The sequence below is a fragment of the Gossypium arboreum genome, chromosome 5, assembly GCF_025698485.1.
Source record: "Gossypium arboreum isolate Shixiya-1 chromosome 5, ASM2569848v2, whole genome shotgun sequence".
In the NCBI taxonomy this organism is placed as follows: domain Eukaryota; kingdom Viridiplantae; phylum Streptophyta; class Magnoliopsida; order Malvales; family Malvaceae; genus Gossypium; species Gossypium arboreum.
Window position 1 is genome coordinate 88,556,689 of NC_069074.1, and position 288,358 is coordinate 88,845,046.

The 288,358-nt window shown below is 34.1% G+C and overlaps 3 protein-coding genes, 5 long non-coding RNA genes and 2 pseudogenes across 11 annotated transcripts; 2 read left to right on the forward strand and 8 right to left on the reverse strand.

Moving 5' to 3' along the window:
• Positions 1–15,738: 15,738 nt before the first annotated feature.
• Positions 15,739–18,699, reverse strand: LOC108450058 ((+)-delta-cadinene synthase isozyme C2). The gene is made up of 7 exons (XM_017747494.2): positions 18,471–18,699; positions 18,110–18,374; positions 17,636–18,008; positions 17,086–17,304; positions 16,867–17,005; positions 16,454–16,702; positions 15,739–16,193 (listed from the first exon to the last, which is right to left on the reverse strand). The coding sequence occupies exons 1-7, from the start codon at positions 18,594–18,596 to the stop codon at positions 15,900–15,902; spliced, it is 1,665 nt and encodes a 554-aa protein (XP_017602983.1). The 5' UTR covers positions 18,597–18,699; the 3' UTR covers positions 15,739–15,899.
• Positions 18,700–25,977: 7,278 nt separating this feature from the next.
• LOC128292792 (uncharacterized) lies at positions 25,978–28,666 on the reverse strand. The gene is made up of 3 exons (XR_008282712.1): positions 28,062–28,666; positions 26,999–27,146; positions 25,978–26,219 (listed from the first exon to the last, which is right to left on the reverse strand). It is a non-coding gene; the product is annotated as an uncharacterized LOC128292792 (long non-coding RNA).
• A 5,464-nt stretch (positions 28,667–34,130) lies between these two features.
• On the reverse strand, positions 34,131–126,745 carry LOC128292794 (uncharacterized). 3 transcript variants are annotated; one of them, XR_008282713.1, is made up of 3 exons: positions 126,643–126,745; positions 125,684–125,725; positions 34,131–34,372 (listed from the first exon to the last, which is right to left on the reverse strand). It is a non-coding gene; the product is annotated as an uncharacterized LOC128292794 (long non-coding RNA). The 3 variants fall into 3 exon arrangements; XR_008282714.1 differs by lacking the exons at positions 125,684–125,725; positions 126,643–126,745 and adding an exon at positions 36,215–36,675; XR_008282715.1 differs by lacking the exons at positions 125,684–125,725; positions 126,643–126,745 and adding an exon at positions 35,149–35,184.
• LOC128292793 (uncharacterized) lies at positions 43,912–47,822 on the forward strand (annotated as a pseudogene).
• LOC108451159 ((+)-delta-cadinene synthase isozyme XC14-like) lies at positions 100,306–111,246 on the reverse strand (annotated as a pseudogene).
• Positions 126,746–138,422: 11,677 nt separating the features above from the next.
• On the reverse strand, positions 138,423–194,638 carry LOC128292795 (uncharacterized). 2 transcript variants are annotated; one of them, XR_008282717.1, is made up of 3 exons: positions 194,472–194,638; positions 139,587–139,628; positions 138,423–138,714 (listed from the first exon to the last, which is right to left on the reverse strand). It is a non-coding gene; the product is annotated as an uncharacterized LOC128292795 (long non-coding RNA). The 2 variants fall into 2 exon arrangements; XR_008282716.1 differs by lacking the exon at positions 194,472–194,638 and adding an exon at positions 140,546–140,762.
• Positions 165,416–168,398, reverse strand: LOC108451158 ((+)-delta-cadinene synthase isozyme XC14-like). Its single transcript, XM_017748889.2, has 7 exons — positions 168,194–168,398; positions 167,827–168,091; positions 167,353–167,725; positions 166,791–167,009; positions 166,535–166,677; positions 166,129–166,388; positions 165,416–165,869 (listed from the first exon to the last, which is right to left on the reverse strand). Exons 1-7 carry the CDS (start codon positions 168,317–168,319, stop codon positions 165,576–165,578), a joined length of 1,680 nt encoding a protein of 559 aa, XP_017604378.1. The 5' UTR covers positions 168,320–168,398; the 3' UTR covers positions 165,416–165,575.
• Positions 194,639–213,123: 18,485 nt separating the features above from the next.
• Positions 213,124–218,167, forward strand: LOC128292796 (uncharacterized). The gene is made up of 2 exons (XR_008282718.1): positions 213,124–217,767; positions 217,843–218,167. It is a non-coding gene; the product is annotated as an uncharacterized LOC128292796 (long non-coding RNA).
• Positions 218,168–227,669: 9,502 nt separating this feature from the next.
• Positions 227,670–230,684, reverse strand: LOC108450792 ((+)-delta-cadinene synthase isozyme XC14-like). Its single transcript, XM_017748562.2, has 7 exons — positions 230,474–230,684; positions 230,109–230,373; positions 229,635–230,007; positions 229,067–229,285; positions 228,815–228,953; positions 228,402–228,650; positions 227,670–228,100 (listed from the first exon to the last, which is right to left on the reverse strand). Exons 1-7 carry the CDS (start codon positions 230,600–230,602, stop codon positions 227,807–227,809), a joined length of 1,668 nt encoding a protein of 555 aa, XP_017604051.1. The 5' UTR covers positions 230,603–230,684; the 3' UTR covers positions 227,670–227,806.
• Positions 230,685–281,739: 51,055 nt separating this feature from the next.
• On the reverse strand, positions 281,740–282,120 carry LOC128292797 (uncharacterized). Its single transcript, XR_008282719.1, has 2 exons — positions 281,996–282,120; positions 281,740–281,857 (listed from the first exon to the last, which is right to left on the reverse strand). It is a non-coding gene; the product is annotated as an uncharacterized LOC128292797 (long non-coding RNA).
• Positions 282,121–288,358: the final 6,238 nt, after the last annotated feature.

Sequence of the window (288,358 nt, forward strand, 5' to 3'; positions counted from 1 at the left end):
AAAAATTATTAGTAGTGAATTAAATACGAAATTTTTCGAAATAATAAATAAATAATCTTTAAGGATCTTAAGTCTCATTTTTTGAATTATCTTATTATAAATTTTATCATATATATATATATATATATATATATATATATAGATAATGCATAAAATTACCCATAGTCCCTCCCCATCCATAAATAGAAGAACAATGCGTTTTAACACACTCGTATTCAGATCCTCCTGCATTAATAATAATACATATATCAATTGAGTTAAAACTTAATCGGCTAATGATATTATATCTTAAGACTTAACTAGCTAATGATATTATATCTTAAATCTTTAACTAAGGTTATAACTCATTGAGTTTTTTTTTATGATATAAAGAATTTATTTGGGTGCAAACGGACTAATAGGAATGAACTATTTTTATATATGAAGATAAATTTAAAATCAAATGAAGTCAATTTAAGCATATAAAGGTAAACCGATTTGACTTTTTTTTTTCAATTGCTTTTTTCACGGATTTCTTTTATCAAGGAACATTATTTAACTCATGCATTAAATTATGACACAATATTCAACCTTGTCATTTACTTTTACTGTAGTTTTAGTTTTTTTTCCCAAGTAGATGCAATATTCAACCTTGTCATTTTGAACTTTTATTTAAAGCATTCAGCAGATTTTATTCTTGTTAGTTTTCAAAAAAAATATATCTTTTTTTGTTGTGGATTTATCTTCTTTCTTGTTATCATCATCTTCATTAAAGGATCCTTCATGAGTCACTAAGTATTTCTAAAACTTGTCTTTTTGTGGTTATTTGACGAATTATTTTAGCATGAAATTGGTTGGTCTTTGTCTTGTGATGATGAGTAGGAACTAAGTTTTATGGTAGTTGGTTGATTGAAATATTGCATGATTAATTTTTGGGTCAGACTAAATCATAAAAATTGAATTAAATTGAATAGATTTCAAAATCTAGAATTGACGCCTCTAGATGAACATTTAGATAGATGAGACCGATAGGAGATCCTATTGTGAACCAAATTGATTGTCTTGATTTAGTTTAGTGAGGCTAGGAGATAAACCAGACCAAATCGTATAATTAGGTAAAATGGTAATCGAGAGGTAAAATTGGATCAATTAAGGGTTTGAGCAATTTAGATCCCTAGTCCAAGAATTAACTAGAAATATGGATATCAATCGACCACTTTATCTCACTGAATTGATATTTGTATACTTTTGATTGTTATTCAATTTAGTCCTCCTTACGGTAGTTTAGCATAATTAACTTTGATCTCTCTTGGTTTGATCCTTGGAAAGCTCAAAGTGTTCCATTATAACACTTAACAAATATTACAATTGACCTATCACACTTATAGTTAAGCCACTTTTAATTTCTTATATTTTGTGCTAATTATTTGCTAGGAGTTCATACGCCATGGCGCGATCAAGTTGTTGGCGTCATTGCATAGGAGATGTGTTTGTGATGAATTGATTTGTCGTGATTTTTTCATGTCTTACTTGGAAGATAATTGGTGAAATTGAGGTTTATAAATATGGCGCTTTACTTCTTTGTGTATTTCTTTCTGTATTTTTTTAGTTAATTTCTTGACTTACTGGTGTTTCTTTTGGTTGTATTTCTCAATGTATGACTTGGAGCAGCAACGAGTTAATCTCATTTGATCTTGAGTCGAAAAGGATAATAACCAACGCAAGACAAGGGCAACCCTCGAGAGAAGGTCACCCATAGTTAGAACCACTGATTACTGATCCATTGTTTGACAATGTTTTATTTGAATATCCACCATTAGGCCTTCTGAACATAAAGAAACATGAACCATCTATACGATCGAGACGAATGGAGAACCGTACATCGAAAGATTATATCATGCCAAACTTGGATGCTGTGCGAGGTATATCAACTGACCCACCATTAATTCCAACAATTTTGAGATCAAGTCGACCAGACTTTAGATGATACAAAGCACCCTCCAATTCTGGGGATCAATGAATTGGGACCCCAATAACACCTTCAGCATTTTTTAACCCCTTGTGATACTTTTAAGTATAACAGGGTATCCAATGATGCTATCTGTTTTTGGTTATTGCCTTTCTCTTTGTGTGATGACGCTTTTATGTGGTTGGATTCGTAGCTTATAGATTCTATTGCGATGTGGGATAAGCTAGCTGTACAAGCCCAATTTGCGTGCCCAAATAACCGACTATACCCATTAAATTACAGCCCAAATACCCCAAGCCCAAAAGAGCCCTAGCCCAATAAAAAATTAGAAAAAAAGGAAACCCTAGCCGTTCGGTCAACCCCCCTTTTGCCCCACTTGCCTCTGACGACGCCTGCAGCACCGCCCTCGTCAAATCCACCGCCACTGGTACTTGCAAACATTAATGAGGATAGACAGAAAGCAAGAATAGAGGCATGTAAACGGCTATTTAAAGCCGAATCCAAAACCATTATAGGTTCGGACATTTTTCAAATACAAAAACATAGATTCAAGCATACAAAGATAACCAATAAGTGAACAACAGGCAGACGGGGAAAAAAGAAAGTTCAAACGCCTTAAGGTCGATTTTCCTTTTATTTTCTTTCTTTATTCGAAGTTGTTTATACATATATCCTTTAATCTTTTTTTGACCATTCATATACAAATATACATTAAAAACAAAAAAATATAAAAGGGGAAGAAAAATATACCTTTTTCGAAACTCCGGCCACCGCGCGCGACGGTGGTCGGTGATGAACTAGGCCGGTGACCGGTCGAATATCTCATCGGATTCTGGGCGAAGACAGAGCAAAGAGAGAAGCTCAAACTTTTTTTTAAAAAAAGGTTGTGTGAAATGAAAAATAAAAAAAATATATGGTTTATATAGGCTAGCAAATGCATCGTTTTGCCCAGCCTCTTTAAAACACTGAAACGGCGCCGTTTAGGCGTCGACCCGAAGACCCGACCCGTCTTACCCTGGGATCCGCGTGTTTTCGTTAATTGGTCTAATTGTGTGCGCGGTCCTTCTGCTGTTTTTTTATTTTTGCAATCAGGTTTTCATTTCTTTTAAATTAGCCCTGAAGTTTATCGTGTTTTGCGATTTGGTCCTCCCTTCAGCGACGTTGTTTTAAGGGTTCAGAAAAATTGCCCTCTTGGCCCTCTGCAGTCGCACGCGTGTTCAAATAGGTCCCCTATTTTATATTTCTTCTTAAATTGGCCCCAAAACCTCACTTTTGATTCGAATTTAGTCCTCTTTTTAGATTTAGGTTGGTTTTATATTGTTTTACCATTTTATTTTTAATATTATTTACTATTCTATTTATTATTGTTATTATCATTATTTTTAGCATATTTTACTACTATTAGAATTGTTTTTTTAGTTTCAATCAATATTCGTACATACATATATCTTATATACATATTCATAGTTTTTTATATATATACTATTATTATTCCTAATATATATTTTATATGCATATTTAAATACTATATTATATACATATTTTTAATACCACGATTATATACGTATTATCATTATATCTATTTTACCTCTATTATACTCGTTATTAACATTAGTATATGTTTTATTATATATGTATATATCTTTAACATATACGTACGTATATATTTTATTATTAATATTTTCAATATTATTGTTTTGTTAATACATTCGTGTGTCAAATACATCCCTTTAATATACATATATATTATACTCTATATTATGCACACGATATTAATATTATACCATGCATATCATTATTATTATTATTATTATTATTATTATTATTATTATTATTATTATTATTATTATTATTATTATTATTATTATTATTATTATTATGTATACGTATATTGTAAGTATCATGTTATTCATACATTCTATTATGTATATTTTTATAACTATTATGTACTTAATGCACATATGTATTCCGTATATATATTTTTAATGTTATATATACTTTTATTTCTATTTTAATACCGTGCATTATTATTATCCTTTTATCACTACCATTATTATTTATATTTTATTATTATCATTTTGGTTATCATTGCCCCTTTTTTTTTGTTCCATGTTTTATTCATTTTATTTATTCGTTAATTTACTTATGTATTAGATCATTTCATTTTCCTCATGCGCTTGTTTACTAGCCTTGCTATCATTTCACCTTTCATAATTACTCGTATTATTATGTTTGACACTGTCACGCTTATTATTACGTATTAGCACCATAATTTGCTTTTATGTTTTTCTATAAATCACATTATGTTTTTTACTCGATGCCTTAAAATAATCCTTTCATAAAAGTGATATTCCGTATTTGGTGATTCGAGACAATCGTGCCCTAACTTACTGGGTTTTGATTTTTCTCATTTAACCTAAATAACGGAATACTCTTTTAAATCGCTATACGAGTTTTGAAAAATGCTTATTCTCGAAAATACGAAGTGTTGTGCCCTAACTTACCGGGTATGACATTTCGTCACCTCGAAATAAGAATTTGTTTTAAAATAAAGGCAACATTCGGTGTTTGAGAATTCGAGAAAATGTGCCCTAACTTACTAGGTTTCGATTTCTCTCGTTTACTCTAAATAATCGAATCCCCTTTTAATAAATTAAAATACACAAACTTTATATAAAAGGCAAGCTCGCTCTCGAAAATTCAAGATGCCGTGTCCTAACTTACTGGATGTGACATTTTATATTTTGAGACGAGAAGGTCTTTAACACTTTAGCATTTATAAAAAGAAGGATCGTATTTCAAAAGTCTTTCAAGTTTTCAATCTTCAATCTTAAGACACTAATTAATTAGCTAGGTACCAATTTTGGGCGTTACGAGGGTGCTAATCCTTCCTCGTACGTAACCGACTCCCGAACTCGTTTTTCTAAATTTCGCAGACCAAAATCATTGTTTAAATAAATCAAATCATTTATTAAAAACAACCACTTTTACGAGGTGACCCGATCATACCTCATAAAAAAGGATTGGTGGCGACTCCTCTGTTCGTTTTCATTTTCAAAATCTAAATCGATTGTCGTTTTTCAAAAAAATGGTTATGACACTAGCCAATCAATTCCTTGCCAAATATTTCCCACTAAGCAAAAAGAAGAAGTTGTGGATGATTATCACCAACTTCTGGCAATTGGAGGTGGAATCATTGTATGAGGCATGCGAGCACTTCAAAGTAACACTAGATAAGTGTCATTACCATGGTCTACAAGATTGGTTGCAATTGCTAACTTTCTATAATGGTTTGGACAGGAATTTGAGGTCAAGCTTAGAAGGAGCATCTGCGAGGCCGTTCATGTCTAAAGTCTACGTTGAATATTGCTAACCCATTGAACATTTGGCAGTGAACTCCTACATGTGGTCGATTGAGCAGTTCACATGTATAGCTAAATCACCGACTGTGAATGCAGTCAATGGCAAGGAAAAATTCTTACAAATCCTCAAGAGGTTTAACAACCTCGAAATTAGCTCTAATATGCCTCATTCCTAACAAACACCATCTTATAAGAGCTCATGTAGAGGGCGAAAATGAAAAGTTACTTAAGGAAATCACCAAAAGGGTAGTTAGATTGGGGGGAAATATATTGGAATTAGGGGTGGTAACCCGTACTCAAATACCTATAACTTAGGGTAGTGTGATCATCCCAACCTTAGGTGGGGAGGAAGCCAAGGTGTGGGAAACTTCAACCACCGTAGACTAGCCCCTCCTTACCAACCTTTGCAACCATATATACCCCAAGACCTTAAGAGAAAGCCTACCTTTAACAATAACCCCCTATGCCCATTAGTGTTAGTAAACTTGATGAAGGGATACATTTGTTACACGCAACAATGCGTCAAATGCAAGGCCAACTAGACCAAATTCTCCACATGTTTCAAACCAATGTTGGCACTAGTATCCCTAGCAATATGGAAACTAATCCTAAACCAGGTCTACCGGGATGATAGCTTATTGTAGTAAAAATCATCGTCACAAATGACATATGAACGACCATCTTCATTGGGAAAGCCTCCAACTTAGTTGAAAACTCCTAGGCCAGGTCGGGGATGTTACAAACTGGTATCGAAGTGCATCATCAGATAAACTGAAGTAAGGAAAACTGACAAATATGGTGCATACTGGCACATAAAGCGCATTCCTGACGCACGAAGTGCATACTATCAATGTTCAATTTCATTTTACAATTAAATGCACATATTATTTCTCATTCACAATCATAATTATAATCGAATTCATCATCAATCCGCATATATTTCATGTCTTCCAACACATTTGCATCCTACTTCCATATCACATATCATAACTCAAGCAATTCATATCGTTTTCCATTTTATTCATTTTAGTCCTCTTTCCCGATATTCATATCAAACTCAACACAGTTTTATTGGTTTCGAGGCCACAATTTTATTAGTTTCGAAACCCTAAGCTTTTCGAAGCACTAATTTTTGGGTTTGAAAAACAAAGAAATACAATATTTACATTTTCCTCTCAAATCAAATTCAAAATAAAAACAGAAAACACTTAAACAAAAAATCCCATCACAACTTTGGATAAAAACCTAACCTTTGTTCCAAACCCATGAGGAACTAAACCGATGGCTTGAAGCAAATATCAACCGACGGGATTCAATACTGAAAGGGAATTTTGATATGGAAAGAAGATGTCATATTGTTGCTATTCTTTTAGAGTTTCACATATCTCATCTATACTATTTAAGGGTATTTTAATCTTTTCATTTTAACAAAAACCAATAAAATATACATGTGGAGTGGTTTAAACTCGCACCAATTGAGTTAATAACATCTTAAATTTACTACTCAACCAAAACTTCATTTTAATATATTTTATACATTTTTATTTTAATCGCACAATTTATTATCTCTATTAGTTGTATACATATATATATATATATATATTAATAATGTTGTTAATTGAGTTGGTGTCACAAGTCAACTTAACACTAAACTCACCATTGATGAAAAACCACGATAAATAATTGTAGTGCATTGAGTATTATTTACCTCATGTATTTATGTGTTTAAATTTTGTTTTACTCATAATCTAACCTAATTCTTTTTTATTTCCTCATCGTACATATTTCATGTGTTATTATGATTGGTTAGTTTCAAACCATACCTTTTCATTGTTTATTGTATGTTATTTTTAAACACACATGTGTGTTCTAAATTCGTAGTAAATTAAAATGTATAAGAAATATTAAAATAAAGTTTTAGTTGAGTGGTAAATTAAAAGTTTTACTAATGCAATTGGCCTAGGTTCAAATCCCACCGTATGCATATTTTATTGGTTTTTTTAAGCGACAAAACTAAAATACTCTCAAAGAATATTACTTATTTGAATTACAGAAAGGCATTCTCATAATTTTTTAACTAAGTTGGTGACCCGATTGAGAATGACACCAACTCAGTATGGAGTTTAGATAATAGTAAGTATAGATATACAACTTATGAAGGTAATAGAGTGTATAAAACTAAAGTGTATAATACTATTAAAATAAAGTTTTAGTTAAGTGGTAAATTAAAAGTTTTATTAATGCAATTGATGTGGGTTCGAATCCTACCATATTGTTTTTTAAAGTTAAAAGATTAAAATGCCCTCAAATAATATTGCTTATTTTAATTACAAAAGGGCATTCTCATAATTTCCTAACCAAGTTGTCGGACACCAACTTAGTCAAGAGTTTAAATAATAGTGTAGATGAGTTTCTATCACAAGTTAACTTGACAAGGACTCAAGATTGATGACAACAACATGATAAACAATTTAATCTAATTTTCTTATTCTAATAACGTTCATATTTCATGTATTATTATTAATTAGTTTCAAACCATAAGTTTCATTATCTGTTGTATGCTATTTTAGATGCACATTTATATTTTAAATTTGTAGTTTCTAAATACATATACGTGAGATAATTTCCTATATATTATTTATAATTGCAAATTGTAATTTTATTTTTAAAAATAAAATCATAAATATAAAAGAATAAAAGGTCTCCTCTTATTAAATAATAATATTTTGAATAGAATGAAAATTTTCAATATACTTTTCTTCTCTTGAATTTAGTGAAAACAATTTATTGATTGCAAAAACTTCTCTGTAATTGATAACTAAATTATCCTTGAAGAGTTATATATATATATATATATATATATATATATATATTATCTTTATGAAATTTAAAAGTAAAATATTCTATATTTCCTAAAAATATTATATTTATCAATAACATTATAAAATCATTGCAATATTTTTAGTTTTAGCTTCAATTAAGCTTTTAAGTCAAAAGAATACAACCTTTAAATAATATATATATCGGTTTTGAGTTGTTTGTTCTCTTCTTTTTATTTTTCATGGTACGTCATTTAATGGCCACAATAGTCTATCTAGTGGACAAATGTTGATGTAATCTTTTGATAGCATATGTATTTCCTTTCTCTTCTTCTTCTTTCTAATTTAGAACACCAACCACAATTTATTTATTGTTTATTTAATTATTAAATAAATATTTTAATTTTATTATTTGAATTTATCAAAATTTTAATATTAATTTTAATTATTAAAACTCTCAATACATCTAGAATAAACCTGAATAAATAATTGTCCAGATAAATTTAAACTGGACAAAATTTATCCAAGTTCAATCGAGACATAATTAAATTTGAAATATAGTAAAAATTATAAAGATTATTAAAATGGTAAAAATATAAATAATTAAAGATAATTATAAAAATAATTTAAGTTTTAATAATATAAAAATCCTAGAAATTATAAAGAAATTATTATTTTACACGTTAAAAGTGAATCTAGATAAAATTGTGTTCAAGTTCATTCCAAAATTAAATTTAAATGTTTTCGAAACAAATATTTAGAAAACTATATATTTTTTAAAATGGTAAAAAATATAAATATTTATTAACAATATAGAAGATTATATAAAAATTTGATACTTGTGTAATGTTTTGTACATTAACAAGAACATACATATGAAGATAATTAAATATTTAGAATATTTTGTCATTTATTAATGTAATATCATACTTCCATCTTTTTCTTAGTATTATTTTCACCAAATTATATTATCACATATCATATATTATCTGAGAATCTCTATACCAAGTATCTTCTTTGCTGGTCCTAAAATCTTTCATCTCAAATTCTTCACTTAGTTGGGCTTTGACCTTTCTTGTCTCTCCTTTATCTTTTACTGTTATCAACATGTCATCAACATAAAGAACTAGATACATGAAAGAACCATCACTGTTTTTATTAAAGTAAACACAACTGTCAAAGCTACTTTTTTTGAAATCATGAGAAGGCATAAAGGAACCAAACCTCTTGTACCATTGTCTTGGTGACTGTTTCAAACTGTAAAGGGACTTTTTTAGCAAGCAAACATAGTCCTCTTTTTCTGAGACTATAAAACCCTCTGGTTGTTGCATGTAAATATCCTCCTCAAGTTCTCCATGCAAAATTGCAGTTTTTACATCTAATTGCTCAAGCTCCAAATCATGCATGACCACAATACCAAGCAAAGCTCGAATCGAACTATGCTTAACAACTGGGGAGAACACATCTGTGAAGTCCACTCCTGGAATTTGACTGCAACCCTTTGCAACAAGCCTTGCTTTATATCTAGGTTCTTCAACTCCTAGAGTCCCTTCTTTCTTTTTAAACACTCATTTACAACGAACAGCCTTTTTACCTTTAGGAAGTTTCACAAGATCCCATGTTCTGTTTTTGTGGAGTGATTCCATCTCCTCTTGCATAGCAAACATCCACTTTTCTAAGTCTTCACAGCTAACCGCCTCAAAATAATTAGGTGGCTCTTGATTCGCATCTATATCTTCAACCACATTTAAAGCATAAGCAACTAGATCTATACCTTCAGAAGAGTTGTCTCTTCTAATTCTGTTTTTGGCGATAGAGTATTGCGGTGAAGAAACAACTCTATTATCAATTTTTGTACTGCCTTGAGAAGTCGACTCTGTATTAATCTGATGCTCCATCTGCTTTTGATTTTCTTTATTGGTAGAGTCTTTAAGAGATAAGTTAGTCAGCATAGCAATTTAATCAAAAACAACATCTCTGCTAATCACAACTTTTCTATTTTCAGGACACCATAACTTATATCCTTTTACACCAGATATATTACCAAGAAAAACACATTTAATAGATCTCGGTTCCAATTTTCCATTATCAACATGAGCATACGCAAGACACCTAAAAATCTTTAAATCAGAATAATTTGCAGGATTACCAGACCATACCTCTTGCGGAGTCTTTTTCTCAATGGCAACGGATGAGGATCGATTGATAAAAAAAATGCAGTAAAGGTTGCTTCGGCCCAAAACGACTTTGGTAAGCTGGCATTTGACAACATACATCGAACCTTCTCCATGATTGTTCTATTCATTCGTTCTGCAACGCGATTTTGCTGCGGAGTATGGTGAACTGTCAAGTGTCTCACGATCCCTTCTAACTTACACAATCTATTAAACTCATCAGAACAGAACTCTAAGCCATTGTCTATGCGGAGGCATTTTATTTGTTTTCCCGTCTATTTTTCAATCATAATTTTCCAAGACTTAAATGCAGAAAACACATTGCTTTTCTGCTTCAAGAAAAACACCCAAACTTTTCTGGAAAAATCAACAATAAAGGTTAGCATATAATTAGCTCCACCTCTCGAAGGCACTTTGGATAGCCCCCACAAATCAGAATGAATACACTCCAACATTCCCTTCATGTTATGAATTCTTCTAGTGAATCGAACTCTCTTTTGCTTCCCAAAAACACAGTGCTCACAGAAATTCAATTTACAAATTCCTTACCCATCAAGAAGTCCTCTTTTGCTCAATTCTGCCACGTCATTCTCACTCATATGCCCTAGTCACATGTGCCAAAGTTTAGTAATATCATCATATGACAAGGAAGAGGAAGCGACAAGCTGCAAAGACCGATAATAATAGAGAACCACCGCAAAACATATAACTTGGCGTCTTTCTCGGCCTTTCATCACAACAAGGAACCTCTGAAATCTTTAAAACCCCACTTTCAGCTGTGTATCTGTACCCTTTTGAATTAAGAGTACTCAACGAAATTAAATTTCTTTTTAATTCTGTAACATGTCGTACGTCACTAAGTGTTTTGACAACTCCATCAAACATCTTAACTTTAATTGTTCCAACACCCACGATTTTACACGAAGCATTATTCCCATCAAAACAACACCTTCAGACACTGCTTCGTAAGTTGTAAACCAATCCAGATTGGGACTCATGTGGAAGGTACAACCTAAATCAAGTATCCACTCCTCGCTCACTTTAGAATTGTTGACCGAAGCGACTAGAAGTTCACCATCGCTGTAGTCTTCTACAACATCAGCTTCACCAGAATTTTCTAGTTGTTTTCCCTTTTGATTCGCAGCCTCCCTTTTAATCTTGTTCTATAGCTTATAGCACTCAGATTTAATGTGCCCTTTCTTCTTGCAGAAGTTACAAGTTTTACCTCTGTTTGAAGACTTTGATCTACCTTTAGATTTACCGCGAGGATTTTGTTCCTGTGTCCTTCCACGATCATCATCAGCATTCCGATCTTGTCTCCTATGAACAATGAGACCCTCTCCCTGAGAGTCGTGTTTAACCATAAGATGCTTCATCTTATCATACGAGGTCAAAGAATCATAAACCTCATCAACTATGAGAGACTCGCGGCTATATAAAATCGTGTCTCTAAAGGTTGAATAAGATGGGGGCAACGAACAAAGTAGAATCAACCCTAGATCTTCCTTATCATATTGAACTTCCATGGCCTCCAAGTTTGAGAGAATTTCTTTAAACACTGTTAAGTGTTCGTGTATAGATGCACCTTCCTCTTAACGATGAGCATAAAGACGCTACTTCATATGCAGCTTGCTTGTTAGAGTTTTCGACATGCATATTTGTTCTAGCCTCTTCCATAATGCAGTGGCAGTCTTCTCTTTCATCACATCCTGCAAAATTTCGTTGGACAAATGCAGATGTAATTGTGTTAACGCCTTTCGATCCTTACGCTTCTTCTCTTCATCTGTTAATGTCGAAGGCATCTTATCTATCCCTAGCAATGCATCCTCTAGATCCATCTGCGCAAGAACTACTTGCATCTTAATCAACCACAACGCAAATCTAGTATTGCGATCCAACAGCGGAATTTCATATTTCAAAGACGCCATTACCATGATCGAGATGAACAACCCGGAAGCTCGGATACCAATATGTGAAAATAAAATAAAATAAAATAAAGAACACACAAATTTTTACGTGGAAACCCTTTTGAGAAAAAACCACGGGCAAAGGAGAATAAAATTCACTATGTCAATTCGAATATTACAAGAGGAATAGACTATGTCTATTTATAGGCTTGTAAAGCCATATTCTAGTAAGACTGAAACACCTTATTCTAATCAATATAAAATAGATGGAGTTTAAAAAAGTTTAAAAACCTTATTCTAAAATAAAATAAAAGAAGTGTAGTTCTATATGGATTTTACTTTTATTTTATTTTATTTTACCACTGTATTTTATTTACATAAGGATTCGGTCATTTAATTCTAACAATTATTAAATAAATATTTTAATTTTTATTATTTGAATTTATCGAAATTTTAATATTAATTTTAATTATTAAAATTCTCAATACATCCAGAATAAACCTAAATAAATAGTTGTCCAGATAAATTTAAACTGGACAAAATTTGTCCATGTTCATTCGGGCATAAATTTGAAATATAGTAAAAATTATTAAAAATTATAAAGATTATTAAAATGATAAAATATAAATAATTAAAGATAATTATAAAAATAATCTAAGTTTTAAAAATATAAAATCCTAGAAATTATAAAGAAATTATTATTTTACACGTTAAAAGTGAATCTAGACAAAATTGTGTCCAAGTTCATTCCAAATGTAAATTTAAATATTTTGAAACAAATATTTAGAAAATTATATTTTTTAAATGATAAAAAATATAAATATTTATTAACAATATAAAATATTATAAAAAATTGATACTTGTGTAATGTTTTGTACATTAACAAGAACATACATATGAAGATAATTAAATATTTAGAATATTTTGTCATTTATTAATGTAATATCATGCTTCCATCTTTTTCTTAGTATTATTTTCACCAAATTATATTATAACATATCATTTAAAAATAAAAAGTAATATATATTACATTTTTAATAATTATTCATAATTATTTATTATTTTAATTATTTTTAAACAATTTTACAACATTCAAATTTACATCCAAAATGACCCCAGAGAAAAAATTATCCAGTTCAAATTAATATGAATAATAATTTGTCCAGGTTCATTTTGAGCCTATAAATTCTGTGTTTTTTAATAAAAAATATAATTTTAGATTTTTTAGTAATTATTTAATTATTTATATTTTTAAATAATTTTACAATCTTAATAATTTTTATTTTTATAACTTTATGATATTCAAGTTTATGTCAAAATGTATCTGGTTCAAATGAATCTGAAAATTATTTGTCCAAATTCATTTTAGAGGTAAATGTTTAGTAAAATAGGAAGGAAAATTAGATTGAATATCTCCTTTTGATTTCTTTGAAGTTTATTAAGAGTTCTTTATTTCTTGTGGTTATACTGTATTTGGGATGTTTTTATTTGTTATCATGAACTGATTTTCCAAATACCTAGGAGATGAACCCTAGGATAGATTGTGTTATTTGATTTCTATTTTTACACAATAAATTTTTGGATCTTGTTCTCAATTATGTGTGCTTAATTCTTGGTTTGATATTTCTAGATGATCAATCCATGTTTGATGAGCTTAAATCAGAGGAGGAATAGACCCTATTTAAGAGTAGATCTGATATAATTGAGTGATGTTGCCTGCAATCCTAGAAATAGGACAACATAAATCTATTAGATTAGAGTCAAATCTAATAGGAGGATCCATTGATCGAGTTAAAGCGATAATACAGGTTTTAATTAGAAACAAATTTCAATTAATCAACCTAGAGTCAGTTGCTCTTAGTCTTGAAGAGAGATATTAGCATAATTTAGGGATTTCTACAGATCAATATACTAAGTGAAGAAACTGCGTAATTTAGATCGATAATGACAGATGGAATCTAGGTGAATTCTTTCCTGAGTATTGTTTCGCTTCTTGGTTGTTAACCGTTTATTTTCCTTAATTGTTCTTTGTCATGTTCGTTAGCAACTTGTTTAGTTAAATTTATTTTTTAATCAATTATTAGAATTTATTAGTTAAATAATAGAAAAATATTAATTTACAGTAGTTTTAGTCAACATGTAAACGATATCTTTGCTCACCGTAACTATACTATTAATTCATAGGTACACTTGCCCTAGTCAAATTTTTAGTTGGTTTACGACTACATCATCAAGGTCAAATTGACATAAAGTATAAAAATCGAGGACTAAAATTATAATTATACTAACTAAAAGTATCAAATCTAGAAAACATTTATAATTAATTTATAAATTTTTAATTAAGTGAAAAAATAAAAATCTACTCATAATTTAATTACTAATAATATAGTTTACTCATTATTTTTTTTCTTTGATTTAAAACATTTTGTTTTGGTAGCCGTCAGTACTTGACTCATACATACGTACATATATAATATTATATACTAGAAACTTAACATTTACGTTATTTCAAATTTAATAATTTATTTTGGTTGGTGAAAAGAGTCATTACAAAATATATTACAGCATGACAATATTTTTATATATTTTACTACATTGTATAACATAAATTATAATATAGTTTATTTGATTCCAAAACTTTTATCATCTACTAATGGTTAAATTTGATAGTTTCGTTAAAAATACATTTATCTTTTTACAAAATTTATTACATGTGATGCAACATATTGTGTAACAAATTTGAAATTCACTCCTGATTTTTTGGGATTGGTTATAAATTTGTTGACTTTTAAGTGGAAACTAATAAAGGATATTTTAGGGAAATTCTTTAACGGATCATTTCAATTATATTATTTATGGTCTATTTCCAGTTATTTAATAGTATTTTAGTAATTTTTTTCATGTCATTGACTTAGAATTCTGGTAGTTATTTTATCTCGAATTCAGATTCCAAACACTGAACCCTAAACTAAAAATTGTTCAAGGTTTAGAATTTAGAATTTGATGTTCAGGGTTCGAGATTCAGGTTTAGGATTTAATGTTCGAGTTTGGGTTTATAATTTGATATTTAAGGTTTAGGGTTTGAGGTCAATATTCAAGGTTTGGGGTTTAGGGTTTGAGGTCACTATTCAAGGTTCGGGGTTTAGAATTTTGGATTTAATGTTTAGGATTTGGGATTTAGGGTCATGGTTCAAGGTTAAAAAATTACCAAAATTTTGTCAATGATATGAAAAAGTTATTGAAATGTCATTAAATAATTAAAATAAACCATAAATGATGTAATAGGAATGATTTATAAAATAATTTCTCAAATATTTTATTTTTCAAACTTAATGATATACCGAATTAAATAAATAAAGAATTCAAAACTTATCTGAATAAACTTTAGGTGGTAATGTTTAATAGATTCTTTTTAATCTTAATTCAGGTATAACTCATCTTATTTTTATATTACATATTCTTTTATACCAATATATATATATATATATATATATATATATAAAATCAAATAATATATAAAATAGAAGATTTTTCACAATGAAAAGTTTGGACAGAACTTTATTGAATTAATATAAGGCAATAAGTACAAAGACAATCGATTTGGACTTTCTTTTATAATATATGAATATTATAAAACATTATTAATTAGAACTTAATAACAAGCTTGGAGAGGAAAAATTAACATAATTTCAAAGTGCAATTGGTTCAATGAGCAATGAAGTGATTCCACCCTTAGCCGCTTTTCCAACATATGTATAGCCATCGCCTTCCCTGTAAAGCACATCCATCACCCTTGCAAGGTTTAGGCTACGATTCAAAACCTCTGTTGGCATTTCTGTTGGTTTCAAAAACTCTTGATTTACATCCTTCCAAGCACTCTCAACATGCTTGTTGAATACATCATATGCCTCTTGTGCTGTTACACCATATTCTTCCATGTAACACTCGATTGCTGAGCAATCGTCTTCTCTCCTATGCTTGAACTGCAACCATAATAAAATCAAAATTATTCAATCACTATATACCTTTTTTGACGATACTTCCTCTCTAGTAACGTTAAAATGAAGCTAGTTTTTTTTCTTCTTATTCTTCTATTTTAGACTAAATATTATAAATATATAAACATTAAACTTTAATTGTTTCAGATCATGATAAAAAACCATCGTTTGATTTCATTACAAAGACACTCAATTATTTAGTTAAGAGTTCGGTTTCTTGTAATTATATAAATATATTATTATACCTTGTGTTCAGCAACATCATCCATAAACCTACAAATAATTGTGGAAGCTTGAATGATCTTAGGATCATTGGCTGCCCATTTAAAGGTCTCTGGTGTTACGATATCTCCCATGCCGACGAAAGATGTAATAGCAAGCATGGCATAACCACAAGTTGGCAATGCATTTGCCTTAAACTCCTCGAATGATGGTTTGTAGTTTTGAAGAGTCCATCTGGCTTCCACAAGGTAAGACTGAGCAAGTCGTATCATCTGAGGCAACAAAATCCCAATAATTATTACGAATATCAATTCAAATTCAAAAATAATATTTAAATGATTATATATTGTTATTCAAGTTAGTTGTTTATTCAAATCTACAATTTAACTAATATCTTATCTTTTTGTACAAAATATATGTTTGATGATGTACATACCGCATTTTTCGCATATTCGACACGATATTGTCTCCCATGCTCAGCCACCAGTTGTTTCATTTCTTCATAAACATCTAACAGTGCCTTGTAGCTTGGTTTCATGTATTCTGGAAGTTCATCTATGCATTTGATATCCCACCTGAATCCACCCTCAACGTTATATTTGATTATTCCTCGTAATATATACTTGAATGTTAACTTCAACTAAAGAAATCTAACCTCTCAATTGCATTTGTATAGGGAATGAGCTCTTCATATGTTGCATATGAGTCATATGTATCATCTACAATAGATGCCATTGCTATCACTTTTGTCAACATCTTTCTACCAAGTGAATATTGGGGCTCAAAGTACACTCCCGAGATCCAAAAATAGCCTTCAACCACTCTATCTCTTGCATATGGCAACTTTCTTTGAAAGTCTAAATCCTTCCACCACCTAAAAGAATTGTATCATAAAAAACCCCATTAGCACAATGAATCATCAAAGTTTTAATTAATTTCGCATTCATGATATACTAGATTTAAGTCAATTGGCAACCTCGAATTTTAAAATATATATAAGTAAAATGATATAGGTAAAAAAGATGAATCCAAGTTTCATTCCGTCACTTTTAACTTCTGCTATTTAATAAGATTAAACATTTGCAACTCGTCTCCTATACTGAGAATGATGCCACCTATAAATTCAACCCTCCTTCCATTAAAAAATAAATAAATAAATAAGATGAAAGAGAAAAAAAATGAGTGAAAGAGATTCAAAAATATACCTACAAATCTCACTTAGCTCTTTCCTATGCAAAAATTGTAACATGTTGAAGTCGATCTTAGCAAACTCCAACAAAGCCTTATTATGGGACTCAATATCTTGGTATACTGAAAGATAATGCCTTGCCTCAACCCTTGGCAAGCCTCTTCGAATTGATTGTTTCAAAGCATGGGAAACCTCTTCGGATAAAGGATGGTCCAAAGATGCTACTGCAAGGCTTAAATGGTTGGTGGTGAAAGAAATTGCTTCATCCAATATATCTTCACCATGAACCCTCAAATAGGAAGCTTGGTAAAGTTCCAACAATCCTCGAACATCGCTTGTCACGGATGACTTGAAATTCCCTTGCTCGTCTTTAAACTTGTTGAATACGTCTGAGATGAAATTACCCAAAATGAAATATCGTTATCAAACATTCCATGCTATTATATTCTCAAGAAACTTAAAAACACTGTGCTGTTGTTCCAATAATTACCGCATGAAACATTGTATCCATGCTCTCGGAGTAGTCGGAATCGAAGAGATATAGTGTAGAGGTCGTTCTCGGCATCATTGTTGTTATGGTAGATATTCTCTAGTTCATCTTCGATCTCCTTGGTGAAATGGTAACTCACACCCAGTCTTTGGACTGAATCAATGAAGGCTAACTTTTGGGTTGAATTAGCCATTGGTGCCACAATTATCTTCCTCACTTCTTCTTTCAATTGTTGGTGGCGTTTTTCAGTTCCAGCATCAATATTCTGCTCAAAATAATGAAAATTTTCTTCATATTGAATCACTAAATAATTAAACAAATAATATGTTAAGATTATATCAATATGGTGATATATGTATACCTTGTCGGGACAATTGAGGAAGAAATCTCCCCAAATGCTAGGCTGAAAATCGGCTTTGGGACGCATTTCATCCTTATTGGAAGAAAGGGGTGATGGAGAAGGCATCTGAGAAACTTGTGAAGCCATTGCGATTGATCAAAAGCTTAATTTGCAGCCTTTTTTGGTTTGCTCTTGAAATTTGGCACAGAATTTGTGTGAGGATAAGAGTGCAATTGTTGCATGTATTTATAGGTAAGAAAAATAGTGGTGATATTTTAAGTCAAAAAAGGAGAACTTAAATTCAAGAAAACAAAGTGCATGAGAATTACAAATAGATTAAAAGCAATGTGGATTTGTCTTTAGTTTGATTCTTTTTATTCAAAGTTGATGTCTGTTAAAAATATCCTCAATTGATTTTAAACTTCTGCAGTTCGATCAAAATGTTTGAGGGCATGAATGATATTTATTCTTTTCTCTGCTTTTGACATACTCTTCACAGAATTTATGACCTCAATCCACCCGTAATCTTATATTAATTTCTTAGGAAATATCAGTGGAAAGTAAGAATAATACGACTCTCTAGTGTGTAAAATACTGACTTATTTTGATGTAAAATTTACTTTAAAAAAATGTTTGTCATGTTACTTTTAATCCTTAGCAATCAAATGTATTTGTTTACTCATTAGCATTTTAAAATAAATAAATTTGTCATTTATTTGACCCTCTCTCTTTAGGATTTTAGAATTGTTTTTAAATGGATGAATTTAGAAACTTAGATAAAAATATTATTTTAAGGTAAATGAAATTTACAACAGAAAGGTTGTATTCTTAAAATTCTAAGTATCATACTTTTTCATATATAAATATAATAAATAAACTATTTTAAAATTAATAATAATATATTTTTTGTTAAGTCAATAAAAATTATTAATAATATATTAAATGCAAGAAACCTTTTGAAATTATAAATAATATTTAAGTATCTTAAGTCTTAAACAAATGTATAAAAGAATTTAAAATTGAATGAAGTTAACTCGGTGCATGCACTTCCTTTTTCATTGATTTTTATAATAGAGCATGTCAAGTTTGAACAAGGACTAAGCAACGTAACTTGTTTACTACTATACTTTACGAATGACACCTTATGGCATAATGTTCTCAAAGTATACATATTTATAATTCATTTTCAATTTTTAAAATGTCTTAATTCAGTCTTTAAAGTATTAGTAGCATATCAATCAAGTCCTTTTATTAGTTAAATAATTATATTAGGCGTTAGATGTTAATTCAAATTTGAAAGTAGAATATATATATCTCTGTATATTTAAAATTTTATTGACACTATTTTTTAATATGTCAAATCCAAAATTTTCATGTGGTAGATATACATAAGTTTATAGTTTAATCCACGTGTTTAAATATATTCCACATCCTAATTGACATTTAATACTTACATTAACTACTATGCTAATGGAAAACCTATTTGATACAATGTTGATATTTTAAAGACTCAATCGACATATTTTGTAACCTCTTCAGCCTGGCCTAGACATCAAACTCGAATTCGAGATATTACATCAGCCACTAAAATGGTCTAGTAGTGTTAGGGGTTTCTAAAACAGTTAATTTAAAATATTTGTTAATGTTAATAGAAAACTTAGCATATTTTCAAAAACCACACGAGTTAACAAAACCCAATTAATTTCAACTTTTTTTCCTATAATGGTGGCTATTTTTGAAACATTAGCTAATTTATTTATTCTTCTAAAATTTATTTATAAACTTAGTAGCGGAAAACTAATTTTTACATTATTTTAATAAAATCTATATTTCATGCATATTTGATTATAATCTATATTTTATCGTATTAAAAGAAACAATTTAAAAGACATGCATGCTATTAAAACCAAAACCTAAGTCTCATGTACAATTCAAAATAAAATAATATAGTTTTTGAATATTATTAAAATATCAAATAATAACTTTAAAATGTTATAATAAATAAGATCAAGTCGAGATCCTCCAGATGTCGTATCCACGTCCTAATCTAATGAGTTATCTGAAAGATAGAAATCAAAAGAGAATGAGCTATGAAGCTTACTATAAGCCCCATCACAAGCAAAATCAGTGCAAATGCTTAAATATATAGAAACACAAGTTCACAATAACAATTTCATAATATCGATATTTTTCCTAACCTAAGAGTAATTAATCAAACACCCCTTAATACTTAGATCTATTAATTAAGCGGTCAGGTCATTAGGATAAATTAGTTCGAATTTTAGAAATTTCAAAGTGATCTAGATTTAGACTATTTTTAGATTAAGATCATTTTAAATTCAAAATGTATCAATCTAAATTTAAATTTTTATTATCAAATCGAATTAAATAAAATTTATAATTAAATTCTTCAAATCAAATTTATATTTAAATTCTTCAAATCAAATTTTAAACTCTGATCAAAATTGATAACTCTATTATGTCAAAAGTATATTAAGAAAATTAGCTACTCAGATTTTTTTAATTATTTTAGTATATATTATATTGATTACAATTGAAAGTTTCGAGGAGAAGAAAAGCCAAATTGAGTATATTTTAGCCATCCATAAAAGACAGTAAACTTCTTGACTTGAAATTTGATATATACGATCATATGATATATTTGATACACTTAGAGAGTGTTGAAAAGTCATTTGAATCATCAAAAAATACAAATTAGTCAAATTCAGTGACGACATTCCCACTATATAGCTACCAAATTCTTTGGAGAAAAAAAAACAACGAAAATTATCTAATAAAACTTAGGTTGAAATATGCTAAGTAGATATGTTTTTAAAATTTTAGAATTTAATTTTTGTATTTTTATTTTTAAAATTTAGAATTTAATTTCAATTATTAATACTATTAAAATTTTAATGGTTAAATTTAAATTCATTACAACATAATTTTTAATTACATGTCAAGTAAATTTTTTTATTTTAAAATGTCATACTAACAAATTAAATCAAAGAAATAATGATATTAACAATTGAATTTAAATTTTAAAATATAAAAAATTCCTAAAAATAAAATTACAAAAATATAGTTTTAAATTTTAGAAAGGCACAAAAACTCATATAATACTTTAACCTAAAAATAACCATTCAAACATGGACGCTTGACTCTTGGAATAATGATATTTTTCACAATTTATTTAACATATTTTTCAATTTAAAAAATATATTTTTCATTGGAATTAAGACACAAGATCCAAGGGAAAATAAGCAAATTTAATCAAAGGTATCTATTTATAATTGAAAGTTATCAATAAAATTAGTATCTTCTTTCTTATCTAAATATTTTATTGAAATGCAGATTGAGTATTAGTTCAATTAGTATGAACATCGTTATCAATGCAGGAGAACGTGGGTTTAAATGCGTTGAGGCGTATTATCTTTCTATTTATGAATTGGAGATGGACTATAAGTAATTCTAGGCATTGTATCTAAAAATATTTTATTAAAATGGCATTGATATCCAAAGTAGATTTAAAATTTTTCATATTTAAAAATGAAAAATAATTTATTAAAAATAATGTTTTATTAATTAATAATAAACTTACCTAATACTGAATAATTAAGTATTAATTTGGCACACTATATAAAAGTAAATATTCAATTTTTATCCTTAAAATTGACATGTTGAAAACGAGGAAATGGCGACTATAAAAATCAGCTTAACTGTCTCAACAATCAAATAAGTATATAAAACAAAGCTAGTCAACAATTTATGGTGCAAGAGAATATTATATTGGGTATATATAATTTGAAAGTTTAAAAATTGGTTTTTTAGAAATAATTTAAATAAATTAATTATTTATAAAAACAATTTATTTGTAAAATTATATATGAAAATGATCGGTTTTGAACAGTGATTTCAGTGTTGTTGTTGCCATAATGGGTCAATTATTGGTTGGTTTTAGAAAAAAAAATTTTGAGTGCCGTCGTTGACATTAGCGGCACCGGACTGAAGCGTGATTATATAAAATATTCAAGGACATGATGAAGCAATTACCCTTTCTAGATTGGATGAAAAAGGGTGCCGCCATGATTGTTGGCTGCTTCCAATTAAATACTTTTAAAATTATGGTCTATTTGCATGTTAAGTCTATCCCTTTTAAAATTAAATTTAAATAGCTCTTAAAAATATAAGAATAATAAAGTAAACTCCTTTCATTTTTATAAATTTTAAAATTAAATTAAAAAATATATAAATTATTATTTAAATTATCCAAATATATCTCTTAAGAATTTTCCTCAAATAAAAATTATTATTTAAAACTTGAGAAAAAAATTTAGGGATATATTTGGGTAATTTAAATGAAAATTTATATAGTTTTTAAGTTTATTTTAAAATAAATAAATAAATAAAATGAAAAGGGTTTATTTTTGTTATTCTTATATTTTTAAGGCTATTTAAATTTAGTTTCAAAAGGGAATAGACTTAACATGCAAAAGCATTTAATTGGAGCCGCTAGCAATCATGGCGGCACCCCTTTTTTCATCCAATCTAAAAGGGTAATTGCTTCATCAGGTCCCTGAACGTTTTATATAATCATACTTCAATCTGGTGCCACCAATGACAACAACGACACCCAATTTTGTTTTTCATAAACCAGCTAATGATTGGCCCATTACAAAGGGTGATGCTACCAATGACAACAATGGCACCAAATGTAACACCCCAAACCCGGTCTAGACATTATGGGCAAATATGGAGTTGTCACAAAGAATGGGTTTTCAAAACGATTACATTAAATCATTTTGGTTCAGACAACTCATACTGGTTTATATCCATTTTCGAAAATGTTAATTAATTGTTTTATTTGACAAAACAAAATTTTGTAGCGAATGTTATAGTAAATGTTTATTTTCTTAAAATCTCATTCGTAAGTTTAGTAATCCTTTGTTTTAGTAAAAATCATGTTTTTAGCTAGTCGTCCCAATAAATTATTGTACAGGCCAATTTTAGGCCCAAAATCCAATACCCATTACAAATATTAAACCCTTAACCCCAGCCTAATATTACTTAACCCGGAGCCCACTTAAAACAAACTGACCCATTACAAACTAGACCCAATACCCATTTACAACCAGACCCAAACCCCAAAACCCAGAGGCGCAATCTTAAACCCAAGTCAGAAGCCCGCTAACCCATACCCACTAATCTAAACAACCAAGCCCACTAAGCCTAACCCATTAGCAAACCCTAACAGCCCATTTGCTTAAAAGATTTCAGAAGAAACCCTAGCTCCCATCTTGTTCGCCGCTTCTCACCAAGGCCAACCATGGGCCACCTTATGACTACCACCACCACTCCCCACGCACGTCACATGCCTCCACGCACGCTGTCTGGTCTTCCATACCGCAAAATAAAACAAATACCAAGACAAAGCGCACAACAGGAGTAATGGAAAGAAGCTTAAAAATGTTGTAACAAAATAGGCTATAAAAAGCCGAATAAAACAACGTAAAAGGGCTTTTTTCTAAATCAAAATAAACAAAACAGTGACTATCAATATTCACAAGCAGCATAGATCGGGGCCTAAACAATCTAAAAATATAGAAGCAATAGTGGGTATTTGAAGGAAAAACAAAAGAAAACAAAAAGGTTACTCTTTTTATTTTTCTTTTTCGATTTTCTCATATATATACATATATTTCTTCATTTTTTTCTGTTAATACAAACATAAAATAGATATATATATTTTAAAAAAAAAAACTAAAAAATTTACCTTTTGAACTTCATGCCACCGAGTGGGTGGCCAGCAGCCATGGGCCAGACGGGGTCGTTGACCTCGGTGATCGGCACCTCACGGATTTCCCTTTCTCTCCTTCTCTCCCTCTTCTCTTTTCCCTCTCTTTTTTTTTTTTTAAATCTGGTTGCAAATGAATTTTTTAATGTTTTAGGGTATTTATACTAAGTAAAAAATGTGTCGTTTTAGCTCAAAGGCCCAGGTACAAAACGACGTCGTTTTGCCCTGGGCCGATCCGATCCGACCCGACCCGCCAGGAGGATCCGCGTGTTTTGTTCGAATGGGATATTTATGCGTACAGTCCTTCCGCTTTCCGGGCATTTACAATCGAGTTTTTTTCGTTATTTTTAATTTGGCCCTGAAATTTCTTCCATTTTATAAATGAATCCCTTTTAGCTGCACAGCGTTTTAATGACTGGGAATTTTGCACTTTTGGTCCCCCCACTATTTATGCGCATTGAAATTGGTCATTTTCCTTTATTTGTCATTTCAGATTTCTCCTAAAAAACTTTATTTTTAATTCGATTTAGTCCTTTTTGTTAGTCTATTGCCTATTTTCGATTGGATTTGTTTTCATTTTCGGTTATTTATTATTATTAATTATAATCTTTACATATTTATTATATCTACCATATTTTATATGTATTAGCGTATATTTTATTAAGTATATATATGTGTATGTATATATTTATATACTTGTGAAACATTATTAGTAGTTATTTTATTATGTATGTATGATGTAAATATTTCAATATTATATTATATACATATTTTTATACATACTATTTATATATGCTTCTAATATTTTATAGGTATTTTTATGTAAATGTTTTAATATTATATATTTTTCACATATGTTATATATAAGTCTTTTAATATATATTTTATATATATATATATATATATTTAATATTACTAGTTATATTTTTATACTACTATATGTATACTTCTAATATTATATTATATATTTCTAATATTGTATTTATATATATATGCATGTATGTATTTGTGTAATATACTAATGGTTTTCTTTTTCATATTATTATTTCTAATGTATGTATATATTTCTATATTTATATATTATACATATATATTTTTAATGTTCTTTATTGTATACTTCTTTACTATTCATACATTTTTATGTATGTGTATATATCTTTTATATTATTAGTTATGTATTTTTTTACTATTTCATGTATATTGTTATATATGTATATTGTATATGTTCATATTAAATATATTATGTATATATATATATTTCTCACGTCGTTACGTACATACTCTTAATATCATTTTTATATATACGATATTTATTGTTTTCTCGTATCTTATACTATTATTACATTTAATCTTGCATGTATTTGTAGCACCCCAAACCCGGCTCGAAGTTATGGCGGATCCGCATGCCACACCAAAAGCGTTAAAAAAATTTCCCATTCTAAGTCCGTAAAATCGTACTTGATGTTCAAAAGATTAATTCATTAAGGGTTAAAGTGAATGGAAGTCATGCACCGGTAGGAAACCGGAAAAGAGGTGGTGAGTCCATCGGACCGCTATACCAAGCTCCTTCGGATCCAATCCTAGACATGCATACCGCCATTGCCACACCTTAACGTCATGGATATTTCTAGAAAACCGGTTCGATTAAGTCATTTTTAGGAAAAGTGATTAATTTTGGAAAATACTTTCATTGCGGAAGCTTTGCTTGTTGTCGTGTTATTTTGAAATCAACTGTTGTTTTTGAAAACGCGCCCTAAAGCTATCCAATTTCAACAGTTAAAATAAGTATTACCTATCTTACTAATACATATTAAAAACCACCAAAAATAAATAAGCGGCCTTATTACATTTAAAAGCCCAAAACCACAAACGTAATTAAAAGGATGTCCAGTTCACCAGAAGAAAATCAAACTTTCAGAACGGGTGGCCACTCCGAATTCCCTCACAGCTCCAAGCCCACTATGGTTGGGGATTTCCTGCGTGGATGAAAATAAAAGGGATGAGTTTGGGGAAACTCAGTGTGTAAGGAAAACCCATTCAAAGTCCAAGTTAGCTCAAGCCCATTGGGCCTAAGCCCATTCAGGTAACAGTGGTACTGGGCCAGAGCCCTTTTCAGATTACAATAAACTGGGCCTTAGCCCCTTATTCAGATAACAGTATGGCCCATAGGCCCATTTCAAAATACATGCAACATCAGTAAACATATGCAAGCCCATTTGGAGAGACTACTCAACCCACCAACCACTACACTCCACCGTACCAGCCATACACTCCATGTGGGAATAGCTCAACTCACCCAAATTTAACACTCCACAGCTTTGCACCTTGTTTGCTCGCTTATCAATAAATTGAGGCAAAGCCTCCAGTACGTGGACAAGCCACTTTCAGTACTTCCTCCGTCAATATCCCAGTCCCATGCATCAGATAATAACATGGCATGCAGTAAATAACAACAGTCAAACATGCATTTAGGTCAATTTAACCCTAGGGGCATTTCGGTAATTTATCTACTAGGGGTAAAACTGTAAATTTTCCACTTTTAAAGGTATTTCAATAATTTATCTATTTTAGGGTTTTTCATGCATATTCCTACCTTTCACGTACTAATAGAATCACGTCATCGAGGGTTCTTACGAATTGGGCCGTTGGCCCATCATTCCAATTTTGGCCCATTAAGCCCAAAAATATCGAGGCACGTAAATCATGCACTTTACGTCTAAATTTTGCAGCTTACCAAAAACATTAATCGATTTACCTCACGAACATTCGCACACTCGCAAATCTACAAAATACCGGTTTTCGGCATTTCGACTTTTCGACTTTTGCCGATCCGACTAAGAAAGAGGGTGTTAGTTACACACTGCTTTGCGACGATATGTTGACGAGATCCACACACGAACCGCCTACAATTGGATTACTAACACGTTAATCTAACTATTCAAATACAAACTACGATTAACCCCTTACGATATTCGCCAACCACACCTACAGATTATAGTAAGCTTATAAGAAAACAATAGGCAACTCATTAACAAATTTTTGTCAATGTTTACCACATAATCATAATTTCACTGCAAGCTGTCTTCCTGAGCAACAGTCACTAAATTATTTATAACTGGAGCTACGAAACTCCAAATCAAGTGCCGTTAATTTTCCTGAAAATAGACTCATATATATTCTATCCATAAAATTTTCAGAATTTTTGGTTTAGCCAATCAATACCAGATTTTTCTCAAAGTTTCCCATGTTTCACTGTTTGACTAATCTGACCACCCTTCATTACGAATCAAATTTCTCATTGTACAGAATTCAAAATATGTTCTTGTTTATTTCATTAGAAACTAGACTCAATAAGCTTTAATTACATAATTTATTCAGCTTCTAATTCTTCTCCCACAATTTATGGTAATTTTCCAAAGTCATGTTACTGCTGCTGTCCCAAGCAGATTTATTACCAAATCACTCTTTCATACACCTATCTTGCATGCATGTTATTTAAACATGTATATCACCAATCAATCATCACATATCTATGATTTTTACTTAAGCATAATCTCCATTTCATCATTTTAAAGCACAACATGTTAGCTGATTTTTCCTTTAACATCTAAGGCACATGCATGCTCATTTGTTTGGCTCAACTTCACCTATCTTCCATTTTTCATCAAAAGAACATGAAACAACAATCATTTCCTTCATTTTAATTCATGACTAAATGCTCACAACACAACTAAAAATCAAAATATACTTCAAGAGTTAAGGTAGAATCAAGAAGAACTCATGAACTTCAAAATAGAAGCAAGGTATCAAGAACTTACCTTCAATTCTCCTCCTCCTAATGACCAAATACTCAAGAGCTTTCTCCTCTCCTTTCTCTTCTCTAACTTTCAGCTATGATGAACAAAGATGGACAAAACTTTGTTCTTTTCACCCCTTTTTCTTTAATAAAACTTCATATTTCATCCATTTAATTCTTTAATACAAAAGACATGAAATTCTTATCATGAAACATTTACCTAACCCATTATCATGAAACATTTACCTAATACATTATCATAAAACATTTACCTAACCCATTATCATGAAACATTTACCTAACACATTATCATGAAACATTTACCTAACCTATTATCAATTTGTATCAATTTGTACCATAAATTATGGATATCAAGTGTACATTTTGTCTACATTCAACATGATGGCTGGCCACTTCATGTAAAATGGGAGGCTTGTCATGCAAATCCTCCTATTTTGCACTCCTATTTATTTGGTCACTTCAATTTAGCCTATAGCATTTTCAAACATTTTCACATAGGTCCTATTTCATAATTTCACTCACAAATGACAAAATTAAAGCATGAAATTTTGCCAATCATTCACAGAATTCCCGAAAATTGGGGCGTTACAACTCTACCCCCCTTAAAGAAATTTCGGCCTCGAAATTTACCTGATCCAAATAGTTGAGGGTATTGTTGACGCATAGTCTCTTCTGATTCCCAAGTAGCTTCTTCCCTTCCATGATTACGCCACAGTACTTTTACCAACGGAACCGACTTCCTTCTTAGAACTTTAACCTCTCAATCTAAAATTTGTATGGGTTCTTCCTCAAAGGTCAAATCAGTCCTTACTTCAATCTCCTCCACTGGTACAACATGTGAGGGATCCGATCGATATCTTCTTAACATAGACACATGAAAGACGTCATGGATTCTGTCTAACTCTGGTGGTAACTCTAACTGATACGCTACTGGCCCTACCCGCCTAAGAACCCGATAAGGCCCTATAAACCGCGGACTCAATTTACCTTTCTTGCCGAATCTCAAGATCTTCTTCCAAGGTGAAACCTTTAAGAAAACCATATCCCCAACTGCGAACTCTATCTCTTTGCGCTTTAGATCCGCATACGACTTCTGTCTATCAGATGCCTCCTTTAATCGATCTCTTATCAACTTAACATTACTTTCAGTATCTGCCACCAACTCCGATCCAAGCACTTGTCGTTCACCCAACTCTGTCCAACACGTAGGCGTAACGACTCTCCGCCCATAAAGTGCCCTCATATGGAGCCATCTAAATACTTGCTTGGTAGTGTTATTGTATGCAAACTCCGCCAATGGCAAGTAGTCCTCCCAACTCCCACGAAAATCGATGATACAACCCCTTAACATATCCTCCAAAATTTGAATAACCCTCTCCGACTGTCCATCTGTCTGTGGATGAAAGGCAGTACTGAAATCCAAACGTGTACCCAATACCTCCTGCAACTTCTTCCAGAACCGAGATGTAAACCTAGGGTCTCGGTCGAAATAATCGACATCGGCACTCCATGTAGTCGCACTATCTCTCGCCACATACAACCTAGCCAACTTTTGCGGGGAGTAATCGAGATTTAACCGGTATGAAATGGGCGATTTTGTTAACCTATCCACCACTACCCACACGAATCTTTCTTGGTGGGTGTCAAAGGTAGCCCACTCACAAAGTCCATAGTGACTCTCTCCCACTTCCACAAAGGGAATTTTCACCGGTTGCGATAATCCGTATGAAATTGATGTTCAACTTTCACTTGTCGGCATGTTAGACATTTCCCACGAACTCATTACTTCTCGCTTAAGCCTGTGCCACCAAGATAGCTTCTCGCAAGTCGTGATACAACTTATTCCTCCAGATGCATGGCACAAAGTCCCCATGAGCTTCCTTCAATATTGACCGTCTCAAGTTAGAGTCCTTCGAACACAAATTCTTCCTCGGAAGCATAAAACTCCTTCAAGATTCATCCAAAATCCTCATTCTCACCCTTCTCAACTTGTCAAATCGAAGAACCAACGAGTTATCTTTCAACTGCTTTTTCTTTAACTGCTCAGGTCCAAATAGGCCTCACTTGCAATTCGCTAATGACTTCCATCATCAAACAGACTCAAACGTGCAAACAAGGCTCTCAAATCGAAACAACCCTTCGACTCAACGCATCACCACCACGTTAGCCTTACAGGTGGTACTCAATCGAACGATCGTAATCCTTAAGCAACTCTACCCATCTTCGTTGCCTAAGGTTTAACTCCTTCGAGTTAACAGATACTTTAGGCTCTTATGGTCCGTGTATATGATACACTTTTCTCCATATAAGTAATGTCTCCAGATTTTCAACGCAAAGATCATCGCCGCTAGCTCTAAGTCATGCGTAGGGTAGTTCGCTTCATGAGACTTAAGTTGCCGCCAAGCATAAGCGACCACCTTACCCTCTTGCATCAAGACACATCCTAACCCCACATGTGACGATCATCAGTACACACGTGAAGCCCTTCCTGACTCGGTTGAATCAACACCGGTGCTTCACCAATACCTTTTCAAATGGTCAAAAGCTTTTTGCTGATTCTCGGTCCGCATAAATGCTACCCTTTCCTTAATGGTTTACGTCAATAGTGCAAAGAATCGAGAAAATCCTTCTACGAACCTTCGGTAATAGCCTGCCAAAACCAGAAAACTCCGAATTTCCGATACTGATTTTGGTGGCTTCCATCCCAAAACTGCCTCAACTTTTCGAGGATCCACTCTAATTCCTTCAGTAGAAACCACATGACCTAGAAAGGCCACTTCTCACAACCAAAATTCACATTTACTAAACTTTGCATACAATTCCTTCTCTCTCAAGACTTGCAAAGACAATCGTAGATGCTCCTCATGTTTCTCCTCGCCGAGTATACTAGAATATCATCGATGAACACTACCACAAATCGGTCCAAGTAAGGTTGGAACACTCGATTCATTAGATCCATGAAAGCGGCGAGTGCGTTCGTCAACCCAACGGCATAACCAGAACTCGTAATGACCATATCGAGTCCTCGAATCTCGCCTTATGAATATCCACTTCCTTTACCCTTAATCGATGGTATCCAGATCAAGGTCAATCTTAGAAAATACCGAAGCTCCTCTAAGTGGTCGAATGATCATCAATCCTTGGCGGTGGATACTTATTCTTAATCGTCCGCTTGTTCAACTGGCGATAACCAATGCACATCCGCATCGTACCATCCTTCTTTTTCACGAATAGCACCGGTGCTCCCCATGGAGCCACGCTTGGCCTAATGAAGCCCCTATCCAACAACTCTTGAATTTGTGCCTTTAGCTCCACCAACTCCTTCGGTGCCATTCTATACGGTGCGATAGACACAGTCTTTATTCGAGGCAATAAGTCGATTCCAAATTCCACTTCTCGGTTCGGAGGCAATCCTGGAAGCTCTTCCGGAAAAACATCTTGGAACTCTTTTACGCCCTAACCTTATCCATCGTCACCCTCCTCTTCCAACTGACTTACAAATGCCAAATAAGCCTCACAACCTTTCCGAATCCACTTCTCGGCTCTTAATGCCGACACCATATTGGACAAATAATCCCTTCGCTCACCTATCACCATAACCTCTTCATCCTTTGTGGTCCTTAACACCATTCGTTTAGCAGCACAATCCAGGGTCGCTTTATGCTTAACAAGCCAGTCCATTCCCAAAATGAGATTAAACTCTCCGAATGGTAACTCCATCAAATCTCCAGGGAAAATCCTACCTTGAGTTTCTAAGAGTACATCCCTATACAGTTTGTCTACCCTAACCGAAAGTGACCCAAAGGACTTAGTACAGATACCCCACTCACAATCTCCTCGAGTGCACACCCAACGACCGGATATGGCACATGCAACATAGGAATGAGTAGATCCAACATCCACCAAGGCGTTATATGACATGCTAGAAATAAAAACGCATACAGCTTATGACGTCAGTGCATCACCCTTCTTGGCGACGAGCAAAGATATACTAAAGTCGGCCGACGAGCCTCGGTGTTAATAGTACCTTGCCGGTGCCCCACGCCTATGGCCATTGCCACCGCGACCTCGGCCATGACCTCTCGACGGCGATAGTCCACCTCGCTATTGTTTGCACAGTTGCACATCCTTTGTTCAACCACTTGAGCTTGAGCGGCCTCTTAGGACAATCCTTGATCTTATGTTCCTTTGATCCACAACGAAGACAAGCCCTTAACGCTTCCAACATTCCTCAGATACATTCTACCACAATCTCCACAAGCTTGTGGTCTAACAAGATTCACCGGAACCGCTCGAATCGGTTCTTCCATCCTAGCTCTCTTAACATTCCGGTTTGCAGCACCAGTTGGTCCAACATCTTTCTTGAATCGATTTCGATCCCTGTCACGGTTCCCTCGTTCAGCTTGCTTCACCTCTTCGGCTATCTTAGCCTTTTCTATCAATGCAGCAAAATCGCGCTCTCTTTGCGGAGCTATGAGCACCCTTAGCTCATCCCTGAGGCCATCCTCAAAGCGAACATCGCTTCAGATTCGGTAGAGATAATACCATTAGCATACCGGTTCAATCGCAGAAACTCTGCCTCATATTCAGCAACGGTCTTACCACCCTAGGTCAGGTTCAGGAATTCCTTCCTTCGCGCATCCACATAGCTAGCTCCGATATACTTCACCTTGAAGGACTGCTTAAACAACTCCCAGGTTACCCTCTCAACTGGGGTACCCTCTCTCACAGTGATCCACCACTGATACGCCTCATCCCGTAGTAAGGATACTGCTCCTTTTAACTTTTGCTCTACTGAGCAGTCCAAGTCATCCATAATCCGCTCCGTGGCTTCCACCAAGATTTACCACATTTGGGGCTACTCCAGATACACCCCTAAAAACTTCCGCTCCGTTGGCCCGGAGTCGCTCAGAAATGGACCCCCTATTCATGGGCCCGATATTAGCTCCAGCCACCCTTTCCAAAACTCTTAACATGGCCTGGGACAGAGCGTTATCCCCCGCGGCCCGATCATACAGCCCATTCTCATCCACCGGTGGTGGTCGTGCTACTCCAGCGGGTATGTGTTCAAAAGACGAAGATCCAGCTTGAGTACTACCTCGGCCTCGACCACGGCCTCGACCACGGCCTCGACCACAGCCTCTTCCCCGAGTAGCTCTCGTACTCATATCGATTTATCTGATTACGAATTTTATGCGCTTTGTTTCTCGCTTCCACTTTATTTATTACAGAATATCTTATGAACAGATAAGGTTTCAGAGTTGTTCTCGCATAACCACAGTTTAGCTAATGTCTTAGTTTTCTAGGGTTTAGTTTACCCTACAGTCTCAGTTTCGTAGCCTTTACGCTATATTATCTATAGTACTATCTCTAAGGTTTAGTACTAACTACAGTACAGTTTATTATATAAAACAGAATAGTACTTACAGCCTTGGTGCCGGGGATTCAGTGTGCCACCTCATCAGTTTTCAGATAAACTCAAAAGATTTAGACTTTTTGAAATCCATTTTCCAAACATTTGTGTAAAAAAAAACAAGTTCGGAGATTATCTCCTTTAAACAGGAAATTACAAAAATTAGATTTTTTTTTCCAAAAATACCCTCTCTTTTTTTTTTTTGCATAAAGTTTTGAAAACCCTTTTTGGGCCCAATTCACAGCCGAGTTGTTGTAACCGGGCTCTGATACCACTAAATGTAGCACCCCAAACCCGGCTAAGAAGTTATGGCCGGATCCGACATGCCACACCAAAAACGTTAAAAAAAAATTTTCCATTCTAAGTCCAGAAAATCGTACTTGATGTTCAAAAGATTAATTCATTAAGGGTTAAAGTGAATGGAAGTCATGCACCGGTAGGAAACCTAAAAGAGGTGGTGAGTCCATCTGATTGCTAAGTACCAAGCTCCTTCGGATCCAATCCTAGACATGCATACCGCCATTGCCACACCTTAACGTCATGGATATTTCTAGAAAACCGGTTCGATTAAGTCATTTTTAGGAAAAGTGATTAATTTTGGAAAATACTTTCATTGCGGAAGCTTTGCTTGTTGTCGTGTTATTTTGAAATCAACTGTTGTTTTTGAAAACGCGCCCTAAAGCTATCCAATTTCAACAGTTAAAATAAGTATTACCTATCTTACTAATACATATTAAAAACCACCAAAAATAAATAAGCGGCCTTATTACATTTAAAAGCCCAAAACCACAAACGTAATTAAAAGGATGTCCAGTTCACCAGAAGAAAATCAAACTTTCAGAACGGGTGGCCACTCCGAATTCCCTCACAGCTCCAAGCCCACTATGGTTGGGGATTTCCTGCGTGGATGAAAATAAAAGGGATGAGTTTGGGGAAACTCAGTGTGTAAGGAAAACCCATTCAAAGTCCAAGTTAGCTCAAGCCCATTGGGCCTAAGCCCATTCAGGTAACAGTGGTACTGGGCCAGAGCCCTTTTCAGATTACAATAAACTGGGCCTTAGCCCCTTATTCAGATAACAGTATGGCCCATAGGCCCATTTCAAAATACATGCAACATCAATAAACATATGCAAGCCCATTTGGAGAGACTACTCAACCCACCAACCACTACACTCCACCCGTACCAGCCATACACTCCATGTGGGAATAGCTCAACTCACCCAAATTTAACACTCCACAGCTTGTGCCTTTTGCTCGCTTATCAATAAATTGAGGCAAAGCCTCCAAGACGTGGACAAGCCACTTTCAGTACTTCCTCCGTCAATATCCCAGTCCCATGCATCGATAATAACATGGCATGCAAGAAATAACAACAATCAAACATGCATTTAGGTCAATTTAACCCTAGGGGCATTTCGGTAATTTATCTACTAGGGGTAAAACTGTAAATTTTCCACTTTTAAAGGTATTTCAATAATTTATCTATTTTAGGGTTTTTCATGCATATTCCTACCTTTCACGTGCTAATAGAATCACGCATCGAGGGTTCTTACCGAATTGGGCCGTTGGCCCATCATTCCAATTTTGGCCCATTAAGCCCAAAATATCGAGGGCACGTAAATCATGCACTTTACGCCTAAATTTTGCAGCTTACCAAAAACATTAATCGATTTACCTCACGAACATTCGCACACTCGCAAATCTACAAAATACGGTTTTCGCATTTCGACTTTTCGACTTTTGCCGATCCAGACTAAGAAAGAGGGTGTTAGTTACACACTTTTGCTTATGCATTTATATGTTGACGAGATCCACACACGAACCGCCTACAATTGGATTACTAACACGTTAATCTAACTATTCAAATACAAACTACGATTAACCCCTTACGATATTCGCCAACCACACCTACTGATTATAGTAAGTTTATAAGAAAACAATAGGCAACTCATTAACAAATTTTTGTCAATGTTTACCACATAATCATAATTTCACTGCAAGCTGTCTTCCTGAGCAACAGTCACTAAATTATTTATAACTGAGCTACGAAACTCCAAATCAAGTGCCGTTAATTTTCCCTGAAAGTAGACTCATATATATTCTATCCATAAAATTTTCAGAATTTTTGGTTTAGCCAATCAATACCAGATTTTTCTCAAAGTTTCCCATGTTTCACTGTTTGACTAATCTGACCACCCTTCATTACGAATCAAATTTCTCATTGTACAGAATTCAAAATATGTTCTTGTTTATTTCATTAGAAACTAGACTCAATAAGCTTTAATTACATAATTTATTCAGCTTCTAATTCTTCTCCCACAATTTATGGTAATTTTCCAAAGTCATGTTACTGCTGCTGTCCCAAGCAGATTTATTACCAAATCACTCTTTCATACACCTATCTTGCATGCATGTTATTTAAACATGTATATCACCAATCAATCATCACATATCTATGATTTTTACTTAAGCATAATCTCCATTTCATCATTTTAAAGCACAACATGTTAGCTGATTTTTCCTTTAACATCTAAGGCACATGCATGCTCATTTGTTTGGCTCAACTTCACCTATCTTCCATTTTTCATCAAAAGAACATGAAACAACAATCATTTCCTTCATTTTAATTCATGACTAAATGCTCACAACACAACTAAAAATCAAAATATACTTCAAGAGTTAAGGTAGAATCAAGAAGAACTCATGAACTTCAAAATAGAAGCAAGGTATCAAGAACTTACCTTCAATTCTCCTCCTCCTAATGACCAAATACTCAAGAGCTTTCTCCTCTCCTTTCTCTTCTCTAACTTTCAGCTATGATGAACAAAGATGGACAAAACTTTGTTCTTTTCACCCCTTTTTCTTTAATAAAACTTCATATTTCATCCATTTAATTCTTTAATACAAAAGACATGAAATTCTTATCATGAAACATTTACCTAACCCATTATCATGAAACATTTACCTAATACATTATCATAAAACATTTACCTAACCCATTATCATGAAACATTTACCTAACACATTATCATGAAACATTTACCTAACCTATTATCAATTTGTATCAATTTGTACCATAAATTATGGATATCAAGTGTACATTTTGTCTACATTCAACATGATGGCTGGCCACTTCATGTAAAATGGGAGGCTTGTCATGCAAATCCTCCTATTTTGCACTCCTATTTATTTGGTCACTTCAATTTAGCCTATAACATTTTCAAACATTTTCACATAGGTCCTATTTCATAATTTCACTCACAAATGACAAAATTAAAGCATGAAATTTTGCCAATCATTCGCTGAATTCCCGAAAATTGGGGCGTTACAGTATTATTGTTGTTTTCTTATATTACTGTCATACTCGTTATTCGCTTCAATATATTTCTAGTTCCTTTATTTATTTTTATTTCACATCAATTTGCTTAGCATTATTTCAAAAATCTTATTCTTGTTTTTAAATAAGCGAGGCAATGTATCGATGTAACATTAGGCCGTAAGTTTCATCGCTATGTTGGATGGAATTTTTAGGCTCGTGTTAAGACGGTATATTCTTCTCAAAATAAAAAAATTGAAAGTTTTCGTCTTTTGAATTGGATCACGATTGAATATTACCTTGAACTTGTATTTTTGAAAATCAAGACAACACGTGTTTATGATATACCAATTTTTGGGTGTCGCGAGGGTGCTAATACCTTCCTCGCGCGTAACCGACTCCCGAACCCTAATTTTTCTCTGGCTTTTAATGTGGACCTAACCTCAGCCTTTTTCTCGTTTTTAAAAGAAATCTAATAGGTGTCCGATCACACCTAGAAAAAAGATCGGTGGCGACTCCCGGTTTATTTTAAAATCAAATTTCAAATTCCAAGTTTTTTTAATCGCCACAATTAGCGACCCCAAAACTAAAAATTTTTTTTTTTACGTCTCTGACAGCTGGCGACTCCACTGGGGACAGAACTTGCGAGTCGAGTCGAATTAAACACGTTTTGTCAAAATTTTCAAATTTCTTTGTTCAAAGTAAATATTTGGTCGTGATCCAAAAATCTCGTTTTCAAGATTCATGCATTTGTATCGTGTTGTAAATATTTCTTCTAACTTGTTATTTGGTTGTTTTTCAGTTTTCAATTTTTTTTATGGTTTTAATTTTGGTTTAGTTTCTTTAAGTAAAACGTAAAGGTTTATGAGTTTTTCCCCACACACCGTGCACTTGCATTTTCGCATAACATGAGTTCTCTACCCGGCTCGTCCGCTTAAGTGAAAGTAAACGCCACGCCTTCGTGAGTTAACTCGTCCCTCCGACAAAGCTAGTGAATACTTTCGGGTTACATATGACTTATGCTTTCGTGAGTTAACTTGTCCCTCCGCATAGGCATAAGTAAATGTAATCCTCGAATTGAACTTGTGAGCTGTGATGGGTTATGACCGAGGCTTCGTGTTAATCTTAGCGGATGATAGTACGAGCAATTCGAAAATTGCCTAGAACCGAGACTACATATAATAAACCATACGAGCTATCCAATTAGAGCCATGCCGAACCTCTGTCCGCTTATAGTCACCAAAATAAGTACACGGGGAAAATGCCTTTTGCCTTTCATTTACACTGTTTATGTAAAATAATTAGATTGGGTAGTTTAATTTGTTTTTTCAAATTGTATTTTTTGTGTTTACTAACCAAGTTTGTTTGTTTTTATTTTCATCATGCATCATAGGCATCATATAAGGAAGGTGTTAATTAAAGGTTGGTTGCCAAAAAACGGGTTTCTGATGGAAGAGTCAATTACACAAATAACCGAGAAGAATGCCGTGGTTCGGGACTGGTCTCTAAAAACTCAGAGAGAAAAGGGGGATAGTCTAGTGGAAGGGTGTGTCGCCAATTTGCCCGAACATATAACTGTAAATGTTCACCAAAATAACTTTGAGGATTTGGTTCGAATTTGGAATCAGTGGGATTCAGACACTAGAGACATTTTCACTGAGAGGTATGGAGATATAGCTCACCTGATCACCATCCGTGTAGACGAACAGTTGATTCAAGCCATGGTTCGGTTCTGGGACCCAGCTTATCAGTGTTTCACCTTTAATCAAGAAGACATGACTCCAACCATAGAAGAGTATGCTGCTTTACTCCGCATCGACAATGTACAATTCGGCAAAATATATGTGAAGGAGCCTAAGCCGATGACCTTCAAGAAAAAGTTAGTAAGACTGACAGACATGACTGATGCATGGGCCGAAAAACAGATAAAAAAGAAGAATGAAACCATTTGCATTCCATGGTCCTCCCTACGAGATTTGGCTCTGAACCATCCCAACATGCTGAAAAGGGTAAATCTATTCGCTTTGGCCATTTATGGTTTGGTCATTTTCCCAAAAGTTCTCGGTCATCTCGAAGTTGCAGTAGTTGATTTCTTCGAAAGGTTAAAACAAGGAGTCAACCCTGTCTCGACCATCCTAGCCGAGACCTTCAGGTCCCTGAGTAGTTGTCGAAGAAAAGGGGAGGGACGATTTATCGGATGCGTGCAGTTGCTCAATGTTTGGATTTTGAGTCACTTCTGGAAGGTAGAGCGCACTCCGTTCCATATGTTTTCTAAAACATTCTCCCCGCTAGAAGCTTACCTCAAGAAAGAATGGCCGAAGGAAGTCACCGAGCAACATTGGGTATCAGTTTTTCAAAATCTTCGCGCCGAGGATATAACATGGAGAGCACCCTGGATCCGTCCTTCAGTTCTGCTATACAAATGTGGAAGCCAAGATTGGGTACCTTTACTTGGGTTATGGGGAGGAGTTGGATATGCTCCGCTATTGGTCCAAAGGTAATTTTCTTCGCGACAATTCCTCCCCGCAACGGGAGGATTAGCACAGTTCGAGTTTGCTTTCGCGGGTGAAGGATATATGAAGAGAGTCCGAGACACTGCAAAGTCTTGGAAGGAAATTCATTTCATGGAACTAGCTTTGTATGCTGATACCCTTACCCAAGATTACGACATATGGAGGAAGCAACGGGTAAATAGTCAGCAAATCTCATCAACAAACTATACCATCCAGAATCCTTTCTCGAAGGAAACGCCGTCTGAGCTACAAATAGCTAGACAAGAATTTGAACGAGAAAAAGCTAAGATGTTTAGGGACCTTAGTACCCTTCAAGAAGAAAACTATCAGCTGAAGATTGAAGTTCAGGTTGAAAGGTCCAGAACTGAAAAACTACAAAGAGAAGCCGAGATTGTGAGAAACGACTTAAGGGACCTTCATTTGGAAAACAAGAAATTAAGAAACACTATAAAGAATAGCGGGTTGGGCAAGTCGACAATGAGAATGGAAGGAAGAAATTAGCAATATCAAGGAGGAATGGAGTTTTGGAAGGAAAAGAAAAGAAAGAGGAGGGCAAATTTGCTACCGTGATAGAGTTAAGAAGGAAGAACGCCGAGTATGAAATAGTGACTGCAGAATTGGCGAATAGTCAGTCCGAACATCAAGAATTAAAAAGGAAAACACGAGATCTAGAAAATATGCTGCAATCTCGTCAACAACAATTAGATAACCTCCTAAAGGCTCTAGAAGAAAAGAGTGAGCAGTACGATAGGGACATTCATACGTATGAAGGAACTCTCAAAGAAAAAGAAATGCAACTCGACTTCTTGATCAATGAAATTCGCAAAGCGGCTATGCAAGTTGTCCAATTATCAGATGAAGTCAAAGTTCTCAGCTGCCAATTCCCTTCGAGCCGAAGATCGAGCATATCAGAATTTTTAGAGCAAGTGAAGAAACAAGGCAATGTGGCTAGGAAATTTGTGTAACCGTTGGAAAAATGGAAACTTTGTGTAATAGACTATGTTGATAAATGAAATGCCTAAATATGGGCCTATCTTGAAATTAACACCAATTTTTTTTTTTGCATTCCTTGCATAATTAACATTTTGACATTCGTGCATTCATTCATGCATTCATCCATACATTGCATATCCCATACTCGGTAGCTGAAGACAAAATAAATAATTCGCAGTTATAATACCACAAGATCGGAACCACGCTCATCAAGATAAAATGCTACCGACAAGCTAGAGTGATGGAAGTCGAATTCAACGAGAGAATTGAAAGGATGGAAAGGGCTCAAAAAGAATTACAAGAGCAACTGGCCAAATCGCAACAAGAGACGAGAGACCTAATGGTGAGATCTCGAGAGGAATCACTCGAGCAAAGAGATCAAATGGCCAAGATGATGGAGATGATGTCAGCTCTAGTTAAAGGAAAAGGACCCATGCGGAGCCCTGACATTGAGGAATCTCGATCAAGAATTCACCACGATCAGGATCCACTCTATCCCCCAGGATTCACTCCACCGCTCGCATATACAACACAAAGAAGGTATACTCAAGGGGAACCCACTGGCTTGGAACATCGACCTATGCCACCTGCTCCACCCACTAATTTGGGGCAAGGAATATTAGCGTCAAACCCAGGGGCTAGTCCTGCTGATCCACTAGTTTCAGATCTGGATGACCCAGCAGAGGTAGCTAAGTTGAAATTGGATAACCATGACACAAAATATAGGAGTCTAGAGGAAAGACTCAAAGCGATAGAAGGCACTGAAGTCTTCTCCGTACTAGGTGCCAAAGAACTCAGTTTGGTACCTGATCTGATTTTGCCCCCGAAGTTCAAAGTGCCTGATTTTGAGAAATATGATGGGACAAGATGTCCAAAGGCACATCTGGTCATGTTTTTCCGAAAAATGACTGGTTATGTGAACGAGGATAAACTACTCATACATTGCTTTCAAGATAGTTTAACGAGTCACTCTTCTTGGTACAATCAACTTAGTAGAGAAAAGATTCGATCTGGAAAGACTTGGCGTCGAGATTTTGTGAGCAGACAAGCATGTATCGATATGGTGCCGCATCGTATGACCTTGCAGATGATGGAGAAGAAACCAGAGAATCCTTTAGACAAGACGCAAAAGATGGAGAGATATCTCGGCCCAAGTGGAGCCTCCACCGACTAAGACCGAGATAATAGTCCTTTTCATCAATACTCAAAGCACCATTCTATGACAAGTGGTGAGAAGTGCTACGAAGGATTTTTCTGATATCGTAATATCCGGTGAACTCATAGAGAATGCCGTCAAGAGCGGTAGAATGGAAGGATCAGAAGGCTCAAGAAAAGCAGCACCCGTAAGGAAGAAAGAGCCAGAAGCCCACATGGTGGGAACAGGGAGTCGTTACATTCCCAATTCGTATCTTAACCAACCCCGACCTCGAAATTATCCACCCCCGAATTTCTATTATCCCCCTCAAACCCCTTACTACCAAGCACCACATCCGTCCTACCCCGTATATGCCACCAACAACCAAAGACCCGTCACCACTTTCCCACAGAACACGGTACCCGCCCAAAGCCAACCTAGAAACGAACCAAGACCAGCAAGGCATAATCCCGAGAGACTGCAATTTACCCCCATTCCTGTGTCATATAGGGAATTGTACCCAAAACTTTTGGAAAAACAGTTAATTTCTCCCCATTACATGGCACCCCTTAAACCTCCATACCCAAAATGGTACGATCCAAACGCTAGTTGTACATATCACGCAGGAAACCAGGAGCACTCTACTGAGAACTGTCTCGCTTTCAAGAGGAGAGTTCAAGGACTCATTGACGCGGGTATCATACGATTCGATAGTGCTAGTAACGCCACGGGGAACCCGTTCCCTAACCATACCGAAGGGAATGTGAGTACAGTGGGGAAAGAGGATGAATGGAAGGTCAGAAGATGTGTTGCAGAAATAAGGACGCCTCTGTAGAAAATCTGGGAGTTATTGGTTAAGAAAGGATTGCTCTGTCATTCTGATAGAATTTTTGGAAAAGAAGGTCAAAGTTTTTGCAATTTTCATGGGATTGTTGGACATGACATTCAGTCATGTGAGGACTTTAAAAGGTTACTTCAAGACTGGATGGATAATAAGGAGATCAAGGTCCTTAATAAGAGGGAAGATGCCAACGAAAGAGAAGTATGCGTCTCTGATAGCCAATCATCAGGGCCCCCTTATAGTGCTGATCGACCGTTGGTAATTTATTACGACGCGATGAGAGAGCCATTGAAACCACAGATGGTAATTGAAGTACCGTCTCCTTTCCCGTATAAGGACAACAAAACAGTGCCGTGGAGATATGATGTTAATATCGTTACACCAGAAGTTGAAAAGTCCAAAGCCATAACTGAAGATGTTGGGGAGGTAGGTCATTTTACTCGAAGTGGACGATGCTATTCTAAAGAAGTTGAACCGGTAAAGAAAAGTAGCGACTCGAAACAAAAAGGGAAAGCAGTGATGCACGAAGTCGAGGTCGAGCAAGAAATTCCACCGTGCAAGAAACTAAAAGCACGTGAATAAGGAAGAAGCTCAAGAATTCTTGAAATTTATTAAGCACAATGAGTATAGTGTGGTGGAACAATTGAGCAAGCGACCAAAGACGAATCTCAGTTCTATCTCTATTGTTAAATTCAGAGCCACACCTGAATGCTTTATTAAAGGTGTTAAATCAAGCTTATGTGGCCAACAACATATCTGTCGAAAAGCTTGATAGGGGGTAAACAATCTGAATGCGGACAATTTCATCTCTTTTAGTGATGATGAGATACCGCCAAATGGTAGAGGCTCGGTGAAAGCGTTGCATATCACGACCCGCTGCAAGGGCTACATAATACTGAACGTACTCATAGATAATGGGTCAGCGTTAAATGTTATGCCATTGGCCACGCTTTCCAGAATACCGATGGATTTGTCCTACTTAAAGCCCTGTCATTCCATGGTAAGGGCATTCGACGGGACAAGGCGCGAAGTCATGGGAAAGATCGAAATCCCTTTGGAAGTGGGCCCTTACATCTATGAGATCGAATTCCAAGTCATGGACATTACACCCTCTTATAACTGCCTTTTGGGAAGACCTTGGATCCATTCTGCTGGAGCAGTCCCATCATCCCTCCATCAAAAGTTGAAATTTATCATGGATGGCTGTTTGGTCACAGTTGAGGGCGAAGAAGACATCATCGCATCTATCTCTGCTGATGCGCCATATCTGGAAGTAAGCAAGGACGCAGTGGAATGTTTCTTTCGATCCCTTGAATTCATCAATGCCACTTTTGTCGCTGAGGGAAACAAATTCGATGCCAAACCGCCGAGAAATACCGAATGGGTGTCAAGTTGACCATAGGAAGGGGAGCTCGTGCGAGAAGAGGTTTAGGGAGACATCTACAAGGAATAGTTAGGGCTTTAAAGCCAGTGCACCACAAGGCCCGATACGGTTTGGGGTTCCAGCCTGACATGCGTCAAAGAAGAAGACAGTGGAAGAAGGATCAAGAGAGAAGAATTGCAAGAACTTTAGGACGAGAACCAGAATGGGAACCGATAGAGTACCTTCATTTGTCAAAAACATTTACATCTGCGGGAATGATGTACCCTGGACAAGATGATCCACGAAACATGCTAGGGTTAATTAAAAGGGGTTTTCAGAATGTCAGTATAAATGTCATTGACAAAGAGGCTGGTGCAAGTAAAGATGTCTGGAGGATACGCCCTTGCCCTCTTGGTTTCATGTTGAACAATTGGACTGCTGAGGAGCTTCTTGTAGTTTATGAGTTTTCAGAGTAATGCTAAACATTAACCTTCTATTGTGTCCTTAGATATAATAGAATTCTTTTGTAAGAGCTTGCATTCGCTCTTTATCATTTAAATGAATATCAATGAAGATGCATTTTGTCACGATTTTTTTTTCGCATTATCACTAACTTCATAATCATTTTCTCATTTCATAGCCCATCCTTACATTTGCCTCATTGCCATGACATAACATTTTGTTTGTTGTTTCCAATACTTGGATGTCCCTCTATAGCTTCCTTTTACATTCAACTTTCAGGTGCTCAGATATTGACGACATGAATAAGCCCGTTCTGAATCTTGAAATTGATTTTGAGAAGGTTTGTTTGCTTAGGAGAATTTGAAGTCAAGAAAATGTCAAGATTACGTCTCGTCTCTGAATTGTTAAGAATGGTGGAACAAGAGGATAAACAGATTTTGCCTCATGAAGAATCTGTGGAAACAATAAACTTGGGCACCGAAGAAAGGAAACAAGAAGTGAAGATTGGGACTTCTATTTCAGGGGGCACCAGGCATAATTTGATTGCTTTGCTCCGCGAATACAAAGATGTATTCGCATGGTCATACCAGGATATGCCAGGGCTAGATGAAGATTTAGTGGTCTATAAGCTCCCATTAAAGCCAGAATGCAAGCCCATTCAGCAAAAATTAAGACGGATGAGGCCCGAAATGCTATTGAAAATAAAAGAGGAAGTCAAGAAGCAATTTGATGCTGGCTTCCTACAAGCCTCCAAATATCCCGAATGGGTGGCTAACATAGTCCCGGTACCAAAGAAATATGGCAAAGTACGAATGTGCGTGGATTACCGTGACCTGAATCGAGCAAGCCCAAAAGATAATTTTCCCTTGCCACATATTGATACGTTGGTGGACAACACAGCAAAACATTCGTTGTTTTCTTTCATGGATGGATTCTCGGGGTATAATCAGATCAAGATGGCCCTTGAGGATATGGAGAAAACTACCTTCATAACAATGTGGGGAACGTTCTGCTACAAGGTGATGCCATTCGGGTTAAAGAATGCTGGGGCAACATATCAGAGGGCTATGGTAACGTTATTCCATGATATGATGCATAAAGAAATAGAGGTCTATGTCGACGATATGATTGCTAAATCCCGAGGGGAAGAAGAACATGTAGTGAACCTCAAGAAGTTGTTCGAAAGGCTGAGAAAGTTTCAGCTAAAGCTTAATCCAGCCAAATGTACATTTGGGGCTACCTCGGGAAAGCTGCTAGGCTTCATTGTCAGTGAAAGAGGTATCGAAGTTGATCTAGATAAAATAAAAGCCATCCAAGAATTACCACCTCCGTGCATGCAAAAGGAAGTTAGAGGATTTTTAGGGAGATTAAACTACATCGCCCGATTTATCGCTCAACTTACCAACCAATGTGACCCAATCTTTCGGCTTCTTCGAAAACATAACCCAGGAGAATGGAACGAGGAATGCCAAGTGGCCTTTGATAAGATAAAACAATATTTGTCCAGTCCTCCAGTGCTAGTGCCGCTAACTCCTAGAAGACCATTGATTTTGTATTTGACTGTGTTCGAAAGTTCAATGGGTTGCATACTAGGGCAACACGACGAGTCAGGAAAGAAAGAAAAAGCGATCTACTACCTCAGCAAAAAGTTCACTGAATATGAGGCAAAATATTCGTCCATTGAGAAATATTGTTACACTCTGGTTTGGGTAGCTCGGAGACTTAGACAATACATGTTGTACCATACGACATGGCTGATTTCAAAGCTAGACCCGATAAAATACATGATGGAATCGCCGGCACTATCAGGAAGAATGGCGCGATGGCAGATTCTCCTCTCAGAATATGACATTGCCTATGTAAGTTAGAAGTCGATAAAAGGAAGCGCAATAGCTGATTTTCTAGCAACTCGAACAACAGCCTTTAAGATTCGATTTCTCAGACGAAGACTTAATGTGCATCTCAGAAATAGAATCCGAGTCATCAAAAGAGAAGTCATGGAAGATGTGCTTTGATGGTGCGTCGAATGCGTTAGGGCATGGAATTGGCGCAATCCTGGTATCACCAGACGGGAACCATTATCCGTTCACTGCAAGACTGAACTTCTTCTGTACCAATAATATAGTAGAATATGAGGCTTGTATCATGGGGCTTCGCGCAGCTATTGAACGAAACATCGAAATCTTAGAGGTGTATGGGGACTCAGCCCTAGTGGTTTATCAAATTCGTGGAGAGTGGGAAGTGAGGGATCCAAAATTGATTAAATACCGTGATTTAGTAGCTGAATTGATCAAGGAATTCAAAGAAATAACTTTTTATTACTTCCCTCGAGAAGAAAACCAATTAGCTGATGTCCTGGCCACTTTGGCTTCAATGTTCAAAGCAAGTAAAGAAGCAGAAATAATGCCCCTCAAAATGAGCATATACGAGGTCCCTGCACACTGTTGTAGCATTGAGAAAGAAGTAGACGGACGGCCTTGGTTCCATGATATCTTAGAATATGTCAAGAATCAAAGGTATCCTGAACAAGCGAATGAGAGCGACAAAAGAACAATTAGAAGAATGGCAGCGGGATTTGTTCTTGATGGGGACATCTTGTACAAGAGAGGAAAAGATCAGATGCTCTTGAGATGTGTGGATGATGTTGAAGCTAGAAAAATACTTGAAGAGGTCCATGAGGGAATCTGCGGAACACATGCCAATGGTTTCAATATGGCCAAAAAGATCATGAGACTCGGTTATTATTGGCTGACGATGCAAAGTGACTGCATCAATTTTGGAAGAAAATGTCACAAATGTCAAATCTATGGCAATAAAATTCATGTAGCCCCTTCGCCCCTTCACATCATGACTTCTCCGTGGCCTTTTGCTATGTGGGGCATGGACGTTATAGGGCCAATTTCTCCAAAAGCATCAAATGGACATCGATTCATTTTTGTGGTCATCGATTACTTCACAAAATGGATAGAAACCGCTTCGTTTGCCAATGTGACGAGGACTGCAGTTTGCAGGTTTTTGAAAAAAGAAATCATTTGCCAGTATGGTTTTCCTGAAAGAATCATTTCAGATAATGCCACTAATCTGAACAATAAGATGATGAAAGAAGTGTGCGAACAGTTCCACATAAAGCATCATAACTCCTCGCCCTATCGCCCAAAGATGAACGGGGCTATTGAAGCAGCCAACAAAAATATCAAAAGGATCATTGGGAAAATGACTGAAACATATAAAGATTGGCACGAGAAGCTTCCGTTTGCTCTGTTTGCATATCGCACATCTGTGCGAACATCTACGGGAGCAACTCCTTTCTCTTTAGTCTATGGAATGGAAGCTGTGCTACCTATCGAGGTTGAGATCCCCTCTCTGCGAGTATTGATGGAATCAAAGTTAGAAGAAGCAGAATGGGTTCGAGCTCGATATGATCAGTTGAACCTCATTGAAGAAAAACGTCTAAGGGCAATTTGTCACGGGCAAATGTACCAAAAGAGAATGATCGCAGCCCATGACAAGAAGGTACGACCAAGAGAATTCCATGAAGGAGAACTCGTGCTGAGAAAGATTCTCCCAATACAAAAAGACCTGCGAGGAAAATAGGCGCCAAATTGAGAAGGACCATACGTTGTAAAGAAGGCATTCTCAGGCGGAGCTTTGATCCTTACCGAGATGGATGGGAAGGAGCTACCAAATCCGGTGAACTTAGATGCAGTGAAGAAATATTATGCTTGAGATGAAAACCCGAAAAGGGCATCTAAAAAAAAAAAAAAAGGGATCAGAGCGAAAACCCGAAAAGGGCGCTTTGATTAGACACAAAAGATTAGGATGAAAACCCGTGAGGCAATTCTAATGAAGCAAACATTCGGCTTACAAGGCCAGGCGTTTTAAACTGTACGACAAACAGTGAGACTACAGTATTTGAAGCATCTCTGAAAGCTTGAAATCTTCTACGCAAGAAGCCATGCTCGGAAAGATTATTGATTGAGGAACGTGGAAGAGTTCATATGTTGAATATCTAGAGCATTTGTTTCCGTTGAATACGACCCCTTCTTTCTTTTTGACATTTTTTGCTCTCATTGGTTAACTTTCTTTGTTCGCCACACTTGAAATAAATAAATAGGAGATATTAGTTTTGTCCCTACCTGACCTTCTTCATGCATCTCATTATGTGTTTATTTACATGATAAATAGTGAAATAACACACTCTAAACAAAGGAGATGTTAAGCATTACCTGGATGAAAATTTGATAAGTACAAGAACTTCAAAGCAAAGATAAAGTTTAACCAGAGGTAAAAGAGTGATACCTGAGAAACGTCGATTACTCGTGAAATTTGAAGACGGGTACGAGGCCTGAAGAAAAGTCGAGAATTAAAGCAATGGACACAGATCATGAAAATTCGTGACAAAAAAAAAAGGGACAAGCGGCAAACATACTTAAGGAGCACTGCATAAACATGTAGGCATAAAGGCATTTAAGACAAACATGTGCGTATCATGATAACATCATGCATGGCATATACAGGTACTCCAGCAGAGCAAGAAATCTAGAATGAGAGTCGCATTGAATCAAATGAAAAGACACTTGAGTTCTACCAAATGACAGGTTTTGATATTTTTGATGTTCAATTTCTGTCCTCCAATTTTGTTTTTTTCAAAAATCAACCCATATCGCGAGAAGTGAGTTGAGCCTCAGGGTACGCTGAGGTATTTTCAATTTTTGCTTTTTAATTCATGTTTTCCAAGAAAATCAGCTCATATTGCGAGAGGTGAGTTGAGCCTCAAGACACGTTGAGGTAATTTCAATTTATGTTTCAAAAATCAACTTATATTGCGAGAAGTGAGTTGAACCTCAGGGTACGCTGAGGTATTTTCAATTTCTGCTTTTTAATTCATGTTTTCCAAGAAAATCAGCTCATATTGCGATAGGTGAGTTGAGCCTCAAGACACGTTAAGGTAATTTCAATTTATGTTTCAAAAATCAACTTATATTGCGAGAAGTGAGTTGAACGTCGGGGCACGCTGAGGTAATTTCAATTCCTGTTAAATCTAAAATCAACTCATATTGCGAGAGGTGAGTTGAGCCTTGTGGCACGCTAAGGTATTTTCAAATCCTATTTTCAAAATTCAATTCATATTACGAGAGGTGAGTTGAGTCTTTTTAATTTCTATTTTCAATTTCTGTTTTTAATCAACTCATATTGCGAGAGGTGAGTTGAGCCTTTAATTTCCGTTTTTCGAAATCTACTTTTCAAATTATTAACTCATGTTGCGAGAGGTGAGTTGAGCCTTTTAATTTCTGCTTTTAATTTCTATGTTTCAAAAACCAACCCATATTGCGAGAAATAAGTTGAGCCTCAGTTTACATGCTGAGTTATTTTCAATGTCCGTTTTTAAAGAGTCAATTCATATTCGAGAAATGAGTTGAACTCAAGATCACACGCCAAGCAAAGACTAAAGATTGAAGCTGAAAATTTCATATCCTTAAAGTTACATTAGAGAAGATTGAAGTTACAAGATGTATATTAGAAAATGCAGTGGATTGAACCAAAGCTACAAGATGAGATGGACTAGAAGGAAACTATTTGGACAAGAAGAGCACCGATGAAGTCAAGACTCGGCAAGACGGAGCAAAATTGGCCTTTCTTTATGTCTTTGCTCTATTCCGGTTACATACGACAATGAGCAAAGAGGGCATTCTGACAGCCAATTTTAGGCCCAAAATCCAATACCCATTACAAATATTAAACCCTTAACCCCAGCTCAATATTACTTAACCCGGAGCCCACTTAAAACAAACTAACCCATTACAAACTAGACCCAATACCCCTTTACAACCAGACCCAAACCCCAAAACCCAGAGGCCCAATCTTAAACCCAAGTCAGAAGCCCGCTAACCCATACCCACTAATCTAAACAACCAAGCCCACTAAGCCTAACCCATTAGCAAACCCTAACACCCATTTGCTTAAAAGATTTCAGATAAACCCTAGCTCCCATCTTGTCTGCCTCCGCTTCTCACCAATGGCCAACCATGGGTCACCTTGCGCACTACCACCACCATTCCCCACGCGTCACATGCCTCCACGCACGCGTCTGGTCTTCCATACCCTGCAAAATAAAACAAATACCAAGACAAAGCAGACGACAGAGAGCAATGGAAAGAAGCTTAAAAAATGTTGTAACAAAATAGGCTATAAAAAGCCGAATGAAACACTGTAAAAGGGGCTTTTTTCGGAAAATCAAAAGAACAAAACAGTGACTATCAATATTCACAAGCAGCATAGATCGGGGCCTAAACAATCTAAAAATATAGAAGCAATAGTGGGTATTTGAAGGAAAAACAAAAGAAAACGAAAAGGTTACTCTTTTTATTTTTCTTTTTTCGATTTTCTCATATATATACATATATTTCTTCATTTTTTTCTTTTAATACAAATATAAAATAGATATATATATTTTAAAAAAAAACTAAAAAATTTACCTTTTGAACTTAGGCCTACCATCATATGCAAGGCGGCAGGCACGCCAACCAGACGGACGGTCGTTATTGACCGCCGGGTGATCGGCACCCTGCCGGATTTCCCCTTTCTCTCCTTCTCTCCCTCTTCTCTTTTCCCTCTCTCTTTTTTTTTTAAATCTGGTTGCAAATGAATTTTTTTAATGTTTTAGGGTATTTATACTAAGTAAAAAACGGTGTCGTTTTAGCTCAAAGGCCCAGGGCACAAAACGACGTCGTTTTGCCCTGGGCCGATCCGATCCGACCCGACCCGCCAGGAGGATCCGCGTGTTTTGTTCGAATGGGATATTTATGCGTACAGTCCTTCCGCTTTCCGGGCATTTACAATCGAGTTTTTTTCGTTATTTTTAATTTGGCCCTGAAATTTCTTCCATTTTATAAATGAATCCCTTTTAGCTGCACAGCGTTTTAATGACTGGGAATTTTGCACTTTTGGTTCCCCCACTATTTATGCGCATTGAAATTGGTCATTTTCCTTTATTTTTCATTTCAGATTTCTCCTAAAAAACTTTATTTTTAATTCGATTTAGTCCTTTTTGTTAGTCTATTGCCTATTTTCGATTGGATTTGTTTTCATTTTCGGTTATTTATTATTATTAATTATAATCTTTACATATTTATTATATCTACCATATTTTATATGTATTAGCGTATATTTTATTAAGTATATATATGTGTATGTATATATTTATATACTTGTGAAACATTATTAGTAGTTATTTTTATTATGTATGTATGATGCAAATATTTCAATATTATATTATATACGTATTTTTATACGTACTATTTATATATGCTTCTAATATTTTATAGGTATTTTTATGTAAATGTTTTAATATTATATATTTTTCACATATGTTATATATAAGTCTTTTAATATATATTTTATATATATATATATTTTAATATTACTAGTTATATTTTTATACTACTATATGTATACTTCTAATATTATATTATATATTTCTAATCTTGTTATTTATATATATATATGCATGTATGTATTTGTGTAATATACTAATGGTTTTCTTTTCATATTATTATTTCTAATGTATGTATATATTTCTATATTTATATATTATACATATATATTTTAATGTTCTTTATTGTATACTTCTTTACTATTCATACATTTTTATGTATGTGTATATATCTTTTATATTATTAGTTATGTATTTTTTTACTATTTCATGTATATTATTATATATGTATATTGTATATGTTCATATTAAATATATTATGTATATATATATATTTCTCACGTGCGTTACGTATATACTCTTAATATCATTTTTATATATACATATATTTATTGTTTTCTCGTATCTTATACTATTATTACATTTAATCTTGCATGTATTATTGTTGTTTTCTTATATTCTTGTCATACTCGTTATTCGCTTCAATATATTTCTAGTTCCTTTATTTATTTTTATTTCACATCAATTTGCTTAGCATTATTTCGAAAATCTTATTCTTGTTTTTAAATAAGCGAGGCAATGTATCGATGTAACATTAGGTCGTAAGTTTCATCGCTATGTTGGATGGAATTTTTAGGCTCGTGTTAAGACGGTATATTCTTCTCAAAATAAAAAAATTGAAAGTTTTCGTCTTTTGAATTGGATCACGATTGAAAATTACCTTGAACTTGTATTTTTGAAAATCAAGACAACACGTGTTTATGAGATACCAATTTTTGGGCGTCGCGAGGGTGCTAATACCTTCCTCGCGTGTCAACTCCCGAACCCTAATTTTTCTCTGGCTTTTAATGTGGACCTAACCTCAGCCTTTTTCTCGTTTTTAAAAGAAATCTAATAGGTGTCCGATCACACCTAGAAAAAAGATCGGTGGCGACTCCCGGTTTATTTTAAAATCAAATTTCAAATTCCAAGTTTTTTTAATCACCACAATTAGTGACCCCAAAACTAAATTTTTTTTTTTTACGTCTCTGACAATTATTAAACGAAAAATCCAAATCCCAAAATTTAAGTCAACAATCCGGAGAGTCCAATTAGTACAAAACTCTCAGAAATAACCCTTGAATAATAAAACATTTAATTAAAATTAGTTCGTAGACTAGTGGTCACCGAAGACTCCGCTACATCGATCTGCCTAAGTCTATGGATTACCTGTACAGAACAGACAAATAGAAGTGAGTTTATGAAAACTCAATGTGTAACCCAACAGAAATAGACATGTAAAACATACAGTAAACTCATATACAATCAGATGCAGATTAGGACTTATGTCCATTTCAGATACAGATAACAGAAACAAATATGTGAATATACAGAACAGATACAGTGAGTCCTACCCCCCACCCTCTACACACCAACTCTGTCCATCCCATCACACTATGTGGGGTTAAAAATGCCCACCCATCCCTACACACCATATAGTGTCAATGCGACACATATCAGATAATATGCAACCAAGCCGCCAGATAATAGGCGATGATGGCCATACAGAATATTTCCTTCTTCTATGCAAATCCCACCCCAAAACAAATACAAAAATAACAGGTTTGACATGCTCAACATGCTTATATACAGATTATAGACATACAAATAGTATCCTACTCAGATCAGTCTATCAGAATATCATAACATACGAAATAGGGTTTGGTCAGCCTTTACCAGCCTTTCAGTAGGCCCATAGTTGATCGAAATGACCTGTGCAACCTTAGGGAAAATTTCAGAATTTTGGGCCCACACGCCCGTGTGGCCCACACGGCCACACCCACATCACCACACGGCCGTGTCTTGCGCACGGTCACGCCTTCGTCGACCACATGGCAGTGTTCGCACACGACCACCTACAAAATAGGCCACACGCCTGTGTGGGGTCGATAGTAAGCACCGAACTTTATTTTTCGCAATTTGAGAACACACCTGGTATAGTTTTGATGCGTAAGCACTCCCGAGACCACTCAAACCTAAGAAATAGTATCCAAATGCCCAAATTCAATACACACTTACGAAACTCAAACCAAAAATATTCCACAAACGGAGCCTTACAACATCAAACAATGAATTTGAATACTTATCAGTAACGAACCGAAACCCCTAATGCTTAAATCGCTGTAGGAGCACCAATAGATTTTTGTCATTCACCTAAACCGAGAGTAACAACAAGAAACCTCTAATTAAACACTTAGCCAAAAAGCGTTAAGATTCTAACAATACAAGATTTACCAATCAATCAAAAGAAGACAACAACAAGATGCAAGGATTCGTGACAGATCAAATTCAAAATAGAAGAAAGTAACAAAATAGATGAAGGGCAAAAGAGCAGAGAAAAGCAAAAGAAAAATTGACGTCAGTTTTTTCCTAGAAAGAGAGAGGAATTTTTTTTTAAAAATAAAAACAAAAATAAAATCAAAGAGATGTCAAAATCCCACAAATTCCTTCCCACTATCCCACTAACAACAACTAACTCAAAATCCCAACTCCACCAAAACTCTCACATGTAATTGAGCAAAAATATCATCCTCATTTACGCATGGATTCAAACACAGGACCTCCAACATACCAACTCCCTTACCACTCAAACCAGCAGACTCATTCTAATAAGAATTAATAGAAAATTTTATAAAAGCCCACTCTACAAGGGTAAGGCCTAGATAAACAAAATGACAAAATTAACAAATCTGGGACTTGAACTTAAGACCTCTCACACTCACCTAGAACATTTTATCACTGAAGCAGATACACAATTGTATTAGATATTTACTGAAACAGAAATAAATTAGCCAGGGCGTTACATCAAAGATAACAATTCAAAACGAGTCAGTTTCGTACATAATTTTGCAAGTGGATCATTTTTGTAAATAATTAATTTATTTGGCTTATTTAAAAAAAAACCTTTAAAAATTAAAATTTTGAAATAGAAGTAGGAGGATTAAATTTCAAATGTACAAAGTATAGAGATTTAGAGTCAAACCTGTTTGAACTGGATTGGATAAGCTATCTTAGGGTATCGATCCAAAGAGAGACATTAGACCAATGGACTTGTGAATTGGTACATACCAGATGAACCAGACTAAAAAACCAATTAAACCAGTTTTTTTATTTTTAAATGAATTTATTTTTTATGATTTATTTAATTGAATTGTACGAACCAATGTCTTACCAATTCAACCAACAGTTCGATTCTAAAAGTCTTGCTTAGAATATATTGTAATCTTCAAATATATACTCCATAACTTGACACAAACAAATAATCAGCCCAATGCAAAGCGTGAGTAGACCATACTAGTGATTATATGAAAAGTTAAACAATATATGCATTCTTATATTTTATGCTAATGATTGTACCATACACTATCTTAATAAATAAATAAATAAATAACTAGTACGGTTCACACACTATGTTAAGTTGGTTTTTATTAGTTTCAAATTATAGAGTATAAATTTAAAGATTAAAATATACTCTAAGTTTTTATACACTTCGTACATTTGAAAGTTAATTTATCTACTTTTACTTTTAAGAATTTAACCCTTCTACATTTTGGATTTAAAATTAGCTTTCAAATTATATATAATTACATAATATTTTAATCAAAATTTTACTGATATTAACTATTTAGATTGATCAATAACATTATAAAAATAAAGAGACTAAATTATGTTAGAAATTAAAGTATTTAAACACTATGTCATACTTCAATATTTAAGTCAATAAGTACTCAAGAACGCAATGAAACTTGGGTTCAATGATAATGTTAAAGCTTTGAGAGTTTTGAAATATTAATTTTAAGTCTTATCATATATAAATACGTGAGTTCTCTTTTAGATTTAATTTTATTATGTTCAATCGTTGAGTTATTCAATTTATAGTGAGGTTAATTATTTAATTTAGTGCTTATAATAAGTAATTATTAGAATTGTTAATATAGGAGCGACAACAAGGGGTGCTGGCAGGGATCGAGTCCTTAAAATTGGAAATTTATAATTTGATCTTTTAAATTTATGAAGTTTAAAATTAGTAAATAGTAAACTTACACTTTGACCCCCGAAAATTTATGAAGTTCAACCATTCTTCTAGCGATTTAGTAATTGTCGTAAACAGCATCCCCATTCTTGCCAAGAAGCGATAAGTACACCTCGTTCCTATTATTCAATTTAGTAACTCCACCATACGAATCTTTAAACTTTAATCTTTAATTCGATTCATCAATCTATTTGAAATCTTGATAAATCTTTTGAAAATCTTGCCGAACTTGACATCAATCGATAATTGTATATATATGTCATTTGAAAGACCGGATTTAGGTGTGTCAACTAGAATCAAGAGTGAGGAACATCGATCAGACCCTTGGTGAAAGGTATGTGTTCTTTTCTTAGTGAATTCGTGTCAAATCGTGTATAGTGCAAGACCACACGGCCTCTCACACAGGTGTGTGGACAACATGACTATGTACCTCTATAATCGTAGGGTAGTTCGTTTCTCACACGGGCATAATTCTTCCACACGGCTTGCCACACGATCATGTCTTTCCTTTAGGGTAAATTATTATTTTCACACGGTCACAGCCTACTACACGGCCTAATCACACGACCGGTGTAACCCCTCCACATGGTCTTAACCCTCTCACACGGCCTAGCTATATGATCTTGTGACCCCCATTTTACAAATTTTACAATTTTGTCCAAAATTTTGTGAATTTTACAATTTAGTCATTGTATAATCCTCAAATTGTTTTTAGATTTTATTTCTCTTAATTGAATCCCTGATGATATGCATATTTTGGAATCTATGATCTGAGTGATTGAATTACTACCGTTTTATGCATAATATGTGAACAATAAATGTTTGTTGCCTCTGTATTACTAATTACATGTTCAACATGCCATTTGATATCGTTAAATCAAATTCATGATAAGCATGAGTTTTGCTACAATATTGATTTTTTATAAGAATATTTATCGCTACCGTATTGATTTGTTATAATCATGTCCATTGCTATTGTATTGATCTATTATAAGCATGTCATATTGCATTGCATAGGATGGGACGATATGTATGGAGGAAAAGTGATAGTTTATCTACAAATTTGTTGTGCACCCACAACCCAGTGGCAGTTTATCTGCAAATTTGTTGCGCATCCACAGCCTACTGGAAGTTTTTATCTGTGAATTCGCTATGCATCCATAGCCTAGTGGTAGTTTTTATCTGTGAAATTGTTGCGCATCCACAGCCTAGTGGCAGCTTGTCTACAAACCAGAGGTGGTTAAACCAAAACCTTATGTATAAGAATGTTTAAGTTCAGGGGAACTCCTAGTGTGGTGTGTAGAGGAGTTGGGTAGGATTTTTCTTTTGATATACTGAAATTGCATTGCCATTCATTGCCATGTGCATGCAAAATTGTGAATGTAGATATGCTATTGTGATGTGTTGATCTATGAAACTGTTATTGCGACATGCTATACAATTGTGATTGTTTTAAAAGAACTGTTGTTTCACATGCTTTGCCTATCGTTTACACTGATTTTCTTGTGATTGGACTCATACTAAGCTTCATAAGCTCACTCCCCCTTTTATTTCCGTCCCTACAGATAACCTAGCAGGTTAGGACGTGGTCTTGGCATTCGGTAGACTCGGCACAGATTATGTTATATATATATAAGTATTTTAAATTCATTAATTGCAATTTCTACTATTCAAAGATTGTACTATTTTATTTGAACAGCGGCATGGGACTTAGGTTTTGCATTTGTTAGGTATGCATGACATTCTATTTTGCCTTACATTATTGAAATATGGTTTATTAATTATCCATGCATATAAATGTGGTTTCCATTAAACTCATGTTAAAGATCACTTTTCCCGCTGCATTGGTATTGTAACGCCCCAAATTTTGGGCTTAAAAGTTTTAGGTTTTGAATGTAGGGATAGCGGAGAGGCTGCACACATAAGCTAAGTTGTTCAGTTTAGTGACAAGAATGGGCCTGCTGGTCTAGTGGTTAAGGTGTGTGTTAGTGTGTTGGAGGTCTAGAGTTCTAGTTACTGTGTGGGCATTTTAAAAAACGTTTTAGTTATTTTTGTTTTAAGTTTAATTTTAAGTTTAAGTTTAAGTAATTATTTTATTAATTGTGATTAGGGATATTATCATTTATTTTGGTTATTATTCTATTCTATTTTATTTTATTCTCTTTGATTTTCTTTTACTTTGTACGTTAGTTTCTATTCTTTTTTTTTTGGTATTGGCTTTTGTTTTCTTCTCCTCTCTTTTGGATCGGTAGTATTGTGAGTCGAAGGGCTTCGATTTTTCTGCTCCTCTATCGTGTCTTCTTCGCTGTCAAACAGGTGTGAGATTCGAACTATGACTACTTTCCCTTTTGTTTTATTTAATTGTTTCGACTTTTCTTGTCGGTATGTTAAACCGTTGTTTTGGGATGTTAGTCGATGGAAGTGGTGAGTAATCGCCACTTTCTGATGTACTGTTGATAGGGAAAGGCTTAGGGATGGTTTCAGTGGCTAAAGTGGTGGTTTCAAGGCTATTTTGGGGTAGTTTCATGATTGCCCGACAGCTAGGGTTTCAGGCTAGTTATGGGTGCCACACGGCCCAACCACGAGCGTGTGGTCGATTTTGGGGATTTTTATCGAAAACCACACGGGCGTGTAAGTTTGGGAATTAGGAATTTGAGAGTTAGGGTCACACGGCCGTGTGACTGATTTGGGAATTTTAGGGTTTTCACACAAGTGTGTGTTTCGGGACACACAGCCGTGTAGCCAATTTGGGGCCTAGGGGTTCCACACGGGTGTGTGACACCTTCACACGGCCGTGTCTACTCTGCACTTGAATTTAGTGAAATTGGATAGTTTCTTACACGGCCTGATTACACGTCCGTGCCTTTGCACCACATAGCCGTGTGCCTCTGCCACACGGCCGTGTGCTACTCTTTACACAGGCGTATGGATCCCCACACGGCCTGGATTACTCTACACAGTCAGAGTACGCGGGCCTATGGCCCTATCTCGCCAAGTTGATTTTAGGTTGATTTAAGTGTAATCGTGATCTCTGTTTGTTCTAACCTTTCGACTAGGATTTCTGAGGGTGATTATGACTCTATTCTCACCTTGATTTATGTACTGTTTGTAATTGAAGTGTGACATGTTAGGTATCGAATCTAAGTGCACAAGTGTGCATGTTTCTGTAATTGATTGATTGATTGCAAGTGAATGTTTCTGAATGTCTGCCTAAGATTGTGTTGTGGATTGATGCATCGGCATTCATACCATCCCATACACTCATTTGCATAAACCTTTTTGGGTGGGATGTTGAAGAGAAGGGAGATATATGATCTGGCAGTTGATTTGCATTCTGAATGCCTTGATAATACCCAGTGGGCCATAGGCGGTCCCAATACCCTAAGGGTCGTAGACATTTTTGTTAACGGTATAGCGGTTTATCACCTTACACTGTACCGCATGTACGTTAGCTACGCTACGTACTATTATCTGATCTGGCAATTTATATTGCACATTTGTACTAGTGTTCACCGCATAGCACAATACAGTATACGCTAGCTTTGCTACGTAACGAATTTGATCTGACAGTTATACTGCAAATCTGTACCGTGGTCTTCCACATGACACTGTACAGCTTTCTGATAGTCCCAATTCCCTGAGGATCGTAGACAATGTATAGGGGATATAAAGTTGGATGGGATTTTTGAGGTCCTATATAGAATGATTGGTTGGATAAGCTTACAGCTCTATTAAGGTTTGATAAGGGATGGAGATGGTGTTGGTTGGATGGGTGGGTTATTTTATAACTCATTCGCACTCATATGCATCTGTTTGATTCTGTGACTGCTATATCTGTTTGACTAAAACATTTCTGTCTGATTATCTGGGAAATTTGATTGCAATATTGGACTGGAAGGCACTCGTGCCTAAAGGAATTTTGTGTGATGGGCTAAGGCCCGATCGACTCGAATTTTGGAAAATGGCTTAGGCCCAGTTTGTGACTTTTGAGAATTTTAAGTATTGTGTTTAACAGAGCCATATGACTGTAAAGTGACATATGGTCTATTTTGTTAAGCCACTCTGTAATTATGTTCCGCTGCTGAACTATTTTTAGGTTTACTGTGTTTGTTTCTGTTTCGGTAGTTAGTTAGTTCGATCTCACACTAAGCTCGTAAAGCTTACCCCATCTTTTGTTTCCCCTTTTAGGTACATTTCAAAATTTTGTTGCTGGACTCGGTATGCGAAGGACTCAGGCAGTTTGAGACTAATAAATTATTAGTTATGGTTTCTGATTTCCATTTGTTATTCAGTTTTGAATGTGAGGTTTTTATTAACACTGTGGTAGACTGCTGATTTATGTTTTAATCATCTTATTATTTGGATTTTGAACATGTGATATATATGTTTTTTGAAAATCGAGTACAGGATGTTTATATAAATATTTCCTCACGTTCACTTCGGTGATCAATGTAGCATTCCGAAGTCGGTCTAAACTTTTAGGCCAGGTTTGGGGTGTTACAGGTATGAAAATGAGGTTTCAAAAATATACAAAAATTGGAAATCGACTTTTACTAAGCAAACTTTAAATTTCATCATCTTAGGGAAAATTTTGTCTTTTAATAAATTGAAGATAATACGCTAAGTCTTTCCTCAATAATAAACAAATGTTTTAAACAACTATTTTATAAACTATGATTGTACTAGGCTATTTCAGTGGCCGATGTAATCTTTCAAATTCGATTTTAGGATCTACATCAAATTTGGGAGGTTACATTTGGTGGTATCAGAGCTAGGTTTACAAAACTAGCACTGTATAAATTTAAATGGGTCTACATGCATGCATCTAAAATGGGTATTTTTGGGAAAAACCATGCCACAAGTTTTTGAAAAAAATTATTTTCTGCAAAAAATTAAGTCCGAGACTCCAATGTCGGTCTTACTTTAGTTGCTATAACTCTTGACACTTTAGATAAACTATGATCCATAGACTATAAATACTCAAGAAATAGCTAATGCTTGGATTATTTTGGAAACTTTAGATATACTTTAGATTTTAAAATTTTCGTGAAAGCACTATGAACACTCAAAGTAGACGTGGTAGGGGTAGGCTGCGTAAGGCTGCACCCGTTAAACTATCCATTGTTTAGGGAGAAAACCCAATCATTGAGGAGGAGTTCGTAGAGAATTCTACCACCAATGGTGGTGGAGGCTATGAAAATAAAGACGATGCGGTGTTGCAAGTGATGTTGAGGGTTTTACAAAAGGTTATTGGAGCCCACACGGGATCGAGGAGCCATGGATCGTTTACGGAGAGGCTCCGATCTAATGGAGAAAAAATATTAAGAGTGTTGCTAGAACAACCCCTACCGTGGCTGAGTACTGGATGGAGTTGACGGAGAGGATTTTGGAAGATCTTGATTGTACTCCAGAATAAAAATTGAAGGGTATTGGGTCATTGTTAAAAGATGAGGCATATCGTTGGTGGCAGTAGTTGTGAGGGGTATGCAAGTTGAACGTTTGACTTGGGAACATTTCCAGGAAGGATTTCAAAAGAAGTATGTGGGCACTAGATATGTAGAGACCTAAAGACTCAAGTTCATTAAGTTGAAGCGATGGGATAAGGTTGTGGTAGAATATGAGGTTGAATTTCTAAGACTTAACCGTTATGGCCAATATATGGTCACCACAAAGCAAAACAAAAGTGTAAGGTTTGAAAATGGGTTGTTTTTTTACCTCAAAATTCAGGTTGCTCCACATCAGGAATAGTTGTTTGGCACCTTTGAAGAGAAAACCAAAATTGAGGAGGAGATCAAATAGGTGGAATGCGAAAAACATGAGAAGAGTAAGGTCTCGATTAAGAGAGATCTTGGTTCCAGTAGTTCAAATTCTCATCTTATAAAATGAGCTAGAGAGGGTAGATCGCAATAAAGGGTTGTTGTAGCTAATTTTGATGATATGATTTACAAATGTACGTATTATGGTAAGTGCCACACAGGCGAGTGTCGGAAGAAATTAGGTACTTGTCTGAAGTATGGATCAACGAAGCATATGGTAAAAGATTATTGCCTTTAACAAAATGGGTAAGCGCAAGCTTCGACCCAAAATCAGAGAGTAGGTCAATTACCTCCAAAGGGCGGAGGTCAGAATAAGGCTGGACAGTCTACCTTTATTTATGTCATTATAGGTCTTAAGGATAGAGATGCGTCTGATGTTATCACAGGTATATGTACTATTCATTATGTCTGATTTTTTGCCTTGATCGACATATGATCCACCCATTCATATGTTACTTGTAATATGTCTGAAAAACTGGGTATTAGGGTAGAGGAAACCACTATTGAAGTTACTATAGTAAGCCATTTAGGACAATTGGTTGTTGTAGATAAAATCTATAGGAGATGCCCATTGGAGGTTCAAGGGGTAGTGTTTCCAGTAGATCTTATAGAATTACCTTTTAGATAGTTTGATTTAATTCTCGGTATGGATTGATTAGTAAAACATCAAGTTAGCTAAATTGTGCCTCCAAGAGAGTAAGCTTTTGAAAATGGCTAAGGGTAATGAGAACATTATGGTTGGGGAGCGTCAAAATTATTTAGCTAATGTGATTTTTGCTATTGTCTCTAAAAATTTAGTATGGAAAATGTGTGAGGCTTATTTAGCCTATGTAATGGTTGGGAATGCAAATAGCTCTACTATAGAGAGTATTCAAACTGTTAGGGAATTCCCAGATGTATTTCCTGAGGAGCTACTAGGGTTACCTCCAAAATATGAGGTAGATTTCAGAATTGAGTTGTTTCTAGGAACTACTTTGGTGTTCATTGCTCCCTACCGCATGGCACCTAAAGAGCTTCAAGAATTGAAAATCCAACTTCAGGAGATTTTGGACCGTGACTTTATTAAACCCAGTGTTTCTTCGTGGGGAGCTCCAGTTTTATTTGTCAAAAAGAAAGATGGCTCCTTAAGGTTGTGCATTGATAATTAATAGTTGAATAAACTGACTGTTAAGAATAAATATCCTTTGCCTAGGATCGACGAATTGTTTGATCAGTTCCATGATGCAACGGTGTTTTCCAAAATGGATTTAAGGTTTGGGTACTACCAATTAATGGTGAAAAAGGCAGATATGCCTAAAATCGCATATAAGACTCAATATGGTCACTATAAATTCCTTGTAATGCCTTTCAGATTAACCAATGCTCCGATTGCCTTCATGGACTTAATGAACCAAGTGTTCCAACCCTTTTTTAATTAGTTCATCGTTGTGTTCACCGACGACATCTTAGTTTATTCAAAAACCAAAACTGAACATGGTGAACACCGTAGGAAAGTTTTGCAAATCCTCCACGAAAAAAACTATATGCCAAATTGAGTAAATGCAAATTCTGGCTGAAGGAAGTTATGTTTCTAGTACATCTGGAATTCATAGAGGGTATTCGTGTAGATCCAAAAAATATAAAGGCTATTCTAGAATGGAAACAACCCAAAAATTGATATATGAGACCCAATGATTAGATCAGTTCATGGGTCAGGCTATCGATCTAGATCAAAGGCTCTCGCCTAAAATTTGGGAAGGTTTGGATAAAAAATATCAGGCTCAAAAAATAGGCATGAGCAAAAAAATTAGGCCTGACCCATTTTTAAGTTTATTATACTTTATATTATGTTATTTTTATAAATTATGTAATTTAGAACACATTAAAAAATAAACCTATACTAAATATATAATACTATTCTAATGTAAATATTAAAATAATGTTAAGATGACTATATAAAAAATTTTAATAAATAAAAAATGTATAAAATTATTAAATATTAAAATGATATAATATAAATATTTTTTTAAAAAAATATATATGGGTTTAAAATGGACTTGGGTTAGTTTTTTGTAAATATGAGTAGGTTTGGGCAAAATTTTAAGCCCATATTTCAGGTCGAACGGAGCTTGAACAAACATAAAATATGTTAATATCATACTTAGATTCGACTCGACCTAGTCTATAAAGACCTCTACTTATAATGTATTCGATTCACTTAAGAATGTTGAAAAGTCATTTGAATCATAAAAAAACAAAATAATCAAATTTAGTGACGAAATTCTCACTCTATATATAACTACGAAATTCGTTAAAAAGCAAATAATATATATATAAATAATAAAATTAGATTAAAATATAACATAAATATTTATACTATTCAAAAATTTAAAATTTAAATCCCATACTTTTATTTCTAAAATAATTATTCAAACATGACTGCTTGACTCTTTGAATAATGATTTTATTTTCACAATTAATTTAACTTTTTTTTTCAATTTGATTTCTAAACTCCAGAGTTGTAATTCAGAAATTTATATTTTAAACCCATCATTTAAAATATTTTTATATTGAATTAAGACAAAAGGAAAAATAATTGAAAGTTGTAAATCATAATTAAAATATTTTTCTAATATTTTATTGTGGATGCATAATTTTACTAATGGCAATGATATCCAAAAATTAAATATTATAATTAGGCATGTGATTAGTTGATAGAGCTCAATTTTTCATATTTTAGAAAGAAAAAACACTTTAATTTATTACAATTAATCTTTTATTAATTGATAATAAATTTACCTAATATTAAATAATTAAATACTAATTTTTATTAATACCAAATCAATTAATTTAATATACTATATTAAATTAAATATTCCATATAATTTCTTTCTTAAAATGGACATATTAAAGAAAGGAAATTATGGCGACTATAAAAAATCTTATTAAAAGTCTCGATAATTAAATAAGTATATACGCTACCAAATTTAGTCACCAGCACATTTACGTTGTTTCAGTTTTTATAATGCCTAAAAGACGAAATAGTCATCCACGTGCATGACTGAATTTGGACTGGAATATAATGTAATAGAAAATTAATTCCTTAATTATAAAAGTCCCTTTGCATTTAATTTAACCTTTAACGTAGGGGCGAAGTTAGAAAAATTTTTTGAAGACTGAATTAAGTTAGCATATTTTTATGAGAGATTATATCTTTATAATCTTTAAGGATTAAATTAAAATTCTATCATTATTGAATTTCATCATTTATTAAAACAATCCAACACTTAAATACAAAATCCATTTTCTCCCACACGTTTTACTATTCCGAAATTCTTTGTTTCCACCATGTCCATAACTAGATCCACCAAGATAAAAGGAGTGAGCAATAATAATATCCAAAGTAATTGGAGTAAAATAAAATAATCCATGGGCTAAAAAAAAAAATAGTTAATGACTCAGCAACTACCCCAATAATGGCATGAACATCACGATTAACTCAATCAATTAGCACTTAATCGTTTTTAACAAGCTTGGTGTTGTACTTTTATAACGACAATCAACATGGATTATTGTACACTTAAATTAATTAATTTAAAATCTTTTAAATTATAAAAGGATTAAAGATAAAATTTTCCATTTTAAGGAGCTTGCGAACCTCTACTCCACCCCTAATTGCATTATAATTTTTATAATCTCAAAATTGAAATTTAGTTTATGTATATTTTTTACAATTAGGTCATGTACTTTAATTAAGATAACAACAACTCGAAATATGGACATAAAATTATATTTAAACTCGTCTATATTTAAAAATGGTTTTAAATCTATTCATATTATTTTTAATTTAATAATTAATAAATTTATATTTTTTTTCATTTATTAAAATTTTATGTATGAGCATCTTAACAATATTTTATGTTTACATCATAGTGTTGTATATGGCAATAGATTTATTTATTTTATGTGTTATAAATTACATAGAATACAAAAATAACATAATACAATATATTAAAATTTAGAAAATAGGTCAGGCTAAGCTCAGATATTGAATGTTTGAGCTTGATCTTGACCCATATTTTAAATGGGCTAATTTTTTACTTAGCCTATTTTTTAGCTTAATATTTTTCCTAAAACCTTCTAAATTTGGGGTTAACCTTCGGGTTTAGATGAGTAATTTAACCCATAAACATGTCTAAAATTAATGACAATTAACCATTTGCGGTTGAATATTAATGTGAATTTTTTCCCTTCAAAACACCTATTTTTTTCCCTTCAAAACACCTATTCTAAGCCATCACATAAACATGAGTTTTTTTAATTGAAAAAAGATCACATAAACATTTAAAAAAATTAAATATAAAAAAATTGAGTAAGAGAGGGACACAAAACATAATTTGACCTTTTTATAATATTATCAGCCGTTCAACTTGTGTCAATATAAGTGCGTCATGCATGTATTACATAAAAGTCTAAAGCAGAATAAGTGCATGGTGGAAAGGGATGGCCAATGACGATTAAAAAAATCACATCCAAAGTTGATTTTTTGGTTTAATCATTAAATTATACTTTTAGACAATTTATTTTTTTATTGTACAAACTACAAAGTAAAGGAATAAATTATTAAGGCCAGGTGAAAGAAGTAAATGTCTTTAAAGCACATTTCGCTCAGCCAGTGATATCTTTCCTTATAAGCGGGTTTTCATTTTTATCTTGGATGAATTTGCTATCTTTGAGGAGCTCTTGTAGGTCTTGGGATGCCAGTTTGAGCTGCCATCCTGCGCTTGTTTTATTAAGGATGATGTTGATGAATTTACGATCTTTTAACAGGAATTTACAGAAGGTAATATTGTGAGATTTTAGAAGTATAAACGAATATCATAGAGTGAGGATCATTGCTTTAAGCTTGGAAGGTGCGATGTGGCTTTTGACTGCAGACAATTTGATCGCCATTGTCATTGTGTATGATGGTTCACTCCGATTGCTGCAGATGTCAAGATGAAGCGCCCATGAAGTGTGTACCACCTTCTTCAATAGATAGAAGAACTTGCCGAAGACTGTTGATATTCAGAGTGAATTTGAAAGAGTCCATAATTGAGAGTTGCCTCCTAATGGATCGAACTATGAGTGATACTCTTACAGGTGAGTTCATTTCTTGCTTTCCATATTGACCACGACATGCAGATGCAGGCCGTATAAAAGTATCTCGAGGCTGAAGAATTGATTTCATTATTTTGAAGCTATGAAGTATGTACATGGACAAGTAATACGGATACGATACGATATGAATATAGTGACATAGTAATTTTTAGAAAATGAAGATATAGATACGGCAATAAAAACAATATTAAAAATATTTATATTCATAAAAAAAAAATCTAAAACTTTAAATCTAACCCAATATTTTAAATCAATTTACAAATAGCCCAAGACAAATCTTGGACTACCCAAAATAATAAACCCAAAAGGCAATCCAACCCAATATTTTAAACTGATTACTAATAGCCAAGACAGGCCTTGGACTGTTTCAATTTTGTCTGTAAAAACCTTTCATCTTTTTCAAGAAAACCTTAAAACTTTCAACCTTAATTTCAGTCTTTCATTCATTTTACGAAAAAAAAAAAAGAAAAAAAAAATCTAAAACTTTACTTCTTCTTTCATTCTCAACTGGGGTTTTTCAATCCGGTGTCTTTATCCATTGTCACTATGTTGGGAACATGTTCGTTTTTAGACACCCGTATCGTGACTGTGTCTGATTTTTTTACGTATTCGGACACGTCCTGATATGTCGGGACCGTGTTAGACACATGTATAACATAAGTTCAAAGAGGGATGAGCTATGTCCATGCTTACTAATTTTGAAACCATTTGAAAATGCAAGAATAGAACGAGGAAAGATTAAAACTATCAACACGCAAAAGAGAGAGGGGAGATCCAAACCATACTCAATTGAACAAACAGATGTTTTAAGGATTCTGCATATGCCTGGCATAGAGGACTGTTGCTATTTGCACCAACGTTGCAAAGGTAGTTGTTGTATATTTTTAGTAAAAAAAAGGATGATTTTGTGGGTTTTATTAAGTTTTAAGTTCAATCCAATAACAACTTCATTGGCCCAAACCCATGAAACCCAAATAAGATCCCACCCTCCTTACAAATCCTTGGAATTCTTCATTAAACCAGTTTTGTTAAGTGAAAAAAGCATAGCTTATCTTGATCATAATCCAACCTTCAACAACAATCTGGATATTTAACTTTTCTTTCCCTAACTTTTATTTCGAACTGGGATAAAAATTAAGTAATTCAAGGGAAAATAAGGGATATTTAACTCTCTTTATTTTTCCTTACCTAAATTAAAGAAGTCCAAATAACGGAAATTAAAATGTGATAATTTCCTTTCCTTTTCCTTGTTTTTATGCAATTCAAGCAAATGATTCATAGTATAGGTAGATAGATAAAAGTTGGTAAAACAGTCCCAAGCTTATAATAGATTCGAGCTCAAAGAAGTTTGAGATCAAGAAAATTTAAGTTCGAGAAAGTTCGAGTTTACAAAAATCTGAGTTCAAGACCGATCTGACTCAAGCTCAAAATAAATCTAAACCAAAACCTAAATTTATAACTGAGCAACAACAATAGACATTAATAATTACTATAATTTTACAATATTACTAAAATAAAAATAGATCATTATTATTTATTTTATAAAAATATGTTCATAAGCTTTACATATTTATATTAAAATGTTATTAATAGCAAATGCAATTATAATAATTTTTATGTTAAATTATAAAGTGAAATATTTTAAAAAACATTAATTGAATATAAAATACTTTTTAATACTATAAATATATATGTATAATAAATATATAAAATTAATAACTATTAAAATATATAAAATTTAAATTTAATGATTATATAATATATAATGGCATAATATATTAATTTAATAATATGGTAATTAGTGTTCTATGATCACAAATTATTAAACATGTTTTATTATACTATACAAATAACATTACTAATAAATTTAATTCTAATGATTTTGGAATTTAGGTTTTACTTTAAGTATTTTTATGATTTGGAAATTTATATATACTTTTAATTTTTAATTATTAATGTTTTATTTTTAATATTAAATTTTATTAATATTATTATCTATATAATAATTTTTAATTTAAAGTGGATTTATTTATTTTTTAGATTGGATTTTGAATAAAGTTTAAATTTGTCTAGGTTTAGGTTTAGGTTTGAGTTTGGTTGATATTGGATTTAAGTCTGGATTTAAATATATATTATATTTAATAGTTGTAAAGTTGGCTAATTTGGTTTAAACGATTTTGAATTTTAATAATAAAATTGAACCAATTGTTGAAAAATTTTCAGTTTGAAAATAATTTTCTTGTACAATGGAAAATTAAAATTTTGAAAATTGACTCAGTTTGTGATGTTTATAGCAATAAATCTTAGACCGAAATTGTACCTATGTTTTTTGGTAAGTGAATCCTTGATTTTTTCTGGCTTTCAACTAAATGATCTTCTCCGCTATTATCGTACCACAAACTGTTTCGAGAGCGGATTTGAACCAATTGAATCAAATCACAGAACTAGAAAAAGTTTTATTTTTCTTTTGGGGTGAAAATGAAAATGCTCTCTTCTTTAATAGAAACTGATAGAATTGTTATTCTAGAAAAATATATTTAATAGTTGAGAATAAATTCTTTCTATTTCCAGTAGAGTAACAATGTCTTAAACTTGTCGTAATAGTTGTATCAGTGTCATCTATTCATAGGAAGAGAAAGTAGAATCCTTGTTGAGTTGTAATGGTTTATTTCAAATAGAAAAGCAACTTCATACTTAGAGTGGAAGTATGGTGGACGGCACACCCTAGTATTCCTACTAGGGTTGGCAACCCCTTCATGTTACATAAGTAGATTTTGGACCTCTTTCAAATCGAGTCCAATTATGAGTACTTCTCAAACTTTTTGACCCAGTACTTTTTAATTTGATCCAATCCGATTCTATTTTTCTATTTTCCAAAATAAAATTTAATATATTAATATTAAATAATTTTCTCATCCAAAATTTATCCCAAATAAAATTATGACAATTTTATCTATGTTAAAATTTTGAGAAAATATGTTTAATATTTCACCGCTCAACATGTTCACTATGAACAAATGGTTTATTTTCTCTAGCTCAAAAACATAAACTCATTCTTCTGATCATTTTTGAGTAATCCATATATATTTACAAGTGAATCATTTCTCATTTTTATTTTCATTTCCATTTTGAGAAAACCATAATCATTTCTAAATGATTCCATTTTTCTATTTCTATTCATTCTATTCATTTTGATTCAAACATACAATTCATTTATGGTTTCAACGAGCTAGTGGAGGGATCAATTGGACATATGTAATTAGGGCCCAAATGATTTATAATTAAATTCATGCTTTTTGCCTATTAATTATAAACTCATTTAGTCATGAAATCATTCCAGTATAGTATCGTGATTGAGCTCTCCTTAATGGCATACCATTACGAAAGCTACTACTTAGTGCTTGTTCAATGACCTTGTCATAAGTGTGTTACCCTCATAGGATATCTTTGATCTCTTTTTGATAATATTTTTCTCCCAATATGATCCTATTTTATCTCATGGTAACCATTACATCTTCCTTCATGAAAAATTCAATTACTATCAAATAGTAATCAAGTCATTCAACACAAAGGTGAACAAACTATAGCCAAGTTTACTTTTCATCAACCATGTAATGCCAATAAGAGTATATCATTTACCCATGTCTTGGGCTACGAATTCCACTGTTCTGAATGACGCTACATACTGTAGAAGTCGTACAACCAATGCACCAACTTTCAGTTCCTTATCTATTCAAACTTAGGCTTTTACTTACATCAAAGTGTACGAGTCACACATACATAGTTCGTCATCCACATAGGATTTAGGTATGCTACACTATGAATGTCAAAAGTAAAAAACCCATAAACGAATTCAGAATCTATTCTGCTTGGTTCCTGTCCAATGTATTGTCAGTTTAGTGAGTCATGTAACACTCCTAACCTAGCCAAGACGTTATGACCAGATCTGGAGATGTCACCAATTCATTTGAAGATTTTGAAACCATTTTGAACCAGTAAGGTAATTAGGGCTGGCTTGCGATGTGTAAAATTCCAGTTTATTTAGTGAAATACTTTCTCTTAAATAATTCATTAATTTGCCGATGAACACTTATAAAATCACTTACTCTTTGCAGTTGAATGTCTTAGTTAAATAGAGTTTTGGAAAACACAATTTGGTTTTGAAATCCAACATTTTGCAAATAGAATTAGTATAATCTAAAAATGTTTAAACGATTTTAAAAAGAATATAAAATTTAAAATTCAAAACAATCTCAAAAGTCCAAAGCAGTCCAATGGAATTAAATAGAGAAAAGTTAAGGGAAATCTAAAGCAATTATAATTAACTGAGCTCCTGTAACACCGATCCATCTTATGTCTGTGGCTTACCTGAGAACAAATAAATAGAAAGTGAGCTTACGAGCTCAATGCATAACTCATTTCAGAAAATAAAACAAAGACGCATATTTCATCAGATTAAGAAATGAATACATGTTCAAATTCAAGATCCATTATATTTCATAAGCAGATCATATAGATACAAATGCTTAATATATACAAATAAAAATGCATAACAGATACATAACAGATATATATCTAGATCTTACCCCCATCCGCTACACATCATCTCCAACCATCTTTACACACCAATTAGTGTATTAAATACTCATCCAGCCCCACACACTGCTAAGTGATCATATGTCACTTTTCACAACAAATGCATACTAGATGCCAGATCAAATTGCGGTAACCCACCAAAAATAGATGTACATGGCTAAGCTACCAAATAAGCCAGATAAATCAAACTGCCATCACTTCCTCCAAAATCATAGTCCCAACTCCAATGCACATTCAAAATTAAATAGATATTGAATGTATGAAAGACATACATGCTATACACATCATATTCAGATCATACTAGCATAATACACATCATGCTATTAGATATAACATGCATTTCATGTGTTCATCGGATACTATTAACAAAAACAATGTATCAAAAATCACAATTTATAATCGCTTTTATACCATACAGACCCTACAGAAGGGCTAAATTCGAATCGCACGATATATACAACCCTAGGGTAAAATTTTTTAAAAAAAAGGGCCTATACGGCCTCACACACACTCGTGTGGTCCACATGACCCAATTGACCCAAACTGTATGGTTCATACAGCCATGTGGCGTCGACAGTCAAAATTTTTTACTTTGTGTCGTTCGCTATTTTTCGAGTTTTTCATTCCATATCTTGCTTGATTTTGATACAAATTCACTCACGAGACTTCCAAAACCTAAAAACGTCAACTAAACTACCCATTAGAACAAATACCCAAACTTGATTTACTAAATCAATATTACCAACAGCAAGGTTTTTAGCAACAAGATTCGATCTTAAACCCCTAATTTGAACTCTTACTGTAATGGCCTAAATTCAAGGTTATCGGAACAATGGTTTCGTAACCATAGATCCGATTTAAAGAGAAATTTATTTCAATATTTTTGCTTGAAAATTGATATGATAGGAAATTCGTATGAAAATATTGATAGAAAAATTTTACCAATTTAGTGATTAGATAGAAAAAGAAATTATTGAAGAAATTGGGTAAAAATAAGGTATCGAGACCTCTATCTCAGAAACCGAGTCAAAAATAATTTTATAAATATTTATGAAATGTTATTAATGTGGTATTAAAATTTCGTTAGGAAATTTTAATGTTTGGGTAGTCAATTAAATGAAAAAGGACTAAATTGTAATAAGTGTAAAAGTTGCTAGAGTGATTAAATAGCTTAAGAGTCTAATTAGAAAGGATTTAAAAGGAAATTAGACCCAGAAGTTATTTGGGCTGGACGGCAAGGATATGAAATCAGCAGAAAAATTGATAAATTAAGGGTAAAATTGGAATATTGCAAAATTAACTAAATAAAGCTAGGACTAAATAGGAAATATCTAGATTTCTCTTCATTTCTCTTCAATTCCAGCAGCTAAAAACGCCATAGGAGGGTTCTATAAGCTGGTATTTCATAATATTTGCACCAAGTGAGTTAATCCTTGCCTTTTTCTTGTAATTTTTGTGTTTCTAAGACTTTTGCAACTAGGTCCTACTATTAAATTCATTAGTTTTTGATTTCATGGATGAAATTGAAAGTCACCATGGTTGAGTGCTGTAAGTTTATGATGAAATAGAATGAAATTAAAGCTTTAATTTGTTTATGAGATGATTTTATTAGGTAATTTCAATAGAAATTGATTTTTAGGACCTAATTGTGAAAATGCTTGGAATTAAAGTCTACTGCTGAAATTCTGATTCCTAAAAGTTGTAAACTAGTTTAAGGTGATATAATAAAATGTTAATTGAGAAAAATCAGCTCAATTGAGAGGCTAATTGAGTAGGGATGAAATTATCATTTATTAAAAGCTTAGGGGAAAAATGGTAATAAACAGCTTGCACAAAAACAGTTTGGACAGCAGCAGTAGACTAACTTTGAAAAATCACCATAAATTGTAGAAATCGAATTAGAAGATGAAAAAAATATGGAATTAAATAGTATTGAGTCTAGTTTCTTATAGAAGAAATAGTATAAGCAATGGATTTGTAAATTTTGAGATATAATTAATTTTGTGAGACAAGGTCAGAATGAATTCAGGTTCCCCTGTTCTGAATTTGAAAAATCATAAAAAATTGAATAAAAACAATTAGGTGCTTAAATTTATATGTATAGAATCCTTAATGAGTCTATTTTAAGAGAAACAAACAAAAACATCATTTGAATTCTTTATGAAGAGATAATTAATTTTTAGTGAAGAAGGGTCATAACTGTCAACAGCAGAAAAGGGGTGACTTTAAAGAATAAACTGTACTTATCGGCTAAACCAAAAATTCTGAAAAGTTTATGGTAAAAATATATATGAGTCTAGTTTTATATAAAATTAACGGATCTTAATTTTGAGTTCTGTAGCTCAAGTTATAAATAATTTAGTGACTATGACTCAAGTAGACAGCTTTGAATGAACTATAAATAATAGTTGAATTATAGAGAATGTTGCATATGAACATGAAATGTATTAAATTGATAATTAAATTTATTTATTTAGATCCGGAAGATTCAAATACGAAGCTAGATCGAGGAAAGGAAAAAGTTCGGGATTAGTAGATTTTTACTGTTTACAAACAAGTATCAAGGTAAGTTCGTGTAACTTGAATTATATTCTTAAATTGCTTGAGATTGTATGTTATTGATGTGAATATGATTTGAATGTTCATTGTATGAAAATTAATGAAACATTGATATATTTGATAAAATGGGAAGAAATCCTGGTTGAATGAAAGGAAAATTCGATGGATCTCTGAAAAGGAATTGACGGTAAAAAGGATCTAGCCCGGACGGGTGATCCTATCCTGATATAGCCCTCCCGAAGAATATGTGTAAAATGGATTTAGCCCGGACGGGTAATCCGAATTAGGGTCTGAATTTAGCCTGGACTGGTAATTCAGATCCAAGCTCATTAGAGTAATTGTAGTTGCAGGGGATTTAGCCTAGACTGGTAATCCCGACAATACTCTATGAGTTTATATTGCAGGGGATTTAGCCTGGACTGGTAATCCCGCTGCAAGGTTGAGGTTCGCGAGAGTGTGCTCTCTGAAATGGAAATGTGCGCACATGAATATGAATTGACGGACCCGGAATTGTACAATAAATGTGTACCTCTAAAAATCCATCGAAATTCCGATAAATTTAACGGGATAAATATGGAAAAATAACAAGGAAATGGGAATCATGGTATTGACGAGCTCATCAATCATGGTATATATATATTATTGATACATGGAAATTATTGTACTAACTTGAATGTTGAGTTTGTGCATGTTAGGGTAATAATGCATTGAATGGATATATGAATGTTTATTATATTGTATTGAAAATATTAGGTAAGTATAATTCTTGTTACATGAGCTTACTAAGCACAAAGTGCTTACCCCGTTTCCTTTTTCCCTATTTTGTAGTGTTAAGAGCTCGGAGGTCGGATTTGGTCGGAGACACATCACACTATCAACCTCAGGACTTCGGTATATAAAGAAACTTTGTTTTAGAAATCAATGGCATGTATAAGCTAATAAAGTAAATGATTCTGTGAAATGAATGTAGAGTTAGCCATTGGTATGGTTAACAGACTTGGTTTTGGGTATGTGATGATGTTATTTTATAAATATGCATGAATTTATATTGAAAATATGTTGAATTGGATTGGTTGATTTGGATTGGTCTCGATATAATATTGCAGGGAAGGTTAGATATTTATAAAGGGGCTATATTGAATATAAAAAAAAATTAATTCGTAAACTCCGATAATACCTCGTACCCTATTCCGACAATGAATACGAGTAGGGGGTATTACACTTACCCTCAAGAGAACAGTAACCCACCAACAGATTCTAGGTCGCCGAAGGATTAATCGCCTCACCAACTTCACCTAAAAAACTCAAACAATTAATAACAAAACTCATACACCAATAATACAATACTCGTGCGAGGAAAGACCAAGCTTAAACATCAAAAACTAATTTACTTATGCCAAGTTTAACCACGAACAACCCTTTTTAAAATCTCGATTTCGTTTGAACAAGATTAACAATACAACAATGGCCACAATTTCTATTAGAATAGAAAGGGAGCAAAAAAAAAGAGAGAGAATCAAACTAATAGAAAGCACAAGAAACCAAAAGAAAGTGAATGACTGAGAGTGGGGAAAAAACGTGGTAAAGAGAAGAAAAAGAAAGAAAAAAATAAAATAAAATAAAATAAAAGAATTTAAGTGTAAGGAAACGTGACAAAAGGTTTGGCTTAGGAAATAAAAAAACAAAAAAATTAATAATAATAATAAATAAATAAATGGTAATATCCAACCAACATATTTGATTTTGATAACTTATCATATTTTTCCCAAATTTTGGATTTAACTTAACCACAAATACAAAGTAGCACCAAACATGAGACCAAAAATATATTTCCACTTTGCATACATACGGATTCAAACACAATACCAAAGGGTAGGTTGACACCTTACCACTAAATCAGTAGACTCACTCTGTCACAAGTTGAGCGAAAATAGAATTTAAGTCAAATGTACAGAGATAAGGATAGGAACAAAAACAACAAAAATTCCCAAAAGTGAGATTTGAACCCATGACTTGAAACACACATCCAAAGCACTTAATCATTAAAGTAGATCATTTAACTTGGCAAATAACAAAAAAAAAAAACTCAAATTTGGGGTTGTTATAACTTTCCTTCTAAAAGAAATTTCAGACTCGATATTTACTAGATTTGAACAAACGTGGATATTGCTGTCGAATCGAGTCATTCGGTTCCCAAGTGGCTTCTTGTTAACCATGATGCCACCATAGAACCTTAACTAATGGAATATCTTTCTCCTTAAGACCTTAATCTCACGATCCAAAATTTGAATCGGTTTCTCCTCAAAAGTCAAATCATATCTTACCTCAATCTCCTCAATAGACACAATATGAGACAGACCGATACCGCTTCAACATAAAGACATGGAACACATCATGAATATGATCTAACTCCAGAGGTAAATCTAACTAATAGATGACTGACCCAACTCATTTCAGAATCCGGTAAGGCCCAATGAACTGAGGGCTCAACTTGCCTTTACGTCTAAACGGAATGGCTTTCTTCCACGGAGATACCTTAAGGAAAACCTAATCTCCCACAACAAACTCAATATCCCTTCTTTTTAGATCCGCATAAGACTTATGTCTATCAGAAGTTACCTTAAGATGATCCCGAGTTAGTCAAACCTTACCCTCAGTGTAACACCTCGAATTTTGGGCCTAGAAGTTTTTAGTCTCGAGTAGGTGCAGTTAGGAGACTGCACATAAATATTTAATTGTGCAAGGAAGTGACACGATGAATTGTTTGGCTTAGTGGTTGTGTGCTTTGGAAGTGTTTGGGAAGTCCTGGGTTCAAGCCTTGGCTTCCACAAAAAAATTTTGGTTTTTAAGGATAAAACCCCCATCTTTGGCCAGTAGGGTTATAAGTTTAATTTGGAAAAGTATGACATAAAAAGCTTACTGATCTAGTGGTAAGTGGCGTGTTGTATATGCTAGTGGTCTGAGGTTCGAATCCTTACTTGAGCAAAAGGAGGTTATTTTTGCTAAAGGCCATGGGAGGAAGTTGTGTTTGATCAAACACCGAATAATTTGAACTGGTTTGAATAATATTGTTGTTGGTCGAATTTGGGGAGTACAAAGGGGAACTTTTCGAATGTTTGAATTGGTCGAAAGGAGGAAATTTAGGATAAATTCGTGGATTGGATCAAGGAGTAAGGGAGAGGGAGTTGGTTGCTGGAAATAGGGCTATTCTTGTGCCAAAATCAGTCATAGGCACTTAGTGCCGAATTTGGCTATTGCTTGCTCTCTTTTTCGATAGCTGAATCCTTTTGCTTCTTTTCATTCTCTTTTGTTTATGCTGGTTTAGTAGCCGAAAATTATTTGTGATCGTTTGGAGACGCTTTGTGTTAATTTAATTTGACTTTGCTCTACCGACCGATACCTTGTTTAATCTACCTTCGTCCCTCCATCACTTCTCCTTATTCTAATTTTCTTTGACATAGCTGAACCTTCCCTCTTCTCTTCTCCCTTTCTCTCAATCAGCTTTCCCCTAGCCGATTGTATCCTTTTCTCTTTTCTAACTCATTTGATTTTGGCTTGTGGTGATTGAGTCATTATCTTTCCTTCTCCCTTCTCTTCGGTGCCATCAGGTTCTAGCTAGCCAAATAGTGCTCTTGCGTTGACCTTCTAGGAGCCGATTCTTTCTGTTATTCCTCTCTATTCTATCGATCTGAGTGGTAAGTACTATTTCATTGGATGTTGTTTCTGTCCATTCTTTTCTCTTTGGTCATAGCTATGGTTCTCTTTTAAACTCGTCTTTTCTGATCGGTATTGTAAGGGGAGTGGTAATGTTAGTTCTGCCTCGTCTTAGCGGCTATCTTGTTGAGGATTGTGAATCAATTGTTTTCTATCCCTTAGAATTAGTTTCACAATTATCTTTGGCAAGTGTTATTGTTGGTTCAATTGTTTATGCGAATTTTCTACTAGAGGGTAATGGAATTCCGGTCTAAATGCATTCGATCTGTAGTAATCTATAATCAATCTTCGGTGACGTTTAAGGGATGAGGAACCTTAAGTGTTCGATCAAGGTAAGTGTCAAATCATGATTTGGATAACTATTATTATAGGGTTTAGTTACCCATTTGTTAAAGGACTGACGTTGGGGATATGTTCGAATATAGGTTGGTGTTCGAAGGAACTGCACTCTTTTCGCAAACAGGTGTGTATTCACACACTGAATAGACTGTAGATCGACAAAAGCCGAAATGCTGAAAACTTGAAAAGTCTAAAGAATGGCCTTTTGACCACATGGGTATGCGAACGATCATGTGGTAAGCCAAGCCCACAAATCATGGGTGTAAGACTATAGAGGCCACTATGGGTGTTCTCATGGGCTTAGGCTGTTTGGGGCCACGATGGGTCGTGTGGGCCCAATGGGCTCATGGGCTCCACACGAATAAAATCAATGGTACATGGTAATTACTAGATTGGGCTGCGTAGTTCGCATGGCCATGGTAAATTTTAGGCTTGATGGGAAACACTAGCGTGTCGGCCTACTTGGGCCGCATAATGGGCCTCGGGCTCATTTTCATTATTAGAACCGTTAAGGTTACACGAGTCGCTCGAGGTGACTGTAAACCTTCTCTTGGGTTGATAAGAGTACCTAGACCCCAAGACAGGTAAAATGACCAAAATACCCCTATAGGGTAAAATGACTATTTTACCCCTCGAGGGTAAATGACTGATTTGTGCTATGATTTGACTGTTCTTTCTAAGTATGACATTTTGCATATATGTATGATTTATGATATGACACTTTGTGTAGAGATGGGTTTATATATATTGAAGGAAGTGTACTATACTGATATGGTCGCACGGGTTGCACAAAACGATTGTGGACCTAAGGTTGCACGGTCACACAAGACGACTGTAGACCTACCGAAGGCTTAAAGCCTATTATTGGTAGCTTTGCTGCGTTACTATTACTGATAGTATTATTGTGATAGCTATGTTTGAGTGTCGCTATTGATGGCTTTGTGCCACTATTGATGGTTTGTGCTACTATTGATGGCTTTGTGCCACTATTGATGGTTTGTGCCACTACTGATGGCTTTGTGCCGCTACTGATGGTGTGCCGCTATTGATGGCTTTGTGCTGCTACACATGGCTTTGTGCCATATACTGATATTGGCAGCTTTGCTGCGTTACAGTCACTGGCAGCTTTGCTGCGATATTGGTGTGTCAGTTAGGTAGGTCGACTTGGTCCCCACATGGTGTGTTGGTGGTACAGAGTGGTGTGTTGGCTGGATTGGGTTGGGTTGGGTTATTGTACTATATTGTTACTGTATTGGGCTAAGGCCCACACTATTACTATTACTGTAATGGGCTCGGGCCCAGTTTATTACTGATATGGGCTTAGACCCAGACTGTATTGTTCACTGTTTGTTTATTATTGGGATTACACACTGAGTTTTTGTAAGCTCACCCATCTGTCTAACTGCGCAGGTAATCTTTAGGCGGATCGATGCTGTAAGGGACTCGGAGATGGCCACACTACTGCTCCTGTTTTCTTTTATTTAGCGTTTATATACTATTAGATTTCGTATTGGGTTTTAAATTATGTAATAAGGGCTCTCTAATTTTCTAGCTTTTAATTTGGGATTTTTGTTATTATAATTTATATCTGTTAGAAGTAGAATGCAGTTTTCCTAAACGATAACTATTTTCAAAACACTACGTTTTTGCGACACTTGAGAAATGCTTCCGCAAACAAACAGAGTTTTAAAAGTAATACCAATTTAAGATGAATAATGAATAGCTATAATGATTTGAGTTCTAACAAAGAGGCTTTAAATTTCTAAAAGGTTTTCATCAGTAAGAGCAAGTTTTTGAAGAGCACTCCAATGTGACACCACCAGATTCGGCCAAGTCTAGGCCGGGTTTGGGGTGTTACACTCAGCCTCAGAAATCAAATCAGGACCCAAAATTAGTTTCACCTAACTCAGTCCAACATAAAGGGGTGCGACACTTATGACCATACAAAACCTCATAAGGTGCCATCTGAATACTGAATTGAAAGTTGTTATTATTTGCAAACTCAACAAGTGACAGAAACTCCTCCCAACTACCATAGAATTTGATAACATAACTTTGTAACATATCCTCCAAAACATGAATCACTCTCTTAGATTGCCCATCAGTCTAAGGATAGAACATAGTGCTGAGGTCCATCCGAGTACTTAGAACGATGGAAGTATGCAAGTGTACACAATCGTTATCAAGTAATAAAGTGACAAGCAAATGTCGAGTATCATACCCACAAACACTGTTTAAGAAAATTATTTACGAAATGAAATTCAAACACTTTGGTGATTAAAAATATTTTGATTTTGAGGAAGTGATTAAAAACTAAAATTTAACTAAGTAAAATAAAATAAAATGAAAGTTTCAATACACGATTTCAAAAAATGATTTTAATGAAGATGACATAATTGTGTTAGATCAATTACATTTCTTAACTTAATATTACTAAAAAAATGTTCATGTTGTTACAAATAAGTTCACGACAACTTGGCAATTTATTAACTATAGCACAGACAAACTTACTAAATTAACTAATCTCTTGAACATACCACTATCCCAATTCAAACAATTAATAAATTTAAATAAGCAAGTAAAATATTAAGTGAGGTAACAATATATACCTACGTTGAAATAATTTAATCACAATAATCTTACAAGTTATGCAAGTTTAATGTACCGTTTAATACCGTCGCTAATTTAACCCTCAATTACCTTAGAAGATTAAACATGCACTGATTAAGTATTGTGTCAACTAATTACAATTTCAACATGATTAATAATTAATTCATTAGTTACTTGACAATTATAATGCAAGTATAATGTAATTATGATTTTACTAAATCAAACAATTTACCAAGACCTATAACAACACGAACATGATTTTAATAACTTAAGTAGACGAAATGCAATCAACCTAACATGAATTAAATTCAAGTCATATTAATTAAATTAAGAATAGCAATATAAAAAATACTCATAGACATGTTCAAAACAACAACAATAAAAGTAAAAGGATAGGAAACTAGAATCAAATCCAGTGTTTCTTCGAAGGCTGACTAGCTTACTTTGCTCATCTTTACCCACTCATTCTTGTTGAACCGAGGTTTCTACAAGCACTTGAATGATGCTACCAATGGTGGTTGAAGGGCTCTTTTCCAAGAGAGAAATTGGCAAGGGAATGGAAGGAAAAAAATAAAAAGCAAAGGCAGGTTTGGAAGAGAGAAAATGAGAGAGAAGTGTGGAATAAAGTTATAAGGGGTCTGTTGAAATGAGTAGCAAAGGGGGTATTTATAGGTGGGATTGGATGATAAAAATAGCCAAAAATCAGCAGCCATAGACCGCCCTTTGCCAGCCACACATGTGGCAAGTTTAAAGGTTTCAAACTTGCCAAATTTAGCTTGTGGTGAATCATTGAAGGCACAAAAAGTGAAAGGGTTTGAATGCAATTTCAAGAAAACTTCAAGGGCTGATTTGCAAGCCAAATAATTAGCTAATTTGAGTTGATTGGATCAGCATGTTGGACGGTTTTGGACAGCCATATGCACGGTTGGATCAATCTTTCAGTTCATCACAATTGGGCTTCCTTTCATAATTTAATTAATAATAATTATTTAACCCAAAATAAACTGGATTAAAATTAAAATTAATTATATTATGTATTAATATTCATCATTTGGACGGTCTTAGGCTAAAAAATTAATTCGCCTTGATGCTTCAAAAATTGCTTCACGAGTTTGTACTTCTAGCAATGTTTGCCGAGCCAATTTTCACCATTTGTGCAAAATCGTTAAAAATAAATAAAAATTTACCAAAATTTATTACAAATTAATTAAAATTCAATATGTTAATAATTTAAGTACAATTTAATTATTTTATAATAATATTCTATTTTTCGACAAGAATTACTACAAAATTACATGAATTTCAGTTAAAAAGGTTATAAAAAAGTCTATATATTTTTGTGTTTCAGGTACCCAAAGCCTCATACAGTTTCTTCCAAAATCAAGACGTAAGTTTATGTATGCTCTCAAGTTGACCAAGATCAAATATTGTAAAATTTACAAAATTTCGGGCCGATATCATATCATGAGGGTGTTCTTCATTGCGACATGACATATTAACTTGGTCTCGTCGTGACGACGAGGTTTGTGATGACTATCGCCTGATGTTGTAGCGTGGACTCTATTTTTGGTAAGTTTTAGGTGATTTCATACCTATTTCATAGTTACCCTATCAAACTTCTTATTTGGTGCATATTTGTACAACTTTTCTTGCACATAAAATTTCCAAACACGTACCAAAACATGTATAAACATCCATAATTATCCTTACCTCAATTTATACTACCAATTCAACCATTAAAAATAACTTCAGATAATTGATTTCTAAACTTAATCAAATCTAAACATGGGTGATTATCTAGCTTTGGTGGTCATAACTAATTCCTATTTCAATTTTCTATTCAATCAACTAGTCGTTACTCTAGTAGGATCTCTCGATCTTCCACTAAACTAACGAGTCGGTAAGAACTACTTATCTCTTAACCTAATAGTCCAGACAAGTTTGGGGTTAAGGTGTTCATGGATAGGGCATACCAATTTTGGGTTAATTCTCACCTAAATGACTTCCTAGGGTTGTCAAGCCTAAGGTTTAGGCCTTTCCTCTCCCAAACAACAGGTTTGCTAAGATAACAGGACAAAACAATTAGTTAATTACACCTCCCCTCACTAATCCCCCATAAGAGGATTAGTGACTCATGGAATCAGCAAACATAATACTCGATAAAGAAGACATGCATAAAGAATAAATCAAGAATAAAATGCAAGCGAGTCCTAATTGTATTTCATTGATGTAGTGAAAAAATCCATAAGCGTTTTATTGAGTTTACAAATCAAGATTTCTAAAGAACACGAATGAAAATAACTTGAAAAGAAATCTAAAGCCTAAAAGAAAGAAAAACTAAATTACAGGGAAAATGAAAATATGAAAAATGTCCCCTCACAAGTGCTAAATAAGCCTATTTATAGAGTTAGGGTTAGCAGTCGTCCTTAACCCTAAGTTTGTTGATATTTTCATGTTAATTTTTATAGTTGCGACACCCTATTGCTTGTGTTACAACACTGAAGGCAGTATACTTGATTCAAGTTTGGTTTCAAAGGTGTGTCGTGACATCCTATGGCTGTGTCACGACGCCAAAGACAGTCTTGCAATCCTTGTATTTTGTTCCTTATGTTAAGACATTAAACTTTCCGTGTTCCAACAAAGTTACCAGCCTTGAGTTTTTATGCCTTTGAATGGTATCCTGTACACTCACTAAGTACGTTAACTCACCTTTAGCCCTCATTCGACCCTTAAGGTCATAAAAAGAATCATTTTACACTTTTTCTTAAATTTAAAACTAAAATAAGAAAATTACTAAAACATAATAAAAATGTTTGTATTCAAGCTCCTTAAGTATGAAAACTAGTTTAATCTACTACACTAAATTACAACAGATCACATTTGCATTGCATCATAGATATATTATGTATATGCATTGATTTATTATATGTCCTTTTTATTATGTTTAAATTGTTAATATGCTACAAATTAAATATTGTACTATTTGATTGTAGACACTCAATTTTGCCCGGGCCCAGAAATAAGTCCAAAAAACAAAAATAATAAACCCAAAAAAAAAACGAAATCCAAGCTCAGTCCAGAATTACAAATATATTTGGCCGATCGGAATGGCCCATTACTTGAAAAGATTTAAGGTCCATCTACAAGTTTGACTCATATGGAAATATAATCTTCAATGATATGCAATCTTAGATGTGATATGCAATCTTAGATATGATACAATCTTAGATATGATTGCAATCTTAGATATGATATACAATCTTAGAAGATATGATTTTGTAATCTTGGAGATTTAATTTGTAGATATCCTTTAATCTTAACCGTTGATGTAATTGATCTGTACCGTTGGATTTGGGGAGGCTCAACTATAAATAGAGGCCTCTCCCCTCATTGTAAAACAACTTGACTTCACTTGAGTTTTGGGAAGCAATAAGAATTCTTGAGAGCATTCACTCAAATTTCTCTCCCTCTTGCGTTCTTATTTTCTACGGTTTGTTCTTATTTATTCTTTGTTCATCTTCGTTTTCAACCTTTTTTTATTTAATCCCTATCTCCTTATTTTGTAATTCTCTTTTATATTTTATTTTTAATAATTTTAGTATTATATCAATTTTTTAATTAAATTCTATATTATTCATTGTTTTAAAAAATATATTTCATTTAATTGAAAAAGTTTTTTCTTAAATAAGGCAATGTTTGGTGTCTAGAAATTCGAAAAATAGTGCCCTAACATGCTGGGTTGCGATTTTTTTGTTTGACTAAATAACCAAATATCCTTTTTAATAAATTTTCAAAATCATGAGATAATTTTAGTTACGAGGATTTAAAACATCGTGTCCTAACATGCTGGATGTGATGTTTGTATACTTTCGGAACAAAGGAATCTCAAGTTTCAACTTTAAATTGTTCAAATTTTAAAATCTTTTCAAATTTTCGACATTAGGACAATAAATAATCAATTTGGTACCAATTTTGGGTGTTACGAGGGTGCTAATCCTTCCTTGTGCGTAACCAACTCCCGAACCTATTTTCTTGAATTTCGTAGACCAAAATGTTTTATAAAGGTGATCCAATCACACCTAAAAAGGTTGGTGGCGACTCCCATTTTCATTTTTCAAAAAGTCGAACCCCATTTTTCAAACCTCCCTTTAAAAAATGGTTTTGACAGCTTGGCGACTCCGCTGGGGACCTGTAAGAGAGTCAAGCCGAAAATTGATTATTTTCTGTCTTAATGTCGGAAATTTGGAAAATTTTTAAAATGTCATTTTTACATGTGTTAGTTGCATATGTTTGTTATTGTTTACGCACACATTGCATTTGCATGACCGTTGTGGTCACACCCTTAAGTAAGAGTGAGAAGCTATGCTTTCGTGAGGTTTTCACCTCCGCATGGGCTAGTGGATTGCTTCCGGGATACATCAGTACCTATGTCTTCGTGAGATTTTCATCTCCGCATGGCCATAGGGAAATGTGTCCCCCTGAACCGAACTTGGTCCATATGAGCCTATAATTGGTGAGGATCGAGGAATCTACTAGTTTAGGTACCCTTGCTTTAAAACTGAACTACATATAGTGAACTTTATGTGCTTGCCCCAGGTAGTATGATGATGACCTTTAGTGCCTACCTTTATAAGTTCTTATTTATTATATATATATTTTTTATATATGTGACACTGACTTGTTTTTCTTATTTTGCTATCATTGCATGTCATTTATCATTAAAAGGTGTCGATTCAAGGTTCGATTTCTGAGTTAGAAAGTTTTGTAATGGGGAACGAATATCTTAATAAAGTGGAGGACAACTCTCTCGTTTGTGCTTGGTTAGAGAAAACCCAGATAGAAAAAGGAAATAGTGTCATCGAAGGATACACATCAGAATTATGGGACTACACTCTCATTAGTGTGATGCAAAATAACCTCCAAGAGTTAAAGGAAATATTGGATTAATGGAGTAACGAAGCCAAGCAGTTGTTCTACAACAGTTATGGGGAATTGCAGTATTTGCTTGACATGAAGATAGATAAACAATTCAAGGTGAGCGTAGGGAGTACTGATGGACACTTCTACCATTACAGATGAAGATAGTCACCTCGTGGATGGTAAGGGTTTAAGACCTACAAAATTCAATTGGATGGAAAGAATTTTGCTCATGATGGTAGAAAGGCTCACTTACTATAGGACCGCTATCAAACAATGAGGTGGAATTTACTATGGTACTTTAGGATGTTGTACTTATCAGAAATAATGGAAATGCAAGCCCTGACGGCCAGGACAGCCTAAATGAGCATGAAAGAAAGAGATTAAAGAAGATCGTATCGTTTAAAGACCTTTAAAGTTAAGATTAGCTATGCTGTGAAGATACCCATGCAAGCAATTCGAAATGTTCTGTGGAGGCAGAAATTTAAAGACTCTCAAGAAGCACTGAGGATGTTTGATATCATTTTAAGGCAGTATGCTGCGAAGCTAAAATGCCTACTTGTTCGCTAATCTTTCTTTCAAGGTAATCAGAGCAACTTCACAGACATTGGAGAAGGCGTCTTTGGCTATAGAGCTTACTTCATAGGTGAAGCCGTAATTCAAATTCAAGAGATAGCTGATCATTTACAGATACTGGTAGACAAGGCAAGCACGTTGAGCACCAATATGAGCTACAGTTCAGATAGAGGTCGAGAGTTAGCTTTGTTATTAGATAAGGTTAAGACTCTGGGCCTACAAGCGAAAGCGTATTTGTAATCCGTTTTATGAAAAGATTTTTGTTCCTTAAATAACGTTTTCTAAAATGCAACTGAATCGAGATCGATACCTTTTTGCATTCATGCATTTGCATTACATTACATCAAAGAAAAGAAGGTTTTGATTTGAAATTCGATTCCTAAATAGAATAGTTTGTCATAAGGAAACAAATTTCTTGATAAAGTAGATTATAGTGCGGTCGTCTGAATATAGTCCAAGTAAACACGACGAGAGAAAGCTGGTAGTCCATGGAGGAATACATGATGTAATTGCCAGAGATTCAAGCCAACAAAGGTTATCCAAGAGCATGACGAGAGAAAGCCGGAAGTCCACGAAGGAATACATGACTTGATTTAATTGCCAACGAAGATTATCCAAGAGCCGACACTTTTTGATGAGTATCATGAAGATAAGCGAGCAAGAGATCGAGGCTCAGATTAAGCAGCAAGGAGCTAGCAAAGGCATATTTTGGAGAATTTACAGGATTCGACCATGAAGAAAAGATCAGCGTTTACTTGGACTATGAAGGGCAAGATCGGATATGTAATCTATTTTCATGTAAAGAAATCTGTTTTCTAGAAAAGTTATTCTAATGGAATTGAATTCAAGATCAACATCTCCTTTTTTTTTTGCATTCATGCATTTGCATTGCATCACATCAAATGCATTTAAATCCATAAAAAGACCCTAATTAGTTAAAGTTATTAAAAAGAGAAAGAAAAAGAGAAAGAGAGAAGAGGGTCACGGCTGAGTGAAAAAGAAGTTGAATGGGAATTAACGACATTCCCTTACATATCCTCGACTTTTATGTCAGGAGGGATAGCTTACTCGGAGAAGAGGGTGTTTGGAAATGAAAATCATCCCATCAATGTCATACATGAGGAAGGGATTGAACAAAGAAACCTTGAGGGCATTCGCCCTTACGAACCGGGAATTGCTTTAAACAATTGGACTGCAGAAGAACTTCCTGTAATCTTTAGGAATTTTACGGAGTAATATTCAGAACACTCTTGTTGCTCTAAAGCCTAGGAGTGATGAGATTTCTTTGAAGAAGTGGGCTCATGTTCAGACATTTTTGTATTTTCAATAAAACATACTTTTATTTATCTGAGTAAATATTCTTTCATTCTGATTCTTTTGACCTTTGACATTCTTTATAAATTTTCATTTCATGTAAATAGTCATTTTTGAATTCATTTATTCCTCGTATATTCTTTTGTGTGCCTATCATAGATCCCTACATATCAATGACACGAGTAACGATACTACAGATTCAGAGTTCCTTTTGAGTACGATATGTGTTTAGAGGAATCTCAGTACTTTGAAGGTGACAGAAATTGTGACTTGTTTCTGAATTTGTTGAAAATGGTTTTTACCCCATGAAGTGGTGGTAGGAAATATAGCCTTAAAGGAAGGAAAGATTGTGAAATTGGAATTAGTTGAGGAGACAAGACAAGACCTTGTTGAGACTATTATGAGAATTCAAAAATGTGGTCCAAAAACGTATGCAGGAGGATTTGCAATTGCCAGAATAAACATGAGGTTTTGGGGCACTGTTGGTCCACCATGAAAAGGGATAGCATCAGTTGTACAATGAATGCCAAATTTAAGGGAGTCAAGACTTATGGGGCATGTATGTTATGGGCCCGAGCTCGTCAAAAGTTTCAAGCTGACAATGACTCATCTTTGTGGATGTCAACTGCTCCATTAAGAGGGGAGATAGCTTCATATGCCAATATTACAAAGTCAAAAGTCATCCATTTCAAAAAAAAAGAAAAAAAGAAGAAGAAGAAGATTATATATAACTGCACAATGCCAAAAGTTTGCAGTCTTTTCAAAGATAATGCGCCATACCACAGTACAACAAAGGTTGCCAAAAAAAAGAAAAAGAAAAAAACAAATTACGAAATATGACCGAGATGGTAAAATTGGCATAAAAACTACCACCTACTCTCTATGTCGACGCTGGGCAAACACCTTCAATTCCAGCTTGTTTCAAAGGTTCCAACCATCATCCTTGGAATGGGTGTATTGTTTGGCTTTCTGAAAGCGATCGATATGCCGTCAATAGCTGCGATGGTTAGCTCCAAAGGTGGCCATTGATTTCCAGCTATGGGGCATCAGGTCGTACATAGTCTCTGAAGCTTAAAAGGATAGATTCTTTCTTCAAAGCCAGTTTCTGACAAAGTGGATGACGGTATCATGAAGGAAGCTCTCTTAGACTTCTATACAAGTTCAAAGAAGAGGAAACCTGATCAAATCATTATTTTCAAGGATGGGGTTAGCGAGTCTCAATTCAATCAAGTTTTGATCAAGTTATTGAGGTTTGCAAGTTCCTTGACGAGAAGTGGAACCCTAAAGATTGTGGTTATTGTTGTATGAAAAACCATCATACCAAGTTTTTTCAGCAGGGATCTCCTAACAATGTGCTACATGGTACTGTCATTGACAACAAAGTATGCCATCCAAAGAACAATGATTTTTTTACTCCCATGCTGGAATGATTAGAATCACGAGGTAGACCCACTATCATGTTCTCTTAGACCAGGCTGGATTTTTGGCTGATGATCTGCAAGAGTTTATTCATTCTCTATCCTATATATATCAAAGGAGCACCACAGCCATATTTGTTGTGGCTCCTATTTGCTACGTTCAATTGGCAGCTTCACAGGTGGGGGCAATTTATGAAGATTAGGGATGCTTCAGAAACATCATCGAGTCATGGTGGAATGTATGCTCCGGGAGTAATCTCTGTACCTCAGCTTTCCAGGTTGAAGGATAAAGTCAGCAACTTCATTCTTGTCTACTGATAATCATTGAACAATCTTTTTGTAGGGTTTGACAAACAACAACCAGGACTGCTGCTGGGGCAATCCCTTTCTCATGGGTTTATGAATCAAGATTTTTCCTCCAAGCTTTGATGAAGTCAAGAATTGAATATCTCTAGTAAACTTAACTTGAAAGTATTCATCCTAAGCAAATGTACCAAAAATGGATGACATAGACTTATGACAAAGAAGGTTCGTCCAAAAGAATTTCATAAAGGAAACCTTGTGCTGAAGAAGATCTTTCCCATGCAAAAAGATGCCGAATTGGGAAAGGCCATATGTTGCGAAGGGTGCTTTCTCTAGAGGTGCACTGATTTTGATAAGAAATGGATAGGAAGAATTTATCTGATCCAGTGAATTCAGACTCGGTCAAGGAGTACTTTGTCTGAAGAAGAAGGGAAGCCAAGGTGAAAACCCGCAAAGGGCACTTTGGGTCTTCTATTTCAAAAAAAAAAGAAAAAAAAGAAAAGAGAAAGAGAAAAAAAAGAAAAAAGAAAAAAGAGAAAAAAGAAAAATGGAGAGGCCAAGGTGAAAACCCGCAAAGGACGCCTTGAGACCAAAGGGGTTTTGAGTTGAAAACCCGAAAGGGCAGCTCAAATTTGGAAAGTCATGCAGTGACCTTGCTATACTGGATTCGACAAGAAGTGAAGTATGTTACAAATCGAGGCATCAACGAATTACTTTGGATCTTTTAAACACATGTTGAACTCAAAAAAGTCTTCATGGAGCTGGTGTATAGACACTCAAGCGGCGATATCTGGGGCATCTGATTTCTGTCCTATTTACTGTCTTTAGATTCTTTTTCTTCGCAAAGATATGTTCTCAGGTTATTCTTTTCGCATTCCTTCCAATAATTTGTCTAAATCTAATTATCCTCAGGATCCATTTATTTGTCTCCCATTATTCATAAAGCATGTTGCATTGAAATACTGATAGATGAACTAAAATATCTTCACAAACGAAGTTTTGCATATTACTCTGGAAATTTCTAGATAATACAAGAAACTGAAACAAGACAGTTGTTTAAAGAATTCTCATATGTATGGGTTGGAGATACTCGAGAGATTTTCTTCTTCACTCCAAAAGGTGGTTGGACATTTTAAGCAATATTGATCTTAAGAAAGGATCATTTCATAAACATCTTCAGTGGGTCGTAACATTTGGGGAATGGTACGGTAGACCAAATTGATGGAGAAGATTCGAGGCATACGAGTAGAGTATGATTGATATGTCGAGAAGAATAAGGTGGAAAGCTCGATAGATGAATGAGTGATGACGTCCGAAATAGGAGTTATTTTCATAAACATTTTGCATCATAATATGTCTAATTAGGAGCATTTAACATTTCGATCATGGCATCTTAATTATTTGGCATAAGCATAAATTCCAGGAAATCAATTCTACAGGTGGATTCCCCAGTGGACAATATAGCAAGATTGATTGAAAATTACAAAATTCAGTGCCTTAATCCCCTAAGTAGTAGGGTAGTAGGTTAAATTTGCAGATCTTATCTCCCTAAGTAGTAGTGGAGCAGATCGAAGACTCGCCTTAACCCTCTATGCAGTAGGTTAACAGGCTACAATTACAGATCTTATCTCCCTAAGCAGTAGCAGAACAGATCAACGACGACTCGCCTTAATCCCCTAAGCAGTAGGGTAACAAGTCAAAATTGTGGATCTTATCTCCCTAAGCATTAGTAGAACAGATCGAAGATGCGCCTTAACCCCCTAAGTAGTAGGGTAATAGGTTAAAGTATAGCAGATCTGGCCTTTAGGTGTTCACACTGAAGCAGATCCAAGATGATTTGGCATCTCTGTATTGTCAGAGATCAAATCAAAGAAACAGATTTGGCATCTCCATATTCAACGGAGAGCAGATCGAAGACATAGCTGATTTGGCTTTCACGTGCTTATGATGAAGCAAGTCTAAGATGATTTGGCATCTCTGTATTGTCAGAGAACAAATCAAATTTTGGCGTCTCCGTATTCGACGGAGGGCAGACACATAGCAGATCTGGCCTTCAGATGTTTATACTGAAGCAAGATCCAAGATGGTTTGGGCATCCTTGTGCTTACAAGGAACAAATCGAAGACATAGTTGATTTGGCTTTCACGTGTTTACGTTGAAGCAAGTCTAAGATGATTTGGCATCTCTGTATTGTCAGAGAACAAATCGAAGTTTGGCATCTCCATATTCGACGGAGGGCAGACACATAGCAGATCTGGCCTTCAGATGTTTATACTGAAGTAAGATCCAAGATGGTTTGGCATCCTTGTGCTTACAAGGAACAAATCGAAGACATATTTGATTTGGCTTTCACGTGTTTACGTTGAAGCAAGTCTAAGATGATTTGGCATCTTTGTATTGTCAGAGAACAAATCAAAGTTTGGCGTCTCCATATTCGACGGAGGACAGACATATAGCAGATCTAACCTTCAGATGATTAAATTGAAGCAGATCCAAGATGGTTTGGTATCCTTGTGCTTACAAGGAGCAAATCGAAGACATAGCTGATTTGGCTTTCACGTGTTTACGCTGAAGCAAATCTAAGATGATTTGGCATCTCTGTATTGTCAGGGAACAAACTGAAGAAGCAGATTTGGCGTCCCTGTGTTTGATGGAGAGCAGATCGAAGATATCAACATGACAGTCATGAGTTTACAAGAAGCAGATTGAAGCCATCAAGAGGCCATTTAAAGAAGATCAAGAACTCAAGACTCGACAAGACCGGGCAAAATTGGTCTTTTTATAGTCTTTGCTCTATTCTTGTTACACAGCAATGAGCAAAGAGGGGCAGCTGTAGACACTCAATTTTGCCCGGGCCCAGAAATAAGTCCAAAAAACAAAAATAATAAACCCAAAAAAAAACGAAGTCCAAGTTCAGTCCAGAATTACAAATATAATTTGGCCCGATCGGAATGGCCCATTACTTGAAAAGATTTAAGGTTCATCTACAAGTTTGACTCATATGGAAATATAATCTTCAATGATATGCAATCTTAGATGTGATATGCAATCTTAGATATGATACAATCTTAGATATGATTGCAATCTTATATGATACAATCTTAGATATGATTGCAATCTTAGATATGATACAATCTTAGATATGATATACAATCTTAGATATGATATACAATCTTAGAAGATATGATTTTGTAATCTTGGAGATTTAATTTGTATATATCCTTTAATCTTAACCGTTGATGTAATTGATCTGTATCGTTGGATTTGGAGAGGCTCAACTATAAATAGAGGCCTCTCCCCTCATTGTAAAACAACTTGACTTCACTTGAGTTTTGGGAAGCAATAAGAATTCTTGAGAGCATTCACTCAAATTTCTCTCCCTCTTGCGTTCTTATTTTCTATGGTTTGTTCTTATTTATTCATTGTTCATCTTCGTTTTCAACCTTTTTTTATTTAATCCCTATCTCCTTATTTTTTAATTCTCTTTTATATTTTATTTTTTAATAATTTTAGTATTATATCAAATTTTTTATTAAATTCTATATTATTCATTGTTTTAAAAATATATTTCATTTAATTGAAAAAGTTTTTTCTTAAAAAAGGCAATGTTTGGTGTTTAGAAATTCGAAAAATAGTGCCCTAACATGCTGGGTTGTGATTTTTTCGTTTGACTAAATAACCAAATATCCTTTTTAATAAATTTTCAAAATCATGAGATAATTTTAGTTACGAGGATTTAAAACATCGTGTCCTAACATGCTGGATGTGATGTTTGTATACTTTCGGAACAAAGGAATCTCAAGTTTCAACTTTAAATTGTTCAAATTTTAAAATCTTTTCAAATTTTCGACATTAGGACAATAAATAATCAATTTGGTACCAATTTTGGGCGTTATGAGGGTGCTAATCATTCCTTGTGCGTAACTGACTCCCAAACCTGTTTTCTTGAATTTCGTAGACCAAAATGTTTTATAAAGGTGATCCAATCACACCTAAAAAGGTTGGTGGCAACTCCCATTTTCATTTTTCAAAAAGTCGAACCCCGTTTTTCAAACCTCCCTTTAAAAAATGGTTTCGACATTGATAATTATATATAATGATTTAAGATTAGTCTCACATTGAGCTATTGTAAGCTTATTCCCCATCTTCCTTATCTCTCAGGAAACACAGAAGGATAGCACTCATAACGGTATCAGGGAAATATCGGATTAACAACTTATTTAGCTTTTATTTAAAAGTTTTCCTTGATTGTTTATATTTTAGGTTTGGGATATGTTTAGCTTATTTATTTTAAGCATGATATTTAGTTAAACTCTGATATTTGCTTACTTTTCGGTTTAGAAAATCATTATTTCAAATGTTTATCGTTGCTTTATAAAATACTTAAAGTTTTGATAAGTCTTTCTTAAAAATCTTAAACCAATTTTCAGTTCTTCACCTTAGTACTATTGTAATTGAATTACTAAGTAAAGTCAGTTTAATAAATGAATGTTTTTCCTAAAAACAGAAGAATGATTTTCATATAAATCAAGTCAAGTAAAAAGAACGGCTTTACAAAATCACTTCAATGATCAATGTAGCACCTTCAACTTAATTAAAACTTCTAATTTAAGTTAAGGTGTTACACTAATTCATCCATATATATATATATATGCACATTTATCATTCATGTGAAATTTAAAAGTAAAATATTTCATATGTTTCTAAAATATTATGATAACCAATGGGATGTCGCATTTTTAGTAGTCTAACTGAAACACGGTTGAGTCACTGAATTTTCAGTTTAATAATAATGTTGGAGTCTTCCAACATTTTAAAATTTAATGTTGAAATATTACCTTCCATAAAGTGTATTTAAGTTTTCCATTAAAAAATCACAATTAAATATATGTTGGAGGTTAAACATTATGTCTGTTAAAAATAGTGCATCTCAGTAGTTTATGTTTTCTTTGTTGTTCATGTTTCTACTTTGCTTGGTCAAGTACTTTGTTCCTAAAATCTAGGAATAAATTGCTTAGTTGAAGTCAATAACGTACCTTATTGCTTCCTTAATTTTCTGGAATAGTTGGAGTTTTTTTAGGAACACTTTGTTACATTCTTTATGTATTTAAACCCTTTGCATCATGTTAATAAATAATCAAATTTTTCTCAACTATTTCTTTTGTTAACTACAAATTACTTGCATCCCTGTTTTGTTTCATGGTATCAAAGCCAGGTTGAAAGGAAAAAAAACTGTTACTTTGTTTTTTTTTTTGTCTCTTTGTCTATCAAGTCATCTGTTTTGTCTTGTTGGAAGAGATTCGAAGCTGAAAGCAGAGATGGAGTTAGCAAATGGGGGAAATAGTTCTAACACTCAGTATGGTGTTGAGAGACTTGTAGGGATGAACTACAAGTATTGGAGGATGTGTATAGAGGCATTTCTTCAAGGCCAGGATCTTTGGGATCTGGTTACAGAAGTAGATGCAGAAATTCCTGCAGACACTCATGAGAACGTTGAAGTCCGGAGGAAATGGAAGATTAAATGCAGAAAAGTGTTCTTTGCATTGAGAACTTCTATTAGTAAGGAGTTCATTGATCATGTTCATGACGTTAATTCACCAAAACAATTATGGGAAACTCTTGAGTGGTTGTTTTCTAAAAAGAACATAGCTCGTTTGCAATTTTTGGAGAATGATCTTGCATCCTTAACTCAAGGTAATATGTCTATTTCTGAATATTTCTTGAGATTTAAAAGTATTTGTTATGAAATTTTAGAATTAGATGTTGAGGAGAAAATCAGTGAAGCAAAAATGCGACGATTTCTTATTCGAGGATTGAAGAAGGAGTATATTCCTTTTGTTACTTCTATTCAAGGTTGGGCGAATCAACCTTCAGTTAAAGAATTAGAGAGTCTACTTTCCAATCAGGAGGCGTTGGTGAAGCAGATGGCGAAGAGTCATGATCCCGAAGCTATTCTCTTTTCAAAAGGGAAGCATTACAAGAAAAACACATGGCAAAAGAGCAATAAAGAAGAAACAGATAAAGGGAAGGCTAATGTCGATTATAATCAAAATGCTGTCAAGTGCTATAGATATGGTAAACTTGGGCATATAAAGAAAAATTGCAGGGTAAAGCTTTCTAAAGCTAATATCGCAAGTGAAAAAGATGACGATGATCGAATAAATTGGGAGCAGTGCTTCACTGTAGAAGCAAGTGAAGGGTTAACTCAAATGCAGACTCTTACCAATATTGTAAAATATGAAGAGGAATGGATCGTAGATTCAGATTGTTCTCATCATGTCACTGGAAATGATTCACTTTTTCAGAGTTGCATCAACACAAACAAGATCGTGTCATTGGTAGGACTGATGATTCAGCTTATCCTGTGGCAAAAGAAGGTGATGTGCAGATTGGCATAGATGCTAGAAGTTTAGTCAAATTGAACGATGTTTTCCATGTTCCAGGTTTGAAAAGAAATTTAGTTTCCGTTGCTCAAATTACCGATTCTAGGAAATATGTATTATTTGGGCCTAAAAATGTAAAAATTCTCCACAACATGAAAAACATCTCTGCTGATATTCCTATCACTGGAGAAAAGAAAGGTTCTTTGTATGTCTTATCAGCAGGAGGAGCTTACGTGAAGAAAACAAGCCAAACTAATAGTACAGAAATTTGGCATGCTCTATTGGGTCACTTAGGCTACCAACTACTGCAGCAGATCTCTTCCAAGAAGTTGTTAGATGGCATACCAGTGCTGCATGATGTTCGTGAATATGTAATTTGTCAAAGGTGACAATTTGGCAAGCCGCATCGTCTTTCTTTCATGGAATCCTCAAATCGTAGGACAACTATGTTTGAATTGGTTCACACCGACTTAAAGGGACCAGTAAACACTTTTAGCTACAGTGGATATCGTTATGCCATGGTGCTAATAGACGATTATTCGAGATACACCTGTGTGAAATTCTTGAAGGAGAAAAGTGAAGCATTTTCAAAATTTGTTGAATTCAAAATTGGTGTAGAGAATAAATTTGGGAAGAAAATTAAATGTCTACGGAGTGACAACGGGGGTGAATATATGTCCGATGAGTTTTCTCAATTTTGCAGTGATAATGGCATTCTACGGCAGATGACATGTCCAAAAACTCTTCAGCAAAATGGTGTTGCTGAAAGGAAATTGGCTTATCTTGATTCAATGAGCCTTTCATGGCTGCATGATAAAAATCTGCCTCGAGAGCTTTGGGCCGAAGCTTTTCAATGTGCATGCCAAGTCATAAATCGTCTACCTCCATGGCCAGGTAAGGAAAAATCTCCATTTGAATTTCTATATGGCGAAAAGCAGAAAGTAAATTATCTTCGGGTATTTGGTTCAATTTGTTATGTTCATGTTCCAAAATCTGATCAAACTAAACTTGATCCGAAAGCAAAGAAATGCATTTTTGTTGGTTACGATTCATGTAGAAAAGGCTAGAGGCGCATGGATCTAGAAACAAAGAAATTTGTTGCCTCTAGAAATGTTGTGTTCGATGAAGTGTCGTCCTATTTCTCCCTACATAAACCTTCTCTTCAACTTTATTTTGATGCTGACAGTGATCAGATGTACCTAGAAAAACAACTAGAAGATCACTTGCAGACATCAAATAATGATGAATCTCCAGCTTCAAATTCTAAATCAGTGCTGAGGAAGTCTTCAAGGGAAACAAGATTGGCGAGTCATCTTCGAGATTACGAGGTGCAGCTCAACCAATGCACTGTTGTATCTTATTTTTTTATTGCTGGAATGGATGAGGAACCCGCGAGTTTTGAAGAAGCCAAAGGCTATCCAGAATGGAAGTCAGCAATGGATGAGGAGATTGAGGCTTTAAACAAGAATCAAACATGGGAATTAGTGCCTAAACCAGAAAATTGCAAGCCCGTCACTTGTAAATGGGTGTACCGTTTAAAAAGAAAATCTGATGGGACAGTTGATCGATGTAAAGCACGACTCGTAGCTCTTGGATTCTCTCAAAGTTACGGGTTAGATTATGAGGAGACGTATAGCCCTGTTGCAAAAATGGTAACCTTGAGAACCATTTTTTCTCTCGCAGCCATGAAAACTTGGAAAGCACGGCAACTTGATGTGAAAAATGCCTTTTTGTACAAAGAGTTAGATCGTGAAGTGTTCATGGAACAACCTGTTGGCTATGCTTCAGAACAACATCCTCATCATGTCTGTCATTTAAAGAAGGCATTATATGGTCTCAAACAAGCACAGCATGCTTGATATGGTAAACTCACTCAATTTCTAATTTTTTGTGGATTTAGAGTTTCTGAGGCTGATTCTAGTTTATTTATTAAGCTAGAATCAAATGCACATTTGCTAGTTCTCTTGTACGTGGATGATATGATAATTACGGGGAACAATGAGGCTGAAATGTCTATGTTGAAAAATGAACTCTCAGTCCATTTTGAAATGAAGAACTTGGGAGATGTTGGTTGTTTTCTTGGTTTAGAAATTAAAAGATTAAACCAAGGATATTTCATTTGTCAACATAGATATGAAAATCATGTGTTGCGGCTTTTTAATATGGGGGAATCCAGAGAAAAATCAACTCCAATGGAAAAATGTCTCAAGTTGAAGAAAGATGAAGGGGAGTTCTTAAAAGATGTAAGAAAATTCAGGCAACTTGTTGGTAGTTTAATTTACTTAACTATCACACGACCTGAAATTTCGTATGCAGTTGGTGTTGTTTCTCATTTTCTGCAAGCTCCAAGAACTCCACATCTGGATGCCGCAAAGAGAATTCTACGGTACATCAAGGGAACTAATGACTTTGGCCTTTTCTACAATAAAGGAAATGATTTTTCATTGCAAGGATACACTGATGCAGACTGGGCTGGCAGCATAGAGGACGTAGATCAACTTCAGGGTACTGTTTCAGTTTTGGTTCTGCTGCTATTTCTTGGTGTAGTAAAAAGCAACTGATTGTTACACTCTCCAGCACTGAAGCTGAATATATAGCAACAACAATGACAGCACAAGAGTGTGTTTGGCTGAAGCTTTTGATGAAAGATATTCGTTGTGTAGTAGATTCTCCTGTACAAATTTATTGTGACAACCAAAGTGCTGTCAAGCTTGCTTCAAATCTGGTGTTTCATGAACGAACGAAGCACATTGAAGTTCGTCATCATTTTATCCGTGAAAAGGTGTTGGACCAAGAAATTGCACTAGAGGGAATATCTTCTAATCAGCAAATTGCAGACATATTCACCAAAGCATTGGGAAAACCTGAGTTTGAGTGCTTTAGAGCAGCTCTTGGTGTCGTTAACCCTGAGTATGCACAAAGGGGTGGTGTTAAAAATAGTGCGTCTCAGTAGTTTATGTTTACTTTGTTGTTCATGTTTCTATTTTGCTTGGTCAAGTACTTTGTTTCTAAAATCTAGGAATAAGTTGCTTAGTTGAAGTCAATAATGTAACTTATTGTTTCTTTAATTTTCTGGAATAGTTAGAGTTTTTTTAGGAACACTTTGTTACATTCTTTATGTATTTAAACCTTTTGCAGCATGTTAATAAATAATTAAGTTTTTCTCAACTATTTCTTTTGTTAACTACAAATTGCTTGCATCCCTGTTTTGTTTCAATGTCTGTTGGGGATCGATCCGGTTAAACAACAAATAAGTAAAAATACTGGAATTGAAAAATTGAATACACAAAATTAACATGAAAAAACCTCTCCAAATAAGATAAAAAATCACGAGCAAAGATAATTTTACTATAATGACAAAAGAACGAAAAATACAAAAGATTGAGATAAAAACCAAACCCAAAAATTCAAAAAAAAATAACCCTCAAAACATAAATATAAAATTCTCTAAAAGTGTTATGAGTTCTAATCTTTAATGGGTGCATTTTTTAAAGTTGTAAAAGAACCCATTTATAGACTAAATTCGTAGGTCAAATAAATATTATGCTAATAAATGCAAAATATATTATACTACTAAATCTTCTAGAAAGATAATATATTTTGCTTAACTTGACTTACAAGCAATTTTTAGATTTTGTTTAACTTGAATTAAAAGTAATCTCTTATTTAATTGAAATATGAGGCATATTCAACAATGTCATACTTCAATGTTTAAAATCATAATAAAATTTGAGTTGAATGGTAATGTTGGGGTTTTGAGAATTTTGAAATCTTAAATTTAAATTTGATTTTTAATAAATAGGTGAATTCTTTTTCAGATTTATTTTATTATATTTAATTTTCGAGTTATTTAATTTATAATTGTTAGGTTTATTATTTAGTTTCGTACTTATAATAAGTAATTATTAGAATTGTTAATTTAGGAGCGGAAGCAAGAGGCACTGACAGGGACTGATTTCTTAAATTGAAAATTTAAATTTTATGAAGTTTAAAATTAGTACATGGAAAAATTGCATTTTGATTTAAAATGATAAAATTTAATTTAATTTTTAAAAATTATAAAGATATAAATAATTAAAAGGATAAAATTTAATTTTAACTCATAAAATTATACAACTTATTTTTTATCCCAAATTTTTTTCTAACTTTTTCTCTTGTATCAATATAATTATAACTTAAAAACGAAATGATTATTAGAGAGAGATTAACCAAGAGAAACCTACATTCATCATAATAAATAAATAAATAAAGAGAAAGCTACATGCATCTACAGAATTTTATTTCAAATCATAGTCATTATATTGAGATAGACATTGGGAACATTAATTGAATATACCTAGGAAAAAAAACTATATTTCAGCAAAATTAAATACCATAACCAATACACATTAGCATTAATTGAAATACACATAAAAAATTTAAATAATAATTAATAACTTATTTTAACTCAAATAAAGAGAAACCTACATTCACAAAAAAGAAAAAAAAAAGGAAAGAGAAAACTCATTGCATCTACATAACTTTATTTCAAATCATAGTTATTATATTGAGATAGACATTGCCAACATTAATTGAATATACCTACGAAAAAGAATTATATGACGGTAAAATTAAATATCATAATCAATACATATTTGCTTTAATTGAAATATACATAAAAATTTAAATAACAATTAATTAAACTTCAGTTAAGTTAATTCAATTTTAAAAATTTAGAATTCAGATTGTTTTTTAATTTGAATAATTTTGGATCATTCTAATTTAAAGCTCAAAATTTTCAAGTCAAATCATTTAGTTTAAGTTTTTTCAGCCATCCATATTTTCATCCTATTTTTATATTACATATTCTTTTATACAAAAAAAATATAAAAATAATTAAAATATAAAAGAGTAGATTTTTCACAACGAAAAGCTTGACAAGAACTTTATTGAATTATTATAAGGCATGCAGAACATTATTAATTAGAATTTAATAACTATTCCTTAAGGAACAAGCTTGGAGAGGAAAATTCAATATAATTTTAAAGTGGGACTTGTTGAATGAGCAATAGAGTGATTCCACCCTTAGTCACTTTTCCAACATATGTATAGCCATCTCCTTCCCTGTAAAGAGCATGCATCACTCTTGTAAAGTTTAAGCTACGATCAAAACTTCTGTTGGCATTTCTGTTGGTTTCAAAAACTCTTGATTCATATTTTTCCAAGCACTCTCAATATGCTTGTTGACTACATCGTATGTCTCTTGTGCTGTTACGCCATATTCTTCCATGTAATAGTCGATTGTTGACCAATCGTCTTCTTTCCTATGCTTGAACTGCAGCCGTAATAAAATAAAAATTATTCTATCATTATATACCCTAAAATTTGTCAATATATTAAACTTTATTTGTTTAGTGATGATAAAATAGCAGTACTTCTTCACTATTAACCTTAAAAGGAAACTAGTTTTCTTTTATTCTTTTATTTAATACTAAACATTTTATATATAAACATCGTTTGATTTCATTACAAGGAGATTCAATTATTGAGTTAAGAGTTCAATTTCTTGTACTTATATAAATATATTATTATACCTTATGTTCAACAACATCATCCATAAATCTACAAATAATTGCGGAAGCTTGAATGATCTTAGGGTCATTAGCTGTCCATTTAAAGGTATCTGGTGTTACGATATCTCCCATGCCGATGAAAGATGTAATAGTAAGCATGACATAACCACAAGTTAGCAATGCATTAGCCTTAAGCTCCTCAAATGATGGTTTGTAGTTTTGAATAGTCCATTTGGCCTCCACAAGGTAGGATTGAGCAAGTAGTATAATCTAAGGCAACAAAATCCCAACAATTATCACTAATATCAAATCAAATTCTATAATAATGTTTAAATGACTAAATATTGTTATTCAAGTTAGTTGTTTATTCAAATCTAGAATTTAGCTAATATTTCTCTTTTGCACAAAATAAATATTTGTCGATGTACATACTTCATTTTTCACATATTAAACACGATATTGTCTCTCATGCTTAGCCATCAGTTGTTCCATTTCTTCAAAAATATCTAATAGTGCCTTGTAGCTCAGTTTCATGTATTCTGGAAGTTGGTCTATGCATTTGATATCCCACCTAAATCCAACTTTATTGTTATATTTGATCATTCCTCATGATATATAATTAAATGTTAATCTCCAATTAAAAAAAATTAAAGATATAACCTCTCAATAGCAGTTGTGTAGGGAAGGAGCTCATCATATTTTGCATATGAGTCATATGTATCATCTATAATAGATGACATTGCTGTCATTTTTGTCAGCATCTTTCTACAATTGAGTATTGGGGCTCAAAGTACATTCCCAAGGTCCAAAAATAGCATCCAACCACTCTATGTCTTGCATATGGAAACTTTCTTCGAACCTCTAAATCTTTCCACTACCTAAAAAATCATATCATAGTAAAGCCCAATAGCACATTGAATCTTCAAAGTTTTAATTAGTTTCACATTCATGTTGTCGATGAGTAAATTGTTAGATTCTTGATTTAATTCGCACCCTCGTATTTTAAAAAATATATAAGTAAAATGAAATATGTGAAAAAGATTAATCCAAGTTTTATGTTGTCACTTTTAACTAATTGTTATTTAATACGAATAAAATATTAGCATTTTCAACTTTTCTCCTATATTGAGGATGATGCGACATAAAAATTCAAACCCCTCCACCAAAAAGTTTTGATGAAATCTAAGGTAAACAACTATAGTGAAAATAATTGAGAAGTTTATGAGTAATGGAATGTATTTTATTATTTCACTCTTATCTTCTTTGAATCAATACAATTGATATTTATAGAGGTCGATCACTGACTAATCTTTCCTCAACAGCTTAACCACTATTAGTACCAGACTAACAACTCGTAACTAACTACTCTAACATGCATCTAGCTTCTTAACCGGTAAAACCCTAAGAAACTGTCGAAGCCGAGTAAAAACAGTCAGAGAAAGTGGCTTGGTAAGAATGTCAGCAATCTCATCACAAGCAGGCACTTCGCCAACAACAAGAGTGCCGGCAGCAACCTTCTCATGGACAAAGAACAAGTCAAGCTCCACATGCTTGAACTTGGAGTGAAGAACAGGATTGGCAGCAACGGAAACAACACTAGAACTATCACACCAGATAGTAGGAGTATCAACAGAGGAACCTTGTAACTCCTAAAGTAGGGAGAGCAACCAAGTGACATCACTAGCAGCCGCGACAAGACTCCGATATTTCGCTTTAGCCATAGAATGAGAGACGACTTGCTGCTTCTTGGAATACCAAGAGACAGGCGAGTGACCAAAATACATACAGTAGCCGAAAGTAGAACGGCGATCACCAAAATCCAACCCCCAGTTAGCATCAGCATATCCCACAAGAGACAACCGGGTAGAAGGATGAAACACAACACCATAATCAAGAGTACCACATAGATATCTCAATATCCGTTTCAAAGCAATCATAACGACAGTAGTAGGGTTGTGCATGAATTGACAAACACGGTTAATAGCATAAGCAATATCAGGACGAGTAAGAACTACGTACTGCAAAGCACCCGCAAGACTCCGGTATTCAGTAGGATCACTCAACGGATCGCCATCACTCTTTGATAACCGAGAGGAACTGACCATGGGAGTGTGAACCGGTTTCGCATTGGAGAGTGAACTACGAGTAAGAAAGTCACGAATATATTTCTTCTGACATAAGTGAAGACTCCCAGTAGACGAGCGGGTAACCTCAATCCCAAGAAAATAATGCAAATCACCCATATCTTTGAGAGCAAATTCAGCATTTAACTTGCCAACAAAACTAGCTATAGCAGTCGAGTCACTATCAGTGATAATTATATCATTAACATACACCAGGATATATAACACTGACTCAGATGTAATTCGAATGAAAAGAGAGGCATCAACTTAGAAACGACAAACCCAATTGACACTAGAAACCGCTTGAGTTTATCAAACCATGCTCGAGGAGCCTAGAGAAGCCCATACAAAGCCTTCTTCAATTGACAGACAAAATGCTGCCCAACAGAATCATACTAAACAAATCCGGGAGGCTGTTGCATGAACACCTCAGTATCCAGGTCTCCGTTTAAGAAAGTATTATTCACATCGACCTGACGAAGAGACCATCGTCGCGAAACGGTAATAAACAAAATGACACGAATAGTAGCCGGTTTAACAACAGGGCTAAATGTTTTCATAAAATCACAACTTGGTACTTGCGAACACTCCTTTGCAACCAAACGAGCATTTCAACGACTTACAGACCCGTCAGGATTCCTCTTAATCTTGAATAACCATTTACACCCGATCACCTTCCGTCTAGGAGGAGAAGGCACGAGATCTCAGGTCGAATTAGCCAGGAGAGCATCAAATTCAACTTGAACAGCAACCTTCCAGTCAGGATGAGCAAGAGCCTCATCAATAAAACAAGGCTCAAAATCAATAGCCTCAGCAGTCAACACCTTGGGCTTGAAAATTCTTACCTTCAATCATGTAACCATAGCATGAGTATTCCCTGAAGAAACACATGGTACCGGTGGCGGTATCGAAGGAATGGAAGACACCTGAGTCACAGAATGACTATCAAGTAAGTTCCCTAAATCAGCAGAGCTAGACTGAAGCGGCACATCTGCTAGTAGTAAACCAGGGCCCAATGGAGAAGCAAAACCAGAACGAACACCTTCACAAGTAGAGTCAGACACAGGTGAGGATGAAGAAACACCAGGAATGAGAGAAGAGTGGACAGGAGGATTTGGAGGATTAGAGGGGAACATTCGAACAATGGGAACATACGCAGTAGTCTGCCTGGACTGATCATCATTGGTCCGTAATGGAGGCAAAGACAAAAATAGATGCTCATCAAAAACAACATGATGAGAAACAACAACCTTTCCGTCAGGAGTGAGACAAAAATACCCCTTATGTTGAGAGTTGTAACCTAAAAACGTACAGGGTTGAGAACGAAAATCCAATTTATGCTGTAAGAACGGACGTAGATATGGAAAACAATAGCAGCCAAAAACTCGGAGGTGAGTATATTAAGGAACACACCCATACAGCTTTTGATATTGAGACTGACCTTGAAGAATAGAAGTAGGCAGTCTATTAATAAGATGAACGGCATTGCTAAAAGCATAACCCTAGTGTTTCATAGGAAGATTAGCCTGAGTAAGTAAAGTCAAACCAGTTTCCACAATATGGCAATGTTTGCATTCAGCAACCCCATTCTGCTCAGAAGTGTGAGGGCAAGAGAGGCGATGTAAAATCCCTTGATCAGCAAGGACAGAAGCAAAAGCACGAAATTTGCTGCTCCAATCGCTTTGAAACATCTTAATACGCTTCCCAAACTGAGTAGCTATCATTTGCTGAAACTGAAGAAAATAGTCCAGTGCTTGAGATTTACGTTTGATCAAGTAAACCCAAGTAAAACGACTACACATGTCCATAAAAGAAATGTAGTACAAATCCCCTTCACAGGCAACAGAGGTAGGACCCCACAAGTCAGAAACGACTAATTCAAACAATTCCACATACTTAGTACTAGAACTAGAAAACGACAGTTTATGAGACTTGCCCTTCTGACATACAACACAAACATTAGAAAGATTCTTTTTAGTAGATACAATTCCACATTTATTTAAAACATCATTAAAAACCCTAGCCGACGGATGACCAAGGCGATTATGCCATAGTGTGAAAATATCAGAAATCATTGAAGAGGCTTGAAAATCAACATTATGAACCGCAGCCACTTTGGTAGATGAGATAGACGGGGCGACCGAGAAATGATAGAGCCTATCACGAACTTGGCCCTGCAACAAGATTTCCTGCATCTTGATGTCCTTAATGACACAGTAAATTGGGTGAAATTCAAAAAACACACTGTTGTCTTTAGCAAACTGTGAAATAGAGAAAAAATTCTTACGAATGCTTGGAAAACACAACATATTAGTCAATCGTAATAGCTTTAAATTTGTAGAAATAACTGTATCGCCAACAGATAAAATTTTAGTAGATACCCCATTACCCATGAAAAGTTCAGATGTACCTGAATAAGGAGTAGGAGCATTCAAATTAGCAGCGTTTTGGCAAACATGATGAGACTCACCAGAGTTGGGGTACCAGGACGATGACCTAACCTGAGTAGGCACATATAGATCAACACTCCCAAAACTCGAGTCGTAATGGGATGAATCTGAAAAATTTGAAGCACGAAAATCTGAAATACGAGGCAAACCAATATTCTAAGAATTATCAATATCAAAAACCCGAGCACGTGGTTTCGTAAGCCACGGAGCCTTAGGTGCAGTAGGCGGAACACCCACAAAATTCGCAATAACAGAACCAGGAGACTGTTGAGATACAGGTTGAGGACCATGCACGAGCCCAATTTGCTGATCAGGTGGTCTAGGCATTCGACCTGCTATAGTTGGCCTAGGAGCAGTAGCACAAAACTGGGCCTCGTGGCCCACACCAGGCCTGCTAGGGCGAGTATAGGGCCCAGACGCATACACGCAGGGCGTATAAGGCCCAGGTGCAGACATTTGGGGCACATAAGGACCCCTATTAGGTCCAGCTGAGAAATCGGCCCAATTGGGCTGTGAATAAGCAGGCGTAGCAGTAGAGGTCTGCCATACCCACCGTCCACCTACAACACGGTCCATCGGAGAATATCCACATGCACGAGCAGCACTACCATCGGCCAAAGCATCTGCATCAGGACCACCATAATCTCTGTTAAAGAGGTAATAGCACTGCTGTGTAACATGACCCAGTCGATTATAAATTTGACACTGGACCCTCGATCGGAAACCACGACCACCACGAGATCCAGTCGACGATCTCCCACCACGCACAACTCGCGAGTCACAATCAACCGTCGCAGAAGCTTCAACGACATGCGTAACCAGCGGAAGATCACGCGCGGCCCTCGTTTGCCGATTCTCAAATGCCATCAAGACATCCACTAATTTTTGAAGCGTCAATGGCTCCAACGAGACAGAAACTAGCATGAAAATAGAATCAAACTTAGGAGGAAGACCTCTAAGAAGGACCTCCACTTTCTCCGTCTCAGACACAGCCTAGCCCGATGCCTCAAGAAGCGCACAAAGAGTTTTAATCTTCGAAACATACTCTTTGACAGTGGATCCACCTTTTCGAACTGCATGAAGATCGTGTCGGATCTGAGACACTTTTTCGATAGAAGTCGCTGCAAACAAGTGACTCGCAGCACTCCAAATATCACACGCAGTTTTAGTGGAAATGAAATAAGAAAGAATAGAGGAATGAACCGTGGAGAGAAGCCACGACGCAAGCAATTTATCTTGCTGCGTGAATAGAATCGCGTCGGGATTCAGTGTAAGAGTGCCATCAGGCATTGTCACCACCTTCGGCGGAGTAGGAACGGAGCCATCCAAGAAACCTTGAAGATCATAACCTTCAACGATTAGGTGAACCTGAAACTGCCATTGAACAAAGTTTGTTTCATCCAACTTCACGGTTTCATGACAAGGAAAACTACAAACCAGACGAGAATTGGAGAAGAAAGCAAGAGAAGCACCACCAGTCGGAGATTCAATGGACGGATCCATGGGAACGGAGCAAAGAACAACCACCAGGAACTAGGCGACTAGAACCAGATGAAATCTAAGGTAAACAACTATAGTGAAAATAATTGAGAAGTTTATGAGTAATAGAATGTATTTTATTATTTCACTCTTATCTTCTTTGAATCAATACAATTGATATTTATAGAGGTTGATTACTGACTAATCTTTCCTCAACAGCTTAACCACTATTAGTACCAGACTAACAACTCGTAACTAACTACTCTAACAAGTTAAAAAAGAGGAAAAAAGAAAAAATGGGTGAAAAAGATTCAAAAACAACCTACAAATCTCACTGAGTTCTTTCCTATGCAAAAGTTGTAACATGTTGAAATAATCTTTGCAAACTCCAACAAAGCCATATTATGGGACTCAATATCTTGGTATATTGAAAGATTGTAACGCCCCAATTTTTGGGAATCCTGTGAATGTTGGCATAGGTTTAATTATGTTAGTGGGCCTCTAGAAGGCCCAAGCTTAAGATAGAACCCGGTAATTTTAGTTAATTTTTGTTCCATAAGAAAAAGGGAGTGAAATTATGAAATAGGACCTATGTGAAAATGTTTGAAAATGCTATAGGCTAAATTGAAGTGGCCAAATAAATAGGAGTGCAAAATAGGAGGATTTGCATGACAAACCTCCCATTTTACATGAAGTGGCCAGCCATCATGTTGTTGTAGACAAAATGTACACTTGATATCCATAATTTATGGTACAAATTGATACAAATTGATAATAGGTTAGGTAAATGTTCAATGATAATAGGTTAGGTAAATGTTCCATGATAATGGGTTAGGTAAATGTTTCATGATAATGGGTTAGGTAAATGTTTCATGATAAGAATTTCATGTCTTTTTTATTAAAGAATTAAATGGATGAAATATGAAGTTTTATTAAAAGAAAAAGGGGTGAAAAGAATAAAGTTTTGTCCATCTTTGTTCATCATAGCTGAAAGTTAGAGAAGAGAAAGGAGAGGAGAAAGCTCTTGAGTATTTGGTCATTAGGAGGAGGAAAATTGAAGGTAAGTTCTTGGTACATTGCTTCTATTTTGAGGTTCATGAGTTCTTCTTGATTCTACCTTAACTCTTGAAGTATATTTTGATTTTTAGTTGTGTTGTGAGCATTTAGTCATGAATTAAAATGAAGGAAATGGTTGTTGTTTCATGTTCTTTTGATGAAAAATGGAAGATAGGTGAAGTTGAGCCAAACAAATGAGCATGCATGTGCCTTAGATGTTAAAGGGAAAAATTAGCTAACATGTTATGCTTTAAAATGATGAAATGGAGATTATACTTAAGTAAAATCATAGATATGTGATGATTGATTGGTGATATACATGTTTAAATAACATGCATGCAAGTTATGTGTGAAAGAGTGATTTGGTAATAAATCTGCTTGGGACAGCAGCAGTAACGTGACTTTGGAAAATCACCATAAATTATGGGAGATGAGTTAGAAGGTGAATAAATTATGTAATTAAAGCTTGTTGAGTCTAGTTTCAAATGAAATAAACGAGAAAATATTTTGAATTATGTACAATGAGAAATTTGATTCGTAATTAAGAGTGGTCAGATTAGTCAAACAGTGAAACATGGGAAATTTTAAGAAAAATCTGGTATTGATTGGCCAAACCAAAAATTCTGAAAATTTTATGGATAGAAGATATATGAGTCTATTTTTAGGGAAAATTAACGACACTTGATTTGGAGTTTCGTAGCTCCAGTTATAAATGATTTAGTGACTGTTGCTCAGAAAGACAACTTGCAGTGAAATTATGATTATGTGGTAAACATTGACAAAAATTTGTTAATGAGTTGCTTATTGATTTCTTATAAGCTTACTATGATCTGTAGGTGTGGTTGACTAAATATTGTAAGGGGTTAATACGTAGTTCGTATTTGAATAGTTAGATTAACGTGTTAGTAATCCAATTGTAGGCAGTTCGTGTGTGGATCTCGTCAGCATATCGTTGCAAACAGGTGTGTAACTGACACTCTCTCATAGACTAGATTGGCAAAAGCCGAAATGCCGAAAAGTCAATATTTTGGGAATTTTCGAGTGTGCGAATGCTCGTAAGATAGTTGGGTTTGTATATTTGGTAATCTAAAGTAATAAACTACAGTACGCGCGATTTCGTACATTTTGATAATTTGGGCTGAATGGGCCAAAGATCGGGTTCATGGGCCAACGGGCCCAATTCAGTAAGTATGTACGGTAAGTGTTCTGATAGTACGTAAATAGTTAGGATATGCATGAAAACCCTAAAAGTAGCTAAATTACTATAATACCCCTATGTATGGAAAATTACTGTTATACCCCTAGGTGCGTAATTACCGTTATACTCCTAGGGTTAATTTTGACCTAAAAGCATGACTATCGATTACGTATGATGTATGCCATGATTATATATCATTGCATGGGGACATGGGTTATATTATGGAGGAAGCGTTACGGTGGCTATGCCACAAATATCTGATCTGGTGGCTCTGCCACATATATCTGTTCTGGTGGCTCTGCCACGATTATCTGTATCTGGTGACTCTGTCACATTATCTGTTCTGGCAGCCATGCTGCAAATTCTGTAGTGTGTAGCGGTTGGGTGGGTCGAGTTGTCTCCCCACACGGTGTAAGGTTGGTACGGGGGTGTATACGGTTGGATATGGTTGGGTTTCTGCATAAACATGTAATATCTGCTCGTTACATTATGGGCCTATGGGCTTTATTCTCGATTTCGCTTGCAGGCTAAGGCCAACTTATTCTATTTCGTGGTTTGAGCTGATATAGGCTATGGTTGGGTTATTTTACACCGAGTTTCCCAAACTCACCCTTTTATTTTCATTCACGCAGAAATCCCCAACCATAGTGGGCTTGGAGCTGTGAGGGAATTCGGAGTGGCCACCCGTTCTGAAAGTTTGATTTTCTTCTGGTGAACTGGACACCCTTTTATTTACGTTTGAAGTTTTGGGTTTTTAAATGTAATAAGGCCGCTTAATTATTTTTAATGGTTTTAATATGTATTACTAAGATAGGTAATACTTATTTTAACTGTTGAAATTGGATAGCTTTAGGGCGCGTTTTCAAAAACAACAGTTGATTTCAAAATAACACGACAACAAGCAAAGCTTCCGCAATGAAAGTATTTTCCAAAATTAATCACTTTTCCTAAAAATGACTTAATCAAATCGGTTTCCTAGAAATATCCATGACGTTAAGGTGTGGCAATGGTGGTATGCATGTCTAGGATTGGATCCGAAGGAGCTTGGTATTAGCGGTCAGATGGACTCACCACCTCTTTTCGGTTTCCTACCGGTGCATAGCTTCCATTCACTTTAACCCTTAATGAATTAATCTTTTGAACATCAAGTACGATTTTCTGGACTTAGAATGGAAAATTTTTTTTAACGTTTTTGATGTGGCATGCCGGATCCGGTCATGACTTCTGGGCCAGGTTTGGGGTGCTACAAAGATAGTGCCTTGCCTCAACCCTTGGCAAGCCTCTTCGAATTGATTGTTTCAAAGCATGAGAAACCTGTTCGGACAAAAGGTAGTCCAAAGATGCTACTGCAAGGCTTAAATGGTTAGTGGTGAAAGAAATTTCTTCATCCAATATATCTTCCCCATGAACCCTCAAATAGGAGGCTTCATAAAGTTCCAACAATCCTCGAACATTGATTGTAACGAATTACTTGAAATTCCCTTGCTCGTCTTTAAACTTGTTGAATATCTCTGAGATCAAATTATACAAAATGATATATCATTATCAAACATTCCATGAAATTATATACTCAAGAAACTTAAAACACTATGTTGTTGTTCCAATAATTACCGGATGAAACATTAAATCCATGCTCTCAGAGTAGTCGGAATCGAAGAGATGTAGTGTAGAGGTCGTTCTCGGCATCATTGTCGTTATGGTAGATGTTCTCTAGTTCATCTTCGATCTCCTTCATGAAATGGTAACTCACACCCAGTCTTTGAACTGAATCAATGAAGGTTAACTTTTGGATTGAATTAGCCATTGGTGCCACAATCATCTTCCTCACTTCTTCTTTCAATTGTTGGTGGCGATTTTTCAGTTTCAACATTAATATTCTACTCAAAATAATAAAAATTTTCTTCGTATTGAATCACTAAATAATTAAACAAATAATATGTTAATATTATATATCAATACGCTCATATGTATGCATACCTTGTCGAGACAGTTGTGGAAGAAATCTCACCAAATGCTAGGCAGATAGTCGGCTTTGGGACGCATTTCATCCTTATTGGAAGAAAAGGGGTGATGAAGAAGGCATTTAAGAAACTTGTGAAGCCATTTCGATTGATCAAAATCAAATATTCAAAAGCTTAATTTGAGAAATTTGGCACAAAATCTGTAAGGATAAGAGTGCAATTGTTGTACGTATTTATAGGTTGGAATACTTGTCCATAAACAGATTAATTTACGGCCTAATGTTCTCAATCTATACAGATTTAAAATTCATTTTCAATTTTTAAAATGTCTTAATTCAGTCCTCAAGGTATTAGTATCATATCAATCAAGTCCTTCCATTAGTTAGACAGTTACCTTAGGTATTAAATGCCAATTCAAATTTGATTTGAAGTGTATTTAAAATACATTGATTAAATTGAAAAGACATATAATAAATTTTAATTGATATTATTTTTCAATATGTAAAATCCAAGTTTTTCATGTGATAGATATACATAAGTTTATAATTTAATCCGTGTTGTCGAAACCATTCTTTTTGAAAAAACGGGATCAACTTTGGAAACGAAAATGAAAGAACGGAAGTCGCCACCAATCCTTTTTGATGAGGTGTGATTGGGTCACCTTGTAAAAGTGTTTTTTTTAATAAATGATTCGATTTATTTAAACAATGATTTTGGTCCGCGAAATTTAGAAAAACAATGGGTTCGGGAGTCGGTTACGTACGAGGAAGGATTAGCACCGTTGTAACGCCCAAAATTGGTACCTAGTTGATTAATTAGTGTCTTAGTGTCGAAATATTTGAAAACTTGAAAGACTTTTAAAATACAATCCTTCTTTTTATAAAAACACTCGAATGTTAAAGACCTTCGCATCTCGAAGTAGTGAAATGTCACGTCCAGTGAGTTAGGACACGACATTTCTAACTCTAGGGAGGAGTTTGCCTTTGTTTAAAATTCATGTATTTTAAATTTTTTAAAAGGATGTTCTGTTATTTAGGGTAAATGAGAAAAGTCGAAACCCAGTAAGTTAGGGCACGTTTTCTCGAATTTCCAAATACCGGATATTGCCTTTACTTGCAAAAATTCTTATCTCGAGGTAACAAGATGTCATATCCAACAAGTTAGGGCAAAACACCTCATATCTCTGAGAGTAAGCATTTTATTCAAAACTCGTATTACAATTCAAAAGAATATTCCGTTATTTAAGTTAAACGAGAAAAATCGAAACCCAGTAAGTTAAGGCACGATTTTCTCGAATTTCCAAATACGGAACATTGCCTTTATAAAAGAATTAATCTTGGGTTGGGTAAAAGTTAGTATAACATAAGTTCGTAATAAAATGAGATAATAAAGAATGCATAAACGAATACAAAATTCGGTATTAACAGGCATAGCAGAATGAACATAGATGCGAATGTGAATGATAATGATGGTAAGAGCGAAATAAAATAAATGATTAAAATGAATAAGCTAAAATAAAAACGAGATGATAAATAAGCTAAGAAATATTTGAAATTAAAAAGAACTAGTAGTAAATAAATAAACTTTATGTGAAACTATTTTAAAAATGATAGTAATTGTAATGATAATAATAATATTAATGGTAATAATACAAGTAATAAATATTTTAAAGTTTGGAATGATATAATATATATATAATATATATAATGTGAGTGAGAAATAAAAATAAATGAGTGTATATAAAGAGTAATAGGTAAAAATAGTATAATAATGATAATATGATAGTAATAATAACTATATAGTGATAGTAGTAGTAATAATAATAAAAATAATAGTAATAATAATAATAATAATAATAATAATAATAATAATAATAATAATAATGACACAACAAGTCAAAGTAGAAAAAATAATATATTAACAAGGTTAATAATCATATATATTAATAATAAAATGACGACATGTTAATAAGGATAATAATAATAGATAATAATTAATAATATTAAATTAATTAATAATAAAGTAATAAGTAAATAAACACAAAAGAAAATATATAATATAATAGTAACAATATGAAATTAATTAATTTAATACTAAGATAATAATAATAGTAATAATACAATAATAATGGTATTCAAAAATAAAATGAATACAAATACAAATATAACAACAACGATAATAATTTATTAAATTAACTAATTTAAAAATAAAATAGAATAGCAAAAGTAGCAAAAAAGACTAAATTGTGCTTTAAAACAGAAGTTTCGGGGCAAATTTGAAATAAAATGAAAAGGGAAGGTCCATATTGCAATGCGCGAAAGAAGTGGGGGACCAAAAGTACAATATTCCCTCCCTTCTAAAACACGCAGCATAAGGGAGGACCAAAATGAAAACCAAAATAAGTTACAGAGCACATTTAAAAAAAACCAAAAGAACTTGATTTTAAAACAATAAAAAGGCGGAAGGGCTAAAAGTGAAATTAGCCCTTCCGTTGAAAACACGCAGATCCTAGGCCTGGAGCGGGTCGGGTTGCGGGTTAAGGCTCAAAACGACGTCGTTTTGGGGTTTAAAGACACAGGCCAAAACGACGTCGTTTTGGCCCTCTATTTAAGCAAATTTTCCCAAAAAAACATCATTTCAACACCCCTTTTTAAAAAAAAAAAACTTCTCCCTCTCCCTTTTCTCTGAAGCCCCTCTCTCTTGGTCCAAACTTGGCGAAGATCTGCTGTGGCTCATGCCACGCAGAATCACAGTACACGGCAATCGGAGCCCAAAAAAATGCGGGCCTATTTCTTAGGCGATCCAAAATAGGTACGGTCTCCCTCCCTTTTTTATGTATTTTTTGATATATATATATATATATGTAACCGAAAAAATGAAATCTTTGTATGTATGTATAGTTTCGAAAAATGAAAATAAAAGGAAAAAAAGAAATGGAACCTTGGCACATTTGAGTCTGTTTTTTTCTTCAATGCTTCTTGTTTTTTTTTTTTAAATGTCTACTGCTTGTATTTATAAAAATTGTCGAATGTTACAAATGTTCTTGGCTTGGCTTTTTTTAAAGCCATTTTACATGCTTTTTGTTTAATATTTACTGTCTCTTCTTCATTGAAATTGCAGGTGCAAGTGGCGACAGTGACTATGGCGGTGGAGCAAGTGGCGGTGCAAAGGTATCAGAAGGTAGGGGCCGCACACCTAGGGGCTAAGGTTTCTTGGAGGAGTTTAGGATAGTGGGCTAAGGTTTTAATTTGGGTTTGGTCTGTATTGGACATTAGGTTAAAATTGGGTTGTTTTAATTTTTTATTTTTGGGGTGGGTTGATTTGGTTTAATTGGGGTTGGAGCTTGGTTTGTACTCGGGCCAAAATTGGGCCTCAACACGTGTGTTTAAGTATGTTCCACATCATATCCTAATTGACATTTAACACTTAGATTAAATACTATGCTAATGGAAAACCTATTTGATACCATGCTAATATTTTAAAGACTCAAATTAACTTATTTTGAAGCTTAAAAACTAATTAGAATAGGCATAACACCAAATTTAGTAATCAACGCTTACATTTTTTTTTGGTCAATTTGGCCCCTTTTTTGAAGTTAACTTTAGTCCTCAGCCTTTTTCTAAAAAAAGTCATATTTGACCATAAATATTTAAAAAAGAGTTGAATTGTTATTTTTAATGGAAATAAACCATTAAATTTTAAACATAGTAGCTCGCATATTCTACATATACTTTATACTATTTTTCAGAAAAAAAATTATGAAACTTTTATTTTATTTTTTTGAATATTTTTATAATTTTTAAATTATTTGTTGGTGTGACATGTAATAAATAGTGTTATGTCAGCATGAAGTACGCATGGACTGCCACATGGGTTGTAATGCCAACATCGTTGGAAAATTAATGTTTTAGTCAAGATTTTCGTTAAAAAAGCAATTTGAATCTCTTTTTAAAAGACTAAAAGCCAAGTTTAGCTTTAAAAAAGAAAAAAAAAAATTAACAAAATATATAAACGTTAAGGCTAAATTTGACATTATACTTTAAGACTATTGACAACAGTTTAGAGAAGATTGATAAAATTAATTCAAAATAATATATGCTTATTAATCCTTCCAATTTTTTTAAAAAAAATTATATTTTTATTTTTTAAAATTATATCCTACTTCTAGATTGTTTGTTGTTTACTTAGCAAGGATTGCAGCTTCAAAACAAAAATTGTTTGAATTCATATCATACACAATTTAATTCAAATTGATCCCTAATTGCAAGGATGTTTGTCAAAACCCTTTTTTTTTATATTTGGAAAAAAGACGGGGATTGACTTTAAAACGAGGTGTGGAGTTGCCACCAATCCTTTTTTGCTTAGGTGTAATTGGACCTAATAAAACATTTTATTCTAATTAAATCAATTTTGGCCTAAGAAATTTGAGAAAACAAGTTTGGGAGCCGGTTACGTACGAGGAAGGATTAGCACCCTCGTTACGCCCAAAATTGGTACCTGTCGAAACCATTTTTAAATCGAGTTTTGGAAAATGTGAATCGACTTTAAGAAAAACGAAAACGGGAGTCGCCACCAATCTTTTTAGGTGTGATTGGATCACCTTATAAAATGTTTTGTTTTAAAACATTAATTTTGGTCTACGAAAGTCGAGAAAATGGATTCGGGAGTCGGTTACATACGAGGAAGGGTTAGCACCCTCGTAACGCCCAAAAATTGGTACGTAATTGATTATCAAGTGTCTTTAATGTCGGAAATTTGAAAGTTTTAAGATGCAAACCTCTTTTAATTAGAATGTTTCAATTTTGAAAATTAAGGCTCACTTATTTCAAACGAGTCAAAACATCACATCCAGTAAGTTAGGACGCAACATTTTAAAACCTTCGAAACTAAGATCGTCTTTCGAAAATTTCTATCTTGAAACAACAAAACGCCATATCCAGTAAGTTAGGACACTATGTTTTGAAATCTCGAAATAATTGTTTAAGTTTTGAAAACTCAAAATCACTTAGAAGGGTGCTTAACTATTTGAATTCAACGAGAAAAGTTGCAACCCAGTAAGTTAGGGCACTACCTTTCTCGAAGTTTCCAAACATCAAGCATTGCCTTTTTTTAAAAAAAAAAAAACCTTGGAATATTATTTTAAATGACGTTTTAGGATGACATATTAATGCATCATGAAGCATAGATGTACAAAATATTCTAACATTTCCATACTAACATAAATAATATCATTAAGACAAAACTAAATAACATGAACATACGCCTAATAAAAAAATCATACAATGGTAAATATAAGATAATAAACAAATAAAAACATGAGTAAACTAAAAGAAAAACATAATACATGCAAAAATTATACAACAATATATATCATAAAATAGCACATAAAAGAAATAATTAAACATAGCATATAAAAAAATGAAACTATGCACAAATAAGATAAATGACATACACTAAAAAATGAATAAATAGAATATTTACAAATTATAAAAATATAATGCAATAGTTTAAAATACATGAAATGATAATATAATATATATACATGCATAGAAAATATATATTTGAAAATAAACTATATAAAAAGTTAAATATTAGAATATATAAAATACATAATCAAATGTATAAAAGATAGGAATAAATATACATATTTGAAAAATGAAGAAATTAAAATAAAAAAAGGTTGAAAAACTAAGATAGACGAAGAATAAAATAAGAACAAACCACAGAGAGTAAGAACGCAAGAGGGAGAGAAATTTGAGTGGATGCTCTCAAGAATTCTTATTTCTTCCCAAAACTCAAGTGTGTTACAATGAAGGGAGAGGCCTCTATTTATAGTTGAGCCTCCCCAAATCCAACGGTACAGATCAATTACATCAACGGTTAAGATTAAAGGATATCTACAAATTAAATCTCCAAGATTACAAGATCATATCTTCAAGATTGCATATCATATCTAAGATTGCATATCATATCTAAGATTGCATATCCTTAAAAATTATATTTCCATATGAGTCAAGCTTATAGATGGACCTTAAATCTTTTCAAGTAATGGGCCATTTTGATTGGGCCAAATTATATGTTTGTAATTTTGTACTGGACTTGGACTTCTTTTTTTTTTTTAATTTTAACTTATTTCTGGGCCCGGGCAAAATTGAGTGTCTACAGTACTAAATTGATTAAATAATGTCCTTATGTCTAAAAAATGTTTTGAAATACGATTTCTTTTAAAACATTTGAATGACTCAAATCAGACGTCAAAATTCTCTTGTTTCGAAGGAATATAGTATCACATCCAGCATGTTAGGACGCGATCCTTTAAACCCTCATAACCACGATCAATTCTTGACTTCCAAAAGCTTGTACATTTGAAAATTACAAAAGGATATTCGATTATTTGGTCCAACGAAAAACCGAAACCCAACACGTTAAGGCACGATTTATCGAATTTCCAAATGTTGAGCATTGCCTTGTTGAGGTTTAGGAAATATGGACGGAATTAAAAGGGGTATTCGGTTATTTATACAAATGGAAAATTGAAACCCAGCACGTTAGGGCACAATTTCCCGAATTTCCAAACATCAAATATCGCCTTTGTTTTAAAGTTTTAGAAAATGCGGACGAAGTTTTAAAGGGACATTTAATTATTTGGATAAACAGAAAATCGAAACCCAGCACGTTAGGGCACAATTTTCTGAATTTCCAAACATCAAACATCGCCTTTGTTTTAAAGTTGGTTCAAAATTCATTAATTTGACTTGAAATAAAATGGAACAATTAATTTTGGATTAATAAATTGAAAATTACAATGAGATGATTGCAAATGAAGGATGAAATTATAAACATGAGACAATATACGTGGATAGTGAACTTTATTAATGAATGAAAATAGTATAAAAATAAAATAAAAACAAATTGGCATCTACAAAATAACACTAAGCTCACATCCAAATATTTATAATTCAAACAATGAAAACTAGTAATATAGTTAATTAAAGAAACAAACAAGCATAAAGATTATAGTAAGCTTCCAAGCATAGATAAAAGAGCAACACAAAAGACTAATGGGCAATATGAAACTATAATGTATTAACAATATGAAAACCAAAAGCCCCACATAATATACCAAACAATATAGACACTAGGAACTAATACGATGCGAAACGATGTAAAAACTATATGAAAAATTATAAATGAATAACACATGCAAAATTTGAAATAATTTATATATAAAAAACTAAGGATATACATAACGATTATTAAAATAGATATTACAAAAGGAGAAATTTGAGTCAAATAATGTACAAAATATTTTTAAAATGATATATCTATTTAAAGTTGACCACATACAATAAAAAAATAATTTAAAGAACATATAAAATATGAAAGGTTCTTAAATAACAAAAAAAATATATGATAAAATATATTTTATATACATAAGGTTTTAAAATATATATAAATAGATTTAAAAGAAATTATGTATGTAAAGTAACATAGAATTAATAATATATAAAGCAACATAGAATTAATAATATATATAGAATAAAAACTAACTTTATCATGAACTACATATGTATAATAGTATATAAGAACATTTAAATGAAATATCATACAAAATCTTTAAAACCATGCGATATAAAAAGCTTTAAAATAAAGATTTTATATAAAAAAGGATAAAATTATCATGATAACTCAAAATATATATATACATATATAAAAAATAAGTATTAAGTTAATTAAAAAAATAATGAATATATATACATATATAAAAGAAGGACTAGAGCGCAATGCACGCGAATGCACAGGGATCAAAACTGGAAATATTCCAGACCCCAGAACGCAGCGTTGAAGCGCGAACCAAATTGCATCTATGTCCAAATTATGGAAACAAATTAAAAAAATAAGAAAAAAAACAAATACGGCTCAAATGAATGATAATGCAAAAGGGAAGGATTTATCATGCAATTAACCCTCAAAGACCAAAGCGCGGATCCTATCCGGGCACGGGTCGGGTCATCGGGTTATGGCTCTTGAAACGGTGTCATTTTGTAACCATTGAGATTGGCTTAAAACGACGTCGTTTCATATGTTTCATAAAACAAAATTAAAGAAACCCTAAGTTAACTATTAGCTATTTGAAAAAGAACCCAATAAATCCTAGAGCCCTTCCCTTCCCCTCTCATTCGACTAAACTAAGAGGCACCCTTTGACTGCTATTTGGCCTCCATATTTAGCCGACAATTATCACGCGAACGCCTAATCCGGCTTCGTCCAACCGCAAATCTAAAGTTTTGCTCAAAAGCGTCAAAGTCCTCACTTAAAACTTCGATTACGACGAAGTAAGCAAGGATTCAAAGGGGCCAAAACGAAAGTAAGTCCCTTTCTTTTTATTTTTCTTTTTTATGCCGTAAATAAAAATCAAGAAGAACAAAGAAATGAAATCGGAAGAGATGCCAAATCTAAGAATCATCTTTCAAAAATTGATTTCTAAATGCCTCTTTCTTTGTATTCAGTATGCATCCAAAAAAAATACATTGATTCTCCCTTGGGCTTTGTAGTCGATGGAAAGATAAAGAAAAAAAATACAAGTTTTTCTATTCTCCTTTTCTATTTGTTGTTGTTCTCTTGTCTGTTTGCAGGTAAGTGGTGTGCGTGGCATGCGTACAGAAGCTGTGCGTTGGCATACAGAGGTGCAATGGAGGCCGTACGTGGGGGAGCGGCGCAAGGCAGATAGGGGCTAGGGTTTTGGCTGAATTTGTTTTAGTTTTTGGGCCGTTTGGGTCTTAGATTTAGTTTTGTTTCGGGCTTGTTTTATTTGGCAGATTTCGGCTGAAGTAATAAAGGGACTTGGACTATTCAAAAAAATTGGTTTCATTATTATTTGGTTTATGTTTGTACGGGCCTTGGGCAAATTTGGGCCTATACAATATTCATTCCAATTGATCCTTGCTACTAATTATTTTACTTATTTATTTCCTATTTAATTTATAAATTATTTGTGATATATCATCCAAATTTTTCAAAAATGAATTTATTTGATTAAAATAAATTTAATTTGATTATATAGTGACAATCGAAAAGGAGTTACAGAAGAAAAGCCTTTGGACATTAGTAAAGGCATGCAATAAACCTATAATCCAATGCCACATATAATTTGAATCCACGTTTTTCATATATATATATTGATTGTTTTAATTTAGTAACGTAAGAATTGAACGTCGATAATGGTAAAGAATCGTAAAAAGAAGAAAAAAGAATAGAATGCACAGATTTTACGTGGAAACCCTTTCGAGAAAAACCATGTTGAAACCTTTTCGAGAAAAACCACGGCTAGAGGAGAAGAAAATTCACTAATGTCGGATTCGAATTATAATCCAAGAGGAGTTTCAACCACATCTATTTATAGGTTGAAAAGGCCTAATTCTAATTAATGTAAAATATATTATGCTATTAAATGCTAAATATATTATACTACTAAATCTTCTAAAAGAAAATATATTTTGTTTAACTTGACTTGCAAGTGTCACGGACTTAGATTTTTCCCACGCAATCAGTGCGGCCTTAGGCAGTTTCTTCACTCCAAAAACAACTAAGTCAGCCTAACTCATAACAATTGAAGATTCAATAGAATCCCTCTAAGGCACCCACGAAGAACAGCGGAAGAACAAAAAGAGAAAGAACTCAAAAGAGGAACAAGCCATAGATAAGCAAGAACACTTAGAGAGAAAGTTTGAGTGAATGCTCTCAAATTTCTATTAATCACTGAATGAATTACAATGAGAGTGAGAGGCCTCTATTTATAGTTGAGCCTCCCAAAATCAACGGTACCGATCAAAGTACATTAATGGCTAAGATTAAAAGCTATCTACAAATCAAATCTCTAATATTACAGAATTGTATCTTCTAAAAATTACATTTAATATCTAGGATTACATATCTTTGAAGACCACATTCCATATTTTCCAAGCTTTGTAGATAGGCTTTCAATCTCTCCAAGAAACGAGCCTATCCGATTAGGCCAAATGACCTCCTTTGAACACGATGGATCACACAAGTACGTCATGGTTATGGGCTCCCATGCACAACCCATGACATTCTCCCCCACCTGTTCTAGTGACGCCCTCATCACGTCCTTCTCATGGGACTGGTGTATCTTTTCATGGAACTGCCATAATGCCTCGGCAGGTTCCCAACTTTCTTTACTGTCGGGAAGTCCCTTCCATCAAACTAAGTATTTATGCCGTGGCCAATGATACTTTCTTCTGATTACACGATTTGCCTCGATGCTTTCAAATTCACAATCGTAAGAGACCTTTACCCCCATTAGTGCTGGTTCGGACTTGCCTCGATTTAGATCATCTTGATCTCTATAGAATGGCTTAAGGATTCTTACGTGAAACACAAGGTGGACTTTGAGCTTTGCTGGCAACTCAACCTTGTAGGCCACCTTGCCTACTTTCTTCACAACTCGAAACAACCCCTCATACCTTCGCACAAGCTCCTTGTGCAAACTCATATGTCGCAAAATCAAGTATAGTTTAGCAAGGATTGAATCACCCACTTGAAATTCCATATCTCTTTGATTCTAGTTGGCCCACTTCTTGTTATGCTTACTTGCCTTGTGTAAGCAAGCTCTAGCCAAGTCATTCTTCTCTTGCCAATCCTCTGTAAATCGATAAGCTGCTGGAGTAGGTCCAATATAATGGGTCATGGTAGCGTTGGGTGTAAGTTGCTGTTGGCCCGTTACTATCTCGAATGAACTTTGATTCGTGGCCCTACTTCGCTGCAAGTTGTATAAAAATTGGGCCATATCCAAAAACTTTGGCCAATCCCTTTGTGTGGCATTCACATAGTGCCGAAGATATGTCTCCAATAATACATTCACTTATTCAGTTTTCCCATCGATTTTTGAATGCATGTTAGTGGAAAAGTTCAAGTTCGAGCCTATCGACTTGAAAAACTCTGTCCAGAACTAGCCCATGAATCACTCATCTCAATCATTGATAATAGACAGCAACAGTCCCCAATATTTCACCATATGTCTAAGGAAAAAACGGGTTGCCTCCTCAACAAGACACTCCTGGGTAGCTGGAATAAATGTCGCATACTTCGAAAACCTATCTACCATAACAAGAATACTTGTAAACCTATCAAACTTAGGAAACCAGTAATAAAATCCATGGATACACTCTCCCATGGTCTTTCTTGAATGGGAAACGGTTGTAACAAACCAGTCGGAATCTTTAACTCAACCTTGTCTTGTTGGCATACTAGACAAGTTTTCACATAGGTCTCTACATCATCACCCATGTGAGGCCAATAATAATGATCCTCCAAAAGGGCTAAGGTACTTTACACTCCTAAATGGCCCACCCATCTCGATTCATGGCATTCTTTCATGACTTCATTACATAATTTCCCATAATGAGGTACATAGAGACAATGCCCATGAGCGTATAGTAACTCCCTATCAAGCCAAAATCTCCTCATTTTCCCCTCCTTGGCAGGCTCAATCAAGTTTTGGCTGTGGGATCCCTCTCAAATATGCTCCAATAAGGAAGCATCAGTTTGGTTGATTGTCACAAACTCTATCTTTTAGCGAAGTGTATCAACCACAATGTTGGCACTTCCCGGCTTATACTCCATCGTGAAATAAAACTCAACTAGGAAAACCTACCAACGAGCCTGTTTGGGAGATAACTTTTTCTAGGTTAGAAAATAACTGTTGGCAACATTGTCAGTAAAGACCACAATCCTGGATCCCAATAAATAATGCCTCCATATGCGCAAGCAATGCACTATAGTCATCATCTCCTTTTTTTAAACCGTGTACCTTCACTTCGTCTCATTAAGTTTTTTGACTCTCAAAGCAATTGCATGCCCATCTTGCATCAGTACTCCTCCAATGGCATAATTTGATGTATCTGTGCGTACCTCATAAGGTTTCGAATAATCAGGCAAAGCAAGTACAGGTTCCCTTGTCATAAATTACTTCAACTAATTAAAAGCCCTCTCATATTGTGGATCCCAATCCCATTCCTTATTCTTTTTCAACATGTCCGTAAGGATACGGTAATTTTGGAGTAGCCTTCGATGAAGAGTTGATAGCAATTCACCAACCCAAGGAAAGATCCCAATTCTATGACCTTGGTTGGAAGCTCCCACTCAATAATTGCTCGAATATTGCTCTCATCCATCTAGATCTTACCATCTCCCACAATATGGCCTAGAAATAGCACCTCTCAATTGGGCAAATGAGCACTTATCTTCTTTGACAAACAACTCATTTTCCCTCAAAGTTTGGAACACCTCCCTTAAATGTTCCACATACTCTTTAAGCAACTTATTGTACACCATAATATCATCAAGGTAAACAACCACGAAATGATCAAGGGAAGGTTAAAGTATCTTTTCATTATGGTGCAAAATGTAACTGCGGCATTCGTGAGTCCGAAGGGCATCACAAAGAACTCATACGAACCATACCGCGTCACACAAGTTATCTTTGGCTCGTCCCCCTCAGCTATCCGAACATGATGGTACTTGAATCTCAAATCTAACTTGGTAAACCATCTCGTATTACCAAGCTGATCAAACAAATCTACCATAAGAGGCATGGGGTACATGTTCTTCATAGTGATCTTGTTTAGAGCCCGGTAATCAATGCACATCCTTAACGACCTATCATGTTTCTTTTGAAACAACACTAGCGCACCATATGGATATTTAGATGGCCTAATGAAACTCGTATCTAAAAGCTCCTTCCACTATTTTCACAGTTTTTCTAATTTCGGCAGAGACATACGATATGGGGCCCTTGCTGGTGGCACCATGTTGGTCACTAACTCGATCTTATGGTCCACCTCCCTCTTGGGTGACAAATTTTTGGGCAACTTGGCGGGCATCACATCCTAAAGACTGTAATAATTGGCCTACTTCCTTCGGGATCTCACCAACAGACTTAATAGTTTCCTCGGTCTTCAAGGTGGCTAAATAGGAGACTTCATCTCTACGTACTCCTTTAGCAAATTGAATTTCTGACAATGTTTTTCCCTCCATGCTTCCCTTCGTTCTCTGTAGCACCACAAACCCGGCCCAGAAGTTATGGCAGGATCCGGCATGCCACATCAAAAACGTAAAAAAAAATTTCCTTTCTAAGTCCAGAAAATCGTACTTGATGTTCAAAAGATTAATTCATTAAGGGTTAAAGTGAATGGAAGCTATGCACCAGGTAGGAAACCGGAAAAGAGGTGGTGAGTCCATCGGACTGCTTAAGTACCAAGCTCCCTTCGGATCCAATCCTAGACATGCATACCGCCATTGCCACACCTTAATGTCATGGATATTTCTAGGAAAACCGATTTGATTAAGTCATTTTTAGGAAAAGTGATTAATTTTGGAAAAATACTTTCATTGCGGAAGCTTTGCTTGTTGTCGTGTTATTTTGAAATCAACTGTTGTTTTTGAAAACGCGCCCTAAAGCTATCCAGTTTCAACAGTTAAATATAAGTATTACCTATCTTAGTAATACATATTAAAACCATCAAAAATAATTAAGCGGCCTTATTACATTTAAAAGCCCAAAAACTTCAAATGTAAATAAAAGGATGTCCAGTTCACCAGAAGAAAATCAAACTTTCAGAACGGGTGGCCACTCAAATTCCTCACAACTCCAAGCCCACTATGGTTGGGGATTTCCTGCGTGGATGAAAATAAAAGGGTGAGTTTGGGGAAACTCAGTGTGTAAGGAAAACCCCTTCAAAGCCCAAGTCAGCTCAAGCCCATTGGGCCTAAGCCCATTCAGGTAACAGTGGTACTGGGCCAGAGCCCTTTTCAGATTACAATAAACTGGGCCTTAGCCCCTTATTCAGATAACAGTATGGCCCATAGGCCCATTTCAAAATACATGCAACATCAGTAACATATGCAAGCCTATTTGGGGAGACTACTCAACCCACCAACCACTACACTCCACCCGTACCAGCCATACACTCCATGTGGGAATAGCTCAACCCACCCAAATTAACACTCCACAGCTCTGCACCTTCTTTGCTCGATTATCATAAATTGAGGCAAAGCCTCCAGTATGTGGACAAGCCACTTTCAGTACTTCCTCCGTCAATATCCCAATCCCATGCATCAGATAATAACAACATGACATGCAAGAAATAACAACGATCAAACATGCATTTAGGTCAATTTAATCCTAGGGGTATTTGGTAATTTATCTACTAGGGGTAAAAGCGTAAATTTTCCACTTTTAAAGGTATTTCATAATTTATCTATTTTAGGGTTTTTCATGCATATTCCTACTTTTCACGTACTAACGAATCACGTCATCGAGGGTTCTTACGAATTGGGCCTGCTTGGCCCATCATTCAATTTTGGCCCATTAAGCCCAAAAATATCGAGGGCACGTAAATCATGCACTTTGCGGTCCAAATTTTGCAGTTTACCAAAAACATTAATCGATTTACCTCACGAGCATTCGCTTTTCATAAATCTACAAAATATCGATTTTCGACATTTCGACTTTTCGACTTTTGCCGATCCAGACTAAGAAAGAGGGTGTTAGTTACACACCTGTTTGCGACGATATGCTGACGAGATCCATACACGAACCGCCTACAATTGGATTACTAACACGTTAATCTAACTATTCAAATACGAACTACGTATTAATCCCTTACAATATTCGGCCAACCACACCTACAGATCATAGTAAGCTTATAAGAAATCAATAAGCAACTCATTAACAAATTTTTGTCAATGTTTACCACATAATCATAATTTCACTGCAAGCTGTCTTCCTGAGCAACAGTCACTAAATTATTTATAGCTGGAGCTACGAAACTCCAAATCAAGTGCCGTTAATTTTCCTTGAAAATAGACTCATATATCTTCTATCCATAAAATTTTCAGAATTTTTGGTTTATCCAATCAATACCAGATTTTTCTCAAAGTTTCCCATGTTTCACTGTTTGACTAATCTGACCACCCTTCATTACGAATCAAATTTCTCATTGTACAGAATTCAAAATATGTTCTTGTTTATTTCATTAGAAACTAAACTCAATAAGCTTTAATCACATCATTTATTCAGCTTCTAATTCATCTCCCACAATTTATGGTGATTTTCCAAAGTCACGTTACTGCTGCTGTCCCAAGCAGATTTATTACCAAATCACTCTTTCATACACCTATCTTGCATGCATGTTATTTAAACATGTATATCACCAATCAATCATCACATATCTATGATTTTACTTAAGTATAATCTCCATTTCATCATTTTAAAGCACAACATGTTAGCTGATTTTTCCTTTAACATCTAAGGCACATGCATGCTCATTTGTTTGGCTCAACTTCACATATCTTCCATTTTTCATCAAAAGAACATGAAACAACAACCATTTCCTTCATTTTAATTCATGACCAAATGCTCACAACACAACTAAAAATCAAAATATACTTCAAGAGTTAAGGTAGAATCAAGAAGAACTCATGAACCTCAAAATAGAAGCAAGGTACCAAGAACTTACCTTCAATTTTCCTCCTCCTAATAACCAAATACTCAAGAGCTTTCTCCTCTCCTTTCTCTTCTCTAACTTTCAGCTATGATGAACAAAGATGGACAAAACTTTGTTCTTTTCACCCTTTTCTTTTAATAAAACTTCATATTTCATCCATTTAATTCTTTAATACAAAAGACATGAATTTCTTATCATGAAACATTTACCTAAACCATTATCATGAAACATTTACCTAACCCATTATCATGGAATATTTACCTAATCCATTATCATGGAACATTTACCTAACCCATTAGCAATTTGTATCAATTTGTACCATAAATTATGGATATCAAGTACTCATATTGTCTACAACAACATGATGGCTAGCCACTTCATGTAAAATGGAAGGTTTATCATGCAAATCCTCCTATTTTGCACTCCTATTTATTTGGCCACTTCAATTTAGCCTATAGCATTTTCAAACATTTTCACATAGGTCCTATTTCATAATTTCACTCACAAATGACAAAATCAAAGCATGAAATTTTGTCAACATTCACGAAATTCGAAAATTGGGGCGTTACAACTCTACCCTCCTTAAAGAAATTTCGTCCTCGAAATTTACCTAATCAAACAGATGAGGGTATTGCTTGTTGCATCGTCTCTTCTGGCTCCCAAACTCAGAAGTTCCCCCTTCCTTAACTTGTTGAAAACGAGCGACCAAAGACTCATCGTTCAACTGTTTTTCCTTAATCTGATCCACCCAGGTTGGCCTCACTTGCAACTCAGCCAACAGACTTCCATCATCATACGACTCAGACGAGCAAACATTACTCTCGGATCGACATCTTTCTCGACTTAGAGCATCGGCTACCACATTAGCCTTGCTTGGGTGATACTCGATTGTACAATCATAATCCTTAAGCAAGTCAATCCATCTCCTTTGCCTAAGGTTCAGCTCCTTCTGAGTCAACAAATACTTAAGGCTCTTATGGTCAGTGTATACAATACACCTTTCTCCGTACAAGTAATGTCTCCAAATCTTAAGTGCAAATATCACTGTTGCCAACTCTAAATCATGAGTCAAATAGTTTCCCTTATGAGGCTTAAGCTATCGTGATGCATATGCAACCACCTTACCCTCTTGCATTAACACGCAGCCCAAACCCACGTGTGATACATCACAGTACACAGTAAAATCATTCCCAGACTCCGACTGAATTAACACAAGTGCTTCAGTCAGAACTTTCTTCAACTTCTCAAAAGCTTCCTGCTATTTCTTAGTCCATACAAACGGTACTCATTTCCTTATGTGTTTTGTCAAAGGTGCTGCCATCACGAAAAAACCTTCCACAAACCTTCAGAGTATCATGCCGGTCCTAGAAAACTCCGTATTTCGACACCGACCTAGGCGGCTTCCACTCCAAAATCGCTTCAATTTTCCGAGGTCCACCTTAATCCCCTCAGCGAGACCACATGTCCTAAGAAGGTTACCTCCTTCAACCAAAATTCACACTTGCTTGAACTTCGCAAAGAGTTCCTTCTCCTTAATACTTACAAACTATATACGAGATGTTCATCATGTTTCGTTTCGGTTTGAAATATACGGGATATCGTCAATAAAGACGACTACGAACTAATCCAAAAATGGTTGGAACACGCAATTCATCAGATCCATAAATGCTGCAAGAGCGTTCGTCAGTCCAAATGGCATAACCAAAAACTCGTAATGACCATACCGAGTCTTGAATGTCGTCTTTTGGATATCTACCTCCTTGACCCTTAATCGATGATATCCAGATCGAAGGTCGATCTTGGAAAATCTGAAGCTCCTCTAAGCTAGTCGAATAGATCGTCAATCCTTGGCAGTGGATACTTATTCTTAATCGTCAGTTTGTTCAACTGGCGATAATCAATGCACATCCGCATCGCACCATCCTTCTTTTTCACGAATAGCACCGGTGCTCCCCATGGAGACACGCTTGGCCAAATAAAGCCCTATCCAACAACTCTTGAATTTGAGCATTTAACTCTACTAATTCCTTGATTGCCATCCTATACGGTCACGATAGACACGAGCGCCATTCCGGCAACAAGTCTATTCCAAACTCAACTTCTCGATTCGGAGGCAATCCCGAAGCTCCTCTAGAAAAACATCTTGGAACTCCTTTACGGTCCTAACCTTATCCACCGTCGGTCCCTCCTCTTCCGATTGACTTACAAATAACAATTAGGTCTCACAACTTTTTGAATCCACTTTTCGGCTCTTAATGCCGACACCATATTGGACAAATAATCCCTTCTCTCACCTATCACCATAACCTCCTCATCCTTTGTAGTTCTTAACACCATTCATTTAGAAGCACAATCCAGTCGCCTTATGCTTAACAAGCCAATCCATTCCCAGAATGAGGTCAAACTTTCCGAACAGTAACTCTATCAGATCTCCAGGAAAAACTTTGCCTTGAGTTTCTAAGGGTACATTCCTATACAGTTTGTTTACCCTAACCGAGTGACCCAAGGGACTTAGTACAAATACCCCACTCACAATCTCCTCAGAGCAGTCCAAGTCGTCCATAATCCGTTCTGTGGCCTCCAACCAATATTCCGCCACATTCGGGGCTATACCAGACACGCCCTTAAAGATTTCCGTTCCGTTAGTCCCGAAGTCATTCAGAAATAGATCCACAATTTCGTTGCCCGAACTTGCTCCGGCAACCCTTTCCAGAACACGAAGCATTGCATGTGACAGGGCATCATCCTTGGCACCGCAGTCATGAGACTCTACCTCTGTTGCCGATGGTACCGGTGCATCTGCCGCCGGCATATGTCTCGAAGACGAAGATACCGCTCGAGCCCTTCCTCGGCTCGTCCCACGGCCTCTTCCACGAGTAGCTCTTGTACTCATATCGTATTATCTTGATTACTTAATTTTATGCATCAATTAATATTTCAGTGTTTATTACGGATGTTTTATGAATCGACAAGAGTTCGAGTTGTTTTCGCAGAATCGAAGTCTAGCTACGATTTGATCTCTTATCGATTTTCCTATGGTTTCAGTATCATCCTAGCTAGAGTATCCTAATAGGGTTTCATGATGAGAGATAATTCAGGAAAATATTGAAAAAGTTCGAGTAATACTTACGTGGCTTGGTAGGAGATTCTAATGCCACTTTCTAAATATCTAAATTTTGAAAATCGAGTTTTTCGTATTCTTTATAAAATTTTTGCTTTGAAAATCTTTGTTTTGTAAACCCATTACACACCGAGTTGTTGCAACCTAGGCTCGATACCACTAAATGTAGCACCCCAAACCCGCCCGAAGTTATGGCGGGATCCGCATGCCACATCAAAAAGCGTAAAAAATTTCCTTTCTAAGTCCAGAAAATCGTACTTGATGTTCAAAAGATTAATTCATTAAGGGTTAAAGTGAATGGAAGCTATGCACCAGGTAGGAAACCGGAAAAGAGGTGGTGAGTCCATCGGATTTGCTAAGTACCAAGCTCCCTTCGGATCCAATCCTAGACATGCATACCGCCATTGCCACACCTTAATGTCATGGATATTTCTAGGAAAACCGATTTGATTAAGTCATTTTTAGGAAAAGTGATTAATTTTGGAAAAATACTTTCATTCGGAAGCTTTGCTTGTTGTCGTGTTATTTTGAAATCAACTGTTGTTTTTGAAAACGCTACCTAAAGCTATCCAGTTTCAACAGTTAAATATAAGTATTACCTATCTTAGTAATACATATTAAAACCATCAAAAATAATTAAGCGGCCTTATTACATTTAAAAGCCCAAAAACTTCAAATGTAAATAAAAGGATGTCCATTCACGGAAGAAAATCAAACTTTCGAGCGGGTGGCCACTCAAATTCCTCACAACTCCAAGCCCACTATGGTTGGGGATTTCTGCGTGGATGAAAATAAAAGGGTGAGTTTGGGGAAACTCGGTGTGTAAGAAAAACCCTTCAAAGCCCAAGTCAGCTCAAGCCCATTGGGCCTAAGCCCATTCAGTAATGAGTGGTCTTGGGCGAGCCCTTTTCAGATTACAATAAACCGGGCCTTAGCCCTTATTCAGATAATGATGGCCCATAGGCCCATTTCAAAATACATGCAACATCAAGAACATATGCAAGCCTATTTGGGAGACTACTCAACCCACCAACCACTACACTCCACCGTACCAGCCATACACTCCATGTGGGAATAGCTCAACCCACCCAAACACTCCACAGATTCTTGACCTTAACGCTCGATTAACGATAAATTGAGGCAAAGCCTCCAAGATGTGGACAAGCCACTTTCAGTACTTCCTCCGTCAATATCCCAATCCCATGCATCGATAATAACAACATGACATGCAAGAAATAACAACATCAAACATGCATTTAGGTCAATTTAATCCTAGGGGTATTTGGTAATTTATCTACTAGGGTAAAGCGTAAATTTTCCACTTTTAAAGGTATTTCAAGAATTTATCTATTTTAGGGTTTTTCATGCATATTCCTACTTTTCACGTACTAATGTAATCACGTCGAGGGTTCTTACCGAATTGGGCCCGTTGGCCCATCATTCCAATTTTGGCCCATTAAGCCCAAAAATATCGAGGGCACGTAAATCATGCACTTTGCGGTCCAAATTTTGCGTTTACCAAAAACATTAATCGATTTACCTCACGAGCATTCGCACACTCATAAATCTACAAAATATCGATTTTCGACATTTCGACTTTTCGACTTTTGCCGATCCGGACTAAGAAAGAGGGTGTTAGTTACACACATTTTATGACGATATCTTGACGAGATCCATACACGAACCGCCTACAATTGGATTACTAACACGTTAATCTAACTATTCAAATACGAACTACGTATTAATCCCTTACAATATTCGCCAACCACACCTACGGATCATAGTAAGCTTATAAGAAATCAATAAGCAACTCATTAACAAATTTTTGTCAATGTTTACCACATAATCATAATTTCACTGCAAGCTGTCTTCCTGAGCAACAGTCACTAAATTATTTATAGCTGGAGCTACGAAACTCCAAATCAAGTGCCGTTAATTTTCCTTGAAAATAGACTCATATATCTTCTATCCATAAAATTTTCAGAATTTTGGTTTATCCAATCAATACCAGATTTTTCTCAAAGTTTCCCATGTTTCACTGTTTGACTAATCTGACCACCATTCATTACGAATCAAATTTCTCATTGTACAGAATTCAAAATATGTTCTTGTTTATTTCATTAGAAACTAAACTCAATAAGCTTTAATCACATCATTTATTCAGCTTCTAATTCATCTCCCACAATTTATGGTGATTTTCCAAAGTCACGTTACTGCTGCTGTCCCAAGCAGATTTATTACCAAATCACTCTTTCATACACCTATCTTGCATGCATGTTATTTAAACATGTATATCACCAATCAATCATCACATATCTATGATTTTACTTAAGTATAATCTCCATTTCATCATTTTAAAGCACAACATGTTAGCTGATTTTTCCTTTAACATCTAAGGCACATGCATGCTCATTTGTTTGGCTCAACTTCACATATCTTCCATTTTTCATCAAAAGAACATGAAACAACAACCATTTCCTTCATTTTAATTCATGACCAAATGCTCACAACACAACTAAAAATCAAAATATACTTCAAGAGTTAAGGTAGAATCAAGAAGAACTCATGAACCTCAAAATAGAAGCAAGGTACCAAGAACTTACCTTCAATTTTCCTCCTCCTAATAACCAAATACTCAAGAGCTTTCTCCTCTCCTTTCTCTTCTCTAACTTTCAGCTATGATGAACAAAGATGGACAAAACTTTGTTCTTTTCACCCTTTTCTTTTAATAAAACTTCATATTTCATCCATTTAATTCTTTAATACAAAAGACATGAATTTCTTATCATGAAACATTTACCTAAACCATTATCATGAAACATTTACCTAACCCATTATCATGGAATATTTACCTAATCCATTATCATGGAACATTTACCTAACCCATTAGCAATTTGTATCAATTTGTACCATAAATTATGGATATCAAGTACTCATATTGTCTACAACAACATGATGGCTAGCCACTTCATGTAAAATGGAAGGTTTATCATGCAAATCCTCCTATTTTGCACTCCTATTTATTTGGCCACTTCAATTTAGCCTATAGCATTTTCAAACATTTTCACATAGGTCCTATTTCATAATTTCACTCACAAATGACAAAATCAAAGCATGAAATTTTGTCAACATTCACAGAATTCCCGAAAATTGGGGCGTTACAACTCTACCCTCCTTAAAGAAATTTCGTCCTCGAAATTTACCTAATCCAAACAGATGAGGGTATTGCTGTTGCATCGTCTCTTCTGGCTCCCAAACTCAGAAGTTCCCCCTTCCTTAACTTGTTGAAAACGAGCGACCAAAGACTCATCGTTCAACTGTTTTCCTTAATCGATCCACCCAGTTGGCCTCACTTGCAACTCAATAGCAGACTTCCATCATCATACGACTCAGACGAGCAAACATTACTCTCGGATCGACATCTGACTCTACGACTTAGAGCATCGGCTACCACATTAGCCTTGCTTGGGTGATACTCGATTGTACAATCATAATCCTTAAGCAAGTCAATCCATCTCCTTTGCCTAAGGTTCAGCTCCTTCTGAGTCAACAAATACTTAAGGCTCTTATGGTCAGTGTATACAATACACCTTTCTCCGTACAAGTAATGTCTCCAAATCTTAAGTGCAAATATCACTGTTGCCAACTCTAAATCATGAGTCAAATAGTTTCCCTTATGAGGCTTAAGCTATCGTGATGCATATGCAACCACCTTACCCTCTTGCATTAACACGCAGCCCAAACCCACGTGTGATACATCACTGTACACAGTAAAATCATTCCCAGACTCCGACTGAATTAACACAAGTGCTTCAGTCAGAACTTTCTTCAACTTCTCAAAAGCTTCCTGCTATTTCTTAGTCCATACAAACGGTACTCATTTCCTTATGTGTTTTGTCAAAGGTGCTGCCATCACAGAAAAACCTTCCACAAACCTTCTGTAGTATCATGCCAGTCCTAGAAAACTCCGTATTTCTGACACTGACCTAGGCGGCTTCCACTCCAAAATCGCTTCAATTTTCCGAGGGTCCACCTTAATCCCCTCAGCAGAGACCACATGTCCTAAGAAGGTTACCTCCTTCAACCAAAATTCACACTTGCTGAACTTCGCAAAGAGTTCCTTCTCCTTAATACTTACAAACACTATACGAGATGTTCATCATGTTTCGTTTCGTTTGAGAATATACCAGATATCGTCAATAAAGACGACTACGAACTAATCCAAAAATGGTTGGAACACGCAATTCATCAGATCCATAAATGCTGCAAGAGCGTTCGTCAGTCCAAATGGCATAACCAAAAACTCGTAATGACCATACCGAGTCTTGAATGTCGTCTTTTGGATATCTACCTCCTTGACCCTTAACTGATGATATCCAGATCGAAGGTCGATCTTGGAAAATACAGAAGCTCCTCTAAGCTAGTCGAATAGATCGTCAATCCTTGGCAGTGGATACTTATTCTTAATCGTCAGTTTGTTCAACTGGCGATAATCAATGCACATCCGCATCGTACCATCCTTCTTTTTCACGAATAGCACCGTGCTCCCCATGGAGACACGCTTGGCCAAATAAAGCCCTATCCAACAACTCTTGAATTTGAGCATTTAACTCTACTAATTCCTTGGTGCCATCCTATACGGTGCGATGACACGAGCGCCATTCCGGGCAACAAGTCTATTCCAAACTCAACTTCTCGATTCGGAGGCAATCACGAAGCTCCTCTAGAAAAACATCTTGGAACTCCTTTACTGGTCCTAACCTTATCCACATCGGTCCCTCCTCTTCCGATTGACTTACAAATAACAATTAGGTCTCACAACTTTTTCGAATCCACTTTTCGGCTCTTAATGCCGACACCATATTGGACAAATAATCCCTTCTCTCACCTATCACCATAACCTCCTCATCCTTTGTAGTTCTTAACACCATTCATTTAGAAGCACAATCCAGAGTCGCCTTATGCTTAACAAGCCAATCCATTCCCAGAATGAGGTCAAACTTTCCGAACAGTAACTCTATCAGATCTCCAGGAAAAACTTTGCCTTGAGTTTCTAAGGGTACATTCCTATACAGTTTGTTTACCCTAACCGAGTGACCCAAGGGACTTATTACAAATACCCCACTCACAATCTCCTCAGAGCAGTCCAAGTCGTCCATAATCCGTTCTGTGGCCTCCAACCAATATTCCTCCACATTCGGGGCTATACCAGACACGCCCTTAAAGATTTCCGTTCCGTTAGTCCCGAAGTCATTCAGAAATAGATCCCTGAATTTCGTTGCCCGAACTTGCTCCGGCAACCCTTTCCAGAACACGAAGCATTGCATGTGGCAGGGCATCATCCTTGGCACCGCAGTCATGAGACTCTACCTCTGTTGCCGATAGTACCGGTGCATCTGCCGCCGGCATATGTCTCGAAGACGAAGATACCGCTCGAGCCCTTCCTCGGCTACGTCCACGGCCTCTTCCACGAGTAGCTCTTGTACTCATATCGTATTATCTTGATTACGAATTTTATGCATCAATTAATATTTCAGTGTTTATTACAGATGTTTTATGAATCAGACAGTAGTTCAGAGTTGTTTTCGCAGAATCGAAGTCTAGCTACAGTTTCAGTCTCTTATCAGATTTTCCTATGGTTTCAGTATCATCCTAGCTAGAGTATCCTAATAGGGTTTCAGTACAGAGAGATAATTCAGGAAAATATTCAGAAAAGTTCAGAGTAATACTTACAGGCTTGGGCCGGAGATTCGGAATGCCACTTTCTAAATATCTAAATTTTGAAAATCGAGTTTTTCGTATTCTTTATAAAATTTTTGCTTTCGAAAATCTTTGTTTTTGTAAACCCATTACACAGCCGAGTTGTTGCAACCTAGGCTCTGATACCACTAAATGTAGCACCCCAAACCCGGCCCAGAAGTTATGGCAGGATCCGGCATGCCACATCAAAAACGTAAAAAAAAATTTCCTTTCTAAGTCCAGAAAATCGTACTTGATGTTCAAAAGATTAATTCATTAAGGGTTAAAGTGAATGGAAGCTATGCACCAGGTAGGAAACCGGAAAAGAGGTGGTGAGTCCATCGGACTGCTTAAGTACCAAGCTCCCTTCGGATCCAATCCTAGACATGCATACCGCCATTGCCACACCTTAATGTCATGGATATTTCTAGGAAAACCGATTTAATTAAGTCATTTTAGGAAGATTAACCCATTTCAATACGCAATCCACAGAAGCCTAAAGGATTACTAACCCAAACTAACATTCAAACGAACACATTAATCCTTAAATAGCCAACCCACCAGACATTAATTTGTCTGCCTCATTAACAAATTTTTGCAAGTTTCCCAATAACAAATTTACTCCGTCTTCCACCAGCACAAATTATTTAACTGGACTACGAAACCCAAATCAATGCCTTAATTTTCCTTGAAAATGTATTATCTTCTAATTAAAATTTTAAATTTTTTTCCAATTAAGTTTTTCCAAATTTCCCATTTTAGTTTATAATTCCACCTTCATTAAAAAAATTTCCTTTTAAGTTCAAATTGCGTTTTTTCATTAAAATCCAATAAGCAAAATCAATTCAGCCTTTCCTTCCCAAATTTTGGGTTTTCCAAAACATTATGTTTCCCAAGAGATTTTTCCAAATCACCTTTTCATCCCATTTTGCTTTATTTCATGATAAAATAATACACAATTAGATTTTCTTAAGTATAACCCTTTACATTTTAAAACAACAGTTACTATTTTCCCTTTAACACTAAGGAATATCCTTTTTTGGCCAACCACTATTTCCATTTTTACAAAAAAGAAACAAAACCATTTCCTTAAATTTGCCAAATGTACAACAAACTAAAAATCAAAATTCTTCGAGAAGGTAAATAAGGAACTAGAACCTCAAAATAAAGCAATCCGAATTACCTTCAATTTTCCTCCTTAATCCAAATTGGTTTTCCTCTCCCTTTTTTCTCAATTTCCATGTAACGTGGACAAAACTTTGCCACCCTTTTTTTAATAAAATTCTATTTCAATTTAATTCTTTAATCAAAAGAATAATTTCAATAAACTTTACCAAACCATTATCAGCATTTACCTCCCATTTATGGTATTTCCAATCCTTACTGGCTTTCCTCCCAAGCAATTTTACAATTTTCCATAAATTATTATCAAGTATAATTGTTACAACAACAATCACCACTTATTAAAATGGAATTTATAGAAATCCTATTTTCATCCTTTTAAACCACCAATTTAGCCTTCTTTTAAACATTTTCACATAGGTCTTTTTTAATTTCACTCCAAATACAAAACAAACAAAATTTTTCCATTTTAAATTCCCGAAAATTGGGCTTACAACCACCCCAAAAAAAATTTTCCTCAAATTTATAATCAAAAGAGATATTCTTTTAGCCCGGTCCCAAAAGAATTCCCCTTCCTTTCTTTTAAAACCAAACCAAAGTCTCTTCCTTTTTTTTCCGATACCAGGTTGGCCCACTTCTTTCCCAAAACAATTCCTCATTTAATTTTAAAAAAAATTATCAAACTTTCCTAAACATCGGACCACTTACCTTCTTTATATATTGACAATAAATCCTTAAAATCAATCCCTCCTTTCCAAGGTTCCTCTTCGGTAACAAAACAACTTTATGGTTTTTCATTTCTCCCCAAGTAAGCTCCAAATTTAACAAATACACTTCCAACTCTAAATTGAGCAAAATTTCCTTATGACTTAACTACTGACGCAACCACCTTACCCTTTGCTTAACCCGCCCAAACCCACTTATCATCCTTTCCTAAAATTTCCCGGCTCATTGAATTAACAAATCTTAAATTTTTAATTTCAAAACCCTTTTCTTATCCAAAAAGGGTCTCATTTCCTTAGTGTTTTTCAAAGTTGCCACCAAAAACCTTCCAAAATTCAGTTAGCCGGTCTAGAAAACCCTTTTACCCTGGGGCTTACTAAAACGCTTAATTTTCCGAGGGTACCAATCCCCTCGAAACCAAGTCCTGAAGGACCTCCTTCAACCAAAATTCCATTCTAACCTAAAAGCCTTTCCCTTTTTTTCCAAACTGGGATGAATTTTCCTTTAAATACCAAAATTCAATAAAGCCTACGCTTCCAAAATGGTTCAATTTCAGCCATAAATCTAAGGGAACTCAAAAGGTAACCAAAACCAATACCTGGCTTAAGTTCCTTTTTAATGCCACTTTCTAAATATCTAAATTTTGAAAATCGAGTTTTTCGTATTCTTTATAAAATTTTTGCTTTCGAAAATCTTTGTTTTTGTAAACCCATTCCACAGCCGAGTTGTTGCAACCTAGGCTCTGATACCACTAAATGTAGCACCCCAAACCCGGCCCAGAAGTTATGGCCGGATCCGGCATGCCACATCAAAAACGTAAAAAAATTTCCTTTCTAAGTCCAGAAAATCGTACTTGATGTTCAAAAGATTAATTCATTAAGGGTTAAAGTGAATGGAAGCTATGCACCAGGTAGGAAACCGGAAAAGAGGTGGTGAGTCCATCGGACTGCTTAAGTACCAAGCTCCCTTCGGATCCAATCCTAGACATGCATACCGCCATTGCCACACCTTAATGTCATGGATATTTCTAGGAAAACCGATTTGATTAAGTCATTTTTAGGAAAAGTGATTAATTTTGGAAAAATACTTTCATTGCGGAAGCTTTGCTTGTTGTCGTGTTATTTTGAAATCAACTGTTGTTTTTGAAAACGCGCCCTAAAGCTATCCAGTTTCAACAGTTAAATATAAGTATTACCTATCTTAGTAATACATATTAAAACCATCAAAAATAATTAAGCGGCCTTATTACATTTAAAAGCCCAAAAACTTCAAATGTAAATAAAAGGATGTCCAGTTCACCAGAAGAAAATCAAACTTTCAGAACGGGTGGCCACTCCGAATTCCCTCACAACTCCAAGCCCACTATGGTTGGGGATTTCCTGCGTGGATGAAAATAAAAGGGTGAGTTTGGGGAAACTCGGTGTGTAAGGAAAACCCTTCAAAGCCCAAGTCACTCAAGCCCATTGGGCCTAAGCCCATTCAGTAATGGTCTGGGCGAGCCCTTTTCAGATTACAATAAACCGGGCCTTAGCCCTTATTCAGATAACATGATGGCCCATAGGCCCATTTCAAAATACATGCAACATCAAGAATATATGCAAGCCTATTTGGGAGACTACTCAACCCACCAACCACTACACTCCACCGTACCAGCCATACACTCCATGTGGGAATAGCTCAACCCACCCAAATTTAACACTCCACAATTGCGGCCTTGCTTGCTCGATTAACAGAAATTGAGGCAAAGCCTCCAAGATGTGGACAAGCCACTTTCAGATACTTCCTCGTCAATATCCCAATCCCATGCATCGATAATAACAACATGACATGCAGATAAATAACAACATCAAACATGCATTTAGGTCAATTTAATCCTAGGGTATTTGGTAATTTATCTACTAGGGTAAACTGTAAATTTTCCACTTTTAAAGGTATTTCAATAATTTATCTATTTTAGGGTTTTCATGCATATTCCTACTTTTCACGTACTAACAGAATCACGTACCGAGGGTTCTTACCGAATTGGGCCCGTTGGCCCATCATTCCAATTTTTGGCCCATTAAGCCCAAAAATATCGAGGGCACAGAAATCATGCACTTTGCAGTCCAAATTTTGCAGTTTACCAAAAACATTAATCGATTTACCTCACGAGCATTCGCACACTCGCAAATCTACAAAATATCGATTTTCGACATTTCGACTTTTCGACTTTTGCCGATCCAGACTAAGAAAGAGGGTGTTAGTTACACACCTGTTTGCGACGATATGCTGACGAGATCCACACACGAACCGCCTACAATTGGATTACTAACACGTTAATCTAACTATTCAAATACGAACTACGTATTAATCCCTTACAATATTCGGCCAACCACACCTACAGATCATAGTAAGCTTATAAGAAATCAATAAGCAACTCATTAACAAATTTTTGTCAATGTTTACCACATAATCATAATTTCACTGCAAGCTGTCTTCCTGAGCAACAGTCACTAAATTATTTATAGCTGGAGCTACGAAACTCCAAATCAAGTGCCGTTAATTTTCCTTGAAAATAGACTCATATATCTTCTATCCATAAAATTTTCAGAATTTTTGGTTTATCCAATCAATACCAGATTTTTCTCAAAGTTTCCCATGTTTCACTGTTTGACTAATCTGACCACCATTCATTACGAATCAAATTTCTCATTGTACAGAATTCAAAATATGTTCTTGTTTATTTCATTAGAAACTAAACTCAATAAGCTTTAATCACATCATTTATTCAGCTTCTAATTCATCTCCCACAATTTATGGTGATTTTCCAAAGTCACGTTACTGCTGCTGTCCCAAGCAGATTTATTACCAAATCACTCTTTCATACACCTATCTTGCATGCATGTTATTTAAACATGTATATCACCAATCAATCATCACATATCTATGATTTTACTTAAGTATAATCTCCATTTCATCATTTTAAAGCACAACATGTTAGCTGATTTTTCCTTTAACATCTAAGGCACATGCATGCTCATTTGTTTGGCTCAACTTCACATATCTTCCATTTTTCATCAAAAGAACATGAAACAACAACCATTTCCTTCATTTTAATTCATGACCAAATGCTCACAACACAACTAAAAATCAAAATATACTTCAAGAGTTAAGGTAGAATCAAGAAGAACTCATGAACCTCAAAATAGAAGCAAGGTACCAAGAACTTACCTTCAATTTTCCTCCTCCTAATAACCAAATACTCAAGAGCTTTCTCCTCTCCTTTCTCTTCTCTAACTTTCAGCTATGATGAACAAAGATGGACAAAACTTTGTTCTTTTCACCCCTTTTTCTTTTAATAAAACTTCATATTTCATCCATTTAATTCTTTAATACAAAAGACATGAATTTCTTATCATGAAACATTTACCTAAACCATTATCATGAAACATTTACTTAACCCATTATCATGGAATATTTACCTAATCCATTATCATGGAACATTTACCTAACCCATTAGCAATTTGTATCAATTTGTACCATAAATTATGGATATCAAGTACTCATATTGTCTACAACAACATGATGGCTAGCCACTTCATGTAAAATGGAAGGTTTATCATGCAAATCCTCCTATTTTGCACTCCTATTTATTTGGCCACTTCAATTTAGCCTATAGCATTTTCAAACATTTTCACATAGGTCCTATTTCATAATTTCACTCACAAATGACAAAATCAAAGCATGAAATTTTGTCAACATTCACAGAATTCCCGAAAATTGGGGCGTTACATTCTCATTCTCACCATGTATTGATGGTTCAAATTCGAAATGACCATGTAATTACCAGAAGGAATAATAGATGCATTAACCCAGTCAAGAAAACTTAATCTAACCACAAATCATAGTCATCAAGTGATATTACCTTAATGGATGCCTTATCGGTCCAATCGTCAAGTTGGAGATCCACTCCCTTTGCAACCCTCTTGATTGGAACACTTTTTGAGTTTACCGTTTTGATCTGACCCGACTCATTTTCGATCTTGAGGCCAAGTTTACAAGTAGCCTCTTCGGACATGAACAAATCAGATGTACCTATGTCGACAAGCGCATTCAATTTTCTGTCAGCCACCATGATGTCTACAAACATCAGCCCATGACTCATCTTGTCTTCAACACCTCCTAATATCAAATCAAGATTGTTGAATGACTCATCGACCTCCTCTATTGCTTCCATAGCAAAAATTACAGCCTTCTCCGGATAGTCCTTGATCATATGTGGACCATCACAATGGAAGCAACTTATAGGCCCATTCTTGTTTTTGTCCCAAGGATTCTTGTCATTGCCATTCTTAGTGGGATTTTCTTTGTCTCCCCTACCATTTCCCTTTGGCTTGAATTTGGGCTCGGAAGATTTAGGCTTGTCTTTCTTTCCACCAAATTCAGCAAATGGTTCTGCTACTGTCATGTAAGCTCTTGTACTCCTTAGCATTGTAAATCTTGTTTCGCCCATGGTTTCAACCCATCCATGAAGGAAAAGAATGCCTCTTTCTCACCCATATCTGATATTTGAAGCATAAGTTTGCTAAACTCCTGCACATAGTCCCTTACAATGCCTTGTTATGGAAGCCGATGCAACTTTTCCCAAGCCTTATCCTCGGTATACTTTGGATAAAACTATGCTTTGAACTCACTTTAGAACTTCTTTCAAGTCCCAATTTCAGTCCTACCACGTCTCAGATCAATGGACCTACGACACTACCACAACAAAGCAACCTCAGTAAAATACATAGCAGCAGTAATTGCCTTAGTGGCATCGTCCGTGATTACTTTGGCACAAAATTATTGCTCGATTCCTTATAGAAAATTGTCCACATCTCTTTTGAACCTTGTTCCTTTGAACTCCTTGGGCTTGGGAACATCCACATTGGGATTGGGTGCAACTGTAAGTAACCATCCATTGTCTAAAGCAGCCTTGTAGATTGTGAGTTCACCCTTGAGCTCCACAATCTCCTTTTTCAAGGCTGTCATCATAGCCTCGATGGCATCATTCTTACCGTTCAGCTTTTCAACAGTCCAACACATAATCTCGAGCTGCTCCTTCATAGACTGTAACCCATTAGTGATCCTATCATCAACATCATCGATCCTCTCCTTGACATCCCTCACGGATTCCTTGAGAGTGACAACTCGATCCTCTAAAACTGACAGTATGTCCCTCGAATGACTAGCTTTCTTGGCCCTCCCACGAGTCTCCATTGGCTCAACATTCTCAGTAACTTCTTTCGACAACTTTCAACGGTGCCTTCGAACTCTAGCTCTAATAGCAACTGTCACAGACTTAGATTTTTCCCACGCAATCCGTACAGCCTTAGGTAGTTTATTCACTCCAAAAATGCCTAGGTCAACCTAACTCGCAATAATTGAGGATTGAACAGAACCCCTCTAAGGCACCCACGAAGTACAATGAAATAAAAAAAAAAAAAGAGAAAGAATTCAAAAGATGAAAAAGCCATATAAAATCAAGAACACTTAGAGAGAAAGTTTGAGTGAATGCTCTCAAAATTCTATTAATCACTGAATAAATTATAATAAGAGGGAGATGCCTCTATTTATAGTTGAGCCTCCCCAAAATCAATGGTACCGATCAAAGTATATCAATCGCTAAGATTAAAAGTTATATACAAATCAAATCTCTAAGATTATAGAATCGTATCTTCTAAAGATTACATTTAATATCTAGGATTACATATCCTTGAAGTTCACATTCCATATTTGTCAAGCTTTGTAGATGGGCTTTCAATCTCTCCAAGCAACAGATTTCGCTCATGTGTCCTCCCATGAACAATAAGTCTCTCTCCTGAAAAGTCAGAACCAACCATAAGATGTTTCATCTTGTCATACGAATACAAAGAAGTATAGACTTTGTCAACTGTGAGAGATTCCCAACTGTACAAAATCATTTCTCTAAAGGTTGAATACCACAAGGGCAATGAACAAAGTAGAACCAACCTTAAATCTTCTTTATTGTACTAAGCCTCCATGGCCTCTAGATTTGAGAGAATTTCTTTAAATACTATTAAGTGTTCGTGCACAAATGCTCATTCCTCCAAACGATGAGCATAAAGACGTTGCTTCATATACAGCCTGATGGTTAAGGTTTTCAACATGAATAACTGCTCCAGTCTCTTCCATAATGCGACAACGATCTTCTCCTTCATAATGTTCTGTAGAATTTCATTCGACAGATGCAGATGTAACTACGTTATAGTCTTTCGATCTTTGCGCCTCTTATCTTCCTCCGTTAATGTCGAAGGCAGATTATCTATCCTTAGCAGAGCATCCTCCAAATCCATCTGCGCAAGAACTGCCTACATCTTTATCTACCACAGCTAGAATTTGGTGTTGCTATCCAACAGCGAAATATCATACTTCATTATCGCCATTACCATGATCGAAATAAGCAATCTGAAAAGCTCTGATAGCAATTTGTAAAATTTGAACTTCGATAATGGCAAAGAATCACAAAGAGAATAAAGAGGAATAGAACACATAGATTTTACATAGAAACCTTTTTGGAAAAAAATACATGAAGAGGAGAAAAAAATTCACTAATGTCGAATTTGAATGATGATCCAAGAGAAGTTTCAACCACATCTATTTATAAGTTGAAAAAACCTAATTCTAATTAATGTAAAATATATTATGCTAATAAATGTTAAATATATTATACTACTAAATATTTTAAAAAGAAAATATATTTGTTTAACTTTACTTGCAAGCAATCTTTTAGATTTTGTTTAACTTGACTTACAAACAATATCTTAGAATTTGGTTCATACAACTCTAATTGCGTTGGTTGTTCGGGCTTTGCCTTGTTATTGTAATTCACTAAAAAAATTATAGAAACAAAAAATTACATTGAAGCAATAAAAAGATGACACTCTATAATTTGATCTAATTTAGATGTTGTAAACTTAATCACATTTATTGTTGGAATACAATTATCCTTTTTGTCTAAATTTTATAATTATGTAAATTTAATCATATTTTTAAGAAATGATTTAATATATTTTAATTTATACCGATTTTAAATTTCAAAATTATGTTTATGCTTAGCTAAAAGCAAAATATCTCATTTAAATTTAGTCAAATTTAGTGACGAAATTCTCACGGTATATATAATTACGAAATTCGTTGAAAACAAAAGAAAAAAACTCTAACTACTCACATTAAATTTTTATACAAAACTTAATATAATTATTTATTACAAAAAAATAGTGACCCAAATCTAGGCGACACACGATGAACACCATTGACATCAAACCATCACTTGAATTATTTTAAATAATATAAATAAAAAACTCATTTTAAAAATCTATTCCTTTCTTTTCTCATATTCTTTATCAATAATTAATATTTTTAATTTCATTCATCAGTAATTGTTTTAAAATTTCTCAACTACTCGCATTACTATTTTATACAAAATATATATAATTATTTACTGAAAAACTATTTTTAGGAACTTAAGTTTTTAACATAATAAAAATGAAAATCTCATTTTAAAACAACTACTCCCCTACTTTTTCTCATATCCTTTTATCAATAATTATTATTTTTAAAAATTATTAATTAATTTTTAAATATTTTACCTATTTTAATCACAACTCGATATTCTATTACTATAGTTCAATGTTTAAGTAAAAAACGTAAGTTAAAATGATAATGTCTCAAGTTAAAATTTTATTCTATATAAATATGTAACTTCTCTTTCATATTTATATTTATTATATTTAATTGTCAAGTTATTCAATTTATAATTTTAAGTTAATTATTTACTTTAATATTTATAATAAATAATTATTTGAACTATTAGTACAAGAACGGCAACAATGGGTGCTAGCTGAGTTCACGTCTTAAAATTTTACTTATAAAATGATAAAATTATAATTAAATCTTTTAAAATTTTAAAATTATATTTTAATTCTCATAAAATTATACAATTTAATTTTAGTACTTTTAATTTTTAAATTTTATTTTATAATATTCAATCTCATTATTACAATAATTAATCCAATAATTCCTTATTAACACATCACTCAAAAAGAATCAAATAAATTAAACAAAATAACAATGTCATTGTATTCACAAAAAAAAAAATTATTTGGCATTAGGAGTTAGGTATGATGTTGGATGTCTTGTTCCTTAATTGTTTTGTAATTTTTGACTTGGAAAGAGCTTGATTTTTTCCAACATCTTTCTATTATCATGTACCTACATTGACTGGAATATATATATATAATCAGTGTAATACCTCAATTTTGCCCGGCCCATTGGAAGCCAAGGCATAATCCAATATATCCAAAATAATAATAAAAGTCTTTACAGTCCTTTTACAAATGTTAAAAACCAGCAGGCCCACTGTTACATCCTACCCAAATACACAGACCCAATGCCCGACAGGCCCAGACCTAAACTAGACCCAATTGACCCAAGCTTTCAGAGGCCCAAAACCTAACATCATCAGCTAGGGTTTCTAACCCTAGCTCTTTCTCGACAGCGCCGCAACAGCTTCTAGAAGCTTCGGGGAGCGTCAGTTCAACTTCCCAGATCGAGGCCATCAATGCACACTGACGCGTCATCAATGCGTTCGTCCCTCTCGCGACTGTCCAGCACCGCGATCTCAGGCCTCCCCTCTGGCCTTGGTACCACCGTTAACGCCGAGATCGTCGGGGTACCTGCAAAATGGAAAAGGAAACTCAGCAGATAATGGTCAAAGATACAGTAGACAAGAAATAGAAAGAAATCGGAGATTTCTTTCTTTATGTAACAAATTAGTGGCTATAAAAACCCCTTTGTAACCCTTGTAAAAGACACACAGGGACAGAAATAAAAAACAAATACAAACAGTTTCAAAGGTGATAACAGAGTGACTTATTCTCTATTTTTTTAGCGCATATATATGAACTGTTTAGCAAAATACTAAGGGTATTTGAAAAGGAGAAGAACTACCTGTTTTGGATCTAAAGAGACGAGGGTTTTAAAACCCTCCGATCTCTGTACACGGTGGCCCTTAGGGCGGCGCGTGGGATCGTGGACCGGCGCGTGGGCGTACGAAGGCCAGATCCCGGAGCTCCCTTCCTCTCTCTCTTTCAGAGAGAATTTTTTTAGTTTTTTTTTTTTTTAAAATCGGGGTTCAAATGAACCTTAAGCTGAGAAGGTAGCTTATATAGCTTGAACGAAATGGTGTCTTTTTGCGACCCCAGGATCCGCGCGTTGACTCGATTACTCGGGGAGGATCCGCGCATTTTTTAAAATTGGGTTAATTTCCCAATCGGTCCTTCTACCCCTTTTGTGTTTACAATTAAACTTTATTTTATTTATGATTTGGCCCTATTATTTTATTTTAGTTTTAATTTGGTCCTGACAGTTGTTAAATTATATTCTGAGAAACGTGGCCATTTTGGGAATAGGGCAATTTGCCCAGTGAGTCCCTCTAATTTTATGCACGTTTTAAATAGGGCCTTAATCCAGTTTTGTTTCTTTGAAATTCGCCCATTAATTTTGCTAAACTCCAAATTTAGTCCTATATTTATTTTATTATTCTATATATATTTTATTATTTGTTTTATTTTAATTTTATTTCCATAAAATTATTTTATAAGTGTTATTTTTATATGTATTATAATTGTTTATTATATATTAATTCTCTCATAATTATTATTTATATATATATATTATTATATTTTTACATATATTATATATTTATTTATACATATTATTTTTACATATAAATTTTCATTATTATATGCTATATTTATTATATTATTTCCCATATATTTTATTATATAATATTTATTATGTTTTACTTGTATATTGCTTATTATTTTATATATATATATATATGTTATGTATATTACATATTACCAATTATATCATTTATGTTTATATTATATATATTATTTAAAATTTGTAAATTATTATTATTAAATCATATTTTTAACTCATATTATATACACATTTCATTATTAATTATTTACTTATTTATTATATATATCATTTCATTTTAAATTTATATTATGAATTCTCTTACATACTTTCAAGCCAATATATTACCATATAATTATTATTCTTTTATAAATATTCTTGTTATTATATATTATATATTATATATTAAATACTATTTTAAAATGGTTATGAAATATCTTATTTTTAATTATATGCATATTTTGTTAGCAATCAATCATTTTATTTTTATTAGTTCTTTTGTAGATTTTATATTGTATGTAACATGTATGTGTTAAATGTTATTTTATTATTATTATATGTTATATTTTGTAGACATGTACATTGATATTATACTTTTATTTGCATGTCATATATTATTTAATTATTGCTTTCTTATATATCATGCATTATTTAATTATTACCTTGTATATTTGTATATTTTGTTTATTCATTCTCAATATATGCTATATATATATATCTTTGTATGCATATTGTCAATATTTGCCATGTATATATAATTTTATGCATCTAATGCGATCTTCATATTATTGCTATCATTTTGTTAAAATGTATGTATTATTTAGTTACTTCAATAACATGTTACTATGTATGATTTATAGTACAATACAATTCCCCATGCATCTTTTTAAAAAAAATAAGGCCCCGAAGTTTTCAAAAAAAAATACAAAGGCAATGCTTGGTGTTTGGAAATTTTGAGAAAGTAGTGCCCTAACTTATTGGGTTGCAACTTTTCTCGTTAAGTTCGAATAATCAAGTACCCTTCTTAAGTTTTTAAATGTTTGCAAAACGTGAGCTACTGTCTTGGAATTGCAAAATAATATGCCCTAACTTATTGGATGTAGTGTTTTGTTTTTTCGAGATAGGGATTTCTAAAAAGCCAATTTAGTGTCAATACTTTGATACGAATGAACTTTAATTTACAAAAAAATCAAACTATACTAATTTAAAGAGGATTACATCTTAAAACTTTTTGAATTGCCGACATTAAAGACACTTGATAATCAATTAGGTACCAATTTTGGGCGTTACGAGGGTGCTAATCCTTCCTCGTACGTAACCGACTCCCGAACCCGTTCTTTTATTTCGTGGACCAAAACTAATGATTTTAAAATAAAATGTTTTAAAGGTGATCCAATCACACCTAAAAAGATTAGTGGCGACTCCCGTTTTCATTTTTTAAAATCGATTCCCATTTTCAAAAACTCAATTTAAAAATGGTTTCGACAATCAGTTTCTTTTAAGTTGATGACAACTTAAATTTAGGTCAATTTAAATTTAAGTTATTAACATTTATAATCAAATCGAGTTAGGTCAAGTTTAAATTTTATAATAAAAATAAAAAACTCATTTTAAGAACAACTACTCCCTACTTTTTCACATTCTTTATCAATAAAAATATTTTTATTCATTTATCAATAATTGTATTCATAAAAGAAATCCTCAACTACTCACATTACTATTTTATAAAAAATATATAATTATTTATTGCAAAAAAGTATTTTTAGGAACTTAAAATTTTAAAATAATAAAATGAAAATCTCATTTTAAAACAACTACTCCCAGACTTTTCTCATATTCTTTTATCAATATTTTTATCAATTATTATTATTTCTAAAATTTATTAATTAATATTTTAATATTTTATATTCATAGTAACCAATGGTGGCAATGAGATAAGACGAGTAAAATTTTCTTTTTACTTATTTTAATCACAACTCTATACTCTACAGCCATATTGTGACCCCAACCCGAAAAAAAGTTTATACTTTTAATAGTTTATACTTTTTTGTAAATTTTAAAAGATGAAATGGAAATTTTATCATTTTAGAAGGACAAAATTATAACTTTATCATTTATTAATTTAAAATTATATAAAATTCAAAGGATTAAAAATTTAATTTCATATTTTGAGAAGATGAGCACCTGCCAGCCCCCTCCCACCTAAAAATATGTTAAGTTGTCATATTTTTACATTTAACTTCACCATCATTTACAATTTTACATATTCACTTCAAAATGGTTATTTTAACCATTTTTTTGACAATTCCTTTTTAGATACAATGATTAATTTAGTCCTCTAACTTTGAGAAAATATTTATTTTTGCCCTTTAATTCTTTCGATCTTTTTTAACCCTTCAAATAATAGTGTTTGTCATTTTCCTGAAAATGAATTGGAAAAAGTTAATCAATCGTTAAATTTATGATGTCACGTCAAATATGATTAATAGTAGAAACTGCTGCATCGCACACATAAAAAAAATTATTAATCTTACGTGGAAAGCTACTTTTGAAAAAGAAGTGCATGACATAACTAAACCCTAATATGATAACCTAATAAAATTAAACCCAAAAAATTTTCCCCTACTAGTTAAGGGTTAATAGAAAATCATAAAAAAATAAAAAATCTGTTTCAACTTGAATTTAAATCTTCCTTCCATATCACATATCCCTTTCATTATTGAATCCCGCCAGTTGATAAGTTTTTGAAGCCATCGATTCGGTTTCTCCTAAATTTGAAAAAGAAGTGCATGATATTTATGGTTGTTGATTATTATTTTTCGTAGATGGGTGATGATGATTACTGGTTCAATGTGTATGCGGGGGTGGAAACTTTGTGAGGGATCCAAAGCTTAGGTATGACGGAGGAGAAAGGTCGGGATAAGAGAGGATCCAGGTGTTTCGAGTTATGTAACATAGAGAAAGAGGGGCTATTTTATAGTAATGTTCAAGTTATATATTCTCGTATCCCTCCGAGTATGGCTTTAGATCAAAATCTTAGGGTCATTTGGGATGACCAAAGTACAATCACATTTATTAATTGTTGGCATAAGTATAAAGAGATGGATATATATGTGGAGCAGAGGATAGACAATGCTATAGTAGCTGATGAAGTGCCATAGCTATTGGGTGGACCCAATGTTGATCAATCTAATAATGCGGGTTCTGGTTCAGTTGAATGTGAGAATGTTAGTTTAGGTGGTGAGGAATTAGGGGATGTTCTTTTTGAGGGCCTTGGTGAGGGTGGTGCGCAAGGCTTGGAGGGTGGTGGGCACTGGGCAGGGATTTGATGAGGGTTCAGTAAGCCTTAGTGAGGGTGTTGGGAAAGGCCTTAATGATGGTTCTAGGGAGGGCCTTGGTGAAGGTTCAGTTGGCGTGGGTAAGGGTGCTGGGGTGGTTGGTGCGTGTGGTGAGGGGCTTGCTGATGGTGATGTTGAGAGTCGTGATAAGGGTGAAAATCAAAATTATGATGATGAATCATTAGATGACAAGGAGGATGTTTATCTTCTAAATATTAGATACTTTTCCGACTGTGAGAATTTTGAGGAGCTACAAGATGCTAGGGAAATGCTAAAAAATGTACGGATAGAGTTCCAACTGTGAATAGAAAATCCCGAAATTTAATTTAAATTCGTTTGCTTAGAAAATATTAATTTTGAGCAAACCATTTTCTGGCTAATGCTATTTGTTAAACGCTATTTATTTATTTATAAAAAAACACTTAACGATTTACTTAATTTATAGCAGAAAATTTTTAGAGTTTTAATTTTGTAAATTAAAATCTATTTGTTAACTTGTGTGATTTTTTAATTTCCTGTTTGAAAATATTAATTACCGATTATTTAAACCAAAAAAGGCCCTAAAAAAACAAATTGTAATGTCAAAAAGTCCAAAATAGAAAGTTACAAAAATCACCATGTTTTAATTAACTGATAAAATAATCTGAGCTCCCACACGCCATCCGATCCTAAGCCAGAAGACCACCTGAAACGTTTTAAACAAACAAGTGAGGTAGGAGTCCAGTGTGTAACTATACCCACAACCAGAATTTTTATTTGACAAGCACATATGTAAATGTCATCACAAAATTTTACTTATAATGTACAAATATCATATCAGAATGTTGTATTACTAGAAACATATATCAGATCATAAAGTCATATTTCTAGACATATTTCGGATCAGAGTATTATATTTTCATAAACATATATTAGACCAGAATGTCATGTTCTCAGAAGCATATATATCGTAAAAGAATGTCATATCAGACCAGAACAAATGCAGACACAGATTATACCCCCATCTGCTACACCTCAACTCCGTCCAACCAATCACACTAGTTACGATTACAAAGGTCCATCCATCCAATCACACCGGATCATGGTGGTATGTCACTCATATAAGTGCAGTTGAGCTGCCAAACAAAAATATTGCGGTAATCCGCCATAATCAAATATATGTGGTCAAGTCACTACAATTGCAATCAAGTTGCCATAACTGATATTGCGGTTATCGCCAAAAGATACGGTAATACTGCCAGAATCACACTTCCTCCAACACATATCATTTCTCACCCCAATGCTTATGCAAATACATACAGACATCATATGCACATATGTCATACATGCTTTTCACATCAAAACATACTAACAAAACTATCATATCATATACAAATTTCACATTTTAAACATACTTCCAATTGTAATGCATACCTTACCCCTATCACGTACATTCACAAAATATCAAGTTTCATATTTTAGAATCATATTTAAGTCAAACAGACCCCACAGAAGGTCTAATTATAAATTTCAGAGTCAAACGAACCTAAGTGAAATTTTCAAAAAATGATCCCACACGCTCATGTGGCCCACAGGGTCTAAATGGCCTAGCCCGTGTGATCCACACGGCCTGGGACACAGTCTAACACACGCAAATTGGATTAAAAATATTTAGGTGCTAAGTTTAAAAAAATATTAAACTTAGATACCAAATAATATATTAAACCTATATTTATTTACGAAAAGCCCAAAACCTTTTGGAGTGATAATTAACTTTTTCAGAAGTCATCAAATAAGAATCTATTTTCTTAAACTTACACAAATTAATACTTTTTTTTCTCAATCAATTGAATACAATATAAGGCATTGGGATCACCCAACCCAACCAGTTCGACAAGAAAAACAACAAAAACAACAAAAATGAAACAATGTCAAAACATAAAAGAGCGTAGAGAAAATCCCCCAACAATGATCCCAAAAAACTCTACACAAAGAAAAACAATGGGAAACCTGCTAAAAACGAAACAACCGCCGCGCCAAGTAAACCTTGACAAGTGATTTCAGATCGAACCTCAGCTACAACCAAAAACAACCTCCCAATATCACGAACAGTTCCCAAAACAACCTTGATCAAATCCGACAACAAACAGCCAATCTGAAACATTTATTGAATTGCATTTCATAGTTATAAAAACCTACTCCTTCCAAATCAACACCAAAACCATCACTACAACCTCATAACTAGCCAAAATGACTTTCCTTCCATGACCTCCCCTGCACAAAAGCCAGAAAATACAACCAAAAAGCAACCAGTAAATAAGACCACCCCCCAATCGACCCACAACCAAAACCCCATTACATGATATAGATACAATCAAAACAACCCCAGCAACATTTAAAACAAACCCAATCCAACCCAAACAAAACCCGAATCCTCCACCATCCACACCATAATTCACTATTCAAACATCTCCAATTACACCAACTCATACCTCGTAAGCAAAAGCTATACACAATGAACATAAAACAACCATGAGCAGTAAAACAAACCAAAATAATAGACAAAAATCCTGCTCCTATTCAGACAACACCACCCCGAAAAATTCCAGCAACCAAAACAGCATCATAACAACCACCTAACTACTAAGACTCCCACTCACATCACAAAAAACCCAATTTTCTTGTAGCCATACATATACATCCATTACCGATTGTAGCCACCCAAAAAATCCTGAATAAACCAATCATTAAATAAACAATGACCACACCCAAAAATTTCCAATACATAATGGACAATTCAATCCCAGTACCCATCACAGAAAATCTGTGCCATTCCATAAGCTAATAAAGTGTCCTTTGCCTCTTCCAATAATTTCCCTCACACCATCACCATTTCTAAAAAGATAGCCTTCTTTAAGCACCAAATTACTCCAAAAAACCCAAATATCTCCAGAACCATCTTCCCTTATCAACACCAAAAATTGCACAAGAACTTCAATCACTCGCTTATTAACCACTGAGACCTGATCTCCTCTCTCATTCTAAAATCGAAACAAAGTTACTGAATCTCTGCTCTCATTATTTCTTCAATTACATCTTCTTCATCTCCATGAACACTAAATCCCAATTTCTTTCTGAGTGCCCAAGTGTTATTAGCTTCTCTAAGAATCACCCTCATTATGTTACTTATATCCGAATTCGATAAGGATAGATTAATAATCTTCTCATCTTTCTTACGATGCTCCCTTCCTTTTTCCTTCAGCTTGGCTCTGTCCCTTTTCTTCCTCTCTTTAGACGTTAAAAGACTACTTTGGATTTCATTCATAGACCGAATCTTCTTATTCAATCCTTTCTTTTTTTTCCTGTGAATAATCATTTGGTTCAATTCTTCTTCTAAATCCAAATTTGATTCCAGCATTTCATCTCTATTTTTTTCATTCTCTTGACTTCCATTGTTACCGTCCTCTAGACCAATTACAACTTTTGGAATACAAATTCCAACACTCCTACAATCCACACGTGATCCATTTTTAATGCCCCCAACATTTGAAACTTCAATAGCATCCTCTACAACAGCCAATCTCATGTCTTTTACGTCCTTCAAGGCCCTTTCCATAACAATATCCGATTCAACTGCCCCACCTACATTAATTTCTTTGGACACATGCACTGACTCAACCTCTTCATTTTCCACCTCCATCATTTTCTGACATTCATTACTCTTCTTCCTATTTTCAAGGTTAACTTCCATTAATGCTCCTGACTTGACGCTTTCAATTCCCCCCAATGGGATTTCTGACCTTGAGCTCGCCACCTATTGGAACCCACCATTCTTTGAAAAGTCAAATGGGGTGGGCACCGAAAGTAGAAAGTAATATTGGTTGGCAAGTTGGGTTAAAAGTTGGCATGGGATAATTGCAATTTTGGTCCCTAATTGTATAGGGACATTGCAAGTTGATCCTTGAACCTCAACTATAAATAGGCCTAACCATTTCTTACTTTCTTCATCCCATAATTGCCATTCTCTACTTAAGGCATTATTCTCTCTCTCTATTTGTAAATTTCACTTGTAATTTTTGGAGTGAAATATATTTGGTAGTGCCCGAGGACGTAGGCAAAATTTGCTGAACCTCGTTAAAATTCTGGTGTTCTTTATTATTTGTTTTGCATATTTTGTGAATGTGATTGTAGTGATTTATTGTGCTATTAAATTACGATAGAGGATATTCGGCTAGGAAAGACTTGGTATTTAAGTGATCTTCGTGATCTACCTCTCTTTCTGGAATTGAACTTGGTGTGATTTTTCAGTACAATAATTTTACTCTTTCACACGCTTCCGCGCAACAATTGGTACCAGAGCCAGATTCGTACTTGGGGAATACGACCGTTTACGGTACTATTCACGTATATAGCACTATTCACGTATACAGTACTATTTACGTATACGGCACTATTCTGAATACGATCATTGCTCACGTATCTGATGGTTGGGATTGAGAAAAAATGGCAGCGACATCGTCATCGCAAGGACTCTCGTGACAAATGCAAAATTTGAAGTAGAGAAATTTGACGGTACCAATAATTTTGGTATGTGGCAATGTGAGATCTGGATGTCTTATGTCGCCAAGAGCTAGATATAGCCCTTGAAGAAAAACCGACAAGATGGATGACAAGGAGGCCAAGATCAATAGACAGTGTGTGGTACAATCCGCCTATGTTTGGCCAAAGAGCGTAACTACTGTCATGAGGGAGACATCGTGAAGAAGTTATGGGATACACTGGAAGAAAAGTTTCTAACGAAAAGTCTTGAAAATAGGCTTTATATGAAAAGAAACTTTATCGATTCACATATGCACCGGTATGTCGATGAATGACCATGTGAACTCATTCAATAAAATTTTAGCAGACTTGCTAAATTTGGATGAGAAATTTGAAGATGAAGACAAGGCATTATTGTTGTTGAATTCCCTTCCTGATGAATATGATCATCTTACCACCACATTGCTTCATGGGAAGGACACGATCACATTTGATGCAGTCTGTAGTGCGTTGTATAGATCTGAGACTCGAAAGAAAGATAAAAGAGATCACAGAGATACAACCGCAGAAGTCTTAACAGTAAGAGGTCGTTCACACAGCAGCAAATCTGGTAGAAGGGGAAAGTCCAAAGGGAGACCCACTAAAGATGAATGTGCCTTTTGCCGTGAAAAAGGGCATTGGAAAAAGAATTGTCCTAAGCTACAAAAGGGCAAGGCTATTTCTAATGCATGTGTAGCGGAGCATGATGAGGAGTCAGACTTTAGCTTGGTTGGCATGGCAATGGCATGTCAAGCGGATGAGTGGATTTTGGATTCGGGATGTACTTACCATATGTGTCCTAATAAGGACTGGTTTTCTAGTCTTAAAGAGCTAGAAGGTGGAATTGTTCTTATGGGCAATGATAGTGCTTGTAAGACAATGGGAGTGGATACAGTCAATTGAAGAATCACGACGGCTCAATCCAAGTCTTGACAGATGTTAGCTACGCATTACCTAGCTTTGAAGAAAATCTCATCTCATTAGGGGCCCTAGAATCTAAAGGGCTCACAATCACTTTGAGAGATGGATTACTAAAAGTAGTAGTGGGCAATTGACGGTGATGAAAGGCACAAGAAGAAATAACTTGTACTTTTAAATGGAAATGCAGTTATTGGATCAACATCAACAATTTCTACAAAAATGTAGATTCGAGGCTACAGATTATGGCATATGCGATTGGCACATCTTGGTGAAAAAGCTTTGCGGACATTGGCGAAGCAAGGCTTGTTGAAAGGTGCAAATTCTTGCAAAATGGAATTCTGTGAACATTGTGTTCTGGGCAAGAAGAAGAGGGTAAAATTTGGTCCAGCAATTCACAATACGAAAGGAATTCTGGACTACGTTCACAGTGATGTGTGGGGACCTACCAAAGTAGCTTCTTTGGGAGGTATGCACTATTTTGTTACTTTTGTTGATGATTATTCAAGAAAAGTATGGGTGTATCTAATGAAAAGAAAAAGTGAAGTTTTGGATGCATTTCTGAAATGGAAGAAGATGGTGGAGACTTAGACTGGTCGAAAGGTCAAACGACTTCGATTAGATAATGGTACTGAGTACAAAAACGATCCATTTCTACAAGTATGCCAAGATGAGGGCATTGTGCGACACTTCACTGTTCGGGATACACCACGCAGAATGGGGTGGCGAGCGCATGAATCGAACTATCTTGGAGAAAGTTCGATGTATGTTGTCCAATCTTGGATTGGACAAAGAATTTTAATGAGGCGATTACATATCGTGCCATCTAATTAACCGTTTGCCATCAGCTGCAATAAATGGAAAAACTCCTATGGAGATGTGGACTGGTAAATCTGCTACTGATTATGATTCTTTACATGTATTTGGTTCCACTGCATATTATCATGTAAAAGAATCTAAGTTAGACCCAAGAGCAAAGAAAGCATTATTCTTGGGTATAACTGATGGAGTAAAAGGATACCGTCTCTGGTGTCCTAATACAAGGAAAATTGTTTTCGATGAGATGTGACTTTTGATGAATCAACCATGTTGAAGTACAAGGATTCACAAAGGATGACAAAACCAGTAGTACTTTGCGGCGGTGGAGCTTGAAAAGGTTAACGATGATCCGGCTAATATTGGAGGGACAAATGATGAAGAGGTTCCTACCCAAGAACCTCTACAACAACAAGATTCAATTGCATATAGAAGGCCAAGAAGAGAGATTAAGTAAGCTTGCTCACTTTGATGATATAGTGGCCTATGCACTTCCAATTGCAGATGATGATGTTCCTTCTACTTACGAAGCGATAAGTAACCACGATGGTGTAAAGTGGAAGCAAGCAATGAATGAAGAAATGCGTCTCTTCATAAAAATAAGACACAGGAGTTGGTGACACTACCCAAAGGAAAGAAGGCAATTGGATGCAAATGGGTATATGCAAAGAAGGAAGGATTTCGATAAAATTGAAATTGATACAAGGCTAGATTGGTAGCAAAGGTTACGCTCGAGAAAGAAGGAATAGATTACAATGAAGTGTTTTCTCCGGTTGTGAAGCATTCGTCTATTCGGATTTTGCTAGCCTTGGTTGCGCAATATGATCTTGAACTAGTTCAACTTGATGTGAAGACCGCGTTTTTACGGTGATTTGGAAGAGGAAATCTATATGACTCGGCCGGATGGATTCAAGGTTCTTTGGAAAAGAAAATTGGGTTTGCAAACCGACAAAGTCGCTTTATGGATTGAAGCAATCTCAGAAGCGATGGTACAAGCGATTTGATCGAGTTCATGAAAGGGCAAAGGTACACAAGAAGTAAATTTGATCATTGCGTGTATTTTCGAAGCTACAAGAAGAAACTTTCATATACTTGCTCTTATATGTTGATGATATGCTAATAGCATCTAAGAGCAAAGTTGAGATTGAAAGATTGAAGACTCAACTCAATCTCGAGTTTGAGATGAAAGATCTAGGAGAAGCTAAAAGATTCTCGGCATGGAAATATGGAGAGATAGAGCTCATAATAGAGTTAGCTTGTCTCGAAGCGATTTGAAAAAGGTACTACTGAGTTTGGCATGAGCGAGCGGACAAAACCCGTAAGTACCCGTTGGCTTCTCATTTCAAGCTTTACGCACAACTATCTCCTTCGACGAATACGGAACGAGAATACATGTTGCAAGTTCCGTATTCTAATGCGATGGGTAGCTTGATGTATGCAATGGTGTGTACAAGACCCGACATTTCACAGGCGATTAGTATAGTGAGCGGTATATGCATAATCACGAAAAGGACATTGGCAAGTCGTGAAATGGATTCTACGGTATATTCGAAAGACCGTGGATGTTGGATTCTTGTTCAAGCGAGGATAATACACTTGGTAAAGGTGTTATTGGATGCGTTGATTCGACTATGCCGATGATTTAGACAAGTGAAGATCAACCACCGGTTATGTGTTTACACTTGCGGAGGACCAATAAGTTGGAAGTCTACACTACGATCTCTGATTGCATTGTCAACCACGAAGCCGAGTACATGGCATAATGAGAGGTCAGTAAGGAGGCTATTTGGTTACAAGGTATGGCTAAAACCTTGTGGTTGGTTCGAAGCATATTAACGTGTATTGTGATAGTCAAACGCTATTCATTTAGCAAAGAATCAAGTCTATCATGCACGCACAAAACATATCGACGTCGATTCCATTTTGTGCGGGAAATTATTGAAGAGGGAAAATTTGTCTTCGAAGATCAAGACTGCAGATAATCCCGAGATATGATGACCAAGGTGGTAAGACAACCAAGTTCAAACATTGTTTGAACTTGATTAATATCTGCAAGTTTAACAGTTGAAGAAGGCACTATCAAGTATTGTTGTCAAAAGCGAGAAGAATTGTGTGAAGATAAGATTATCCTAATCAAATCTTCAAGGTGGAGATTATTGGAACCCACCATTCTTTGAAAAGTCAAATGGGGTGGGCACCGAAAGTAGAAAGTAATATTGGTTGGCAAGTTGGGTTAAAAGTTGGCATGGGATAATTGCAATTTTGGTCCCTAATTGTATAGGGACATTGCAAGTTGATCCTTGAACCTCAACTATAAATAGGCCTAACCATTTCTTACTTTCTTCATCCCATAATTGCCATTCTCTACTTAAGGCATTATTCTCTCTCTCTATTTGTAAATTTCACTTGTAATTTTAGAGTGAAATATATTTGGTAGTGCCCGGGCGTAGGCAAAATTTCTTGAACCTCGTTAAAATTCGGTGTTCTTTATTATTTGTTTTGCATATTTTGTGAATGTGATTGTAGTGATTTATTGTGCTATTAAATTACGATAGAGGGATATTCTGGCTAGGAAAGACTTGGTATTTAAGTGATCTTCGTGATCTACCTCTCTTTCCTGGGAATTGAACTTGGTGTGATTTTTCAGTACAATAATTTTACTCTTTCACACGCTTCCGCGCAACACCACCGAACCAGCTTCTAAGATGCTAACTTCTTCTTTTTTCTTCTAACTAGCCTTACATGAAAAGCTATCTTATTTTAGCTCCGACAGTCCCCTTTCCCTAACTCTGATCGAAAAAATATCATCGCCAACTTCCAAGCTAACAACTTCATCAATCATGTTCGTTTGAGAAATAGAAATTAGCAGCTCAATTTTTTCGAAATTGTGTACTTTAGTTACAGTTTTGCCTATTGACACTAGCTTCCCCATAATCTAGCCACTCTTTTACAGGTTTCATAGTTTCAACAGTGCAAAAGCACTCCAGAAACTTCAATCCACGACACCCTCTCTTTTAACTTCAACTTCTCCGACCATGGCACAATGTTAATGAAAAAATCTTTCAAATATGACCACTCAGTTTGCTTTAACAGCTCCATTAGTTCTTCATCCGGAATATCAACCAAGAAATGTCTACCTTGAATCCTTCTTACTGATATTTCCCCAAGACCAATTTTCGCTAAACGATCATTTATACTTTATGAATCACATATCGAAATCGATTCGCACACCAAGCATTTCTGTAAATTCCATAACAATTCTTCTTCAACATGACCTTGAACTTTTCTGATCTCAGATTTCATATCTCCTCTTGCTTTATTATCACTCATTTCTTCACATTTTACTTCTCGATCAATTTCAGCAATCTGTTCCATGTTCTTTTGATCCAAAACAATCCTCCAAGACTTTCTTTTACTATTATAACTAGCCATTTTCACCCTGATTCTCTTCTCTAATAAAAAGAAACCATTTAACCTCTTTATCGCCCTTAGTGCATTCCTTTCATTAGAGAATCTCCCAAACCCAAACCTTTTACCATTTCTGCACCTTTTTGATGGAATAAACACATCAACAACATCACCATGGTATCCAAATAAAGCCCACAATCCTTTCCAATGCATAGAGTTCGAAATGTTGTAAACGAAAACTGTTTCCACTATTCTTCTCTCTCCCGACTGCTCCATGGCTAATGCTTTTCTAATTTGACTACGCAAATTAATACTAATGTTAATAATGCCAAGAAAAATAAATCATTTATGTTTTATTTTAATTCCATGGTTATTCAACATAATAGTATTATAATATTGATTCCATTCGTCAATATGTAGAATAGTTTACTTTAAAATATTTAATACAAATGTAAGTATAATTTCAAAAGTTTAAGCCCGGCTTTGAAATAGTTGAATATATTTTTTTGATGAAACCTATGGTTGTTTGTCCCAATAATACTTCTTCTTAGCTCCCGGTATAAAAAGAACTAATGGCTTTATTTAATAGCATAAGAAACTTACACACCGTGTGACACACACAGTCTAGCACACGGTTGTGTGGCGTTAACAGGCTAGTTTTCAATTTTCTGTTGTTCGTATTTTTCGAATTTTTCATTACACATCTGATCCGATTTTGATGTGAATGCAACCATGAAACGTCTGCTACCTAAAAACGTCATCTAAATGACCAATTGCAATTATGATTCGCACAACTTAATCAAAGAACTCCACTATCTGGTCATCATCCAAATAGATTTTTCTTCCAAATTTAAACTAAAAACATAATTCTCACTTTGCACACATGAGAGCTCAAACACAGGATCAAAAGGTAAGCTAAAGCCTTACCATTGAACCACTAGGCTCACCATTTTTATCAATTGAACGAAAATAATATATAAACTAGATGTTCAAGGATAAGGGTTAAGGGAAAAATAGCAAAAATACAAGGAAAATTATTTAAACCCAGAACCTTTCACACACAAACACAACATTTAACCATTGAACCAAATTAATTCACTTAACAAAATTTTCACAATCTTGACTAAATTAGGACATGACCACCAAATTTCTTCTAACCTAATTTTTGGGATGTGACAACTCTCCCCTTCTTAAAAGAATTTCGTTCTCGAAATTCCTGCTGTCACACGATATACTTAACCACCAAATTTAAAATTTTCTCACTCATACTGATCACCACGCTATCGCTGTGCAATTCTGATTCCAATGCAAACTTGACTATATTTCACTCCCAATCCAGACAATATTTCTAACAAACTCCTTACTTAATTACTCGGATTGTCTCTAGAAACTTCTTACGGAAGTAGCACTAACGATTTCGCAGTCTCAAAGTCACAGAAACTCCAATGACAATCAAACACTTAAGTACTACCAAACGCTTAATCAATCCAAGGTACATTTGACATGAATTGCAAATGTATCTGTATTGCAGCCAGATGCATCTCGATCCTCTTAACACCTAATTGCACAAACCAGTCTCTAATTCCCACTCTAAGCCAAAGCTTGCAATTGACTAAAAGAATGTCATGAACAATCCCTAACATGGTGCTCAACAGACTTACATCTAAAACATGCTCTTGTTTTCTGCTAACATTTGCCCAAACGACGCCTATCACAAAAACACAAATCAAAATGTAACACATGCTCACAAATGCCTCAACCCATTGAGGCCTAACTATTATGTCTCGTTTCCTGTATCAAAAATTCAAGTCAATAGGACCAAAAGTCCTCTTATTTTGTACTTAGTCCTTTCCTTTTTCCTTACTCTCTAAGTGATTAATCTCTTCCACTAACTTGGTCTCATTCGACAAAGTTGCTCAATCACAAACCCTAAACTCACATGTACAAATTGAGTCTCAATGGCCCTTTGTAAATCTCTTGGCAAATCTTGGGACACAACATGGTCCCCAATTTCCTGATTACCGCCCTAAAAAATGAGCATTCCATATTATATAACATAAATTATAATATATTTTATTTGATTACAAATTTTTTTATCACCTACATAATATTATTTGTATTGAATTGTTTCATTACAAAATATATTATCTTTTACAAAATTTATTACATGTACACAAATTTGAAATTGACTAGTAATCCTTTGGGATTGGCTATAAAATTGAGGTTTTAATTGGCAATTAATCAATTACAAAATTAATTTAATAAAGAATTAAAAATTTATCTCAATAGACTTCAAGTGGTAATGATTAGTGCTGTCGAAACCATTTTTTTAAAAAATGGGGATCGACTTTTAAAATAAAGTGTGGAGTCGCCACCAATCTTTTTGTTTAGGTGTGATTGGATCACCTAATAAAACATTTTATTAAATCAATTTTGGTCTACGTAAATTCATCAACTCATCAATTCATCTTTTATATACTATGCATTCACTAATTCATTACTATTTTAAAATTGTCTCACCACATTGACTTCTAATTTTCATTTTGTTTTGTATATGTTTTGTTGATTGTTCTATATTGTGCCGTATTTATTGTTGTTGTATATTATTTATTCATAGTTTTATTGGTCATATTAATTGTCCTCTATCCATGCTTTAAAATTTGGTCACATTTTACTTAGAATAGTTGTATTTAATTGTTGGATTTATTAATTGTGGTTTATTGCACTTTATGTGTGCATTTCATCTCATGTTTATTAATCCTTTTTTCATATCAATGTTTCTTTGTAATCCATTAAGTGTTCTATCGTATTTTAAAACAAATAAATGTGCTTTGAGCTAATTTCCGGTTTTCTTTATTCAAAGATTCTAAAATAAGGCAATATTCAATATTTGCAAATTCGGAAAATCGTGCCCTATCGTGCTGGGTGTGATTTTTCGTCAGACTAAATATTTGGATATCCTTTTATAATTTTTAGCGTACAAGCTTCTGAAAGTCAAAAATCAATCGTATTTTTGAAGGTATAAAGGATCGTATCCAATCGTGCTGGATATGATACTGCATACCTTTAAAACGAGAGAATTTTGACATCCAACTTGAACCACTTAAGCGTTTTAATAAGAATCATGTTTCAAAATTTCTTTAAAATCTAAGGATAGCACTTAATCAATCTGGTACCAGTTTCTGGGCGTATTGAGGGTGTTAACCCTTCCTTATACGTAACCGGCTCTCAAGCCCATTTATTTTTACGTGGACCAAAGTTGATTTAAATGGTATGAAATGTTTTAGTAGGTGACCAATTCACACCTAAACAAAAGGGTTGGTGGCAACTCCACATTTTGGTTTTAAAACGTAGATCCCCATTGTTTGTTTTCAAAAATAAAAATGGTTTCGACACTCTGCAATCAACATATTGAATTTATCGATATTGTTTTCAGAGAGAGCTTTAGCACATGTAATCAATAACTGCTTTAGATTCCCTGGTGGAATACTCTGCAAAGATAAATCCTCTAATGCAGTCAGACGTTTCTCTACATAAGCAACTTTAGTTGACTGCCTACGGTTAGAAACAAAGGTTGTCCGAGGTTGACGCATGAAAGATCCTTGGCAGTCCTTAGTCGATGCCCTATATCGCTGGCCATTTGTCTGTGATGTATTGGTTACTTCATTGGCCCCATCAGGTGCCATGACTGTTGTCCCTAGCTCTTGCGAAGTATATACTATTTCGTGACTAGAATTTGCATCTTCTATATAAGAAGTTCCATCAGAATGGATCAGAAGCTTTCACACCTGCAGTCCACTGAGGGACTCGATTGATGGAAATAGGTACTGGATTCAAGAGAAGAGTTACAAGCATTGATGTTCAAGGATAAGGGTTTAGGGAAAAATAGCAAAAATACAAGGAAAATTATTTAAACCCAGAACCTTTCACACACAAACACAACACTTAACCACTGAACCAAATTAGTTCACTTAACAAAATTTTCACAATCTTAACTAAAAATCAGGACGTGGCCACCAAATTTCTTCTAACCTAATTTTTGGGAAGTGACAACTCTCCTCTCCTTAAAAGAATTTCGTTCTTGAAATTCCCGCTGTCACACCGTATACTTAACCACCAAATTTAAAATTTTCTCATTCACACTAATCACCACGCTATCGCTGCGCAATTCTGATTCCAATGCAAACTTGACTATATTTCACTCCCAATCCAGACAATATTTCTAACAAACTCCTTACTCAATTACTCGGATTGTCTCTAGAAACTTCTTACAGAAATAGCACTAACGATTTCGTAATCTCAAAGTTACAGAAACTCCAATGACAATCAAACACTTAAGTACTACCAAAGGCTTAATCAATCTAAGGTACATTTGACATGAATTGCAAATGTATTTGTATTGCAGCCAGATGCATCTTGATCCTCTTGACACCTAACTGCACAAACCAGTCTTTGATTCCCACTCTGAGCCGAAGCTTGCGATCGACTAAAAGAATGTCATGAACAATCCCTAACATGGTACTCAACAGATTTACATCTAAAACATGCTCTCAGTTTCTGCTAACATTTGCCCTACAACGCTTCTCACAAAAACACAAATTGAAACCTAACACATGCTCACAAATGCCTCAACCCGCTGAGGCCTAACTATTATGTCTCGTTTCCTAGATCAAAAATTCAAGTCAGTAAGACCAAAACTCCTCTTATTTCATTCTTAGTCCTTTCCTTTTTCCTCACTCTATAAGTGATTAATCTCTTCCACTAACTCAGTCTCATTCGACAAAGTTACTCAATCACAAACCCTCAACCCACATATACAGATTGAGTCTCAAAGACCCTTTGTAAATCTCTTGGCAATTCTTCGGACACAACATCGTCCCCAATTTCCTGATTACCGCCCTAAAAAAAGAGCATCTCCACATTGTATAACATAAATTATAATATATTTTATTTGATTACATATTTTTTTATCACCTACATAATACTATTTGTATCCAATTGTTTCATTACAAAATATATTATCTTTTTACAAAATTTATTACATGTACACAAATTTGAAATTGACTAGTAATCCTTTGGGATTGGCTATAAATTTGAGGTTTTAATTGGCAATTAATCAATTACAAAATTAATTTAATAAAGAATTCAAAATTTATCTCAATAGACTTCAAGTGGTAATGATTAGTGGGTTTTTTTATCTTAATTCTAGTATTTATAACTCATCCTATTTTTATATTACATATTCTTTTATACCTAAAAAATATATAAAACACAACTAAAATATAAAATAGCAAAATTTTCACAACGAAAAGCTTGAAAAGAACTTTATTGAATTATTAAGGCAATAAGTAGAAAGACGATCGATTTGTACTTTATTTGAAACTAACACATTATTAGTTAAAACTTAATATCTATCCCTTAAACAACAAGCTTGGAGAGGAAATTTTAATATAATTTCAAAGTGTGACTGGCTCAATCAGCACTGCAGTGATTGCATCCTTAATCGCTTTTCCAGTATATGTATAAGCATCTCCTTCCTTGTAAACCACATCCATTACCTTTGCAAGGTTTAGGCTACGATTTAAAACTTCTGTTGACATTTCTGTTGGTTTCAAAAGCTCTTGATTTATATCTTTCCAAGCATTCTCAACATGCTTGTTGAATACATCGTATGCCTCTTGTGCTGTTACGCCATATTCTTCCATGTAATAGTCGATTATTGACCAATCGTCTTCTTTCCTATGCTTGAACTGCAGCCGTAATAAAATCAAAATTATTCTATCATTTTATACCCTAAATTTTCTCAGTATATTAAACTTTATTTGTTTAGTGATGATAAATACCTTTGTTGACAATACTTCCTCACTAGTAACCCTAAAATGAAACTAGTTTTTTTCTTATTCTTCTATTAAGACTAAACATTTGATATATAAACATTAAACTTTGTTTGTTTCAAATCCATGATAAAAACGATTGTTAGATTTCATTACAAAGGATATATTATTATACCTTGTGTTCAGCAACATCGTCCATAAACCTACAAATAATTGTGGAAGCTTGAATGATCTTAGGGTCACTGGCTGCCCATTTAAAGGTCTCTGGTGTTACAATATCTCCCATGCCGATAAAAGATGTAATAGTAACCATGGCATAACCACAAGATGACAATGCATTAGTCTTAAATTCCTCGAATGATGCTTTGTAGTTTTGAAGAGTCCATTTAGCCTCCACAAGGTAGGATTGAGCAAGTCGTATCATGGCAACAAAATCTCAATAATTATCACTAATATCAAATCAATTTCTATAACAATATTTAAATAACTATATATTGTTATTCAAGTTAATTGTTTTTTCAAATCTAGAATTTAGCTAATATCTTATTTCTTTTGTACCAAATAAATGTTCGTCGGTATACATACTGCATTTTTTGCATATTCGACACGATATTGTCTCTTGTGCTCAGCCACCAGTTGCTCCATTTCTTCATAAACATCTAATAGTGCTTTATAGCTTAGTTTCATGTATTCTGGAAGTTGGTCTATGCATTTGATTTCCCACCTAAATCCAACTTCATCGTTATATTTCGATCATTCATCATATTATATATTTTAATGTTAATCTCTGATTAAAGAAACCTAACCTATTACAAAAAAATAATAATAAAGATATACCTCTCAATAGCACTTGTATAGGGAATGAGCTCATCATATGTTGCATATGAGTCATATGTATCATCTATAATACATGACATTGCAATCACTTTTGTCAACATCTTTCTGCCAAGTGAATATTGGGGCTCAAAGTAAGCTCCCAAGGCCCAAAAATAGCATTCAACCACTCTATCTCTTGCATATGACAGCTTTCTTTGAAAGTCTAAATCATTCCACCACCTAAAAAATCATATAAAAAAATTTATTAGCACAATGGATCCTCAAAAGGTTTAATTAGTTTCACATTCATGTTGTCGATGAGTAAACTATTAGATTCTTGATTCAAATTGGCAACCTCAAATTTTAAAATATATATAACTAAAATGAAAAAGGTGAAAAAGATGAACCCAAGGTTCATGTCGTCACTTTTAACTAGTACTTTTTAAGACGTTTAAGATTCAAATATTAGCATTTGCAACTCGTCTCCTATACTGAGGATGATGCCTCCTATAAATTCAACCCCTCCAAAAAAATTAAAAAAGATGAAAAAGAAAAAATGGGTGAAAAAGATTCCAAAACATACCTACAAATCTCACTTAGCTCTTTCCTATGCAAAAGTTGTAACATGTTGAAACCGATCTTAGCAAACTCCAACAAAGCCTTATGATGGGACTCAATATCTTGGTATACTGAAAGATAGTGCCTTGCCTCAACCCTTGGCAAGCCTCTTCGAATTGATTGTTTCAAAGCATGAGAAACCTGTTCGGACAAAGGATAGTCCAAAGATGCTACTGCAAGGCTTAAATGGTTGGTGGTGAAAGAAATTGTTTCATCCAATATATCTTCCCCATGAACCCTCAAATAGGAAGCTTCGTAAAGTTCCAACAACCCTCGAACATCGCTTGTCACAGATGACTTGAAATTCCCTTGCTCGTCTTTAAACTTGTTGAATACCTCTGAGATGAAATTACCCAAAACGAAATATCGTTATCAAACATTCCATTCTATTATATACTCGAGAAACTTAAAAACATTATGTTGTTGTTCCAATAATTACCGCACGAAACATTGAATCCATGCTCTCGGAGTAATCGGAATCGAAGAGATGTAGTGTAGAGGTCATTCTCGACATCATTGTCGTTATGGTAGATGTTCTCTAGTTCATCTTCGATCTCTTTCGTGAAATGGCAACTCACACCTAGTCTTTGGACTGAATCAATGAAGGCTAACTTTTGGGTTGAATTAGCCATTGGTGCCACAATCATCTTCCTCACTTCTTCTTTCAATTGTTGGTGACGTTTTTCAGTTTCAGCATCAATATTCTGCTCAAAATAATGAAACTTTTATTCATTTTGAATCACTAAATAATTAAACAAATAATATGTTAAGATTTTAAATATCAATATGGTCATATGTATGCATACCTTGTCGGGACAGTTGTGGAAGAAATCTCCCCAAATGCTAGGCGGAAAATCGGCTTTGGGACGCATTTCATCCTTATTGGAAGAAAGGGGTGATGAAGAAGGAATTTCAGAAACTTGTGAAGCCATTTCGATTGATCAAAATCAAATATTGAAAAGCTTAGTTTGCTGCCTTTTTTTATTTGCTCTTGAAATTTGGCACAGAATTTGTGAGGATAAGAGTGCAATTGTTGCATGTATTTATAGGTTGGAACAAGGACTAAGCAACGTAACTTGTTTGAATTTGTGAGGATAAGAGTGCAACAAATTCTTTGAATTTGGCACAGAAGTTATGCTTAGTCCTTGTTGCATGTATTTAATTAAATGGATAAGAGTGCAAACGTTGTGGATTAGGTACCAGTTTGGCAATGCTTTTGAAAAGTGTTTTTGAAAAATGCTGTGGAAAAGTACTTTTGAGTAGTGCTTTTAAAAAGTTTGGTTTAAAATTCGAATGTTTAGTATTATTGTCAAAAGTACTTTTGAAAAATAAAATGTCTATTTTAGACATGTTATTATCAAGTAACAAATATGCATTTAAATAAAATTTAAATTAGTTAATATTATTATATTTTAGTAAGAATATAAAAATTATTATAATTTGTTGTTAATATTTTAATATATGAAATATAAATTTTAAATATTTTAAGTAATAAATATTAATTACTTATAAAATTTAATTAGAATATATAAACTACATTTTAAATATTTAAATATAACCATTAAATATTTGTAATTAGTATTTTAAAAATATTTTTACTTTTAATTAATGATTTTAACACATTTGTAATTAAGCACCAAGAAAAAAAAAGGGAAAATACTATGTTATTAGAGGGGTGAAAAGTAATTAAGTACTAAAAGTACTTTTCGGAGAATAAAAGCTAAAAATTTTAACTTCTCCTTTTCAGAAGTGCTTTTGAAAAGCACTTTTGAAAAGCCAAAAATTTCAGTCAAAAGCAGTTTATTCTGCACAACTTTTCTTCCAAAAGTGCTTTTGGAGCTAGAAGAGCTTTTTTTAAGACAGAAGAACAGGCCCTAAATCAGTTCATGATGAAGTTATGCTGCAGGAGAATTTTTGGTGGATTACTTTAAATCCAAACTTGCTGCTTCTTTTTGGAGGCCCCCTCCACATGGTTGGTTAAAGTTCAATCTGTATGGGATTGTGAAAGAAGAAAAAGCAGGGTGCAGAGGTGTTTTGAGAGATATGGAGGGTGTCGCAAGAGCACTATTTTCTCACACTGTAGCAGCAAATGTTGCTGAGGTGGCTGAGATTGGCGCGGTGAAGGTTGCTCTAGAAATTTTTTTTAGCTATGAATTGGAAGACTGATGACTCTTTATTTATTGAAATAGGTTCTTAATATCTTTTCAATTTTTAAAAAGATTAAATTAAAATTAATTGTATCATTTTGAGGAGATCAAAAATGTATTTTATCATTTATTAATTTCAAATTATATATATTAAAGGGCTAAAATTTAATTTCATATTTAATTTCAAATATATATTAAATGTTAAAAAATATCAATATAATTGTTCAAAATTACATCAAAAGAAAGAGAAAAGTCAAATATTCAGTCATTTCAAAAAACAAAAGCATTATTTTTGTATTTGATTTTTAGTTTCGTTAAATTTGGATTGAGTGTCAAACTGCCCTTGCTTAAATGTTAGAAAATATCAATCTAATGTTAGAAAATATATAAAAATTTTAACGTTTGTTAATTTTGTTAATTTGGATTAAACCCAAGGCGTAATGAGACAACCGAATGATGAAATCTTGCCACATAAGAAACTTTCTCTTTTCCTAACTCTATTTATTTTTATATTCCTCATTTAAATTTCTGCAATTTATTTAATTTCGTAATTTCAATTCACTTCAAATTCTATTTTTATTTTTTCCATATTCTTAATTTTATTTTTTATGTTTCAGGAACGCAGGTTTTCTTGGCCAAGAAATTGTCCAGGATTTCAAGAAACGAGCATTTGTACAATCCGGTCCCTAAGGATTCGACCCTACTTCGCCTTTACTATTATTTTTACTATTATTTTTACTATTTTACAGGGAATAGGATATTTTTTGTGCTCTCAATGACACATCATAAATTATTTGTGATATCGTTTATCATCCAAATTTGTCAAAAATTAATTTATTTGATTAAAAATAAATTTAATTTGATTATTTAGTGACAATCAAAAAGAGTTACAGAAGAAAAACTTTTGGACATTAGTAAAGGCATGCAATAAACCCATAATCCAATGCCACATATGATTTGAATCCACGTTTTCATATATATATATATATATATATATATATATATATATTGACATAAGAATTGAACGTCAATAATGGTAAAAAATCGTAAAAAGAAGAAAGAAGAATAGAACGCATAGGTTTTACGTGGAAACCTTTTCAAGAAAAACCACGTTGAAACTCTTTCGAGAAAAATCACGGGGAGAGGAAAAGAAAATTCACTAATGTCGAATTCGAATGATGATCCAAGAGGATTTTCAACCACATCTATTTATAGGTTAAAAAAGCCTAATTCTAATTAATGTAAAATATATTATGCTAATAAATGCTAAATATATTATACTACTAAATCTTTTAGAAAGAAAATATATTTTGTTTAATTTGACTTGCAAGTAAGTGTCACTGGCTTAGATTTTTCCCACACAATCCGTGCGGCCTTAGGCATCGCTCCAAAAACACCTAAGTCAGCCTAACTCGCAACAATTGATGATTCAACAGAACCCCTCTAAGGCATCCACGAAGAACAGCGAAAGAACAAAAAGAGAAAGAACTCAAAAGATGAACAAGCCATAGAAAAGCAAGAACACTTAGAGAGAAAGTTTGAGTAAATGCTCTCAAATTTCTATTAATCACTGAATGAATTACAATGAGGGGGAGAGGCCTCTATTTATAGTTTAGCCTCTCCAAAATCAACAGTACCGATCAAAGTACATCAATGGCTAAGATTAAAAGCTATCTACAAATCAAATCCCTAATATTATAGAATCGTATCTTCTAAAGATTACATTTAATATCTAGGATTACATATCTTTGAAGACCACATTCCATATTTTCCAAGCTTTGTAGATAGGCTTTCAATCTCTCCAAGCAAAGGGCCAATCTGATTGGGCCAAATGACCTCCTTTGAACACGATGGATCGCACAAGTGCGTCATGGTTGCAGGCTCCCATGCACAACCCATGACATTCTCCCCCACCTATTCTAACGACGCCCTCATCACGTCCTTCTCATGGAACTGGTCTATCTTTCCTTGGAACTGCCATACTCGCTTCACTGTAGGGAAGTCTCTTCCATCGAACTAAGTATTCATGCCGCAGCTGATGATACTTTCATCTGATCTCACGATCTACCTCGATGCTTTTGACTTCACGATCGTAAGAGACCTTTACCCCTATTGGTGCTCGTTCGGACTTGCCTTGATTTAGATCCTCTTGATCCCTATAGAATGGCTTAAGGATTCTTACGTGAAACACTGGGTGAACTTTAAGCTTTGCTAGCAACTCAACCGTGTAGGCCACCTTGCCTACTCTCTTCATAACTCGAAACAACCCCTCATACCTTCGCACAATCCCCTTATGCAAAGTCGTATGTTGCAAAATCAAGTGTAGTTTAGCAAGGACTGAATCACCCACTGGAAATTCCACATCCCTTCTATTCTAATCAATCCACTTCTTGTTGCGCTTACTTGCCTTTTTAAAGTAAGCTCTACCCAAGTCATTCTTCTCTTGCCAATCCTCCGCAAATCTATAAGCTACTGGATTCGGTCTAGTATAACGGGTCACAACAGCGTTGGGTGTAAGTGGATGTTGGCCCGTCACTATCTCGAAAGGACTTTGATTCATGGCCCCACTTCGCTGCAAGTAGTATGAAAATTGGGCGCCATATCAATAAAAAAAAAAGTTACTTTGATAAAAAAAGTTTCGATAAAAAAAGCTACTCAAAATTTACTTCTTATTTTTAAAAATTTATTTTGCTATATATTATATTGAGATGTTTTTTATTACAATTCAACATTTCAAGGGGGGAAAAGAGCACATTGATCATATTTTGAGGCGTACATAAAAAAGTACTTGACTTGAAAATTGATATATGAGACCATACGATGTGTACGGTTGATAAGAAAATAGTGACCAAAAAGAGAAAATAGTTATCCACGTGCATGGCTGTATTTCGGTTGGAATAGAGTGTTGAAAAGAATGGGAAAGTTATAATGTGGATACTTGTATTATAAACTAAATAGCAAATTAATTCCTTAATTATAAAAGTGAGCAATTTAGTCCCTTTGCATTTAATTTAACCTTAAACGTAGAGGTGAAGTTAGAAACTTTTTCTGGAGGCTCGGAATTTAGTTGTATATGTTTATGAGAGCTAAAATACAATATCACTATTTTAATAACTTATATCTTTACAATTTTAAAAAGATTAAATTAAATTTGTATAATTTTGAGGGGTCAAAATGTATTTTTATCATTTATTAATTTCAAATTTTATATATATTAAACGGCTAAAATTTAATTTCATATTTAATTTAAAATATATATATTAAATGTAAGAAAATATCAATGTAATGTTTCAAAATGACATGAAAGGAAAGAGAAGTCAAATATTCAGTCATTTCAAAAACAAAAGCATTACTTTAGTATTTGATTTTTAGTTTCTTTTAGTCATTAAATTTGGATTGATTGTCAAACCCCCTTGCTTAAATGTTAAAAAATATCAATGTAATTGTTCAAAATTACATCAAAAGAAAGAGAAAAGTCAAATATTCAGTCATTTCAAAAAACAAAAGCATTATTTTTCTATTTGATTTTTAGTTTCATTAAATTTGGATTGAGTGTCAAACTACCCTTGCTCAAATGCTAGAAAATATCAATGTAATGTTAGAAAATATATGAAAATATTAATGTTTGTTAATTTTGTTGATGTGGCATCTATGTGGTAGTTTATGTGTATGCACATTAGTAATTAATAATTTTTTAAAAATAAAATATTTTTCTATTTTTAAAAATATTTTTTCCATCCATTTTGAAGTAATTTGATAAACAATACAAGTTCAAAGACTAAAAGAGACAAAAATTAAATGAAAAAACTAAAATAATATCTTTTTATAAAATTAAAGAATCAAATAAATCATTATTACAATATTATTTAAAGAATGATTAAAATTATTTAATTAATACCTATAACATGTACAAAACATTTATTATCTTTAACGTAGAGGGAAGTTAGAAATTTTTTTGAGGGGCCGAATTAAGTTGTATATTTTTATGAGAGTTAAAATATAATTGCACTATTTTAATAGCTTATATCTTTACAATTTTAAAGGATTAAATTAAAATTTTATCACTTGAAGAATCAAAGTATAATTTTATCATTTATTAATTTAAAATTATATAAATTTAAAACAGTACGACTACCAAAATATGTATTTTTCACATCACTTTAAAATATGTTAAATCATCACATTTTACATTTAACTTCACCATCATTTATAATTTTATATATTTATTTCCAAATTTAATGTAAATAACTAAATTGCTAATTTTAATAAAAGAAAAATTAATTTACCCTAAAAGGAATCATTCAACTTAATGAATTGCCTTATGCTTATAAATAAAAGAGATACTTGAATAGACTTTTGTTCATAGGTTGGATTGAGTCACATTATAGCCCAAAATTTTTTATAAGGCAATATCTGTCTTCCTCTTTAATGGAATTCTCAAATTCAACCTGACATGAGCTCACATATATCCCCTCAATCCATGTGTTAAAGATACTAAAGTGGTGTGTAGGGTTGGGTGGGCATTTTATACCCCACGTGGTGTGTTGGATGGTTAGAGCCTATACATAGAGGATGGGGTAGGATTATGCATATCTGTATATGTACGACTCTATTATGATTCTGATTCTGTAATAGATTTATATTTGTATATGTTCTGCCATTCAACTAAATTTGAATTTGTATTTTTGTATGCATTACACACTGAGTTATAAAAACTCACCCTCTGTTTGTTTGTTACTTTCAGGTAACCCTCAGACTTAGCGGGTCAGTGCGACAGGAGTTCGGATATGCCACGATTTCGTAAAACATTAACTACATGAATTTACTTATTTGAAAATCTGGTTTTGAGAGTTTTGTAATTTTGAGACTTTCTAGACATTTGAATTTTAATTTGTGATATCTTGAATGATGTTAGATAAAACAATTTACGAAAACAACCCTTTTATGAAATCAATCGTTTTCGAGAAAACAAACTCGAATTTTCAAAATATAATGACTTAAGAACTTCCGTCACAAATTATTTGATTTATTTGAAAATGTGGATCCTTGTATTATAAACTAAAGAGAAACTTACTTCTTTAATTATAAAATTAAGCAATTTATTCCCTTGGCATTTAATTTAACTTTGAAGGCTAAACAATATTTTAGTTTCTTTTCAATCAAAAAAAAAAATTAGTTTCTTTGTCGTTTCAAGCGACAAGAGAGAAAGGGATTTCAGGCCTGCGTTCTTTTAGTTTCTTTGTTGTTTCATGCTTTGCTATTTATTTTATTGTTTTATCATTTGCTTTATTTAGTTCTTAAAAGTATTGTTTAGGTGGCTACCTGTTGGTTTACAGCTGTTAGTTTTCTTTTTTCTAGGCTTGTAACTGAATAATTATTTTCTCCCATCAATACAGGATCAGCTGATTAAATAAAAAAATATAATTACTTATTTGGCCCCTTAATTTTATAAAAAAATTATTTTAGCTCTTTATTTATTTTTTTACTTTTTTTTAACCCTTGAATTTGCATTGATTGTCAAATCACCTCAAAATAAATGAAAAAGTTAACATCTGTTAACTTTACTGACATGATATCTATATAATAGTCCATTATTTTATAATTAAATCGAGTTTAATTGAATTTCAGTTTAAATTAATTGGCTCAAATCTTATCGTGACACCATTATTTTTAATCTTATTTTATAATACTCAATCTCATTATTACAAGAATTAATCTTGTAACTACTTAATAACACGTCACTAAAATAATCAAATAAAATAAATGAAATAAAATTTTCATTGCATTCATAAAATTTCTCAACTACTCATATTACTAAACACTAAATGATTAACAAAGAGAAAATTTCAAATCATAGTTAGATATACATTGGCGACATGAATTGGATATACCTTGGAAGAAAAACACTATAAGACATCGGAAACATTAATTGAAATATACATAAAACAAATTTAAATTTCACTTAATTCGAGTTTTAAATAAGCTTAGGTTTTAGGTTATTTTTAGATTTCAAGTAAGATCATTTAGAATCGATTTCTTTTAAGTTGATGATAATTTAAATTTGGATCAATTTGAGTTTAAATTGTTAACATTTTATAATTAGGCGAGTTTAGATTTAAATTCATTAGGTCAAATTTTGAGTTCAGATAAAAAAACTATTAAAATTTATTTTTTATTTATATATATAGAGATATTTCTGATTACAAATAAACATTTCAAGGGGAAAAAAAAAGAAGAAGCACATTGATCATATTTTGTGTTGAAAATTGATATCTGAGAACCAGACAATGTTTAGGGTTGAGTGCAATCATTTGTTCATAATATAGAAATCTAAGATTTGCGGGGTTTGAGTTTTTGGCATCCACGTGCATGACTGAATTTTTGGTATATTTTATTTTAGTCTTATCATGATGGACCGTACGAGATTACTGAGAATTTGACCAGTGTCGTACGGATCTTTCTGCTTTGAAAATTAATATATAAGACTTAGAGACTGTTGAAAAGTCCTTTGGATCATCAAAAAATAACTACTCCCCTACTTTTTCTCATATTCTTTTATCAATAATTATTATTTTTAAAAATTTATTAATTAATTTTTAAATATTTTATCTTCATAGTCCCCAGCAATAACAATGAGATAGGGCGAGTCAAATTTTCTTTTTACCTATTTTTATCACAACTCGATACTCTATTGTCATACTGTGACCTCTAAAAAAAAATTAAATCAACTCTAAATTCAGCCTTGAAAATTAATAGAAAACTCAATTCTGACCTAATTAGATTCGAGTTTTTTTTCATTCCCATGTTGTATCACTTCAAAGCAATCTATTGATATGGATTTATCTTATAAATGAATACAGGATGCAAAATTAAAACAAAATTATCAATGGAGAGTTCATATATATATATGCATGTTTGTTAAATTATATTATCCTTGAAGAGTTCTTATATATATATATATATATATATATATATATATATATGCACATTTATTATTATATTTAAGCTTTTAATTAAAAAACACAATTAAATAGATGTTGGAATTTAAACATTATGTGAGTTGCAATGATAATGTTAAGATTTTGAAAATTTTAAAATCTCAAGTTTAAGTCTTATTCTATATAAATATGTGAGTGCTCCTCCATATTTATATTTATTATATTTAATTGTTGAGTTATTCAATTTATAGTTGTTAAATTAATTATTTAAACTGTTAATATAAGTATAGGAGCAACAAAGAAGGGGCCAACAGAGGGCCGACACCTTAAAATTGGAAATTTAAAATTTGATTTCTAAGAGTGATAAAATTATAATTTAATCATTTAAAATTTTATAATTATATTTTAATCCTCATAAAATTATACAACTTAATTCAAGCCTTAAATTAATTTTTAAGCTTTTCCGCTATATTAATATAATTATAACTTAAAAACCTAAATAATTACTAGAAAAGTTAACAAAGAGCAAACTAGATGTAATTTTATTTCAAATCATAGTCACTATCTTGAGATATACATTGGCGACATTAATTGGATACATTGGCGACATTAATTGGATATACCTTGAAGAAAACTTTTCACCAACTAATACTTTATATCTTTGCAATTTTAAAGATTAAATTAAAATTTTTATTTTAAAAAGCTAAAGTACAATTTTATCATTTATTAATTTAAAATTATATACAATTTAAAAACTAAAATTATTTATTTTTCACATCACTTTAAAATATGTTAATTCATCACATTTTTACATTTAACTTCACCCTCATTTATAATTTTACATATTTACTTCAAAATTAAATGTAAATAACTAAATTTCAAATTTTAATAATAGAAAAATTAAATTTCCCCTAGAAAGGAATCATTCATCCTAATGAATTGCCTTAGGCTTATAAACAAGCTTTTGTACACGAGTTGGATTGAGTCGCACAATAACCTAAAATTTTTTATAAGATAATATTTGTCTTCCTTTCTGGTGGATTTCTCACATCCAACCAGATATGAACCCATATATATCCCCTCAAGCCATGTAGGATAGATTTAAAATCATATTAATAAAGAAACCAATGAAAATTGCCATTACTTCTTACATTAATATGTCGGGTATCAAGAATTTGAACCAGAAATCCATGGAATATGGAGGAACTTCCATTTCATCATACCCCTCCAATAGTTTGTGTATTAACAACAAATGATTATTGAAAGTTCATGGTTGTTCAACATTTGACTCTATCAATATCAATCATAATAAAACTTGAAAAGGAAACATAATCCTAGCACCCTTAATAGTTGTAATAACCCAAATTTACCCGGGCCTTAAAATCAAGAATAAAAAATAAATAAATAAATGTTTATTTATGAAACAGTCCATTAATAAAGCCCGTTTATAAAAGCCCAAAGTTCGGGTATCTTTGAAGCCCACAATCCCTACACCCGGTTATAACCCAGTAAGCCTACCACTACCCAGTATCCGTTACACCCAAGCCCAAATACACGAGCCAGACCCAAACTAGTGAGGCCCAATGCCTAAACTAAATCTGGAAACCTTAGGTTTTCCAGAAGCTTCGCGCCACAACAGACACGCCTCTTCACCTCACCCCTTAACTCTGGCCCCGAGTCATGCCGTTTCATCTCGCGTCGATCCAGCTACACACCATCAGCGCCGTGACTCCAACACCACATCGCGCCATAATCGACGCATCCTCCATCGAGATTTCTTCACTCACCTGCAAAAGGAAACAAAAGGAATAGTACCAACAATATATGGCAAGAAATCGAGCAAACAAAAAGATACCAAAGATTTGTATTGTAAAAAGCCTATAAAGGCCGGATATCAAACAATGTAGGGGGATCTTTTTATCTTTTTTTTTTTGGCATATAAAAATAGAGATTCAATAAAAAAGGGCATTTTTCATACAAAAAGAGGGAACTACAGTCAATCGAGAACACAAAGGTGATTTATATATATATATATATATATATATATAAAAACAAAAAAAAGGAAACGTACCATTCTGACTCGCGTTGGAAAAAGGAAATTTTCTAGTTTTCGATCGCCGTATATGGCGGTGTAGACGAGGACGAGTGAGCGCGTACAAACCCCTGGACAGAGGCACGATGGCACTCCGGGAACTCACCCCAGGCCTTCGTTCAAAGGATTCTTCTTCGTTTTTTTGAAACAGAGTGCAAAAATGATTTTAAATCTTAACATTTGGCTTATATAGCCCTAACGAAATGGTGCCGTTTTGGTTTAACTCAATAAGCATAAAACGACGTCATTTCAAGGCCTCAAGATCCGCGTGTTGACCCGTAACCCGGGGAAGATCCGCGTGTTTTCGATATTTGGGGAAATGTCCCAATTGGTCCTTCTGATTTTTTTCATTTTTATAATTAAATCCAATTTATTTTTAATTTGGCCCAGAACTTTGTCTTTCAATTCAATTTAATATTTAGGGCCATTTTGGGGTAGATACGGAACGACTTTGTTCCTTGGGAATAGGGTATTTTGCTCGATGAGTCCCTCACCTTTTGCGTGCTTTTCATTTAAATCCCAGATTCAGATTTATTTTTCTAATTTCACCCCTGTAATTTTATAAAATTTTAAATTTAATCCTATGTGTTTTTTTATTAATTTTATATTATATATTATTTGTTTTATTCTAAACCTATATATTTTATTATATAATTATACAATTATTTTCACTGTTATTTATTATGTATTAATCCTTATATATATATATTAGTTTTATTATTATATTATTTATTAAATGCTATTTTGAAATTATTATTAAGTATTATATTTTTAAATTTGTATTATTTATTATAGTATTATTATATTGTGTATATATTTCATCTTCTATTTTTTATTAAAATTATTTATTACATATTTTTATATATTTTGTATCTATTATAAATTGTTTTAAAATTATGTATATTATATCATATGTTAAATGGATTTAAAGATTTTATATATATTTGTTTGTGCATATAATTCTTTTTTAAAAAATATTATCTATTATATATTTTTGTTCTCTTAAAAATCTTAATGTTTTATATTATTTATTTAAAATATTTAACATGTATAATATTTTTAATTGTTTTAATAATAAAAGTTTTTTATATATTTTTTAAAATATTTTCCTATGTATATTAAATTGTTATATATTATTTTATTCTTTTCTTTTAAATTTTTTTACATATATTACTCATTTAAATATGTTAATTATTATATACATATATGTTTTCTTAAATATTATTATTATTATTATTTTACCTTTTTATCAATATTGATTTGGTGTTTTAATTATTCGTATTTGTTTTTTAAGTGTTATTTTGTCACTTTTTATTATTATAAATTTTGATTTCCACTTCTATTTTTATATTCTTTAATTTATTATGAATTGTTTTGTATTTCTATTTATTAACATTGTATATAGGCTTATCTTTTAGCATAATCATCTTATGATGTGTATATTTCATTATTTTAGGTTATTTCTTATTTGTCTATATTATTATGAATTGTAATTTGTTGTAATTTATTACCTTTGGTATATTTGTCTTGTGATATGTATTAACGCCATTCTTCTGCATGAGTCAATGTATTAAATAAAGAAATTCATTTTTACCAAATTACTCAAAAGTTTTCCAAAATATAAAGGCAATACTTAATGTTTGGAAGCTTCGGGAAAAATAGTGCCCTAACTTACTGGGTTGCGATTTTTCTTATCGAATTCGAACATTCAAGTACCCTTCTAAATGTTTTGAGTTTTTAAAATATAAAAAACAATTTTCGAGATTTCAAAGCGTTGTGTCCTAACTCACTAGATATGGCGTTTTGTTGTTTCGAAATAGAAATTTCCAAAAGACAAGCTTAGCTTCAAAAGTTTTAAAATATTGCTTCTTAACTTCATGGATGTGATATTTTGACTCATTTGAAATAAGCGAGCCTAAAATTTTCAATCAAAACATTCTAAATAAAAGAGGATTGTATCTTAAAACTTTCAAATTTCCGACCTTAAAGACACTTGATAATCAATTAGGTACCAATTTTTGGGCGTTACGAGGGTCTAATCCTTCCTCGTTCGTAACCGACTCTCGAACCTATTTTCTTGATTTCGTAGACCAAAACTAATGATTTTAAACAAAATGATTTATCCAATCACACCTAAAAAGGTTGGTGGCGACTCCCGTTTTTGTTTTTTTTAAAGTCGATTTCCATTTTCCAAAACCCGATTTAAAGATGGTTTTGACAGCTTGGCGACTCCGCTGGGGACTAATAAGAGAGTCAAGCCGTGTAATTAATTATCTCTTGTCTTAATGTCAGAAATTAAAAATTTTAAAATTTAATCCTCTTTGCATTACATGTGTTTGTATTATTGCATGTGTTGCTATATTCTGATACGCATTGCATTTGCATGACCGTTGTGGTCAAACCCTTAAGTGGGAGTGAGAAGCTACGCCTTCGTGAGGTTGTTGCCTCCGTGCAGGATAGTGGATCACTTTCGGGATACATCTGTACCTATGGTTTCGTGAGATTTTCATATCCGTGTAGCCATAGGGAAATGTATTCCCCTGAACTGAACTCGATTCAAATCAGCCTATAATGGGTGAGGATCGAGGAATCTGCTGGTTCGGGTACCTTAAACTTTAGAACTAAAACCTCATATAGAAAAACTGTAAGAGCTCAATTTGGATAGTAGTACTCTAGATTATTACCCTTATAAGTTATTCATCATATGATACTAATAATTTGTTTTTCTTTGTTTTGTTGCATGTTATATTACATCTAAAAGGTATCGATTCACGGTCGGTTTCTAAGTTAGAAAATTTTATTATGGAAAATAGACTTCTTGATAGAGTGGTAGGCAACGCTAACGTCCATAGATGGTCGGAGCAAACTTAGCTAGGAAAAGGGAATAGCATAACTGTGGGATATATGTCGGAGCTGTCAGATTACACTCGTATCAGTGTCACACAAAATAATCTGCAGGAGCTTAAGGCGATTTGGGATTAGTGGGGCAATGAGACCAAGCAATCATTCTATGGTAATTACAGAGATTTGCCCTATTTGTTTGATATTCAGGTTGATGAGCACTTGTTTCGAGCTCTCGCTCAGTTTTGGAACCCAGCAGACAGTTGTTTTACCTTTGGGGAGGTAGATTTAGTGCCTACTGTGGAGGAGTACACAGCCTTACTTCGGTGTCCTATATTTCAGTGTGATAGGATTTATTCTCGAGCTGCTTGTGTCCCAACCTTTGGTAAGAAGCTGATAACCATTACGAGGATGAGCGAGCAGTGGATCATGGCTAGAATTAAGGAAAAGGGTGAGAGTAAGTGCATTCCGTGGGGAACTTTGAAGGATTTGATCCAGACACATCCAGATGAGGCGAAGAAGGTAGATATTTTTTCCTTAAGCTTGTATGGACTAATGGTTTTCCCTAGGGCCTTGGGATATGTAGACGAGGTAACCACGGATCTCTTTCATCTACTTAGCAAACGGGTCACTTCTGTTCCTGCGATTTTGGCGGAGACATTCAGGTCCTTAAATGCGTGTAGAAGGGCCAGTGTGGGCAGGTTTGTTGGTTGTGCTTAGTTACTTTTAGCTTGGTTTTACAGTCACTTCTGATTGATAGATAGGGTTGTTTGTCGGGTCTTCTTCGAGGATTACTCCCCGTTGAAGGACGTAGCAGCTTTAACTAGGAGAGTTGATGTTCTAGAAGAGAATTGGATAGCGCTACTTCAGAACCTTCAGTCGAAGGATGTTGAGTGGAGGGCTCCGTGGATGATTCTTGGTGAGATTCTTTACCGATGCGGCAATTTTGATTGGGTCCCTCTGTTGGGAATTTGGGGTGCCATCGGTTATGCCCTTTTGCTGGTGTTGAGGCAGCATGGATTGAGGTAGTTCGTACTAGCAAGTCATAGACTGGCTCAAAGTGAGTTCTTGTATAGAGGAGTTGATTACAAGAAGAAGGTTAGTGAGATCTCTAGTGCTTGGAACCAGACTTGTAGATTGAAAGGAGTAGCCATTTACCCTACTACGACCCCTAAGTACATTGAGTGAAAGAGTAGAAGGACTAATGACAATATCCCTAGGCCAAGCATGGAAGGAGCTCGACCGATGGAGGAATACTTGCAAGTGATGCCCTCGGAGTTAGAGATCATGAAGCAAGAGTTCAAGAGAAAGAACTTAGAGCTCGAAAAGAAGATAGAAAGGCTTGAGGAAGAGAAGATCTACTTGAGCCTCGACGTCGATGTTCAAAAGATGGAGGTCGAGAAAGAGAGGAAGGAGAAAAAAAAGATTGAGGAAGATCGAGATGATTTAAAGGAGCATTACAAAAGGGCACAAGTATCCTTGAAGAGAGCGAGAATAGGAGGGTCTTCAGATCAGTTGCAGAAAGAGGTCCGAGAGGAAAATTCCAAAGCTGAATATTGGGAGAGGAAGTTCCAAGAGATGCAATTACGGAATTTGACCTTAGAGAAAGAAAATCAAGGGTTAAAAACTAAGGTGACTGAGCTTGGGCGATCCCTTCATCTGCAACGAAGTCGTGATTCCACGGTAGAGGTAAGAAAGCTAAAAGGCAAAGTTGATGAGTTGGAATCAGCATTACAAGATAGTAAGCTTTTTATCGAGCAGCTTGAGGCACGAGAGGATTATTTAAAGGGAGAACTGTGCCAGTCTAAAGAACAAGTCAGTGATAGAGATTACCTTATTGGAGAAGCCATAATTCAAATCCGAGAGGTAGCTGAACACTTTTGAGACTTGGTAGTACGAGCTGACATATTGAGTATGATGCATGAGACATCGTCGATGTAGGTCGAGAGTTAGTCCTTTTATTAAATAGAGTTAAAGCTTTGGGCATTAGGGCGAAAGCGTATTTGTAATCCTCTTATATGTAAAGATATTCTTTTTTCTAAATAAAGTTTTCTAAATGGAATTGAATAAGAATCGATGTCCTTTTTGCATTCATGCATTTGCATCTCATTACATTTCATCGCATCGTTCGCATTCAAAGTTATAGAAATACCCTAATTAGTTAAAATTACCATAGAAATAGAAAAGAAAATCTGGAAACCACGCATCAGTACGGAATTTGTGCAAAATCTAGGAATATGGATCAAAGGTTTGAATAGCTACAAAAGGACATGCAGGACCAATTGCAAGAGCAATTGGCCAAGATGCAAAATGACATGAGGGAGCAAATGCTAGAGGCTCAGAGGAATATGATGACTGAGATGGCTCAGCTGCTGAGGGCCACTGATAAGGGAAAAGCCCCTATGACAATCACTGGTGAGGAAGAAGAGGATCATCCTCCAGGCTTTACTCCACCCCACGGGCCTACACAAACCGAGGCACATCCTAGGAGGCCGTCTGTCACTATAAAGCCTCAACATGGACTTTTTGATGCTGGGATCCACATGAATAACCCAACTGGTTCGGGATTCAATTTGGGTGACAACCCTACCAATCCTTTCATTCCTGACTTGGACGTGGCTGAAAAGGAAGATTTGAGAGCTGAAACTGCAAAACAGTTGGAAGAACGTTGTAGATGGTTAGAGGAGAAATTTAAGGCTCTAGAGAGTGCTGATGGGCATCATGGAGTTGATGCCAAAGACTTGAGTTTGGTCCCAGACTTGGTGCTTCCTCATAAATTCAAAATGCCGAAGTTTGAAAAGTACGGCGAGACTACTTACTTAGAGGCCCACATTACGATGTTCTATAGGAGGATGACCAGATATGTGAACAATGATCAACTATTGATTCATTGTTTCCAAGATAGCTTAGTGGGAGCAGCAGCCAGGTGGTACAATTAGTTGAGCCGGGCCAGAATAAATTCATGGAAGGATCTTGCACAAGCCTTCATGCAACAGTACAATCATGTGACTGACATGACACCGGATAGGATCACGCTGCAAAACATGGAGAAAAAGCCTAATGAGAATTTTAGGCAATATGCTCAAAGATGGAGAGAGGTTGCCATGTAAGTTCAACCACTATTGTTGGAGAAGAAGATCACCATGTTGTTCATCAACACTCTGAAGGCTCCATTCATTACTTACATGATTGGAAGCACTACCAAAAGTTTTACAAACATAGTCATGGCGGGAGAGATGATTGAGAACACCATAAGAGGTGGCAAAATTGAGGGGGAAGCAGCCAAAAGATCAGCCCCAAGGAGAAAAAACAATGAGGTGAACAACATAAGTAGCTTCAACTCGAAGGCAGTCACAGTTGGTCAACCCAAAGTAGCTGCGGTTGGGCAACAGGGTTCTCAAAGGCAGGAATCGGGCACAAGGCATGAAAGGATGCAATTCACACCTATCCCTATGACGTATCGTAAGCTTTATGAAAGCTTATACGATGCACATGCTATTGCTCCTTTCCACTTGAAACCAGTACAGCCTCCATATCCTAAATGGTATGATGCAAACGCCAGATGCGAGTACCACGCTGGAATATTGGGGCACTCAATTAAAAATTGTACTGGATTTAAGAAGGCCGTAGAGTGGTTGATCAAGATGGGGGCTGTGAAATTTGATAGTACCCTAAATACTGAAAACCCTTTGCCAAATCACGACGATCAAAAAGTGAATGCCATTGGCGAAGCTAGTGAGAGAAGGATGAAGAAAAATGTTACGGAGGTGAGGATGCCTATGAAGGTGATTTAGGAGGAGATGATGAAGAGAAGGATGATAACCTCTAGGAGAGAAAGAGAAAAAACAGGGAACTACTGTGAGTTCCATGGAGAAGAGGGTCATGAGACCCAAAATTGTGAAGAATTCAGAGCCTTGGTGCAAGGTTTTATAGATAATAAAGAGCTACAAATTTTTAAAGGTAGCTCTTATAAAATAGAAATAAGTGCGCTAGAAGATGAACAAAAAGGAACCAGCCGGCTAAGGATTATTATCTCCCTGCCAGGGAATAATGAAATGGGGACACCAGCAGTGCCCAAGGTCATTATTCATAAGCCTACTCCTTTCCCTTACAAGGATAGCAAGAGAGTACCATGGAGTTATGACTGTAGTGTGACAATGCCGGGGGAAGAAAATATAGCCAGCGCATCTAAAGAAGTGCAAGTTGAAGGTTCCCACACGCGGAGTGGAAAGCGTTATGATACGGGGGGCATTAGAGTAGAGCCCACAAAAATAAAAGGTGTCGAGGTTGAGAAGGAGAAAGAGACTGAAGTACCCATTAATGAGCCGGTGAAGGAGGAGGAGGCTAAGGAATTCCTAAAGTTCCTTAAACATAGCGAGTATAGCATGGTCAAGCAGTTGCGTAGGTAGCCGACTCGCATATCAGTATTGGCTCTACTTTTGAGTTCTGAGGCGCATAGGGAGGCATTGATGAAGGTGCTTAACGAAACATATGTCACCCATGACATATCCATTAATAAGCTGGACTGATTGGTGAACAACATTAGCGTGGATAATTTCATCTACTTTAATGATGATGAAATCCCACCGGGAGGCAGAGGGTCAACTAAGGCCTTGCACATTACCACTCGATGCAAGGGGTACACAATCCCAAGCATGCTCGTTGATAATGGATCGGCTTTGAATGTTCTACCATTGTCTACATTAAACAGATTACCTATTGATGATTCTCACATGAAGACATGTCAAAATGTGGTAAGAGCCTTCGACGGTACAGAAAGAAAGGTGATGGGAAGAATTGACATTCCTTTGGAAATTGGGCCGAACATGTATGAAGTAGAATTCTTGATAATGGGTATCAAGCCTTCCTACAATTGCTTATTAGGCAGGCCATGGATATATTCAGCGGGAGCAGTGCCCTCGTCGTTGCACCAGAAATTGAAATTAGTGACCGATAGACGGTTAATAACTATCAATGCGGAGGAGGATATTATAGTCGTAGTTACTAGCAAAGCCCCTTATGTCGAGATAAACGAAGAGTCTATTGAGTGTTCTTTTCGCTCTTTGGAATTTGTAAATGCAACCTTCATTTTAGAAGGGAGTGAGCTGTTGGTGCCAAAGATAGCAAGAGCTACGAGGATGGCTCTACGAATGATGGCGGGAAAGGGAGCCTTACCAAGAAAAGGGTTAGGAAAATACCTACAAGGAGGGACTCAAATCTCAGAACTTAAAGAGAAGAGAGATCGTTTTGGTCTAGGCTTCAAACCAGACTATAAGCAAATGAGGAAGGAAATTGAGAAGCGTCAAGAAGGAAGAACGGCACGCCTCAATAGAAGAGAAGTGGAGTGGGAGCCGATGACATTCCCTCCAATATCCCGAACCTTCATATCGAGAGGGTTACTCATAGAAGGAAGTCATCAGATCAATGATATACAAGATGAATGATTGAAGCAAGGAAACCTTGAGGGCATTCGCCCTTATGAATCAGGAAGCTCTTTGAACAATTGGACTGCGGAGGAACTTCCTGTAGTCTTTATGAATTTTTTAGAGTAATTCTCGAAACATTCTTGTTACTCTAGAGCCTAGGAGTAATAGGATTACATTTGTGAAATAGGCTTACGATCATTTATTATTTTTAATAAAACATAACTTTTATCAATTTGAACGAGTACTGTTTCATTTTTATCAACCAATATTCCATTAAACTTTTGCATTCATAGTACATAAATAATCATTCTTAAATTCATTCATTCTTTGTATATTTTTTATACTTCATAGATCCCTAGATATCAATGACATGAGCACTAATAGGTCAAATCCTGATTTCTCTCGTGAGCAAGACATGTGTTTAGAGGAATCTCAGGATTTTGAAGATGTTCAGGATTGTGATATGTCTTCGGATCTTTTGAAGATGGTAAAACAAGAGGAGAAACAAATTATGCCCCATGAGAAAGAGGCAATAGAGAATGTAGCCCTTGAGGAAGGGAAAGAGGTGAAAATTGGGACACTTATTACCAAGGACACAAGGCAAGGACTGATTGAGTTGTTACGTGAATTCAAGGATATCTTCGCATGGTCCTATCAGGATATGCCAGGGTTGAGTATAGATATTGTAGTGCATCGTCTTCTAATAAGATAGGATTGCAAGCCAGTCCAACAAAAGTTGTGAAGAATAAGGCCAGATATTGTACTAAAAATAAAGGACGAGGTTAAGAAGCAGTTCAATGCAGGATTCTTACAAGAGGTCAAGTACTCTGAATGGGTAACTAATATTGTACCAGTCCCTAAGAAGGATGGGAAGGTACGAATGTGCGTTGATTACAGAGATCTAAACAAAGCTAGCCCGAAGGATAATTTTCCCTTGCCACACATTGACACTTTGGTGGACAACACTGCAGGATACTCGTTGTTCTCTTTCATGGACAGTTTCTTGGGGTACAATCAGATAAAGATGCATCCTGAGGACATGGATAAAACTACTTTCATAACTTTGTGGGGCACATTCTGCTACAAAGTAATGCCGTTTGGATTGAAGAATGCAAGGGCAATATACCAACGGGCCATGGTGAACTTATTCCACGATATGATGCACAAGGAAATTGAGGTGTATGTTGATGATATGATTGCCAAATCTCGATCAGAGAAGGAACATATTGAAGTTTTAAGGAAACTATTCTTGAGATTAAGGAAGTTTCAGTTAAAACTTAATCCGGCAAAGTGTACTTTCGGAGCTAGGTCAGGGAAATTACTAGGCTTTGTGGTCAGTGAAAAGGGAATAGAAGTTGACTTAGACAAAGTTAGAGCCATATGAGATTTGCCTCCGCCAAGCACTCAGAAAGAAGTTCGAGGTTTTCTTGGAAGGCTAAATTATGTTGCTCGATTTATTTCACAATTAATTGAGAAATGTGACCCTATATTTCGCCTCCTTAGAAAACACAACCAAAGTACTTGGAATAAGGAGTGCCAGAATGCCTTTGATAAAGTCAAGCAATACTTCTTGAATGCTCCAGTACTATCTCCACCTAGTCCAGATAAACCATTAATTCTGTACTTGTCGTTGTTTAGTAATTCCATGGTGTAATAGCCCAAATTTGACCGGGCCTTAAAACCAAAAACTTAAAATAAATAAATAAATGTTTATTTATTTAAACAGTCCATATACAGAGCCCAAAAATTAAAACCTAACAGCCCAAATACCTAAACCCTATGCCCGGTTACAACCTGATAGCCCATACCCAATTATGCTACCACCCCATACCCATTACACCCAGGGCCCATGGGGCCCAAATGTTTAATAGATGAGGAAAGACCTAGGGTTTCTAGAACCCTAGGCGCCGCAAATGGGTTTCCAGAAGCTTCACGCCGCAATCAGTCCAAAAGTCACGTCCCTTCGACCCGTGTCTGTTTGCCTCGCAGTGATTCCAGGCCTCGAATCTAGCCATGGTTAACGCCCGAATCAATGCCGATGTGCTATTATCAGTATTCGTCCATGATCGCTAAATCTCCTCGCTGGTACCTGCAAAAGAGGAAAGAAAACAACAGCAAACAAGGCAAGAAATCGAATAGGGATAAAACAACTTGTAAATAGAGGCTATAAAAGCAAAATCATCTCACTGTAACAAGGACCCAGTTTTGACAGAATAAAAAGGTTATACATACATAAAAAAGGGTTCAAGCAGTTTCTTGAAAAAGGTGATTTAAGTTTTATATTATGTTATTTATTTTTTAACGAGCATACGAATTGATCTTCTGTAAAAAAATTGATAATATCATAAAAGGAGGGGTTACCTGTGTATTTCTTGAAAGTACGAGGGTTTATAACCCTTCGTCCACTGGGTGTGGTGGCATGTGGTCTCGCGGGCACCTGGAAACGGAAGCTCGACGGAGCCCGGACCTTTCTTTCCTCTCTCATTTCAGAGAGAATTTTAAAGTGTTTTTTAAAACACCGGTTAAAAATGATTTTAAAACCAAAATCGGGGCTTATATAGCCCTACAAAAACGGTGTCGTTTTGCTTAATTCAATAAGCATTAAAACGGCACCGTTTAGATTAAAGATCCGCGTGTTGACTTGATTACCCGGGGAGGATCCGCCTTTTTTTGTAAAATGGGTAAATTGCCCAATTGATCCTTCCTCCTTTTTAAATATTTATAATTTCATTTTATTTTTATTTAAATCTGGCCCCAATATTTTGTTTTAATTCAATTTTAACCCTTTTTTGAATACTTTATATATTTTTAAATATTAGTTATATAAATAGTACATATTTTTTATTATACATTATATCATTATATTTTTAAATTTTTATTATATCTATTCTGTTATATTTATATTTTACTATATGTTATATATTTTATTATATATAATTTATATTACTATATTTTTATATAAAATACTTATTATATTATTATTATTATATTCTTTATCATATCATATTTCATTATATTTTATTTATGTATTTTTACTACATACTATATTTTATTATATATTATTCCTTATAATATCTATCTTTCTTATATATATATTATATTATATAGATTTTATTATATATATTTTATATTATTTATTATGTGATTTACATTATTATATATTTTATTTGTAAATTATATTATACACTCTATTTTACCATATTTCCATACATTACTTTTATTTTATTATAAAGTATACATTATTTTATTACTTATTAATTATATACATTCTTAAAATTTTTAAAAAATATGTGAGATATTAATATTTAGTGCATTATTTTATTAATATATTAAGGTATTATACCCTATAATATGGTTTATATATATATTAATCATTTTTTGGGTTTTCTTTTATTATTTTCATATTAATCTAAAATTTATGAATATCCTTATTTGATTTACATTTCATATGTTTATACTTTGCTTATTCTTCATATTTCGTTATTATTTAGTAAATTATTTGTTATTGTTTTTACATATTTGCATGGAAGTTAATTATTTATATTAATTTAAGGTACATTTGCATGAAATGTTGTTATGTATAGGTGTTATGTAATTTATATTATTAAATTCATTATTCTCTATGTTGTATTTTTATGTGTAACAATAATACATGAGCATTTAGGTTATTTATGATAATATATGCCTAAAATGGTAATGTATATTGTGTAATTTATGTCAAATTGTATATCATACATCACTTTAAAGTTAATTATTATTTTGCATGTTTATATGTTTTGCTTATTCATTTTCAATATATGCTATTTGTATCTTTGTGTGTATGATGTTATGTAATTTTAAACATGTATGTATCTAGTATATAATCTTTGCATTATTGCCATTGTATTGTTTAAATGCATGTTTTATTTGCTTATTATGGCAATATTCTATTTTATATGTTATAATGTATATATGATTCTTCATACATCAATAAAAATAAGATTCCAAAATTTTCAAATAAAAAGGCAATGCTTGGTATTTGGAAACTTCGAGAAAGGTAGTGCCCAAACTCACTGGGTTGCAACTTTTCTCGTTGAGTTCGAATAGTTAAGCACCCTTCTAGGTTTTAAGGTTTTCAAAATACGAGTAACTGTCTTGAAATTTCAAAGCGTTGTGTCCTAACTTACTGGATATGGCGTTTTGTCATTGTAAGATAGGGATTTTCAAAAGGGGCTAGCTTAGCTTCGAACGTCTTAAAAATATTACTTCCTAACTTATTGGATGTAATATTTTGATTCATTTGATACAAGTGAACTTTAATTTTCAAAATCAAAAATATTAAAAGAGGATTGCATCTTAAAATTTTTAAGTTTCCGACATTAAAGACACTTGATAATCAATTAGGTACCAATTTTTGGGCGTTACGAGGGTGCTAACCCTTCCTCGTACGTAATCGACTCCCGAATCCGTTTTCTCGATTTTCGTAGACCAAAATTAATGTTTTAAAACAAAACATTTTATAAGGTGATTCAATCACACCTAAAAAGATTGGTGGCAACTCCCATTTTCGTTTTTTTAAAGTCGATTCCCATTTTCTAAAACCCGATTAAAAAATGGTTTCGACACATGGGATGTGTGCTTGGTCAACATGACGAGTCGGGAAGAAAGGAGAAGGCGATATACTACCTCAGTAAGAAATTTATAGAGTGTGAGATGAGATATTCGCCGATTGAGAAATTGTGTTGCACTTTAATCTGGATGACTCGAAGGCTAAGACAGTACATGCTATATCATACTACTCGGCTTATTTCAAAACTTAACCCTTTGAAGTATATGATGGAGTCAACAGCGTTGAATGGGAGAATGGCGAGATGGAAAATTCTGCTTTCAGAGTTTGACATAGTCTATGTGAGTCAGAAGGCTATAAAAGGAAGCGCGATAGCAGAATTTCTGGCTAGTAGAGCTCTAGAGGATTATGAGCCATTGAATTTCGATTTTCCAAATAAGGAATTGATGTGTGTAGCAACTACAGAGGATCATCCTTAGAAGTTGAGCTTTGATTGTAGCACCCCAAACCCGGCCCAGAAGTTATGGCCGGATCGACATGCCACATCAAAAACGTTAAAAAAAAAATTTTCCATTCTAAGTCTAGAAAATCGTACTTGATGTTCAAAAGATTAATTCATTAAGGGTTAAAGTGAATGGAAGTCATGCACCGGTAGGAAACCGAAAAGAGGTGGTGAGTCCATCGGATCGCTAAGTACCAAGCTCCTTCGGATCCAATCCTAGACATGCATACCGCCATTGCCACACCTTAACGTCATGGATATTTCTAGGAAACCGATTTGATTAAGTCATTTTTAGGAAAAGTGATTAATTTTGGAAAATACTTTAATTGCAGAAGCTTTGTTTGTTGTCGTGTTATTTTGAAATCAATTGTTATTTTTGAAAACGCGCCCTAAAGCTATCCAATTTCAACAGTTAAAATAAGTAATACCTATCTTAGTAATACATATTAAAACCATTAAAAATAATTAAGCGGCCTTATTACATTTAAAATCCCAAAACCTCAAACGTAATTAAAAGGATGTCCATTCACGGAAGAAAATCAAACTTTCGAATCGGTGGCCACTCCGAATTCCCTCACGACTCCAAGCCCACTATGGTTGGGGATTTTCTGCGTAGATGAAAAAATAAAAGGGTGAGTTTGGGGAAACTCGATGTGTAAGGAAAACCCATTCAAAGTCCAAGTCACTCAAGCCCATTGGGCCTAAGCCCATTCAGTAATAATGGTATCTGGGCCGAGCCCTTTTCAGATTATAATAAACCGGGCCTTAGCCCTTTATTCAGATAATGATGGCCCATAGGCCCATTTCAAAATACATGCAACATCAATAACATATGCAAGCCCATTTGGGTAATAGTGGTATCGGGCCGAGCCCTTTTCAGATTATAATAAACCGGGCCTTAGCCCTTATTCGAGATAACAAGATGGCTCATAGGCCCATTTCAAAATACATGCAACATCAATAACATATGCAAGCCCATTTGGGAGACTACTCAACCCACCAACCACTACACTCCACCCTACCAGCCATACACTCCATGTGGGGAATAGCTCAACCCACCCAAATTTCAACACTTCTACAGCTTGCCTTGCCTTTGTCGCTCGGCTTATCAAAGAATTGAGGCAAAGCCTCCAAGACGTGGACAAGCCACTTTCAAGATTTCCTCCGTCAATATCCCAGTCCCATGCATCAGATAATAACAACATGGCATGCAGTAAATAACAACAGTCAAACATGCATTTAGGTCAATTTAACCCTAGGGGTATTTCGGTAATTTATCTACTAGGGGTAAAACTGTAAATTTTCCACTTTTAAAGGTATTTCAGTAATTTATCTATTTTAGGGTTTTTCATGCATATTCCTACTTTTCACGTACTAACAGAATCACGTACCGAGGGTTCTTACCGAATTGGGCCCGTTGACCCATCATTCCAATTTTGGCCCATTAAGCCCAAAAATATCGAGGGCATAGAAATCATGCACTTTGCAGTCCAAACATTGCAACTTACCAAAAACATTAATCGATTTACCTCACGAGCATTCGCACACTCGCAAATCTACAAAATACCGGTTTTCGGCATTTCGGCATTTCGGCTTTTGCCGATCTAGACTAAGAAAGAGGGTGTTAGTTACACACATTTTGCGACGATATGCTGACGAGATCCACACACGAACCGCCTACAATTGGATTACTAACACGTTAATCTAACTATTCAAATACAAACTACGATTAACCCCTTACAATATTCGCCAACCACACCTACAGATCATAGTAAGCTTATAAGAAATCAATAAGCAACTCATTAACAAATTTTTGTCAATGTTTACCACATAATCATAATTTCACTGCAAGCTGTCTTCCTGAGCAACAGTCACTAAATTATTTATAACTGGAGCTACGAAACTCCAAATCAAGTTCCGTTAATTTTCCTTGAAAATAGACTCATATATCTTCTATCCATAAAATTTTCAGAATTTTTGGTTTAGCCAATCAATACCAGATTTTTCTCAAAGTTTCCCATGTTTCACTGTTTGACTAATCTGACCACTTTTCATTACGGATCAAATTTCTCATTGTACAGAATTCAAAACATGTTCTTGTTTATTTCATTAGAAACTAGACTCAATAAGCTTTAATTAAATAATTTATTCAGCTTCTAATTCATCTCCCACAATTTATGGTGATTTTCCAAAGTCACGTTACTACTGCTGTCCCAAGCAGATTTATTACCAAATCACTCTTTCATACACCTATCTTGCATGCATGTTATTTAAACATGTATATCACCAATCAATCATCACATATCTATGATTTTTACTTAAGCATAATCTCCATTTCATCATTTCAAAGCACAACATGTTAGCCGATTTTTCCTTTAGCATCTAAGGCACATGCATGCTCATTTGTTTGGCTCAACTTCACATATCTTCCATTTTCATCAAAAGAACATGAAACAACAACCATTTCCTTCATTTTAATTCATGACCAAATGCTCACAACACAACTAAAAATCAAAATATACTTCAAGAGTTAAGGTAGAATCAAGAAGAACTCATGAACCTCAAAATAGAAGCAAGGTACCAAGAACTTACCGTCAATTTTCCTCCTCCTAATGACCAAATACTCAAGAGTTTTCTCCTCTCCTTTCTCTTCTCTAACTTTCAGCTATGATGAACAAAGATGGACAAAACTTTGTTCTTTTCACCCCTTTTTCTTTTAATAAAACTTCATATTTCATCCATTTAATTCTTTAATACAAAAGACATGGAATTCTTATCATGAAACATTTACCTAACCCATTATCATGGAACATTTACCTAACCTATTATCATTGAACATTTACCTAACCTATTATCAATTTGTATCAATTTGTACCATAAATTATGGATATCAAGTGCACATTTTGTCTACAACAACATGATGGTTGGCCACTTCATGTAAAATGGGAGGTTTATCATGCAAATCCTCCTATTTTGCACTCCTATTTATTTGGCCACTTCAATTTAGCCTATAGCATTTTCAAACATTTTCACATAGGTCCTATTTCATAATTTCACTCACAAATGACAAAATCAAAGCATGAAATTTTGTCAACATTCACAGAATTCCCGAAAATTGGGGCTTTACAACTCTACCCTCCTTAAAGAAATTTCGTCCTCGAAATTTACCTAATCCAAACAGATGAGGGTATTGCTGTTGCATCGCCTCTTCGCTCCCAAACTCGAAGTTTCCTTCCTTAACTTGTTGAAAACGAGCGACCAAAGACTCATCGTTCAACTGTTTTTCCTTAATCGATCCACCAAAGTTGGCCTCACTTGCAACTCAATAACAGACTTCCATCATCATATGAGACTCAGACGAGCAAACATTGCTCTCGGATCGACATCTGACTCTACGACTTAGAGCATCGGCTACCACATTAGCCTTGCTTGGGTGATACTCGATCGAACAATCATAATCCTTAAGCAACTCAATCCATCTCCTTTGCCTAAGGTTCAGCTCCTTCGAGTCAACAATTACTTAAGACTCTTATGGTCGTGTATATAATACACCTTTCTCCGCACAAGTAATGTCTCCAAATCTTAAGTGCAAATATCATCGCCAACTCTAAATCATGAGTCAAATAGTTTCCCTCATGAGGCTTAAGCTATCGTGATGCATATGCAACCACCTTACCCTCTTGCATTAACACGCACCCTAAACCCACGTATGATGCGTCCATCGTACACAAGAAAATCCTTCCTGACTCGGTTGAATTATCACAGTGCTTCAATGTAACTTTCTTCAACTTCTCAAAAGCTTCTATCGCTTCTTAGTCCATACAAATGGTACTCCTTTCCTTATGAGTTTTGTTAAAGGTGCCGCCATCACGAAAAAACCTTCTACAAACCTTCAGAGTATCCTGCCATCCTAGGAAAACTCCGTATTTACGACCTTGACCTAGGCGGCTTCCACTCCAAAATCACTTCAATTTTCCGAGGGTCCACCTTAATCCCCTCAGCAGAGACCACATGTCCTAAGAAAGTTACCTCCCTCAACCAAAATCTTGCTGAACTTCACAAAGAGTTCTTTCTCCCTTAATACTTACAGCACTATACGGAGATGCTCATCATGTTTCGTTTTAGTTTCAGAATATACCAGGATATCGTCAATAAAGACGACTACGAATTGATCTAAAAATGGTTAGAACACATGATTCATCAGATCCATAAACGCTGCAGGAGCATTCGTTAGTCCAAATGGCATAACCAGAAACTCATAATGACCATACTGAGTCCTGAATGCTGTCTTATGGGTATCTGCCTCCTTGACCCTTAACTGATGATATCCAGATCGAAAATCGATCTTGGAAAATACAGAAGCTCTTCTAAGCTGGTCGAACAGATCGTCAACTCTTGGCAATGGATACTTATTCTTAATCGTCAGTTTGTTCAACTGGCGATAATCAATGCACATCCGCATCGTACCATCCTTCTTTTTCACGAATAGCACTGGTGCTCCCCATGGAGACACACTTGGCCTAATAAAGCCCCTATCCAACAACTCTTGAATTTGAGCATTTAACTCTACTAACTCCTTCGGTGCCATCCTATACGGTGCGATAGACACAAGTGCCATTCCAGGCAACAAGTCTATTCTAAACTCAACTTCTCGATTCGGAGGCAATCTTGGAAGCTTCTCCGGAAAAACATCTTGAAACTCCTTTACGGTCCTAACCTTATCCACTGTCAGTCCCTCCTCTTCCGACTGACTTACAAATACCAATTAGGCCTCACAACCTTTCCGAATCCACTTTTCGACTCTTAATGCCGACACCACATTGGACAAATAATCCCTTCGCTCACCTATCACCATAACCTCCTCATCCTTTGTGGTCCTTAACACCATTCGTTTAGCAGTACAATCCAGGGTCGCCTTATGCTTAACAAGCTAGTCCATTCCCAAAATGAGATCAAACTCTCCGAACGGTAACTCCATCAGATCTCCAGGGAAAATCCTACCTTGAGTTTTTAAGGGTACATCCCTATACAGTTTGTCTACCCTAACTGAGTGACCCAAGGGACTTAGTACAGATACCTCACTCACAATCTCCTCAGAGCAGTCCAAGTTGTCCATAATTCATTCTGTGGCCCCCAACCAATATTCCGCCACATTCGGGGCTATACCAGACGCACCTATAAAGATCTCCGCTCCGTTGGCCTGGAGTCATTCAGAAATCGATTCTCAAATTTCGTTGCCCGAACTTGTCCTGGCAACCCTTTCCAGAACACGAAGTATTGCCTGTGATAGGGCATCATCCTCGGCACCGCGGTCATGAGACTCTACCTTTATTGCCGGTGGTACCGGTGCATCCACCACCGGCATATGTCTCGAAGACGAAGATCTCGCTCGAGCACTTCCTCGGCTTCGTCCACGGCCTCTTGTACTCATATCGTATTATCTTGATTATGAATTTTTATGCATCAGTTAATATTCCAGTGTTTATTACGATGTTTTATGAATCGAATAAGAGTTCGAGTTTGTTTTCGCAGAATCAAGTCTAGCTACGCTTTCAGCCTCTTATCGATTTTCCTATACTTTCAAGATCATCCTATCTAGAGTGTCCTAGTAGGGTTTCAAAGATGCATGATAATAATTCAGGAAAATATTCATAAAAGTTCAGAGTAATACTTACAGACTTGAGCCGGAGATTCGGAATGCCACCTTCTAAAGATCTAAATTTTGAAAATCGAGTTTTTCGCATTCTTTATAAAATTTTTGCTTTCGAAAATCTTTGTTTTTGTAAACCCATTCCACAGCCGAGTTGTTGCAACCTAGGCTCTGATACCACTAAATGTAGCACCCCAAACCCGGCTCAGAAGTTATGGCCGGATCGGCATGCCACATCAAAAACGTTAAAAAAAATTTTCCATTCTAAGTCCAGAAAATCGTACTTGATGTTCAAAAGATTAATTCATTAAGGGTTAAAGTGAATGGAAGTCATGCACCGGTAGGAAACCGAAAAGAGGTGGTGAGTCCATCGGACCGCTTAATACCAAGCTCCTTCGGATCCAATCCTATACATGCATACCGCCATTGCCACACCTTAACGTCATGGATATTTCTAGAAACCGATTTGATTAAGCCATTTTAGGAAAAGTGATTAATTTTGGAAAATACTTTAATTGCGTAAGCTTTGTTTGTTGTCGTGTTATTTTGAAATCAATTGTTATTTTTGAAAACGCTACCTAAAGCTATCCAATTTCAACAGCTTAAAATAAGTAATACCTATCTTAGTAATACATATTAAAACTATTAAAAATAATTAAGCGGCCTTATTACATTTAAAATCCCAAAACCTCAAACGTAATTAAAAGGATGTCCAGTTCACGGAAGAAAATCAAACTTTCGAGCGGTGGCCACTCCGAATTCCCTCACACTCCAAGCCCACTATGGTTGGGGATTTTCTGCGTGGATGAAAAATAAAAGGGTGAGTCTGGGAAACTCAGTGTAAGGAAAACCCATTCAAAGTCCAAGTCACTCAAGCCCATTGGGCCTAAGCCCATTCAGTAATAATGGTAATGGGCCGATCCTTTTCAGATTATAATAAACCGGGCCTTAGCCCTTATTCAGATAATGATATGGCCCATAGGCCCATTTCAAAATACATGCAACATCAATAACATATGCAAGCCCATTTGGGTAATAGTGGTCTTGGGCGAGCCCTTTTCAGATTATAATAAACCGGGCCTTAGCCCTTATTCAGATAATGATATGGTTCATAGGCCCATTTCAAAATACATGCAACATCAATAACATATGCAAGCCCATTTGGGAGACTACTCAACCCACCAACCACTACACTCCACCCTACCACCATACACTCCATGTGGGAATAGCTCAACCCACCCAATTTAACACTCCACAGCTTGCAGACCTTGCTTTGCGCTCGCTTATCAATAATTGAGGCAAAGCCTTGATGACGTGGACAAGCCACTTTCAAGACTTCCTCCGTCAATATCCCAATCCCATGCATCGATAATAACAACATGGCATGCAAGAAATAACAACAATCAAACATGCATTTAGGTCAATTTAACCCTAGGGGTATTTCGTAATTTATCTACTAGGGTAAAACTGTAAATTTTCCACTTTTAAAGGTATTTCAGTAATTTATCTATTTTAGGGTTTTTCATGCATATTCCTACTTTTCACGTACTAATGTAATCACGCATCGAGGGTTCTTACCGAATTGGGCCGCTTGACCCATCATTCCAATTTTGGCCCATTAAGCCCAAAAATATCGAGGCATAGAAATCATGCACTTTGCAGTCCAAACATTGCAACTTACCAAAAACATTAATCGATTTACCTCACGAGCATTCGCTTTTCGCAAATCTACAAAATACCGCTTTTAGGCATTTCGGCATTTCGCTTTTGCCGATCTAGACTAAGAAAGAGGGTGTTAGTTACACACATGCTTGCTGATTTATATCTTGACGAGATCCACACACGAACCGCCTACAATTGGATTACTAACACGTTAATCTAACTATTCAAATACAAACTACGATTAACCCCTTACAATATTCGGCCAACCACACCTACAGATCATAGTAAGCTTATAAGAAATCAATAAGCAACTCATTAACAAATTTTTGTCAATGTTTACCACATAATCATAATTTCACTGCAAGCTGTCTTCCTGAGCAACAGTCACTAAATTATTTATAACTGGAGCTACGAAACTCCAAATCAAGTTCCGTTAATTTTCTTTGAAAATAGACTCATATATCTTCTATCCATAAAATTTTCAGAATTTTTGGTTTAGCCAATCAATACCAGATTTTTCTCAAAGTTTCCCATGTTTCACTGTTTGACTAATCTGACCACTTTTCATTACGGATCAAATTTCTCATTGTACAGAATTCAAAACATGTTCTTGTTTATTTCATTAGAAACTAGACTCAATAAGCTTTAATTAAATAATTTATTCAGCTTCTAATTCATCTCCCACAATTTATGGTGATTTTCCAAAGTCACGTTACTGCTGTTGTCCCAAGCAGATTTATTACCAAATCACTCTTTCATACACCTATCTTGCATGCATGTTATTTAAACATGTATATCACCAATCAATCATCACATATCTATGATTTTTACTTAAGCATAATCTCCATTTCATCATTTCAAAGCACAACATGTTAGCCGATTTTTCCCTTTAGCATCTAAGGCACATGCATGCTCATTTGTTTGGCTCAACTTCACATATCTTCCATTTTTCATCAAAAGAACATGAAACAACAACCATTTCCTTCATTTTAATTCATGACCAAATGCTCACAACACAACTAAAAATCAAAATATACTTCAAGAGTTAAGGTAGAATCAAGAAGAACTCATGAACCTCAAAATAGAAGCAAGGTACCAAGAACTTACCGTCAATTTTCCTCCTCCTAATGACCAAATACTCAAGAGTTTTCTCCTCTCCTTTCTCTTCTCTAACTTTCAGCTATGATGAACAAAGATGGACAAAACTTTGTTCTTTTCACCCCTTTTTCTTTTAATAAAACTTCATATTTCATCCATTTAATTCTTTAATACAAAAGACATGGAATTCTTATCATGAAACATTTACCTAACCCATTATCATGGAACATTTACCTAACCTATTATCATTGAACATTTACCTAACCTATTATCAATTTGTATCAATTTGTACCATAAATTATGGATATCAAGTGCACATTTTGTCTACAACAATATGATGGTTGGCCACTTCATGTAAAATGGGAGGTTTATCATGCAAATCCTCCTATTTTGCACTCTTATTTATTTGGCCACTTCAATTTAGCCTATAGCATTTTCAAACATTTTCACATAGGTCCTATTTCATAATTTCACTCACAAATGACAAAATCAAAGCATGAAATTTTGTCAACATTCACAGAATTCCCGAAAATTGGGGCGTTACATTGATGGGGCATCCAATGCAATTGGAAATGGAATTGGGGCAGTCCTGATATCTCCAAATGGTGATTATTATCCATTTACATGCAAGTTGGATTTTGATTGCACAAACAATATGGCTGAGTATGAAGCACGCATCATGGGACTCCGAGCGGCTATAGAACGAAGAATAAAAACCTTAGAAGTATATGGAGAATCTATATTAGTGATTTACAAGCTTAGAGGAGAATGGGAGACAATGGATCCTAAATTGATTAATTATCGAAAGGTAGTTTTAGGGTTACTTGAGGAGTTCGATGACATCACTTTCAACTATATCCCACGAGACGAAAACCAAATGGCAGATGCTCTAGCAACCTTGGCTTCAATGATTAAAGTGAATAAAGAGAAAGAGATGAGACCCATTCAGATGAGTATCTTTGAGGCTCTAGCTCACTATTGTAACATTGAGGAAAAAGAAAAGGATGATAACCCTTGGTATCAGGATATATTGCGATATGTGATAGATCGTAAATACCCAGAACAAGCAACTGAAAATGATAAACGAACTTTAAGGAGATTAGCTTGCGATTATGTTTTGGACGGGGACATCTTGTACAAAAGAAGAAAGGACCAAGTACTATTAAGATGTGTTGACGCCGTGGAAGCTAAGTTAATCTTGGAAGAAGTTCACGAGGGTGTTTGTCGGACGCACGCCAACGGTTTCACGATGGCTAGAAAAATCATGAGGTTTGGATATTATTGGTCTAGTATGGAAGGGGATTGTATCAATTACGCCAAGAAATGCCATAAATGTCAGATTTATGGAGACAAGATTCATGTACCACCTTCACCTCTACATGTTATGACTTCTCCATAGCCTTTTTCTATGTGGGGCATGGATTTCATTGGGCCAATATCACCAAAAGCTTCAAATGGACATCGCTTTATTTTCCTGGTCATTGATTACTTCAAGAAGTGGGTAGAGGCTGCTTCTTATGCAAATGTTACTAAGTCAGCTGTAAGTCGATTTTTGAAGAAAGAGATCATTTGTATGTATGGGATACCTAAAAGGATCATATCAGGCAATGCATTGAACTTGAACAACAAAACAATAGCAGAAGTTTATAGTCATTTCAAGATTAAGCATCATAATTCCTCTCCATATCGCCCAAAGATGAATGGGGCAGTAGAAGCTGCTAACAAAAACATCAAGAAGATAGTGGGGAAAATGACTGAAACCTACAGAGATTGGCATGAGAAGTTACCATTTGCACTCTTAGCTTATCAAACGTCCATCAGAACTTCTACTGGGGCAACCCCTTTCTCGTTGGTATATGGAATGGAGGCAGTGTTACCCATCGAAGTTGAAATACCTTTTCTTCGAATTTTATCGGAGATAAAGTTGGATGAAGCAAAGTGGATTCAATCGCGATATGACCAGTTGAACTTGATTGAGAAAAAGAGGGTAAGGGCCATTCGTCATGGTCAGATATATCAGAAGCGAATGATGCAGGCTTACGACAAGAAAGTGCGACCAAGAGAATTCCATGAGGAGGATCTTGTGTTGAAAAAGATTTTTCCCATTTAGAAGGACTTTAAATGAAAATGGATGCTGAATTGGGAAGGGTCGTATGTCGTGAAAAAGGCCTTCTCTGGGGGTGCATTGATCTTGAAAGAAATGGATGAGAAGAGTTTACTCAACCCAGTGAATTCAGACTCAGTCAAAAAGTACTTTGTCTAAAGGAGAGGAGAATCCAAGGTGAAAACCCGCAAAGGGTGCCTTGAGTTTTCAAAAAAAAAAAATAGAGAGGCCAAGGTGAAAACCCGCAAAGGGCGCCTTGTGACCAAAGGGGTTTTTGAGTTGAAAACCCGAAAGGGCAGCTCAAATTTTGAAGAGCACGCGGTAATCTTGATATATCTAATTCAACAAAAAGTGAAGCGCATTGCATATCGGGGCATCGACAAAGTACTTTGGGTCTTTTAAACACATGTTGAACTCAAGAAAGTCTTCATGGAGCTGGCATATAAACGCTCAAGCGGCGATATCTAGGGCATCTAACTTTTGTCCTGTTTGCTATCTTTAGATTCTTATTCTTCTCAAAGATAGGCTTTCAGATTAATTTCCTTTGTATTTTTGACAAATTTAATCAAATCTAATTATTCTCAAGATTAAATTCATCTTCCATTATTCTTAAAGTGTGTTGCATTAAATAATGATAGATGAACTAAATAATTTTCACAAATAAAGTTTTGCACATTACTCTGGAAATTTCTAGATGATACAAGAAACTAAAACAGGACAATTGTTCGAGAAATTCACGTAAGTGAGGGTTGAAAGAACTTGAGGAATTTCTTTCTTCCGGTCCGAAATGATGATTGGACAAATTGAACGATTCGATTCTAAGAAAAGATCATCTTACAGATATTCTCAGTGAAGAATGATACAAGCCTACAGGCTGAACAGAAATAATACTTTGAGAGAAGTAAAGATAAACGAAGGAATGAGTGGTGACGTCTGGAATAGGAGTCATATTCATAACATTTTGCATCATAACATGTCTAATTAGGAGCATTTGACTCACTTCGATTATAGCATCCTAATCATTAGGCATGAGCACATATGCATTCTACAGGTTATGTAGATCAAAGATGATGCGCCTTAACCCCCTAAGCAGTAGGGTAATAGACCAAAACATAGCAGATCTGGCCTTCACGTGTTTACACTGAAGCAGATCCAAGATAACAAGATTTGGCTTCTCTATCTTCGACGAGAAGCAAATCAAAGACATAGCAGATCTGACTTTCAGATGTTTTCACATCAAAGTAGATCCATCATCTCCATTTTGACGGAGAGCAGGTACATAGCAAGTCTAACCTTCAGATATTTATACTGAAGCAGATCCAAGATGATTTGGGCATACTTGTGTTTACGAGGAACAAATCGAAGACATAGTAGATTTGACTTTTGGATGTTCTTACACCAAAGTAGATCCAAGATAACAGATCTGCATCTCCATTTCGACGTAGAGCAGATACATAGCAGATCTAACCTTCAGATGATTTTACTGAAGTAGATCCAAGATGATTTGGCATCCTTGTGTTCACAAGGAGCAAATCGAAGACACAGCAGATTTAGCTTTCACGTGTTTACACTGAAGCAAATCTAGGATGATTTGGCATCTCTGTATTGTCAGGGAACAAATCGAAGAAGCAGATTTGGCGTCTCTGTATTCGACGGAGAGCAGATCAAAGATATCAACATGACAGTCATGAGTTTGCAAGGAGCAGATTGAGGAATCCTGATCTGATAAAGCTAGGCAAATTTGGCCTTTTATAGTCTTTGCTCGATTCCTATTATATAGAAATGAGCAAAGAGGGGCAGCTGTAATAACCCAAATTTACTCGGGCCTTAAAACCAAGAATAATAAATAAATAAATAAATGTTTATTTATGAAATAGTCCATTAATAAAGTCCGTTTACAAAAGCCCAAAGTTCGGGTATCTTTGAAGCCCACAATCTCTACACCCGGTTACAACTCAGTAAGCCTACCACTACCAAGTATCCGTTACACCCAAGCCCAAATACACAAACCAGACCCAAACTAGTGAGGCCCAATGCCTAAACTAAATCTGGGAACCCTAGAGTTTCCAAAAGCTTCACTCCGCAATAGACACGCCTCTTCACCTCACCCTTTAACTCTGGCCCCGAGTCACGCCGTTTCATCTCGCGTCGATCCAGCTACACACCATCAGCGCCGTGACTCCAGTGCCACATCGCGCCATAATCGGTGCATCCTCCATTGAGATTTCTTCACTCACCTGCAAAAGGAAACAAAAGGAACAGTACCAACAATATATGGCAAGAAATCGAGCAAACAAAAAAATACCAAAGATTTGTATTGTAAAAAGCCTATAAAGGCCGGATATCAAACAATGTAGGGGGATCTTTTTATCTTTTTTTTTTGGCATATAAAAATAGAGATTTAGTAAAAAGGGCATTTTTCATAAAAAAAACAGGGAACTACAGTCAATCAAGAAACACAAAGGTGATTTATATATATATATATATATATATATATATATTGTAAATGGTAAAAAAAAGGAAACGTACCATTCTGACTCGCGTTGGAAAAAGGAAATTTTCCAGTTTCGATTGCCGTATATGGCGGTGTAGAAGAGGGCGCGTGAGCCCGTACAAACCCCTGGACGGAGGCACGATGGCACTCCGGGAACTCACCCCAAGCCTTCGTTCAGAGGATTCTTCTTCGTTTTTTTTAAACAGAGTGCAAAAATGATTTTAAAGCTTAACATTTGGCTTATATAGCCCTAACGAAACAGTTCCGTTTTGGTTTAACTCAATAAGCATAAAACGGCATCGTTTCAAGGCCTCAAGATCTGCGTGTTGACCCGTAACCCAGGGAGGATCCGCGTGTTTTCGATATTTGGGGAAATGTCCCAATTGGTCCTTCCGATTTTTTTTATTTTTGTAATTAAATCCAATTTATTTTTAATTTGGCCCAAAACTTTGTCTTTCAATTCAATTTAATCTTTAGGGCCATTTTGGGATAGATACGGAATGACGTCGTTCCTTGGGAATAGGGTATTTTGCCCGATGAGTCCCTCACCTTTTGCGTGCATTTCATTTAAATCCCAGAGTCAGTTTTATTTTTCTAATTTCGCCTCTGTAATTTTATAAAATTTTAAATTTAATCCTATTTGTTTTTTATTAATTTTATATTATATATTATTTGTTTTATTCTAAACCTATATATTTTATTATATAATTATACAATTATTTTCACCTGTTATTTATTATGTATTAATCCTTATATATATATTAGTTTTATTATTATATTATTTAGTAAATGCTATTTTGAAATTATTATTAAGTATTATATTTTTAAATTTGTATTATTTATTATATTATTATTATATTGTGTATATATTTCATCTTCTATTTTTTATTAAAATTATTTATTACATATTTTTATATATTTTGTATCTATTATAAATTGTTTTAAAATTATGTATATTATATCATATGTTAAATGGATTTAAAGATTTTATATATATATTTTGTGCATATAATCCTTTTTTTAAAAATATTATCTATTATATATTTTATTCTCTTAAAAATCTTAATGTTTTATATTATTTATTTAAAATATTTAACATGTATAATATTTTTAATTGTTTTAATAATAAAATTTTTTCTATATATTTTTTAAAATATTTTCCTATGTATATTAAATTGTTATATATTATTATATTCTTTTCTTTTAATTTTTTTACATATATTACTCATTAAAATATGTTAATTATTATATACATATATGTTTTTTAAATATTATTATTATTATTATTTTACCTTTTTATCAATATTGATTTGGTGTTTTAATTATTCGTATTTATTTTTAAGTGTTATTTTGTCACTTTTTATTATTATAAATTTTGATTTCCACTTCTATTTTTATATTCTTTAATTTATTATGAATTTTTTGTATTTCTATTTACTAACATTGTATATAGGTTTATCTTTTAGCATAATTATCTTACGATGTGTATATTTCATTATTTTAGGTTATTTCTTATTTGCCTATATTATTATGAATTGTAATATGTTGTAATTTATTATCTTTGGTATATTTGTCTTGTGATATGTATTAACGCCATTCTTCTGCATGAGTCAACGTTTTAAATAAAGAAATTCATTTTTACCAAATTATTCAAAAGTTTTCCAAAATATAAAGGCAATACTTAATGTTTGGAAGCTTCGGGAAAAATAGTGCCCTAACTTACTGGGTTGCGATTTTTCTCATCGAATTCGAACATTCAAGTACCCTTCTAAACGTTTTGAGTTTTTAAAATATAAAAAACTATTTCGAGATTTCAAAGCATTGTGTCCTAACTCACTGGATATGGCGTTTTGTTGTTTCGAAATAGAAATTTCCAAAAGACAAGCTTAGCTTCAAAAGTTTTAAAATATTGCTTCTTAACTTACTGGATGTAATATTTTGACTCGTTTGAAATAAGCGAGCTTAAATTTTTCAATCAAAACATTCTAAATAAAAGAGGATTGTATCTTAAAACTTTCAAATTTCCGACCTTAAAGACACTTGATAATCAATTAGGTATCAATTTTTGGGAGTTACGAGGTGCTAATCCTTCCTCATTCGTAACCGACTCCCGAACCCATTTTCTTGATTTCGTAGACCAAAACTAATGATTTTAAACAAAATGATTTGTTGGTGATCCAATCACACCTAAAAAGGTTGATGGCGACTCCCGTTTTCGTTTTTCTTAAAGTCGATTTCCATTTTCTAAAACCCGATTTAAAGATGGTTTAGACAATAGTTTGCCAATTTTTTTTTTATTAATTAGAAATGCTCAAATACTGGCAATAACAAAGCATCCCACTAAGCAATGCTTATAGTTAACTGAAATGGCTTCCTCACCCCAATTTATTGGCCATGGCTTTTCTTCACCATCATCAACAATAACTCCTACCAAATTTTCTTCTAGCATTGTAGGGGAGAGATGCAATTGGAAAGTGCATCCTCTAGTTGTGATCATAATGGTTATTTTAGCCATTTTTGTGACAATTTCTTTTTTAGACACAATGATTAATTTAGCCCTCCAACTTTGAAAAATATTCCTTTTTGTCATTTAATTCTTTCTATCTTTTTTAATCCTTCAAATAATAGTGTTTTTTATTTTCCTGAAAATGGATTGGAAAAAGTTAATCAATTGTTAAATTTATGATGTGGCATTTTTCATCAATGTTGAGCCATGGTTGGAAAATTTTCAAGTTTCGGAGAGAGCAGTTTGGATAGAAATTGCAGGAATTCCTCTTCATTGTTGGAACTATCAAACGACCAAGAGAGTGGTTGATTTATGGGGAGATATTATTGCCATGGGCAAAAATTTTACAATGACGAACAACTTCGAAAAGATGGAAATTTTGATAATTATTAAGCAAGTTAATAGGCTTGATGAGGTGATAACAATGGAGGTTGGAAGTGAAAAATTCCAGATTCGCATATCTGAAAGAGGTTTGGTGGAAAATTCTAATGAAAATCATAAAAAGGACGGAGATCTATGGGTGAGAGAAGAAGAAGCATCATCGAAAAAAGAATCGGTACACAAATCGAAATCGAAAGTATCACCGGAAGGAAGTTGTTGCGCGGAAGCGTGTGAAAGAGTAAAATTATTGTACTGAAAAATCACACCAAGTTCAATTCCCAGGAAAGAGAGGTAGATCACGAAGATCACTTAAATACCAAGTCTTTCCTAGCCAGAATATCCCTCTATCGTAATTTAATAGCACAATAAATCACTACAATCACATTCACAAAATATGCAAAACAAATAATAAAGAACACCGAATTTTAACGAGGTTCAAAGAATTTTGCCTACGCCCTCAAGCACTACCAAATATATTTCACTCCAAAAATTACAAGTGAAATTTACAAATAGAGAGAGAATAATGCCTTAAGTAGAGAATGGCAATTATGGGATGAAGAAAGTAAGAAATGGTTAGGCCTATTTATAGTTGAGGTTCAAGGATCAACTTGCAATGTCCCTATACAATTAGGGACCAAAATTGCAATTATCCCATGCCAACTTTTAACCCAACTTGCCAACCAATATTACTTTCTACTTTCGGTGCCCACCCATTTGACTTTTCAAAGAATGGTGGGTTCCAATAATCTCCACCTTGAAGATTTGATTAGGATAATCTTATCTTCACACAATTCTTTCTGCTTTTGACAACAATACTTGATAGTGCCTTCTTCAACTGTTAAACTTGCAGATATTAATCAAGTTCAAACAATGTTTGAACTTGGTTGTCATACCACCTTGGTCATCATATCTCGGGATTATCTGCAGTCTTGATCTTCAAGACAAATTTTCCCTCTTCAATAATTTCCGCACAAAATGGAATCAGACGTCGATATGTTTTGTACGTGCATGATAGACTTGATTCTTTGCTAAATGAATAGCAGTTTGACTATCACAATACACGTTAATATGCTCCTGAACCAACCCCAAGGTTTTAGCCATACCTTGTAACCAAATAGCCTCCTTTACAGCCTCTGTTACATGCCATGTACTCGGCTCGTGGTTGACAATGCAATCAGAGATCGTAGTGTAGACTTCCAACTTATTGGTCCTCCAGCAAGTGTAAACACATAACCGTGGTTGATCTTCGCTTGTCCAAATCACCGCATAGTCGTAATCAACGTACCAATAACACCTTTACCAAGTGTATTATCCTCGCTGAACAAGAATCCAACATCCACGGTCTTCGAATATACCGTAGAATCCATTTCACGACTTGCCAATGTCCTTTTCGTGATTATGCATATACCGCTCACTATACTAACGCCTGTGAAATGTCGGGTCTTGTACACACCATTGCATACATCAAGCTACCCATCGCATTAGAATACGGAACTTGCAACATGTATTCTCGTTCCGTATTCGTCGAAGGAGATAGTTGTGCGAAAGCTTGAAATGAGAAGCCAACGGGTACTTACGTGTTTTGTCTGCTTGTTCATGCCAAACTAACAGTAGTACCTTTTTCAAATCTCGCTCGAGACAAGCTAACTCTATTATGAGCTCTATCTCTCCATATTTCCATGCCTAGAATCTTTTTAGCTTCTCCTAGATCTTTCATCTCAAACTCGAGATTGAGTTGAGTCTTCAATCTTTCAATCTCAACTTTGCTCTTAGATGCTATTAGCATATCATCAACATATAAGAGCAAGTATATGAAAGTTTCTTCTTGTAGCTTCTGAAAATACACGCAATGATCAAATTTACTTCTTGTGTACCTTTGCCCTTTCATGAACTGATCAAATCGTTTGTACCATCGCCTCGGAGATTGCTTCAATCCATAAAGCGACTTTGTCGGTTTGCAAACCCAATTTTCTTTTCAGAACCTTGAATCCATCCGGCCGAGTCATATAGATTTCCTCTTCCAAATCATCGTAAAAACGAGGTCTTCACATCAAGTGAACTAGTTCAAGATCATATTACGCAACCAAGGCTAGCAAAATCCGAATAGACGAATGCTTCACAACCGGAGAAAACACTTCATTGTAATTTATTCCTTCTTTCGGCGTAACCCTTTGCTACCAATCTAGCCTTGTATCAATTTCAATTTTATCGAAATCCTTCCTTCTTTGCATATACCCATTTGCATCCAATTGCCTTCTTTCCTTGGGTAGTGTCACCAACTCCTGTGTCTTATTTTTATGAAGAGACGCATTTCTTCATTCATTGCTTGCTTCCACTTTACACCATCGTGGTTACTTATCGCTTCGTAAGTAGAAGGAACATCATCATCTGCAATTGGAAGTGCATAGGCCACTATATCATCAAAGCGAGTAGGCTTACGAATCTCTCTTCTTGGCCTTCTATATGTAATTGAATCTTGTTGTTGTAGAGGTTCTTGGGTAGGAACCTCTTCATCATTTGTCCCTCCAATATTAGTGGATCATCGTTAACCTTTTCAAGCTCCACCGCCGCAAAGTACTCTTGGTTTTGTCATCCTTTTGTGAATCCTTGTACTTCAACATGGTTGATTCATCAAAAGTCACATCTCTCTGAAAACAATTTTCCTTGTATTAGGACACCGAGACGGTATCCTTTACTCCATCGCTATACCCAAGAATAATGCTTTCTTTGCTCTTGGGTCTAACTTAGATTCTTTACATGATAATATGCAAGGAACCAAATACATGTAAAGAATCATAATCGAGTGATTTACCATCCACATCTCCATAAGAGTTTTTCCATTTATTGCAATGATGGCAAATGGTTAATTAGATGGCACGATATGTAATCGCCTCATTAAAATTCTTTGTCCAATCCAAAGATTGGACAACATACATCGAACTTTCTCCAAGATAGTTCGATTCATGCTCTGCCACCCCATTCTCATGTGGTGTATCCCGAACAGTGAAGTGTCGCACAATGCCCTCATCTTGGCATACTTGTAGAAATGGATCGCTTTTGTACTCAAGACCATTATCGATCGAAGTCGTTTGACCTTTCGACCGGTCCGAGTCTCCACCATCTTCTTCCATTTCGAAATGCATCCAAAACTTCACTTTTCTTTTCATTAGATACACCCATACTTTTCTTGAATAATCATCAACAAAAGTAACAAAATAGTGCATACCTCCCAAAGAAGCTACTTTGGTAGGTCCCCACACATCATCGTGAACGTAGTCCGAATTCCTTTCAGATTGTGAATTGTTGGACCAAATTTTACCTCTTCGCTTGCCCGAACACAATGTTCACAGAATTCCATTTTGCAAGAATTTGCACCTTTCAACAAGCCTTGCTTCGCCAATGTCGCAAAGCTTTTTCACCAAAGATGTCCCAATCGCATATGCCATAATCTGTAGCCTCTGAATCTACATTTTTGTAGAAATTGTTGATGTTGATCCAATAACTGCATTTCCATTTAAAAAGTACAAGTTATTTCTTCTTATGCCTTTCATCACCTTCAATTGCCCAGCTACTACTTTTAGTAATCCATCTCTCAAAGTGATTGTGAGCCCTTTAGATTCTAGGGCCCCTAATGAGATGAGATTTTTCTTCAGGCTAGGTACGTAGCGAACATCTGTCAAGACTTGGATTGAGCCGTCGTGATTCTTCAATTGGACTGTACCCACTCCCATTGTCTTACAAGCACTATCATTGCCCATAAGAACAATTCCACCTTCTAGCTCTTTAAGACTAGAAAACCAGTCCTTATTAGGACACATATGGTAAGTACATTCTGAATCCAAAATCCACTCATCCGTTTGACATGCCATTGCCATGCCAACCAAGCTAAAGTCGACTCCTCATCATGCTCACTACACATGCATTAGAAATAGCCTTGCCCTTTGTAGCTTAGGACAATTCTTTTTCCAATGCCCTTTTCACGGCAAAAGGCACATTTATCTTTGGCGGGTCTCCTTTGGACTTTCCCTTCTACCAGATTTGTCTTTGTGTGAACGACCTCTTCATCGTTAAGACTTCTGCGGTTGTATCTCCGTGATCTCTTTTATCTTTCTTTCGAGTCTCGGATCTATACAACGACTACTGATCGCATCAAATGTGATCGTGTCCTTCCCATGAAGCAATGTGGTGGTAAGATGATCATATTCATCGGAAGGAATTCAACAACAATAATGCCTTGTCTTCATCTTCAAATTTCTCATCCAAATTTAGCAAGTCTGCTAAAATTTTATTGAATGAGTTCACATGGTCATTCATCGACATACCGGGTGCATATGTGAATCGATAAAGTTTCTTTTTCATATAAAGCCTATTTTCAATACTTTTCGTTAGAAACTTTTCTTCCAGTGTATCCCATAACTTCTTCACCGATGTCTCCTCATGACAGAGTACTTCGCTCTTTGGCCAAACATAGGCGGATTGTACCACACTGCCTATTGATCTTGGCCCACTCCTTGTCATCCATCTTGTCGGGTTTTTCTTCAAGGGCTATATCTAGCTCTTTGCGACATAAGACATCCAGATCTCACATTGCCACATACCAAAATTATTGGTACCGTCAAATTTCTCTACTTCAAATTTTGCGGTTGTCACGATAGTCCTTGCGATGACGATCTTTGCGCCATTTTTTTTTCTCAATCCCAACCATCAGATAATGCGTGAACAAGATCAGTATTCAGTAAATAGTGTCGTATCGTGAATAGTAATCAGATACGTGAATAGTCAGATACGTGAATAGTACCTTAAACGGTCAGATTCCCAAGTACAAATCGCTCGGTACCAATTGTTGCGCGGAAGCGTGTGAAAGAGTAAAATTATTGTCTTGAAAAATCACACCAAGTTCAATTCCTGGAAAGAGAGGTAGATCACGAAGATCACTTAAATACCAAGTCTTTCCTAGCGAGAATATCCTCTATCGTAATTTAATAGCACAATAAATCACTACAAGCACATTCACAAAATATGCAAAACAAATAATAAAGAACACTGAATTTTAACGAGGTTCAAAGAATTTTGCCTACGCCCCCAAGCACTACTAAATATATTTCACTCCAAAATTACAAGTGAAATTTACAAATAGAGAGAGAGAATAATGCCTTAAGTAGAGAATGGCAATTATGGGATGAAGAAAGTAAGAAATGGTTAGGCCTATTTATAGTTGAGGTTCAAGGATCAACTTGCAATGTTCCTATACAATTAGGGACCAAAATTGCAATTATCCCATGCCAACTTTTAACCCAACTTGCCAACCAATATTACTTTCTACTTTCGGTGCCCACCCCATTTGACTTTTCAAAGAATGGTGGGTTCCAATAGAAGCCGAAGAGATGGAATTGAAGGAGTTAATGCTACAGGCCTCGAAAACGAAGGAATGGGTTGTGCGCTGCAGGTTTTTTCGGACGAAGGATTTATTGAGGAACCCAATTCACTACGCAACGTGTTGAGTGTTCCTGTAGTAGGGGAGACAAATGCTACGTTACTTGTCCATGTTTTTACAGATTTAAACAATAAGGGCCTTGGGTTGGGTATGGAGCAGATTAATAGATTGGAGACCCAATGTGCAGATGTCTTTGGAGCGAGCCTGGGATCAAATGAAGAGGCAGAGAATTAATGTTTGGGGGCCGATGCAGATAGGTATAATGAAATTGAATTAATGAGTGCAGATTTCGAAGTAAGCCCAAAGTTAAAACAAAATCAGGCTATCTATCTAATCCAGAGAGCCATAGGGATCGGGTTTCTACATCAGAGATTGAAAAAGGATATTTTCCAAATTAGGCAGAGTAAAAGAAAGAAGAAAGCTCTAAACAAGAAAATTAGATCTATGCGCAAGATTCAAGATACAACACTCACAACGAAGGAGAAGAAGAAGAGAGACAGAGGGCTAAGAAAACAGAACGGAAAGGGGATTTTGAGAATCAACGACAGTATTGCAAATTTATCACTTTCGGATTCCGATATCAGCAATAGCAGAAGAGTTCTCCTCAGAGAAGCGAAAAAGACGTAGGAGGTAGGGAGCACTCTAGGCTGGGGGTTGATAGAGTTCGAGATATTGGTATGTGTTTGTTTTCGTGTTGTTATCTTTTGATTATTCTATATTGTTAAGGAGTATGAGAATTATTACGTGGAACATTAGAGGGTTGGGTTCAGCTCCCAAAATTGAGGCTTTCAAGAGTGTAGTGAGAATGAATAGAGCCAATGTTTGTTTAATTCAAGAAAGTAAATTAGAATCGGTGTTAATGGAGTTAGTTAGAAAATTTTGGGGTGATGATTGCTTTGATTTAAAAAACGCAGCTGCTGTAGAAAGGTCAGGGGGTTTATTAACAATCTGGGATAAGGGTCGTTTCTCAGCAAAAGTTGATTTGTATGAGAGGAGGATCATTGTAGTAGCAAGAAAATGGGTGGTCGAAGAGAATGAGATGACTCTGATTAATGTTTATGCTTCGAACAGCCTTGCAGAATAAAAAATGATGTGGGAAGAAATTTCTGGTTTGAGAAATCAATTTTGTAAAGCATGGATCATTGGTGGAGATTTTAATGTGGTGAGAAACTGTAGCGAACGCACAAATTGCTCGAGCACAGAAAAGGAGTCAAAGGAGTGTGGCAAGTTCATAGAAAGTTGTAAGTTAGTCAACTTACCATTAATAGGAAAAAATTTCACCTGGTTTGGCTCGGATAGTAAAAGTAGCTAACTTGATAGATTTTTAATAAAAGAAGACTGGGTGGTTCAGTTTAAGGATTTACAACAGCAGGGACTTAACAGATCTGTATTTGATCATATTCCAGTGATGTTGGTGAATGAATCTGTAGACTGGGGACCTCGACCTTTTAAGTTTGTCAATGCTTGGTTTAAAAAGGATGGATGTATGAAGTTGATTGAAAAGGAATGGTCGGGAATGGATGGTCTGTGAGGTAAAACGGCTGCCAAATTGAGAAAATTAAAGTGAGCTCTTAAGAAGTGGAATGCTGATGATGGAAATATTCTGGAAAAAAGAATCGTCGGAAGCGAGGCTAGGATTAAGGAGATTGATGATGTAAGCAAAAAAAAGGAAGCTAGCCGAAGTGGAGATTGAGGAGTTAAAACAGTTGAACATTGAGATTTGGGAAACAATAAAAATAAGAATCAATTTGGGACAAAAATCGAGGATGACTTGGTTAAAAGGAGGGGATACTAATAGTGTTTTTTTCCACAGGTCGGTGAAAATCAAAGCTAAAAGAAAATTGGTGTTTAATTTAAAAATTGGGGGCCAGAATATTAAGGACCCTAAGGAAATAAAAGAGGGGCTATTCAATTATTTTAATAATTATTTTGACAGCTCTGCAAGAAGGTGGAAAATGGGGTTAGATTTGAAATTCAGATTGCTTAATGAAGAAAGAGCTATGAAATTGGAAGAACCCTTTTTTTTATGGAAGAAATCAAAGAAGCTGTGTGGAGTTGTGATGAATCGAAAGCGTCTAGGCCAGAAGGGTTTAATTTGTGTTTTTTTATAAAGTGTTGGGAGATCATGAAGCATGATTTATTTGAGGTGATGTCTGATTTTTTCACATCCAGGAAACTTGAGAAGAGCATTAATTCTTAATTTAGCACTCTTATCCCAAAGGTGGAAAATCCTACTGAAATTTCAGAGTTTAGGCCAATTTGCTTGGTGAGCTCTCTTTACAAGATTGTGTCCAAGGTTTTGTCACTAAGATTAAGGGAGCTTGTAGAGGAGGTGGTTAGTGATACACAAAGTGCCTTCATTAAGGGTAGACAAATATTTGATGGGGTTTTAATTGCAAATGAATTAATCCATTCGGTTTTGAAGAAAGGTGGTTCTGGGGGTAAGTTGATTTTTAAATTAGATTTTTCTAAAGCTTACGACTGCGTTAGATGGGATTTTCTGCAGTTGGTGTTATCTAAAATGGGGTTTGGGGAAAAGTGGAGAGGTTGGTTGTTGGAATGTTTATCTACGGCAAGAGCTGCAGTTATCATTAATGGTTCTTCATCCAATGAATTCAGATTTCATAGAGGACTTCGACAGAGAGACCCACTATCTCCATTTTTATTCATTTTAGTGACAGAGGTTTTCCATTTGGCGTTGGACAAAGCTGCGGAGTTGGGATTGATCGAGGGCTTTAATAATGTTATTCTTGGTATGCGCTTTTTTCATCTTTAATTTGCGGATGATACTATTCTTTTCCTAAAAGCTAACGAAAATGAGGTGACCAATGTGAAGTATACTCTAAACGTTTTTGAGATTTTTTCGAGGTTGAGCATTAACTTTAAAAAATCTTGTTTAGCGGGGTTCGAAGTGGAAGAAGAATTATTATTTAGATTGGCTGCCATTTGCAAATGTAAAATAGGATCTCTTCCTTTCAACTATTTGAGGATACCACTGGGAGCAAACCCGAAAAGAATAGCTACATCGGAACCCATCATAGACAAAGTCAGGATGAAGTTATTAGGATGGAAATGTCGTTCACTTACATGGGTTGGTAAGGTCGTTCTTATAAATGCGGTGTTGTCTTCGTTGTTGATATACTTCATGTCTCTATTCCAAGCTCCGGTCACTATTATTAAAAAGATCGACAAGATTAGAAGGAATTTCCTATGGGGAATTTGGATGGGAAAAAGAAGATATTGAGAATTAGATGGAATACTGTCTGTAAGCCAAAGGATAAGGGTGGGGCAGGTGTGGCAAATCTAGGTTTTAAAAATAAAACTTTATCGGCTAAATGGATCTGGAGATTCGCGATAGAAAAAGAGGCGTTATGGAAAAAGATTATTTTAGCTAAATACGGGCCAAATGTTCAACAATGGCCGTTTAAGATAACTTATCAAAAAGATATGCCAACTATTCAGAGAGATATAGTTGAAAATGCTAAAGATGCTAAAATGTCCAAATGGGTGGGGTCGGAATCTTTCTGTTGGAAGATAGGGAATGGTAAGTCGACTTTGTTTTGGTGGGACATCTGGTGTGGGAATCAACCATTGAAATTGTTGTTTCTAAGGCTCTTCCGCCTTGCTAAAAATAAAGTAAGTACTATAGCTGATTCTTTAAGTTAATCAGGGAATGGTAGTGTTAATTAGGAAGGCTGGTTTTCTAGACCTTTGTTGGGTAGGGAGAAGAGGATGTGCAAAGATATGGTTGATAAGGTAAGTGGCACGGTGTTGTTATCGGAAGTAGAGGATAGGTTGTGTTGGGTTAATGATAAATGTAGGGTATTCTTGGTTAAAAAAATGTTCGGATTTATTGATGTTGGATGATGAGGCGGATGTTAATTTTACTTGCAGTAGAGTTTGGAATATTAAGGTTCCCCCTAGAGTTTGTAGTTTTCTTTGGATGTTCGCGATTGACAGAATTCCATCTAAGGAATTTCTGGCTAAAAGAGGAGTGAACACTCAAAATTTTTCGATAAGCTGCCCTAGGTGCGAAGGAGAAACAGAAAGTGCATCACACCTGTTCTTCAAATGAAGATTTATCGAAGGCCTTTGGGCTAAAATCTTCAATTGGTGGGATGTTGTTTGGAAGAAGGTCGATGGTGTTATGGATTACATCGCTTTATGTAATAATGTGAAAATGGCTGAAAGTAAGAAAAGCTTATGGTTAGCAAGAAATGGGCTAGTTTTTTATGGAAGGAGAGTACATATGGAAAATTTGGTGTTTCAATCTAAGATGAGGGCTTTGTTGTTGATTAGATCAGTTCATAATGAAATCATGATGCAACAGAATTTTTGGTGGATCTCTCCACAAATATGTCAAGTTGTGCCCTATAAATCTAAATATGTTGCTTCTTTTTCGAAGCCCCCTCCTCTTGGTTGGTTAAAATTCAATGTGTGTGGAATCAGGAAAGAGGACAAAGCAGGGTTTGGAGGAGTTTTGAGAGATATGGAGGGGATTGCAAAAGGGATATTCTCTGGTGCTGTTCATATAAATGTTGTTGAAGAAGCTGAAATTGGTGCGGTGAAGATTGCCCTTGAATTCTTTTTATCTATGAATTGGAAGACTAACGATTCTTTATTTATTGAATTAGGTTCTCCGGTGGCGTTTTCTTGGTGTATTAACAAGTTTTTGAGACCTTGGTCATTTCATGCAATTTTTTCAAAGATTGAAAATGTTAAGCTAAAAGTCAGATCTGTCGTCTTCTCTTTAACGGATTGGAATGGCAATGACATGGCTTTCTCATTGGCATTGGCTAGTGTTAAACGGTCGCAAGTGTTTAAAGTTTGGTGGTGATATCTTGTTTTGTTAGTTGTTTTCTTGTGGTTGGGACTGTGCTCTTAACTTGATTGCTGCTCTGTTTTGTCTCTGACAACAGAGTAGTTCGAATGAAGCAAAAAAAATGATTAATAGTAGAACACGTTGCATCGCACACATGAAAAAAATAATTAATCTTATGTGAAAAGCTACATTTGAAAAAGAAGTGCATGGTATAACTAAACCCTAATATGAAAACCTAATAAAATTAAACCCAAAATATTTCTCCTAGTAGTCAAGGCCTCAAGGGTTAATAGAAAATCATAAAAATAAAAACAAAAAAATCTCTTTCAACTTGAATATTCCTTCCACATCACATTTCCCTTTCATCATTAAATCCCGCCGGTTGATATTTGCTTGAAGCCATCGACTCGGTTTCATTATAGGCCTAAATACGGCCTTGAAAATTGATAGAAAACTCAACCCCGAGCTAGTTAGATTCAAGTTTTATTTCACTCCCACATTGTATTGCTTTGATATATGGATATAGGATGCAATCTCTTGCACCCACACAATTATTATCAATAGAACAACATTTTTGAGTTTATATCAATGTAGAATAAGGATGGAAAAAATAAAGAAAATGTAGTTAATCTCTCGCACGCACGCACACATTTTTGAGTTTATATCAATGGAGAGGAAAGTTTTATAATTATCTAGGCCAAGACAGTCCTAAACCCAAATTCGATTTCAAAAACCTTAATCTTATTGAGTCCGATTGTTTGAATTATTTAGTGTTTTCAAAGTTGTTTTTCTGTTTCAATAAGTCCTATTCTTTAGGAACAAATTTCTACATTTGTTTAAACTAGTGGTGATCCTTGTTTATAGGTGATATAGGTGTTAGTTGTGATTCTATATTTTTTATTTGTAAGGCTATAAAAGCCAGCTTTCTATCTTCAATAAATATGACACTTAATGCCCAGCTTCCACTTGATTTTATACTTAACATTTTGGTATCTGAATTAGGTTGTTGAGGAAATAAGTGGATATGAGTGAAGAAAAGAGTGAAGGTAGTTTTACAAAGATTCCTCTTTTGATGGTTTTCATTACGACCATTGGAGTGAGCTGATGGAGAATCTATTAAGGTCCAAAGGACTGTGGAACCTAGTTGAAAAAGTCTTCGAAGAGCCTGAAACAATGATTGTGCAGACCGTCGCGCAACAGACACAGGCAGACGAGATAAAGATGAAGGATCACAGGGTCAAACACTATCTATATCAAGCCATAGATCGTTTTATTTTTTAGCGGATTTTGGACATATGAACCTCCAAAATTGTTTGGGGAATTCTTTGAAGAGCAAGTTTGGTGGAAATGAGAGAGTAAAAAGGTCTCTTCTCAACACCTTGAGAATTTGAGGTGTTGGAAATGAAGAAAGGAGAAATAATCAAAGATTATTTTGCTAAAGTGATGGCTATAGCAAACCAAATATGGAGCAATGGGGATATCATGTCTAACTTGGTGACCGTGGAGAAGATTTTGCGGACTTTGACAGAACATTTCACCTATGTGGTAGTATCTATCGAAGAGGCAAAAGATACACAAACCATCTTAGTTGATGAATTGCAAAGTTCATTATCTGTACATGAAAAAAAAGTTCAAGAAAATGGAAAGAGAAGAAGATCATGCCTTAAAAGCTGTTGTTGGTAACGAAAGGTTTGAAAGTAGAGGATGTGACGCAAATTGATACAGAGGACGAGGAAGAGGTAGAGGGAGATCATTTGACAAAGCCTGAGTAGAATGATATAAATGCCACAAATTGAGGCATTTTCAGTATAAATGTCCAAGGTGGGAGAGTAAAGCCAACTTTGTGGCACTTGATGAAGAGGAAGAGCTGCTATTAATGTCATGTGTGGAGAGACATAACTCACAACAAGATGGTGTATGGTTTCTTGATTTGGGATGCTCGAATCATATGTGTGGGAAAGAAGTGGTTTTCTCATCTTGATCAAAGCTTTTGACACCCCGTCAAGCTTGGAAATGATACAAAAATGGTAGTAATGGGAAAAGGAAGTGTTAGATTAGAGATTGAAGGCATTAGATTAGAGATTGAAGGCACTAAATAGATAATTTCTGAAGTTTTCTTTGTTCCAGATCTAAAAAATAATTTGTTGAGTATGGGATAGCTCCAAGAGAAAGGGATAGATATTTTGATTCAAGGGAGTCAGTGTAAGTTGTATCATCCACAAAGAGGGCTCATTGTAACAACCAAAATGACCAGAAACTGGACGTTTGTGCTTTCAGCTATTGTTTTACCATGCTCACAACCATTGGTTTCATCATGCTTCCAAACTACCACAGAAGATATCTCCCATCTATGGCACTGCAGGTTTGGTCATTTGAAGTACAAAAGCTTACGTATAATGTAGTCCAAAAGGTTAGTTTGTAGCTTACCAACAATCAACATTCCAAATAAAGTATATACTCATTGTTTGGTCGGAAAGCAACATATTTGGTCGGAAAGCAACATAGGGAGGAAATGACAAAGAAGAGTTCATGAAGAGCATCAAGAAAGTTGCAGTTGATACATTCTGACATTTGTGGACCAATTACACTGATTTCTACAGGTAGGAAGAGGTATTTACTTAGTTTTATTGATTATTTTAGTCACAAAATTTGGGTCTATTTCTTGCATGACAAATTAGTGATATTTGAGGAATTTCAAAGCTTTAAAAAATATGTTGAGAATGAAAGTGGTGAGCGTATAGCTTACTTATGCACAGACAAGGGTGGAGAGTTCACCTCCCATGAATTTAATAATTTATTATAGAGAATGGTATTCGCAGGTAATTGACTATATAGCCTACACCCCGCTACAAAACGAAGTAGCGAAAATGAGGAATCGAACCATTATGAACTTGGTTCAAAGCATATTATCTGAAAAAAAAAAGTCCCAAAAGAGTTCTGGGTAAAAGTAGTTCAATGGTGTACCCATGTGATGAACAAGAGCTTGATAGTAGCAATGAATAGACGAACACCAGAAGAGGTATGGAGCAACGTTGCACCTTTTATGGACCATTTCTGAGTGTCAGGTGTGTTGCTCTTGCACACTTACCTGAACAAAGAAGAACAAAAGTTAGACGTCAAAAGCTACAAGTGTGTTTTCTTTGGTGTGAGCAATGAATCCAAGGCTTATCGATTGTATGATCCAATCTCTAGGCGTATTGTGATAAGTCATGATGTTCTTTTTGAAGAAGATAAAAGGCTGGAATTGGAGTCAAAATTCAGATGATGCAGACAAAGAGTTGGAATGGGAAGATATTACTCTTGAGGATGATATGAGTGAAGATGACGCTGTTGTACCAAACATAGAGGAAGTAGTTGGAGAAGAACCACTAAGTCTGAACATTCCAGCTGCAAATCAAGGGAGGATTAGACGGGAGAATAGAATAGCACCAGAGTGGCAAAAAGATTTTGTGAGTGGAGCAGAACTAGGCCTTTCTGATGAAGACGAAAAGGTCAATAACTTGGTTCTATACTCCACAGCAGATCCAATCACTTTTGAAGAAGCTATTGTAAGTGAAAAATGGCGTAAAGCTATGAAACTAGATATTCAAACCATTGAAAAAAATAAAACATAGGAGTTGATCGAATTGCAGGCTGGTGCAAAGAAGATCAGAGTAAAATGGGTGTTCAAAACCAAGCTAAATGAATTTGTCGAGATTGACAAACACAAAGCACAATTGTTGGTGAAGGGATATGCCCAGAAATATGGAATTGATTATAATGAAGTTTTTGCACCAGTTGCAAAATGGGATACAATTAAAATGGTGATTGCCATAGCTGCGCAAAAAGGCTAGAATATCTACCAACTTGATGTTAAAAGCGCTTTCCTTCGTGGAGAGTTGGTGAAGGAAGTTTTTGTTGATCAACCGCGTAGCTTTGAGAAAGAATGGGAGGAGCATAAAGTTTACAAATTAAAGAAGTCCTTGTACTGTTTTAAGCAAGCTCCAATGGCATGTTATAGTCACATTGAGTCCTATTTTACAAAAGATGGTTTTGAAAGGTGCTCGTCTGAACCTACTCTTTTTATTCAAACTGATTCAAAAGGAAGAATTTTGATTATTAGTTTGTATGTTGATGATCTCATATTCACGGGAAATGATGAGGAAATAATTAAAGCCTTTAAAAATTCCCTGATGCGAGAATTTGAAATGACTGATCTTGGAAAGATGAAATACTTTCTTGGAGTTAAAGTGTTTCATAATGATAAAGGCATATTTATTAGTCAAAGAAAGTATGCTAATGAAGTTATTGTGAAATTTGGTATGTTAAGGTGCAACTCTGTTAGAAGTCCTATTGTTCTAAGAACAAAACTTGTGAAAGATGAAGATGGAGTCAAAGTAGATGTCACTGGTTGTAAGCAAATTGTGGGAGGTCTTCGATATTTAACTACGATCAGACTAGATCTAATGTATGTGGTTGGACTAGTGAGTTGGTATATGGAAAAAATCTACTGAACTTCATCTTATTGCAGTAAAAAGGCTCTTTCGATATATAAAAGGAATGTCGGAGCTGGGCATTTTGTACAAAAGAGGCGAAACTTGCGAGTTAGTTGGCTACACAGACAGTGATTATGCTGGGGATCAAGATGACAGAAGGAGCACTTCAGGATATACTTTTCTGTTTAGAGAAAGTGTCGTTGCGTGGTCTTCAAAAAAACAACTAGTAGTGACTTTATCTACCATCGAAGCAGAGTTCGTAGTAGCAGCGTCATATGCCTGTCAAGCAGTTTGGATGAAAAGAATCTTGGATGCTTTCAATCATCCTCAAAAAGAAAGTATCACATTATATTGTGACAACGTTTCCATCAAATTATCAAAGAATGTCGTATTGCATGGAAGGAGCAAACATATTCATGTAAGGTACCACTTCTTTCATGAATTGTCAAATGATAAAGTTATTGAACTTATCCATTATCGAACAAAGGAGCAAACAACAGACATTATGACTAAGGCGTTGAAGCTGGAGACGTTTGAAAAGCTTTGGGAAAAACTTGGAATTTGTGGAGTAAACTGACTGCAAATATGCAGAACAGTTTGGGGGAGGAATTGTTTGAATTATTTAGTGTTTTCAAAGATGTTTTTCTGTTTCAAGAAGTTCTATTCTTTAAGAACAACTTTCTACATTTGTTTAAACTAATGGTGATCCTTGTTCATAGGTGATATACGTGTTAGTTGTGATTCTATATTTGCCATTTGTAAGGCTATAAAAGGCAGCTTTCTATTTTCAATAAATGTGACATTTATTTCCAGCTTCCACTTGATTTTATACTTAACACTGATATCATTGATTTTATGGTTTTTTTTTTCATCTCTAATAGTGACTATTGTATGTTCATACTTCATTGTTTAAGTCAACAATTATTCAAGACCGCAATGAGATCCGACAATGTTAAGGTTTTGGAAATTTTAAAATCTCAAATTTAAGTTTTATTCTATGTGACTGCTCTTTCAGATTTATATTTATTATATTTAATTGTCAAGTTATTTAATTTATAGTTGTTAGGTTAATTATTTAGTTGAGTACTTATAATAAGTAATTATTTGAACTATTACTATAGGAAGGACAGCAAGGGCGCTGACAAGGGCCCGACTTCTTAATATTGGAAACTTAACATTTTACTTCTAGAAATGATAAAATTATAATTTAGTCTTTTAATATTTTATAATTATATTTTAAATCTCATAAAATTATACAATTTAATTTCGCCCCCCAATTTTTTTCTAGCTTTTCCACTATATTAATATAATTATAACTTAAAAAACTAAATGATTGCCAATTGAGTCTTAGCTTGATTGGCATCGGCATTGTTGCCAATACAGAATGACGTGAGTTCGAGTGTGCTGAAGCGCGTTATCCTCCTATTTAGGGATTGGGAAGGTGCTATGACATTATATTAAAAAAAACAGATATGATGAGATTAATGTTAAAAAAGATACATATTGGAAACATTAATTGAAATATACATAAAACAAATTTTAAAATAATAATTAATCAAATTTCACTTAAGTTAATTCGAGTTTTAAAAAGTTTAAGATTTAAATTATTTTTAGATTTGAGTTAATCTGGCTCATTCCAGTTTGAAGCTCGAAAATTTCAAGTCATATTATTTTGAATCAATTTCTTTCAAGCTGATGATAATTTAAGTTTGGATTAATTTGAATTTAATTTATTGGTATTTTACAATAAAGTCGAGTTAAGTTAAATTTATGTTTAAATTCAACAGGTCAAATTTTGAGTTCAAATAAAAACAATTACTCAAAGTTTAGTTTTTTTAAATTTTTTAAAATTTATTTTGCTATATATTATATCGAGATATTTCTGATTACAATTTTATATTTCAAGGGGAAAAAGGAGCACATTGATCATATTTTGAGGCGTAAATAAAAAAAAAAGTTCTTGACTTGAAAATTGATATATGAGACCGTACGATGAATCCGGTTGATAAGAAAATAGTGACCAAAAAAATAAAATAGTTACCCACGTGCATGGCTGTATTTCGGTTGGTATAGAGTGTTTAAAAGAAATGGAAAAGTTATAATGTGGATACCTGTATTATAAACTAAATAGCAAATTAATTCCTTAATTATAAAAGTGAGCAATTTAGTCCCTTTTCATTTAACTTAACCTTAAATGTGAAGGCGAAGTTAGTAACTTTTTCTAGCGGCTCGGAATTTAGTTGTATATGTTTATGAGAGCTAAAATACAATCTCATCATTTTAATTTCAAAAAAAAATTATTTTACTTTTGTATTTAATTTTTTGTTTCTTTTAGTCATTAAATTTGCATTGATTATAAATCACCTCAAAATAGATGAAAAAATTAACGTTTGTTAACTTCGTTGATGTGGCATTTATGTGGCCGTCTATATGTATGTCACATTAGTAATTAATTAATTAATCGAACAAAAAATTTTGAGTTAATTAACTTGATGAATCATATTTTATTATCTTAACACGATTTTGAAATTTTCTAGACTTTTATAACACATTCTATTTTTATATTGAAAAGACAATTAAAATATAAAATAGCAATTTTTTCACAACGAAAAGCTTGAAAAGAACTTTATTGAATTAATAAGGAAATAAGTAGAAAGACAATGGATTTGAACTTTCCACATTATTAGATGGAACTTAATAACTATCCCTTAAACAACAAGCTTAACATAATTTCAAAGTGTGATGGGCTCAAGCAACAATGAAGTGATTGCATCTTTAATCGGCTTTTTAACATGTGTATAACCATCTCCTTCCTTGTAAAACACATCCATTACCCTTGAAAGGTTTAGGCTACGATTCAAAACCTCTGTTGGCATTTCTCTTGGTTTCAGAAACTCTTGATTCGTATCTTTCCAAGCACTCTCGATATGCTTGTTGAATACATCGTATGCCTCTTGTGCTGTGACGCCATATTCTTTCATGTAATAGTCAATTGTTGACCATTCATCTTCTCTCCTCTGGTTGAACTGCAATCGTAATAAAATTAAAATTATTCTATCATTATATACCCTAAAATTTATTGGTATATTAAACTTTATTTGTTTTGTGATAATAAACTACCTTCATTGACCATACTTCCTCACTAGTAACCCTAAAATGAAAACTTCTTATTCTTCTATTTAAGACTAAACATTTGATATATAAACATTAAATTTTATTTGTTTCAGATCATGATAAAAATCATCATTTGATTTCATTATAAAGACATCTAATTATTGAGTGAAGAGTTTGGTTTCTTGTGATTATATAAATATATTATTATACCTTGTGTCTTGTAACTATATAAATATATTATGATATCTTGTGTTCAGTAACATCATCCATAAATCGATAAATAATTGTGGAAGCTTCAATGATTTTAGGGTCATTAACTGCCCATTTAAAGGTCTCTGGTGTTATCATATCTCCCATTCTGACAAAAGATGTGATAGCAAGCAAGGCATAACCACTAGATGACAATGCATTAGCCTTAAATTCTTCATTCTCGGGGTTTTTCAATTCGGTGCCTCTATACATTGTCACTATGTCTGGAACATTTTCGTTTTTAGACACCCGTGTCGTGACTGTGTCTGATTTTTTTTGACGTATTTGGACACGTCCTGATATGTCAGGACCGTGTTAGACACATGTACAACATAGGTTCAAGGAGGGATGAGCCGTGTCCATGCTTCCTAATTTTCAAACCATTGCAAAATCCAAGAATAGAACGAGGAAAGATTAAAACTATCAACACAAAAAAGAGAGAGGGGAGATCCAAACCACACTCAAGCGAACAAACAGATGTTTCAAGGATTCTGCATATGCCTGGCATAGAGGACTGCTGCTATTTGCACCAACATTACAAAGGTAGTTATTGCATATTTTTCGTAAAAAAAAATGATGATTTTGTGGGTTTTATTAAGTTTTAAGTTCAATCCAATAACAACTTTATTGGCCCAAACCCATGAAACCCAAATAAGATCCCACCCTCCTTACAAATCCTTGGAATTCTTCTTTAAACCAGTTTTGTTAAGTGAAAAAAGCATAGCTTATCTTCATGATCCAACCTTCAACAGCAATCTGGATTTTTAACTTTTCTTTCCAAACTTCTATTTCGAATTGGGCTAAAAATTAAGTAATTCAAGGGAAAATAAAGAATATTTAACACTCTTTAATTTATTTTTTCTTACCTAACTTAAAGAATTCCAAATAAGGGAAAATGTGATAATTCCTCTCCTTTTCCTTGTTTTCATGCAATTCAAGCATATGATTCATAGTATAGGTAGATAGATAAAGTTGGTAAAACAGTCCCAAGCCTATAATAGATTCGAGTTTAAAGAAGTTCGAGATCAAGAAAATTTAGAACGTAATAATTTAATGACAATAATCTAAATTTTCTAGTCCCCAACTCGATTGCAAACACTAACTATTCAATCCTAACACCGAGATTCGGCCTAAAAAACACATCGTTCACTTACCCTTGAAAAGACAGTGGCTTATAACAGTGCCTAGATCGCCGGAGGAACGTGATACGCCTCACGTTCTTCTCCTATTGGAAAACCAAAACGATCAATAAACGAAGTTTGTAATGCACCAAAACGTTAATTGAGTGCAAGGAAAACTAAAAACCTCACCATAGAAAGTAACGATATCTACACGAGATTTACTTACTATCAACTCCATCGACACCACACAACGATCGCATAATAGGTGGCAACACAAAAAGGCAAAAATAATAACAGGAAGCAAAAGAATAGAAGAATAGAAAAGAAAAACAAACATAAGAGGGAGTGGGGAAGAAATTTGGAACGTGAGAGAGGAACAATATCTTTTGGTTAACATTTATGTTATTTCAATTTTAAATGATATATTTTGGTTGGTGAAAAAGGTCATCCACTTGCAAGGCTGAAGCAAGTCATTACAGAATTTTTTATATATTAACAACATAAATTATAATATGACCTACATAATTTGATTACAAAATATTTTTTTTTGTAAAATTATTTTAATAAACTCAATAGACTTTAAGTGGTAATGATTAGCGGGTTCTTTTTTATCTTAATTCTAGTATTTATAACTCATTCTATTTTTATATTGAAAAGACAATTAAAATATAAAATAGCAATTTTTTCACAACGAAAAGCTTGAAAAGGATTTTATTGAATTAATAAGGAAACAAGTAGAAAGACAATGGATTTGCACTTTCCACATTATTAGATGGAACTTACTAACTATCCCTTAAACAACAAGCTTAATATAATTTCAAAGTGTGATGGGCTCAATCAACAATGAAGTGATTGCATCTTTAATCAGCTTAGTAACATGTGTATAACCATCTCCATCCTTGTCTAACACATCCATTACCCTTGAAAGGTTTAGGCTACGATTCAAAACCTCTGTTGGCATTTCTCTTGGTTTCAGAAACTCTTGATTCGTATCTTTCCAAGCACTCTCGATATGCTTGTTGAATACATCGTATGCCTCTTGTGCTGTTGCGCCATATTCTTTCATGTAATAGTCAATTGTTGACCATTCATCTTCTCTCCTATGCTTGAACTGCAATCGTCATAAAATCAAAACTATTCTATCATTATATACCCTAAAATTTGTCAGTATATTAAACTTTATTTATTTTGTGATAATAAACTACCTTCATTGACAATACTTCCTCACTAGTAACCCTAAAATGAAACTATTTTTTTTTCTTATCTTCTAAGACTAAACATTTGATATATAAACATTAAATTTTATTTGTTTCAGATCATGATAAAAACCTTCATTTGATTTCATTACAAAGACATCTAATTATTGAGTGAAGAGTTTGGTTTCTTGTGATTATATAAATATATTATGATACCTTATGTTCAGTAACATCATCCGTAAACCGACAAATAATTGTGGAAGCTTCAATGATTTTAGGGTTACTAACTGCCCATTTAAAGGTCTCTGGTGTTATCATATCTCCCATACCGACGAAAGATGTGATAGCAAGCATGGCATAACCACTAGATGACACTGCATTAGCCTTAAATTCTTCGAACGATGGTTTGTAGTTTTGAAGAGCCCATTTGGCCTCCATAAAGTAGAATTGAAGAAGTTGTATCATCTGAGACAACAAAATTCCAATAATTATCACTAATATCAAATCAAATTCTATAATATTATTTAAACTACTATATATTGTTATTCAAGTTAACTGTTTTTTTAGATTTAAAATTTAGCTAATATCTTATCTTTTTTGTATCAAATCATGTTTGTTAATATACATACTGCATTTTTCGCATATTCGACACAATATTGTCTCCCGTGCTCAGCCACCAGTTGTTCCATTTCTTCATAAACATCTAATAGTGCTTTGTAGTTCAATTTCATATATTCTGGAAGTTGATCTATGCATTTGATTTCCCACCTGAATTGAACTTCATTGTTATATTAGATCATTTGTCATTATATATATATATTTATTTGAATGTTAATCTCCAATTAAAGAAATCTAACCTACTACAGAAATTAAAGATATACCTCTCAATAGCACTTCTATAGATAATGAGCTCATCATAAGTTGCATATGAGTCATATGTATCATCTAAATGAGATGTCATTGCTAGCACTTTTGTCGTCATCTTTCTACCAAGTGAATATTGAGGCTCAAAGTACACTCCCAAGATCCAAAAATAGCATTCAACCACTCTATCTCTTGCATATGGCAACTTTCTTTTAAAGTCTAAATCCTTCCACCACCTAAAAATTCATATCATGATAAACCCCATTAGCACAATGAGTCTTCAAAGGTTTAATTAGTTTCACATTCATGTTGTCGATGAGTAAATTGTGATTTTTGATTTAATTGGCAACCTCAAATTTTAAAATATATATAACTAAAATGAAATAGGTGAAGAGATGAATTCAAGGTCCATGCTGTCACTTTTAACTAGTGCTATTTAATACGTTTAAGATTCAAATATTAGTATTTGCAACTCCTCTCCTATACTAAGGATGGTGCCTCCTATAAATTCAACCCCTGTACACCAAAAAAATAAAAAAGATGAAAAAGAAAAAAAAATGGGTGAAAAAGATTTAAAAAACATACCTACAAATCTCACTTATCTCTTTCCTATGCAAAAGTTGTAACATGTTGAAATCGATCTTAGCAAACTCCAACAAAGACTTATTATGGGACTCAATATCTTGGTATACTGAAAGATAGTGCCTTGCCTCAACCCTTGGTAAGCCTCTTCGAATTGATTGTTTCAAAGCATGAGAAACCTGTTCGGACAAAGGGTAGTCCAAAGATGCTACAACAAGGCTTAAATGGTTGGTGGTGAAAGAAATTGCTTCATCCAATATATCTTCCCCATGAACCCTCATATAGGAGGCTTCGTAAAGTTCCAACAATCCTCGAACATCGCTTGTCACGGATGACTTGAAATTCCCTTGCTCGTCTTTAAACTTGTTGAAGACCTCTGAGATCAAATTACCCAAAATGATATATCGTTATCAAACATTCCATGAAATTATATTCTCAAGAAACTTAAAAACACTATGTTGTTGTTCCAATAAGTACCGCATGAAACATTGAATCCATGCTCCCGGAGTAGTCGGAATCGAAGAGATGTAGTGTAGAGGTCGTTCTCGGCATCATTGTCGTTGTGGTAGATGTTCTCTAGTTCATCTTCGATCTCCTTCGTGAAATGGTAACTCACACCCAATCTTTGGACTGAATCAATGAAGGGTAACTTTTGGGTTGAATTAGCCATTGGTGCTACAATCATCTTCCTCACTTCTTCTTTCAATTGTTGGTGGTGTTTTTCAGTTTCAGCATCAATATTCTACTCAAAATAAAGAAAATTTTATTCATATTGAATCACTAAATAATTAAACAAATAATATGTTAAGATTATATGTCAGTATGGTCATATGTATGTATACCTTGTAGGGACAATTGAGGAAGACATCTCCCCAAATGCTGGGCGGCGGAATATTGGGTTTGGGACGCATTTCATCCTTATTGGAAGAAAAGGGTGATGAAGAAAGCTTTTGAGAAACTTGTGAAGCCATTTCGATTTATCAAAAGGAAATATTTAAAAGCTTAATTTGCTGCCTTTTTTGGTTTGCTCTTGAAATTTGGCACAGAATCCGTGAGGATAAGAGTGCAATTGTTACATGTATTTATAGGTAAAAAGTATTAGTGATTTAACATACATACATCAAATTGTACTGCATAGATAAATTTTGTGGACACTATTTTTAATACATAAAATCTAAACTTTCATGTGGTAGATATACATAAGTTTACAGTTTAATTAGTGTGTTTAAGTATGTTTCACATCATATTTTAATTATTATGTTTAAAGATTAAAATAGACTAAAATTTAAATAAAAAATTTAAATAATATTTTATAAAGTTAATAGATCAAATAAATTACTCACGTTCTCACATCACTTTAAAAACGTCCCTCATCAAATTACGTATTAAACATAAAACAAATATTTAAAGAATGATTAAATATTATTTAATTAATACCTATAACATGTACACAATTATTATCAATACAACAAAAGATGGGAAGATGAGTGGGAGAGGAAAGTTTTATAATTCTCTTAGGCCAAGACAGTCCTAAACCCAAATTCGATTTCAAAACCCTAATCTTATCGAGTCTTATATCATTGATTTTAATTTTTTCTCTTTCCATCTCTAATAGTGAGTGTATATTGGAAACTTAAAATCTTACTCCTAAAAATTCATAAAATTGTAATTCAATCTTTTAAAAATGAGAAAATAGCTATCCACGTGCATGACTGAATTTCGATTGGAATAGAGTGTTGAAAAGAAATGGAAAGTTATAATGTGGATACTTGTCTTATAAACTAAATAGCAAATTAATTCCTTAATTATAAAAGTGAGCAATTTAGTCCCTTTGTTTTTAATTTAACCTTAAAAATGTAGAGGCGAAGTTAGAAACTTTTCTTAAGGGTCGGAATTTAATTGTATATTTTATGAGAGTTAAAATATAATTTTATTATTTTAATAGCTTATATCTTTACAATTTTTAAAAAATTAAATTAAAAATTTATCATTTTGAAGGGATCAAAATGTAATTTCTTATTTAAAAATATATAGAAGTTAAACGGCTAAAAACTTATTTTCATATTTCAAAAAGATGGGCGCATGCCAACCGCGCCACCCTTGCTTAACTGTTAGAAAATATCAATGTAATGTTTCAACATTACATGGAAAGAAAGAAAAAAGCCAAATAGCAATCATTTAAAAAAAATTAATTTTTTATTTTTTTTTATATTTTTTTTAGCCATTGAATTAGTATTGATTGTCAAATCACCCAAAAATAGATGGAAAACATAACGTTTGTTAACTAATATGGCATCTATGTGGCAGTCCACGTGTATGCCACATAAGCAATCAATTAATTTTTTAAAATTAAAATATTTGCTTAAAAATATTTTTCCATCCATAGGGTGATTTGACAAACAATACAAGTTCAAAAATTAAAAAGGCAAAAATTAAATGAAAAACTAAAATAATATTTTTTATAAAATTAAAGTATCAAATAAATCATTATTACAATATTATTTAAAAATTATTCATTATTATTATCCTTAAATGTAGAGGTGAAGTTAGAAATTGTTTCGGTTGGAATTAAGTTGTATATTAATTTTATGATAGTTAAAATACAATTGCGCCATTTTAATAGCTTATATCTTTGTAATTTTAAAGGATTAAATTAAAAAAATTCACTTGTGGAGTCAAAGTGAAATTTTATTATTTATTAATTTAAAATTGTATAAATTTAAAGGGATAAAATTTTAATTTCATATTTGAAGAAGATGGGCACCTGCCAGCGCTAGGGGCGTAGCCAGGGGGCCTGGCATGGGCCTCGGTCCCCTAAAATGTAAAATTACATTTTAGGCCTTTAAATTTTTAAAAAAAATTTAAATTAGTAAAGGTAAAATTTCACTTTGGCCCTCCTAAAATTATAAAAATTTGATTTAATCATTTACAAATTATAAAGATATAAACTATAAAAAATTAAAATTTCATCCGGCCCCTCCTAAAAAAATTTTCTGGCTTCGCCCCTGGCCAGCCCCCTAAAAGAGAAAAAAACAAAATATCAATCATTTCAAAAACAATATGAAAATCAATTTATTTATTTTTCACGTCACTTTATAATATATTAAATCATCACATTTTTACATTTAACTTCACCGTCATTTATAATTTTATATATTTACTTCAAAATTAAATGTAAATAACTAAATTACTAATTTTAATAATAAAAGAATTAATTTTCTCCTTATTAGAATATGATGAAAAAGGAAATAGAACTTTCATTCATGCATAAAAATCAGGTGCTATAGGTTGCTTTATATACAAAATATATAACAGATTTATAAAGGATAAGAACAAAGGACAGTGAAATTGTTACACCTGGTGAGCAGGCAATGAAATTGTTACACCTGGTGAGCTGGATGAACTGAGTTGTTCATTCATTTTGTTTGTTTATCACTTCTTCTAATATTCCCCTTGCATTTCCTAGTTGAAAATCTTTGAGAGCAACAACATTTAACCTATCTCGAAACTTGGAAAAACTTTTAGCAGTCAAAGGTTTTGTCAAGATATCAGCTACTTGATCATGTCCAGGAACATAATTCACTTGCAGCCTACCATCTAAGACCTTGTCTCGAACAAAATGGATATCAAGCTCAACATGTTTGACTCGAGCATGCAACACTGGATTGGCTGCTAGAGACATTGTACTAGAATTATCACACCAAACCACTGGAGCTCGTTGTAAAGGCATGCCAATTTCATCAAGTAAGGACTGAAACCATATGATTTCTACAGTGGTATTTGCTAAGCTCCTATATTCAGCTTCTGATGTGGAACGAGAGACCACTCATTGCTTTTTAGAAGACCATCCAATTAAGTTGTCACCAAGATAAACACAAAAACCAGATGTGGACTTACGATCCTCAAGAGAACTAGCCCAATCAGCATCAGAAAATCCTGTTAAGATAATGGCTGAAGGTTGAAACAGTAGTCCATAGTCTAGAGTGCCTCGAATGTACCTCAAAATCCTTTTAACAACAGTCCAATAAACATCAGAAGGCAAATGCATATACTGACTTACCTTATTAATAGCAAACGTAATGCCTGGCCTTGTCATGCAGAGATATTGGAGACCTTCAACAATCTTCCTATATTTAGTTCCATCATGTAGGGGAGAACCAACACGGGGGGATAAAGTTGGTGAGCTTACCATAGGAGTGGAAATTGGTTTTGCATTTCCCATATCTGCCTTATCCAATAACTCTCGGGCATACTTTTGCTGAGAAATATGCATGCTGTCACCATACTTAGTGACTTCCAGTCTAAGAAAATAGCTAAGAGGTCCCAAATCCTTCAAAGAAAATTGACTATGCAGAGAGTTAAGAACTGTTTGAATTTCAGTATCAAGATCACCAGTGATGATGATATCATTTTCGTAGACAAGAAGAAACACATTTCCCCCAGAAGAAGTCTTCTTGAAAAATAATGAGGAATCAGCTCTAGAGGATCTAAAATGCAATTGTTGAACGAGAAAACTGTGAAGTTTTTGAAACCAGGCTCGAGGAGCCTGTTTAAGCCATAAAGAGCCTTGTTCAGTTTGCAAACTAATAAATTACCCTGATCATCAACTACCTCGAAACCTGGTGGTTGTTTCATGAAGACTTTGTCTGTTAAATCTCCATTTAAGAAGGCATTGTTGACATCCACTTGCCTAATTTTCCACTTACTTGACATGGCTAAAGCAAACAATGTTCTTATTGTGTTAGCCTTAACAAAGGTTTCATGATAATCCAAACCAGCATTCTAGGAGAAGCCTTGAGCAACGAGTCTGACTTTATTTCTAGCAAAACTCCCATCAGGGTTCTTTTTAGTCTTAAACAACTATTTTCATCCAACAAGAGAGCAATCAGAGGGTAGAGACACCAAATCCCAAGTGTTATTTCGAATTAATTCTTGTAATTCATCATGAACAGCTTTTTTCCATAAGGGAATAACCATAGCTTCCTGAACGGTGGTTGGTTCGACAGAGCTGAAAGAAGCTGTATAAACTTTTGGTTTGAAGATACCAGCCTTGCTCCTAGTGACCATGTGGTGAGTGTTGCTAGGAGAAGTATGAGGAACAAGTTCAGGGGACATGTTTTGAATATCAGATGTAGATGTATTTGGAGATTGATCATTATTTCCAACATCATTTGATTTTATAAATGCCAGAGATTGGGAATTCTCAGTAGGAATAGCAACCGGGGGAGACATTGTAGAACCAGTAGCCATGTTGTCATGAGAGGGTGGAGGAGCACTAGAAAGAGGCATTATAATAACTGGTAGAGTAGACACAGATTCTGAAGTATTGAAGTTGGTGATTGGAGGGACCAAAGAGAGTTTGGCATAAGGAAAAACACCTTCATCAAACTGAACATGCCTGGAAATATAAATATGACCAGTCTTCTCAACACATTTATATCATCTGTAGTTTGCAGCATTACCCAAGAACTTGCATAGAGACGAGTAAAATTATAGTTTGTGCTTGTTATAAGGTCGAAGCAGGGGGTAACAGAGACAGACAAATACTTTAAGAGACTTGTAATCTGGTTGTTTATTGAATAATTTTTCCATAGGGGATAATCCATGAAGAGACTTAGTAGGCAATAGATTCATGAGATAAACAGCAGACATAAAAGCATCGACCCAATAGGAGAGAGGCAACGATGCTTGTGCTAGTAAAACAAGACCAGTTTCCACTATCTGACGATGATGACGTTCCACTATGCCATTTTGTTCAGATGTGTGAGGGCATGAGAAATGATGTTGTATGCCAAATTTCTTTAGAGGTATATCAAAACTGTGAAATTCCTCTCCCCCATCACTTTGAAGTTGCTTGATTTTAGTTCTAAGTTGGAGCTCAACATGTTGCTTAAAAATTAAGAAGGCTTGTAATGTATCGGACTTTGATTTGAGGAAATATATCCAATTATATCATGAAAAAGCATCTACAAACGAAATATAGTATTGATAACCAGCAGAAAAACAAGGAGCATCCCCCCAAAGATCAGTGAAAATCAGTTCAAGTGGTACAGAGTAAACAGTTGAAATGGATTTAAAAGGTAATTTATGACTTTTCCCAAGTGCACAGGCATTACAAAAGGAAGGGTCTATGGAACGAGGAATGCTGACATTACAAGCACGCAAGACATGATTCAACACATCAGTCGAGGGATGACCAAGGCGTTAATGCCATCTGGTAATCTTAATTATACTGTTTGGAACCATTGATTCTGCCGCTAGCGGACTGGAGACACTAAGAGAAGGAGCCAATTTATTAGTGGCAGTAAAAGCAAACTCAGTACAAGATTCAGGCAACAGCTGGTATAACCCGTTAGACTCAATGCCGTGGAGCAAAATCCTGTGAGTCGCCATATCCTTCACATAGCAACACGAAGGATAAAATTCAAAGAATACTTGATTATCTTTTACAAACTTAGAAACAGACAAAAGACTCTTGTGAATAGCAGGAACAAAGAGTAGGTTGTTAATGGATAAGTTGTGAGAACTAGAAAAAATAGATGAGTCACCAACATGAGAAATAGAAGCATAACTACCATTTCCCACAAGAACTTTACCTTGACAAGTGTAGGAGTTGCAGTTAGTGATCTTGACTGGATCACTAGTCATATGAGCAGTAGCACCACTATCGGGATACTATAGTGGATCAGAGACAATACTAGGTGTAGCTGTGGTAGAAGCAACAGAAGTCTGTAAAGCAGTTAGAGGTCCTGCACTTGAAGCAACAGGTGGATGGAGAATAGGCTGATAAATAGTCGAGGGCACAAAGTGAGTTCCAGGTGGGTAAGAATTAGGAGCAAACTGATTCGTATGACAGAGGTGAGCAGAAAAATTTCCTGTGCCTGCATGAATTGTGGATCCAGAGGAAGGAAAGCCTGAACCATTAGTTGTCTCATTGTCAAAAGTGGAATCATATTTGTAAAAACACCGACGAACAACATGACCCTTCTTGCCACAAATCTGACATTGCGGACATGACATCCCCCCAAAGCGAGAATGACCACGACCACGAGAAAAGATAGGAACTCAAGTGGAGCGAAATGATTGTGGTGGTGGGTGACTATTATAAGCAGGAAGAAACGGGGTAGAGCGGTTCGTCATAGCTAAATTCACAGAGATTTGAACCTGTGAAAAATGAGCATGTTGGCGAGCTTCAACATCTAACAGGGTCGTAGTAATTGCTTGTAAATCAAAGGGAATCTAACTTGTAGTAATGATAGAGACGATGTGATCGAACTCTAGTGGTAGATCGTTAATAATGGCCGACTGTTGTTCCGCCAATGAGACATGGTGATTATAACTGGCTAAAGAATCACAAAAATGTTTGATACCAGCTAGATAAGCAGACATGGAGAGCTCATTCTTTTTGAAATTGTGAAGTAAAGAACGATAACGCATAGCCTTGGTAGCAGATTGTGTACCAAATATTTGAGTCAATGTTTGCCAAAGTTCAAAAGCAGACGAGGAACTACCTATTAACTGATTGTGCAAAGAGGCAAGAATGGCAGAAAGTAGCCAAGCTGAGAGAGTAGAATCCTGCTGCTCATATTGAATGAACGTTGGGTTCTCCACTGAAGCACCATCATCACTGGTCAACATCCGAGGAGGGATAGTAATCGAGCCATCAATGTAAGAATGAAGTCAATGGGTCTTGATTACAAAAAGCACATGTTGCTTCCGAGCAAGAAAGTTACTGTCATCGACAAGGGTGGCAACCTTTTGAGAAATAGACGCAACAGGATTAAGGAATGTTGCAATCACACTCACAGAGTATGCAGAACCAGAATCCATGATCCAAAAAAATCACTCTGATACCATATTAGAATATGATGAAAAAGAAATAGAACTTTCATTCATGCATAAAAACCAGGTGCTACAGGTTGCTTTATATACAAAATATATAACAGATTTGTAAAGGATAAGAACAAAGGACAGTGAAATTGTTACACCTGGTGAGCTGAGCTGTTCATTCATTTTGTTTGTTTGTCATTTCTTCCAATACTTCTTAAAAAGGAAACATTCATCCTAATGAATTGCCTTAGGTTTATAAACAAAAAAGATACTTGAATAGACTTTAGTCTATCGGTTGGATTGAGTCGCATTATAACTCAAATTTTTTTTATAAGGTAATATTCGTCTTCCACTTTAATTGAGTTCTAACATCTAATTTGACATAAACCTACATATATATATATACCCTCAAGCCATGTGTGATATATTTAAAATCAACCAAAGAAAATTGCGATTACTTCTGACATTAATATGTTGGGTATCAAGAATTAGAACCTAGAAATCGATGGAATATAGAGCAACTTCCATTGCATCATAGCCCTCCAATAGTTTGCATATTAATAACAAATGATTATTCAAAGTTCATGGTTGTTCAGCAATGACTGTTAATATCAATGATAATAAAATCTATAAAAATATACTTTTCATCCAGATTTGTAATTGTAACACCCTTAATAGAGTGCCAAAGGTTTGCCTAAGTGTATTTTATTACTTGGAAATACTTAAATACTGGCAATAACAAAGTACCCCACTAAGCAATGCTCATAGTTCACTATCATTAATAATAAGCCTTACCAAATTTTCTTTTAGCATTGTAGGGGAGAGATGCAATTGGAAATTGTAGCCTCCAGTTGTGATCATAATGGTTATTTTAGCCAATTTTTTTAACAAGTCTTTCTAAACACAACGTATTTATCATTTTCCTCAAAATGATTTTTAAAAAAGGTTAATAATTATTAAATTCCTAATATGACATTAAGTATGATTAATAGTAGAACATGTGGTATCCACGCATAGCCTTTTGAGTTTCTTTTTTTTTTTCGCTCAGTAAAAGAGTACATAAGCACATATTCAGGCAACACTGACAAATGCAACAAAGCTTTTACAATCAGATCATACCTAAATAGCTGGACACATCACCTAAACCAAAAACATCAAGAAACATTACTCAATTCCAAAAAACCTATAACAAGATCTAATCAAAACATATCGCAGTAATAAACCTCCAAAGACGTCTTCCTTTGCATACCATCACCGTGAGAACAAACCTTGAAAAGCTCATAATATTCATAGACCAAACTCACCACCAAACCTTAAGCAAACAAGGTCTACTCATACCAAGAGAAGCTAAGGCATCCGCCATTTCATTTCCACCCTCCTCAAGAAAAGAAAATGTTAACTTTCCAAAGACAGCCCTCCTTCTATCAATTTCGCAAAATGTAATATTGCGACCAAGGTCTACTTGATTTCTCTAAGATCTAATTAAAACCTTCCTCGACCCTATCTCAATAATTAGAGAGCATGAAGCCTTCCATCCTATATCATTAAAAACATCTATAGCTATGATAATTGCTTCCAATTCAAAGAGACTCAGATCACAAGCAACACTCGGACCGAGAATGAGCTCTAACAATACCTTCCTCGTCTCTCATTACCCTCCAACGCCAGATTCACCCTCAAGAGCAGCACCACTTACATTAAATTTCAAGCATCCAAGTGGAAGAGAGCGCCACCAATGACCTCAATTAGATAATCCACATCTATACGGACATAACCACCATAATCTCTCTTGAAACCTGCACTCTTTAGTAGCAGCCCTTACCCATAGTAAAGCCCTCATTTTGGAACGGAAAATCAAAATGTCCATTGTCAACACTTTATTATCAAATACAATCTCATTTCTTGCTAACCAAATCGACCAACAAGATGCAGCGATTGAAGTTAGCCAAAAACTTTTACAAGAACCAATAATCTTCGCCTTGAAACATAGCATATTGAGTTTCTATTATGCTTTGCCGCTCAATCAAAAATTAATAAAAAATCATAAAAGCGTAAAAAAAATTCACTTTCAACTTCGAATTGAAATAGGATTTTTTTTGTTTTTGATTTAAGATGAAAATGGAAATACTGTATATATATGATTATTACTGTCCCACAAAGATTGATGAGTCTTCATTCTGAGTTTTGTTACTTGGATAATTATATATGTGAATTGCATGACTGTATCAAATAATACAAAACATTAGAATACCTAAAATTCATCCCTTTTGTCACTTAGTTTTAAGTTTGAACATTATTATAATAGTTGACCAAATCCAGTAATATTAAAGTACTGTTAGTCAAAATTTTAATTGTTGAATCACAAATTCCTCCCACATTCTACTTGCTTTCTATTTGAAGAATAGAAAAGAGAGAAGAATATAGAAAGCAATATTGTATTTCATATCACACACGTACACATAGCTAAGATGTAATATATATACAGGACGAGAAATAAGAAAGTATAACAAAGATGAATAATTGCAACTAACTAACATTAGCTAACTAACTAATAGTCTAATAGACTGAGCCAACTGTATTTTACTGCTAACATTCCCCTGTGAAAAGAAATTCACTCAGCAGCCTTCTTCTGGAACTCATCAGATGCACACACTTTTAGTTTCTGTTTGAAGTAATTGAATGACCCAGCGCTAATGGTTTAGTCAGTATATCAGCTCCTTGTTCTAAAGAGGGAACATAGTTCACTTCCAACTTGTTAGCTACTACATGCTCTCAAACAAAATGAAATTGCAACTCAATGTGTTTTGATCGAGAATGAAGAACTGGGTTGCTGGATAAAGCTATGGCACTAGAATTGTCACACCAAATAACTGGTACATGAGACAATTGAACACCTAACTCTTCTAATAACGCTCGAATCCACATGAATTCAAACACAGTACTAGCCACACTCCTATATTCTACCTCAGTTTTTGACAAAGCAACAACTGATTGCTTTTTTGAACTCCATAAAATAGGATTATTTTCCAGAAAAACAACATATCCTGAATTTGACCTTCTGTCCTCAACACTACTCCACCAATCAGCATAAAAAAACGTAGTTAAATTGAACTCGTTATTAGAATCAAAACATATACCATGATCATAGGTTCCCTTTAAATACCTGAGAATACATTTAACTAATCCCTAGTGCCCTACAGTTGATTGAATAATATGTTGACTGACTCTATTAACACTAAATGTTATGAAAGGTCGAGTAGCATAAAGATACTGCAATTTACCAACCATGCTCTTGTATCTAGACTGATCAGGCAGTAACATTTCAGTGGCAAGTAAAGCCTTAGATTAGGAAACCATAGGAGTTGGAAGTGACTTACAATCAATCATAACAACAAACTAAATAATCATAAAAACAAACTAAATAACTCCTACACATACTTCTTTTGATTCAAATAAACCTTGTCACCAACTAAAGTAGCCTCTACTCCAAGATAGAAGTTAAGATCTCCCATGTCCTTTAAGGAAAACTTTTTATGTAGCTGTCGAACTAACCCATCAATGTTTAACTGACTATCCCTTGTAATAACAATGTCATCAACATAAACCAGAAGATACAACCTATTGTCATCCACTACACGTACAAACAACACCACATCTTCTTACGAGGAATGAAAGCCAAGCTGTTTCAAAAACCACTTCAGCTTTTCATACCATCCTCTAGGAGCCTACTTCAGACTATATAAATCCTTATGTAGCTTACAAACCAATTGCTCCCCATTTGATCCGGTGCATTCAAACCCTACTGGTTCCACTATATAGATATCTTCTTGTAAATCTCCATTAAGAAAAGTATTATTAAAGTCCACTTGGCGTAACTTCCATTCGTGAGACAAAACAAGTGTAAGAATAATTCGAACAGTTGCATCCTTAACCATGAGGATGTAAGTCTCCCTATAGTCATTTACATGTTCTTGAGAAAATCCCTGAGCCACTAATCTAGACTTCTTTTGAGCCTAGATATTATCAGCGTTCCTTTTTTTTTCTTGAAAATCCATTTACACCCTATTGCAATTCAATTGTCAAGTAATAAAGTTAGACTCCAAGTGTCTTATTGAACTAGAGCATTATATTTTTTTCAACAGCAACACACCACTGAGGATTAGCCAATGCCTCATAGACAGTTCAGGGCTTAAGAAAAACTGAGGACTGAAGCTCTAAAGAGTAAACCTTTGGCTTGAAAATCTTTGCCTTATTTCTAGTAATCATAGGATAATTATTAGTAGAGGACTCATGAATGGAGTCAACTAATGGTGGACCAGGCTATCCAGAAGAACCAGAAGTAACATCCAAAGCTGAAGAAGTAGGTCTAGAATCAATATGACCATGTGATGGAGTGACTGAAGAACTAGCTAAGTCATTAGAAATAAAAGCAGAAGAACTAGCTAAAGTAGTTGATGAAGAGCCAACTGAATCAACTGATAAACCTAGTGTTGTGGAAGAGACATCAGGAAACTTGGTAATTACCATCTTTAGGACATAATGTGAGAATATACTAATAGTCGATTTTCTAGAAAAAGGAAAAACAGATTCATCAAAAACCACATGGCGTGAAATAAACACTTTGCAATTGGAATCAATGCATTTGTAACCCTTATGCATGCTATTGTATCCCAAGAAAACACAAGGAGCTGATCGAAACTGCATTTTATTGTTATTGAACAGCCTAAGATGAGGATAACACAAACAGCCAAAAACCCTCAAGAAAGAATAGTCTGGCAAAGTCTTGAAAAGCACCTCATGAGGAGTAAACCTTTGAAAAGCCTTGGTTGGAAGTCTATTGATTAAAAATGCAGCACTGCAGAAAGCATCAGAGACCAATAATTCATAGGCATAAAGAACTGTGCCAACAAAGCAAGACCAAGTTCCACCACCTGTCGATGTTTTCGTTCCATGATACTATTTTGTTGAGAAGTATGTGGACAGGAGACTCAATGCTTAATTCTAAAAGAGGTGAGTTGAGATGACAAGCTACAAAATTCTCCTCCAATCAGATTGAACCTCCTTAATTTTGGAATCAAATTCTATCTCAGCTCGCTTTTTACATTGTAAAAGGCAGCAAAAACATCATATTTGTATTGTAGAAAATAAATCCAATTATAATGTGAGTAGGCATCAAAAAATGTGACATAATATCGAAAACCAATTGAATATTCAAGAGCTAGACCCTAGACATCAGTCTTAATGAGTTACAAAGGCATGGTATAGACTATTTTTGAATGCGTGAAAGGAAGTTTGTGACTTTTTCCCATCTGACAAGATACATAAAGAGTAACATCTTTATTCTTAGGAACAATCATTTTACAAAAATGAAAAATTTGAGCCATCACATCTGAAGAGAATAGCCAAGTCTTCTATGCCACGTGTCATAAAAAAACTCCAACACTGTATACACTAACATTTAATAGCCAAGTCTTCTATGCCATGTGTCATAAAAAATGCCAACACTGTATACACTAACATTTGATTTTTCAACATTCATTACAGAATCAAATTCACAAGAATAAGCAACTTTTAGTTTGTACAACCCATCTTGCTCAACTCATTGTAACAACACCCAATGAGAGCTTGCATCCTTAACAAAGTACTTTGTATGATGAAATTCAAAATACTCCTTATTATCTTTAAGAACTGCGACACAGACATCAAGTTCTTTGTTATGCAAGGTACATACATTAAATTTTTCATATGGAGAGGTCTATTATTTGTAAGCAAGGTACTCTAGCCTGTGCTAGATATTAACCAAGACTGACCATTAGCAATAGTGACCTTACCTGCATCAGCATATAGAACACTATTTATCACACTAGAAGCATCCCGAGTGAGATAAGAAGTGTCTCCTGAATCAGGAAACCAAACATATTCTCCAATAATAGTAGCATTCATAGAAGTTGAAGAACCATTAGCAGCAACAAAGGCACCTGCTACATTCTGTTGTCATCATCAACATCACCCATTGAGCAAAGATCAGCACTTGCACCTCTATGACCTACATTAGGCTCAAGAAAACTAGTAAAAGAGGTATCAAACTGATAATAGCACTTTTGCACAATGTGCCCAAATTTTTCACACAATTGGCATTAAAATCAGCCTCTACCTCGACCTTGATGAAATCAACCTCTTCTGCCTCGATATCCAACTAAATCAGACACACCTTCTGTAGGTTGTTGATAACCTTGTGTACCATGAGAAGTAGACTGACTTGTGACAAGATTAACACTTAAGAGCCCAGCCATAGCACCTAACTTTTGCCTAGCTTCAAAATCAATCAACATTGAAGACAAAGCAGGTACATCATAGGCTAGCTTGCTAGTGGTGATTAAGGTGACCACCGAATCAAAGTTACTAGGTAAGCCATTAAGAATAGCTGTAATATGTTCTGCATAAGATATCTTTTCTCCACATATACCAAGATTATCTTTAATCAGTTTAAGTTGTCTCAAATAATCACATATGTTTTTATCCCCCTTCTTTTGAGAGTACAAAAAATACTGAAGATTTATAATCTTGGTAGTTGTTTTAGTAGAATACAGCTGACCAATGACTTCCCAAATTTCAGCAGTGGATTGAGATATGACTAAATCAGGTAAAATCTCAAGATTGACAACAGAAAGTAACAAAGATGCTATGGCTTTATCTTGTTTATTAAATGAAACTCGTTTAGGATTTTTAACTAGGCGACCAGACTCATCAGAAACAAACTCAGGAGGTATAGCCTAAGTACCATCAATGTAAGACTCCAAACCATAACTCTCTAAAGCAAAAGATTTTCCACAGAGGATAATTGATTTTATCAAGCTGAATATTGATCTTCTTATTAGTGAAGTTCTTGAAAACACTGGTGGAACTGCTACCAGCAATTTCTCAAACTTCTGCCATCACAAATTTCAGGAAAAAAACTTTCAAAAAACCAGCTCTGATACCATGTTAGAAGACTAGAAAAGAGATAAGAATATAGAAAGCAATATTGTATTTCATTTCACACATACACACAGCTAAGAAGTAATATATATATATAGGAAGAGAAACAAGAAAGTATAACAAAGAAGAATAACTGCAACTAACTAAAATTAGCTAACTAACTAACAGTCTAACAGACTGAGCCAACTATATTTTATTGCTAACACTTTCCAATGTGTGGGTAGGTTTGGAGACTAATTGAAGAGATTAATTAATTATAATAAACATTTGTAGTAATTCAAAATTGTATATCCATATCAGTTCATATGAGAACATTTATTATTATAATCATTCCTAAACCGACCAGATTGGAATTGAAATTAAATAAATAATTTCCTTGCTAATTACCAACTAGATTGGTATTGAAAACACCATCTTATATTATTTTAATAATTTATGGTCCATCAATGTTATGTATTATTGTGACAGTATCTAATGGTTTTAACTATAGTCTTTTAGAATAAAGTTGATATGTTATGTGATTGGGGTGTCCTGCCGTTTTAGTATGTCTTCAATTTTGTTTTTAATTTATTAAGAGTGCTTAGAAATATTTATGATTGTTGATTAATATTTTTTTAGATGGGTGACAATGTTTACTGGTTGAATGTGAACATGGGAGGGAAATTTGTGAAGGATCCAATCCATAGGTTCGATAAGGGAGAAAGGTTAGGATAAGAAATGATTTAGGAATTGTAACACCCCAGTTTTGATGAGTCTTAAGTTTTGGCGTGTAATCTATACGTAATTGGTGTGGCACAATTTTATTCGTCCAATTTTTTTCGGGCATATAAAATGGACGCATAGCAAATGTCACGATATTAAGTGAAGGTTGATCTCAAAATGTGTTGGATTATTAAAAGGGAGAGTTTGGTAAAAGTATTGAGTAAATTGTAAGTTGGGTTATTGATAGTACTCTAAAATGACATACTTTTATGTGTTAATTACATATATATATTTTAATTACGATCCTACTGATTTGGGTTGTTTATGGTTTTTTTTATCTTGTAGGGACTGAATTAAAGACAAAAGGAAATTTGGAGGCAAAAAGCGTGAATTTAAAGACAAAACGGATCAACATGCAAAATAGGGAAGAAGTGTCGAAAATACAAAATATGGATGACTTGGGGAAAAATTTCAAAGAAGAGATTTATAGATATAAAACTTTGTTTCAGATTTGAATTCTATTTTTTTAAATTTGGATTATTGTTAGGATTATTATATTGTTTAGATTTAATTTTAATTTCTTAAACATTATCATCTAAAGTTTGAATAGGAACCAATTAGGGTTCTTCATGTACTATAAATAGGGGGTGGAGTGACATGGATATTCATTCATCACTTTTGTAAAAAAAAACTCTTTCCCCCTAAGGCGATTAGCCTTTTTGTTTCTTTTCTTTTCCAATAAAGTTCCATTTCATTAAACATGTGTTTTTTTCCCAAAAAGATGAGTAACTAAACTTGTCTAGCTAAAGGTTATCAAGATTCATTTCTCCGCATTATGGGACTGACATTTTCGTTCATGTCCTTCCAAAAGTAATCTTTTCAAATTGTGAAAAGACGGTCGCTTTGTATGTTTTGGGAAGGTTACACAGTTGGTTCGCTAACTTACTGCGTCAAAGGTTATCCAGCCCAAAAGACAAAATGGCGTGGCATTTACCATTGAGAAATGATGATCTAGTGTAAGGCAGTCCCACAAAAGTGACGGTTGGCTAGAGTAAGGTTTCTTTCAATCATAATGCTATAACCTAAGTAGAGCTGGTGGTTGTAGGCATTCTTTTATGCTATAATTGGCTTATTCAGTCATGAGAAGGATCACCTAAAAGCCTATGATTGAACCAAAAGAGGATAGAGAAAAATGGAGGCTGGAATCCCTCAATCGAAAAACCCTTTTTTTCTCAACTTTTCTTCTTATCACAATTACGATTTCGATATATCTAATTTCAACTCATCCATATTTTTAATTCTGTTTTATTTTATTTTTCCAGGTCAAATGTTTTTCTTGGGTACGACTGTGCCTAGGATTTCAAGAAATAAGAAGCTGCCGTGATCCAAACCCTGAGGATTTGACCCTACTCCCCTTATACTATTTCTTTTTGTTATTTAGGGACAAGATATATTTGGTGACACACCAAATTTTGGCGTCGTTACCGGGAACTGGTAACGTACTAATCTTGTTTCTTTTTCCTATAACCAGATCTGTTCTAGGAAATCTTACATTTGATTTAGAAATTGAAAAGACTATGAGAGGTGGTAGGAACTATGAGTAACCCACCGCCGGAAATAGAAGTAGGCGACAAAGTTGAGACTAGGGTTAATAAAAACCTTACTCAAACATTAGAAGAAGTGTCTAACACTAGGGTTAACACAAACCCGAATCTAGCACAACAACTTATGGCTCAAACGATTTGGAAAATGGTTGAAGCTTCTGCAAATCAATAGTTATTATGCATTGTGTATCTTACTATGGATACTAATTTTGAACTTAAGTCAGGATTAATCCAGTTGCAACAGACATTTCGTGGATTGCAAAATGAAAATCCACACAAGCATCTAAAAGACTTTCATACGATTTGTCTTAGTATGAAACCTCAGGACGTAACTGATGATCAAATCAAATTACATGCTTTCCATTTCTCCCTAGTAGACTTTGCTAGGGAATGGTTATTTTATCTACCTCCTGGATTTATTACAACCTGGGCTGATCTTTCCCATGTGTTTCTCAATATATTTTCCCCAGTATTATGCGCAGTTGAGTTAAGGAGAGTGATTGTTGAGATAAGGCAAAAGGATGTGAGTCTCTTTACAATTGTTGGGAGTGATTTAAGAAGTTGTGTCCAAATTGCCCACAACATAGGATAACAGAACAATTTATTCTCTAATACTTCTATGAGGGCTTAAAGACCATAGAAATGAATATGATAGATGTCGCCAATGAAGGGGGATTAGTCAACATGACTCCCTAGCAGGCAAGGGACTTGATATCCATAATGACTACAAATACTCAACAATTTCGAGCCAATCTTGAATGCTCTAGAAGGGTTCACCAGCTAAGTAATTCAACTTTAAAAGATAAAGTTGATAAACTTACTAATATTGTGAATTTTTTTTGATGTAAAAGCAGGCCCGACTATGCGAAATTTGTGTAGCACCCGAACATACAACTAACGTATGCTTTAGTTTTTGTGATGATACTATGACATATTTGGATGTTGTGGGGAACTTTCCTGGACCACCCCAAAGGCGATATGACCACTATAGTAATACATATAACCCAAGATGGAAAGACCATCCTAACTTGAGTTATGAGGCAAACCCGTGGTATAACCAGCCATACCAAAACCGGTTTCCAAAACAAATACAAGATTCAACTATCCCTATGATAAATAAATTAGCAGCTAATGTCTTGATTTTCAATAGAAAATAAAACAACAAGCTGTTGATTTTCAAAAGAAAGTTGAGGTATTTATAAAAGAGTTGACCACGTCAATTGAGAAAATAAAATCACAAGGAAAGCTGCCATCACAAACGAAACCTAACCCAAGAAAAAAAATCAAATGCGGTGACGTTGCGAAATGGAAAAGAACTGAAATTAATTCATGGCAGGAATCTTGATCAAGATTCTGCCCAGAAAAAGTAAGAGAACAATGAACAAGTCCGAACAAAACCTCCATTGCACATAATTCAACCTCCATTTCCAGGACGGTTGAACCAATACCGGACAGGTAAGGAGGAAAAAAAGATCCTTGAAACATTTAGAAACGTCAAGATCAACATACCATTGTTGGATGCCATCAAATAAATTTCACGATATGCCAAGTTCCTTAATGAGTTTTGCACCAATAAGTAAAAATTAACTCGATATGAAAGAGTAAGTGTAAGTGAAAATGAATCTGCAATGTTGCAAAGGAGGATGCCAGTAAAATGTAAAGATAGGGACATGTTTGCAATACCATGCAAAATAGGCCATTTAGGAATTAAAGAAGTTACATGTGATTTAGGGGCCTCCATAAATGTCATGCATTTTTCTATTTATGAATCGCTTAACGTGGGTTTTTTTTGAAGAAAACAGGTGTTATCATTCAATTGGAACACATGTCTATTGTGCATCCCGAAGGAGTCCTTGAGGATGTATTAGTGAAAGCCAATAGACTTATTTTTCTAGCAGACTTTTATGTGGTGAAAATGGAAGAGGATTATGCTCTTGCGTCTTCAGACATCTTGTTGGGGTGACCTTTCCATAGTACCACAAGTACTAAGATTGACATGCATAGTAGAACCTCACAATGGAGTTTGACAGGGAGATCATGAGGTTTAACATTTACGACACTACTAGTCACCCTAGTGAAATTTTGAACGTAAACCATGTCGACATAATTGACTCCTTAGTAGAAGAAACTTTTGAGTCACTTCATGAAAGTGAACTTGAAATGTTATTTCATGATAATTTCGATTTAAAACTAATTTGCGAATCTGTTAATGAATTATCAGCTCCTATGAACACTGAACTTCTAACTTCTGTTATGCAGGGACCAGATCTAGAATTAAAACCAATTCTGAACATCTTAAGTGCGTATTTTTGGAGAATGATGAGACCTTGCCGATTATATTTTGAATAAACTTTCCAAGTTCGAAGAGGAAAATTTGATACAAAAGGACCATAAGGAGGCAATTAGTTGGACCATTTTCAATTTAAAAGGGATAAGCTCTTTGACATGCACACACAAGATTTTCTTGAAGGAAAATATGAAACCAAAGCAAGAGGTGCAAAGATGATTGAACTCGAATATGATGGATGTGGTAAAAAAGGAGATAATTAAGCTACTAGATGCTACTGTAATTTACACCATTTCTAGTACCCACTCGAGTGCAGAATAGGTCACGTGTTTGCATTGATTACAGGAAGTTGAATTCTTATACTAGAAAAGATCATTTCCCTCTTCCTTTTATAGATCAAATGCTTGAAGGTTTAGTTGGAAAAACTCATTATTGTTGTCTTGATGGATACTCAGGTTTTTTTCCAAATCCCAGTCACACCAAAGGACCAAGAAAAAACCATTTTCAAATGCCCATTCAGCATATTTGGGTATAGAAGGATGCCACTTTCTAAATATGTAGAAAATAATATTGAATTTTTTATGAATGATTTTACTGTGCATGAGAACTCTTTTGATGAAAGCTTTAAAACCTCACAAAAATTTTAAGTAGATGCACAGAATTTAATCTTGTCTTGAATTATGAGAAATGTCATTTCATGGTATACAAAGGTTTAATTCTAGGACATATAGTTTCAGCTAAAGGAATTGAGGTCGATAAGGCTAAAACTGATACTATAAATTCTTTTTCATGTCTTTCAACTGTATGGGAAATTTATTCTTTCCTTGGCCATGTAAGATTCTACATGTGCTTTATAAAGAATTTCTCAAAAGTAAATGAACCACTGTGCGAGTTATTGCAAAAAGATAAGCAATTTGTGTTTAGCCGAAAATGCAATGAGGCTTTTGACACACTCAAATAGAAGTCGGTCTCTGCTCCTATAGTACAAATGCCAAATTGGAACTATCCCTTTGAAATTATGTACGATACAAGTGAACGAAGTGTAGGGACTGTGTTGGGGCAAAAGATAGATAGAGAGCCTATGTTATTTGTTATGTCTCAAAAACCCTAAATGCTGCACAAAGCAATTACATTACCATAGAAAAAGAAATTTTTGCTATTGTATTTGCTTTGGATAAATTTCAGTCCTATCTATTGAGATTTAAAGTGATTATTTTTCCTGACCATGCAACTCTTAGGTATTTGATCACAAAGAGGGAAGTGAAACCGAGGCTCATTAGGTGGATTTTGCTACTCCAAGAATTCAACATCGAGGTTTGAGATAAGAAGGGATGCGAAAACTTGGTGGGTGACCACTTGAGTATGATAAAAACACCTTGTGATGACACTCTTATAAAGAAAGAGTTTCTTGATTAGGCCCTATTTTTGGCTCAAGCGTATTTGCCATGGTATGTGGATATGGTAAACTCTCTTGCTACAAGTTCATTAAGTCATCTCGTCGCATGAGGGACAAACTTAAAAGAGAAGCTTAATATTATATTTAGGATGATCCATACTTGTAGAAACATTGCTCGGATTAGGTAATACAACAATGTGCTCCAGAAACTGAGGTAACTTCTGTACTTACTTTTTGTCATACTCAAGCTTGTAGAGGTCACTTCGACCTTAAACGGACTGCTCATAAAGTATTGGAGTGTAGACTATATTGGCCTACAACTTTTCGAGATGTATATGATTTTTGTAAATCTTGTGATAGATGCCAACATATAGGCAACATAACTAAGCGAAATCAAATCCCTCTATCCCCAATTCATGCATGTGAGATTTTTTATATTTGGGGCATCAAGTTCATGGGTCTATTTATTTTTTCATTTAGAAATGTATATATGATTCTTGCGATAGACTATGTTTCTAAATGGATAGAAGAAAAGCCTACTCGCAATGACAATTCTAAAACTATCGTGGAGTTTTTAAAGGTGAAGTATTTTTTTTCCAGGTTTGGCACACCTCGAGCCTTGATCAACGATCATGGACCATTTTTGAAATAGAGTCATGGAGGCACTAATGAAAAAATACAGAGTTCACCACCATGTAGCTATAGCCTATCACCCCCAAACGAATAGCCAAACAGAGGTCTCGAACCGAGAAATTAAGACAATTTTGGAGAAAACAGTTCAACCCAGCTGAGAGGATTGGAGTCTTCAGCTAAATGACACACTTTGGGCCTATTAGACAGCATATAATCGGCCAATTGGTATGACCCCATATCAGCTTGTTTTTGGCAAGGCTTGTAACCTTCCGGTAAAATTAGAACATAAGGCCTACTAGGTTGTATGAAAATGTAATATGGAATTGGAACCTACGGGAAGAGTAAGGAAATTAAACATCTAAGAATTAGAGGAAATTCATAATAAAGCCTATGAGAATGCTCGTATCTATAAGAGTAAAACAAAATCCTTCCATGATAATAAAATATCCCGGAAGTAGTTCTTAATAGGACAAAAAGTGTTACTTTATAACTCAGTGCTAATATTATTTCTCGGTAAGCTTCGATCTCAATGGCAAGAACCCTTTATTGTAACTAAATTATTCACATATGGTGTAGTCAAAATAGAAAGTGAAGAGTAGAGAGAACAGTTTACAGTCAATGGTCAATGGTTGAAGCTATTTTATGAGAAATTTCAATCCCATACAATTGAAAAAATTCAGCTAGAACAACTATAATAATAGTTAGGACGTCAAGCTAACGACGTTAAATAAGTGCTTGATGGGAGGTAACCCAATTTTATTTTTATTATTTTTAATTTTGTTTTTGCATGATAATAAATTTATTTCTGTTTTTATGTCTAGGAGAACCGAAGAAAAAAAATTAAAGTTGGAAACGACATGAAAAATCTATACGGAATGGGCATGCCTTGGCAAAACCCTAAATATTACACTAATCCATATAAGAATAGCACATCCTTGCTTAATCTTCACCCAAACTTGTGCCCAAACACCCCTAACATCCAAATACCTTTCAACCCATATTTTCACTCAGCCCTAATTCAAACTTTTCACCACCCTTTTCATCTTAAACTCCTTTAGCCGTCGAAACCTTTTCCATCGTACCCCACTGTCTGCCTTTAAACCACCATGGCTAGGATTAGGAGTTGAGTCGCGCTAAACCCTCATTCACCATTAATAGCCATCGATGTAGGTTCTTGGAACTGCAACATGTCGTTCTTGATAAGGTTGAACCCTTCCCTCCGTCCTCGTTTCCACCCGACCCTTTCCCTTTACTCCCTTCTTCCCCTTCACCCTCTCTTTCACCGTCGCTATCACCCTTACCGATTACTTTACCCCTACCATCACCTTCACTAATTAATTCACCACCAACCTCGCCATCGTTGATCCTTTCATTTTCGGCCTCTATCCCCACTTTTCGATAGACACAAGGTACTTCGACCTAACCAGTAACTGCATCTGATGATGTATCTTCCACCAAATCCACACGACCCATGGCGAAGTCCAGCTTTGACAATGATGTTGAGGCCCGTCGGATATGTTTTGACGCAACCGACAATTGACCAATACCAACCCGAGTTCGAACCTACCGGTCCCAAGTGAACATACTGCCACTGATATTTCGTTTAAATGGTAAATTAACTTTTGATAATACCACCGATCGAGACAGGTATAATCGTTTACGATACAAGCCACTAGTGCCTTACAAATTTTTATCACAACCTGTTTTGCATGCTTTGCATATTAACACTACTATTACCAATTATTTTTGCAATATTGGTTGGGTTGGTAACTTTGATATCATTCGCTGTGCTTATTATGAACTGATTTTGGAATTTTATGCCACCTTTCATTTTTAGTGGCATAGCCAATTTTCATTGGACACCTCAGGGATTATATCCTTTTAGTTACTTGGGACCACATATAGTTTGTCCCTTACTAATTTTACTATTGCATTCCAATTTGTGACAGAAGACTATGCTTTGTCCAACGACTACGAGAACAATTTGTGTACTTTTCCAGTCGATTTCAGGGCCATCAAGGCTTTGCACTATTAATAGATAATGTCGAAACCAAATATAGCCGTAAAACATCCAAGGCGTTATGGTTTCATAACCTTGCCTTATGTTACATACATCGCTATTTGACATACAATTTTTTTGGGCTAGAAAGATGATTCAGCTATCGTTCCGATGATAGAATTATTTCTATTATGGTGTATTTACACCAATTGTCTTGTAAATTTAGGCTGTTGGTATGCACTTCAATTTGAGTATATTATAAATTTCAAATGTCTTCTAATTTTTGGCTTTTCTTTTACACAACTGCTATTCACTTTACATGGCTCTACTGTTCTTATTTGACTTACATATTGCTTGCCAAGTCGATCCATTGGATGCTCGTTCTCTCGACTCCATGGGATTGCTTTTTGGCACACCTTTATTTTTTCATTTTGTCCCACCAGGTATCCAAGCTTCACCAGTTGAATGACTCTTGAGGCAGCAAAATCAACCATAGGTACCCAACCCACACCAACCTTCTATGACCATCAAGTAACATTTGGAGCGCATTGAAGCCCGACTAGACACATTTGGCCAGCAGTTGGCTGATATTATTGTAGCTATGCATGAACGATAGTAATGAAAATAACATGGGGAGTGTCCTAAACCCTTTTCTTTTTCCTCAAATTTTTTTCTAGGGTCGTACAGGTTGTTTCGGTCGACTGTGGGCCTACCGTAGGGTCAATAAAGGCTAAGCAAACCCTAAACTATATGGTTTGATATTCTGATAGTCTACCTTGTATAGAATACTGATGTGTATATCTATTTTTTTTAGTATATATATAACATCTGTATATGAGCATGTTATGCATGATATTATTATTTCTGTAATTTTTGTATCTATGATTGGGGTAGGTTTTGTATATGTGGAGGAAGTGATCTGTATGGCGACACTTCGCCTATATTCTGGCAGCCTGACTGCATATTATTTGCTATGTGTCGTATCGACACTATATGGTGTGTAGGGATGCGTGGGTGTTTTTTACCCCACATGGTGTGATGGGATGGTCAGAGTTTGTGTGTAGAGGATGGGGTAGGATTTTGTATACCTGTTTTGTATATCTGATTCTGTTATCTGTATCTGTAAAGGACTTAAGTCCAAATCTAAATTTGACTGTATATGAAATTTCTGTGTATTGCATGTCTATTTCCGTTGGGTTACACACTGAGTTTACGAAAACTCACATCTGTTTGTCTGTTCTATTCAGGTAATCCACGAACTTAGGCGGATTTGTGTGATGGAGCCTCACGATGACCACGAGTTTGTAAATTGTTTAAGATTATGGTTTTTTATTTTAATTTAAGGATTATTTCAGGGGTTTTGTAATAAGTGGACTCTCCAGACTGTTTGGTTTAATTTTGGGATTTGGATTTTCGTTTTAACACTTTATTTGCGATGGATATCTGAAAACATGATTTTTACTAAAACAAAGGTTTTCCAAAAATATGAACGGGATTTCCAAAAATAACTATTTCTATGACTTCCGTTATAAAGTATGTTTTGGAAAATAAATTAACTAAATAACGCTTTCAATAATAGATATAAATGAATATTAATTATAAAACTGGAATGATTTATCGTAACGACTTAGTTTTCAAAACCCTTCTTTGTGACATCTTCGGATTCAACCATAACGTCTAGGCTAGGTCAATAAAGGCTAACCAAACCCTAAACTATGTGGTTTGATATTCTGATAGTCTACCTTGTATAAGGTACTGATGTGTATATCTATTTTGTTTTAGTATATATATGACATTTGTATATGAGCATGTTATGCATGATATTACTATATCTATTATTTCTGTATCTGTGACTGGGGTAGGTTTTGTATATTTGGAGGAAGTGATCTGTACAGCAACAATTCGCCTATATTCTAGTAGCCTGATTGCACATTATCTGCTATGAGTCGTATCGACACTATATCGTGTGTAAGGATGCGTGGGTGTTTTTGACCCCACATGGTGTAATAGGATGGTCGGAGTTGGTTTGTAGAGGATAGGGGTAGGATTCTATATACCTGTTCTGTATATCTGATTCTGTTATCTGTATCTGTAAAGGACTTAAGTCCAAATTTGAATTTGACTGTATATGCAATTTCTGTGTATTGCATGTCTATTTCCGTTGGGTTACACACTGAGTTTACGAAAACTCACATCTGTTTGTTTGTTTTGTTCAGGTAATCCATAGACTTAGGCGAATTAGTGTGATGGAGCCTCACGGTGGCCATGAGTTTGTAAATTGTTTAAGATTATGGTTTTTATTTTAATTTAATGATTATTTCAGGGAGTTTTGTAATAAGTGGACTCTCCGGACTGTTTGGTTTAATTTTGGGATTTGGATTTTCGTTTTAACACTTTATCTGCGGCGGATATCTGAAAACATGATTTTTATTAAAACAAAAGTTTTCCAAAAATACGAACGAGATTTCCATAAATAACGTTTTCTGTGACTTCCGCTGTAAATTACGTTTTGGCGAATAAATTAACTAAATAACGCTTTCAATAATAGATATAAACGAATATTAATTATAAAACTGGAATAATTTATTGTAACGACTTAGTTTTCTAAACCCTTCTTTGTGACATCTTCAGATTCAGCCATAAGTCTAGGCTGGGTTTGGGAGTGTTACACCGTGTGTTTAAGTATGTTCCACATTGACATATTTAACATTTAGATTAACTATTATGCTAATGAAAAACCTATTTGATACAATTATGATATTTTAAAGATCAATTAACACATTTTGAAGTTTAAAAATTAATTAGGAATAGGCATAATGTCAAATTTAGTAATCAACATTTACATTTGGTTTTGTCAATTTGACCTTCATTCTTTTAGTTAAATTTGGTCCTCAGATTTTTAAAAAGTCATATTTGACAATAAATCTTTCAAAAATAGTTAAATTGCTATTTTTAATGAAAATAAATCTTTAAATTTTTAAACATGATAGCTCACATAGCAATCCACATGTAGTTCATATAAATTATGAATTTTTATTTTTGATATTTTAATATTTTAAATTATTTGTTGGTATGTCATGTAATAAATAGTGTTATATTAGCATGAGTTACATATGAACTGCCACATGGTTGTCATGTCAACATCATTAAGAAAATAATATTTTAGTCAAGGTTTTCATTAAAAAATAAAAGAAGCTATTTGACTCTTTTTTAAGAGATTAAGTGCCAAATTTAGTTAAAAAGAATAAGAGGCAAATCAACAAAAAAATGTAAACGATAAGGTTAAATTTGACATTGTGCCTTAAGATTATTGACAATAGTTTAGAAACAACTGATAGAATTAACTGAAAATAATATAAGCTTGTTAAGCCTTCGAACTATTTCAAAAAATCAATTAAATCCCTCTGAACTTTTTGCACCCAACTGAACCCCTAAATTGACAATTTTGATAAACTAGGCCCTTTAACCAACCTAAACCGTTAGATATTAATGGCAATGTTGACGTGATTATTAATAGAGGCCACATCGGCCAGCAAATACTAACTTGGCAGTGCCACATAAAAAAAAAAACAACAAAATATTTTAAAGTTATTTTTAATATAAGTATATAATCAACCTTGAAAAATGGCTGCCCAAGTTTATTTGGACCTAGAGACACATTTATCGAGATTCATTTTATAATTATAAAAAATAATATAAAATATTAAATTTTATAAAAAATTATAAATTAATTAAAATTTAATTTACATAAATTTTTATAATTTAATATTTTTATAAAATTAAAAACCAAATGAATTTTATTTAAAATAATTTTACGAATTATTAAAAACCAAATGGAATTTAAATAAAATATTTTTACAAATTATAATGGTTTTAAATAAAAATCTTTATAAAATTTTATAAAAATCCTAATGTATTTTATTTTAGTCTTTTACGATTTGATTATCATTTTTGTGTTAAATTAATTTTTGAGAATTACTTAGCAATATATATATATTGTTTTTATGTTAAATTAAATTACCTTACCTATTACATTATAAATTAAATGAAATAGCAATTTCATTGTATTCACATTACTATTATAACTTAAAACAAAATTATTTGAAAATTAAATGTAAATTTATTTAAAATTATAGTCATTAGGGGTGAGCAAAACTAGATTAGACTCGAAAAATAGAAAAAAATTTGAATTTCGAGTTAAACGAATCGAGTTTTCTAGTTAATCGAGTTATTCAAGTCAACTCAAATTTTTTTTCGAATTTCGAGTTTGAATCGAGTTGAGTTTTCGAATTCGAATAACTCGAATAATTCGAATAATTCGAATATCAAACTATAATATTTTACATTTTTACCCCAAACTTCCAAACCTTTTTACTTTTCCCTCAAAACTTTTACTCCTTCCCATTTTCTCCCAAAACTTTTACTCCCCTTCCATCCCAACCCCCCAATCTACCCCAAATCCATTTCCCACCAAAATTTTACTATCCCATTTACTTTTTCTCAAAACTTTTTATTTTTCCCCAGAATTTTTACTCCCTCCCACTTTCCCCCTAAAATTTTTACTTCTTTCCCATCCCACATCCCACCTCCCATCTATCCAAACCCATCGCCCCCAAATTTTTTAATATTTTCCCTCCAAAATTTTACTCCCCCTATTTATTTACTTTCCCTCAAACTTTTAATTCCCAAAACTTTTTATTTTTCCCCTAAACTTTTACTTCTCACCCTGTACTCTCGAATAAAAATCAAAATTATCTAAAAATCATTAAATATAAATAGTAATAATTTTATTTATATCTACTATTTATATTATTAAATTAAATTTCACATTTTATATTATTTATATTGAATTGTTTAGTCAAATTGAATATTTATATTAAAATTGAATTATTAATTATGTCATTAAATATTCAAGTTAAAATTTTATATTGGTATCAATTTCACATTGTATCTTTAAAATAACTTTTATTAAAAATCACATTTTTACATTTAATATATTTTTAATTCCAAAATATATAATGACAAGAATTTGAAGATAATTGAAACAACTAAGCAAGCAAAGAAGATAACCCGTATATAAAAGTTTAATAAATAAATTATGAGGTGATGAAAGTTAATAAAAATTTTTGATTAAGGTGGACAAATTTTATTACGATGGGTGACAGTGGTTACAATGACCCAAAATTATTTTTTAAAATTTAGCTCGAACAAATATATTCGATTCGATTCGATTCGGATTCCATCTCACTCGACTCGATTCGAGAAAATTTCAAATCAAATTAGGATGATAAAATATGATTCGTCAACTCGATTAACTCAAAAAAATTTTCATTCGATTCGATTCGATTCGATCGAACGCTCACCCCTAATAGTCACTATCTTGAGATAAACAATTTTTTTTCATTCCAACTGATTTGTTGTAAATACAAGAACAACATTCAAAAGTTTAAATTTACAGCGTCTTATAATGTAACATTATTTACAATTGAAAACCTACGTTTGACATCAAATCTAATGCTCATCCAAGCTTTAAACATATCTCCAAAATTTATACTTGCTATCGCCAAGGTTGAGACCATATCATTTTCTTTCTTTTCTGCCATAAAAAATACAACGCTACCTACCTTCTCAATATTCTTCTCAATATCTGTAAATGTTGATTATAATGACCATGGTTTCATCGACTTGTTTGCACACTAATTGGACACCACTTTAAAACCAATTTTTACAACTAATGAGTCATTTATCTTCAATTCCAAAGATATAAATACTTCCAATACTAAAAATACCACTCCTGCCTTTACCGAATCAGCATCATTTGCTGCAATAGAACCTGAAAATAGAGCTATTGCAATGCCCTCCATATCTCTCAAAACACCCAACACACTGGAAAAATTGGCGACATTAATAGGATATACCTTAAAAGAAAAACACTATAAGACAACCAAATTTAATACCATAACCAAATGTGTATATTTGAGATACACACAGGAAACATTAATTGAAATATACATTAAAAAGATTAAAAGAAATAAATAATAAATTTCACTTTTAAGTTAATTCGAGTTTTAAAAATTTAGGATTTAAATTATTTTTAAATTTGAGTTATTTTGTCTCATTTCTGTTTGAAATTCAAGATTTCAATCAGATCATTTAGAATCGATTTCTTTTAAGTTGATGATAATTTAGATTTAGGTTAATTTAAGTTTAAATTACTAACATTTTATTGTCAAATAGAATTAGGTAAAATTTGGAGTTCAGATAAAAAAATACTCAAAATTTATTATTTATTTTTAAAATTTATTGTGATGTATATTTTATGGATACATTTCTGATTACTATTGAACATTTCAAGGGGAAAAAAAAGCACATTGATCATATTTCAAGCCGTTCATAAAAAGCAGTGAACTACTTGACTGGAAACCTGATTGATCATAAAAAGGCACATTGAACATAATTTTAACTATATTATATTAGAAACCTAACATTTGCGCTGTTTGAGTTTTTATAGTGAACAAAAAGAGAAAATAATTGGCTTTTCAGAAGGGTGAGGGATTACAGTTATATGAAATCTATACTCTGGTATCTTTCTAGTTTTTTTTGTAATGTTTTTTAATTTCATCGAAAAAAAAAGAAAATAAACGAAAGGTCTCGAAATAATACCTGAGGCAGGAAATTTAATTTATCTAAATTTCACCCCAACCATCAATAAGCTCAGCCAGAACATTTATAACGCAACCCAAATAAGCCTCACTCACTAGTATCTGAGCAAGTTTTCCTGTTGCTTTTACAGAACTTCCTTATTGTCTCATCAAATTGTCATCCATTAATACAATATTATTTGATTCCAAATTTAGGGCAATGTATATAGTACTCTCTTCAAATTCTACTAATTTACTTGCCATTACTTCTTTACTTCTTTACTTCTTTATTATATTGCTTAATAGTGCATGACTGAATTTTTGGTATCTTTTAGGAACTTATTTTTTAAATAATAAAATTAAAATCTCATTTTAAAACAACTACTTCCCTACTTTTTCTCATATTCTTTTATATATCTTTATCAATAATTATTATTTTTAAAAATATATTAATTAATTTTAAAATTTTATCTTCATAGTGACCATCAATGGCAATGAAATAAGGCGAGTCAAATTTCAATACTCTACTACTATATCATGATCCCAACCAAAAAAAAAAAAAAGTTAACCAACCCTAAATCTGGCCTTGAAAATTGATAGAAAATTCAACCCCGATCAAATTAAATTCGATTTTTATTTCACTCCTACCTTGTATCGCTCTAAAGCAATCTATTAAGGTATTAAATTTGGTTGTCTTATAGTGTTTTTCTTTTAAGGTATATCCTATTAATGTGGCCAATATTTCCAGTGTGTTTGGTGTTTTGAGAGATATGGAGGGAATTTAAACATTATGTCATACTTCAATGTTTAAGTAAAATAAAATATAATATAATGCTAACGCTTTTAAAATTTTAAAATCTCAAGTTAGTTATTCAGTTGTTACGTTAAATTTATTTTTTTTTCGCTTAATCAAAGTGCAACGGCTATTAAAATTGCATAAAAATAAAGCAATCAGCAGATACAAAATGACCCGTCCTAAGAACAGAATCCAACAGACCGCAGCAAACAAATCCTCAAAATCCCAAATTACACCTATTGTTAAACAGACTTCAAACCAGACAAAAATCTATACCAAAGACCCCATAAAAAACCACAAAACAACGTACAAATACACCTACAATCACACAACAACGCCGCACCAAAAACCACTACCATGCCTTAAACATGCCCTGCCTTTTCAGACCAGCAACTGCCAGCGCAAATGCCATCTTATTCCCATGTTTGTCCACTATCGAAAAAGATACATTTCCAATAGTTTATTACTTATAATAAGTAATTATTTGAATAGTTAGTATAGGAGCAGCATTAAGGAATGCTAGTAAAAGCTCGACACCTTAAAATTAAAAATTAAAATTGTACTTCTAAAAATAATAAAATTATAATTTAATCTTTTAAAATTTTAAATTTATATTTTAATTTTCATAAAATTGTACAATTTAATTCCAATCTTAATTTTTTTAACTTTTCACTATATTAGTATAATTATAACTTATAAACCTAAATGATTAATAGAAAAGTTAACACAGAGAAAACTAGACATAAATTTATTTCAAAATCATAGTCATTATCTTGAAATATACCTTGGATAAACAAATTTTCATCACTCTTAAAATTATTTTAATAGTTTATATATTTAAAATTTTTAAAAATTAAATTAAAATTTTATTATTTTGAAAGAAACAAAATATAATTTTATTATTTATTAATTTAAAATAATATACAATTTAAAGGACTAAAATTTAATTTCATATTTTAAGAAGACGGGCGCCTACCTGCCCCCTCCCTCATCCCTTGTTTAAATGTTAAAAAATATGGATGTCATGTTTCAAAATGACTTGAAAGAAATGAGAAAAGCCAAATATCAATGATGATCATCAGATTATTTATTTTTTCACATCACTTTAAAATATGTTAAATCATCACATTTTTAATTTAACTTCACCATCATTTATAATTTTACTATCTTCACTTCAAAATTAAATGTAAATAATTAAATTATTAATTTTAATAATAGAAAAACTAATTTACTCCTAAAAATAAATTTATAATTTTTTCATTTTTTAACCATTCTTTTTAGACACAATGATTAATTTGCTCCTCCAACTTTGAAAAAAATTCTTTTTTGCCCTTTAATTTTTCGATTTTCTTTTAGCCCTTCAATTAAGAGTATTTGTCATTTTTTTGATTTTAAGAAATGGCATGTAGCAGATTGGTTCAAATGAAAAATGAGTACTCAACTTTCTATGATTATTACTGTCCCACAAAGATTGATGAGTCTTCATTCTGAGCTTTGTTACTTGGATAGTTATATATGTCAGTTGCCTGATTCTACCATTAGTGTACAACCCAATCCTTGCCCAGGCCCAATATAACTTCACAGCCCAAATACCAAAACCCAAATAAAACCTAGAACTACCCAAACCCTAAGCAGACCTAAACCCATTAGGCCCAAAACAATGTGGCCCAAACCCTAACAAAAAACAGCAAAAATTTCAAACCCTAGGTGCGGCCTTCTGACTCCAACCACCCCGGTCACGTCGACAGTGCAAGTGGCACTTGCCTCCACCACCGTTTGCCTGCAATATTAAAAGAAGAAGGATAGTGTGCAGAAAAAAAAATCCTTCTAAAAAATGGGCTATATAAGCCACAAGAGAATGGGGTGTAAGGGCTTCTTGATTTTTCTTTCCTTTTTCGAAATATAAGAGGTGAATAACATCAAAAGGCTTCAATATATACTCAAAATCGCAGCAAGGAATATCAAAGACCGAATCAAAGTTCTATTTACCTTTTTTTATCTTTTTTTTTCTTCTTTTTACGAATTTATTTGCATGTAATCCCTATCCTATTGAAAGCAATACATATATATACATAGATATACTAAATATAAATAAAAAATAAAAAATATATACTTTTTGATGATTTTCGGCCACCGTGTACGGTGGTCGGCGCGGCGGACGGAGCGGTGGACAGCGATCGGTCCTGCGACGGAGACCTGGGGCTGCGAGAGAACTGATAGAGCTGGTTTCTATTATTTTTTTTTTGAAGAAAGGAGAAAACTGATTTTTTTTAAAAAATTTTGGATTTTTATAGTGATACAATACGACGTCGTTTTGGGCCTTAACTCACAGCACCAAAACGACGCTGTTTAGGTGCCGACCCGAGGACCCGACCCTCTATACGGAAAGATTCGCGTGTTTTTTAAGCGGAGGGGTTATTTGCGCTTTGGGCCCCTCCGCTTTTTCCTGATCTCGCAATTAAGTTTTTTTTATTTTTAATTTTACCTTAAAATTTATTTTGGTTTCATTTTGGTCCCCATTCGAATGACGTCGCTTAGGAGGGTGGGGATTATTTCACTTTTGGACCCCGCATGTTGTCCGCGCTTTCAAATCGGTCCCTTTCTTCTTCATTTATTTTCAAATTGGCCCCGAACTTTCATATTAGGTTCGATTTAGTCCCTTTTTTATTTTTCAATATTTTAATTAAATTAATTGGTTTAATGTGATTATATTTGCTATCATTATTTTACTATTATTATATAATATATTTTTATTATCATAATTTTTATTGTTTTACTATTATAACTTAACTCATTATTATTACTATTATTTTTATTTTTATTACCATTATTATTATTACTTCTATTATTTTTATTTCTAACTATTATTATTATTATTATTATTATTATTATTATTATTATTATTATTATTATTATTATTATTATTTACATGTTATTATCTCTCTTTCTTTTTATTGCGTTATTATTACTATTACTATCTTTATTGCTAGTATCATTGTTATTTTATTATCATTTTAGTAACTATTATTATTATTATATTTTCATTTTATTCAACATACTAGTATTACTATTTTTCTTATTAATATTATTACCATTATATTTACTATCATCATTATTACTACTATTATTATTATTATTACCCTTGGTATTATTTTTTATTATTTTTATTACTACTACTACTATTATTATACTGTTATTATCCCGTTTATATTATTAACATTATAGTTTCTTACTTATTACTCTTTAAATGCTCTCATTTTTTTCCTTACTTGCACCATATATTATTCATTTATTTATGTATCCTTTTATATCATTTTAGACCTAAAAGAGATTTTTATTTATTATCACTATTATTATTGTTATCATTATATTTATATTTATATTTATTTTATCCTAATGCCATTTTTATTATTATTTACATCATCATTATTGTTATATTATACACCTTCCTTTTTATATTTATTTATCTATTACTTCATCACTAATTAATTTAACTTATTACTAATATCAATATTTATTACTTTATTATTATTACTGCTATTAAATTAGTATTAGTATATTTTACCACAATTATTATTATTTAGATTACTATTATTATCGTTTTCGTTATCATTGTCATTTTTATTTTTCGCCATGTTTTATTTATTTTTATTTGTTTATTTATTTACCTATGTATTCGATCATTTCATTTACCTTATGCTTTTGTTTTATATTTTTATATTACTAGCCTTGCTTTCATCTTTTTATAATTGCCCATATCATTGTTATTGACACTGTCGCACTTATTATTACGTATTAGCACCATAATTTGCTTTTATGTTTTATTATAAATCACGTTATATTTTTACTCAATACATTAAAAAATTCTTTCATAAAAGTAATATTCCGTATTTGGTAATTCGAAACAATCGTGCCCTAACTTACTGGGTTTCGATTTCTTCTCATTTTACCTAAATAATGGAATACTCTTTTAAATCGCAATACGAGTTTTTGAAAAATGCTATTCTCGGAGATACGAGGTGTTGTGCCCTAACTTACCGGGTATGACACTTTGTTACTTCGAAATAAGATTTTTCCGCAAGTAAAGCCAATATTTGGTGTTTGGGAATTCGATGAAACGTGCCCTAACTTACTGGGTTTCGATTTTCCTCGTTCACCCTAACTAACCGAATATCCTTTTGAAAAGTAGTTAAAATACACAGATTTTTAAAAAGACAAGCTCATTCTCAAAAGTTCGAGATGTTGTGTCCTAACTCACTGGATATGACATTTTGTTGCTTCGAGACGAGAAGGTCTTTAACGTTCGAATGTTTTTTTTACAAAAAGAAGGATCGTATTTCAAAGTATTTCAAGTTTTTTAATTTTTGACACTAAGACACTAATTAATCAACTAGGTGCCAATTTTTGGGCATTACGAGGGTGCTAATCCTTCCTCGTGTGTAACCGACTCCCGAGCCCGTCTTTCTAAATTTCGTGGACCAAAATCGTTTTTTAAATAAATCAAACTATTTATTAAAAACAACCACTTTTATGAGGTGACCCGATCACACCTCGTCAAAAAAGATTGGTGGCGACTCCTCTATTCGTTTTCATTTTCAAAATCCAAGTCGATTCCCGTTTTTTCCAAAAAATAGTTACGACAATTAGAATACCTAAAATACATTCCCTTTGTCACCTAGTTTTTAAGTTTGAACATTATGATAATAGTTGACCAAATCTAGTAATATTAAACTTTAATTGTTGAATTAGAAATTCCCCCCATATATTCTACTTGTTTTCCAGTGTGTGGGTAGGTTTGGGGACTAAATAATTAATTATATAATCATTTCTAAAGCAACTAGATTGGAATTGAAATTAAATAAATAATTGTCTTGCTAGTTACCAACTAGTTTGGAATTAAAAATACTATTTTATATTATTTTAATTAATTTATGGTCCCTCAAGGTTTTGTATTATTGTGACAGCAGTTTGATTTGTTTAATATTTGATGGATTCCATATTGTGGTCCTTAAGTAGTTTGTCAATATCTAATGCTTTTAATTATAGTTTTTTAGAATAAAGTTGATGTGTTTGGTTGGTGTGTCCTATGGTTTTAGTATGTATTTAATTTTGTTTATAATTTATTGAGAGTGGTCAGAAATATTCATGATTGTTGATTAATATTTTTTGTAGATGGTTGATGATGTTTACGGGTGGAATGTGCATGTAGGTATGATGATGGAGAAAGGTTAGGATGAGAGAGGATCCAGGAATAATTTCATGTAACATAGTGAAAATGGAGCTGTGTTTTAGCAATGTTCAAATTATATGTTTTTGTATCCCTCCAAGTATGGCTTTAGATCAAAATCTCAGGGTCATTTGGGGATACCAAATTACAATCGCATTTATTAATTGTTGGTACAAATATAAAGAGATGGATATATATGTGGAGTTGAGGATAAGCAATGCTATAGTAGTTGATGAAGTGTCATTGCTATTGGGTGGACCCAATGTTGATCAATCTAGTAATGTGGGTATGTTGGTTCAGTTGAAGGTGAGAATGTTAGTTTAGGTGGTGAGGTTTTAAGGACGTTCTCTTTGAGGGCCTTGATGAGGGTGGTGGGCAGGGATTTGGTGAGGGTTCAGTAAGCCTTAGTGAGGGTGTTGCGAAACCCCTTAGTGATGGTTCTAGGGAGGGCCTTGGTGAAGGTTTAGTTGGCTTTAATTAGTGAGGGTGTTGAGGTGGTTGTGAGGGGCTTGCTGATGGTGATGTTGAGAATCGTGATATATGGGTGAAAAATCAAATAATGGTGATGAAGATGATGATGAATCATTAGATGACAGGATGATGTTTATCTTCTAAATATTATATGCTTTTTTTTTATGGTGAGAATGTTGAGGAGCTAGAAGATGCTAGGGAGATGCTAAAAAATTCAAGGAGAAAATTCAGTAAGGATAGAGTTCCAGAATGTGAAATACAAAATCATTGTTGATATTGGTGTAACACTTGAGAAGGGAACATGTTCAAAAATTTTGGAGCAACTAAAAATAGAAATATTAATATTAGTGAAGAAGGTGATTAGGTATTATAAGAAATAAAAAAGACTCTCGAACTTATGGGAAATAATTTAAGAAATGGAGTAAATTGTAGAAGTGTTAGAAGTTTTGGCCATAGTTGTAACACTCCTTACCCGACCCGATCGTTGGGTCTGAGCTACAGGATGCCACATCCATTGTCGAAGCAACTACATTCATTTAATATCCTGGCTAAAACATAATATATGAAAACATAAGCATTTCAAGCAATAAATATGTTATACGACCTTTTCCGGGTCTTATACGAGCTTACATATGCTCTCAAGTTAACTCAAGATCAAACAACGATCAATTTATAGAAGTTACAAAACTTTGGGTCGAAGTTGTGACTTAAGGGAGTTCCTCGTCACAACGTGACATATTGACTTGGTCTCGTCGTGATGACGGAGTTCCTCGTCACGTTGTGGCTTGAAGTTTAGAGCTCGTTGTGACGACCATCACTTGGCGTTCCGACATGGACTCTATTTTTGGTAAGTTTTAAGTCATTTCATACCTATTTCATAGTTACCTACCAAAATTCGCATTTGGTGCGTATTTGTACAACTTTTTTTACACATAAATTTTCTAAACACATACAAAAACATGTATAAACATCCATAATCATCCTTACCTCACTTTATACTACCAATTCAACCATTAAACATAACATTTCATTATCATGGCATTCAAACAAAACCATTTGATCATTACCAAAAACATATCATATCAACAAGCCTTATCATATTGCAAAGTCATACATAACAAGGATTCCAAGCTATGTCATTATTCAAAGTTAACCCAAAACATAACACCTATGTACATGCCATAAAACCGAGCTTTAACACAATGGAAAAACTATCAAATCAATAATGGGATGGTGTGAGCTTCTCGTAAACCCGTTTGACACGGTCTACAAGTTGGCAATCTACAAGAAAAAGGGGAGGCAACGAAGTAAGTATATTGAATGCTTAGTAATTTCATATGAAATTTACTTAACTTACCTTGATTTTTCACAATTTAACATTAAAACACAATGGTATGTAACATGGCATCCTTTGACATCCTTATACTTTCATATGCATTTCAATAAATACAACCAATAGGTTAGTTTACTTAGATATCAAGAACTTATAATACAAATCACATATACATATTCAACGATTCAGTATAACATTATATACTATGCAATTCATATCCTAATCATTTCAATAATTTCATTTCCATTAAGTTATAGTTTCCTCGCCCCGAGAAAACTTTAGGAAACTGAAGTCAGATACACAATATTATAATATAATACACTAAATGCCTGAAAAACCATAACAATTGCATTTTTCCACAGTTCGGAGTGTAATTCGTGAAATCGACACATCCTATCACATGGTCGTGTGGCTCATATGGTTGTGTGAAATAGTCCACCCCGTGTGGCTCTTGTAACTTACTCCAATTTTTTTATTTTCACTCATTTTTCATTCCTTTTGCTCCAAAATGCACTCATAAGTATAGAAACATGAATTTAAAGGATTAGGAGCATAAAATTCACAATTTAACATCAAATAATCACCCAAAAACACATTAAGAACAATATTAAAACATGTTACTTTTAGCACTTATCAAGACTTAGAATCAGTATCAACCTATTTATGACATATGCGACTCGACCATATGAGCGAAAAAGGGATGATCGTTTTGGAAAAAAGAGGTCTTCTTACAAGAGCTAGAGTTGGAAAATTCTTTAACTAAATTCTCTAGTTGAACAATTCTCACGACCACTTAATTTAATTCCATATAAAAATCTCGACTCAATTAAATCATTTTTAAAGTTGTAGAATTTTCTTCTGATTCAAATGTAGTCCGATCGAGCTTTTGTTGAGCTAGCGGAGGGACCAATCAGACTTATACAATTAGGCTCTAGTAATTGCCATTATGTCTAGAAGTATCATTCCGATAATTCACAATTACTTAATCATGGAGTCAATCCACAAAAAGTACCATGATTGGAAACTCCTTGTTGTATCCTATTTATGAAAATAACTCATCCAACTGCTTTGTCCAATGATCTCATCATGTGTGTGTTACTCTCATATGATATCATTGATTTCTTTGCGTTAAATTTGTTCATTCAATACAATCTTATTTTATCTTATTGTCACCATTGTGTCTCCTTAATGATTAGTATGACCACTATCAACAAATGACAGTGATCAATTGCTCATTTGAGAACAAGCAACCCATTACCATGTTCCATATTTATCAATCCATACAATACCAATTCAGAGGATATCATTAACTCTTTTATTGAGCTATGAATTCCACTGTTGCTAGTAAATTCATGCCATACACAAGTCATGTACCCAACATACCAACTATGGCCTCGATCATTAATTAGTGTTTAAATTATACATTATTTCATGGTTGATTACTCCTTTATTAGCTATTTTGAGTTGCTAACTTGGCATTTTTCATTCCTTTTTGATTCAGGACATTGAATTGCAGAAATTGAGCTTAAGTCGACGAAATTGAGCAATTTTGGACTTTCTGGATACATGGCCGAATTACTGGGTGTAACTTGAGGCATGATGTCGCTGACGTGGTGGCGTCCAGTCAGCAATTTCTAGAAGGTCTAGTCAGCAATTTCTAAAAGGCATTTGGCATGGAGAAAGAGACTTAACTGCCTATTTAAATTCAAATTAGGATTGAGATTTATATTTATTTGTTTATTTAGGATTTTTCTCTTAATTTTGAATACTACTTTTTAAGATTTTTGAGGACTATAAATACCCCATTAGGGTAAGCCTCAAAGTGGGGGGACCGATCCATCGAGTGTTCTTCACTTTGCATTTATTAAACTCTTTGTTTCTTTCTAGTTTTAATAAATTTCTCTTTTTGATTTAGTATTTACTTTATTTTCTTAAAATGCTAAGTATGGTCTCTACCATGCTTAGCTAAGTTTTCCATAGCCAAAGGTTAAAGTGATGACTCGATTCTAAGTTGTGAGAATCGAAAAGCACTTCATACCCTTGAGGGTTACATTTTTAGTTTTCGGGAATCAAGGATTGGTAATCGACCATTCTTTTATAATCAAATCGGTTTGATTTCAAAAAGTGCACGTTGGAATAAAATTCGGTTTCGATTAACAGTTGGGAGGAAGGATCGGCCTGTGGCACTTTGACTTCCTGTGAACACACTTAGCGGCGGTCCGTTAAGGGAAACTGAAATTGGGTTAGATTCTTATTTGAGACAACAGAATTCGAGTCGGGTTTTTCCAGATTTTCAAAGCATTGAATTAATAAGCGATTGACGCTATTAGTTCATAAAGAATTAAGATCTAAAAATTGATTTTAGATTCTCGATTCACTTGAGAGAAAAACAAGTTATAGGGGTTGGGCCCTATAGGCTGTAACCGGCATGTGCATAGAGGTAAAATCCCATTCGAGGATCGATTTAAATCGAGGCAAGGTCTTTAGGCCAAGTCTGACTTTTATCTCTTGATTTCAATTTCAATCTTTTTAATTTACTTGTTTAATTTCAATCATTTACTTCACTTCAAACAAACCCCCCCTTCTACTCCTCCCTTTACTCATCACGCCTGAGCAAAGTTAAAAGCAAGAAAATCATCAATCTCCTAGTCCCTGTGGAATCGACCCTTACTCTCCCTATTCTACTTATTCCAATCATTGTGTCGAGATTAAGGCTATTTATTTTTGACATCATAACGATAGCATGTCAATCATCTTTAGAGCATAAGCCTCCACTTATATCAAAGCACGTCAGTTGCATACGCATGGTTAGTGACTAACTTAGGATTTAGGTAAATTACACCATGAACATCACAAGTGAATTTATTCACAAATAGATTCAGAATTAATTTATCTTAGGTTCAGTTTAATGTATCATTCTACCAATGAATACATCTACGTCTCTACTCGTGGAGTCAACTTACACCAATAGCCAAGACTAGTTCTTCCCAATTGGAATTGTAGGCGACATAATAATCCTTCTCAGTATTTGAATCAATTGCTCACTTTGATTCTTTTACGTGATTACAAACTCATTTAGATTATCTACTAAAGCAAGTTACCTTTCTTGCAATGTAAATGTTCTTACAATGCCAGTTATCTTCAGTTTAAACTTAGACAATCAATGAGCTAATATTTACTTGTTACAATTCCGCTATTCATGCAAAATAGAAAGAAATACAAAAGACATAATAGTGGAATGTGAAATTAACTTTATTTATTTATTCATCATTCACTAGGAATTTTTTTTCCACAAGGTTTTTATCTTAATAAAGTTTTAACGAGACACATTATCTACCAATGGACATCCAAGGGGAAGTGTTATGAGTATCTTAGTAAGTGGATGTTCATTAAGATCAAGATAAGTTTTGATGTGCTTTAAATTCTAATAGTCATTAGAATTAGATCTCTATTTCATTTATATTTTTTATGCTTATAAATAGAGACTTTGAAGAAGCTTTGTAAATATTCTTATTGATCAATAAAATATGCTCTCTTTTGCTCTCCCATTTTCTTTGTTCTTTCCTATTTGTCTATTTATTTTATAACATATAATTATTTATTGCAAAAATTAGCTTTTTAAAATAATAAAAATAAAAACTTATTTTAAAAATAAAACTATTTCACCTCAACAAATATCGTAATTGAATTGTTAAGTAAGGTCGATTTAAATTAATATATTTCCTAAAAACAAAAGAGCGATTTTCATACAAATCCACTCGAGTAAAAAAGAATAGCTTTACAAGATCACTTTGGTGATCAATGTAACATCTTCGACTTAGGCAAAACTTCTCAGCCAGGTCAGAGGTGTTACATGAAATAGTTATAATTTTACTTAAAAAATTTAGACTATATACTATTATAGAGAACAAATTTAATAAAAAATGTACTTAATAATTATGAATGTTGATGTTATAATCTAAAAGTTGTTATAGAGAGTTAAATTAAAACATAAAAAATCGGTTCTACTAGAATTTTGGCTATTACAGTGAAATGTTATTATAGCGGGTTAAAGAGGACTAATTGTGTATTATATTATATTATGGAATAATATTTGATACATTGTCAACGGAGTTTTTAGACTCTACAAACAGGATCAGGATGAGTTAACAACTGTATTATAGGATTATAGTAAAATATCAAAAAATACATATTAGTAGTGTACCAAATATTAAATATTATATAAAATTATAAAAATCTAACATTTACGTTGTTTCAATTTTATTAATGGCCAAAAACAGAAAACAGTATATCCACGTGCATGACTGAATTTCGGCTAGTATAGAATGTTGGAAAGAAATGGAAAATTTATAATGTGGATCCTTGTATTATAAACTAAAGAGCAACTTACTTCTTTAATTATAAAAATAAGCAATTTATTCCTTCGCATTTAATTTAACTTTGAAGGCTAAACAATATTTTAAAATGAAATAAAAAATATAATGACTTATTTGGCCTTCTAATTTTATAAAAAATTTAACTCTCTATTTAATTTTTACTTCTTTTTAATCCTTGAATTTGCATTGATTATCAAATCACCCCAAAATAAATAAAAAATTTAACGTTTGTTAACTTTATTTACATAATATTCATATAGTAATCCATTATTTAATAATTAAATCGAGTTTAATTGAGTTTCAATTCAAATTGATTGGCTCAAATCTTATTGTGGTACCATCATTTTAGTCTTATTTTATAATACTCAATCTCATTATTACGAGAATTAATCTTGTAACTACTTAATAACACGCCACTAAAAAAATAAAATGAAATAAAATTTCATTGTATTCATAAAAATTTCTCAACTACTCATATTACCAGCTCAAAAGTTTTATTTACCTTTTCCACTATATTAATATAATTATAAACATTAAATAATTAACAAAATTGAAAATTTCAAATCATAGTCAGATATATATTCGCGACATGAATAGGATATACCTTGGAAGAAAAACACTATAAGACATCGAAAACATTAATTGAAATATACATAAAAACAAATTTAAATTAAACTTAATTTAATTCGAGTTTTAAATAAGTTTAGGTTCTAGATTAATTTTAAATTTTAGTAAGATCATTTAAAATCGATTTCTTTCTAGTTGATGATAATTTAGGTTTGGATCAAAATTTAAGTTATTAACATTTTATAATTAAGTCAATTCAAGTTTAAATTCATTAGGTCAAATTTTTGAGTTCAGATGAAAAAAACTACTCAATATTTATTTTTATTTTATATATGTGGAGATATTTCTGATTACAAATGAAATTTCAAGGGAAAAAAAAAAAGCACATTAATCATATTTTGAGTTGAAAATTGATATATGAGAACCATACGATGTTTAGGGTTGATTGCAATCATTTGTTTATAATAGAAACCTAACATTTGCGCTGTTTGAGTTTTTGGCATCGACGTGCATGACTGAATTTTTGGTATATTTTATTTTAGTCTTATTATGATGACCGTACGAGATTACTGAGATTTTGACCAGTGTTGTACGGATCTTTCTACTTTGAAAATTGATATATAAGACTTAGAGACTGTTGAAAAGTCACTTGAATCATCAAAAAATACAAATTAGTCAAATTTAGTGACGGAATTTTCACGATATATATAACTACGAAATTCCTTGAAAACAAAAGAAAAAGTCAACTACTCACATTAATTTCTAAAAATAATAAAATAAAAACTCATTTTAAAAACAACTACTCCCCTACTTTTTCTCATTTTCTTTTATCAATAATAATTATTTTTAAAAATTTATTAATTAATTTTAAATATTTTAAAATTTTAAAATCTCAAGTTTAAGTCTTATTCTATATAAATACACTCTGTATTTATATTTATTATATTTAATTATTGAGTTATTCAATTTATAGTTGTTAAATTAATTATTTGAACAGTTAATATAAGTATAGAGCAATGACAAGGGACGCCAAAGAAGGCCGACCACGAAATTTAAATTTTGACTCCTAAAATAATAAAATTATAATTTAATTTTTAAAATTTTAAAATTATATTTTAGTTCTCATAAAATTATATAACTTAATTCGCCTTAACTTTTTTTAAACTTTTCCACTATATTAATATAATTATAACTTAACCTAAATTATTAATAGAAAAGTTAACAAAGAGCAAACTAGATGTAATTTTATTTCAAATCATAGTCACTATCTTGAGATATACATTGGCGACATTAGTTGGATATACCTTGAAGAAAACTTTTCACCAGCTAAAATATAATTTCAGCTTATATTTTTATGTTTTTAAAAGATTAAATTAAAATTTTCATTTTAAAAATATCAAAGTACAATTTTATCATTTATTAATTTTAAAATTATATACAATTTAAAAGGCTAAAATTTATTTATTTTTCACATCACTTTAAAATATGTTAATTCATCACATTTTACATTTAACTTCACCATCATTTATAATTTTACATATTTACTTCAAAATTAAATGTAAATAACTAAAGACTTTTAATAATAGAAAATTAACTTTCCCTAGAAAGGAATCATTCATCCTAATGAATTGCCTTAGGCTTATAAACAAGCTTTTGCACATGAGTTGGATCGAGTCGCACTATAACCTAAAATTTTTTATAAAATAATATTCGTCTTCCTTTTTGGTGGATTTTTCACATCCAACCAGATACGAACCGATATATATCCCCTCAAGCCATGTAGGATAGATTTAAAATCATATCTAATAAAGAAACCAATGAAAATTGTCATTACTTCTGGCATTAATATGTTGGGTATCAAGAATTTGAACCAGAAATCCATGGAATATAGAGGAACTTCCATTTCATCATACCCCTTCAATAGTTTGTGTATTAACAACAAATGATTATTGAAAGTTCATGGTTCTTCAGCATTTGACTCTATCAATATCAATCATAATAAAACCTGAAAAGGAAACATAATCCTAGCACCCTTAATAGTTTGCCAAAGTGTTTTTTATTAATGGAAATGCTCAAATACTGGCAAAAACAAAGCATCCCACTAAGCTGTTAGAATTAAGTGACCCAAATTCTTATTTAAATAAAATACGATGGAAAATAAAATAAAAGTAAAATCCATATAGAACTAGACTTCTTTTATTTTATTTTAGAATAAGGTTTTTAAACCTTATTAAACTCCATCTATTTTATATTGATTAGGATAAGGTGTTTCAATCCTACTAGAATATGGCTTTGCAAGCCTATAAATAGACATAGTCTATTCCTCTTGTATTTGAGTAAAAATTTTTCGACATAGTGAATTTTCTTCTCCTCTGCCCGTGGTTTTTTTTCCCGAAAGGGTTTCCACGTAAAATTTATGTGTTCTTTATTTTATTTATTTTATTCTATTTTTTCACAAATTGGTATCAGAGCTTCCGGGTTATTCATCTCGATCACGGTAATGGCGTCTTTGAAGTATGAAATTCCGCTGTTGGATCGCAACACCAGATTTGCGTTGTGGCAAATTAAGATGCAAGCAGTTCTTGCACAGATGGATCTAGAGGATGCCCCGCTAGGATAGATAAGATGCCTTCGACATTAACAGATGAAGAGAAGAAGCGTAAGGATCGAAAGGCATTAACACAATTACATCTGTATTTGTCCAACGAAATTTTGCGGGATGTGATGAAAGAGAAAACCGCCACGCATTATGGAAGAGGCTAGAACAAATATGTATGTCGAAAACTCTAACAAGCAAGTTGCATATGAAGCGGCGTCTTTATGCTCATCGTTTGGAGGAAGGTGCGTCAGACACGAACACTTAATGTTGTTTAAAGAAATTCTCTCAAACTTGGAGGCCATGGAGGTTCAAGATGATAAGGAAGATCTAGGGTTGATTCTACTTTGTTCGTTGCCCGTCCTATTCAACCTTTAGAGACACGATTTTATATAGCCGCGAGTCTCTCACAGTTGATGAGGTTTATGATTCTTTAACCTCGTATGATAAGATGAAGCATCTTGTGGTTAAACCCAACTCTCGGGAGAGGGTCTCATTGTTCGTGGGAGACAAGACCGAATGTTGATGATGATCGTGGTAGAACACAGAACGGAATCCTCGTGGTAAATCTAAGGGTAGATCGAAATCTTCAAACAGAGGTAAAACTTGCAACTTCGCAAGAAGAAAGGGCACATTAAATCTGAAAGTGCTATAAGCTACAAAATAAGATTAAAAGGAGGTGCGAATCAAAAGGAAAACAACGGAAAATTCCGGTGAAGCTGATGTTGTAGAAGACTATAGCGATGGTGAACTTCTAGTTGCTTCATCAATGATTCTAAAGTAAGCGAGGAGTGGATACTTGATTCAGTTGCACCTTCCACATGAGTCCCAATCGGGATTGGTTTACAACTTATGAAACAAGATCAAGGTGTTGTTTTGATGGGAAATAATGCTTCATGTAAAATCGCAGTGTTGGAACAATTAAAGTTAAGATGTTTGATGGAGTTGTCGAACACTTAGTGACGTGCGGCATGTTCCGAATTGAAAAGAAATTTAATTTCGTTGAGTACTCTTGATTCAAAAGGGCATGATACACACTGAAAGTGGGGTTTTAAAGATTTCAAAGGGTCCCTTATTGTGATGAAAGGGCAAAGAAAGATTGCCAAGTTATATGTTTCTGAGGTTCTATCATATCGGTGATGCAATTGTCGCTTCCTCTTCCTTGTCGATGATGATATTACTAAACTTTGGCATATGCGCCTAGGGCATATGAGTGAGAATGGCATGGCGAAATTAAGCAAAGAGGACTTCTTAATGGGCAAGGAATTTGCAAACCGAATTTCTGTGAGCACCGTGTTTTTGGAAAGCAAAGAGAGTTCGATTCACTAGAGGAATCCATAACACGAAGGAAACGTTGGAGTATATCCATTCGATCGTGGGGGCCGTCCGAGTGCCTTCGAGAGGTGGAGCTAATTATATGCTAACCTTTATTGATGATTTTTCCGAAAAGTTTGGGCGTTCTTCCCAAGCGTAAAAGCGATGTGTTTTCCACATTTAAGTCTTGGAAAATTATGATTGAAAAATAGACGGAAAACAGATAAAATACCTCCGTCATGCATAATGGCTTAGAGTTCGCTCGATGAGTTTAATAGATTGTGCAAGTCGAAGGGATCATGAGACACTTGACGATTCGTCATACTCCACAAAAAATGGCGTTGCGAGCGAATGAACGAACGATCATGGAGAAGGTTCGATGTATGTTGTCAAATGCCAACTTACAAGTCATTTTGGGCGTAAGCGACCTCTCATCGCATGTTTTTGATCAACCGATCTCCATCCGCTGCCATTGAGAAAAGACTCCACAAGAGGTATGGTCCGTAATCCCGCTAATTATTCCGATTTAAAGATTTTTGGGTGTCTGCGTATGCTCATGTTGATAATGGAAAATTGGAACCGAGATCCATTAAATGCGTTTTTCTTGGTTATAAAGCTGGTGTAAAAGGCTATAAGTTATGGTGTCCTGAAAATAGAAAAGTTGTGATTAGCAGAGATGTTGTTTTTGATGAAACTGCTATGCTTCCTCACCCAGATTTATTTGCCATGGCTTTTCTTCACCATCATCAACAGTAACTCCTACCAAAGTTTCTTCCAGCATTGTAGAGGAGAGATGCAATTGGAAATTGCATCCTCCAGTTGTGACCATAATAGTTATTTTAGCCATTTTTTTTACAATTCTTTTTTAGACACAATGATTAATTTAGACACAGTTCTTTTTTAAACACCCACCCATCCTTACACACCATATCACGCCATTACAACACATATCAGATAATATGCAGCCATGTTGCCAGAATATAGGCGATGGTTGCCATACAAAGCACCTCCTCCACATATACAAACCCCACCCCAAAAACAACTATAGAAATCAAATATAGAAATTAGAAATTAGACATGCTCAACAAGCTTATATACAGAAAATAGACATACATATAACAGAATAGTCAGACATGCATAATAGTGTCCTACTTAGAGCATACTATCAGAATAGCAGATCACATAATCTAGGGTTTGGTTAGGCTTTACCGACCCTACGGTAGGCACACAGTCGATTGAAACGACCCGTGCAACCTTAGGAAAAATTTCAAAAATATGGGCCCACATGCCCGTGTGAGCCCACATTCCCGTGTGGCCCACACGCCCAGATTCGCCTTGCCCGTGTGGCCCACACGCCTATCTTGGCCTAGCCTGTGTAGCTCACACGACCAACCATACGGAAGACCACACGCCCGTGTGGCGTCGACAGAACAGATTTTTGGCTTTTACCGAAGTTTGATTTTCTGCATTTTGGGTACACATCTAGTTCGTTTAAGATCCTACAACAACCCCAAGCCCACCGAAACCTAAGAAACAGTAAACTATTGACCACTTAGCAATCAATTTATGAATCAACTCATAATTCCAAAATAATGCAAGAACTTACCGTCGACAACAACAACCGCTAAAGTGTACTAAACCGCTGGAGCACTAACCAAAGGTTCCCTGTCAATTTCTGCACAATAACATTCTCACGAATTACTGTCCTCCTAGATTACTCCATTAATAAAGGCCCCGCGAATCGAGTAATCCCAAACAGTTAACAGAACCAAAACTTGCAGTCAAACGAAACTTCACTTACCCAAAACGCACAAAGAACACCGTATTATTGAAACACAAGATTACGACAGCAAAGAAAAGAACAGAACCGTCAAAAAAAGAAAAATAAAAGAAAATGGTAGAGAACATAGAAGAATTGACGTCAGAATATTTTGGGAGGAGAGAGAAAATTTTGAAAACAAAATAGTAATAAAAATTAAAAATAAAATATTCTGATAACTCCCCACTATCTTCTCAATCACAACCACTATAGAATTCTATCTCAATCCAAACACACTCAGACAACCGGTGCAAAAATAAACTGCCTTAGTCACACAGAGATACAAACACAGGACCTTTAGTATAATAATCCCCTTACCACTCAAACCAATAGACTCATTCTGATATGAATTAACAGATAATTTTATATAAGCCCACTCAACAAGAGTGTAAGGCTTGGATCAAAAATAACAAAACTTGTCAAAAGTGGGATTTGAACCCAAGACCTCTCGCACACACCCAGAACACTTAACCAGTGAAGCAAATACACATTTGTGTCAGATATCTACAGAAACATAAACAAATTATTCAGGGCGTTACATACACAGGTCGGTGCGACGGGAGCTCGGATATGCCGCGATTGCGTAAAACATTAACTTCATGAATTTGCTTATTTGAAATTTTAGTTTTGAGAGTTTTATAGTTTTGGGACTCTCTGGACATTTGGATTTTAATTTGTGATATCTTGCATGATGTTTGATAAAATGATTTACGAAAACAATTTTTTTTATGAAATCAGCCGTTTTCGAGAAAACAAATTCAAGTTTTCAAAATATAACGAATTAAGAAATTCAGTTACAAATTATTTGATTTATTTGAAAATGTGGATCCTTGTATTATAAACTAAAGAGCAACTTACTTCTTTAATTATAAAAACAAGCAATTTATTCCTTCGCATTTAATTTAACTTTAAAGGCTAAACAATATATTAAAATGAAATAAAAATATAATTACTTATTTGGCCTCTAATTTTATAAAAAATTATTTAAACTCTCTATTTAATTTTTTGCTTCTTTTTAACCCTTAAATTTATATTGATTGTCAAATCACCCCAAAATAAATAAAAAACTAACGTTTGTTAACTTTACTGACATGATATCCATGTAGTAATCCATTATTTATAATTAAATCGAGTTTAATTGAGTTTCAGTTCAAATTGATTGGCTCAAATCTTTTAGTGACATCATCATTTTTAATCTTATTTTATAATACTCAATCTCATTATTACGAGAATTAATTTTGTAACTACATGTCACTAAAAAATAAATTAAATTAAATGAAATGAAAATTTCATTGTATTCATAAAATTTCTCAATTACTCATATTACCGGCCCCAAAAAGTTTTTCCTACCTTTTTCACTATATTAATATAATTATAAACACTAAATAATTAACAAAGAGAAAACTTCAAATCATAGTGATTGGCGACATGAATTGGATATACCTTGGAAGAAAAACACTATAAGACATCAGAAACATTAATTGAAATATGCATAAAAGCAAATTTAAATTTCACTTAACTTAATTTGAGTTTTAAATAAGTTTAGGTTTTAGATTATTTTTAGATTTGAAGTAAGATCATTTTGAATCAGTTTCTTTTAAATTGATGATAATTTAAATTTGAATCAATTTGAGTTTAAGTTATTAGCATCTTATAATTAGGTTTAAATTTATTAGGTCAAATTTTGAATTCAGATAAAAAAACTATTCAAAAGTTATTTTTTATTTTATATATATGGAGATATTTCTGATTACAAATGAACATTTCAAGGGAAAAAAAAAGCACATTGATCATATTTTGAGTTGAAAATTGATTTATGAGAACCATACGATGTTTGCGGTTGATTGCAATCATCTGTTTCTAAAAATACAAATTAGTCAAATTTAGTGACGGGATTCTCACGACCTATATAACTACGAAATTCCTTGAAAACAAGAGAAAAAATCAACTACTCACATTAATTTCTAAAAATAATATAAAAAAAAAAACTCATTTTAAAAACAACTACTCCCCTACTTTTTCTCATATTCTTTTATCAATAATTATTATTTTTAAAAATTTATTAATTAATTTTTAAATATTTTATCTTCAAAGTCACCAGCAATAACAATGAGATAGGGCATGTCAAATTTTCTTTTTACCTATTTTAATCACAACTCGATATTCTACTGTCATACCCTGATCTCTATAAAAGAAAAGGTAACCAACTCTAAATTCAGCCTTGAAAATTGATAGAAAACTCAACTCTGACCTAATTAAATTCGAGTTTTATTTCATTCCCACATTGTATCGCTTCAAAGCAATCTATTGATATGGATTTATCTTATAAATGAATATAGAATGCAAAAATAAATATATATGCACGTTTGTTAAATGATATTATCCTTGAAGAGTTCATATATATATATATATATATATACGCACATTTATTATTATATTTAAGCTTTTAATTAAAAAACACAATTAAATAGATGTTGGAATTTAAAAATTATGTGAGTTGAAATGATAAGGTTAAGGTTTTGAAAATTTTAAAATAGTCTTTTCTATATAAATATACTCCATATTTATATTTATTATATTTAATTGTTGAGTTATTCAATTTATAGTTGTTAAATTAATTATTTGAACTGTTAATATAAGTATAGGAGCAACAGCAAGGGGTGCCAGCAGAAGGCCGACACCTTAAAATTGGAAAGTTAAAATTTGACTCCTAAAAATGATAAAATTATAATTTAATCTTTTAAAATTTTATAATTATATTTCAGTTCTCATAAAATTATACAACTTAATTCTGGCCTTAATTTTTTTTAGCTTTTCCACTATATTAATATAATTATAACTTAACCTAAATTATTAATAGAAAAGTTAACAAAGAGCAAATTAGATGTAATTTTATTTCAAATCATAGTCACTATCTTGAGATATACATTGGCGACACTAATTGGATATAACTGGAAGAAAACTTTTTACCCGCTAAAATATAAATTTATCATTTTAATGTTTATATATTTGTAATTTTAAAAATTAAATTAAATTAAATTTTTTATTTTAGAAAGGTCAAAGTATAATTTAATTATTTATTAATTTAAAATTATATACAACTTAAAAGGCTAAAATTATTTATTTTTTCACATCACTTTAAAATATGTTAATTCATCACATTTTTACATTCAACTTCACCATCATTTATAATTTTACATATTTACTTCAAAATTAAATGTAAATAACTAAATTTCCATTTTTAATAATAGAAAATTAATTTTTCCTATAAAGGAATCATTCATCCTAATGAATTGCCTTAGGCTTATAAACAAGCTTTTGTACATGAGTTGGATGGAGTCGCACTATAACCTAAAATTTTTTATAAGATAATATTCTTCCTTTTTTGGTGGATTTCTCGCATCCAACTAGATACGAAACCACATATATCCCCTCAAGCCATGTAGGACAGATTTAAAATAATATCTAATAAAGAAACCAATGAAAATTGCCATTACTTCTGACATTAATATGTTGGGAATCAAGAATTTGAACCAGAAATCCATGGAATATAGAGGAACTTCCATTTCATCATACCCCTCCAATTGTTTGTGTATTAACAACAAAAGTTGATGGTTCTTCAGCATTTGACCCTATCAATATCAATCTTAATAAAACCTGAAAAGGAAACATATATCGTAACACCCTTAATAGTTTGCCAAAGTGTTTTTTTATTATTTGGAAATGCTCAAATACTGGCAATAACAAAGCATCCCACTAAGCAATGCTTATAGTTAACTGAAATGGCTTCCTCACCTAGATTTATTTGCCATGGCTTTTCTTCACCATCATCAACAATAAGCCCTACCAAAATTTCTTCCAGCATTGTAGGGGAGAGATGCAATTGGAAATTGCAGCCTCCAGTTGTGATCATAATGGTTATTTTAGCCTTCTTTTTTTTTACCATTTTTTAGCCAATTTTTTACCATTTTTTTTAGACATAAAGATTAATTTAGCCCTTCAACTTTGAAAAAAAAGTCTTTTTGCCGTTTAATTCTTTCAATCTTTTTTAACCCTTCAAATAATAGTGTTTGTCATTTTCCTGAAAATGGATTGAAAAAAGTTAAATCAATTGTTAAATTTATAATGTCACGTCAAATATGATTAATAGTAGAACATGTTGCATCGCACACATGAAAAAAATTATTAATCTTACGTGGAAAGCTACATTTGAAAAAGAAGTGCATGATATAACTAAACCCTAATATGATAACCTAATAAAATTAAACCCAAAAAATTTTCCACTACTAGTTAAGGGTTAACAGAAAATCATATATATATATTTCAACTTGAATTGAAACTTTCCTTCCATATCACATATCCCTTTTGTTACAAGCCCAATTTGCCCCGCCTAATAAAACCCAACCAACTAAATAGACCCCAGGCTAAATTTTAGACCCAAATCAAACCTAACTACCCAAGCCCAACTAGACCTAAAACCCTAACCCAAAAATCAGAATTTTCAAACCCTAGGTGTGCCGCACCTAAGGCCTTCTGACCATCTGCCACCGCCACCTACTCCACCGCCCTTGTCACGTTGCCACTTGCACCTGCAGAGTAGATGAAGAAAAGACAGTAAAAGTAATAAAAAAAATCATGTAAATGGCTTTAAAAAGCCAAGCCAAGAACATTTGTAACATTGGGCGATATAGATCAATACAAAAAAAGCACTCGATTTTGAGGCAAAACAGTGATTCTAGCAGCGCCAAAACAGAAAAATAGTCCTAAATCGAAGAACCAAAATACCAAAAACCAAAACCGAAAAACTTAAGGTGATTTTAAATTTATTTTCGTTTTGTTTTCGAATCCATTTTCTCACGTATATATATTAAAAACATATAAAAATATAAAAAAATAGAATAAAAGACGTACGACACGGTGGCCGGCGACGGCGGTCGACGAAGGTCCCTTCGCCAGATTCTGGCCTCGTCTAGAGAGAAATGAGAGAGAGGGGGAGTTTTTTTTTTCTAAAACAAGGAAAAAATGAGTTTTTGTTAAAAAATTTTGCATTTATAGTACTTGAGAAACGGCGCCGTTTCATTAGGCCCCCCAAACGCCCAAAACGGCATCGTTTTGTGGGGGCCGACCCGATCTGACCCGCTCTACTCAGGATCTGTGCGTTTTTCATTGGAAGGGCTAATTGCGCTTTTAGCCCTTCTGCTTTTCTGTTACTTCGCAATTAAGTTTTTATGGATTTTTAATTTTTCCCCGAATTTATGCTTGGATTTCAATCGGGTCCCTTACGATGTTGCGCGTTTTGGAGGGAGGGTTTATTGCCCGATCTAGTCCCTCTTCTTTGTTTGCGCGCTTGATTTAGTCCTTTCCTTCTTTATTATTTTTCAAATTGGCCCCGAACTCTTACTTTAGGTTCAATTTAGTCTTTTTTTTTGCTGTTTTCGATATTTCAATTAGATTAATTAATATAAGTTATTATTATTACTCTTATTATTATTATGATTATTATTATTATTATTATTATGATTATTATTATTATTATCATCATCATCATTACCCTTAGTAATATATTATTATTATTTTGACTATTATTATTAGTGATCTATTACTAAACTTATTAGTGTATTGTTATTTCTTATTTTTCATATTATCGTTGTTATTGGTATATATTATTATTCCATATTATTATTATTACTACTAATATCACTATTATCATTTTTATTACTATTATTATTATTTTATTTATTTATTATTTTTTACTATCTAATATATTATTATACCTTTTTATTATTATTACTATCGTTTTCGTTATCATTGTATTTTTATTTTGTCATATTATATATATATATATATATATTTATATGTATACTTATGTATTTGCTTTATATTTTTATTACTAACCTTGCTTTTATTTCATATTTTATAATTGCTCATATTGTTGTTGTAGCACCCCAAACCCGACCCAGATGTTAAGGCCCTATATCCGACGTGCCACATTGAAGTCAAAAACCCGTGTTCCCTTTTTAGTGTTTTAAAAAAGCCGACTTTTGTCAAACTAATCAAGTGAATGGAAGCTGGGCACCAGTTAGGTATCCATAACAGAGGAGGTGAGCCATGAAGGCTTCTTAAGTACCAAGCTCTCCGATTGGATCCAATCCTAGACATGCCCACATCCATTACCACACTTGGTTATAACAAGTTGAAATTTCTTTGAGTGATTATATTTGGTAAATCGAATATTTGTGACGTCGTGTTATTTTTTTAAAAAAAAAGTATCGTTTTGAAATCATGCACTAAGTCTAGCCCATTTGAATTATTATCCATCAATTTAAAGTTGTTTAAAATAATATAATCCCAGAAAATCAAAGAAGAAAATAAAGTTAAAATGGCCTTATTACAACCCAAAAATTAAATAGTAATTAAAAATAACTTAAGAAAACCAGTCTCTTTTTCAAACCCAAAAGTGTTCACCATGGCCACTCTGAATCCCCTCCGGCTCCACGTCACCCATATCAAGGCTCACTTGCAAGGTTAAAGAAGGGGTGAGTTTGGGGAAACTCAGTGTGTAAGGAAAACCCATTCAAAGCCCAAGTCAGCTCAAGCCCATTGGGCCTAAGCCCATTCAGGTAACAGTGATACTGGGACAGAGCCCTTTTCAGATTACAATAAATTGGGCCTTAACCCCTTATTCAGATAACAGTATGGCCCATAGGCCCATTTCAAAATACATGCAACATCAATAAACATATGCAAGCCCATTTGGGGAGACTACTCAACCCACCAACCACTACACTCCACCCGTACCAGCCATACACTCCATGTAGGAATAGCTCAACCCACCCAAATTTAACACTCCACAGCTTGCAAATTTGTCTGCTCAGGCTATCAATAAATTGAGGCAAAGCCTCCAAGACGTGGACAAGCCACTTTCAGACTTCCTCCGTCAATATCTCAGGTCCCATGCATCGATAATAACAACATGGCATGTAGTAAATAACAACATCAAACATGCATTTAGGTCAATTTAACCCTAGGGGTATTTCGGTAATTTATCTCCTAGGGGTAAAATTGTAAAATTTCCACTTTTAAAGGTATTTCAGTAATTTATCTATTTTAGGGTTTTTCATGCATATTCCTACCTTTCAAGTACTAACAGAAACACTACCGAGGGTTCTTACCGAATTGGGCCCGTTGGCCCATCATTCCAATTTTGGCCCATTAAGCCCAAAAATATTGAGGGCGCAGAAATCATGCACCTTGCAGTCCAAACATTGCAGCTTACCAAAAACATTAATCGATTTACCTCACGAGCATTCGCACACTCGCAAATCTACAAAATACCGGTTTTCGGCATTTCGGCTTTTCGACTTTTGCCGATCTAGACTAAGAAAGAAGGTGTTAGTTACACACTGCTTTGCGATATATCGACGAGATCCACACACGAACTGCCTACAATTGGATTACTAACACGTTAATCTAACTATTTAAATACGAACACGTATTAACCCCTTACAATATTCGGCCAACCACACCTACAGATCTTAGTAAGCTTATAAGAAATCAATAAGCAGCTCATTAACAAATTTTTGTCAATGTTTACCACATAATCATAATTTCACTGCAAGCTGTCTTCCTGAGCAACAGTCACTAAATCATTTATAACTGGAGCTACGAAACTCCAAATCAAGTGCTGTTAATTTTTCCTGAAAATAGACTCATATATCTTCTATCCATAAAGTTTTCAGAATTTTTGGTTTAGCCAATCAATACCAGATTTTTCTCAAAGTTTCCCATGTTTCACTGTTTGACTAATCTGACCACTCTTCATTACGACTCAAATTTCTCATTGTACAGAATTAAAAATATGTTCTAGTTTATTTCATTTGAAACTAGACTCATTAAGCTTTAATTACATAATTTACTCAGCTTCTAACTCATCTCCCACAATTTATGGTGATTTTCCAAAGTCACATTACTGCTGCTGTCCCAAGCAGATTTATTACCAAATCACTCTTTCACATACCTAACTTGCATGCATGTTATTTAAACATATATATCACCAATCAATCATCACATATCTATGATTTTACTTAAGTATAATCTCCATTTCATCATTTTAAAGCACAACATGTTAGCCGATTTTTCCCTTAGCATCTAAGGCACATGCATGTTCATTTGTTTGGCTCAACTTCACCTATCTTCCATTTTTCATCAAAAGAACATGAAACAACAACCATTTCCTTCATTTTAATTCATGACCAAATGCTCACAACACACCCAAAAACCAAAATATGCTTCAAGAGTTAAGGTAGAATTAAGAAGAACTCTTGAACATCAAGATAGAAGCAAACTACCATGAACTTACCTTCAATTTTCTTCCCCAAGTTACCGAACATTCAAGAGCTTTCTCCTCTCCTTTCTCTTCTCTAACTTTCGGCTATGATGAACAAAGATGGACAAAAATTTGTTCTTTTAACCCCTTTTTCTTTTAATAAAATTTCATATTTCATCCATTTAATTCTTTAATACAAAAGACATGAAATGCCCATCATGGAACATTTACCTAACCCATTATCATGGAACATTTACCTAACCCATTATCAATTTTTATCAATTGTACCATAAATTATGGATATCAAGTGCACATATTGTCTACCACCAACATGATGACCAGCCACTACATGTAAAATGGGAGGTTTGACATGCAAATCCTCCTATTTGGCCACTACAAATTAGCCTATAGCATTTTCAAACATTTTCACATAGGTCCTATTTCATAATTTCACTCCCTTTTTCTTATGGAACAAAAATTAACTAAAATTACCGGGTTCTATCTTAAGCTTGGGCCTTCTAGAGGCCCACAAACATAATTAAGCCTATGCCAACATTCACAGAATTCCTGAAAATTGGGGCGTTACAACTCTACCCTCCTTAAAGAAATTTCGTCCTCGAAATTTACCTAATCCAAATAGTTGAGGGTATTGTTGACGCATAGTTTCTTCTGATTCCCAAGTAGCTTCTTCCCTTCCATGATTACGCCACAGTACTTTTACCAATGGAACCGACTTCCTTCTTAGAACTTTAACCTCTCGATCTAAAATTTGTATGGGTTCTTCTTCAAATGTCAAATCAGTCCTTACTTCAATCTCCTATACTGGCATAACATGTGAGGGATTCGATCGATATCGTCTTAACATAGACACATGAAAAACGTCATGGATTCTGTCTAACTCTGGTGGTAACTCTAACTGATACGCTACTGGCCCTACCCGCATAAGAACTCGATAAGGCCCTATAAACCTCGGACTCAATTTGCCTTTCTTGCCGAATCTCAAGATCTTCTTCAAAGGTGAAACCTTTAAGAAAACCATATCCCCAACCGCGAACTCTATCTCTTTGCGCTTTCGGTCCGCATACGACTTCTGTCTATCAAATGCCTCCTTTAATTGATCTCTTATCAACTTAACCTTACTTTCAGTATCTGCCACCAACTCCGGTCCAAGCACTTGTCGTTCACCCAATTCTGTCCAACACGTAGGCGTGCGACATCACCGCCCATAAAGTGCCTCATATGGAGCCATCTGAATACTTGCTTGGTAGCTGTTATTGTATGCAAACTCCGCCAATGGCAAGTAGTCCTCCCAACTTCCACGAAAATCGATGATACAACCCCTTAACATATCCTCCAAAATCTGAATAACCCTCTCCGACTGTCCATTTGTCTGTGGGTGAAAGGCAGTACTGAAATCCAAACGTGTACCCAATGCCTCCTGCAACTTCTTCCAGAACCGAGATGTAAACCTAGGGTCTCGATCGGAAATAATCGACACTGGCACTCCATGTAGTCGCACTATCTCTGCCACATACAACCTAGCCAACTTTTGCAGGGAGTAATCAGTACGAACTGGTATGAAATGGGCAGATTTTGTTAACCTATCCACCACTACCCACACAGAATCTTTCTTAGTGGGTGTCAAAGGTAGCCCACTCACAAAGTCCATAGTGACTCTCTCCCACTTCCACAATGGAATTTTCACCGGTTGCGAGAATCCGTAGGAAATTGATGTTCGCCACACTTGCGGCATGTCGACATTTCCCCACGAACTCACATTCTCATTTAAGCCTGTGCCACCAAGATAGTTCTCACAAGTTGTGATACAACTT

Bases quoted from the DNA above. Each gene is read 5' to 3' on its own strand.
- LOC108450058 (XM_017747494.2), bottom strand. From the start codon at position 18,596: ATGGCTTCACAAGTTTCTCAGATGCCTTCTCCATCACCCCTTTCTTCC. The intron at 18,009-18,109 runs GTAATTATTGGA...ATTTCATCTCAG, and splicing joins TGGATACAATGTTTCATGCG to ACGTATTCAACAAGTTTAAA. The intron at 17,006-17,085 runs GTTAGATTTCTT...GGGTGGATTCAG, and splicing joins TATACAAATGCAATTGAGAG to GTGGGATATCAAATGCATAG.
- LOC108451158 (XM_017748889.2), bottom strand. From the start codon at position 168,319: ATGGCTTCACAAGTTTCTGAAATTCCTTCTTCATCACCCCTTTCTTCC. The intron at 166,678-166,790 runs GTATATCTTTAT...AGTTGGATTTAG, and splicing joins TATACAAGTGCTATTGAGAG to GTGGGAAATCAAATGCATAG. The intron at 166,389-166,534 runs GTATACCGACGA...ATAATTATTGAG, and splicing joins ATATGCAAAAAATGCAGTAT to ATTTTGTTGCCATGATACGA.
- LOC108450792 (XM_017748562.2), bottom strand. From the start codon at position 230,602: ATGGCTTCACAAGTTTCTCAAAAGCTTTCTTCATCACCCTTTTCTTCC. The intron at 229,286-229,634 runs GTATGTTTTTTA...ATGAATTTTTAG, and splicing joins GAGATAAGTGAGATTTGTAG to GTGGTGGAAGGATTTAGACT. The intron at 228,651-228,814 runs GTATGTATATTA...TTGTTGTCTCAG, and splicing joins TCGAATATGCGAAAAATGCA to ATGATACAACTTCTTCAATT.